The sequence below is a fragment of the Stigmatopora nigra genome, chromosome 5 (assembly GCF_051989575.1).
Source record: "Stigmatopora nigra isolate UIUO_SnigA chromosome 5, RoL_Snig_1.1, whole genome shotgun sequence".
Lineage (NCBI taxonomy): Eukaryota > Metazoa > Chordata > Actinopteri > Syngnathiformes > Syngnathidae > Stigmatopora > Stigmatopora nigra.
This window is the reverse complement of record NC_135512.1, coordinates 10,158,630-10,446,987: the sequence shown is the minus strand read 5'-3', so window position 1 is coordinate 10,446,987 and position 288,358 is coordinate 10,158,630. Positions and strand designations below refer to the sequence as shown.

Here is a 288,358-nt window from a genome sequence, read left to right as displayed (position 1 = left end):
ATTGATAAAAATGTATTCATTATTTACAGTTTTATATGGGGTAGAACATACCTGATGGTACTGATGGGTTAGTAATGTAATGTTCTTGTTAGAGTATCAAATTAACATTATTAAGCAATTGGTGGGAAAGTAAACTTTCTCATCCCTGCATCTTGTGTCCCCCATTTGCCTGCCTAAGAGGCTTTGTATTCCGACTTTGGGCGCACCAATTTATTCCCACAAGCAAGGTTTGTAAGGCAACAAATATCATGCAGCTGCAAGGGCAGCCTGAGACACATGGAGACGTGTTTTCCCAAACACCCATCCTCTGTGTGGCAAATGAAAACTGAGAAAAACACAATTTTCATCCTACCACAGAGGACGTTCAAATAAAAAATATTAGTCATTGACTATATAGCAGGAATGAATCAAAAATAAACAGGGAGCTTTTGATAACGAGTCTAACAGCTATAAAAATGACAAAATGATTTCAAAAGAAAACGAGAGATCAACGAATATATTCTAGCTGTTAAGGATTAAAGCGAATTTTGTCTCGGGACATGCTGCATAATATTAAGTACCGTATTTACTCGCATATAAGCCGCTTTTGTCTGACAAAAAAATATGATGACTGAATCGAGGGTACGCTTATGTGCATAAAAACACGACAACGAAACTGCACAAAACTGCAAGTTGACGACGCAATGGCGCTGTGACGTCATGACGCAAGACAATGTGGCCAATACGGCCATTTATTTCAAAATCGAGAAAAGATAAACAGATAAAACGCTAAACAAAATTAATTTTGGCGTTTATGAATGAAATTCAAGAAATAAACGTACATATCTTGCAAAAAAACGTGAAAAAACTCCTGTGCGCTAACCTTAGTATTTGTAACAAATTTAATTGTATTAAGTTGGAATTGGTCATGTTCCCAGCTCATTAGTCTGAATGGATGAATGTGTATGGAAGGATGTGCATATTTTGTATTCATTCACGCCTTGCAGAAGTACTGCACATATATGATACGTACAGTTTTTTAAGTGTTCCTATGAATGTAATGGGACTGCTGATGACTTCTGTATATAGCCCCCTTGTTTCTTTAAAATTATGCAATTGTTTATTTAAAGGCCAAAGAATGCATCTTTTATGCATGGAATTATATATGTAAAAAAATGCACATTATACAAACAATGATAGCAATAAAAATGCTATAGGGAAGGTTACGTGAAATAATTAGCCCCAAAACATAATTTAGATGCCATGTTGCACCAAAGGAGAGGATTGGAGAGAAACATTCCACTCTGCAACAGGGGGCGCTCTTAGCATTGTGCACATTACACCCAAGGCACCCACCAAGCAAGCAAACGTGTTGCCTGGCGTGGTCTGCTGCCCTAGGAGATTAAACAAAGAGGGTTAATATCAATCAGCGTGTAAACACCCTCATAACTCACTTGAGTAATGAAGCTGTGAGTCAGCCCTTTTCCTGTATTGCGCTGTGTGTTGGTGTGCGTGGAGAGGGGAAATGGCTGCATTAAAAGAGTAAGCACATGCTTTATGATGCTTAAAAAAAAAAACTTAGCAGGGCCACTTCAAATGCCTTAGGTGAAATTTACGAGCCAAGAGCGCCATTCTTATGTGTTTAATTTTACTATGACAGATATTTGATGTTGCAGTAGGAGGAATTTGAACTTGGGGTAAAGCATGAATTACAAATTGTATTATTTGTGTTTGTAAATAGGCACCGTTGTATTCATTATCTGTAGCCTACAGTTTTTTTTTAGCAAGAAGAGATGTAAAGTTACAATTAAATCAATTAATTAAAAAACAATATCTTTTATCATACCCTTTTTAGACTATAATTTCAGACAATATTTAAAATATATATTTTTAATCTCTGAATTGACAGAGCACGTTAAATAAGAATGTGCTTAATGACTACAAAGCTATTTTGTTGAAGCTAATTGTAATTATATTGCTCCAGTAAAATGTTCCCGACATCCATTCATCATTCCAACAAACCCATAATTCAAAATAAATGAGTAATAAATAAAACAATAAAGATAAAATAAAAATGCAATACAGCGATGCACTAATGCGCCTTATAATCCAGTGCACCTTATATGTAGTTCCAAAAGTTGCCAGCATATCATCGAAAAACAGCATCTGTTCCCGTAAGATTCTCTATACATGGAAATACAACCATTAAAGCTTAATAGCACTGAACCATTAGCGACTGCAGACTTTATTTATCATCTTGTGTAACAAATATACAAAACATTTTCCAACGGAAGCCATTAGTCAATTGCAATTGAGCTTGTTTTATTTATGAATTAACTGATGTTATACAGTACAGCAAAAGTGGAGCAAATGTTCTCTGTTACTTCTGCTAAACAGAACTGGGGCATACACAAAGAAAGTCTAAGGTCCTCCCATTCCAAGTTCACAAGCATGACAATCGTTGTCAGGTTGGAAGTGTATTTTTAGTAAATGTTTAGATGAAAAGCCTAAACCATCTTAAAAATAGTAAAAAGGGTCAGATATGTTCACTTCTTAAATGGATGGATTAAATCTTCATTTTTTTCTCTTATGAAAACGCACATTTAGTGACTAACATCTTTCACTGTAGAGTCAAGTTTGGAAGTTTTTTTCCTGCGGTCAGAGATAAATGGGTGTACCTTTGTGTACATTTATGGTCTCGTACTGATCAGTTTTGAAGACAATTGATATCATATGAGGTGAAAGTAGCAGTCGATGAATCTTTCTTTGAGAGAATGAATAGTTGATGTTCACTATAACTATATTCTCCTTCAAACAAACATTTAACATATTGTTTAATAAAATCCAGCAGTAGTTGATTCCTCCTTCCAGTTGCCCTTAACAAAGACTTAAAACCAATCAAAAAATGGTGGACATTTGTCGCTTGTAGAAGTTTGGTGAGAATGCATAGGAGACGACTCATGGCAAAATCGCAGCAGTACAATATTGCACCGGAATTCCTCCTCTCATTATTTCTTTCTTAATTATGGTCTGAAACTGAGTAATAGTTGTCTTGCGTGGATTGCAGTAGGAGTAATGTGGAAACTCCAACAGTTGTCCAGATGGTGAGTTGACAAGTAATAGAATGTAATTGGTGGCCAACATTATCATAACATTGGCATCAATGACAAAAAAAATAATAATGTCGACCACCTTGTACTCATCCACATCAAGTACGTGTCTAAATAGAGTTAGCATTTATCTTTACATAAGATGCCTGATCGAAATGTATTTTTGAAACATATCCAGGGCACGTGTCACAAACTAATCCAAGACTCAGTTTGTGTGGGCAAGTAGATGTGCTCAGTATATTATATATCTCACTGTACATTCAATTACAGTCGCCCACAAATTACTTCAAGTATCTAACCAAGCGTGAGCTGCCAGCCACCTCCACATACAAACACAATTGTTCTCCACTTTACCATGCTTCCATCTCATTCCAATTTTTGGGGGTAATTTAAAAATCTGTTCTGGTCTGTTGCTTCACCAAAAAACTCTTTCCACTTTCTGCTCTGTTCTGTTGTCCCTAACTTTAGAGCAGCGGGAACAACCATTTAATGAACACGACTATTTTTACTCTATGACCTTGTGTTAAACATAATGCCCCAACCATGCCCGGCCATGATTAACAAAGCGCAACATCACACTGCACATTCAGCAAAGATCTCACAAATTGTTCTTTAACACAGACACCCTCACCGTAGATGTACCGGGTGCTTTTCAGTGAGTTCTCTCCATCTTTCCCACTTGTTCCGTCACTCTCCAGGGTACCCGTTATAGCAGCTGAAGGAACCGTATGAAAAATACAGATGATATGCCGCAAAGGGGGTTTCAGGAGTGAAGGAGCAATGGCTGTGAAGAGGAAGCTAAAGGGTTGGTTATGTGGTCTGATAGGCTATCGCGTCATTCCAAGCATATGTTACACTAGACAGCTACATATGCCAGGCCGTTTAACAGATGATTGTCAATGCTGGTGGCTTCTCATGATTGATTTTGCCCATGATTTACGAATTGTACTAATTGTTGTCTTATCTCCAGTGCACCATTAAACACTAACCTCCATGAGTGAAATGCATGGTAAAACGGTGCCACTAGTTGTCAATTTCTAGTTATACATGATTCAATTTATGTTTTACATCACCTAAAATGTTGCCGAGATTTGGACGGGTGTTATTTTGTGCCGGAAAGTTTTGGACGCTTATAGTAAATCAAAATCGCTTTCTCTTGAGGGAATAAGGAAAGTCTTGTTAAATGCAGTATTGTATGCTATTGTAATCCAAGTCCTTTTCTTAACTGAGTACCTTCTCATTGTACTGGCCCACTCAATTTTATGAGGGTTACTGCTTTCACTCCTGACAAGCCGCCACATCTAATCAGTAAAAGGAATTCTAACATTTTGACTGCCTGTAATTATCTGTGCCGTTTCACCTGGGTTAATGACTCGTCATCGTCATTTACATTTTTATCAACAATTGTACAACACAACTTTTACACTTCTTTTTTTAAATGGGTGAGTGTTTTATCAATCTATTGACTTATTTGTAATAAAGAATTTCAAGCAGGGCTTCCCGGCGGGTGAGTGGTTATCGCGTCGGCCTCACTATGGGGGACGTGGGTTCAAATCTACATCGGTCCAACCTGTGTGGAGTTTGCATGCTCTCCCTGTGCCTGTGTGAGTTTTATCTGGATATTCTGGTTTCCTCCCACATTAAAAATACATGCATTGTAGGCTGATTGGACACTCTAAATTGCCCCTAGGTATGAGTCAGGATACCCTAGTGAGGATAAAGCGGTTCAGAAATTGAAATGAGTTAATAATAGTTGTATGATGTCTTAAATCTGCTAAATTGAGTCTGCCAATTGCAAAATCTGTCTGAAATCAGCAAATCACCAGATACTTTCTTAGTTCTACTGTACTCTTTTGTTGATGTTAGAAGAATAACATTAAGTTGAATTGAGTTGAAAAAATATCTGTAGTAGTCTCATGTTGATCCCTACCAATGTTACATACATCAGTAAAGAATAAGGTCAATGCATGGTTTTCACGTCAGCCTTAGTTGAATATCTATGTTTTAACTGCAAGAGAATCTGTGCATTCCTCCCCCCTGCCTGTTGCAGTGGTTAGACATCCAATATTCCCATAAGGCAGATGCTATTTCCATTTGGGGAGGAAACTGCCCCCAAGTGTTTAACCTGCTACCCACCCCTTCTGTGATTGGTTACTTGTGTAAAAAAAGGTATCTCTCATTCCTTTATTGATTGAAAAACCCAGGGGAAAGCTAGCTTTGACATCAGATACCATGGATCCGCGTGTGGTTTGTGTTTGAGTGTGGACACTTAAAATTGCCACATGGACAAAACAGCAAGGATGGAGTTAAATATTTCAGCCACAGTTAAAGGTTGTGTGTAGGATTATTACATGGGACCATATAGCAAAAAATACATTTGATTTAATGCCACATTGTAAATGGACTTGCAGAAGTTGTAATAACGAGCTCTTTTTGTGGCACATGAATCCATAGTCTAACGGAACATTTACATTTGGTCATTGCGACTCCATTCATTTGGAATTAGTCACATCAGAACAAATGGAGGCGAAGCTTCCATGACAATTCTCACTGCCTTTCAACTAACCGACCTATTTCAATGTTGTCGGAGAAAGGAGCAGAGGTCATTCATTGACTTCTGCCAGTATACTTTCCTTTGAGAACTATTTCCACCTCATGGGAGTGCCCAGGAAATGAATATTTATTGGCATAGTTGAAATGGATTGTCGTTATTCTTGGTAACCTGCAATGTAATGATGAATGTAAGTGTGTGATTATGGCTGTTGGTGAAGGACAAACGCATACGGTAAATGCAGGAAAGCAGTGTGCTCTGCTGGAGGTCAACCTTGTGAATGCAACACAAACCCTTTCATAGATTATGCAGGGGATAAAACGACTTTTTTTTCAATTCAATTCGGATCTGTAGTTTTAACTTAATGACTGGAAAATGAGGACAATGTCAAATATGATGATAAAATGAACATGTAAAGATTCTCTGAACATTAATGGATAAAAACAGAACTTGGTCAAATGCATCCCAGTGAAAAGAAACAGATTTAAAAAACGAGATCCAAAATGTCATTTTCCAAATGTGTAACATTTGAGAAAAACATAAACATAGCCATTGTTAGACATTTTGAAATGACAGTAGTACTATTTTAGCCAATCAAATAAATCTGATATTGCCCCTCCTACTCATCACTGTGCTTTGCGATGTCCATGACCTATACAAGACCGAGCAAGGATCGAGTAAAGGGACCAAGGTCTCGTCAGAATCTCAGGCAGAGAAAGACAGACATATTGCACCTCTTAGTAACTATAAAGCGTGTGTTTATATTCTTTGCTACTCTGCCAGGCGTGATTGACGTCACATTTGTCAATGGTTGCATTCGCGAATGGTGTCATTTACTGTTTTGAGGCATTATTCACTTAGTTTGTATATTTAGAATTTTTTTAGCAACATCGAGCGTGTGGGCTATTTAATTTATCATTATGACTTCACACAATCCATCCTAAAACTTCGATTTCATGCTCCTTTGGTAGAAATCTATACATTATGATGTAATGTCCATGCATTAAAATCGGTTAAGTATGAACCACATTCAATGTGCCTACTACAAGATACATCAGTAAGGACACATGGTCCAGTGATTTGATGTATGTTGTCCATAACTTTGATGGTTTTGTCCAGGAGAGGACATTTCAGATATTGATAGACTTAGCCTTTGTGTTAAAAGTATTAAATGATAGTTTTATGCATTTATTTATTTCAAAGGCTGCCCAAGGCGGCTACCAATGTCACCTGTATCCAAACCCTAGCACTGTATAATGCACAGAGGCAATGTAATCCCACCTGCCAGGTTGCTGAATTCCATTCATTGCACACCTCCCGGCTTTTCTTTTCTTCCCTGCTGAACTAAAAGCTCTAAATCTTATTCATGTCTTTTCTCATCCAATTAACTCATGGAGGCACATTGTGCTTGACTGAGTCTTTTGAATCTGCCAACTCCACCACGTTGACTGATTTGACTGGCATCGTGGCATGAAACAGACCTTGCCTAGCTTAAAAAATGACTGATCATTTCAATGCCTCAAGTGTCTGAAAATGAATGACTAAAAAGTTGGCTAATGAGCTGAAAAGGAGAGGAAGAAATTTGTTGTTTTTGTGTGCAATTTCCTGGTTAGGTAAATCTGATGTTTTGAGATCAATAGCAATGACATTGAGTTGGCTGAGTTTTTCCACTAATACTCGGGTTCTGACAGCATTTTCAGAATCAGAAGAGTGACAGTGTATAAGGGAATGTGAGGAAAGTGAGGTGGGGAGTAAATATAATCAGGAAAAATTCATGTTGTGCGGCGTGTGTTCATTAAAATCATCTATCTCACCATTTTTGTACTTATCATAGCCTGGAGCTGTTGTCATTCCCAATCAAATCATCTGATTGCGTGATGTTGAGTCTCTGAGAAGGCGCTTACCTTTACTGGTTCTGTTTTTGAAAAGCAGGGGTATTTAACTATCGGTATTTCTGAACCTACTTTAATTACCTGCAGTACGTTTGACATTGTTGACAGTTTCAGCCATATCAAAAAGGAGCATCCCTGAAGTCTAAGAAAATCGAAGAAAGAAAATGTTAGCCTGTGTTTAGAGCTGATATGTTTTTCAAATATTCAAGAGTGCTTCCTTGAAAGTGAACAAATTCCAAGATGCATGTTTCAAATTTGAAAACAATTAGTGTAATGGAAATGGTAAAGAACATTGAAATTCACTCACTTCCTAACATGATTGTTTATGCATAGGTTGAAGTATTTTGAATGATGAGAAATGTTGAATGAATTGGCAGGGAATTACTTCCAAATTAAAAAAAAAATCAAAATATGACAATGAAATATTAAGGCAAGGTGGTTTGAATGATGGCATAATTAAATAAGCACGATCAAATCTCTTTTTAGATGACAGGAACTGTTCAACTTCATTAGGTAGTATTGACATATTTATTTCTCACTTAATCGACTAGAAAAAGCAAGGCTACTTAGTCTTTTAGAGGGTGTCGATGGATTTTCATGGCTGGTCACCTCCAGCAAACCTCAAAGTAGTCACCACACAGAAGTACATCAGTCACTGATTTTAAAGTGTAATTTCTTTCAGTTGGCCTTGACATCGAGACAGCCAAGGATAAATGGATCTCTTTTGTGAAAAGGCACCAATGCAAGTGTATTTTTTTTCCCGGGGGTCAGGTGGCCTTTACTGTTTAGAGGGGAAGCTTATTTTCTGACATTTTGGAATTTGGGTTGACCGACCTCATCTTGATCCAGTGATATGAGAGGCACATCAATTTTTCTATATCCTATGATTTGTATGAAGGGAGCTACACTATACGATACTCGCAAAAGACACTTTCAATGCACATAGTTGGTATGAGTTCTCATTTACGGAATAATGTTATTGCATTGATTTGCGGAGACATTTTCATAGTGGTATTGTGCTGATAATTATGTAAGCAAATTTTACTAGTGTACTACTTATTAAGATATCACACAAAATTGCCTACCATGTCTTTTGTACATTGTATACATAAAAATCATTAGAAAACTTCACTTTTCAAATAGTCAACTCACACAGAAAAATAGATGAATTTTCATTTAGTTGACACAAAGCTAGTTTATTTTACAAAACTTGGTCATTTTGCATTTTTACCTACTCCTTTCATTATCTACAAAGTTTTGTCAGGTTTGATTAACAACTGCTTTTTACCAACTACAGACTATGTACTTCAGTTTGAGCGATAACTTTTGAATGGGATGAAGACCTTCAAAATTTGTCTTAACAGTCTGGAGTGTCAAAACCCTGGCGCCTATCTTGTCCTAATAGAAACGGGCAGCATTGAATCTTGAGTGGAGTGGCTTTCTTATAACACCATGTTCATAAATGTCATAGTTATTCAATTTTTTTTCCTGATTTTAGACACATGCCCATTTGTTCTAGTATCTTGGGTTGGCCTTCAGCTATTTTTCTATTGCCTGTGGGAGATTCTTTAGATCGGTGCTCACTTCTTGGCAGAATTTCCATCATGTTGAAGGACCCCATTTGTAAATTATTTGTCTTCCAGTCAACGGAATTGACAGAAATCTTTCGAGTGATTTCATAACCCCTTTCAGATGGATGAACTGTCAATGCCCCTTTCTTCGTGGCCTTTCTCTTATCCCCCCTGCTCTCTGCTGTAGCTGAGATTTATGGTACCCAAGGAATTGGTTGCTTTCCTCCCTCTCGTAATTGGTAATGTGGGCCAAATCCTTTCATAATTATGTGTCATTTTTATTTGTCTGCTTAATTCATAGCATGAACCCAGACATTGACTGCTTTAACTCCTTGACAAAACCAATGCATCTGAAGTTCACTTTTCCTCATAACTATTTACAGTAGTGGTTTTTAAAAATGAAACTTTACGGCTACCTACATTTTGGTCTAAATTTATAATGCAACTAATGTGACCTTTCATATGTATTCTAATAATTGCAGATGATATAAGAATACATATAGATGTGTGCTGGTGTTCTGTACATACTAAAAGAAACGCACCAGCTCCCCTACTCGTCATACAGAATTTTTTGTGGATTGTCTATGAAGAAATTTAGTGTCCAACCAGCCTATCATCCATGTTTTGGGAATGTGGGAGAAAACTGGAGTACCTGGTGAAAACCCACACAAGCCCAGAAATATGCACACAGGAGGACCGACCTGAGATCGAACCCAGTACCCCAGAACAGATAAAGGGTTTAGTATCAATTTAAAATAGTTTTTCCTACTATTCAAATGAATAAGGTCCATCAAACAATTTGAAAAAAGCTTGATACCATAATCTTTAATAGTTTTTTTCCTCTTGGATAAAGTAATACTCATGGTGGAATGAGTTTAACGGTTTGTGGCAAAGGTCTATGTGTCAGACTGTCACAAAGTATACTATATATGCACTTCAGTCTGACTGTCAAAGAGTGTACTATGAATTCACTTCAACATATGATTAATACATTTTGATCCTTGCCATGGCTATTTTTATATTATATATACTTATAATATGGCACAGAATGTAGAAAATATTATAATTAAATTATATCCGGTCCTAGCCAAAGCCAAGCCCCGATTTCCACAACCATACGCCTATTTCTGATTGTGTGGCTCTCTTCTGTTCTCTGCTCTCTCTCATAATGAACTCTTTGCATACCTCATGTCCAAATATCATAGACCATAGGCACACTGCTAAACCGTTTTGGGTGCCTGCAGCTTGTTGGGGTTTTCCAGGCCTTCTGTAAAGAATGGCAGCTTGCAGTAAGGTAACGCTTACAGTAAATACCAAAATAATAATTGAAGGATTATGGATTAGAACCAGTTGCTAGGACATATGAAAAGTCAATTACGTTTTCTGGGGGCAGGGTTTGCGAAAGGTCACGATGAGGTTTCCTTATGGAAATAAATCCTTACATAAATTTAATAATTCTCATTCATTATTATTCAGTCCTTCATCAAATTGTAGACTACATTTTATTAATTAATTATGAAAAATGAAAACAAATAATTTGTTGAAAAGAAAATCCCATTCTTTTTTTATTTTTTAAATGAAAGATGTTTATGTTCTGCTACTGTCACATCGAGTTGAATAATGCTTCTTGGCTTAGTTGAGAAAATTAGTTACTTCCTTACTTTTCACAAGCTGCAAAATCCTTCCAAACACAAACCCCCCCTCCCCTGCACAAACACACACACACATGCACGGGCTGAGAAACACAACAAGTGAAAGGAAACACCATTATCACAAGTCTTTGTTCATCTCAGCTATGAAGCTCTTGCAAATATCAGCATTAATCAGAGGGTGAGAAGATGGAAGAAAGCAAGGCAACAATCCAACCTGAGAATACACCGAGGAGGGCACCAAGTGGACCACAAATCACACTCTTATCTGCACGGGATGAAAGACTCGTTTCCCCTAGGCCAGTAAACACAATTTTGAATTGGAACACACTCTCAAAGGCCATTCATCAGCAAATCTTCTCCATCTCTAATTAAGCCTAATAGAAACCAATAAGTAATATACCCAAGCGGGTTAGTCAAATGTTACCTCCTCAGACACATACAAAACTGCATCACCAATTTAATTTGTTATTTGTAGCATCAGGGAAGAATTCCCAAAGTGAATGTTAATGTGATGCCTCATAAAGCTTTAGCCAGTGTCCAAGCTTCAATAGATGATTTTCTTATTAGTACTGCATTGTCAGAAGAAATATACCTGTTTGGATGGTAGGCATATTGCTGGTTGTGGTTGATAGCAAGCCAGCCATTACTAAACACTTAAACACAACTGTATTGGATTGTTGGCTAGACATTATCCTTGTGGTCAATAAAAATAGAGTGAAATTAAAAATAATAAACCAACAATGATCGTGATAGCGGTTATTGGTTTTATGATCCCGCAAAAGACAAAACATAACATAGTTCTACCATTTCTGACAAACACACACACAAGACTGGCCCTTGTGAATGAATGCAAATGGCATCAATCAAAACAACACAAAAAAATCAGCTAAAAAGATACTTGACATTCCACTTAGATCCATTAGGGTGGAATCAATAGAGTGAGTGGAGTGTGGAGTGATGCCAAAAAGCCTCCTTGCCAGGAGGTAAACCAAGTGAGATAAAATGCTAATTGCTTGAGCATTTAAGGTATTATTTGAGTCGTGCGGTCACACATAATTGAACCTGAATGGGATTGTACGTGAAAGACTGAGTCTGGATACAAGGCCAAAATAAATTAAACACCCAAAGTTCCTCATCTTTCTTTAAAAAAAAGCCCTTGTGTGCTATATTTGCGATTTACAGTACGTAGTATTGTGTTATATTGGCTTAAAATTCAGTTTCAATTTAAGTATTTCTCAAATTGGGAGCATGGCAGCAGGGAAGGTGTTATTGTTAGTTCTAATCTTAGCATGTGCTAGAAAAAGGTGCCAGAATTGCAAGAATGGGCATATTTCTGTCCAACAATGTTTTTGTTTGAACACATGCTATTAAATGTACTGTAATATTTGCACTCTGATTCTAAGACGCACCAACCAAATTTACAAGAAAACTGTATTCGTTCCATTACTGAATAAATCACATTGTACTATAACCCTCAAGCCAATTCACAACAAAATTCATGTAGCACATTAGCCTTTAAAAATCAATGTAGAATAAAAACTGCACTAGACTATAGCCACAGGGTTCAAAGCAGGGGAAAAAAATAAAGTCTTACAGATTACGATAGTTTGAGTTTGAGACCAATCAGCATAATAAAAAAATAAATAACCGGTATTTCTTACTGGTATCCTTATAAAAAGTGCTTGAGGTGCTTGCATTCATCAAGGCACTAAAAAACGACAACAGATTTTCTATATATAAATATATCTATATATTTGTCAGTGTGGCATATCATAGCCCAAGACATGCCGACTGTTTCCACCGATTACTACTTCTTGGCCCTAGACTAGAGTAACAAGGTTCTATCATTCTGTGGACTCTTCTTTGTCCCCTGAGACTTAATGAGGTCTGTTGCACAAGGCTGTCAGACTCGTGCTTTGATCTTGCTAACTTTGTTCACTTGCCGTCATCTATAGAATGGCTTACTCCTTAAAATCAATGACTCAGCCTGACCACTCAACATCGGGATTAAATGGCTTCTTTAGCTTTATAGATCGGCTCATCCCTCCAAACATTTCCTCACTTTCTTTTCAGATCACATGTAGTATGTTACGTATTGAGTTAAAGGGAAAAGAAGCATATTTTCCGCTTGCAAATGCTTGACTCTGCCTTGTCTATAAGAATATGCTACATTTGTGTGATGGTAGAGGAGCCGCCAAACTTGACAAGTTATGGGAAGTTAATATGCTGGTTTGTTTTGGTGTCCACAATCTTCAGTGAGAATATTCTACTGTAATATATACAAGTGGAATGAAATTACTTTCTACAACTATTATTTGACTCTCCAAAGTGCAAAGAGAAACTTAGTTGTCCTGTCACTTTTTGAAATACTCAGTAATCTTTCTTGAAATGCTTATGTTTACTTTTTTGTGTATCTACTGAATTTGACGTCATTTTTTATCTTACATTCGTTAATTGGTATGTAAAATTGCTTTGTTCTTATCCACAAAATTGATAAAACAAGAGCTGCAATATGTTGCAATACAGTTTTCAAAAATGTTATCGTCAATATATTATCTTATGTTTCTATATTACTACATGCTATACGCCATGGTGTAATTTCAGGTAATTGCTTGCCCTACTCTAAGAACAGTCAGATCAGTGATTGGTTCATTGTTTGCATACCTGTCTGAAAAACACTATTTAGTCAATATATTGTAAAAACATTAACTATTGATGTATTAATGTAGAATCAACGTCGTGGTCTCTATCTGTTCTTGGACTGCATTCCCTAAAGTCGTTATCTTTTCTTTGTCTTGATGATTTCTGGTCGCAGGGCTGTCTTGGCTTCAGACAGCTTGTAGTCTTCAGCCAAACATTTGTGCTGTGCGCTTTGGGAAAGTTGAATACAGTGCATTCGCCTTTGGCTCTTTGAAAGTGAGTTGGAATTCTGCTTGTGAAAAGCCTCCCTTGAGGGTGTGGTCCTCTGTAATGGGAATGAGCTCAAACCAGCGGTTGACCAGCATTGATTGTAGTTGTAGTGTAAATACACTGAAAGACTTTCTCAACAAGCCAAGCCACAACATTTTTTTGCACCTCCAGTCTTTTATACAACTTCTTTTAAGTATATGACTTTTCTTGTTCGGAAGTTGCTAATGGAAAATAGTTTCAGACATTGTAAATGATGTATAACATTATTGATGTCGGCCGAGTAGTCTGGACTTAGCAAACAAAATGTTTTTACTCATAGTGCGCCTACTTGGCTGCACAAGTAGGTTCATTGCAAATGTAAGCTGGCGTCAGCGTTTGGAGACAGAGAAGCTCCCTCAGCTCCTCTATTTCCATTTATTGGCCTCTCTACTGAAGGAGTGGAACAGGTGAATATTTCACGCTGACTGCCCAGAGCAGGATAAGGCATATGGGTGACGCTCAACTCCATTTATAATAGATGGTTGAAGAGAACCAGCTTTTCTCACAGACGGTGAAAAATGTTCCACTGAGACATCCTTCATATGTCCGCCATCTTTACTTTGGGTGTCATCTTGATCTTAAAAGTGTTACCCTTCTTGGGTCTTTGAAAAAAAAAAGATATAGTACTTATTTCACGCTTTTTAATCAACGAACTAGGCTCGGGTCTGAAATGCAATTTATCCTGGCCTCAGTTGTGTGTAAAAGACTTTGCCACTAGAGACGGGCTAAATCGAGGTCAACGGGGCAAAGGTGTTGCTTCCTTAAGCCGCAAGGCTTTTTTGCACTTTGATGCTTTTTATTTCGCTTTCTTTCTCTTGGCCATTGTGCACACAGGTGTTAAAAATGGTGACCCAGGTTTGCAGTGGCAAGATGCAATTTTATTGCTTGACGTCAAGGTGCTTTTTCGAAGCGTTGTCATTGATATTTCACACTTGAACGATGTATTGAAAAGAAAGGAAAGAAACCTGCTAAATCATGGCCCTTAATAAGAATTACTGCATTTACCTTACAAAATCTGTTAGGATCATTGTTGACAGTGCCTTCTCCGTCTTCCGTTGCTTTAGTCCTTGTTCTTTCCCTCTGACAAGTCTCTAACTGCTCAATCTATCAACTGATCAATCACCACAATTTAGCAATTGATTTCACCTCCCTCTATCGTATTTACATTTTGTTATCATTCACGAAGGTTGGAAGGGGTACTTAGCCAATTACTACACGGTCCTTATGAGTGGCAATATACATGTAAGTTATGTATGTATATATATATATATATATATATATATATATATATATATATATATATATATATATATATATATATATATATATATATATATATATATATATATATATATATATATATATATATATATATATATATATATATATATATATATATATATATATATATATATATATATATATATATATATATATATATATATATATATATATATATATATATATATATATATATATATATATATATATATATATATATATATATATATATATATATATATATATATATATATATATATATATATATATATATACTCACATAGATACATACATATAGTATAGTTGTATGTAGTAGTACTATTACTAATGCAGATTCGCTCTTATGGAGAAAAAAAATGAAGCCCCTTCTTTTTAAGACAGTTTACATTTTGATCATTTTATTAAATTGTATCTCTTTTGTCTCTCTTTGTGGGATTATTTATGACACATGGATGACAAGGGTGAGTGTGATAGCTGAAGAATCTACCACCAGAGAATTCTCCTCAGATATCTTGTCTTCTTTAGTGTGCTTATAAAATATTGAGATTTGACTGAAAATACAGGACAGCTATGGTTGACTCTTCTTTAGCTTTGGGCGAGTATCTGCGTGTGCATGCATGCATGTGCAATATGGTGCAATGGTAGACACACGGGTATGTTTCATGGTAGAGTATTTTTTTTAAATTACAATAGAAGTCATAGAAAATGGAAGCAATTTAGATGCAAAGGAGTATAATGGTCTTGGGTCAAAACTTCCCATAACCTTTCAAAGCTGAATACTTCACTGGCCGTCTGCAAATTCAAAAGTCACTGTTGACTGTGGACAGACAACTTAACAGACCTAAATAGTTGGCGGAAGAACACAGATATCAAGGTTAACATAAGGCAGGTCCTGTAAAACTTTTATTTTCCCTGCATTTTTTCCAAATCCCAAATTCCAGAGTTTGGCAAGTTTATTTTCAATGTCCTCAACTCTCCGTTTTTACAGCTCATTTTGATTTCTTTCTTTGCATGCTTCTATTCTACTTTGTTCTCAAGACAAGTGAGAAATAACTGTAGAGAAGAGGTTCAACCACAGCCCAATCTTCTCTCACTGACAAACATTGGAGGCACTCACATGTGCACAAAATCTTCAAGGCTGATGGTGATGAGTTGAAGCTGCCTTTTGAGTTGACACATACTTGGAGCCACATGCGGTTTTGACATGACAGAAACAAGTTTGGAATTAAAACAAGATCAGAAAAGAAGGTTTTAGAGGGAGATGTCAGTTTTTCAAATTTTATCACTTCAGTTTGTATGTGAATAAAAGTTACAAGAAAAAAAATAGGAACAAAATGGGATTTTTTTTTTTGCATACAAGATAATTGTAAGTCGCTGTTTTTTTTTTACCTTTCTGGTATAGTCTTTTAGATATCCATAAACAATTAATATTTTCAAATATTTTTCCTTGACAGCCATACTTAAAAGTAGAAATACTTGAAAGTGATTTTTTTTGTATTTTCCCCCCTTTTAAAGTCAAAAAAGTATCTGAATTCTTTTGACCACATATTTACATCGTCTTTAATCCATTAGTATGCATGCAGAAGTCTATTGACCAAGAAATTATAATTAAAAAGGCGCTAGGGGTAGTGCACAGTGCCAATATGACACTCCTATTGATGCATTTTGAATTCAGCTCTCTCACCAGCGCTTTGCCTCCGTGGATAGTCATATGCAACCATCAAAAGAGCCACACATGGATCCCGAGCCATGGGTTCTCTAGCCCTGTCTTGGCCGCATACTGAACCTGTATTTTCAATCCCCCAAATGTCTGATTTCACTTTAACACAATTTAATCTGGGATGCTCATCTTTACTCCTTTTCGCATGTGCAAATGAAGGAGTGTGCCTGGGCCTGCTTTAGTCACGATTGTGTGCTCCATTTCCAGCCAATGATCCCTTTCTCAGGCCCTTTTTATGCAGCCTGTTCAAGGCAGACTGGTATTCCTTGACATGACAGTGTTAGGCCTCGGGGTGGGCGTGTGTGCATGTCTGTGTGCCTTCCGCTGGCAGGTCCAGCACTTAACACGACCCTTTGTTCTCGCCCCAGGAACTCACCTTTACCTACGTCTTGATTAGACGAACCATCCCCCTGAGCCACTTGGCCTGACCATCAATTTTGCCTCCCTTCTTGTACCTTTGCCTTGACTCCCTCCAGACTCCACAGATCTGACCTCTTGCTTTTCCACCTACTTCCCGAGTCCAATAAACTTTCATTTTACCTCACCCTGTCTACATTCGGATCCACTGCCCATAACAAACTGAAGAAAGAACTCATTTAACTGAGTCTTTGTCGTATTGTTTTTGCCCAAAGCAAGCTATTGTCAGACACCAAATTTCGGTTATGCCCATTTTTGCGCACATGGTGGTGTGCCAAAACAGCCCTAACAGGTGCAGTGACTTTTGCAATGACACAAAAATCAAAATGCTCTGGTATTCAGGCACAATCACATTTGTGTTATTTACAAATGTGGAGCCCTGTTTCTTAATTCAAAGATTGTACCGAAGAGAGTTTAGTTGCAAATGTCTATGACTTGGCTCGCCTTTTTTTACAATACCACTTTCATAAATTATTCGAAGGAAAAAGGAGCTTCCTTAGGTTCTACCTACCTTAAGAATTCTTATTTTGCTGACGTGTTCTTTCCCAAGTTTTTTAATTGCTGGGTTCATTTGAGGTGATTGAAAATCACTATAAAAGTAAAAGTCCATCGACTGCAATAGTTTGTTTTTAATCACTAATCTGTTAAAATATTCTTCAAAGTCACTACTTTTATTACAAAAAGACATTTTCAACCGAACATTATGAGTATTTCTCTGTTCACCCAACATTTAAGTTTACTAGCGCTATTAACAGTGGCCATCTGTTCATGAAAACAGTCACTTGAAGAACACTTTCCCACCTGGTTGCTGTTTACAGTGGTGTCAAAATTCTCTGCATGCATTCATTTCATCCTTGCGTCACGGCTCTTGCCCTCCAACTCTTCTCCGAAGTCATACACACTCAGTTCATTAATTGTAATCACTGTTGAGCGCGTTACTTCAGCCAGGAGGGCCTTACATTACTTTATTACTCCTTGCGGAAAGTAATATTAATTATATTACAAGATAATGCAGACTGCTATTTTTTAACACACCCCTTTCAACATATTTCCCAATTGCAAAGCATTAAGTGTGTACATCATGAATCCTGGGTGTTGTTAGTTTTCTGAGATTTTACTGCCCCTACTGGTAAACCTTTCAGACTTGTAGCAATAAAAAATTGTATTCTGAAAACATAGGTTAATGTAGTCATTCTAATTGCTACACACACTGCAATTATTTAGACCACTACTCCAATTAAGCAGCATCAGAATAAACAGCAAGATTCTATTAAAAAGTAACACAATTTAATGTATAATAATAAACCTCTGCAGTTGTTAAACCTAACAAAGTAACGAAAAATATTGCTTGGTGGTTACATGGTTTAAAAACTGGTTTACTGTAAGAAAAACATTGATGACAGTTTCACAACCTGGGGTTCATGTGTTTAGATTTTTTTTCGTGATAAAAAAGGGAAGATAAAAGTCATGGTCATTAGTCTTGACTTTGAGGGGCTCTATCTTCCTGGGAGACACCTAATGTATCTTATGACATTTGGCTACATCATTTTGAATGATTAGCACCTTCTTAGAGGACACAGGATTTATCACTGCTTCTGTCCCGACACCCTCTGATGCCACTTCGAGCGTAACTTGTGAGTTTCCTCCAGGCGAGCTGTGACCAGCAGCCTGTGCAAGGCAGGAAAACACTCATTAGCTGATATGGAAGGTTTATTTTGGACACTCTCTCAGATGCACACACTTTCACGATTTGTGATTTTCAGTTACGGTACAGAAAAATGCTTATTTTCAAATGAGGCGTAAATGTACTTTTTTATTTATAGTTTATCTTTTTAAATGTGTTTGTGTGTTATGGTAAATCAAGGGGTGTGTAAGGTAGTCTAGAAAGGAGAATATCTTGCATATTTACTTTTTTCATGTTTACAAACATTTAGTAACACTCAAAAACATGTTGAAAATGATGTTAAAATATTTTGTTGTTGGTTCACTAACAGCACTAACAGTATTTAGTTTGAACTCTTTGTAATATATTTTCATGTTGTCTCTTTTTTTGTTTCCACAGGGTAATTAAAGGGACAATTTTCAAACTCTTCTTGGAATGGCCCTTGAACGCAACACATGCAATGAAGAGTCGTCACAGTGACACATAGGTAGGTTGTGGTTTAGTATTCCTAAAACACAAAGTTGGCCTAGGCATTGACGATCCATTCCAAATCGTCACGTAACTCATGCCTGCCAGTCTTTGTGTGTAGTAACTATGTTTGCCATCCAACATCCATCATTCCCAAGCCGTTCGTGACGTGCTTCTCCCGGGCTCCTTCGTGTTGATCCATAGCTTGCCTCCATCTTCCAAGCTTTCACACATGCATCCTGTTGTTATTCATGCCTGGCCTTTCCTCTGTATAGCTATAAGCTGTTGTTTCTTTCACTATTGAAAGTGTTTTTGCGGTTTAAAAGTGCTACAGGCACACAAAAGTCAACTGCCTCACCACTCGCTTGGGGTGTTTTAAATGGATTTACCGTAAGGCTTGAAGTACACGGGCGGGCTATTTTAAGGGTCTGCTCATTTGACCACAAGAACATGTATGTCCGCTGGGGTGACCTCAGTAAGTAGCGTGTCAGCAAAAAATGAATGCAATCAGTCAAGCGATGAGGGTTATACAAAATTTTGAATTCAGTGTAAATAGAGCCGCATACTGGTTGAATGTATGCAACATCCATTCTAGAGTATATTTTATACTTTTAAGTGTGCCCCACAGGTGTCAGAATATAATATGTTGTCTCTCTATTTGCAAGAGAAGACCATGCTCCAAGCTCTTTACTGACTTTTTTGTTTCTGTAACTCTGATCTCTGTTCAAATGACACTAAATCCGTGTAAATAGGATGTAGCAAGGTTAGGAGCAGTGCAATCTTACAATGCCAGAGCCAATACATACACAAATGGTAAATGGCAGCATGGTTGTCTTCTGTTAAGACAGATTGAAAATTAGAATTACTAGTTCACAATACAATGGCCTACGAAACATTGAAATATCAACGTAACGCCAGTTATAAGCCACACTAATGTAATTGCACAAATGATCAAGAAGGACACCCGATTTATTGTAACTTTTTGTATTTGATATCCAATGTTGCCTTTGTCTTAGCTAGGCATTTCATTTTTATGTGTGTAAAAGATAAATGATAGAAAAATTAGAGGTACAAAGTTGAATAATTATCAACATCCCACATAATCCAACCGGAAAAAAAATGCCAATTAAGGGCTTTATTGTATGTGATGTTCCGTCATTTAGAGGGATCAGGTAACTGTTCCCATATTCATATGTTTGTAATTAGTTGAGGCCTAGGTAAAGGGAGACTGCACAAACAGTAATTAAAACAAGTGGATGGACTTCACACATTGTACAAGGTCCCACAACAAAGCCCAATCAGTAATCTTTATCACACAGCGACATGTTGGTGAAGGAAGTCTTTCGATCGAACCTTGTATTTCCTCACAGTATTTCCCAAATTGCACCATGGGGCCCAGTGTGTAAAGAATTAGGGGAATTCTATAATTGATGATGTGGGTTATTTCCCACTTGTCTTATAACTGTTATGAAGTAACTATTAAAATATATCTAATTGGACAGAAATGTCTGAAAAAGATGGAGTAAAACAAAAAGAAAGTACAGTTTCAAGATCTTTTGACATCTTTTTTGGATGGGCATGCTTTTTACAAATTCTAAAGACATGTATTTAAGTATGTAATGTCCTATATTCATTTTATCCATAACATTCACATTCGTGTTTGAAGGCTTACTTAACTAAACAAAAGCAGAAACCAGTGCCTCAAATACTCTAAATTTGACAAATGTATGACACGTTTTTGTAAAAAGGCTCTAGTATGATTTAAAAATCACTTTAATAACAATTTCAAAAATGCACTTTGCACTTTCATTCAAACCCAGTATAGAAATTGAAACTTGCTAACACTGTCAAGCAAATTCCCTACATCCCAGAAAGTAATTTAATGGTCTTAGGACATAGCAACTACCCAATAATCCACGTGTACTTTGCAGTTAGACAGTCCAGATTCAGAAGTGAGCTAGCTGACAAAAAATTGTCAGCCTCATTTGCATAGTGTATGCCCGGTGGATTCCCTTGAATCGCATATGAAGTCAGATTCCCACCAGTTTGCAGTGAGTTTATGTTAGCATCTTTTAAAGGCTGAAGATATTCCCCTGCATGTCTGTCACTTCCTACACAGAGCCAGTCATGCGTCTTTTTGATGTGGGAGTGCTGACTCACCATTCCTCCTCCAATGGTGGATATCTCTAACATCAAGTACTCACGTGTACTTTGACTGCGCACTTTGCATCCTTCAACCTGAGCCAATGAAATGCCTCAGTCCCCCCGTGGCTAATTAGAAGCCGTCTTTAAACAAAAGCGACTTTTGGCTAATGACGGAGATTTGAAAGTATTGTGGTTGGGGTGAGCTGGGAATCCCTGACAAAAGGAGAAAGACCAGATACCGCTCTGTCAGATCTCTTTATAGTCAATTATATTTGAGTCATTGCCGCTTTGGAAGATTTACTAACGTGTTAAGAAAAAAAAAAAACAGAATGTAACCAGTGAGGGCGTGCAAAGTGATGGAATCCAATTCCTTCTTTTGCCCACGTATAACCCTATAAAATATCAATGTAATCTTTAACAACTGTTATGAGATTGTGGTATCCATCTTGAGAAACCTTAATACATTTGATATTCTGGTATAATTCCTTGAGATAAAACCTTTTCTCACATCATCTATCATTTCTCATAATGAATTTCAGACTTTTCTGTCTGAATATTGAGGTGAATTTAACATATTTCTATATTACTTGTACCAGATACAGTACTTTGGTTATGTACAGTATATGAGCAGCATCATACAATACTTCGGTTCGGAGATGTATTGTGGTTATCCATGACCATCTCGTTATGTATATATGTATCTGCACCTTATTTATTGACATCTGCCCAGAACTAGCCCAATATGGAATTGCGACCACTAATTTAATTCTTTGTTACTGTGAGTGTATATGAATGACTAACACTAAAGTAAATATATTTGTAAAGAGGATGGAAAGTAAAGATAAGTCTCCAAGTAAGTGAATAAAAATCTGAAAAATCCATCACCCATTCTCCCATCAAAAACTGTATAACCACCTTGAAAACAAAAATAACTGCACCAATTGCGTGGATTTTTCAAATAGCTTTGCAGACATTTCCTCTGATATCCTGTTTTTATAAATTGCTAAAGCTCATCCAGATTGAATGAAAATTCTGCGCAGCCATTTTTAAGTATTGCATAAATTGATAATGAAATGGAAGTCTAGACTTTGCCTAGGCCATTCTAAAACATGAATATTCTTTGATCTAAACCAAGCCATAGACCATTTAAAACCAATAGTTTTTTTAGCTACTTGTTGGATAATCATTAATGCAAAGGGCTGCTATATTTATATAGTCTTGTAATAATCACATTCTAAAATTAAATTAAAATTATTGGTATTCATATACATAAAGCAACTAGTCTTGTTAATAGGTTAAAGAAATAATTACTAATGATTTTGCATTTTAATAAATGGCTGTCTTAATAAACAACACATGAACCCACCGTATGAACAGTAATTTTATGTAACGTTTTTTTGTTGCATTGGGATATTGTAAATGTAATTTAAAACCATTTCGGTTAGCATTTTCCACTGTGATATCCAAAAATTGCAAAAATCATAATAACCCTTAAAGGGTAGTGTCAGGATTAATCGGAATTCAATCTGTCCTGTGAATCGTGATACGAATCGTATCACCAGATATGATCCAATACACACCACTAGTAAACACTTTACTACTTCACAGATGGCTTTCTGCCTCAGTGCTCTATTGGATAGCCCTTGCCGAATGATATGAGTCACTTCTAAGGGAACACTATAAAACCAGCTCGGTTTGCCGAGACGAAATACAGTATCCCCGAAAATACACGAAGAGTAAATATTTTTCTAAAAATTCTGAATAAGGAAGCACCAGGACGCAATGAAAAACAAAACATGCGCACATGACTTGAGAATCATGGATTCTAAAATCTACAAAACATGCGCACATAACTTGAGAATCATGGATTCTAAAATCTTAGTATGACTCGAGTGACAAATGTTCGGCTAGCAAAACACATCTTGAACAAAAGCGGTTTGTGGTGACCTGGTACAAACGTAATCAAAACCAAAATCACAGTGACATTGACTACAATGACAATGCAAGCTATCAATAAACCATACAAAGAAATGACACAAACACACCATTTTTTTTAACCACATCAATAGAAAAATAATTAAGACGCAGTCAGAAATTCAAAGACCACTGTCACTGATATCACACCATGTGCTGTCAGCAGCAAAGATTTTGTAAAGAGTTGATAATATTACTCACTATTTTGTTATGATTGTGTTTCACATGGTGACGTATCTGAAAGAATCTACCAGACAGATGAGATGTGGGTTTGGGGTGGGAAGCGGCAACTTCTTCCTCAATTAAAAAAAAGAATGTGAATGGCAAATTCTGACTGGCTGTCTGGCATTACCAATGCCATGTCTATGGCCAAGCATGTCTCAATCACAGGGTTGAAATGTGCCTGTCATTTTCTGAGTGAGAGCGTGGCCATGGTGGTAAGAGTGTTTGGATTTCAACATGCTGTTCATTTCTTCTCTCTCTCTTCACACTACTTGGATGAAAAGGAATTGAATTAGTTAAAAAAAAACAGTGGAACTCAATACATTGGTGGATAAATATATCAATCGGGTTGTACTTAAAAGCAATAGTTTTTTTTAGCTACTTGTTGGATAATCATTAATGTAAAGGGCTCCTAGATTGATGTAGGCTTGTTAGAATCACATTTTAAAATTAGATCAAATTTATTGGTATTAATATTTATAAATATATATTTCTCTTTCTCCACACTACTGAGATAAAAAGGCTTTGAATTAGTTAAAAAACAGTGAACAGTGAAATCGAATACACTGGCGGACAAATATCAATGGGGTTGATTAGAACATCTATTTTATTTTAGACAAAAGCCTTGTATTGTTTTTAATTTGAATAGAATTGCTATTATATTTGGAAGTCAACATTTTCAGCATAATATCTATATCGCTTTCGAAAAAGTTGTTACTCTTTTCTCATGCCTACTGCAAAACTGACAATGGACCATTATCTTAAAAGTTGGAGTGCAAAGGGCACCCCATGAAGCGAGTATACAAGATGGGAAACCAAAGATGATAACATTTGGACTTTAGTTGAAATAATAAAAAGAATGACATTATGAAAGGTTTGCGACTCCAATGCAAACCTTTCAAACTATCCCTCTCCTAAATCACAAATTCTCAACTCCTGGGTCTGGACAGTAAAGTGGGTCATGGAGCCATTTGGATGTATCAAAGGGAGTTAAATTAAACTTACAGGGGGTCCCTGTTTAGGATTTCACCTTAATACCTAAATAAAAGGCAGGCTATTCGTATAGCCCTTTGCTCAGTGCAAAGGAGTTCATTATTGTTTCATGCACGCTGTGCTTCAGCCTCCTTTTTATGTGCTCTGAAAAGCACACCAGCCCAATTGGCTCAGTTTGAAAATACACCCGTGAACAACACATGCATTTATTGTTCTTAACTTCTGTAAAAGTGCTTGCGACTTAGTGAGCATAGAAACATATGGGAGCCGAGGACAGCTCTTCATATACTAATTGTGAATACATTTGAAAAATATTTCATTCAAACTGCCTACTTTATTTTTAGAAGTGTAAATATTTTTATGTGTCCAAATTATTTTTTGTTACTACTTGATTTTTAGAAAGTCAGGTTTTTCCCACAGTAATTTAGCACTAGACACTCAAAGTTCTCTTAACCTATTAGTATTGTATTTATGGTACATAGTTGTTTTTCCCCAGCTGTTTCATACCCATACAATGAAACTATGACTGCAACACATGTGAACCTTTTAGATGCACTCCTGTGAAAATGTTATTTATGTATTGGGGTATGTTGTTCTTCATGTTTAATTTCCATCATAAGCCAAAAGTCCACCACCACTCTCTCAGTCAAAGTGCGTTCTAACATAAAAAAACGTATTATATATTGATGATGAAAGTACATGCTGTATGTCGCTAGATGAAATTTTACTTATCTACAAACTCTATATTCAAAGTCCTATATCTAAATGCCTTTATTGTGACAACACTTGCATGCATCTGGAGAGTTCCTACCCTTCAGCGCTCACTCCCACAGCGGTACTCCTAAGCTTGCCTGCACTTTACTGGGCCATACTACTGTACTCACTAGGGGATGTACATATAGCTAGGGATGTTGAAAAGAAAGAAATCTTATATTGTGATTGAAAGTGATGCCACTCCCACCTCTGCATCTCTGCTGCTCCCATTCTCAGTTTCTTTGTATTCCACTTTTCCCCTCTCTGGATTTGTTAAGACAGACAACACAATACCTGTCATAACATGCATTAGACAATATGGATGCTATTCTTAATCATTTCCAAGTAGATTTAGTGCTTTAGTAGATAACTGAAAAAGTGATAAACGGTCATTTGGTCTGGTTGATTGTTGGGTGAGGAAACTACATAAGCACCTTATTACAATAAAAAAAAGAGAACATGATCCGCTTTATCCTCATTAGGGTCATGGGGGGTGCTGGAGACTATCCTAGCTGACTGATCGGAGGGCACAAGGAGACGGAAAACCATGCACACTCATACCCATAACTTGGGGCAATTTAGAGTGTCCAATTAGCCCACCACGCATGTTTTTGGAATCTGGGAGGAAACCGGAGTACCCGGAGGAAATCCACGCAGACCCGGGGAGAACTTGCAAACTCCACACAGGTGGATGTGACCTGGATTTGAACCCAGGACCCCAGAACTGTGAGTTAGATTTACATAAAAATGATATAATGTTTTAGGGGTATTTATTCACTGCAAGTATCTTGCAGTGCATTATTTCTTTTTGGCTGTTTTTCAAACTTCCGAAGATAAAAGCATCACAGTTACCAGCTGGGTTTATATTTTTAGAATTCTCTTATGTTATCATAATATCAGGAAACGTCTCTCTCTGTGTACCTAATGCAGGAGTTAATGAGGGCGCCATGTTTAAAAAAATACAACTAACATGATGATATATAAATCAGTATGAAATAAAACCCAGACACAAAATGTAACAACTTTAGAAACTTTTTAAAACTTAAAAAAGTGGAGGTTGTAGATTGTATTGAAACAAACAAAAAAAGGCGCGATTTTAACCGTGAAAACGTCTTTTGAAGTATTGGTTATATACATTATATATTACACATCCTCTGGTTATCACATATGCAAAAGCAGGATATCTTTCCACCAGATGCCATCCCAATAGCCTGGAGCTTATCGACAACAGTAACTTTCACGCAGTCTGATCTTTCCAGAGGAAATGCTTAATTGATTGCAGTGTATGAGGTCCATTAATGGATGCTGTCATGAATGCAGGAGTTGGTCAAATGCAAAATGATATATATAGTGATATATATATATATATATATATATATATATATATATATATATATATATATATATATATATATATATATATATATATATATATATATATATATATATATATATATATATATATATATATATATATATATATATATATATATATATATATATATATATATATATATATATATATATATATATATATATATATATATATATATATATATATATATATATATATATATATATATATATATATATATATATATATATATATATATATATATATATATATATATATATATATATATATATATATATATATATATATATATATATATATATATATATATATATATATATATATATATATATATATATATATATATATATATATATATATATATATATATATATATATATATATATATATATATATATATATATATATATATGACAGTGATATATATATACATATATATATAGTTTGGCATTTGAGGCACTTAATTATTAATCACCGTTCAAAACATGACAGTGCATTCTTTTCACAGCTGTATTGTGTCTCCTGCAACCACCACATGGTAGGGCTACTTGGTGTCAGTCAGTGTATATGTTCCGAGGCTCTCATGAATCTGGTATTCTCGGCAGAAAAGTATTCCTGTTGTCAGAAACCCTGCTCTCAGTCGTACGTCATTGGTCTCACAACAGGATAATAAATAGTGTTGCGCCAAAACTGTTTTGTGGCCAATTCTATGCGGTGTTGGCCGGTATTTGCAGTTCTGGAAAAGAGGTAAATTGAATAGTTAAGATTATGTGACTTTATTTTTAAGTTTATGTTGGTTTGCAAAAAAACAGGTTTATTTTATATTCTTACAAATATTCATTTATTTAATGAATCATCAAATTGTATATGTATGGGCAACACTGGCCTTATGGTCAATTGTAATCGATGAAAATACCAACATGTGCCTTATCTTCCACCATTTTTCTTCACCACAACCAAGTAGCTGATTATTTCACACAAGGAGAAAGAGAACGAGGCAGCACCAATGAATGTTGATGACGCATAATTTATCAAGCTCTAAAAAGCACAATTGTTGGCGATTTTATGCAGTATATCAGACGATAAATTGGTATATCGTAAAATGGCCAACAATAGCCCTAGGTTATTTGGAGATATAACTAGTATACCCAGTGCGAACAAAAAAATCGAGTATGCCGCGGCCTATCCATACTTCTACGCTCAAGAATAATATCATAAAATATTTAGGGGGGTGTGAGCATGTGTGGTAGATTAGTGTTCGTATTAAAATGTTAAATTATCCAGCAGCTGAACCACTTCAGATGAGAGAGGCCCCTCTACTTATCGTCTAACATCATCTGGTTTGTACTATATTGTCCAGTTTACGTTGCATTGAATACCTTCTAATAGCTTCCACTCCCCTTGAGGAAAGTCATTTAAATAAAAACACTTTGCCATTGACTCCAGTTTGTGAGTTTCAGGCACTGGCCGAGGTCAAGAAAAGATCAGGTCATTGGAAGTCTTTGAAGGAGCCTAATGTAACATAAAAAATGTGGAATATTTTAAAGATCCCTTCATATTTATGGCTCCAGCAGGTTAACGTAGTATTCTAAATATGGCAGTGACACAGGACATGATAGGATGAGAATTTATGAGACCAATATTTTTATTGTAATGTCGTGATGCAAATGGGATGAGATTAACTAAATTAAATCAGCAGAGTGGTCTGGCAGATGGTGATAGTCTAGTAATTGAGGGGTTACAAGGTCAAATCACTTTAATTGATAATGTGTCTATCTAGCACTATGTTTCATGCTGTATGTCCTTGAAAGGGAGAACAAGTTCTCCCTTATTTAAATGCGTGGCCGTGTCTTCTATCAAAAAGACAAAGTTCAACTATCTGGGGAGTTTGCAGTAAGTATTCCCAGAGAAATTTTTCCAGCATAAATACTTGAATTCTACGTCAAGGCAAAGTTCACTAAGACAGTCAAGACAATCAGGCTTTCTTACATTATTTAATTCATGTCTTTCATAAACCATGTACCATTAACGTTTTTAAAATTATTATTAGTATTTGTACATATAACATTTTTTGGAAAGGTTTCCATCAGGAAATATGTGCATGTTTACCTCATAATCAATGACTTACATTTGCATTTCAAACAATCCTTCACATATTAAGGGAACCATTATTTTTGGGCTATATTTGGTACTCAAGCCTACATGATAAAGATTGATACAAAAAATTGACCATATTTTCCGCACTATAAGGCGCACTGGAGTATAAGGCGCACTGGAGTATAAGGCGCACTGGAGTATAAGGCTCATCTCATTACATGGCCTATTTTCCATATATAAGACGCAATGCATTTTCCAGCACAGTAGACGTAGTAAAAGTAGTGGTTTGGTCTTATGTTATGCATCCACTAGATGGAGTTGCCCAAAAGGGATTTTCATACTATGATTAACCAGTATTGATCCATATATATGGCACATCAGATTATAAGGTGAACAGTCGTCTTTTGAGAAATGTTCAGTCAATATGCTGCGCATTACAGTACAGAAAATACAGCAATCAAAATCAACCTTTTTGCAACCCTGTAGACAAAAGCTTTCTTTTACAAAAGGATGACTGTTTGTTGGTCTTGAAATAGCTGGTTGCCTTTTACTTTTTGAGGCTTATCTTTCCACCTAACTTTGAAATGTATGACTCATGGGGTTGTTTTACTTGTCTCAGTTTCCTGCATTTTCTTGGCAGTGTTGTGCCTTTGGTCTCTCACTGCCACATCTCCAAAAAATAGTTTGATCCAAGATGAAACCATGACTCCCATATGGTGGAAAATCATGTTCAAAGATAATCAGGAAAACAGACGCACCAGCATGCTGTTGGGCTGTTCTGTCCCGTTTGGTCTTTGCAGGCATCTCGATGGACAGATGTCATTATCGACTATTCCAATTTGTTCACTTGTATTAATGTCATCTTGGTGAGTTGCACTAAGACTTGTACAATATTATACTAATCAAGTGTCATTTACTTCCAAGTTTGGTCTGGAAACACAAACATTCAAGATATACCACACGTGACACCTTTGCTGAACTCGGCCTGTGAGAAAAACATTTTGTTTAGGACCTCACTAATTTCAATGAGAACAATCTTTGTATTATTTGAGCATTCAATTGCTTGTCTTTACACCCGTAGTGTCGTTTATTGAATTAACATTGGACATGGATTGCAAATCAATGTAATACTATTACTTATATACTTAACACAACTTCCCAACTTCAGTGGCGGTATCCTTCATGGTAGTCAAATCGTCAAATTTTCTAAATAAAGTAGTCTTACTTTCTAATGTTAAACAATGTTTTTGTACATATCTAACAATACCACTCGCATGAACCTTTTTCTTGAGGTCAGACTCAACCTACCTCAGAACATGATGGATGCTTTAACATACACACACAATAATAGAAACAACTTTTCACTCCAGCCTTGTGTTAAATTTAAGGGCCAGCCATAGACAGAAAAATGGATCAATATCATAAGCTGACTCGACATTTTTCAGAATAATGCTGTTTGTAAAATGTAGGTGTAGAGAAATCACTAACCAGTTTTTTTTTCTTCGTCAGCCTTTTGCTTAATGCAGGTGTTTTATGAGAGTCTGACATTGCAGCTAAGTTAGTCAAAGCAAAGAAATGATTACTATTTCAAACTTGTGGAATAGTACACTGCATAGAAAGCATCAAAATCATGCTGATTTCCAACCACATGCAATGTATATATGTATGTATATTCTTACTCATTACACTGGGGTGACCCACATGTTTTATTGTTATCCTGGAGCGACTATGTATGGTGTTCATTCATAATTAATGAGAATATAACTTAAGCTTATCAGCAAAACCTTACACACACTAGTTCAAGTACACGTCATTTTATTTTCCCCATTAATTGATACAAATTAATTTTCAGCAGTCCAGCAGGTTTAATTTTTGAAGGAAATAGACAGTCTGACATATACCTCAAAGGAAATGCGTGGCAATTTATGATTTAATGTCGTACTGGCTATTTCCCCACCATCTGTTGTCTTTGAAGGAAATATGTTAAATCCATACTCAGACAAAGCTGGTTTAATCTTTGAAAAAACAAACTTTCTCCTTAATAATGAATGTCATTTTTCTTATCAACGTCAACTAACATGCACTTGTGGACAAAAACTTTTGGTGCTTTTTTTCCAGTTTGAAAACTTGCTCAATAGCTACAATGAAGCCAATGGTTAATAATCAATGTTATAACAGACATTTTGCACAAAATAAAATTGCCCCTAGATATGAGTGTGAGCTATGAGTGTAAACTATCATTTACACAAACTAGTAAATGCAGTATGCAAACTAGATCATCCTAAACATCGTTTTTCTCAAGAAACCACAGACTACCATCAGAGAGAAAAAAAATACCGGGAGGATGGAAATAAGGGCCATAGGAATTTCCTAGATTGAACTGACATTCTTTTTCACTATACAGCTCTCCACCAACTAAAGCCAGTTTATTTAAACAACTGTTATTCTTCCTGTTTTTTCCCTTATATATCTGCCATTGTAATATACAAACATTTTGTGCTGACAGACTTATTTCCTATCCCTTTTTCCATTTTTATCTGTATTGACTATTCATGGTGTTTAACCTATAAAAGTCCACCACAGCAGTTTATGAATGTACCCTTCATTCTCTGTAGTGAAGTAAATTGATTTTTTTCCCTTGTCTGTAGCTCCTGCTTCAAGACATTGTTCCAATTAGAAAGAGTCCAATGGGAAAATTTGTATACCAGAAAATCAAACCATGCTGTCCATATTGCCATGAAACACCTACATGGAGCTGACAAGAACAGAGGATGTGCAAGGTAAGGAAACTCTTGAGAAAGACATAAACACAAACAAAGCTCAGAAAGTGACATATAAAGTAAGAAATATGAATCAGCTTACCCATGATCTTTCTTATTAGAGACCTCTAGTGACATCAATTTCCTGCTCTTGTCTCTGCATTTAGCCTTTTCAAAGTCATTTTAAATAAATCATTATGCGCAACATCACGGGGGACCTGTCTTTAAATGGTCTAACAGAGAACTGCATTAACACCACTTCCTCGGTACTCAGACAGTAGTGGGTCACAGGAAAGAAATGAGGTGATGATTGGTCATTTGAACTTCACTTCCAAGAATTTCTTAGGGAAAAAAGCTGATTCTCATAATTGCAAACTAGCCTCACTCTGTAGTTCTTTAAACAACCATTTATTTTCATCTTTGCATCGATAGAGCTACGGTATCTTAATGGACAGAAAGTAATTTCCCTGATTCTATCTGAAAATGAAAAATGTGAGATTAAAGTGACAACTCGCACTTTGGCTCCTATGCAATAGCTATTAAAGTGTTTTTAATTATTAAGAGATTATGAATTTGAATAGCACCAAAGGCCTTGGTTTTTTACATTGGTAATGTCAATATTATTCTGGCCAGTGCCCTGTCAATAGTAGTCCCAAGTTAGTAGTGACCATAGTGGTTGATATAGTACCTTGTATTTGTACTGCTATTATGTTTGGGGAAACTGTGTGTCTATTATATACTCAACTGAGTCCGTAAATGTATACTATGAAGATCCGATTATTCCGGTGCGTACTATTATTAATTCATTTGAAATTTTCCACTCCCTACTATTATTCCAGTGCCTACTATTATTCGGGTCTTCATACTACTTCACTGTTAAGGGCAATACTTGAAGACAGTAGGCTACGTAAAAAAATAATTAAAAAAAAAAAACATAAATGCCTCAAATTTCTTCACCAAAAAGTGACCAAATGCTTACTCAGCCTTGCTCCAACGTGAAATACTAAAGTTGCTCCTGAGCGATGCCTTGCCATAGCTCTCCAATCATTCATATGGGATATTTAGCCACGTACTGCAGGCACTAGAACTCCCGCCATCTGGTCATCCTGTCTGCGGCTCTCCTCTGCTGTCACTCACTCCTGCCCCCACAAGTGTCACTCAGCAGCCTGCTGGGGGCTGTGCTTGTGAAGCAGCATGAGGACATTTGCATCCTAAACTCTGAATTCAGGGGTTAACAGTTGACTGTCGCTGTGCAAATACTTCAAGGGTTCTCAATTAAGGCCTCACTCAGTGGGGCAGCTTCACTAAATGTTAAAGCGCACCATGCAGCGGGCCAATCTTTATTCACGTTGGAAAATGTGAATATAAACCCACTGCCTGAGACACCAGATGGTTTGTTTCATGCAACACTTCCATTCACAAATCCATCTGGGAGAGCGCTGATTTTGTCAAGGACATGAACTTTTAGAAAAACTTGAAAACTGATTGGGTGAACCAGAGTAGTGTGATTTCTCCTGAGATGTCAAAGTATCTCACGAGACACGATTCATTGAGCATCAGACTATTAAAGGAGAATTATGTAAAATTTGGTTCTTTAATTATGCATTGAATGGCCCAAATATTTCAATTGATATTAAAGAAACACTAAAACAATATTCTTTTAGTTTCTAAAAATTCACTCGCAAGATGCATATTTTTTAAAGATATTACATCAAGTGTAATTTCTTGAGTACTTATTTTCCACTCATACTCATAGTAAAACTTTATTCTTGTACTCGTACTACGACTTAAATCCAGGAGTGTTATTTTTTCCCCTCTCCTTTCTTTAGCTCTAATAATCCTTTGTTAGGAGTGTCCCGTAAATTGGAATACAATTTTATGATACCCTGCCCAGCAAAGGATTTCAATCCGGACACAAACACATTCAGTAGCTACTCCAAAGCTTAGAATTGCAATGATTTTTCTTGTTGTTGTTTTTAGAGGTCCACTTAAAAGCTTGTATCTTCCCTTGCAGTAGAAACATTTACATGGATGCATTTGTTTATGTATATGTGCTGAGATGTTAGTAGGTTTTGGTTCTTTTTCTCCCATCTGTCCCATCTGCCTAAATGTAATGTGCAGTCCAATATCATATCATATCGCTGCGGTATTAGCTTCTATCATTGCCTGGCTTAAGATCAGTATAATTGTCGTCATGCAGAGGAAATGGGAAAGGAAATTACATCTGCCTTCACAAACAAGTTTCTTTGTTGAGCCTGAGGGAATCTAATGACCCTTTCAATGCGTGTGCATCTTAACTTGCATATACTATACACAAATGTGAAAATGGTGAACCACACCCTCCTCTACATCATTAACCATCACATCTCCTCTGACAAACCCTCAAACTTTTCCTTTGTACGTCTTTAAAATACTGACATGGTTTTTCGTTGGATTTAATGGATTGGATTTGGATAGCCAGAGAGAATCACTATTGCAGAATTGATTTTTCCATTTTTTTTTTAAAGATTTTTACAAATTTTAAAGTGGTAGTCCTCCTATTGTGTTATAGCCCTACTTTTGCTTGGTCTGGAGAGTACCAATTTTAAAAAGCTGCTTTATTACCAGCTACAGATTTACGTGTTTTCTAAATATACTGTATATTCACTTGTAGGGAAACAAAAAAAATCCAAAACACTTCTGATATGAAGACAGTATTCTATTGCCATAAGGACTTTGCAACCTTTAATATCAATGTGTTTCACCCCACTGAGTTGTTGTTAGTTTTACATATTATTTTTTTGTTGACTGGCTTCCCTTGGTAATGTTAAATGAATGTGTCAGGAAGCTAATGATTCTGCTTTTATATGTCTAAAGAGGAGATCCACTGAATTGTACTGCTCGTGCAAAGAGTTGAGACTCAATGTCATATTAAATGTCTTGCTTCCGCTTAAAAGGTTTTCTGACTGGCAGATCTGTACCCGCATTTCAGGCGCATAGTAAATTTAACATAATGCTAAATTATTTACTCGGAACTTGGACTTCCAAAGGAAAAGTATAGAGTTGTGGCTATGCGGTGACATGAAGTGACTGAATTGCCAAAAAATGTATTTAACCATTATCGCTGTGCTGTCAGGAACATTTGATTGTATAAGAAGTAAAATATATATTTTTTAAAGTGAGGGAATCAGCAAACTATGTAAGCTTCTTGCATGGATTACTGAAATAGTACTACTGAAATTGTGACACCATATTAATCATTCATTCAATTAAGATGAAGTCACGATCCCCTTTTTTATTTGAGTTTATTGTTATTGGATATCTGATTGGTGAGTTGATTAACTGGGCTACACTTTATTTCAATGCTTCCTATGACCGTCTTAGAAATTTGTGACACTGATACAGGAATACAAAGCCCCTTGCAGACATAATGAAGCCCCATAATTTAGCGGCATTTGTCCAGCACATACATCAGTAGATGCGTAAAATAAACCAACTCAAATCTAAAAACGGAAACATTTAGTACATCCTTCCTTTGCCAAATAAAGCCTCTAAACATTTTCGATGGCTTCCAACGAGGGTTCGGATTCTGGTTGAATGATTTTTTTTGGCCGTTGTTTACAAAACATATCCAGTTCAGTCAGGTTTGATGGTTTCCTAGCAACAGCCATCTTTAAATCACAATCACAGGTTTTTAATAATATTCAGGTTTGGCCATTGAGATGGGGATTCTACAATATTATACCCTATCCTCTTCATGAATCCCTTTGTAAATTTTGAGCAGTATTTAGTCTCGTTGTCTTATTGAAGTATCCAGTCAAGGCAAAATTTCAACTTCAAAAGCTAGTTGCTCTTATTTGAAATTATATTGAAATTGATCAACAGTGGTGTAAAATGATTAAACCAAGGGATTCAAGTTCAATAGATTTCAATGCAGAAAGGTTTGTCTGTTCCTGCACCGAATGTCATACATTTACACGAGAAAATTGTAAAACGGCACCAGAAAACACGTTTAAATTCAATATTGAGTCTTTTGTTGTGAGTGTGTGTGTGTGTGTGTTCGGGTCATTTTTGGGCAAATATTTTGAGTTTAGATTTGAAAGTGGTGTGTGAAGCTGGATTGCAAGGTCTGGAAGTAATAAGTTCCAGATCTGGGGATGCTGAAAGCTCAGCTCCCAATAGTGTTGAAATGGCAGGTGGAACTGACACGTAGAGCAATAAAGTGGATTATAAAATTAAGCCCCATGTATAATTATGTGGCTGTTGTCATTTGCAGTGGTGTCAAGATACACTATCAAACAGAGGGCTGTTATTGTGTATGATGATTTTGTTATATAGCCTATTTTCTTTAGTTGTGCTACTCAAATTTACTGAAATGTGAAGATGATAATCAATCATGATCATGATTATCAATCAATACTGGAAATACAGTTAGATTTTGTGCAATTATTGTGAATGTCAAAGTTCAGTGCTGGACTCATGTGGATTTACCTTCACCCTGAACCTTGTGATTCACCTTTTAATGGAGACAGGTGACTGCAGAAATTTGTTGTCATGCTGTAAATGCTCCGGTGACCTTTCCTCTCATCAGCATGGCCTCTCCTCACTTGTGCCTCCACGCTACGCCACACGGCGCTGACGTGTAGAACCCGAGGGAGCTGCGATACAACACTATGATAGACGTTGCTCCTGCTGCGAGTTGAACATGTTAGGTCCACAACACCACCTTTCTCAATCTTAATACACATTGACGTGGGCAAAGTGGTACTAGTTCTGTTTACTAATGTAGTAATGCTGATGATAATTTTGCAAAGGTAAAAATATAACGTTCTGGAAACAAAAAGAAAACCAAACCAAAAAAACCTAAGAATAGTTTTGCTTGGATGATTGGCTGGCAAACAATTTAGGGTGAATTTGCTGCCCATCATTGGCTGTCATAGGCTCCTTATGGGGGTAAGTGTAACGGAAATTGAACGAATGAACTCTCTGGCATGATTTTGGTTCCGTATTATCCTCTAGGCATGAATTACACTCTAGAGAATATATTCCTCATGCCCTTGTCCCTCATTCTGAGACCTCCATTGAATCAGTATTGACCACACTGAGTCTAATCGAAGGCCCCCATTGCCTTCCTGTTGGTTAATGGTGACCCGCCTCTTTCCCTTCCCGGGCAGCGTGGCTGCTATCTTCTGATCCCTAGTTTCATCCCTCTCTCTTTGTATGATATTCTCTTGCATGATTTAATGGGCTTGGCCTCCGCCAACTCTTAATCTTCGTGTACAGGAAGATTTACTGATGTTGTTGTCACATGCCCACATCTCATCAAAACATAGTTTATTGTATCCTTAAAGAAGGATAGAAATTTCTACCAAGGAAATTAAATCTCTCGAGTATGATTCTTCATATTTTTCAATACACGTCAATATATAATTCACACCAATGTTTTTAAAGGTCAAAATGTGACCAAACATCCCTTAAACCAAATGAAGTATAAATCATTCGTATTTGAATTCACCAAAGCTGATATTTTATTGCCATAGAGAATTTTGCATATTCTCAAACATACAAAAAAGCATTGTTTAATCTGGCAAGAAGCTTTTATTTTTGGTTGGTGACACGCCAAAAAAAAGATAGTTTTAAAGAATGTTTTCCCCGTCATCTGATTTTATGTTTAGCATCTCATTTGTCTTTTTTTTTTTTTGATGGAACAATCATTCTTTTTCTCTCCAAGTACTGGAACATTTGCACGATCAGGGAGCCAAGCAATCTGTTGGGCTTTTTCAGATATGGAATGGCACCCTAACACTGTCCTCCTGCAACCTGCAGTCCTCCTCTTTTTTTATATTTTTGCTAAGCCGTTTTCCTCCCACCTTTCTCTTCTTTCCTGAGTTCACTTTGCCTCCAGTGCTGCATACACAGCAGCTCTCATTTTTTTTGTTCCGTTATCCATTCTCCAACAAAGGTGAAAGCAGGCCCATAAAGTGCCATTGAAGATGTATCGCCAGAGAAACTTATGTTTGGCTCTTTATTGTCAGCCCACCTCCACAACTTAGAAAAATATGTCTGGATCATTTGTAGGACACCGTTTCCCACCACATCTTCAATTTATTGGCGGATTATTGAGATTTAACTCAACTTTTTAAACCTTATTTTCATTTAAATTTAAATTTATAAGACACCTAAGTAAAATCCCGAGCTTCAAAAATTGGAAATCGCATATAGCTGCTTAGTTGAGGTGGCACATTTACATGTAAATATTTACACACTAAATGGAGGGTAGTTAGCCAGATTTTATACGGTACACTGTATTATTGTGTCCATGATATGGAAACAACCATTTATGGTTTTAGATGATCCACACACTGCTCCACACACTGCTCCACACACTGCTCCACACACTGAGGACAAACCCTCGACCCCAGAACTGTAAGGCCGACAAGCTAAACACTCAAGTCATTAATCAATCTTAATGTCAAATATCAACTCATATTAATCTGCTTTGCATAACTTTTGCAAAAGTCATAGTTCATCCACAGGCAAGTAACATACATTTAGCGCAGCCTTCAAGTAATACATGATAACTGGGCTGTACTTTTACAAATCTCACAAGAATTGAGGCTGCGTCTAATTTGGTGGCAGAAGTGGTGCATGATATTCTTTTAGTTCAAGTTCAAAAATCGAATCTGATCCCTGCCGAGTTGCTCGCAGGACGGTCAGGAGCCCACAAGGCCTTCTTGATCCTTTTCAAAATTATTTGATCTTTATCTGGACCGGGCTACCTTTGGAGCAGCGTCGTGGGCGCCCGAGAGAAATTCAGCCTTTAATTGGATGTAAAAATGCTGCCTTTTAAGGTACAAATCAAGGAGCACTCCACGATCATACCATTGCAGTTCAGCTGTGACAGTCTTTCTATAATTCTCCCACAAACATGCTGCTGTGAAGGACAGGAAGGCCTAAAATTCTTAAAAGCTTCCACTATAGCTCCACAGGACATTCAATGATGAAAAACAAATTAAAGTAAATAGAAATTTAGCAGATTCTTAGAGCATCAACTTTTATTTTTCAACCACATGCCAAAATGTCACAGTAATTTTGGATATTTTCACTGTCTGGTGTTTGTGCATCTGTACTATATTGGTATGTAGCCCAAAACAAAGTTTAAGATTGCAGTATACACTGTTAAAAGCAGTCTTTTAATATCTCATTCAAATACATTAACACATCAATATAAATCTGTGGACTAGCCACCTGCATGGAACCAATTTATGGCTCCTTTAACAAATGGATCCATTTAAGCGGTTGCCATCCTGTAGACAACCTGCAGAGATTAGAAGTTTCTTCTCTCTCTGCTTTCCAGAAAGAATAGTCCAGACATGAGGAGGGAAAGGAGGCAATCTGCCTCTCAGCTGATACTTGCAACAACACACCATTGCTGTCCTAGTCATTGCTCCCATATCTCAATCCTTTACTTCCCACCTTCTCAGTCTCATCATGCCTTATCTATAGTCCTTAAGTTATCCAATATGTGCTCTTGAACCTTTCCTCCTCTTCGCTTAAATACCGCTGTTCACTCTCAGGAAAACATTTGCCAAATCCAGCCACATCTCATTGCATCACTTCTGCCCGAGCTACATTTTCCTTCTTTTGTGTTGTGAAAATTACAGCCGATTGCTGGTGTACTTCTGTATTTGTATAAAATAAATAAATAAACAAATTAGTAACTAGACATCGAAAAATCTGATATAGAATTAATAGAATCCAACACATCTTAGTTTGCTTTTTCTTTAAAATCCAATCTCAATTGTTCACTAACTTTAAATCCGTATTAAAATATGTGTTGGCTTGTAAAACTCAAATATGAATTAATTTAATACATCTCTTCTGTATGTCAACTCGCCTTAGTGTAATGCACCTGTACAACTTGGATTCTGTAATATCTTCATTTTTAAATTAGAGAGATCCTTCACGTTGTGAAGACAAAATGCGGACAAAATACTGAGATCCCTGCCAGTGCACAGTATCGTCCAGCCACAGATATGTGAAAACAGGCTAAGCACACTGCTTTCTTCCAGAAATGAACAAATCAGGTCTGCACAAAGAACAGCCAGTTGTTGCAGTATAAGGTTATCCCTTGCTCCCAGCCAAGTCCTCTTTTTGGATTTTCTCAGTAATCTAAAACTAGAGACCCCTGGTATCTAACCTATTCCACAAAGGGCCCCAGATTTTATTCCAACCAAACAAGGCAACACCTTTTCACCGATCTAGTCTCTTCCAAGTGTAATCAGTAAACTGTAGTGTTTGCTTGTTTTAGGAGAAAATTGATTGGTTAAATGAGCTGTGGTGGATCGGTTGGAACAAAATCCCTCATGTTTGGAGACCCTTGGTCTAGACAGTCATTGAAAGGAAATTTAATTCACTGCTCACTGACCCAACTATTTCTCTCAATCGTCACATGCAGTGCTACCTTTCAGTCCTCTAGGAGAAACAGCTTTTCACATTTCCTGGAACTTGTATACAGGCCAATCAAATCATATGGGTGCGTAGCCTTCTGCGGCAACATCCACATTTGACAACATGTAAAAACTGGATGAAGGAGGGGAGATTGACTCAAGATTGCAGGGTCAAAATGGTGATGAGGCTGTAAGACACAAGTTGATGAACCACTATAAAAGAAATCCAAAAGGAAATGAGTTGCTGCTTCAGGACACTAATTTCTCCCACAAGGCGAGTTGGAAAGCCATGCACGTTCGAGTGAAAATTGGGGCGGGGGCAAGGGGGAGGTGTTTAGGGACTAGGTTTTAAACTACATTTCCTGCAAATCAATATGACTTTGCATAGCAGCTGCAAACTAAATCAATGTGTATCCCAATTTTCTTTTTAGTCTATGCATTGTATACATTTAAATCAGAAAATGATGGCTGCTTGTGTCCTCATAGTTCACATGCTATATCTCAAAGCAAACAAATATTAATTTACAGCTTGTTAATGTATTATATGGCATCTGCCCCAATTATAACCGCACATAATGGCAAGTGCCTTGATTGCATTGAGGGCATCCATGCCAAACTTGTACTGGATCCTTCTCCAAACAAATTGGGACTGATACTTTTGCTGATTTTTGCTAAGAAACAAATTGAACAAAGTAAACAAGTCCATCACCATTGTTTCTAGCAACTGCAAATCTGGATGATGGCTCAATATTTAGTGAAGGAAGCTACTCATCCAGATGAGAAACTACAGTGTATAGACGCAAGTCCCTTTATAGTAGTCCCACAATCAGTCAGCCACATACTCAACGCCTCTGTATGCAAAAAAAAATGAGCATGCTTTTTGACTGATTAAACTTGCCAAATGTTACAAGTTAGGTCAAGAGATTGCAAAGGCCTACATGCCTCATTAAGATGATTATAAAATGCATTTTTAGCTTGCAAGGAAATGGAGATACACCTACAAACGAAACCAGACAGGAATTGTAAGGTAAACCAGTATAGGACACAAAATCTGCAAATTCATTGTGACACCAGGCCTTTATACTTACCAGAAATTGAATACAACAATTAGATTCTCTTCTCTTCTCTTCTCATTCTTCTCTCAATTGGTATTTTCATTGCGATTGTGCCGAGTAAATAGAAAGTATAATAAATTGAAGGGAAATAAGACATGGTGAAAAAAACAGAGACTGAAGGAGGATGCTAGAAGGTTGTATTCATTCTTTTTCAACTTCAAGTTAAGTGCACTGAAGCACTTGACTAGTACCGACAGGAGGGCAGGTGAGAAACCTTCCACAGGAAGCACCTCACTGCTCACAACACAACATCACGACACTACTCAGCAACTTTGAAATCTAACACCTACACTCACACTTGTCTTTTTGTTTTAGAATATTTCACCTGCAGAAGAAAACTGTTTTCCTCCCTTGAGACATTTTCGGAACTCATCCAACACATATAGTAGACCTACCGTATTGAGAAGTGTTTTAACAAAACTATTAACTTTAAATATATTCCCTTTAACATTGTGGATTGGGGACTGATGTCATCTGTGGTTTGCTTTTTGTCAATTCAGAGGCATCCCTCATGCAAAGTTCAGTGCCACAGTGCACAATATAACGTACAAAATGTCTCACCACTAGTCCGCTAACACAATAACAGCAATTATAAACTCATGGATACGCTATTGTAAGCAATTGTGCTGACAACAAAACTGACTTACAAGTTGACAGCATATCAGATGGTTAGGTAAAATAACCCTTCCCTTAATTTTTAACATTCCTTACCTGTAACAGCTTTCGCAAGCACTTTGGAACCCACTGTAGTTTGTTACATTTTGGTCCATTTCCAAGAAGGCAGACAAATAAGTGTCCTTCTCGAGGCTGCTTCGAAAGCTGACCGAGGCATTTCAATGGAGGACTGTCCTAGATAACACTGAACATTTGGTGGTATTAATCTGGATTGCAATCCCTAATTTAAAATGTGTTTCTTAAAGAGGTTGAGAAGAAAAAAGTGCCTTATTGTATCCAATAGCAACTAGAATGTAGAGTGCCGTTCTTTGAAGTGGGTGTGGGCGGCTATAATAACAGGGTGAACAAGAAAAACATCACACCAAAGACAAATCCACTTTTTCTCAGAAGCATAGACACTCTTCTCTCATGATAGACTATAGTGATGATATCTTTTCAAAGTACTCAATTAAACTTGAATACTGTATGTGTGTAGACATTGTGTTTTGTATGGATATGATGGCCTTTTGTGGCTATTAATAGGATGCTTTATAGATGCTTTACTTCATTTGCAATCATTTTTGTGCACCTTATAATGGAATTATATCTTATTTTCTTCAGTGCTACTGTACTCTAGTAGCTGATCACAAACAAGCCACATTCATCTGATTGATCTTATAGCAGCGCCTGATAGTTTTGCTGTCTTATTAAGGTCTTTAACCATGTTGACCATCTGGTCTCTCTGTCTTTCAGTCAAAAGCACTGTGTGTAAAATTGTATATATTTCATAGTATTTTCATGATTTTTCCAGTTGGTTTGCTGAAATTAAAGAATAACTATACTGAAATAATGTGCATGGTTTTACCAAATTAACATGTCTCTCATGATTATTTTAAATCTTTATATGGCTTGACACCACCGCACCTCTCTGAAGTTCTCCTTTTAAAAACTCATCTTAAAACCTATTTTTATGCTGAGACCTTTAACACAGCATGAAACTCAGCTCTCTTTGTGCTCATTTGCTTTATTGAATTTCATTTTCATGTTGTTTTATGTCCATTTTAATCTATAATATTTTATCCTTTTATATCACTTAGCTTAAAGAATACATACCAAAAGAGGTCAAACAGAACAAGAACATTGCCAAAAATACTTTAAAAAAAATCATAAGGTCCATAAACTACCTGACCATCCAGTAAGCAAGTCTTTAGCTAGAGGCCAAATTCTGAAAATATGTGAAAGAGCCATTTTGCATCCCATTCCACAGGAATTGCGGAACAGCAACAATCAGAGAATCCAGTCTGTAGGGATGTGGATATACTGATATACGGATTGATTTACATTTCTCCCCTCACTTACGGTCATGAGTTGTGGGTCTTGATTGAAGGAACCACACACAAAGTGTGAATGGCTGAAGTGAGTTTTCGCCACAGGGTGTTATGCTGTCTTTAATGAGAAGAAGCTTGGTCATTGAAATGGTGTATCTCAGAGATCTCTTCAAAATGCCTTATGGCCAGGTCCCTGGTGTAGTATTCCATGTATGTCCCACTGATAAAACCCAGGACAGGTGACCTGAAAACATCTCTTGATAACCCTGTTTTTTGGTAGAGGAACTCAGGACCTCCCTCTGTTTTGAAATCAGATTGGCAGAGAAAATGATGGATTGACGTTTGTGCTTTCCATATAAAAAGTTTGCGAACACATATGAATATTTCTGTCTATGTAGAATACCAAGACGTTAATATGTCTATGCGCTATAATGAATGTTGACGCTCGCAGATGCCACTGTCTTCAGTCCAGTTGCCTGAGCGGCAGCTCCAGTGTTTGGGCTAAGCACAGGGCAGCCTTTATGGCTGTGACAGATGGAGTCAGTAAAGATGCAGTCCTGTTACTGAGGACAAAGAATGGGTGTGTGTTTGTATATGTGAAAGAATAGACAAGGTAGAAATCGTTCATGGAGAGTGAGAAATAGAAGTGAAAAGGGAAAGTTCAACTTGAGAATTATAGCAAAGAAAAGACAGTGAAACAAAGGTGAACGCAAATTAGATTTGTGTTGAGAAGAAGAGTGGGACAAAGAGGCACAATGTCAAAATGTTAAAAGGATCAAGCAGGCTTAAACAAGGAATAAGGAAGTCATTAGAGGGAAGTGTTTTGGAACAATGCCGAGAATGTCATACGCTTGCGAACTGGATGATTGTTAGTTACTATTTTGGGAAATGTTGAATCTAGAAAATTCACGTTACTACTGGATCCATTTCTGCAAAAAAAATGACGCGAAAGGCCAACACAATTCAATAGTTTAGAATATATTTATGCTTAATTTAATCTAATGACATAGAAGCAGTGCAGGCTGTCACAAGTTATGTGACGAAAAGTAAAATTGTATAAAATGTCATTTAACAGGGTTAGGGTTATGATATTTTTTTTAATTTTCAGTATAAATCTAATTTGGGAAAAACTAATTGTTTATATTATGTTTTCAGAATTTTCACTAAAAAATAAAATTTGTTTTTGATTTTGGTCACATGTGACTCCAGCTATCACAAATATAAAGTTCCACACTTCAATGTCATGCAGATTGTAATTGTTGCAAAAACAAATTACCCTTAAATTCCACAATTTCACAACGTAGTCCATCTTTTGCAGGGGTTAAGTATTTTGCCAATTAAATGCCAAGGGAACAAATTCCACCAAGACAACAACGCAAAGATCAATGACAGTGAATGTTCCTTCACACGATTACATTCTTATAACATCATCCAAGAGCATTTGAAATATTCCACTGTTCTTTTTTCTTTCAGTTTCCTCACTTGAATCCTCTAAAGACTGCTTTCCTCTGAGGCTTTTGCACTCTACAAATACAAACATACACAACATTGTCCACTCACCTCACCGCTTCAGACCACATCAGTGTTTCTATGGCATGCTAAGTTTACCCTTTTTGGCTCGCAACTGTGCGAACAGCTCACCTAGTCATGGTGGAAAGTCACTGAACAGTCTTGCCCCCAAACTGTGGTCATCACCATGCACTTCAACTAGTATTACTGTCAGATGCAACCCAAAAAGAAATATTACCAAAAATAGGAAAATAACCTAAAAGGAGAGCTTGGAGCAGTGATTTTTAGGGCTTGAGATGTCAGAATCAAACGTCCTTTTTGGTCCACTTACATTATTTAATTTCCTGATTTGTATGTTTAACATGTCATCATAAATGACTTACTATTTCAGATTTTTACATATTATAGGGAGTTATACTTTCAAGAGCTATTGACTGTAGTCACTGTACTCTTGTATCTGTGGTTGGATCATTGATGGGCTACTTTGACTTAGTTGCCAGCAAGGTGCAGGTTGGGAAATGGTATGGGCAGGTAGTAGTAGAGATATGCTAGTTGAACTTTTGGGGATTTTAATTGACTCAAAATCAACTCTCTGACCTAAATTTTTAAAAAACAATCTTCATTCCGTGGCACAGAAATATGTACACATCTTTAAAAAAAAAAAAACTTTTATGCAAGACAATGCTCCACGAATCAAAGTACTCTGCGTTATGGCTGGGCAGTAAAACCTTAAAGATGAAAATGTAATGGCATGGCCCCCTTCTTAAGCTGCCTTAAACCCCACTGAGAACTTGTGGGCCTTTCCTTTAGCAGGGAATTTACAGTGAACGGAAAAATTGCACTTTTTGAACAGTCTCGCACCAGTTCAAGAAAGTGTTTGATCCGTGAATAGGACTCATATTACATTTATTAAGAAATAGATAGGGCTAGATTGGCCTAATAGATTTTTTTATTTGATATTTTTCTGTTTATTTTAGGCATGGCATTTTGTAAATTCAGAGTTTTCTTTTTACTGTCATTACAAAAGGAACAAATTGAGATGGGAATATCTTAGTTTTTCAATTTTGCTGCATAATGATTTAAGATGCTAGTAGTTGCTTATAAATTGTGATAAGAAAGCATTCCCTTTTAATACTTAAGTGTATACCTTTGGTAGAAATTTGATTGAAATTTGATTTACTTAATCCAACAATAACCTCAGGAAAACTCCGTAATGTGATAAAGTGACATTTTGCTGTATGAAAAAATAAGAATACTGACAATATATTCAACCAAGGACAGGGCTCACTTCACCCAGAGAAATTCTGTGACTATATGCGCTTTAGTTATGTCAAAGTGCACAGACTCATGAGATGTAACCCAGAATTAGGATGAGATAATTATCACAGAATTATAAGATTCACTTAATTAAAAGATCTGACTCCACACTGCTCTTCTAAAATTACTCAATATTATTTAGTTGGGATATATTTGAATCCATCTTAAATTTGTCAACAGTTCAGTCAGAGGTCAGAATTTGCTGTCGGTGCTGCTTAATGAGTCTTATAATTCGTTAAACTTTTCATTTATTCATGAGATTGGCGGCACACTGGCATACACTCAGCATGCTTGGAAACCATAAAGGAGCTAATTAATTGCCGTTTCTGTGTGGGCTCCAGACCGTTACACAGTCTCTTGGTTAGGTAGCATACGTGAGGAGTGTCATCACAGTGCTGGGCACTGCTGTGAAGAGGGAACCTTAATAACTGCAAAACGTTTTGCTTCCTTTTCCCCTCTCCCTAGCGTTCTCTCGGTGGCCCTAAGGCCATAAGGTTTGGCGTGCTGGGCTGGAAGGCTAGAGGAATGGTTGTGAAAGGGTTCCCAAAAGAATTGAGATAGGTTTTCATGTTGTAGCAGGGGTCCTAATTTTCCAGCAGCTATTTAAATCCTAACCTTTCTACACAGACATCCCTTGATACCTCCACTTAGCATGACTGAAATTTTTATTTAAGTAAGATAATGATTTAATTTTGTTTTTACGGGCAATGGGTATCGACTTTATTATGTCATTTTTTTAAATTCAAGCTTTATATTAGAGGTACAATTTAGAGGAAATTGATGTATTTTAACCATTGTTGAGCGTGTCTCATAATCCCTGATCACTTTGTTTCTGCCCAGGGTTAATAAAGTGAATATATATACATTAATTGCTCCCTCATTTCAAATTTTCCTCTAACTCTCGCCGTTATCTTTTCACACCCAATTATATGGAAATAAATAAAATAAACAAATATGTTTTTCCCCCCATAGAGTGTGGTTATTCTAAAGGGGAAAATGAACCCAAGAACATACTGTGTGTGTTAGCACTATACAAAGCAGAGCACCCTGTTTAATATTATATCCATAGAATATGAGTCAAACAACTTTTGGCGGATGAAAAATGAGAATTAACATTGAACTCTGTCACTGGAAAGGGAACCAAAAAAACGTGGCTTTACTCGGCATTGTTGCCTCGGCTACATTCTCCAAAAGCGTATCAGTATTAATTTCAGAGGAGTAATTATTACATGTTGAATCACCAGGGAGTCAGAAGTCGTAAATGTAAGATATTCAGCTATTCAGTAACTCCTATATGAATAGAGCCCAAGATGCAGCCTGGACTGTTTATCTACTTTTTGGTACAATCTCGTGTTCTTTGGTATTTATGACCCCTGTTCAATTTTGTATTCCATGATACAATAATCTGTAATAGTGGAACTTTAAGCATACTAGACAAGAAGGTGGGCCCATCCAAGATCTCGCACAATACCACAAACCAACATAAATTTGGTTGAGAAGACCTTGCCTAGCCTCATTTGTCCTCCATTTTTTCTTTTACGATGATACTCTAACAAGGCAGGTGAGCGATGGCTGGCTGTTCTGTCTTCCTACGAGCAGATGACTCCCCATATGGCAAATTATTCTCATCGGTTCACCTTCCAGGCGGTTGGCAGCCACTTAGCAGACTTACGTTGTCATAGGTCAACCCTTGACACTCTGTAAGCCCTAAGCTCTAACTGCTGCGCAGCAAGCCAAAAAACAGCTGTCTTTTACTTTGCCTGTCTAATCATTGGTGTCAGTTTTGAAATGATACTGCAAATTATAATAATATTAATTGCTAAAGTGTATTTTACCATGCAGGTTGACCAATTAGTCACTTCATGGACCCTATATCAATAAATAAGAGAGAGAATAACAACATCTGAATAGTGATAATATGTTTTGATAATCAACATTTTCTGATAATTATTGGTCATTATTGCTAAAATAATAACTTGTGTCTATTTTAGAACATCTGCAGTGGCAGACACTTTTGCTTCCCTTGTTTGAATAAAAGTATTGCATTGTTTTTAATTACTGTAACAGTAGTTGTAATAATAATAACAAAAATCCCATACATAGATTGATAGCTTAATGGGCAATGTATTTCTTTTGCGTCAACGTCAGTTGCTACGAGTCTTTGAACTCTATTAATATTCTCTGTCCTGCCTTACCCAAAAAGTGTTGTGCACGGCAGTGGTAATTTATTGTTTTGTTGGAAATTGAGACAAGAATGATTGTCTGAACTGGGCCTACATTGAGACACCAAAGAGAATAAGAAAAGACACTTGAATTATTGATTTTGACATGACAGCACTATGGCCCCATGGAGCACACTTTATCAATATTTTCCATACAATTTAACCCAGTGCTGCTAGTACATGTCTATACATAAGTAGTTTCTGAAACGATATCCAGCACATGGTTATTCATGCATGCGCATGATTCTGTAACATGCACACACACGTATATTTTTGCGTCCTATTCCTAAAGGTGTGTATCTTCTAGATCTGCAAATGGGATGTGGCTATAGTACTGGTGTTTAATGCCCAATAAGGCTGTCCCTGAGTCATCCAATTCATCCTCGCATATCCTCTCAATTAACTGCATAGCCAGCGAACCAGTACAAGAAGACAAATCCCAGCAGAAATCAGTCAACAACGAATGGGGGTGCTTTGCTGTTTGGAGGTGTGTGTGACGCTAAGGCCTTGGTGCTAAGATACAATTTGTTGTTATGAGCGTAGCCCCAAGTGTGTTCTCTAGTCGTGCTTTGTATTCACTGGCAGAAATATTAGCCAGGGCACTGCATGTTGTTTGTCTCTACAGACGTACAATATATGCAGATCTTTGCACAATGTGATGCCTTTATATCCATGATTAGCAGGAGACTTGCGAATCTTGCAAATATTTCCCTATTTGTTCTAGCCACTATAAATGTGGTTTAGGATGGCAGTAGGGTTGAAATAAAAAAAAAAATAAGTAAGAGACAACTCATGGCTAGAGCCCAATAACAGTCAACTTTTTTCATTTTTATTTACTTACCAAACCTCCAATTACTGGGTGCATATTGCAGGGGTATAAACAACCCATAGGAATAGGAAAATAATGATCAGGGATGCATCTTAATAATAATAAATAAAAACAATAAAAGTAAAATATCTGTCCCATGGTTTAACATGCCCTGAGTATTTTGCATGGTATAATTCTTCTCAGGATAACGTAATCTATATGAAATTTTATCATTGTGTACTTTAACCTACTGTATTTATTATATCACTATATTAGGCCAATAAATACACAAATCCCTCCTTCTTACCATGTTCTGTGCCCCATTGTGTTTTCAACCAGTAAGTTTATTCCTGTTATCTTCCATTTATGGTCATTTGTTAGTTATTTTATACTTGTTGATAGAGTATATATATATTTGCACCATCCTCCCGTCCTGTCTTGCATCATTGTTCTCTCATTTTGAGTACACACGTCGGCTTCATTAACATCGACAGTCAAATAAGGCAGGGCAGAAGAAATCCAAGACTTGCACCACAATGTTTTTCCCTTTGAACTAAAAAAAATTGTAATATAACACACTTTCCCAGCCTTTTTTTTTTTTGCCAAACCTTCATGCACTCGTGGAAATAGTTGTTCATAATTCTCCTAAGCCCTATCTTGACGCCCACATGGATACTGTCCCTTGATGACTCCTTGAGCTTGGGAAAGAAGGAAATAACATAAGGAGCCGGCCAGTGTAGGTTGCTACAGCACATCAATTTCTGTTAAGCCCTCTAAGAGCTGCTGAATGCTCAAGGAATTAGAAGCTGGTGCATTGTCCTTGTCAACAGCCAAATGCTGTCCTGTCGCAACTCTCACCTCTTGTCATGTGCTGACTGGAGCACAGGTTGCACTCGCTCTCTGTAGATGTACTGGTTAGAATTTAGGCTATAATAAAGGGGAACATTTGATTTTAGCTTGGGCTGGAAATACTATATCATTTGTGAGACAAGATATTGAACTTGTCTGGCACATTTAATAGGTGTAAACTGTCATACACCCTGAGAAGAAGAAATACGTCAAGGGCGGGGGGCTGCTGTGAGTTTTATTGTACGTGTACCCTTCTGTATTGAATGGGTTGTGAATGGCATCAACTTGACCTTGCTGAAATATTCTTTTGTACAATGCTCAAAAACTCAGGTTCACAATTGTCGTTATTATCAATATTTTTTTAACATGAACTTATAAAATGTTAATATCTAATGCATTTTTATATTTGTATTTATATACACACACCAACATATTGAAGATGATTGACAAAAAGATGCAATGTGATGCAAGCACTCAATTCTTGTTTTTCATTTTGAGGCTCTCCATGCCCCCATTGGTGCGTTCTTTTCAACCTGCATCGTTTTATTATAAACATGGTTTCAGTGTCAGCTTTAATTACCAAGGCTATTTACAAAGCTGCTTTTGAAAAACATGTGCGTCACCATTTGATTATACCTCACCAAGTGTCTGGAATTTGAGATTGTGGTAAACATAGGTGCCAACCTCGGCATCATTTTCGAGATGTGTTCGTATCTTGGCACAGTCACTTGGTACATGAGCAGTTACATGGCTCTGACCTGCTAAATACAGCATGACTAAAAAGCGAATAATGAAAACCCTTTCAGGTGTCATACAAACCGCTTATCCCACAGCCCAGGCTTACAACAGTACCATGTCCATGTCCTTGCTTCCCTTCCCTCACTGTCTTTTTACTTGAGCCAGGAGTGATAGGAATCTCCATGGGTTTCTTCATTCTCTTCACTGTCCATCCAAGATTCTGCTTGTCCGCTTTTATACGCTCTTCTCTCCAGATATTCAAGCATTATTGCACCAATACGTGATTCCAAAGGGTCTTGTAGCAGAGGTCTGCTTACATCTCTTGAGATGAGAAACAGAGAAATGAAAGGGGAGGGTTTGCTTATCAGCCTTAAACACCCGAGTGTCAGCAGCTCCCCAAATGCTATGAATATATCTGCTTCCGCGTGTGTTTATTAAGCAGCAGAAAGGGGAATTGTGCTTGTGTATGTGGTGACATATATGGTGTTATGTACACTTCATTTCAGTCTAGCTGCAGCCTGTAATAGGAATGCAGTATTAAAAGCTGCACCAGATTCACACATTGCGGCCCAAGAGCCAGGTTGCCTTGGATGGAAAGAGAAGCATAACTGATCTGAGTGAGCTCAACACAGAAGGGGAATAATTAGACATGCTAGAGGATTTACTTCTGGCTATTAATTCAGGAAGAATGATGCACTTGTGGACAGGAAATTGGCAGAATGATAAATAATCTTTAGCAAAACCTGTATTGATTTGAACAGTGTTTTCAAATCTTTGTTGAGCTAAGGCATCCATTTTAAACGAGAATCGGACAGCACACCACCAGAAACAAATGTCACAGAAATGATACAGCTACTGAAATTATGATATTGCCTTTATGTACCCTTAATTGTATCTCCTCATTGTAAAAATAATAGCCAGTTTGTTTGGACTCAAACTTTATCCATGTAAGAATTCATTTTTATTTGCAATAAGACAGGTATACTATACTTTACGCAATCTGATGGAAAAGCATTTGACTGTCCTCTATTTTGGTCTTCACGATTCATCATTAGCATGCATACCTGATGAAATATATATTCATATTAATCTATTGCTCATCCTCACAACCGTTGTGAGGGTTGCTGCTGGTGCCTATTCCAGCCAACTATGGGCAGCAGGCAGGCGGTAGCCTGAATTTGTTGACAGCCAATTGTCAGGCACAAGGAGATGGATATCCATTCATGCTCACCCTCATACAATTTAGAGTGTTCGCCTAGCCTACCATACATATTTTGGGGATGTGGGAAAAAACTCATATAGGTCCGGGAAGAACTTGCAAACTCCCCACAGGAACTAATATAAATCGATACCACAAGTTTATATATCGTTTTTTTTTTTTATTTGCTCTTCATAGCTCTGTGATGAATGGCTTAATTTCAGGTAAAGATAAATTATACTGACATGAAAAATAAGAAAAATAAGACTTGAAAATCATGTTTTGAATGGGGAAAATGTAAGATATATAATACATGCTGTAGTTTTTCAGCCTAAATCAGCTCAAACCATTTGAATGTACATGACAAAGCTGGTGGACATGATCCCTTGATAAGACATAGTACCACATTGAAAAGAAAAGTGTGAAAGTGAATCCTTATCCCATTGGGGAACATTGCCAAGTACTGAACTGTGACTGACTGGCAACCAGTTCAGGGTGTAGTCTGTCTTTCGCTTGAAGTCAGCTGAGATAGGCTCCGACTCTCCGTGACCCTGACCAGGATAAACAGTGCTGAATATGGATGGATCTTCACTGTTTCACTGTAGCTGCTTGAATGTCTCTGAGTCTTTGTTGTTTTTATGCCTAAATGGGCAGCACTTTAAAAAAAATGTTTGCAATATTTTAGAACACCCTTGTGTGTTGAATGCTTTGTCCTGTATGAGATGAATAGGCTGAAGGAATTTTGTTAGAAAGTAGAAATGAATGTAGCAATTGTAAATTCAAGAGTATAGTCATAGTAAAGAGTAATGTGAAAAGCTCGATCCTCCGTGATATGTTGAGACAACAGGGGACGCTAGATAGTCTGTCTCCTGGTTGGCCCGGAAAGGCTTTGGGATCCTCCCGAAAGCACTGGATGAAGTGGTTAGAAAAAGGGATGTTTGGGCTTCCTTACTGAAGCCGCATTCCCACGACTTGACCTAAGACAGGTGGAAGAAGTTGGAAGAATTAAAGAGACGCTGATCTAAAATCAATTTTAGCTCTAGTTATGGGAGGTCCCTCTTATACTGTCGGCTGCTAGTGAATGCATACATTTGGCTAACTTCCAACTTACCATACACTGCATTTCTAGGTTTCTGGGTCTAGCAGCAGAAATAAATATGACCTTCTTCTCCAAAATATAAGATATATCGTCCGTCGGGTTCATATGCCCTTTATGTCATGTAGGCTTAATAATGCACAGCGTAACAGACTGCCAGTGGCAAACAACACAGCAGGATCCCCACGCTCTGGGAGGTCCTTCCTTTAGCTCCAGCCAGCGGTAGATGCTGCTGAATGAGCCACCGCCTGCCTGCGGAATTCCTGGGTCACTGCTCGTCGCTGACTGGCTTTTTCACTCTCACTAACCCCTGTTAATGAGAGAGATCCTTCTCTCCTGTTCAAAAAGCCTTGTATGAGATGAGATTCACTTTGGAACAAATAGATATTCAGCACTTGAGTAGGCTATGGTTTGAACACAGTCTGTAGACATGTCTAGAGGGTCTAAGACTTTATTTTTCCCATTTTGGATCCTTATTAATGACAAGTAGCAATTGTTTTTATTGTTGAAGCTTGCCAGGGGTTGTAAATGACTTTCTTTTCTTTGTCCCAATCATATTATTTATTAATACAGTATTTAGTTCTTTTCGACAGTGTCCCTTTAAAGACTTGTTTTGTCACTACATTTTTTTTCTTTTAACAAACTTTGAGGAGGCCATGCCATTATTTGAAAGGCTTTCAAAGCACAACATCCAAATATTGACAATATAATTTTCAAAAAAATAAGAGGCAATGAGGTCACAACAGTGGAAAACAGGATCAACGCGCAAAGTTTCAAAACTATACTCAACATAGGGAAGAGAGCTCTGTGACAGCAGTCAAAGCTTCAATCCACTGGTGCCGGTTTTCTCACACGCCAGAGTTTTAAGGCTCTAGTGCAGCTTGATTGATAGCTCAGGCCTGCATGGCTCACAGGCAGCAGCTCAATCAGAGAGGGGAGGTAGAGAAAAGGAGTCATGATCCACCCAACATAGGAATTGCTATACCAAATCCTTGTGAAAATCAAGAAATTAAGAATCAAAATTGGTTTGACTGAAATACGCACAGTGATGTAACCTTCCTTTAGGAAAAAATAAAATAAACACAGCGAACCAGTGGGAGAGTGATGAGCACGTAGGTTTTGCAGTTGGCTAGTTGAACACTCTAAATTGCCTCTAGGTACGAGTCCCTGCTTGAATGGTTGTCCTTCTCCATGCCCTGTGATTGGTTGACAACCAATTCAGAGTGTCTCCTGCTTGCTCCCCATAGTTGGCTGGGATAGGCTCCAGCACCCTTGCCACCCTTTTGAAGATAAGGAGTATAGAATAAAAATTAATGAATAAAATAAACTTCAACACAACACTCCAAAGATTTCAGTTTTTTGGGGGTTGGGAGGTTTTATCTAGTGGCGGGTCATGCATTTCACACCTAGGCCTTCAGTAGCGCTCTGTCAGAATCAATCCTACCTTCAATAACTATTTTATGGCTATAAAACTTTTCTTGCAGCTACAGCTGTGACACATACAACATCATTGTTAATAACCTCATTACATTGCAATATTATTTAGGAATATAGCCACATTTTAATAAAATGAGTGCTGTCGGGTTCGGCAAGTCAAATGTAAAAATCCCGTTTTGTCCAAACACCATGTTAATCTGTGGCAAATAACTAACACTCCCCAGCAATGCAACTTGCAGTTTTACTCGGAGCCCGCGAGCCAGAGATACCACTCCTTAGTTAGTGGACTGAGTGGCGGACAAATCCTTTTCTCGCTTATGTCAGGCTTGCTAGATTCGCAGCTTTCTTTAGCTTCTCTTGAAAAGTCCATCTTGAAAATGGCTTTGAGAGTAAATCTGCAAGCAAATCCATTTCTTAAACCTCTTTCAGCTATTTAGGGTTGACAAAAACACTTAAGTAAACACAATAACATATTTGCTATGCAGTATTTTTATTTTTATTGGTTCAAACAACTGTCTGACCAGCAAATATTCTATGGGAGGGGGCCCGGAGAACTGATTATGAAGGCCATTTATTTAGAAGTAATAAATTCTGTCCATTTTTACTCTTTCAAATTATTGTTTGCATTTGGGATACAACACACATTACACACACTGGTGACATTTATTATGCAAAGATAATGATGTGGTTTTACTCTCTAGACTTGATATCATTTTAGACCATGCTTTATATTTTGATATACATCCTCTTTGGCCCATTCAACAAAAAAATTAATTTCCCCCATTGCTTCTGTAACATAGATGCATTATTTCAAATACATTGTTACAAGGACATTAAACCATTCATAAATCTTTATGTACATAATGTTTGTGATAATTTGGCCAAGTTACCTACCGGTGTCCTCCTTTCTCATTTGTTTTAAAATGCAGCAACAAAAAACGCAAAACACAACGAGCAGCAAACAAGTAACGTTATAAAGCTGCACTGACAGACAGCATGTGTAACATAAATCTGATTTGAGGATTCCTCCAATCCGCACCTTTGCCTATAGTGGTCTATTGTAACAATTTTGAATGTTCTGAAATTGATTAAAAGAAACGAAACATTACCGTCACGTCTTATTGGCATAGGAGTCACAGATGTGAAGTCTGGTGTGCCTAAGAAGAGCCGAGGATTCCTTATAGTAAATTCCAAATAGAAGCTAGCTATCAACTTCCACTCTATTACCACAAATAATCAGGAAGTGGTGCCGAATTTAAACCCTCTATATAATCATTAAGAATTTGATATGTTTCACACATACCCACAAATATCTCATCCAATTCTAACACTCACTCCATGAATCTTTGCAGTTTCCATCTGTTCAGATGAAATATATTTGGCATCTGGAGAATGCCCCTTAGCATTGAGAGACCATATATCTTACAAATATCAAGCGCTCAAGTGTGACTCATGAAATATTTATTGAAAAAAAAAAGAACATGGTAGAGGGTGTTGTCAACAATACTTAACACGAACAGGTTGGGCATCCAAGTTTCACCAGATGTACACCTTGTGACAGGCCTGGTGCTCTGCCAATACCAGTACTTATTTCGTTTGCCAAACACTGGAACTGATCTGATCACATCTGCTTGTCTTGTCCAATTAATTAATTGTGTTGGTGAGGCCAAAATCAAACTTTGATTACAGCTGCCGTATTGACTTAAAGACAATCCCCAAATTTTTGTTTGTCTATAGGACGATGTATACAAAGATGAGCCAGTAAAACATGTGATGGATTTATTGTGTAAAATTGAAGATGTATTTGATTAGTAGTCCTTATTTGTCACCCTGGGACCTGCATTTTCAGTGGTCGCAATAACACATGCAAAGATGTTTTCCATTCCTTTTCTGCGTGACAGCTAAGGTAAACATACTTAAGCATCCATATAAATACACTATGTAATAACTTAAATTTATATTACACACCCTCAGAAAACTTACATATTTACATATCTATATTCATTAATTTGTGCTATCCCTTATCCAATATATCAAACTCAAACTGGCCAGAGCTGCTCCACGATGGTACCAGAAAAATATTTTTAAAAAGTTCCCAGAAAAGGTGCTTTTGGTCAGACAGTAAAGCTCACACTCCACTAGGGGCCTCTACCCCGACTGGAATGGCTCTTCAGTATGGCTAGAGTGCATTATTTTTGAGTCACTTGGCACCTGTTTCCCTAGTCGCACATGGTGGCCACAATAATGCTCGACCGGCTCTATTGGCTGCCTACAGAGAGCTAACTTGGTGTCATTGAGACGAGGCTTCCTTTAGCTTGGAAGCCAGCGACGTATTGGGGAAATATCCAATGGGAAAGCAATTCTACCACGGCAATTTAATAAAAGGAAAAAATCACGGCAACAGGAAGTGTATTGATGGGTTTTGGGATGATAGATTTTGTTTCATGATTTGTAACTCAGATTTTCAGGCTTTTGTAACCCGAATATAAGTAAAAGTAAAAGTACCATTCTAGCCTAGCACTCTAACTCCCTAACTATTTCCTTTATTTCCTTTTTCTTTGATGAAGAATGTTAAACCTTATTTAATGTGATATTTTGAAACATATAAATTATTTTTGAAACAAAGCATATTGGAAATGTTGACATTGCGAGTGCAGAATAAGGGCTTGAAATTGAAGCAGTGCTTTCTATTTAAATTATTGTCAGACAGCAGCTTTCATCATACGTGACCTATGGTGGTTATTAAAAACGATACAACAATGATCAGAGTTGCTGTCACTGCTCTCTGAGTGAACATCAATAAAAAAGGGCTCCTTTTCTCCTGGGAATCTATGATATTCGTATGTAGCGCAGTACATTCTGCAACAAAGATATTTTATGCATTCTTCTTCCTCTCAAAACTAACATTGCTTACCTTTCCTTAAATACACTTGTGCTTTTGACCTGGGGCATTCCAGCAATGATATTGGCAGTTTGTCAGTCTCTAATGTGCATTTCACACTTCTCACTTATTGATTCGGCAGGAATTGAACATTCTCTTGGCGTCTTATTTGTATTTCTTTTGCAAAGTAGTAATAATTTTCCTTGTCTTCTCATCATTGCTTTGGTAATTGGTTTTTCCTGCATCGTCTTTGTCACACTGTCCTAACTCATATCCTTACAAATTATTGTATATTGTGTACATCCTGTATCGTCTTAGAGTTCCCCAGTGCTCTGGTATTTGATTATAATTTAGATAATGAATAATTATGGTTTTTTAAACAATAATACTTGTATGTTCTGAGTTGCTTGAAAGGTTTGACAGGTTTTAACAGACATGACATTCCCTTCCAGGGGAGATATCATTACTTAGCACAAGATGTGCTTAATATGATGATGCAATATATTTCTGTCAAAGGATAACTCCATTACAAGGCACTTGGGAGTCCATAATTAGAAATTCTAATCAAAACTCAACGGGATGCTAATTTTCTAGGATATTCACATGGAGATGTGTTGCGAGAGGAATTGTTTACATTTACAAGGTAAAAATGTAACTGGCATCGTAATTTAAGTTTACATTTTGATAGAACCATCAACAGCTTATGGTCCAATAATTATGGTACTTTTTTTTGGAAGGGACAGTTTTTAAGAATTGCACTTAAGTAATTAATTAATTAGCAGTAATATTTCAATAGACATTAAATAAATATGTTATTGGAAATACATCTAAGACAGCTCTCAATGGTAATGGCTGACATGTTCCCATTTTAGAAGTTGATACTAATCCCAGTTTAGTTGTATTGTTTTGATTTGGTGTTTGCAACCAATCAGCCATTTTTTAGATGATTCTTTTTGTCTTTGCCCAGAATTAGAAATATATCAACACCCTTTTCTTAAAAGAGCCACACAATCGGACACTGAATTACAGTAAATACCAATACTATATGAATGATTGTCATATCTTTAAACACTATATTGACCAACTATTGGAATTGCATAACTAGTATGTGTTTTGAAGGGTGCTTCTATATTTCCTCACTCCAAAGAAAGAATATTGCCAAGCTCCGACTTTATGAATGTAGCCCGATTTTTGCCCGAAATATGCACCGTTGAGAGACGCTGTCAGTCTTGGCCCTTGTCTCAAGGTCGGATGTACCGATTGTTCCGTGTGACAAATATTGAATTAATTAATTAAACCATTTCATATTGGATAGTGGTTTTGTGTGTAGCTGTTTGACACTTTGGCTAACATCCAACTTCTCACTCGTCTTTATCTTTTTTTGATTAATGATCCTCCAGAGGAAATAGAGAGCTGAGGCCATGACAAATAAGCACATTAGAAGCATTTTTTTCCCTTTCATGCAATCTTATTTATCACCACTTAATGATAACTTAGACAAATCTGTCACTTACAGAAAGACTGTGTCGTGGCAAACCCAGGGAGGATCTTGCGAGGTGAGAGCTACTTAAAGCTTTGTCGTGCGTGTAACCAAACTGAATTTATCATTAATCTCCTGTGGTGCTGATTATTGCCATAAAAATCCTTGCTTGCTTGCTTGATAGATTCCATTATTTACCTATTTGCCACACACACACACACACACCCTACATACTCTTGAACAAGTTGTGTAGAACTGCGAAAAGGTGCACAGCCTACAATTTTCAAAACCCACAGTTTATATTTTTTGAGACATATAGTATTTCCTTTTTAAAGAATGCTACTCTTTGGCTGCTTTATGCTTTGCATATGTAGTTATCAATAGAGAGTTGTATGAAGTTTGTGACCATTGTTCGCTGGTGTATGTGAGCTGACCAATTTTTATTGGGCTGTGTCCTCCTGTCTGCTACCATTCTGTACCAGTCTGCTTCAATTGTTGCATCTGTTGTACTTTTGCGTCTTAGCAATTGGAATTCTTGTCAACATGTCTACTTCCATAGTATTAGTCAGCTTCCATTGTCATGCTTTTCCTTCTTGTTATGGCAACTTGCGTTCATGTTTTCTGTTCCTTTTGCAAAGTATTGTGAATATGCAATTTACTTGACAGTTCTCGGCTACCGTAAAGTACTGCCTAAAACCCCAATTTTTGCCAAAGACAAATTTTCTTATCACCAGCCGCCCCTGCTGTGAACTCCTTTATGGGATGCTGAGGAAGGGCATAATGGCTTTCTATCCTACAACTTAGGGTTGGAATTTGTTCACTTTAATCTTTGCTAATAGCACCTTGCTAAAGGTATCTATTAGTATTTTTATAGATAAAGAGTATATAATAAAGATGAATACACGAGTGTACTAAATTAAGAGAAATGTATATTCACACAGTCTCACATCAGTCATAGTAACTCAAACTGTCAAAACATGACACCATCATCGGAACAATGTGACGCATACCACACGAAGCGAGAACAAAACATTTGGCGCTCTCAACTTAGTGTCCCACTCGCCCTTCTTTGATCGCCTCGCATTACCCAAGGTAGCGAAACCTGTTCAGAGACAGCAGATAACAGACATAATTTCTGTAGTCCGAACTCTGCATTAGATTATTTGATGATTTTTTTTGTGAATGCTATTTTTACCAGAAACTAATTAAGCTGACTGACCTGACTGACCTGACAATAGAGAAAACTCTAAGGAACTTTATATATAGATCACTTAAAAAATAACAACAAAAAACAAGCATTGCAACACCGTTGTGGAACTATATAATTAAACTTAGATCAATCATAAACTTGGACCACGGTAAACATAGTACAAATATTATCAGTAATAAATAAAATATCATTTTCCTACCACAACATGCAAGGTGAGATTCCTTCACATTGTCATCACATAGAACCACAGATCTCCTCTCTCGTTATGTCACGGTCTAAGTGTGTGAAGTTGTCGGTGAGAATGACCAGGTGACCCACACTGTGTGTCTCGTATGATTAGTTATTCATCTCTAAAGAGAATAAATAATCCATAAACAAAAAATTTCCTGTAATATTTTTTGGAATATTAGCAGCCAAATACAACAACAAAAATATTTGATATTCATTAGTCTTATGAAATTTAAGTCAAAATGGCCTACAATGATGTTTGCCGTTGAGTTAACAGGATTAGTGTTTTGAAGTGAATCATGTTTTATATCAGAAGGATTTACAAAATGTTAATGAAATTAATGCTAACTGTTCCACATTAAAGCTGCTTCAGCCTTTAAAGACAGTCATATTACCAAGTCTAGATACCCCCCCCCCCCCAATGATGGCATGTACAAATAAGCAGTTGAATGATAAAAGCTAATTATTCCATGCATTCGCATCAACTTGACATTACTCACCCCATCACATAAAAGTATTTGTCAAAATGATTTTCTGCTTAGTTTACATCATGGGTAGCTTATTTTGTGTACGTTTAATATATTTAGATCTTCCTTATTGGCTACAACACAAAGCAATTGCCATATTGTTTCTTCTCTAAAAGCAACAGTATTCCTCTTTTGGCTCACTGCCATTTTTTTTAGTCCCTTACTGCCAATACAAAGGCAATGCTTAGGTTTACGGGCACCTGGATCTGGGGGAGAAGAAAAACTGAGGCATGGAGAAGAAAACATTAAATTAATCCTCTAAAAGCCTTTTAGCAATATTGCTCTCCCACAGCGATCTGGTTGCACACATCAAGACCACTTTCCATCATTTAATTTAAGATGAAATTTAATTTAGTCCAAGAGCTATTCATTTTGATAAATGAATGCACCACCCACCACCCCCAAAGCTCATACATATGTAACAGATGCAAACACATACCTCTTGCACATTACAAATAGTTGTGGGACTGTATCACGCACACACACCAGCACAAAGAGAAATGTACAGTCATGAATGACATCATAATAACCAATGTGTTGAGTCATTCAGCATTTCTGCTTAAGTGCACTTCTAGGAAGGCTTTCCACATTTTCCCACATGTCCATTGGGAAACTGCTGTCTGTTCCAAGCATCATTGAGCTCAGGCATTCCTCTTTTCTGCCAATTGCCACGATAATTGTAAGGCGATCCTCTATAAAAATGAATAGAAATTCTTAGGAAAACGTCATCCTACCCAACTCCAACAGTTGTTTCATAGAACTTTGTTTATTATTGTGTTTTACTTCCTAATTGTCTTTCTCTTTTTTATTCTAATTTATGATTCTTTCAAGATTTATCGAGATAAATGTTGTTGGTAGTGCACATGTTGACAACATCTTCAAAGTATTCTTTTTTTGCACGGATAGCGTAACCTTTTTATCGTTTGTGAGATTTCACTCACGATGATGAATGGAATATGTTGATTCAAAACTTGGACATATAATTCAGTGGTGTCCAAACAATAAGAAAAACTGCCAAGTTGGTGTAGGTTTTCATTCAGACTGATCAAGAAGAAATCTTTTTACCAATCCATTGTCTTAGAACAGGGGTGGGTTAAACCGGTCCTCAAGGGCCGCTCTGTGTTGTTTTTTGTTCCAACCGATCAAGCACAGACAGTTTTACCAATGATGTTTCTAGGGTAGCAAGAAGCACCTGACTGGAAGTTACTGATTGCCCCTATAGGACACCAGATTGGTGAAAAGTTGCCTTCTTGTTCGGTTGGAACAAAAACACACCCACTGTGACCCTTAGTGGACTAGTTTGCTCAATCCTGTCTTAGAACTTTAATTAATTGTTTACTGTGAGATGCTGCTTGCTTTTCCAGAAAAGCTGTCTGTGCTGTATGGGTTGCAACCACATGCTGTAGTTTGATGAAGTATTGATAAATCTCCAGAAAGAGAGAACAGCGTTTAATGTGTCTACAAGCTATGACCTGTGTCAGACATTGAATGACAAGATGGAAGAAAGTATTGTTCTCCTCTGTTTGCCATTGAGCGTGGAGCGGTATATGGGCTTGTATAAACAAACAAAAACATATGTGAAAGAGAAACAGTATCTTCTGTTTATCCGAATCCTACAGTTACTTTTGAATCATCTATTTTACGAACACACTTTTTTTATAAATATGCTGGCACCACCTGGTTAGAAAATCTCCACATCAAACACTTCTCCAGATAATTCGCCAGCTGCGTGCCAAGAGACACGCATACACACCCAAACACACAAAATGATCAAAGTCTGCATTTGAACCTTATTCATAGGGATTTGTGCACTGGCTTCTCCAGAAATCGTTTTTTTTGCGTGTATTTTGTTGACCATTTACAACCCTGAGGTTATTATCTCTAGGACTGCAACCACTCTCATCTCAGGACGTCTAATGAGGTTTACCAAATTGCTAGTTAAGATGGTAGGAAGGTAGGAATGAGTTGGTTTATAAAACCGGTCCTGAAGGGCCGCATTGGGTGCAGATTTTTATTCCAACCAAGGAGAGGCTAAATTTTCACCAATCTGGTGTCTTAAAAAGGTTAATCAGTTGATTGCCGTCAGATGCTGCTGGTTTCAGAAGAAACTTCATTGGTTAAACTGTCTGTGCTGGATCAGTCGAAAGAAAAACCTGCACTCACTGTAACCCTTTGTGGAATAGTTTAGTTTAAAATTCTCAATGAATAAGGAGAGCATTTGAAACAGTTCCTGTATGTAGTGTAATATTTTTTTCTCTACCATATTTAGCATCTCAGAGTAGAGATTTTCTGCAGTTTTCTCCTAATCAGTACTTACAGACCCATGAAAGACTAGGAGCAAATAACAAAATAATGCAAATTAAAGTTTGTCTTATTAATGGATTTCTGGATTACAGCCAAATTGAGTACGTTTGGCATGCTCCAACTTTTTCATTCTCTAATTGAAAGAGGCGATTCATACCGCTGGCAAAGTTTAGCAGCAACGTGTCTTCTTGCAGTTTTAAACCGTCTTCTACATTCACCAGATGTTGTTGACTAGGTGTTTTCACCAATTGCCGATGAGGAGGTAGCTTCTCAATTTGGTTTCCCTTGACATGCTTCACAATGAAAAAAATGATTCAAGAGTTGAATGGGGAGGTCATAACTTCCAACCAAGGTATGTCCTTATTGGAACTGGAAGATTGCATTTTATTATCAGGTCTTTTTTTTATGGCAGACGAAAGCTTGAACTGATCCTTAAATTGTGTCAAAATCTACCCACTTCGCCTGCATATTAGAATGAAGCATAGCAAAGGTGTGATGGCCGTGGGCGGCTTGCCCCTGTTCCCTCCACAGTTTGTCATAGCGTGTCTTTGAAAGGGTCAGAGAGTGTCAACATTTTTCTGACGGCACAAGGGAGTGCAAGACAGTTCTCTGCGAGTTGATGTTTGTGTAAGGTGTGTTTTTGTCATTAGGTTGGTTGGGCTCACCTTATTTTCAAAAAAAAAAAAAAAACATGTTTTGTGTGTAACTTCCATCCAAGTAATCTGTTGTTATTCTGGTCGTTTTTATCTCAAGGACTTTTGCCTTAAAAGATATTAGAATTTAATGTTGTGTTCTGAAACATTAAAAGCGTGCAGTTGTTCTTTCTTGAGCCTTTTTTAAACGTATGTTTATCAATCATTAGAGTGTATACACACAGTAAACTGTACATAAATGAGTAGGGTAATTTTGGTTTTATTTAATGTATGTTGTTATTGTTGTAACAAAGCTTCATGAAAATATATGTTATACTTGCAAATGTCTGTTTTATTTATTTTATTAAAAAAATAGACACCATACAACAAAGAATAAAACAGTAAACAAATTCACTGAATCCAGATAACAAAAAAAATGTATTTAGTGGTTTTAAATCCTCAACTAAAATGAAATGACAAATTGCAGACAGGGTTATACTTTATTTTTGCTGGCATGATTTGAGGGGCAGCTTTCTTCAAAGCATTTCTGGTTGATGGTTGCAAAAAGATACTTTAATGCCCTGAGGGTATCCACTTTGGTAAGGATAAGACTGGAATACTAACACTCTGAATTTGGTAAAATGCATCTGGACTATATTGGTGGCACATGAACTGAACATTTGAATATGTGGAAATGAATATAGATTAGAGAGACATATTACGCTATAATTGTATTGTGTACTTATTTAATAGTGGAATAGATTTTTTTGGCTGGGTGTTTTCTAACTTTCAACTTCTGTCACTCAATTCATTTGCGCCCGAAAGTTGAAGGTTTGTAACATTGTGACATACACAAAGTTACACTGCAGACACAATATTATCCCGACACATACCTCACTCATATCACTACATCTGTCATTTTCTTCTATTTAAACACAACAACTTTACAGAAAATGTAATGTATCATACTGTATTTATGAAAAATGAAAAAAAAGCTGCACGACCCGGTGCACAAGTGGTTAGCGTCAGCCTCACAATTCTGGGATTTAAGGATCGACCCTAGGTGTGTCCTCACAATGTAGAGTTTGCACGTTCTCTCCGGACTTGTGTGAGTTTTCTCCCAGTACTCCTGTACTTCAACCAAGACTTTTTTTATTTCTAAAATGCTCACATATTTCTTTCTTATTTTGACTTAGTGAGGATTAGGGGAACAGAAAATGAATGAAGGGATAAATAAATCATTCACTTGACGCCAACACACTGAATGCTTCTAGAATGGGGGAAAAAAATAGATCATCGAGGGCTAGGTGAGGAGGCCGAGTCCTTGTGACGAGCAAGCTGAGTAAAGTGGCTCCCAGCTGGGTAAATGGCGACTGGTGGAGGGGGTATGAAGGTCGAAACGAAACCAAAAGTGACAAAAAAACAGGAACTGAGCCACAGAAAATGCACATGCATGAATTTAAATATTGCTATTTTTATCCTTATTTCGGCTTATCTTAAAACCATAAGTGGCAACTAGCTCGTCAGCTTTTACCGCTCTTTCAACATCAGTGAATGTGGAGGAATAACTTTTCTTGCTATGTTGTGACTAGGGGAAAGGAAAGTGTATATATCTTCCCTAAGATTGTGTTCGTGCCAAACTACTCGGAGACAAACTGTCCAACTCAATGCAGTGTCCTTTTGGGATCAACGATGAGACGCGTGCCAACCATGTATAGGAATAATGGAACAGATTTTTCATTTTGTGTTATGTGGACAGTTTTTTTATGATGAAAAAATGTGATCACACATAATGTAAATGTTCCTAAAGACACGATATACAGAAAGTTTATATATTCACAACTATATGAGTGAATTTGTGGGTCTTTGTGTGTGTGTGGTGGAGCTCAGGGTTAGCAGGATGGCATCCTGAATATTTTACATTCTTTGCTCGCCCTAACCAGTCCAGCAGTCCATGCAAGCCACATTGTGCAATTCAGACACGTCCGGCAGGGTATGCTTTTTAGTTTAACCTTGTCATACTGTCTCTAAAAAAAAAAGCATCGCAGTGCTGGCAGGGGCCACCTCCAACATCGTTGTTGTCTTTGGCAAGACTGCTTCCATACTGGCCCAACGTTACCCCATATAGCTCTGTGTCTTTAAGACATGATCTGAAGATAAAAGATGAGAAATACAACACAAGTCTTTGAGGAAATGTTTACAGGAGTAGCTATTTCATTGGCACACATTATCCTATTCCCTATCAAAAGTTGTATATGAATACAATTTTTGGGTAGAATTACCTTAACCATTTTCTACCAACTTATGTAATTGGTCATCATTTCTGAGGTGCACCTAAGCTTCGTATTAGCCCATTATCAGCCTAATTGGTGAAATTAGACTGCCAATCAGGAATGCTTTGGCTTTCAGAGGAACCGTTAAGTGTGTTTTAAATTGTCTGCTGTCTATGTTGGCCATACAGGACAAATTTGCCAAGTGAAGCGAATAATTGCTTCAATTGAGCATTAAGGAAAGCTGGCAAACAAAAGTTTTGTGCCACACAGCTACCAGGAAAAATTGCTCTGAAGGTCTTGACAGGAGTTATTATTTAAAAAATAATCATTAAACAATAATGGCAGTTGCATGTAAATTAGTTTGTTGGGTTTGAAAACATTTTTTTGTTCAAAAAGGGGAACAAAGATTTTTACCTAGAACCAATTTGATGTAATGTGATATTTTATTGACACAGCATCCAACAAATGCGCGTTAGCCTGGCAATCACAAAACTACAGACATTGTAACCAAGCCGTGCCACACTACTTAACCGGTATTGACCCGTATTCTACCCCTGTTTATGTATTGAATGCATCCAGAGTCCTATGGGCATAGCAGAAATATATAATAACAACAAATTATATTATAGTAGTCCAAATAAGACTGACACGGTGCTGTGAGTATAGGGATTCACTGTACTGGATTGAAAATATAACATTTTACGTTCCAGTCATGGGTATTGAAGATGGCAATGTTGAATTGGTCACTTTACTCTTTCAGCTGGATCACTTAAAGTCAGGGAAAGGGCATGTCTCGAGAACTGTCAGCAGGGAAAATCATGGACGCATTTTTGGCTAGGCAATGTGAATAAAAAATCTCATATATTTCTTGTCACCTTCACATTTTCTCATCCAACTAAACCAAACACTAATCATCTCTCCTGCAGTACTTGCCAATTGATACTCTTGTGGAGTACATACTGTATTTGCAGTTGTAAGGATATCAACGTAAATCAAATTGCCCATGAATTCTTCTTCATTAACATTCAGAAATGTGTGATTTGCAATACTTTGAGTAACCATTTACATGAAGTCAATTCACACTAGGTGTCTTCCCCTTATAAATATCACATAATATTCATTTATTTTCAACACTCCTTATCCTTGTTACGCTTTCACAGTGTTGGCAGACTACACCCTAGTCTGGTTGCCTGTCAGCCTTAAATCAAATAATAGTGTATTATCATATACCATTATTAAGTCATTTTCTCATTCTCTGTAAAGCCTCACAACAATTGCAGGAGTACGAAAGCTTTGCTTAACGCCGTAGAAGGTGGATTACTGCTCTAAACATTTTGCCAGACAGTCTTAGGATAGAATAAGACAGAAAACAAACAAATAAACTGCCATTCATATACCTAAGGGACAATTTTGACAACAACAATAAATCTGAGTATTCCATCAAAATAGCATGTCTTTTGGGAAATCAAGCATAAACTGAAGTAGTTGAAGACATTTCTTTTATCTTATTTATTCAAGCCATGAACAATAATGTGAAGGAAAAAAATCATCCAATGTAGAAACACTGCATTTAATCAATTTACATATGATGAACATGCAAAGCGTCATGTGTCTGGACCGATTTTAAATCTGCTATGTTTAGAGGCTACATGGGAATATTCAATAATTCATTTCTCACTCTTAGAAATGTGGTTTCAGGGCACAGGTGTACAATGCCCTATATAATAAAAGGCCCAGTTGGTTCAGCTGGCTTCGAAGAGACATAACCTAAAAAAAAATGCATAAACGAGTAAAGAACACATTGTGCCACAAATAGAAAAAAAGTCTGCAGATTTAAAGCTAAGCCATGCGTTTAATTTACCCATTGCCTTCTGTGACATACCTGTTTATAATACATGTTCTTTTGTCTATGCATTTTGTGTCTATTCCAAATTTTAACTCCTCTTCAGTGCAGAAATGACATTGGACATCCTCCAATTCAAAAGTGTGGCTGCTCATTAGCAGTCCTCTTGTATCTCACATGAGACTGACTACAAAGAATAAATCAATACTTATTTAAAGAAATGCTCCAGGGACTATGATTTCCATTGATAAAGCTTGACATAGTTTTGTCCTCTTTTTCATCTAAAACTTCCAAAAGGAGCAGACAAGACACACAAAAAATAGATCCATTAAACAGTATAAACAAATGTGACGCTCATTGGATATAGTATTTAAGGCATTAGGATCCAAATATGGGGGAAAGAAATGTTGTTGTTGAGACTTTTTGACAAGCAGGCAGCTTGGCGTATACAGTAGATATCCCTCCTCTTGTAAAAGTTATATTCTGCATAAATGAGGCTAGACACTTGGGTGACCTCAAGGTGTAATGGATTCAGGAAGTGTTCTTTAAGCCGCAGGGTCTTAAGTGATTTCCTTGTGTCTTTCTCCACACACTTGCCTTTGATTCTTGCCAGGGATGCTCTGTGTTTTTGATGAGAAATTTAGAAACACCTGTCAACCAGAGGAATGAAGAAATAAAGATAGTGACGGAAGAGATAATAATGCTTGTATCATGACTCAAAGTTAAGTGCTTCCCCCAAAACACTTGCGGGTAGGCGCCCTTAGAATAATACATTGGGCAAGCGAATGGAACAAAGAATACATGGAATTTTTCACATCTTTCTTTCTAATGCAGCAGGCTGCTTGACTAAATGAGGCGCTGGCCGATCATATGTGCATGCGCAATTGTGGTCATTCACTTCATTGTGTGGTGAAACTTTTTCGCATCGGGTAAACAAAATTAACTAATGGGAAACATGTTCTTTGCTCAGCAGTTTTGGAAGGGATGAAGGCTGTAATCATTGAACTAAAATCCCTTCCTGGTTGTCAGTGATTAGTGGGTGGCAACGGCCGAGTAAAGTGCAGCTGGAACCGACCAGGGCCAGGCAGGGACCCGCTTGATAGCGGCGCTTATAACAACTTGGCGTGTCAATGCCGCAGGGTCCGAATTTGGGGGTACATGCAGGGCCGGCTGGCAACTTCCCACACTTGCACACACTGTGAGCATTTCTCCTTGTCTTTAAGGTCAAATACTGTGAGTACATGCAGTGCACGCACATGCCAGCATGCGTAATCCGCATGATCGCAAACCGGCTAATTATTGGTCTGGACACTTAGGGATAGTTTATTTGGCTCATGCATTTCCCCAACCACGTTGAACGGGTTAGTTAAATATGTTTTCAGGCTGGCTTTACTTGTTTCTGACAACCGTAGGCATAGCATCTACCCCAAGTACTTGAAAATGCAACATTTTTTTCGCACTAATCACTGTTTTTGGGGTCGTGAGATTGTGTTACATTGTGTCAATGTAATAATCGCCAGCAATAACCTTACCAAATAATATAGTTTTGAAAAAGGTCCTCTCGCTTAATCTCTCTTGGCAAACCACTGAATTCCAACAAAGTATCCAAGATAATAAATTAGTTGAAACGGAATATTGTATGGATACAAACAGGATCAACAACATAAAGTAATTGGACATAGTGTATTTTTGGAATATTGCTTTAATGCCTTCAGTGAATCACTTGTGTTATTCTTTCCAATTAATGCCACTCAAAAATCATTTTCTTACATGGATTTATACTCCTCACTTTTTAGTACAATGCATCCTATCACTGTGGATTTATTGGATAGGCAAACAGACTAATCATGTAATGGTACTCCAGCCAGTAGTTGGGACCGAAATGATGAAAATATTTAGATGTGGCACGCTCCTTAAGTACATTATGATATTGGTTTTTGAAACGTAATACTGTTTCAGCAGCAAACAATATTGACTGTGTATTAGTGGGTACATATTTTTAGAGCAGTCTAGTCTCTCTGAAGAAGAGTTTAATAAATGTCATATTCAGCACACATTTATTTTATTTTTAAATTTTCCAAGCCCTTTCCAAACAATAAACCCAGTGTTTATTTGACAATTAGAGTGTGTAGGATTTTAAGGTCCACAGAGAGTGTAAAAAGTAGCAAGTGGAAATGGAGGCAATGGAACATAATACATGCTCTCCCAAACAGTGTGAGAATATAATCATTTATCTCTAGGTTTGGAAGCAAAAAAAAAAAAACAATTTAAGTTAATTTTATTTAATTACTGAGATAACTTGATAAGGGGTAAGTGATAGGTTAATTATTTTCATTGTCAGATGAACCAGAAGATTGAATATTGTTTTTTTTCTAATCTTGGTTGGGTCAGATTTAAGCAGAGACATTTTCAGTAAATCCAACAACTTTTTTTTCATTGACCACTGATTACTTTTTAATTAAATTACCGGTCTTTTCTCATAATTGTCTCATCATCAAGTGACAAAAGTCATACAGACAGTTTTATTTTTATACCTGGGTAGCTGAGCGGGATAAAGATAGTTGCACATTTGCACTTTTCAAATAAACATTGCAACTTAGTTTTGAAAAACACTTAGATATTCCCTACTGTCTATGCAGCAATTCAAAACATGATATATTTTAAAGTTATAGTATTCACGATCATTTCTGTAGCCACCTCACCAAGAATTTATTATGCATAAGAAATAATAACAAACAATACTTGGCTAAATGTATTGGCTTGGCAAATAATTAGAAAACAACAACAACAACAACAAAAAAATCCGGCAAGAACTCCACACTTCATCCCTTTATTTGAGATTTGATTTGGCATTGAGAGGCATCAATATGTACAGCTCACATGCACCATTCAATCATCATTTAATAACTAGAATATAACTCATCTCTGACCTCCAATCTTACAATATTATCATATGAATATACTACAAATAAATCTAAGGCTAAAGCGTAATGCCATAGACTAGAGAGATATAGATTCGTAGATTTCAGCGATGTTGAAGCCTTCTCAAGCACAGATGCAGTCACTCACACTCTAAGCTCAATGTTGTTGATTTCACTTCTCTGTCTGTCCTGTCATATCACTGTCATATCATTCTGCACTATGAGAAAAATTAAAAAGCTTTTCTGTCTTGATACTTTGGTGTTTGACCAGTAAGCTTGCTTTTGACAGCATTTTCATATAGTTTGTACTTTGTCCAGATAAGTCACAGCTTTGACCAACCAACAATTTCTGTAACAGTGTTTAATGATTTACCTTCACCTGATGTTGAAGCCATCATTCAACTTGTCAGTCAACTTGGTGCATCATCTTTCCATAGTGTAACCTCTTCTTTTTAACTGCAGATCAAATTTGAGGCAGGAGTTAGGTAGAATAAATTCAATTTTATAGTGTGATCCTATATTTTTTTCCACAGAATTCACCATTGGTGATAAAACACAGTATTTGTTTTGTAGATTTATTTTAGTGTTTCCTAGAAGCAGAAAACTGCGATTTATCTAACTTTTTTGCGGGGTCATTTTGATGATTGGCACTATTTTTCTACTTATTTCTCACATATTCCTCATCAAATTAGTTGGAATCGATATTGGTCCTTTAAAGATGGTGATAAGTGCAACTGTCAGACAATGATACATTTGGTATCTATTACATGTAAACACCATATGACAGCTATAATGATAACGATACATAAATAAGTGATGGATGTTTGTTGATTGATGATAATTTGCAGACTCTATTTTCTGGTTATCGTTTTTTTTTTTTTCGTGTAACAAGAACAGAAGACTGGTCATCCGTATGGTGCAGTTTATCCCCACTAAGCATGGGTTTAAAAAAACAGATTATCTTTAAATTTCAACACAAAATCATTTATACAGTACAGTTTACACCTAATAATGTATTGTCGTGTTATAACAGATTGCAAAGTTAAGTAGAAAAGACAAATGGAGATGAAAGAAATGTTTGAATTCCTCATTGATGGTATCTTAATGACATTCTTAGGAAAGTAGCTAACTTCCTCCAGCATTTTAATGAATATCCATTGAATTACTAAACATAAAATCTCGGTGGTAGAGGTATGTAAGAGGAAGCAATTGATTTGAAGTTGCCCTTGGCTCATATACAATTTCCTTACTGATCAGCCATTGTGTATTACACAGGAATCCAATCTCTTTGACCAATGAGAAATTGCAACCGTGGGTGTACCCTTGAAAAACTAACCGAAGGTCTTTAAATCTTTCTTTGAGAATGCTTATAGATCCACTATACCAACTGAACAGTAGTGCAATCTATTTCATGTTACGTATACGTACCTCTTTGCTTGAGCTATCACGTCACTAGAGGCCGAAGAATAAAACAAATGTACAGATGAGGCATTTATCTGCAACCCCTCCTGGATTGTGTGACAGGCTGCAGTAGTGGAGAGATCCCATCAGTCTGACACGCGACTTCTTGCAGGGGAAGAGTTAATTGCTCTGGGACCAATGTAGCTTTCAACATCCATCAACAAAACTTCCAACTTGCTGGGGTTTGAGGTTTAGAGGAAGCACTGAGATGGAATGCAACCATGGAGGGCCGTTGAGGGCAGAGTGGTGTTGGTGAGCTCTGATTTCCTTCTGCTTTTTGCAAATAACCTTCAAAATAAATACTGTGTTTGAGCTGCACATTGATATACAAAACATGGTAGATCTTATGAAGCTTTCAAAATTTAATTCACACAGAAATAAAAATCCAGTTGATGTTAGTTAATTATATTCTGTGTGTACATGTACTGAAACACACACAGTTCTAATTTTTTTCACCACCCTCCCCGCCATCCAATGTTGTAGAAAGTCAGATATATATTTTTGTGACTCATTAAAAAGGTACAAAAGCAGGGCTGGGCAAGTATTCCGCAAAGAGCTGCAGTGGGTGCAGTATGTCCAGCTGAGCAATGTTCCACTTTTTCACCTAAAACAACAAGTATAATCAGTTGATTGCAGTTGGGTGCTACTTGTTTCAGCACAAAACTCATTGGTTAAACTGTCTGTGCACTAAAGATTGGAACAAAAACCAGGACCCACTGCACTCCTATGTGGAATAATTGGTTACTTGTGGACCAAAGTGAAAGCTACTATAGAGAACAGTGCAACTCTCTACTGAGTCCTACTTTGATCTGACTATAAATAAGATAGAAAATAAAATAATGTATTACGGCAACGCTAAACTGTAGGCTATTAAATCTGTGGTAAATTCCGCAATCGCAGACTTGATGATCCCCTGGGGAACTTGTTGGTGTTTTTTTTGTGTTACTCCCTCCTTAAGTGTCATTGCGCATTATTTGGGTTTCATACATTTTTTTTCAAACTTTAGTCTTAACGTTAGTACTGATCATCTTGAAGTATTTCAAATAAAGATGAATGATAACAGCCCCTGTCCTAAACTCCTAGTATAACTCAGGGTAGAGGTAGCGTCTATGTCAATTTGGTAAACCTACAGTATAAATAATCTATGATTTGACCAGTGTGGTTGCTTGTAGCCATCTGGGGAACAAATCCACCCAGGAGTAAAATTGAGCGTTCCGACAAGTTGCATAAACATCAGCTCATTGACTCCACTTTTCATGTCTCGCTCTAAAATTCAGACACTGTTAAAACAAGAATGCTTTTGAAGACAACTTGTAGGATAACTTAAAATAAAACCTTCACTATTTCTATCTTCCATTATAAGATACCAAGTCAGTAATGGTGTAGTTCATCTACCTTTAATGCAGGCAGTGTGAGGTCAGTTCCCAGTCACTGAGTGCGAATGGTTGTCTTACTCTATAAGTATGGACATGGCGACTGCTTGGCGACCATTTCCAGGTTTAGTTTGCCTTTCTTCCTTGGCCAGCTGGAATTGGCTTGCGCACACTGCACAGGATGAGCTGAATAAAACACATAGCTGGTTGAAGTAAAGGATACAGTTATACTAAAAACAAAAACCATTAACACTTTTGTGTTAAATAATATATTGCTATTGCCCATTTTCTTACATTGAGAGCAATTTGTCGATATGCTTGGTCAAAACATCCCATTAAATTTTAATCAATATAAAATATATAAAAATACTTTTAACAGCGCGTAAAGAAAAAAAATAATGATTGGTTCTGTTTAATGGAAACTAGCCACTGCTGATGCCACCCCCTCTGCTACAATGTCTTCCATCACCATTATGACTTTGCGTTACCATAACAACTAGATTTTCTGAGCCCCAAAAATGTTACTTTTTACAGAAAAAAACATGCAGTTGTCACCTTATCAACAAGCTTTCTTGTTGTACCAGTCAGTTCATGTTGCCTTGACGATTGATCTAAAATTATGTAATACCAGTATTTAAATGCCAGTTCTGACATGTGAGTAGCTTGTGTGCAAGACACGGGTCTTTACGGATTGTTGGCGTTGCAACAAATAGCCATTTCTCTGAGTCAAACACGAGTTGAGGGACAATTCAATACAATGTGTACTTAAACTACTACATTGAGAAGCTGATGCAATTTTATTCCTTCTCACAAAATGACAACAACCTTGACGTGAGATGACATAAATCACTTCAGTGTACTTTGCAACCTTATTGGAGGTCGAGGGTGACAACATGTGAAAATATTTTATTTTTCTCCCAATTCCCACTTTACTACTCTTACCACATTTTGCCTCCACCCGCACATGCAAGGCACGCTACCTTCTCGGAGGTATGTCAGTGCTGTCTCCTTGTTTTAACAGGTCCGGAGGATAGGTAAGCCACTTAAACTGTCATTTCAAATTATGTTCACAGTGGCAGATACTGTAGGACTGCATCCTCTGTTGGTTTAGGACAGAGCAGAGCACTTTGGCTATGTAGAGTCAGTCATGGTGAAGGCAAATTGGAGACTTACTTATAGTTGTTGGTAAACAAAGGGACAATGATGATTGTAGGATTTGTTAAGGGGTTTTCCCCAATGTACTTTTTAAACATTTGCTATGCAGTTGAAAATATTTTGTGATCCAACTTAAATGAAAAATGTAAAGAATTAAAATAATATTTTATCTTTTATAATATGGAACAATTCACTCTTCCAATGAAGCCATATTTTTCCCCACCAGCTGAATATGTCTTTCACTGTCAATCAAAACTAATAACAATCATGCAGAAGGTATATCATCAAGACCTTCGCTTTCGATTATTGTATTCTGTATAAGTAAGCCATAGGATATGTAGTATTTATATATGTACTCGTGTGAAGTTGTTAAAATCGAACTGCAGAAGGGAACTAAGCAACTGATGTTGTCAATCATATTTTCTGGAGTTCATCTGCACAGTCATTAAATGAAGGTGACATTTATCCGTTCCACAGTCAGATAACAAAAACAACCTCAAATTTAATTACTGATGTGCCAGTGTACGACTGGTCCTGAACTTCAGATCTTTATCAAACCTATATTTTATTACTTTGTTTGACAAATGAGTGTGCTATAGAAGACTTGTTAAATGAAGATTCATATCATAGATCAGTGATTCTGCACCAGTGTGCCATTCCTCAGCAGTGTACCATAAGAAATCCTCAGGGGCGCCTCTGGAAATGATCCCATTCCTCCTAATTTGTCTGAAAATTATTGTTAATTCATTGCAAATCTTTGTTCACCTATGTATGCCCTTGGTTGTAACTATTGCAAGAAAAAAAATGGCTTCCATTAAGTGGAAGAAAGTAATGCACCTGTCTTATTTATCCGAAGAATAAGTTTGTGAGTACATCAGCTTTTTAAAAAAAATTAAACCCAGATTTTCCACTTCTTATTTGACACATGCAGACAATTATTCCAAAGTTTTTTGGTGAAACTTGTTTTAGGTCGTGAGCCATGGCATTTTCTAAAATGCACACTGTTACCTTGACTAAATAAAACTAATGAGCGCAACTAATCATGCATCCATTATGTGGTTTTCACCTGGACAAGGTTTGCTTTTGCAATATTGACATTTGATATTTTAGGGAACGTCTCGTTATTTCTGCCTTGAGCTGCCAGTCCTTAACTTGAGTGCCAGATAAGGCCTCTTTGCTCCATAACAGCAAAACATATAGAGGTGCTCTATATGCTCATTTTAGACATGTGGTATTTTTCTAAAGCACATATTTCAAGTAACATTTTTACCTTGAGTTGTTGTGTGAAAGCTACATATTCTATGCACGACTTGGCTCCTTTAAAAAAAAAAAAAACCTTGCCCCCTCTCTTCCTCTTCACCAATTTTTCCCAACTGTTTTTGAGCTGCAGCCCACTTTTTGCAAAAATCTCTAGACACACCACTAGCTGAAAATATTATAATTTAAAACTCTTACCTACATTTACAATATGAAGTCAAATTCATGATTTTTCTGTTCAACAGGAATCAAAGAAACACACAAAGTATTTCAATATTTAATGTTTCACACTGACCTTAGATTGCCAAAATTTGAAGTCTGCAGATCCTGAACAAATTCCAGTTAAAGTAAAGTCAAAATAAGTAATGTATACATTTTGTCCTTGTACCCTTAGGACTTTTTCCCCAAGATTACTTCGATCTCTTAATATTACGCTTCATTGCCAATATTTGGGGTGAAAATAGAACAAAAGAGAGTCACGGTTTGAAAAATAAAACCATTAAAGTACACCACACTCATCATAGGTGTGCTACTTCAGTTGATGTGCCCTATCAATCTGTCATGTTTCCTTACATGGCTGAATGATGTTCTGCTTTTGTGTGTGGGTGGGGTGCAAAACCAATATTATTGAATTTGAAACTCAATTTTCGTCAGGAAAATTCAAATATATATAATACATTTTTCCATGTATTGTTTTCTTAAACCTACCAAAATCTAATACATGTTATCTATACTGTATCTGGATAGTGAGATCATTGACCTTCATGTACTTGTTCTTCCCTGCTGAGTACTTTATTCCATTTTTTTCCATCGGCATTTCACAAAAAGACACCTGGTTATAAATGTAAAATTCTTATTGGGATCTAATGAATACAAACTTTAACTCGCTGGTGTAATTTATAATTCAAAGAGTATGAGTTTCAAATTTCACGACATTCCATGAATACCTCAGCTTCACGAAGGGCAGGCTGGTTGTATTTTAATTGTACCTCTGAACAATCAGGTATCATCTGTAATCTTCTTGAAAAGTTCCAATTTTATGACCTACTGTTTTTCTCAAATAGAAACAGTCATTGCAAAATGCTGCTGAAATTTAGAATCAAATGCAGAATCAATCCCTGGTCGGTCACGATGTGGAGTTTGCATTTCTCCCGGCCTTGCGTGGGTTTCCTCTGGGTACTTTGCTTTCCTTTTACATTCCAAAAACATGCAGAATAGACTTGTTGACCACTATAAATTCCATACCGTTTATCCTCACAAGGGTCACCAGGGTGCTGGAGCCTAACCCAGACAATTATGGGCATCAGTCAGGGTAGATCCTAAATTGGCATGTAATTTAACATAACCATGCTACCTTGAATGTTTTTGAGATATGGGAGAAAACCAGATTTATGTATATACCACATCGAACTTCTCCAATAGCATTTATCACGTGAGTTTGATCTTCAAACATGCTTCACATGTAAAAAATAAATAAATAACACTCTTTACTGATCTTGTAATGTCAGGAGCCAACACGAAGCCAACACCCGCCTTCCTTGTGAGCCACAGTAAAACACGTTTCCTGTCAACACCCAATTAGAGCCGGAGGGGGCAAATTAACACAACAGACTAGAAACCCCAATTAGCACTGACACATTGATTTGGTGGTAGGTTGATCATTGTCCTAAAATTAGAATTAATCAACACGGCAGTTGTCTGGTTTAAGATCTGGCTCTAGAAGTGTCATTGCTCACAGAAAACTAATAATGTGGGCGTAGGAAAAATAAAGCAGAGAACAAAGATAAAGTGAACTTGATTGGTAATTGGTTGCTTACATAAAAAGGCATATATCTTATGAACCTGTAAAAATACATAAATAAATCTCACTGGACAATAAACTACAGGGTTCAATGGACCAATCCCCACATCCCATGTTGGTTGATTGGCTGGAAATTATGCTGTTTTTGAAGGGTAGTTTTGGGGTAGGGGGTGTAATACTGTATACGAGGATGTAAAGAACACTCAAGATATTACTCCACCCAATGGATGTAACATAATATGTCATTGTGTCCATTACAAATGAGTGGATAGCTTGTCTTTGAGTACCATTGGTTGAGAGGATGTTTTCATGAAAGTACTAACAATTGGAGTGCTTCTTGAACAAGCTACTTTAAACTCATATCCACTGAAGATCTTCTTTTAGGGATTAATGATCTACTATTGCTAAATTTGAATGATAGACAGTCACATTGACACACCTACAGAAGGCATATATTTATGCAGAGAGGCTAGGAGACTCTTACACATGAGAGCACACTGGTACACTGCACACGGGCAGAAAGATGGCCAGTCTCTTGTGGCCTCATGATAAGCGACAGGTAGGTAAGTTGCAGACACATATTCTGGTGGCATTTTTGCAATTAAAGTGAGCCCTGTGGCTATCTTTCCACTGAGTGCACAAGCCAAATATCAGGGCATGGTGCAGTGCTGCTTTGCTCCCCTAGTGGAACTAATTAGATGCTCCCGAAGGACAGCCCTGTCATCACATTGTTCTGGTCACAATACAGCTTTAGTGGCTCTGTAAAGGGAAGGGAAATAAGCTAATCATTAAAAATATATGTACTATATAATAGCTTCCATTCTAGAATTAGCTCTGTGTTAAGTATAGAAATGTCAACACTTGTATTAGCATCTCTACTTTTTTCTGGTATACTATATTAGACATTAAAATTAAGACCTAAGAATCCTAGGGCTAAACTGTGATTTGCAGATTCAATAAACTCCTCCTGTATAGCTAAAGCAGGATAACGTAGATAAACTAGTCATTAATTCTTTTTAAATTCAATGTTTACTGGGGTTTTGTGCACAGTTCATTATTTGAAGTGTTTCCTATTTGCTCCAAATAATTGGATGTTTCCCATCTATGCTCACTGTGACTCATATGTTGGCTGAAACAAAGCATCAGTAAAGTGAGAGGACACACAATGAGCCTATTATTTCTTTAGACATTGCTATTTGAGAGGCGAGGAGTAGAGTTGGAGCATGTGAAGTGATGTGTAGGTTCTGGACTATTGTTATATTTCGACAAAAATACTGTATTCCTTTTTTATCTCTTCTGTAGCAATAGGCAATTTGGACATTTAATGATAGTAATAATAAAAGCAAGAAAGCAAAAATGGAATTTGTATGAAGTTCAGCTAATGTTTTAAAGATGCTGTAAGGTCCTTTGAATGATTTTCCATGAAATCTGTTTGAAAATAAGTGCTGAAACAATCATTTTGAATCTCTGAATCGTAGGCAGAAATTATTTTGTTCTGATTTTTCTTCCTTTTTTTTTAGGTGGGTTTAAAATATCAGCAGTTGTCGTCACAATTCGAAACCCAGTGTTGTCCCTGATTATTGGACCGGCCCTTCCACGATGTAAGTAATTCATTTTGCTTTCCATTTCAGGACCAATGCTACAATACCTTTTAATATACGCATTTCCACTGCACTAAAAAACTATGGTGACATGATTTAAACTAGTACTTAAAAACGAGGATATAAAAGAGACTTCATTAAGAGCCACACAAATAGAAACTTATTTTACAGGACCTGCCTCACTCCATAGTATGCTCAGTCTACAAAAGTGATGCACTGCCGTCACAATCTACATACAATACAAGCATTACATACCATCAATTCTGATGGGAATATTTTATTAGAAGTTACATAAAAAATTGAGGGTCAATGATATATGATGACCTTCAACATGAAATTTACATTGTCTTAAACCATGTAGTGCCAAAGCTTTGAGATATAGATCAAAATAGATTACTAAGTGATTCAATATTTTTTAAATATGCTCTTAAATTGACTATTCTATGCACATTCATCCTTTTATTGGAAATAATGAGACAAAAAAATGGAGTGAGAGAGCAGTTAAAGTGGTGAAAAGGACTGAATCAGAGGGAACAAAATGTAATTTGTCATCCTATTCAGAAAGCCAATGCATGGAATAAGAATTAACAGTGGATGTAAAAGACTGAGCTTTAATTGGACAAGGCCACTCTTGACATTTCAAAGCTAAACTTCAGCCAAGATAATGGGAGCAGAAAATCAGTCACAAATACAAATGTTTCTTTTTGGCCACCAGTAAAGCAGGACAGCTATGAAAATATATTACCTACATGCAAAACCACCATTTACCCCAAACACACTTTTGTTTACATGATGATTTATTTAAACTAATGGTAGACTACCATTGATGGTAACTAGGACCATACTTATTCTATCTACGTATACCCATTGTTGCTCCACACTTTCAATGTATAGCACTTTAGCATCATAGTGTATTGTATTTCCATTTGCAAGTTTTTTAGTAAGTATTTCTTGCTAAGGTGTTCATTATTTGGTAGAAATGACCCCTTTGAGTAAATTAAAATGGGATCTATGGGATCAAGATGACTATTTTGGGTAACATCCTGTCCTCCGCCTTTCTTCCTTTACTCTGTTGAAGGTGAAAAATGATCCAGAAGTTGTGTTGAATAGCAAAACAATGAGCTGCAACAGTAAAGCCAAAGGGAGGTTAAGACACTATTATTTTGAAACTATCAATTAAGAACACAGTCATAAATCCTTTCACTACATTTCCATGGAGATTACAACCACTCAATGTGCACACTTGCAGTATTCTCTGTTCTTTCTTAAAAATATTTTAATCTACAATCAAACCAACATGTATATTCTCCTCCATAATATACTCGAATACTATAAAAGAAATATATTTTTAGCTTTTTAAGCTTCATCTTGAGAATTACTGACCCACATTTCACTTTTTAATGAAATAAAATATGTTTTCTAACTTCTTTTAATGTCTGACTTTTGGAATTAAACTGTAATAGGCTCTAACTGGTTAAAAATAACAATAATAACTTATATGAATCCAATTTTTCAAACTAGGCTAAAGGGAATGCTATGAAGGTGCCTTTGCAAAAATGTGATCACCTGAATTTGGACTCACCGTGAAACTGAGATATAATAGTCAACTGTCTGCAACTGATAGTAAGGTAAGCCGCAAATATGATTTAAAATATATCAGATATTTAAATTATTTATCTATTTAACTGTCTATGTATAATGGCAATAAAACATATTTTAGTTAAAAAAATTGTAAATTTAACTTTTGCTAGATTGCAACCAGAAAGCTTTAAAATAATTATAATATATAAATACAGTATACCCAATCCATTACATTCTCATGAGCCTCAAGATGATGATGGAAACTTTCCCAGACTTGTTTGCAAACTAAAAGAAAGAGACCCTCCACCTCACCATAAACAGTACTTTAACATTATAACTGGCCTGATGGTGTACTATATTATTAATTTAAAAGAAAAAAAAAAAAAAAAAAAATATATATATATATATATATATATATATATATATATATATATATATATATATATATATATATATATATATATATATATATATATATATATATATATATATATATATATATATATATATATATATATATATATATATATATATATATATATATATATATATATATATATATATATATATATATATATATATATATATATATATATATATATATATATATATATATATATATATATATATATATATATATATATATATATATATATATATATATATATATATATATATATATATATATATATATATATATATAGTCAGCAACATTCATACAAAGAAAATCCTTTTTGTTTTACGATAATAAATGGAGACTACAAAAAAGCAAATGTACGTGAGCACATCACAACAATATTCACACATTAAAACGGACTGAGGTGTTTCAGAACTATCTCTCACACACGCATACACACACACATACACACACTTAGACACAATAGCTGTCACTTCAGCACCAATGCACCCATTTGTCTGTAGGGTAATGCAGCACATCCAAGCCCTGCGTGGTAAAATACTTGTTGTGCTTTGCTTTCATTTGCATGCTGGGTAGCAGCACCTGTCCATTTGCGTATCATCATTTCAGAGTTTTTATACAGTGGTGGGAAGGCATGAATACCGTTCTCGTGACATATTACTTTAATATGCATGTGATATTACTCTATAATTAGAACAAATATATGGAAAATATTCAGGAAAAAGTCTCTTTGCACTAGGAAAAATGTAGTACCCCATTTTTAGTGAGAATAGTGAGGTCTGTGATGATGTACATTAATGCCGCAATGTGATGACATTTTTTTAATCTCCAGTTTTCCTCGTGACAAATTGCATTTTTAATGCAAATATTATTCCATATTTTGAGTTGTAAATACCCTGATTAGCAGAGGATTTGAAGAATTTGAGGACCTTATACATTGGTACCTCTCCTTCCGAAACTAATTGGTTCCCGGAACCTGTTTTGCCACTAGAATTTTTTGTAAGTGGAGCAGTACGTTATAAGTAAATTCTGTAATTCAACAAACCTCCCAACTTAACCCTTCAAAAATGATCAGTGTCATAATTTTGTATGAAATATGTAACCAAGTGTTCAATTAACTACCATCTCACTGTCCATTATTACGCTGAAAAAGAAAAAAAAAGCCTCTCCATCACAGTGATATGTAGATATATAAATTGTAGTTCAAGGGATTTCAAACCAATCTAGTGTAATCAGCTGATTGTATTCAGTTTGCTGCTCATTTCAGAAGTAACCGTCATGGTTCAACTGTTCATGTTGGAACATTTGGAACAAAAACAGGGCCTACTGCTTTGTGAAATAGTTTGAACACCGCCGTTGTAGTTGCTAAGTTATCTTGAATACTAACTATTACAATGAGATAAACAATATCAACTATAAATCCCTGAAATCGTGTTATGTAGCCGCTACTATGTATCCTCCATTTAAATATGGCTGGGTCACAAAATTAGGAGGATATCTCGCTTGTGTCTCATGCCATAAAATACATCCCTTTTAGTATCCAAAACACTTAGCTGAAAACCCACAGCATCTTTTTATGTATGCAAGATCTGGCACATGATGATTTCCATTACAATCATTTGGGTGAAAATATTCAGCAGGCACAAACACATCAATTTTAATGTGATGGTGCAGTTCTATTCAATTACATTCGATAAAATATTTACACAGAATCCATACCAACCAACAGACTGTATAAGTTTCAAAATGCAGGATTTTCAAGGTGTGTGGGTGTTGGTGTAAATTGTACACATGCTGGTATCTTTCATTCCTTCAAGAACAATAGGACTTCACTGACCATATAATGCTAACTGCTCAAGTTAATTACCTCCAGCTCCAATTGGACTCAGTGACCTTGCCTTGCCTGTGGTCAAAATTCTGACAGATATGGGAATACTATTACTAACAGGGGACTCTACCAGATGTTTACAGCAGCCTCTTACATTAAGTTTGGGGTCTGCTAAATTGGACCAATATCTTGCCCCACCATTGGAGCTAAAAGATGTCAGAACAGTTGTTTTTATGATGATTATTTTATGATTAAATTAGATAATAATAACTAGCAAAGAGAATATAATATTTTTTTGTGATTTTTATTTGATCAATGAGATTTTCTGAATTTACCATTGCGTACCATTGGATTGTGATTATGGAACAAGTATAGGACGGGAGAGAAAATCCATGTTTTCCTACAAAAAAGCAAACATTTCACAATGTGACACCAAATGCATGCGCCACAGGGACGCTTCAATGAATGCTGATGTGGAGGAGCTGAAAATAAAATCTTCTGTCCCACTGACAAACTGTCACCCATCATCATTTTTGAGCATAAATCATATTCTGTATGTAATGTTCTCAGAATGAATAACATTGTGTAGCTGTAGGAATGTACAGTCAGCTGGATAGTAAAATTCAGGAGGGACAAACCAACTCGATCACAGTTAAAGTGTCACCCTACTGCTAAAAACAGATTTGGCGTGTGAGTCTTCTGGAGTCTTCGTGTTGGATTTTAAAACAAGGACAAAACTTGTTGCATGTAAAATCACATTAGTACCATTTCACGTACTTAAAGACTTCACGGCCATCTGATGACCGAGCCAATCAGGAGACAGAGTCAACAGGGAGAAAGCGGGTTGAATACAATGTCAAAGTATAAAGCAATTCTTGTAGACAGGTCAATTTTTTTCTTTATTCTTTTATCATAAACACACGTAATTTTTATCATTAAAAGAAGGGCAAAAGACTTCATAAAACGCGTTTGTGATAGGAACCTTTCTCAATCCAATAATTCTGAATTCACTTCTTGTCCACTGTTCCTCTGACATACAGACTTTGACAGCTGTGGTATTGCTCTGGATTATTGAGATCACAAGCAATGTCTTTAGGACACTGCACATCGCTCACTGAACAAATATGTGCATCGAAATGTACTCTTTTTCATGCTTAATAAGGGTCTTCTGGTATCAGGGAAATACAAAAAGAGCAATGTGGCTTCAGATGCAGTTAGATCCTGTTCACTCCAAGCCAAACATGTTCTCTCTGTTGGTTGCCATATGCACTTTCTCAATTCATCTTGCTCACAGCATGGGATTTAGTGAGCAGTCTAGATATTCAGAGGCGAAGGAACTGAAGAAGTTCAAATGCCAAGTCATATAAAAACCATCATAAATACATCCGAATTTGTTAACTGAATGGTGTGCAGTGCAATCAAGATGATTCAAAACCATAAAAATCCATTTTAAATATATTACAAATCATTTTTATGTTGTTACGATTGCAATTGTTCACAAAAATATTGGCTAAATTTCACCTTCCACATTGGCTCCAATTGTTCATTTGTTCCTAGCTACTTCTCCCTCTTCTTGGGTTCGTGCTTCATGTTGACCTTTGGTGTATTGCCACATCTGCGACCATTACATTCTTCTGCTCTTTATCCACCACCACAATGTCTGGTTGGTTAGCTATGAGCTCTTTTTCAGTCTGTAAGTTTAACTCCCATGGACCTTTGGCATTGCTGTTGTCAGTGATGTGACCCATTGGGATCTGGACACTTATATTCCACACTGGTTCCAGATGTTCCTTTATCCTATCCCAGCCCCTTGGTTGTGTCTTTCCACATACATTTAATACCATGCTACAATGTGCTGGACAGTACCCAGAGCATCTTTGAAGAGCCTGCCCCTTGGGCCGGATATCCTCTGGTAGTTCTATGTCTCTTTGGCCGTTATGCTGTCAAGATTAGTCCAGCTGTGTTCTTTGTGAGTCCAGCAATCTCCAGCCACTGGTCGGTTTTCAAATGGAAGACACTTCTTCAACTTGCCAGTGATGCATTCCATGTGGGGGCTTGTCATTCTAGATTGTCTGCTTCTCCTCTCTAGGACTGTCATGGGGTCTTCGGGTGATTTTGATCTGTCAGGAATGGTACCTGTTGTGGTTTGTTGCTGTTGTAGACCAACTTCCTCAAGTATTTGTGCCTTTGTGTGTTCAATGATGTACTTCTTTAATACCCTTATAACAGCAAAGTCACCCTTTATATTAATTGTATCAAAAATACATTTCTACCAACATTAAGACATTTTGAATGTGTGAATGTGAAAAAAAATACAATCTCCCCAAAACGGTCTCAATTCAATATTAGAAACAGTGTCAAAAAGTTTTATTTCTTATTGATATATAATAACGAACAACTTAAATAGTAGTTTTTTTCTTCCATAAAAGTCGATTGAAAAAATATGCAGATTCTCAAAGTCAAATTTGATCAACTCACAAAATGTTCATAACTTTATAATTGACTCATGAGATGAAGGCATCTTTTACCTTGTGATTCATGCTTCCCCTTTCATTTTTTTGTTCTCTTTTCCTCATCTTCTGGGGTTAAAATAAGGGTAAATTGTATATTTTCTCTCTCTTTTTCTCTTCACATGAACTAGATCTCAATTTGCCTTTTAATAAGCCTCATCACAATCTCTGCACAATATAAACAAGCCTAATAAGTGACTGTGTCATGCTTATCAGGGTGCGAAACAATATACAGTAAAGGACAGTAAAATGTATAATACATTAAAAAAAACAAATGTACTATATGTATGTGTGTGTGCATAGTTAGACGGCTAGATGGACAGAACAACAAAACAAAAGCAATTTGATGAAATATGTCTATGTTGTGGAGGAGTCAGGGGTTACATGTAAAATAAAACTACCCGAAAAACATCTATATTTATGAGGGAGTCGTTTCACACATACAGTGAATGTTCACGTATCCAATGGGCAGCCTGCCACTGCATCGATGACTGTAGAAATATTGCTCAATGCTGCAACAAATAAATTCTAATTCCCCCTCCAGCTCTCGCATGAATCATCCAATTTCAAGTATGCGTTGTTTTCCCCGCCGTGTTAATTAGCTAGGGTGTGTGTGTGTTTATTTATTTATTCTTTGAGGCTTCCCACATTTTACGCCTTACTAATGGGCCGTGTCAGTAGAATAAGTACTAAATCACTACTTGTGTAGTTATATTGATTTTTTTCTTACTTTTCTTCCTGGCTGAGAATTTCCATAACAAAAACCTGAACTTGTTACAGCTGGACAAATCTAGTTGATTCAATCTTTCGAATCACTTGATTTAACGGCTAATTTTCACAGAGCTACAAAACTGCAGTCTTAAGATCTAATCTTTCATTCCTCACCTGCTCCCTATTTACACAACTAACCCTATTCACTTTCATCCTTTTTGCCTCTGACCCATGGCAACCTACACCTCTAACACATTATACATTTCCGCCTTTTAGGCACTCACTCACAACTCAAACACATAGCCATTCGTCCATGTCTACCGGGTATCTATTCTTTCACATTCCCCGTCCAGTCGCTCGGCCACTTCACTGCAATTTGTCTGCTATGCAAGACATGTTTGCACTTTGCATATAACATGTGGGTGGAAACAAATGTTTTGTATTCTAGATATGAGTAGATGATTTCTTAATTCTCTTTATCTTAAAATTAAGCTGTACCTTTTCAAGATGTTAACGCTGCTGCTTTTGTTTTTTGACTTCCTGCTTTGAACCCCACGTCGCCAATTTATCGATTTTAAGAGCCCTATGTGCTTTATGTCTTTTGGTGTAAATACCCTATAAGACAATACGGACATGTGTCTTCGGAAATGGTGCAGTTTACATATGAACAAAATCAGTTATTTTGGTATAACATAAAAAAACAAATTTTAATATCACCAATTCCAGCTCTTATCCATCCACCCACCCATTCATTTTAGCTTCTCCCCAGTGAAGCATACAGGTTGGTCCTTACTCTGTAGAGTGGATTTCAATCCCAGATTTTCGCCGGGCTTGCGTGGGTTTTCTCTGGGTACGTCGGTTTCCTCCCACATCCCAGAAACATGCATGTTTCTAAGCTAATTCATCACTCTTTATTGCCCGTAGGTATGAGTGTTAGCGTGAATGGTTGTCCATCTTCTCGTGCCTTGCGATTGGCTGGCCACCAAATCAGGGTGTTACCTGGAGCCTGAGGTCTTGACCCTTGTGAGGATAAACAGTTAAGAAAATGAATGGATGAATGAAGTTCCCATTGTTCCTGGACAAGGCTCACATGGGCCTACAAGGTTGTCTGGCTCTTTTTCCAGGAGCTATTTGGCCTTGATGCTTCCCACAGAGGAGATTCGACAATCAGATGGATCGCAGCAGAGGCAAGATAAGTTTGCCTTTTATAATTGCACCATCTCTGTTATAAAATCTTCCTGGGAAAATTCTATTAATACTGAATGACATATATTACACTATCCTATATATATTGCAACATTACAGTTGTTGAACTAATCATTGTCTACTCTGGTGGAAATACCTACCAGAAATTCATCCATAATCGAATCAGACACAGTCATTTTTTTCTTCCATAAAAACACTCAGCTTAGTCAAGTCACACGGCATCATGTATCATGTACATGCTTATCACTTGACAAGATGCATATGTGGCTGTAGATGTCACTACACAATTGTCAAACACATAAAACTAATATTTAGGTTTTTGATTTATTGGCTATTATTATCATCAATATATTATACAGTGCAATAATCGCAAAATCTCTACAATTCCCATGTTTTTGTTCCATGTGAGTTCTAGTAAGAAAATCCATTTTGTTAACCACTGGTAATTCTATGCAGCTTGCTATTTTAGACAAAATATGCATTTTTTTCATCAATCTTTGCATATCAGAAGCCTTTTACTGATTATATTGTAGATTGGCTAAGCAGCTGGCAGTTGCTTTCAAATGATATGCTGATGGAAAACTCTTGTTGCTCCACTTCAACATGGCCAATTAAAAGAGGTGAAATTATGAGACATTACTTGTGGCACATCTGTCAGAGGCAGAAATAATAAACAAAGCTCAGTTTCTTTTGTTACAAAGCAAATGCAATCTGCATACAAATTGTGTTTCAACTGTTTAAGAAGCAAAAAACCCCCAAATCATTGCACTTGGCTAATAGCCCGCTGTTCATTTGTCTTTAGTACTGCTAATCCTCACAAGGGTTTGCACGTATAGACAAGCAACTATTAACACTCAATCAAATCTTCTTGGTTGCCTTTCCCATAAGGTTAATCATTAGTCCAACCATAATGTATATTAAATTTGTCATTTTTGTCAAACTTGTACGTACCGCTTGTCCTCACAAGGTTCATGGGGGGGGGGGGGGTGCTGGAGCTTATCTCAACCAGCTATGGACAGCAATCAAAGGACATAGTATGGGGACGCACACCAACATAATGCGACATAACTCAAACATAACCTCAACACCCAAACCACCATACCAACATTTTATTGTATTTAATTTAGTTTTTCAAAATTTCAGTGTTTTCCTGATATCATTAAGCCATACTTTTGCAGCATAAATTGTTAGTACAGTGCCTGCTTTTTTTTAAGCATTTAATGTTGCTATTTGTTTGACGTGGCACACTACAGCGCTTCTTAAATTTGACTTAACTCTCATTCTGTAGCCTACTGTTTAGAATATGGTGTGCGAAACAAATTGTACAATCCCATCCATTGCGTGCAAATGCTGCTTTCTTGTTGACAGTCTGTAGCCAAGTGAGAGGGCTCTAATTGCCTGGATTGGTTCATGCTACATTTTCATGGTCACTGAAGCAACCTTGTGAAAAAAATCGTATTCTTGAGAGTCCTGCTGTAAAACATGTAAAAAAAAAAAGCCATTTTGATGCCATTTGCAAACACAACTCGTTGTATGATGGACAAATCTTAAACATCATTGAACCATGCTTATGTATGCAATTTGAATGTGTAGAAAGCACAACAGGAGCATGCTAAAGAAGTCATGACTTTTTCTTTTTTAGCCATTTGGTATCATTCTAAACTCTAAAGCATATTCAAGCTTAATCTGACCTTGAGTTAATTTGCCAAAGCTATACATTTCATTTACAACTTTATATAAAGAGCATCATGGCATTCTCAGATGGCCCGAAATGGGAATCTATCTCTTTGAAAAACTTGTTACCTCCCGCCCCGATGTGGCTCCTTCACTACATCTTTATTTTTCATCCAACAACAACAACATACTTCTAACAATTGACCAGCAATCGGAGCATATTAAAGTAAGTTACATTTTACAGGTGAGAGTGAAAAAAGGCACATCTATGATATGCTATGGTTGAGAAAACCAAACTTATCAACACCCAACTGGCGTAGATGAGAGGAATCAAACAACAGCATAATTTAGGCATATTTAGAAATTAACATTTCATTTGCCAGATTTTTCAGACCATATGTTGCAATGGCTAAGGAGGAAAAACCACATAAATTCTATCTGTGTATAAATCATATTTTGGAGGGGAACATTTATTTAATAAGAGCAGTATGCCAAATTCGAAAGCATTTGCAGCGACACAGAAATACAATTTTGTTACCTTTTATCGTCCCCCAATTTCAGTTCGAACCTGGGATCTGTGTACAGCTTATACTATGTCAGTCAGTGGGTTGTGATGGTGTGAAATGGATTTATATTTTGCTCCATTAAACTAATTGCTGACTTAAGCGACAATATCTCGTGTCTGCCAAAGACCCTGTGGAACCCTGGGGGGGCCGCTTGAGCTGCACAGCTGACATATACTGCTGTTCAGTGACTCTGTGGCTCCAACTGTGCCAGCACTTCCCATCAGGGGTCTAGTACACAACTTATCACCCACCCTCCACTCAACCCTATATGCCTCCTTTGCTGCCTTTTCTTTAGGGAGACTTGATGATGTTCATTTAATACTATTACAGTTGTGCATGTAGTGAATACAAGCTGACATATAATCTATTTAATAATATATTTCTACTCCCTCACTCCTGCTTTGGCCTTGCTGCGGTAACGTTAGTAATATAATAGGTTTTGCCACTGAGAAATTCGTATGTGGAGGAAAAAAAATCCTTGGCGTGTCTACAAATGTCTTTTTTAAATGCATATTTGGACTGGGACACACAGATGTTTGAATTAAGATCTAGTCAAAATATGCATACACCATGGGAGCTTATTGGTGTTTCCCAGTCCTATTATTACTCCTTCCAATCTGTTGCTCACGTGAAGATATTTTACAACTGAAACCTACATAGGGTTTATGAATACAGATTTTAAATTTGCAGCATGGTGAGAGCTCAAAAAGTGTTTTTTTATAATGAGAAGGCAGGAACAGGACACTGGGGTTTGCCAATGAAGCCATGTGTTAGGCTTGAACAAAAGACTTTGGTCTTAAAACTAAAACGCTTCTGGCAGCCACAATACAGTTAGAAGTAAAATTTTGATAATAATACAGTCAAGGGCTGCCTAGCGGCCGAGTGGTTAGCATGTCGGGCCCATAGTTCTGGGGTCGTGGGTTTGATAGAGCACCCACCACAACCCTTGTGAGGATAAGTGGTTCAGGAAATGAATTAATGAATATGGTCAAGGTGTGAACATATCACATTATACATTTTTTGTGGGACAACCTATATACGTATGCTCCTGTGACCTGACATCAGGTAAAAGCAAAGAATATGGATGGAGGAAAACTAAGCAATCTTTGTGTGAGTATTCTGTTGCATGACCCACTACCTGTGACTGAGACCAGCCTTACTTTTATGTGGCAGCTCATTTCTCCCATTGATAGTCTTGAGCTTTCATTGTACCCTGGACAGATTGAAGACACTGTGCCAGATGTAGTAAAGTATCCCAGAACATAGCAGAGCTTCCTCCATGTTGACATTCGGGAGAGTGTACATTGTGATAATCAGTGTGAGCTCCAAAGAGGGGGACTGAACCAAAATTTGGCACGTGTAAATGATAAAAATGTGAGAATGGAATTTTCCAAACTGCATTAAGACACAAAGAATCAAGTAGAATGTGCTATGATCCAAAGGATTAGCAAATCCATTTTTGTTGTTTTTATTCTCAAATGCTCAGGCATTCCTCAGATTCCCCAGCATTCCATTTTACCGATTGTTGTTGGATATGCTGTATCACCCACAAAAACGGTGGCCCTTGTAAAAGCACTTAAATATTTACTGCTAGCTAAATTATTGAATGAAGAGCAGCAGGTTTAATCATTAACGCTGCAGAGGTTTCATCCAAATCTGTCTTCAAATTTAATTAGAGCTGTAACAAAGTGTAATAAAGAGATGTGTGTACGGGGGTAAAGCTCTAAATCAGTGGTTTTCAAAGTGGGCGGTACCGCCCCCAGGGGGGCGGTGTGAACTTTAAGGGGGGCGCTGACGAATAAACAGGCGAATGGGGGGCGTTGAAATAGTGAAGGGGGCGATGGAGCAATTACAGTAAAATGTGACGTTGGTGTTTGTAGAAAGACCGGAAAAATTGATTGTCTGTAATAAAAAGTCGACAAAAAACAAGCTTTATTGAAACAAGAAACGTTGTCTGCTCGAGCGCTCACGAGCAGCGCGCATATACCGTATATCACTAATTGTCGCGAGTTTATCGTCGATGCAGGCGACTGGGGAAACCACCACCATCCGGTCAGCCGCAGAGGAGCACACAGTAGCGCGCCGGCAACGCTTAACCACAGACGTATGCGCACAGCGACCGGCTTAATGCATCAGCTATCAATTTTTATGATTCGAGGTGAACTGCGCATTGGTCTATTAAAAGAAACGAAATTAGCGAATAATATCTGAGGCGCCTGTCTTCTATTTATTTAAGCTTCGTTCGTTGGAAAGGGGTAAAGAGGGGGGCGTTGGCATTTTGGCCCGGCGGTGAAGGGGGCGGTGGCCAAAAAAGTTTGAAAATCACTGCTCTAAATGAATTGTGTGACTGAATCAGTCTTTAATATGGACCGATAAGTTGTTTGCCATGCAGTGTGCTGGAAAAAACATGACCTGCTAATTTCAAGGAATTTGGATGGAATTTATAATTTAGTTAGGATTAGGAATTTGCAATGTAATATATTTAAACAAACGTCTGTTATGTCTCACTGCATAAACAGCTGTCCTCTGATTATAAGCATCATGCGACATTCACAATAGTGATGAGCAAAATCAATTGGTAGAGAACCACTGGGTAATCAATCACTGAACTTGATTCTTTTGTATTATGCTGAATGTTACATCTTTGGACATGACCATCCATACAAAGCCCCCCTCTGATGGATAGTTGGTTTGGCTATGCGGAAAACAAATAACTCACAGTTCATACAGTAAATCCCTTTAGGTAGACCTCAAGCGTTATCATTATTTTTATCTGCCCTCGCACGGAGAAATAAAGGTAATTTGATGTTGAAAAAGCCAATCCAGCTCTTGAGCCCAGCAGCAGCAAAGCTATTCCCTTGGCCCACTCTTTGGCACAGTGATAGGTTAACAGGACAGCTGGGAATATCCTCAGCCTGTGATAGAAACCAGATGTTCCCCTTGATTGCCCCCAACTAGCCTTTTTCTTTTTAAAATCATATTTTTCTTCTTCCAATTGAGGGAAGAAATTACAGAATTTAAATCACAAGTAGGTTCATTTAGTCGTCAAAATGGGCGAATAATTCAGGGTCGGGACAAAGGATCATTTAAGTGTCAACCGTGTAAAAACACAAATCAAACAATATCTGTTTTCTGGGGTTCTATGTTAGGGCAGGCATTTTAAATTTGCATAATAGCAGATAGTAATATTTTTTAGGAATATGTCTCAGTATTTTTTAAGTGTCAGAGTAATTATCTGTTATAATGAATGTAGAAAAACAAGATACTGGATAAAAATTTGAGCCAAAATGGTACAGGAACTCATTGTATTAGCGTATTCATACGCAAAATTAAATAAGTTTCTAACATAATTGCCAGACTACAAAATACCCTAAATAATATGGAGTCAAAATAAAAAAATGCAATTAAATAGGATAAACAATGCACTGACTAACAGCAAAATCAAGGTCACAGTAAAATAATATAAACAAAGCACACGCTAAATGCAAAATGACAGAACAGGGAGATACTGAGATGCAGACAAACAGTGGATCATTCTGGATATGATAATTAAAACTCCATCTGAGAGTGAGAAGGAAGCAACGAGGCAGATATTCGAGGGTAGAGAGTTCCGAAGTTTGGGGGCAGTCTAAATAACTGCTCAGTAACCAATGGTAGCTTGTGGGTATGGAGAACAAAACGGTAGAGAGTAGAAGATGAACGGAGTGGTCTGGATGGGCGTGCTTGGGCTAATGAGGTCAGAAATATAGGATTGAACCAGACCATGAATAGCCTTAATGGTGACAAGGAGGATCTTGTACTTTATTCTTTGTTTGCCCAGAAGCCAGTGAAGTTAACGGAGGATGGGACTGATGTGATGTTTGATATAGGTTTGTGTTATGAGGCGTGCTGTTGAGTTTTGGTGGAGCTGGAGTTCCCTGAGGGTTTTGTTTGGGAGACCAGAAAGCAAAATGAGAATTTTACTGTGGAAATTGTACAAGGAGTAATCAAAAAGTACAGTTGATTATTAATTTAAAGTTTTGTCATGTTCGATAAACTATGAATATCAGTTCCACTATATTACATTGGTGAACCCTCAATCACATCCAGGCCCATTTCATAAGTTTAGTCAAATTATTCTCTTGAACTGGATCAATGTCTGAACTTGCTTAGTTTATTGTCATTAAAAATTTTGTCAGGGTAATGTATTTGTTAAAATTGAATTCTCTGACCACTGTAGGTTTTTCTTTCATTCACCAAGGCGTAGCAACAATTCTATCTCCCTTTGCATTTTTGATTATCATAGTACATTTGTACATTGTTGATCTTGAGAGTATACTGTATGGCTGTGAAACTTCTTCAAACTGCAAGTCTTCTAGCTAAGAGTTAGTGTAGCCATAGCAACAAAAAAAGACTTTAAGCAACAGTCAGCATACGTGTGGCGTCCTATTTTAAAGATCAGAAGCTCTTGATCGGCACCAAAGAAAAGAAGTTTAACTGAGGAAGCGCTTCTACAAGTATCAGTGTGAAAATATATCTGAATAATTTATAGAAGATAGCAAATAACATAAGATTTAAAATGCTTACTGGAAATCAAATAGTCTATAATATGATTTTGTAAGCAAAGTTGAATCACCATCCTTTTTCCATCTAAATCTCTTCATTCCCTGACTTTTTTGTCTTTGAATTTATTACCACGTTCGCTCATGTTTTAATTATTTGTCCCCAATACTACCTATACAGTACATACCAGACTGTTCTCATTTTCTGCATTTCCCTCTCCTGATGCTCTTCCTTCTGTTGTGTTGCCACTAACCATCCTTTAATCTGCACACATTGGCTTCATCTTTGGCAGATAGCTGCTTCACTGCAGAGAGCTTAGGCTATTAGCTTTTTTCCTGTTTTGCTGACCGAAAAAAAATAGCCACAATGAAAACAGCTCATACATTTGCAGACTAAAGAAGAACACCATGATCAGCTAAGTGAAGTTGCTCTGATCCGTATTCTCCTCATGGTTTTTCACTACAAAGAATGCAATGTAAAAAAAAGACCAATTGATCCATAATCTCCCCTAGAGTTTAATCAAGAAAATGTAGTCCAATTGGCATCCATAACACATGCAATAAGAAGACATTCCATGACTGTCTGCCTCCTCACACTTCCTACACAATTTTGCATGCATACAAGCATAGATTATGACTTTCTCTCCCAGTTAAAGTGAATCTGGTTGTGCTTAACATTACAGTTTGCAGTAAAGTGTGGGATCAAATGTACAGTGCATTCATGTGTTCAGTGGCATATCATAAAATAACTGCTTATAATACCACGAGGACCTTAAAATGCACGTGTCATCAAAAATATATTGATTACATCAATCTTGTAATAATTCCTCTGTGAGGAAGAATTTTTCCATGGTGTTAAGCACATTAGTTTCAATATTTAATCATTTCCTGTGAAATGAATTAGAAAGGATAAGCTATGATTTGATCTCCTGCTTCCAAACTGTATCATAAAGGAAAACATTATGTCCTTTTCCCCTGACTTGATACAGGACTAATAGTATATTACTTAATACTCAGGAAATGGGATCCCCCCCCACCAACCCATGCTCCAAAAATAAGAGGAAATTGTGGTCTTAATTCCTCAGTAATTACAAAATAATCTTTTTGGTGATTGATAGATCCAAGACCAAATGATAAATGATCAATTTTACAGCAGTGTTTACTCAATAAGGCAAAAGTAAACACAATTTACATCTTTTTCTCAGCAAGCAGGATTTTCCGGGCTAGTTTATAATTGAGTCTAGTGGTGCATGAACTTTCTACAGCTGCATTCTGTCTCTGAGTGCTACAATTTCTCCTTCTGTGAGGCTTAGCTTGGCTTTATTGAGTCTGCGTCATGTTTCAAGCAGGCCCTATACGTGAGCGATGTTGATGAAAGCCAAATGTAATTATTAGTGAGGCACTAGGAGGGTGGTGGCAGTTCTTTACATGGTTCAGCAAACATGGTACACCCTCTGGTTGATAGAAGAACAAGTCATTGCAAGAGTAATTAATTTAACCTGAAAAGTACACACGCTGCATATTTTTGGGAACATATTATTAGCAACACGATTTCAAAAATAGTTGTACATTTTTAAATATGACCTTTTCCAAATCCGCTTGAAAGTGATTCATAGTTAATCTATGTGTTATACAAATGTGTTTTATACCAAAACGAACTGTGCAATGCCTGATGAATTACCAAGATGCAAATATAGAAAAAAAATCTAGGAAAATGCTTTCTTTCCATATCACTGATGTTGATTTCTATGTTCTAAACGTTATTTTATTTTATTATTATTTACAGTATTTCCCTTTCTATTGGCCTCAATAATGCTAAAGCCAGTAGACTGGACAATCTAAAACAATATTTTGTAGATGAAAGGCACCTCTAGCTACGAACATTTTTACATACAAAATATATTCGGATTATGAAAATAATTTTACATTTTAAATCTTTACATGCATGTGAACATTACGAAATCATTTCGGCAACAAATTATTTTCGTAAGTAGCGGTACAACCGTATTTTCCTAATCATTTGTCCAAGCTACAACTACACTACACTACACATTCCTCTCATTTGTTTTAGCTAATTGCTGCTCTGTTAATCCATGTTAGGTCATCTGCTGGGTTTTAAGTCCAACAATGGTAATAGGTCTGAAACAAATTGTCTATTTCCGTGCACACCTTAATGGATGCCTTTATTTGATTTAACTTTGCGAGCACCTTCTTTAAGGGTGAGATTAGTGTGAGTGGAATAAAGATTTAGTACTTGTGTCTAATTGTTCTGGAAAACTCCTTTTACTCCACAAAGGTTACACCAGGATTGACATGATGGTGATTTTCAGGGGGTGAGTGGTGGGCCAGCCAGTTGAGGGAATTTAGAGTTGAAAAAGTCTTTGAATCAACCAGTATTTAACAGCATATTCACACCACGAAAGTCCATAGTTCATTTTCTTTGTTTTGGACCAAATTACATTTCGTGTTGATGCCTTTTGCAAGCAACCTCAGCCTTTATTAATCTGAAGCCTAAAACAAGTCTATGTGAGAGGACACCTGAGATAATATCTGTTCCCCCCTGCTGTTGTTGGGCATGTTATCAAGTGGACACTGTAATGCCTTCAAAACATGAAAAGAATGCGACATGCCAGCCCAACAGCTTTATTGTTTGTTTGTTTTTCTTTCGTTTAATTTCAGATTTATGATCAATTCTTGCGTCGTGCCAAAGCATGAATTTTAATTATTTGCGAACCACGCAGATTTCATTTAAACATATGTAATGTTTTCTCAAATACTCTGTTAAGTTTATTCAGAGATTTGTTTCTAAATTGTGCTTGTTCCGTGCTTAGGTTAGCATCGGTCCTTTCTGTTTCCCCAAACCAAACACTGCCTACAGGGGCAGAAAACGATTGCTTAGCAGGCACCACCTCCTTTCTGGTCAAATAAGGGCCAGGGTATCACTAATTATGCCAGCGGGTGGGGTTATCAAGACAAAGCGGATGTTAGAAGCTCATGCGAGGAAACAGCAGTCAAATGTTTTTTTTTTCCCGATTTCAACGCTACTTGGAGACAGCGTTCGATGTTCAGATATTGACTGTATCTGGGAATGTTGTTGGCTGGCTTTTGTACCCTCAAGCTCGTAAGCAGCGGCCTTGAGGTGTGGTTGCACACCTGGCGTACCCTGGTGGCCTTGGCTAGACTTTCCCAGCCTGCCACCACCCCACCCTCTGCATCGCCTGGTTGTTGGTTGCCAATACAGGCGCTTATCACAGAGTAAGAGTCCTTGTATTTTTCTGTGGGATCGCTCCAACAAAGTCCACAATTATCTCCATCACAGAAACACATTTCTTTATGAGCCTGTCTATGTGGGTCATACTTCCCACCCTAACAGACCACCCCAAAAACAAAGTGGTGACTATTTAAAGAAGATTTGACCTTTTTTTATATATGACCTAAGTCTGTAGAAATAATTCCAGCTTGTTGTTGAAAAGAACCCCCAAAGCACTTGCTGTATACTTCAATGATCTTGATCATCTTTCCATGAATGATCGGCGATGTCTGGGATTCCTTCTAAAATCAATAATTATTATTGGTCTTTAAAGATTTTATGATATGACCATTGGTCCTTATACACTGTATTAAGGAAGAAATGGCACCCCAGTATTCCTTTAGTCCATCAGATTGTTTCTGGGTATGCTGTTGAGCTTTAGGTATGGTGCACAGTGTGAAGTTTGAAGAAAAAAGGCAAAGCAGTCCCCTCTGGCACCTCAATGATGCTCAGTAGGGTTTGTGAGACACTGATCCTCTCTAACATACTGCAACCTCTCAATCAGTTAGCTAAGGATCCACATGCAAGCCAGCAAACCACCAGCTTCAGCTGTGTGACTCCAAAAGTAACTCATGTGTCACTGGAGCTGTACTACCATTCGGTAATCCGTTTTATGACCTAATGGTCAGTACTTTACTTCTGTGGAACGTTTAATATTTATTCTTAAATTAGTTGACTAAATGCTAAAATAATTAATGCTGTGGCAACACCAAACCATCAGACGGCTGGCTAAGCCAGTATATTACTCTCGCCTCATTCATGAATTGGGCTACTTAATTGTTTTGATATGGACATCAATCATTTGCCTGCAAAGTTCTTTCAGGGAGCTATGCATTTTGTAAATGGCTGTAAGAACACAGCAAAGACGGCTCACACATTTATTTTAAATAATTGAAGTTTGGGGAATATACTCGGTTGCACTTTGTGCATTCAGATGATAGAATCTATAAAATAATATATTTAACTTGGCCTAAAATGTATATATGAGCTTTGAGTGTCATTCTGGGTATTTTGTCAATTTTGATGAAACTGTTTCAAATATCTTTGGGTTAGGATTAGCACTAAGAAATATCTGTCATTATTCATGTTCATTGGTTTATGCCAATGTCCCAGGAAGCATTCAAAATGTGTTTTATGTTTATCTTTTTCCTTTTAAATAGTTTTTTCGTCCACAAAACATTTTAGTAATTAAACAATAATTTTGACATTAGTACAGTAACTGTCCAATGTAAAGTTTCAACTATCTACATAGAATTCAATGATTTTTTTTAGACTTGTAGCATATGTTGCAAACGGAGTGCCTCATCTTTGCTGCAGTTTATAAATTCTGGTCTAAAATCTAAGAACCAAGGCAAATCCCCCTCATCTGATCAATTGCTCAAAATAGCACAGCTCCAAAGGAAGGCAAAGCAGGCAGAACTTCATTGTGTTTTTCAATGACGTTACCCCAAACAAAAGCTGTAAAATAACCATGTCTTGCTTAAAGGAGGGGGAACAAAAATGGGCATTTCTTCCCAGAGATGCCAGAGGGATTTTTCTCCCTGTTCTTTCCATTTCCCTACCGTGACCAGGTTTTCTGAGGAAAACATCAGTGCTGTTAGCAGTGAGTGCAGTGAGCGCTAGAGGCCAAACAGACAAGGAAGCAGCACTTAATATAAGGGAATAGTTTAGAGAGAATGCTTTGCCTGAGAGGTGAAAGAACGGCAAAAGAAAATAAAAGCTGTAGTGAGTGAATGTGAACTAATCTGATTGTGAGCATGTAGTAATTTTCTCTCTGTACCAAGAGATGACCATTTATTTCAAGTATTTTTAAATCTAAATTTAATTGAAAACGGTTTAACTGCTTTAATTTTATTATTTCTTGACAGTTGACACATACAGTACCTGATACAAATGGTAATTGGCTGTCTACTGGGGGTTGAGCACACATTTATGTTAAGATCGTTGATGTAGGTATGTATTTCTTAGATGTGACTACAACCATTCATGTATGTACTTGGCTTTAATTACAAATGTATACAGAAATGTAACTCACTGTTTGCCAGTGTGTATTGGTATATATGACAAGCCTGTGGGGTTGTGTCAGAGACTAGGATGTGGTAACAGGCTTACATTTATTGCCTTCAGCGCAAGCTTTTCTGTGTCTTTGTTCCGAGCTGAAAAGGCAGACTTGTTCCTCTAGAGAGGCTGCGAATGCAAAGCTTGCCCCAGATCTTTGAAGCAAAACACACCCACCATGTTGTCATCAACGTAGTCCAAGAGTACCATGTTAATCACACAATGCAATGCACTTTGCATCACCATCTCTGTGTTAAGGAACGTATACTTTGACCCCTAACCTGACCAGTCGAGTCTTGCCAGCAGTCTGTGAAAATGAAACTGGCATGGCATCATTGTGATAAACGATAGGCTGATGGAGTTTATCATTTTATTCCCCCGTCTACCGCAATCATGTGTCACTCTGTCATTTGTCATAGTTAAATCTGTAAATTAGTTCTGCAACAATAATAAGCACTCAAGTTATTAAATAGCATCAACAATGCAGTATGTTTAAAATTATTTCTTTGACACTATGCCAGAAAGTGAAGTAAGGGGAGCAAATTAGATATGTCTAATAAATTATTATCTCAGGTCTTTTTTCCCTTTAGTGTCATTACCACAAATAGAGGGGAGGGAAACATGGATAGGGTCTGTGCACTACATTATATTGCATGATTGCACATACTTGATCATGTCTGTCACATGCCTCTGTTCAAATAACCTAATAATTAAGATGTATGTCTCTTTTTACCCTTTTAGAAAGTCTGGTGTAAGCACATAGTATGAGGTACCATAGTTATGGCATGGTAAATGAGCCAAAGTCAGTTCTGGCGTTGAGGGTTCGATCCCAGGTCGGTCCACACTGTGTTAGCGTTATCTCCGTGGGCTTGTTTTGATTTTTTCTAAGTACTCTCGTTTCCTACTACCTTCCAAAAACAAGCATGGGTAGGCTCCAGCACCCTCCGCAAGGATAAGCAGACCAAAACATGATAAATTATTCTAAATAATTTACATCCTTCCATGATTCTACTAAAAGTCGCCAGTGCTCATCTTTGCATAATTTAATAATGTGCGTTTTCATATTCAGTAAAGAAATTCATTCATTTTTAATGCAATAGTCATTCTTTAAATATGCGGGTAGAGTGGATCTGTATGCATGCAACTGTTTGCACTCACATGCAAGGGTGGGAGTTATGCTGCTTTGCCTGAGGCAAAACACAATGTAAGCATAACATGAGTAATGAAATAATGACTTAAATGGTGTGACAGGCCGTCACTGCAAATGCCCGACAGGTGCTTGGTAGTGTCTCAAATCCCTACAAGGCTGCCAGAGAATACATAATGAGAATTTTAATTCTAGCAAATATCCTGCCTTTCTTTTAAATACAGTGAAACCTCTACCTACAAATGTCTCTACCTACAAAATATTCAAGTTACAAAAAGGCTCAATAGCTGATTGTTGTGCAAATAATACTATGTTTGTATCTCAATGTTTCCAATCACAATTAAATGAGATATAAAAAGGAATAGCTGATTACACTTGCTACTATGCAAAGTGACTATTTTATTTATTTTTACTATACTAAAAACATTTTTCGTGTGCTTACAAAACTGTCAGCATGGCCATATTGTGTGTGTGTGTGTGTGTGTGTGTGTGTGTGTGTGTGTGTGTGTGTGTGTGTGTGTGTGTGTGTCAGTGCGGTTATTTCCTTGCCCAAGGACATCTCAGGTGGCAAGAAACGATATCAGCTAATTAGCATTTCATGCATAAATAAACTATATATAATAACTCTAACTTCTTCAGCACCTAAACCTGTGATAGCCTTTTTGTACACGTCTATTGATAAAATATCTTCGTTAGCAAGGCCATCTTTCCATCCAACTTGACTCTTTTTTCGTCAATTTCTGACATTCACTTCATTGTGCACATTCAGGCAAAAATAAAAATTCGACAATATATAATTATTTTTTAAACGTCACGAGGGTGCTGCCAACTATAGGGAGTGTATTCTAAAGTGACCATGCATGTTTTTGAGGTGTGGGAAAGAACCAAAGCGGAGTATCTGGATAAAACACAGATATTTTTACTCCATCTACACTGATACATTACACACTGAATATAGCTTCCTCATTACAGAATGTTGAAATGCGCTTCAGCAAGGCACTGTCCTCAACTCTCTCTAAAGAGGCACAGCTGTGTTTGACCCTTGTTTCACCCTAGCATGGGTCCATGTATGATCTCGCACATGTTGTATTTATTTCTACTTATGTCAGGTAAAGCACAATATGTACAGTAAATTATTTTAAATATATTCTTGGATGGATTATAATGTTTATAGTAAATAAAATAATCTATAATATTGCCAATATATTCTTTTACACACTTTACTAGTCATAACATTGTTTGTTGAAAGGTCAATTGATTGTATTAGATTAGAACTACATTAAATAATTTCAGCAGGAATGAAAACATGGCAGTTGTTTTTGAGTTGAATTAAAACAAATTCTTCTCACGTTGTCAAAGCAAAGGATTTAAGAAGAGGGGACTAAGTCAATACATAAAGAGTGAAAAGCAGACATTTTGTCAAAGCCCATTATTAAAATTAAACAATGTGAGCAGCCAAGGTCACGGTCCATCTAAAATTCATAGGATGGTGTCAAATACAGAGACTCGTCAACTCAGTAGAGAGTAGATTCATGTTTTAATTAATACGTCTGTTTCAACGCAGTAATTCAGCCATCTGAAAAAGTACATTTACATATTGGTATAATCGTCATGAGTGCACACAGAGGCCTGTTTATGTTTCCAAGCTTTTTGATTCTTCATGGCAGATGTCAGTTGAGTTGTATTTTAAAGACTGGGAATCCATAATGAGAATCTCCACCTGGATTTGAGGCCAGGTATCTGATTATCCATGCATGAGTGCCTAGAATATGTTAAATTAAATTCTGTTTAAGATCTGCTTGGTGGTGAGGAATAAGATCTGGAATGTGTAACTTGTTTGCTTGAATTGATTAAGGAATATCTGCAAACAACTCCTTATTTGCACTTTTAGGCACATTATCAAAATCAGTGTCTTTATAATTCTTGATGTTTACTAGTCTATGATGGGTACTACAGTATATACCTTCTGCTGGTGCCTAATGTGCAGCCCAAATCTACAGGGAATTTTACTTCATGATTGGAATTCAGCGACAGTCTCTGCTGCCGCTTTGAATTGGCACTAACATAGCATTTGTGTAATAAGACAACTCTGGCAGGTAAACACAAGGACATGAGGTCACATCAGTATATAATGCAAAGTCAGGAGAGCATCTTCACTACACTCATCTCATTTTCTGAACCGCTTTATCCTTACTAGGGCGGCAAGGGGGTCCTGGAGCCTATAACAGCTGACTTCAGGCACCCTGAATTAGTGGCCAGACAACCGCAGGGCACAGCATCACTAAACTTTATAAAATAATTAAAAATATATTATAATTCCTAAGGATGAGTGGTTAGTGCATCGGTCTCACAGTTCTGGGGCCGAGGGTTCAATCCCAGATTATTCACAGGCTTGAGTGGGTGTTTTTCTGGGTTTTCCCTCCCACTTCCAAAAACATGCACGTAGACTGGTTAAACACTGTAAATTGCCCCTAGGTATGAGTTTGAGCATGAATGGTTGTCTGTCGTCTTGATTGGCCACTGATTCAGGTTGTCACCTGCCTGGTGCCTATATAGTAAGCTGGGATAGGCTCCAGCGCCCCCTGTGTTTGTTGTATTTACATCATCAAATGAATAAGATGTCCATATTATCATTTATAGTATATAGTAGCAACTTTTGACTTGAAAACCGTTCGATTTCCCATAACCAGGAGCATATCTTAATAGTAATAACCAATGACAAGGTGGGCAACCACATAGCAGCATGAACAAAACATAAACATTAGAGCTTAGGTTACAGGCAATATAGGATCACATTAATATTGCATGAAATCTCGTAAAATGTGCATGTAGGTCCAGCGTTCCGAATATTCGTAATATAAATCAAGGTTTGTATGATTTATATCTTAAATGTTAGGATCTTTTTTTATATACGTCTTAAAATCCTCAACATGCAGGAAATCAAAAAAAGTATCATTAAAAGTAAATGTTATGAATCCCTAACGGTAAAAGCTTATTTTCTGCAAGAATGCCATCAAAAGAGATTTAAAAGAAAGTACAACATTTGTGAAGCCATAAAAAAAAAAAATGTTGATGATATAAAACAAGAAGGAAAAGGGTAAAGTAAAAAAAATAGACAAAAGGGGGCTACTTTGGAAATGGTAAAAAACAAATTTAGAAGGTGCTTAAACAGATAAAAGTTAAAACAATACGCATAATGAGAAATTACAGTCATAACAGTGCAATGAAAATGTAAACATATTTGACTTTACGCAATGATTTGGTCACTAGAATGAAACAAGGAAGAAAGAAAAATAAAGAAATATGACTCTTAAAAAAATATACAAAGGAAAGAAAAAACACAAAGACATGTAATATATAATATTGAACAATGGACACATCCATATGCCATGGACCCTAGCATTAAAACCCTGAAATATACCAGAAGTTAGCTCAAATTCTGGTAGAATGTACACCAAGCCAAAACGCCTTGAAAAAAAACAGTCTTTTTCAAAGTACAGTGATTATTCATTACCTTAAACTGGTTGCTGAATTGATTCAACTTTAGCTTCGGCTTTACCTCCCCGAGCCAGCAGATTCATCGGAACCTAATATTTAATTAAAGAATAACAAATAAGACTATATTATTGAATAGACTTTTAATACATGCTTTTGCCACCAACTACTGTATGTTCAACAATAAAGAGAACACCAAGGAAGAACAAATCAATGCTAACAAGACCTTGAGACATATTATATTCAGAGTGTGCAGAGTAATTTAAGTGTAGCAAGATATAAAAACAGACTGTCGCTTGGTTAGCGCGTTGGCTTCACAGTTCTGGCCTCCAAGGTTCGATCCCAGGTTGTTCTTCACTGTTTTGAGTTTGCAAGTTCTCTCTGGGCTTATGTGGGTTTTCTCTGGATAACCCAGGTTTCTTTCTACATCCCCCAAAAATGTTTTTGGGCTGTTTGAACACTCTAGAATTGCCCCTAGGTATGAGTGTGAGGATGAATGGTTGTCTGTCTCCTTGTGCTATGTGATTGGCAGGCCACCTATTCAGGGTCTCCCCACCTGTTGCCCGAAGTCAGCTGGCAGCCAGAAGCCCCCACTCCCCATTGTGAGAGGATAAACAGAACAGAAAATGAATGAATGTCTCTTATCAGGCATCCCAGACAAAAGTGATTTGTACAGTAATGCAGTAGCTGTGAGGACACAATCACACTTTATAAGTAACAGTTAATACTATACATAAACATATTGTCACAGGCATAATAACATTCACATTTCTAGTTTACCTCGTTCAGGGGGAAAACCAAAGAATGTGTCGTCTTGTCTGCCGATATACCAAATCAAATGTTACCAATTTCCATCATTTCTTCTGTGCAATCAGCATATTTTTATGCTTCCAGGAAAAATAATCTTAACATCGTGCAAGCAGAATTCATGAAATCATTTAGTAAGCCTGTCACAACAATAGGCGTGTCAAAGTTGCAAATCTCAGTCAAGATACTGTCTCTTAGTATGTTCAAACAAAAGAAGATAAATCTTATTGTGGCTTTCTGCAACCTGGATGGGACATCTTGATTCATATAAATTCAAAACACATAAAACATTTTGTTTTGTTTTTTTGTGACTAACTATTATCTTGATACTTCTGTTTTTCTTATAGCAAGCCCAAATGAGAGGAATACACACAACAACAAGTATTGGAGATGACTTTGGATAGATAAGGTAAGGGTTTTAGACTCTCACACTTCCTAAATTTCAGTTCCTAGGTGGTACTTTAATAGAATTGTGTTATAGAGCTTGGACGCTCAGCATGAAACTTTGAACTATGGTGGTTAAAAAAAAAAAGAGAACCATTAAAAACTAAGAAAGAATAGGGCTTGAAAAACTACTCATTAATTTTCAGACTATCAATAATTAAATGTTTGAGTCTTTATACAAAAAAAACCATACAATGCAAGAGGGCGGGGAAAAAGAGTTGAGGAATTATGGTATTTTGAATTGTATTCAGCTACTTGTTTCAATTTTGAACCTCAGCGTTCATATCTGTGATATTTTCTCTCATAAAAGCTTTGGTCACGCATTATTTTCTGTGAAACGCCAAATCTCTTTTCATCTTCATTTATACCTTTGCTTATGTGTGATGTTCCACAGTATCCTAGCAACAATATAATTAGATTTTGTGGGATGTCTTGAGGTCATTTGCATCATTTAAATGACAGTCTCAATTTTATGAGTATAAAAAAAAATAACAATGGTATTTGTCTTATTGTCTCTTTTATGCTTAAAAAACTCATTTTTCAAATTAAGTATTAAATTACCGGCAGTTTAAACTGGAGCTTGTGAGCTGAGAGTAGTCAGCCGTTGCCATTTTCGTGCACCTAAACAATTAGTGGCTATGCTGTCAATCATATTTTTCTATTCATAGATTCTGGCAGGCTAAACACATGCATAGTGCTATGCTGCCCCTAATCTCTCGTATAAATTTGATTCATTTTAAAATCCTTAAATTAAATTAGTGTATCCCCACAAGATCACAAGGCCAAATTTAAGTGTTCCAATATTTTGAAACTTTACCTATTAACTGACAATCTTTATATTCTTGACTTATTTTTGTGAACCCTGCAATTATGTTACTTTTGTGAGAAAAATGGCTTGTCGAATTATTGTTGGAGGTTTGTTTTAGATGAGTCTCATTAACACACTACTGTGAGCCACATTAAATAAAACAAAAACCTATATGGAGTAGTACGAAATCATTGCTCTGCATCTGTTAATGGCAGTGACCATCAATTTGGAGTACATTTTATCAATGTACTTTTTTTTTAAAATATACCACATTTGGATTAAACCAATCCACTATCCTCAGTCAGGATTTTACCATCTCCTTTTATTTATGTATTTATTTCTTTTGAGAGGTAATCCCAGTTGCTTTTTTGGGCTAATACTGGATTTTAGTAACTCATTTTCTTTTAGAAGCAATTTTAACTCCTGATCGGTAAAAAAAACATGCACATATGTTCTACACTTACCAAAAATATCCACCCCTGACTTCACAAAGCTTCGTCTTCATTCTGGCTTGGCAAACAAGTAAAAAAATTATCGGCTAAGTCAGGATGCATCTTGGCATTTTAGCTGGATGTCTTTATCCGACTTTGTTATTAATACGCCCTCAGCATATATCGAAAATGGATACCTGTCACTTTTAATATTAAGAATTTCTGAGGCATATCTAGTATTCTGTCTATATTTACATTTTATAGCGCATACTAATTTCATTGGAAATGGGGTTTTCATAGAATATAATTTTATATTATGGTTTCACCTGACTGAGTGTCAGAGAACATTTATCCTAGCTGCTACAGATGATTAATGATTGTTGACACAAACACAAGCAGTAGGAAGCACAGACTGAGTGAGACAGATGAAGATAGATAGAGAGTAGTGGGGGGGCTCAAATTAAATACCCCCATATCACCATGGAGATGCTGTGGGTAATAGGTCTCCAAAGGAACTTCTTTCTCACCGCAACCACCTCCTTCAAATACTCGTTCCAAGTGTTCAATTTATTTGAAAGTGGATGGTCAGAAGGACCAATTTAAACTGCGCTACTGTTTAAGTATTGCTTTGCACTGGTTTTGTCTACATTCATTTATCTTCTAAACCGCTCATCCACGCAAGTGTTGCAGATGTACCGGAGCCTATCCCAGCAAACAAAAGGCAGTAGGCAGGGTACACGCTCAACTGGTTGCCAGCCACTCGCAGGGTTGGCATTCTCTTGTATGTAGTAACTTAATCAAGGCCCATTCTAGGAAACCTGTTAATGCTCATGTCAAATCAAGTTAATGTTCTCCACCTAACAGGCAGGGCCCCACTTTTTTTACTATCTCTGAATGTAATTCTTCTTGTTGCCTGTGTTTAATAATGCAGTTGACCTCAATGACACTGTCAAATACATGTTAAGTCTCAATTTATTTATAAACTTGGCACGATGGAAAAGAGTTATGTGGCTTCAAGATCTTCCTTTTCAGTGGAATTCAATGGCTCTTTATGTACAAAAGCTTCCTCACTATTGATGCAGCCAAAGGTGGAAATCACACTTGATCCAGAAGTTTCATTTAATTTTTCAAATTCAGATGAGCCGTCAATCATTATGAGGGTCTTGGGGGTGCTGGAGCCTAACTCGGTCAATTTTCATATACTTTAGACATCTATTGTTCTTGATAAACCAACTTAAAACAGGTTATATAATATGAATATGGATTTAGAAGAAAAAAAACACAAAATTCAATATTTATCCTGAGATGCTGGCTGGTGGATTTACATTTCATCAGTGTTATCTAGAAGTTGTTCCCTAATTGCCTTAACTGATCTCCTTCTATCCAGTAAGTTCCCATCAGCTGACCAATAAACCAAAAATGCTTGATATTGTCCCTTACCAGTGGTGTAAACTAACAGGGTTGCGGATTATTGTCATGACCAATGACTTCAACCAATTTATGGCCACATTTCTAACTTAGTCTCAAGCAGTTGAGGTATAGAACATTGTCCTTTCTGACACAACCTCATCTCTGGATGCGGGAAAAGTCCTGGCAAAGGTTGGAATTAAAACACAACCTCTGCCAGACGCTCCCAGTAGACCCTCACAAAATGTTTAGGTCCGCCAGGTCAGACCAGCATTTTTCCCCTACACAATACCCGGTGCTCTACCCTCTCATCACCTACATATCCATGACAGGTGTCCCCAATTCTTCCTGGTCTTGGGTGCAAATGCCTATACCCTACACTCTAACGTAGTGTTTATTTTGGACAAAATATTTTTTGTTTGTGTGTCCATGCATGCGTATTGTACTTTTCTATTATATAAATCCTGGTGTGCAGGAAACTGCACTGTGTACATGAATGCCCCAAACAAAAACAAAAAAAAATAGCCTTGTCTATGTAAATAGAGACCCTTGCCAATGAGCTGATCATATGTTCTTATGACAAGGTATTGCTATTATTATTATTAGAGGTAATATAACCTACAAGGGTTAAGTCAAATGTTAGCAATGTGCAAGTGCAAAAAGGATGTTGCTTTCCTGATGGTTGGATTGAGGTAAATAGTGAAGGCAAAGGTTATCTACAGATTATTTTGTGTGCGTGATGTTTGCATTCATACACAGACATACACTAGAATCCAACAAAATCCCGATGCTAAATATTCAATCCCACAGTCATGATATTATGTATCCATACCGGCCTACTCAGAACCATTTTACACCTCGGCATTCTAAATATTCCTTCCTATGGTACTATGCCAGCCTGTGAATTTTTTATATACACACACAGATAGCTTCTGTGAGATGATCACACATTCGCCCACCTTAGTGTCCTGTCGGGATGTTTCTATAGATAACCACAGCGAGTGCTGCTAGGAGGAGATGGCAAAGACTGAGAGCCAGGGATGAGAGAAGGCAAATGAGAAAGATCCGACAGAACAGTGAAAAGAGTGAGTCTTAGAGACAGAGAAACAGTGAACAATAATTATCGTGCTACTGCTGAGTTTCTGAAAGTCAAGGAACATGCGGGAGACGAAAAAAAAGGAAGAATGGATGGGGAAGAGCAGGAAAATGAGCTCTGCTACCTGTCAGAGCTTCAAAGCCATTCCGTGTTAAAGCGGGTGCTCCCATACCTGTTCTAACCCATTCGATGCCTCCACGTAATGAGCTAAGGGCCTCTCAGTATTCGCTGCTGCCTTCACACTGCCATTAAAACTGAGATATCGATGCATTTATCACATTCTCCAGAGTACCTATTGTCATTATTTGTCGTCACAGCCTGTATGTGTGATATCACCTACAACTTTCTCGGTATGTTAGAACCATCATGTCACACTATCATAAAACTTTTGTCTTTCTTTTGCCATTTTGTCACTGTCGCTGGTTTTTAAGTATGCAACAACCAAGTATATTTTAATACCGAAATATGACCCTTAAAACATACCAGCCTCTCCAACAAAAATTAATAATAACCAGGCGCACCACTAAATATATGGTCATTGCCAAAATACATACATATAAACTCCACTTAAAATTGTGTTTAGCAATGCTTACCACCATCATCAATGCTACAAATTGAGCTACAGACTCAGTAACCTAAAGACAATACTATTTTGAACAATAAAGTGTCGTAGTTATTAAGTCATTAAGTCACTGTACTTTCATGGTCACAACATGCTAGGGTTCACTCAGCTACGTTCACCCAAGAGGGTCTAAACCTTTTAAATTCAGTTCAAGGTATGTGCCAATCCCTCTGAACACCAATTAATACATTGGCAGATGAAATGGAGCGCCATTTGTGCGGATTGCTTCAATCCCCCAGGTCAAAGCTCTATATTTTTAAGATAGTTTATCAAGTCCTCACGGTCTTGGGTTGCATATACTTTTTGATGTTTAGTATGTATAACCCAAAACATACTTTCAGGTATATCTCGAGGAACTTACATTTTACAAGGTTTTGGATGTCTGACATTATAATACTATAATGCTAATAATGTATTTCCAATGATACTTAATCCTGCATTCAAAATCCAGAAAACCTGGCGACTTCTCAGTTGTCATCCTTGGTTATTTTTTCCTTACTGTGTTGGAGTCTATTTTTATTAAGTAGCTTTCTATTATAAAATGTTTACAAATAGATATATGTCCTTACAATAATTTAATATTTAACTGCAGACACTGTCTTGTTTATCAGTATTATTAATTTTACAATGACCAGTCTTATTTTATGTTCATTTAGATTCAAGATAAATATTAATATTGTCAAACTGGATTATTAAAGTGCACAAGTGCACAAATTATTTTCCTTTTATTTAATTGTCCTCTCTTTATTACAGCATGATATCAACAATGTAAATTTATTGATGAGATAATTTTATTATACAAAAGTCAACCAACAAAATCCTTAACCAACAAAAAACCTATATGTATTATGCTTCCCACATATTTACACTAACCATCTGGTTAAAATATACTTCATTTTTTAATCGTGAAACTACTATAGTTTTAATCATTCGTAAACTAATAAATCGTATTCGTCTCAAGCTTTTCCTTTTAGCCCTTTGACTGAAGATTTACTAGTAAAACTTTCAAAGGTGCTGGCAAGATAAAAACACGTGACCATTCCTCATGCCACGAATACAGATCTAGAAGAGCATAAAATATAGATCACAAGGATGGTCAGAAGAGTGACAGCTTTCCACAGAAGGGGAGACTTGTTTACCGTCGGCTCTCCGATAGATTCATCTCGTCAAACTGGGGGTTAAGTGCATCAAAACAAGTCTGTGCAATAATGAAGGCATGGATGGACAAAGCCTTGCAACAGCGTACCTTACAGCTTGTCCCCGTGGCCAAAGAGCTGCACTGAAGTGGATGGAAAGGCACTTTAAAATAAATTGATTAAGAAAGCAACTTCAAGTTGATTGATTAAACGCCCTTGCGGTCCTTTTGCTTTCAGTTTTTCTTTTTTTTTAGTCTTGCTTTAGCAAAGTCAGGGAGCAGAAAAAATCCAAGTTCTTGTGAGAAATTTAAGCAACTTCACAGAGAAAATTATCTGCTAGTCGAATGTGACAGCTGTAAAAAAAAGAATGTTCGCTTGTAGCCATACCCTTTGAGGCATTCATCAATTCGTTCTACATGCTTCATGTCCTGGTTACATTTCAGCTAGGTCACTTTCGGCAGGAAACACCACTGACTGGTTGCCAGGCAATTTCAGTATAAAAAAAAACACTGAAATAAAACATGTTTGTTTGGTAGAACTGTGCTTTGTAGTTCTAAGCAGTTTTTTTTCTTTGGGGGGTCTGCCCAGTCTCAAATCGCAACAGGAAGATCACAGGTAACTCCCATCCATATAACTGGGTTTGCACCTTTTTCTTATTCATATTCACCTTTTGACACACTCACGGCTTGAAACCAAAAACAAGATGCGTGTGTTTCTGAATTTTGGGGCATGCTGTAAAACATGCAACGTGTGTTATTTCCTGATACTGCGAATGGCAGATAGTTTACTGTTGAAGCCAGCTCTCAAACGTAGATTCATGAGAGGGAGTTTAATATCTAAGTATTGTTTAATATCTAAGTACATTTGACCGGCGACCAAAAGACTGGCGACCAAAAGACTGGCGACCAAAAGACTGGCGACCAAAAGACTGGCGACCAAAAGACCTGCGACCAAAAGACCTGCCGACCAAAAGACCGGCGCCCAAAAGACCGGCAACCAAAAGACCAGCGACCAAACGTCCGAGCACCTTGAATAAGTGGTCAACATAACGAATAAGTTGTATAAGTAGTAGTAATAAGTCTTAATTAGGTCAAGGACTGAGTTGGTGGGCCAGGCAATTGCAGGGCACAAGGAGACGGACAACCAATCACGCTTAAACTCATAATTAAATTTAGAGTTTTCAACCAGTCTATTTCAACTAAGACTTTTTAAACCATGGTTTTTCTTCATAGTTAAGTCATCTTACAATGATATTGTTTTTGTCAATAATCAACAGCGCTAAAATGCTGAAATAGCTTGTTCTCAAGCACCAATTTGTTTTCTGGACAATCCATTTGTCTCTCAGTGCAAAGGTGTCTACAAATGACAAATATTTTTTCAATAGACACTGTAAAACTATCTTTTACCTAACCATTTTCTGTCTCTTTGATTTCATTTGAGTTATTTTTAGGAGGGAGTGTCCCTCACCAAAGTCAAAAACACATGATCTCGGTTACACTTAAACACGCGCTGGTTTAACCACTGTCTCTTTGCAGTGTAATGGAGCGTGATATTGATCATAAACCTTTGATGTTCTCTGGCCAGCTTTATCTGTAAGAAGCCCCCGTTGCAACGGAAAAGAGAGGGCGGTCAAAGCGGTTTGCAGTCTGGCAAAGCAGTCTGGACCCCACCTTCAGCCTGGTGAGTGAAATGGATTTACCACAAACTGTACAAATAACAACAGACACTAATATATCACAGATAAACAAGTAATAAATGATTAAAAAAACTAGTAAATTAATAATAAATAGGTCGTCAAATTAATACGTAATGCAAAGTATTGTGTGAACCACAATGGAATCAGCACCCACACCCTGTTTTTTAACAATTTACAATTGTTTAAAGCTAAATATAAATGCACTAATAACAACAACAAACAGACAAAGAAATCACCGCTAAATGAGTAATAAATAATAAAAATGATTGAATAAATAAATTGTCAACATAATAATACGTAATCAAAGCATTGTTGTGTAAACCATGAAGGAATCAGCTCCGCCCCTTTTTGAAAAAAACCTAATTATTAATTTTTAAAGCTTCAAAAAATAAATTCATCAGTGAATAAATAAGTAATCAACATAAATATACATAATCCCAAGCAAATCAGACCTTCCCCCTTTTAAAAATAAAAACAAATTACTACTTTTTAAAGCTTTACCACAAATTCCACACATAACATCAGAAAAATAAATAAATGAATAAATAATAAGAAATAAGTGAATAAATAAGTCATCGGCCCGGGCACGGATTCATGGTATTGTCCCCTGCCTTGTACCTGAAAGTCAGCTGGGATATGCTCCAGCACCCCCCGCGACCCTAGTAAAGACAAAGCGATTCAGAAAATAAACAAGTAGTCAACATAAGTATACATGATCCAAAGCATTGTTCTGTGCACTACGATGGAATCACTCCACCCCATTTTTCTTTGTTTTAACAAAATTACAAATGTCACTTCACATTCGTTGATCATTTAAAAAAAAAAGTGACGGAATAAAGCTATCCATGGGCACATCCGTTACCTGTGTTAGTTTCTCCCCTCCCCAGCTATAATTGAATCAAAAGAGAACGCCAAGGGATGAGGTGTGGAGAGAGACGGTGGGACTCGGATGTAATGGGGGGAGGCAAGGATGGAGGCAAGAGGGGAGGGAGGGAGGGAGAGAGGGACGTACGCATGACATCATTCCCTCAGTCAGTGCTTGGACTCGCTTGTGGTTCCTTCTTCCGAGTGCGCACGGCGGCTGGTGCTGAGGGAGCGACTCCTCCTTCCGAACGCAGAAGCGCGTCCAGATTTTTCCAGCGTATATACAGCTAAATCTACTTATTTATTCATCCCGATAGAGGAACTGGTGATACGACTGGACCTGCCGCTGGGACGCACTTTTAAAAACGCAAAGACAGAGCGATCGAGAGGAGAAAAAGGAAAACTCGGGGATTACTGCTTGTTTAAAACATGAAGATGTGACGGCTCATGCGCAAGAAGCAGAAAAAGAACTCCAAGGCTTGTCAAGGTAAGAAGGCTAAATCTTTATTTATTTATTTATTTTTTGGGAAACAAAGGTACGGGGATTAACAAAGAACTACTATGCATGTGCGCAATACTCGAGATGTGTGTTAATATATTAAAAATAGAAGAAATATCATATTTTCAAGGGAGTCGAACGTGATTCAAATCATTTGATGAGCCACTTGTGATTTCCTGCTCATTTATTACACGTGTGTGTTGAACACCGCAATTTTTTTCAGCTGTTGGCTTAATTTTGGGAGGAAACCAATAAAAAAAGCACTTGGAGTGGAATATATACAAAAATATATTTATTTATAATTGGTAAATGATCAAAACCGTGCGTATTATTCGCTATAGACGATGCAGTATTATATCGGAGGTTTCTTTTATTTATTTTGGTGTTTATTTATTTCTTTAATATTTGCAGAGGCGTGTTTAAAGTGTGAATTTCATACCAAACAAATCTAATTGAGCAATATGTAAAGTTGGATCATGATTCTTTTTAATAAGCAGCACTCATCCCACTTGCCTCGTTTCCATAATATTCTTTCCTTGCATACTTAAATTATTTCCCTCACCGTGAATGTGGAGCCTCAGGTGTATTTACGGTGGACTTTAAATATTCTTCATGCAAAACCTTGATTTTCTTTCTTTCTGCTCACTAAATATCAAACAAGTGCGAAAAAACACTGGGTTTCTTTACTGGACATATTTCAAAGGAGCATTTATGTGATGCTGCACACTATTTTCATCATTATTTGAGACACTTTGGCGATTATATTCCATATTTGCATGAGATGGAAAAAAGTGGACGCTTTTTTTGCTCTCATTTCCCCCCTGTTATTGTCTTTCTCAAATTTTAAACACTGTACATTGCATTGCACAGTGGCATTTACTATAAAAAAAAATCACACAACAATTTGAAGGGATGCCCCTCCTTATTATGTATCGACTGGTACCCAGAGAGTTTCTGTAAAGCTGATAAAATCCAAAACTAATACATTTTCAATACCCCCGATTGTTGAAAATGTTTTTTTTATTCATTTTTGCCTTCCATCTGGTTGCAGCAACTCATTTAAGCTTTTTACTGTGCATAGGAATGGCCCTAAGGCTTGTAGTGCAGTGTAATATAATCAAATTTATGATGTTGTTGTGTGTTCCAATTTTAGTTTATGCTTTGTCTCATGTAAAATTCTTAATTTCCCCTCAAACCAACAAACCCAGCACAAAACCTTCATTGCTATGGTGCCCAGGAGGGGGCATCCAAGCAAGACATGTAACATTCACCAGTGGATTAGTATGCTCACTCACAGGCTGCCTGCACCCAACCTTCCTGGAAATAGTCCAGCCATTTGAAATATATTCTATATTCTGACTCATGTCATCTCAGATTTTATTCTGGCAACTAATCATACGTTGCTGCAGGTTTTTTTTAAATTTCTTATTTTCATATTTCACTTTGAATTACACCAAAAAGTTTGGCCTCTTGCAGCGACGTCTTTAAATTATGGACGAGAGATGACATCATGTATTGCGATGGTGTTCACACACCATGAGATTTTTGTTTTCCCTTAGTACCTATTGTACCATACATGGAGTACTCCTAGAATTGTTTTGCTTTTGCTAAATTGTAGTACTTTGTAGTTTTCATTTTCTGAACCGGTTTGTTCTCACTAGGTTTGTGGGAGGTTGGTATAGGGTTAGAGTCACCTATCCCAGCTGACTTCGGGCCATGTGTGGGGAACACCCTGAATTGGTGGCTAGCCAATCGCAGGGCACAAGAAGACAAACAACCATTCACACTCATGCTCATACCTTGGGGCAATTTAGAGTGTCCAATCAGACAATCATGCTTGTGTTTGGAATGTCAGGAGGATAGCAGATTACCCGTAGAAAATCCACACAGTCCTGGGGGAACACCACTCACCCGCCGGGCCATCCGGAGTTTTAAATTTGAATCGTATTTCTCATGATCGTTCAACTAGTGATATGTCTACTTAAGTCACTATTAAAATGTGGTATCACACAATAATCACGTTGACAGGAGGGAGTCCATCATTCTCTTAGCAGAGAAGCATGTGGACGGGCACACATTAGAGTCCTTGCCAAATTAATGACCTGGATACATTTTATGAAGCGACTACTCTCCTGGTGGTATGTTGGATCATTTCTCTGAGAACTGAAGGTAGTTTTGAATTTAAAAAAATGTTATTCTTTCACATTTTAGTGTGAGGCTTTTTCATACCAACACTGTTGACTTGTCTTCCAAGCTGGATGAAACCAAGCATGTTTTCCTGCTTGCACAATTCTTGACCTGCCATCAATCAAGTAGCCTCTCTCTATGTATGAGATGGGTGATTGGAGGGCATGCTCAAGCATCCGTTGTTTTCGCTTGCTGTAATGCACCTCAATCATGCTCACCTGTCACAAGATGGACAGCCAAGATTGTTTCTGAACCGTGATGGAGGCCACCCACTACTGTTAAAAATGTCACACAGACGTCCAGGCTCGCTAAAGCTCATACACATTTATTGCATTTACAAGATGAATTATATGTCAAGTTGGCAGAGTTATTATAGTGTCCCGTTTGTGTGGTCATCTAATTTTTAGAAAACGCTGTGATGATGATGATGCCAATGTCAAATGTTGAATACAAAAAAGGAAGAAGCGAAGACTTGTCTATGACCTCAGAGCATTGACCATATTTATTGCGTACTAAGAGAGATTTCCAAGCTTGTTAGTTGTCATAAGAAAACACAGGAAGGAACTCTAAGGGTGTATCACTCTGGATTCATTATGAAATGAACAATCATGTTTTTAGAACTCAGACAAACCTTGTCAGGAAGCATATGGTCCTGGCATCCATTATTGAATGTTTTTTTGACATTTAAAACTAAAGAAATGGTTCCTCTACTTTTAAGATAGCAGTTCCCAATTGCTCAGACTAGACTTCTTCAGAAAACGTCTTTGACAAACAGAATGAGGTCACAACATTCACTTTTTACATTTTCCATGAACACACTTTGGTTTGGTCTGGTCTGGTTTGAGAGCACTGTAAAACTTGACACTTTAATGCATTTAATGTGTGCACACTTTCTTAACATGCTTAACTGTCAAGAATAGGGAACATACAAAAAATATTAACCGGAAAGTATAATATTTATGTATGCAATGTATACATATATCCACTCTCCAGCCACTTTATTCTTCATACCTATCCACATGGTAGTAGCGCTATATATTTAGTATGTCGACCTGGTCAAGACGGTCTGCTGCTTTTCAAACTGAGCATCGTAATGGATAAGATAGATATTTGAGTCCCTTTGTGTATGGAATGGTTGGGCTGGCATGAGTATTTCAACCTCTAATAAACTGTGATTCTCACACTGAAACTAAGGTTTCCAGAGAACCGTGTAATAAAAAATAGGCGTCCAGTGAGCGGCAGTTCTGTGGGTGTAAATGGCTTATTGATGCCAGAGGTTAGATGAAAATAGTCACGCTGGTTTGAGATAGAAAGGCAAAAGAAACTCAAATAACCACTTAATACAACTAAGGTGCACAGAAGAACATTTCTATTCACACAATACATCAAATGGGCTACTGCAAAAGAGGATCACAATCGGTGGCACTCCTGATTAGAGTTATAGTGTTATCAAGCTGTTGAACCGCTGTGCCACATAACAAATGTAATGTACATTCACAAAGAGAAAGTAAGTAACACCCTCCAACGTATCATTGTCTCTGCCTTATATGACATGAACTTCTAAAACCCGCCTTTTATGACAAAACGAGCCGTGACAGCTGCTCCCTAAGTAGTAGGTTGATCTTGGACACTTCAAATGTGTGCAGCATTTATATGCTCCAATTCGGTGGCTCCTGGTGGGTCTGACCTGTCTCAGCTGCCCTCCACCCCACCTGGTGCTGAGTGCCCCCATTACAAAACATCAAGATGTGCTATATTAATGTGAATCCTTCAGAAATTGAGTCAGCCAGTTATGGTTCAAATAACAAACCAATTATTTAGACTTTTCCGTTGGGGAGTGCAGATTTAAATGTCCTCGGTGGAGAGTTCTGGTGCAAGTCATTTGCCTGTGCAACCACCAACAAGCCCCTAGGGTTATAAGTCTTGAAGGTCATGGTACCACTTCACATTCCCTACCTTTCCTCTTCTTTATCCATGTCTCCACCAGTGTTTTGGGGAATGTGTCCATCCAGGTTGGCGAGGATAATGTATCCAACAACAGCAGTAAAGACAAAACACTGTCTTGTCCTGTTTATCTTGCTCCATAGTCAAAGACATCACAGACGATGAATGATTCATACATTTGGAGAAGCATTTATGTTTAATTGAATTTGGACAATAAGTTGCCAAGCAGGGAGCAGATTCCAGTTGTGAATGTGTTTTTGAGAGTGAGGGTGAGAAGGAGGAGGTCTTATGCAATATCAAGGCAAAATTAAGATAGAAAGAGGCGAGCATTGTCGGTGTCCTTGTACGTTCCTTCTGCAGGGCCTAATAAAACCCTCACAGGCTAGCATTGATCTCTCCCAGAACAATCCATTTAGACTGAGTGTGCCTGGCCATGTGGGGCCTCTTCAATTATTAACGGCAGAATGCTGTGCAAGCTTCCGTTGAGATGCAACAATGTGCTCCAATAAACCTGTGAATAAGGATTTGCAGGAAACTACTGGAAACAATCAAATCTATTGTCACATATGCAGTGCATAATACTTGCTTAAAAAGTGAATACAATTTCAGGAGTTACTTATGGCATAAGTAATGTGTGCCTGAGTGGGTTGGTATCAGATTCATAGGATCCAAAAACCCATAAGATAGCACTTTCCTCATAAATATAATTAATTCAACAACACAATGCTTGAAGACAAAAAATACTGAGGAAGACATTTAAAATAGAGACACAAAAACAAAAAGAGGAAGAAGAGAAAAATACTGACTATAGGGGGGGGGCAACACAATTGGAAGACAAAGTGATGATAAAGAAATGATGCTTCTTTCTGTATAGCCTGGAGCATGCAGTTTGAGAGGTCGTAGGAGGAAAAAATACTGAAGCTTTGAACGTGTAGTAAATGAATGAAACAATAAATGGTACATGGGAAAGGACCAGGCTAAACTAAAGAAAAAAGGCATGAAAAGCAGGGTTAAATTACATAGATAAGATCAAGAATAGTTGATGACTGGAAAGTCCTTGGTTGTCTGCGTACACCTTAATGTTTGCTCCTAGCCTGTGTGTGGAAAGACCTCTCGTGGCCTTTTTGCCCTGCATGGGCAAAGGGGACCCATATTGTCTTTGTTTTTCTTTTGCACTTAGTATCTTTCAAATGCATTCTCTCATCATTTGACTCCAGACACGTTTGAATTGAGTCATTTCAAGAATTGTGTGCCTCACTCTTTTGCGGTCCACATTTGATCCTGCTGTGTCCTGGCTGGAGTATTTATATTGGACCTCTTACTTCTGAGATACAGTTGCACAGGTAGAACAGGGTGGCCCAATTTAGAAAGGGTAGTCCGGCATCTAAATTCCCTGTGCGTCTTACGGCCTCTTGAAATATGGGGCAACAAGCCAGTGTTTATCGTAGGAAAAAAGTAAAATCCTGTATTCAAGGCCAAAGTCCTTTAAGGAAAAGGTGAGCTGTTCATTTTTGTAAAAGTCTAGAGGGGCCGTATATAACAGCTGTGGGAATCTAATCAGATGGGCTAAATGGTGTAGTAACATAGCTATTTTCTATCGATGGCGTCGGAGCAGATTTCAGTTTAATTAGTAGAGCCTTATTTCCTCTCACTTGTTGTTCTCAGCCACCCCAAATATTCATTGTTTGTCCGCAGCTATTGATTATTGGTTTCTAGTAATTGTTTTGCCTTCGCTTGATTAACAAACCTGTGTTTTCGCCGGAGGTTAACTCAATAACCATTTTTAATGGCCGGGGCAGGCCAAAACCTCTGTTACTGATAGATGTGTTTACATCCATTGCAATATCTATTCAAATACAATGTCGGATAGTAGTGAAGGGAGAGCTGGAAAACCCTTTCCAATTTAGATATGGACGAGAGATATTGATGTACTGTGCACAATTTTGTTTTGATTGAAAAAAGCAAAGGTTTCCCAAGTGTATAGCAATAGAGAACTATACTGTAGATGGGGAGGAGATGGTGCAACATACTCTTCTGCCTGTTTTGCCATTCTCTTATGCTGGGGGTGCTGAAGTATATCCCAGCTGACTTCGGGCACGAGGCGGAGGACACCCTCAATTGGTGGTCGACGAATCACAAGGCAAGAGGAGACGGTCAACCATTCATTCTCGGACTCTTACCAAGGGGCAATTTGGAGTGTCCAACCAGCCTACTATGCATGTTTTTGGAATGTGGGGGGAAACTGGGGAACCCAGAGAAAGCCCACACAAGCCCAAGGAGAACATGCAAACTCCAGACAGGACGACCGAGCTGGTTTCAAACCCAGAATCCCCAGACTTGTGAGAACTTGTAGGAAAGTGTTTAAACACAAACACTGCTGGTATAAACCTATATTTATTTTTCAATCCAACCAAGCAGCAGTAGAAAAGACTTTCGGTTTGGAAGAAGACTACCTGGTAAATAGAAACATTATGTTGTTGATCAAAATAGGATTCTATATTACCGACCAAGTGACAAATGGCGTGTTGCCAATCAAGAGTTGTCAACATCTACATATAAAACAGGTCTTTAGCTGTTCTTGTTGTCTCCACCAAAGTGCACCTGTAAAATACTTGATTAGTTTTTCAATCACTCTGCTTGCTTGTAAAGTCGAGAGGCGTAAATGTAAGATATTTATCATTCAGTAGGCGTAGGGATTCTGATGTTAATTGAGCTCGTGTCCGTGTCCGATGCTCTCTTTCTATTTCTCTCTCTCTTTTTCTCTGACACACATGCCGCATTATGGTGATTCTGCCCCAGTTTGAACTTATATTGTAAACCAGTTTTAATTTTTGTATTCAACTTCTCGCATGTTAAAGACATTTAGTCTCGATTCATGTTTTCCACTGAGTCATTCGCCACCTACTTGGTCCTGTCCTTCCATTACATTATCGGGTTCAACAATGCAAAGGCAAACAGTTACAGAAAATATTTTGCATTAATCGTTGTGGATTTCTATGGGTCTTGAGAAATTATTATATATAAATAAACCTATATTTAGTATTTTCCCATCTGGCCAATCGGCCGTAGAAAAGAGTCATTCAGTCCAAATAGAAGGAAGCAAACCACCTGGTAAATAGACTCTTCCTTTCTGTCCTTTCATTAATTAAAGATCATGACAAAACTATTGCGGTGTAATCTATGTCCATGCTTATTTATTTATTTTTGCAAATTCACCCTCAGCTCGCTTGCTTTTTCTGCTTAAACTAGCTATCGTGGCAAGAAAAGAATGCTGAGAGGGAAAAGACTATTTAATTTATTTGCGCTGTCACTTTGCTTGGGTGAAGAGTCAGTGACAAATGCGAGCCAGTTGTTTATGATGCCTGGCTAAGTGCTGGCAGAGCCGCTTTCCTCCGAGGTAGTTGGCTCTTTGTTTAATTCAGATTGTTGGTGTCTGCAATGTATGTGGTCTAGAGTGTGGCAGGCTAGCTAATGAGAGGTGAACTTATCTGCTTCTTATTCTCCATCAGTCTTTTTTCTTTTCTCACGCTTGTTACTTACTGTGTTTTTCTCTCCTGGCTAGCCTCTTTCTCTTCTTACTAACTCCAAACGTTTGCATAAGATGTGATGATGGAAGCCACTAAGGAAGTCATAGATATTTAAAAAACTAAAATTAAAACTCTAAAACCATGGATACCACTATAATTATGAATTATAATACAAAAACAAAGTGCTAATGTTTTTTTCCCAATCATGTTCTTATACCATTAATGGGGCACTTCATTGGTGGGGGTCATACCCTGGAAACTGTTGACCCTTCAGGACAACTCAATCTCCCAACTGTCCCACGGCTGTCCGTGCCAAAATGACAACCAATGTATCATTCAATATTCATTCATTTATTGTCCATACACCTTATCCTCACAAGGCTAGACATGTTTCTCTGGTACTCCATGTATTGACTGATTGACCTTCATTTTTCTCTTGAAGGACTTGAGAATTAACTCCATTCTTGCTTTCTTTCATTCGTCTTTCATTGTGCCTTCTCTTCCACATTTACTACCTTGGAACTTCAAAGTCACAGAGAAAATTGAAAGTTTTTGACCCACTAGGCTTCATTTTGTCTGAATGGAAAAGGGGAACACTCTCCTCCATCATTTTTTGTTCAATAAATCAGTCAGGACTCTGACGAACCCCAAATAGGTTGCCGATTTTTCAAAGCTGCCCTGTTCATCACTTTGATTCCTTTATGTCGACACACATACTCACCATTACAATCTTTATTCAATAAGTGTCAGAGTGAGCAAGAGGAAATAGGTCACTAGATTCTGTTTTCAGTGTTTGTAAAGAAAATGAATAATCGGTAGACATCAGTTAGGCTAAACACTCAGGAGAACAGACGGGAGACGGACAAGGTGAGCACAAATGTCAACCCCTCTGCCACTGACTTCACTCCATATAAGGTTGTCTTCTCTTTTTAAGTGACATGAGAGAACAAAAACTGTCTGCCCATCTCAGTTCCATGTCAATTAAGTTCATTTTTACTCCTTGCCCTTTGGCCATAATTCCCCGGTATTCCTTTATTGATTCATATGGAGCTCTGTCATAAATTCAGTATATTTCTTTCATTCATTCCTTTTCAGCACCGCTTATCCTGTTCAGGGTTGCGGTGTGCATGAGTTTATTCTAGCTGATTTGGGGCGAAAGGTTTGGGCTCTACAACCTAGACTCATCCAGCCAGCTATTTGTAGGGCAAACATAGGGACAGACAACCATTCACACACATTTGTTACTTCACTGAATCAGTATACTTCTCTCAACTGACAAACGAATAAGAAATTTTAAGGGGTCTTCTGAAGAGTCTAGGATAGTTTGCTCTATTGTTTCTCCTGGTTATTTGTGATTTACACATTTGCATTTCCTTTGATAAAGAACTTCCACGGCTGAAGCCATAAACTTGTTGGCTGATTCAGTCTTCCTAAATTTGTTGTGTCCAGTATGATGATTTACTGCATGTCCTCCTTCCTAACTCATTCTTCCAACTTTTCTGGGCTCGCCTCCAGCCAGGACTTTGTAGCTGTCTAAAAGTTGCCAACATGGACAACTGCCCCTCTCAAAGTTCTTGTTCATCAAACTAAGATACATTTTTTTTTTCAAAATTGCAGATATGTTATTTGTCTTATTTATTATGTGTCCAATCACTCTATCTATATGCATAATCACATCCAATATAATCATTTTCTGAAAAGCTTATCCTCACGAGGGTGGTGCTGGAGCCAACCTAGCTGACTTTGGGCTCTCCCCTTAATTGGCAACTAGGCAATCGCAGGGCATGAAGAAACGGACAACCATTCACACACACAATCATACCTAGGGGCAATTTAGAGTGTTCAACCAGCCTACCGTGCATGTTTTTGGAATGTGGAAGGAAAACGGAGTACCCAGAGAAAACCCACATTACAATTGCCTTCCTTAAGCCATCTAAAGTAATTCCTCAGATATTTTTTCAGTTCAGTCATCGTTAACAGTTTATACTGAGCTCTTTCATCAGGTTAAGAGTCTCTTACACTTTGACAGCAAATTGTCAAACATTCTTTTGAACAAATGTTACAAGCCTTGAGGTGCATTTCTCACCTGAGAGTAATATTTATGCACTGTCACTGCACGGTTAGAGCTGAGGAAATGTTTTGCATAAAATATGCAATGTCCTCTGACACACGGAATGTCAAGTGCGTTTATTAGAATCTTTTAAGTACTACTGTGAATTGGTCAACTAAATTCCCACACATATGGAATTAGACTATAAAATTTAACAAGATATGATGAGTGCAAGAGTTAATAAATTTGCCACCCTGCTTTCTAAGAAATTGTTTCCATATACTGTAAACTATGCTCTTTTAACCAGTGCGGCCTGCTCTAATGCTCTAGGCTTTTTTTGTGTATTAGTTACTTGGTGCGTTTTACAATCAAACACCTGAAGACCTAACAATTTACCCCTCGCAAAAAGTGCCTGTAACTTACTGCCATGTTTCCCAACCATTTTCAACATGTGGCACACTAATGTTACAATTTCCACTAGAAAAATTTACTTCTTGGCAGGGATTTTTCTGCGGCAAACCTGACTATCGCTCATGGCATATCAGCGTGCCACGGGACATTGATTGGGAAACATTGACTTTCTGATCTCAGATCATAGATGCCATCATTCACACTCTGCTATGTTCATTTGAAGTCTTTTACTTGAATGTAGAGGTACATGGTACAAACACAGTATAGTATTAAAGGTGATTTTAAATAAAGATGGTATCTTTTATAGCAAAAAAACTTCCATTAGATCTTAAGTGATCACTTTGCCTCTTTTGGTACATCCATTTTTATAATATGTGCCACACTTGTTAAACTGCCTGAGTTAAAAAAAAATCTTGATCTTTATGATAACCTAAGAGTGGGGTAGAAAAAAAAAAACAACAGGCTATTATGTATGCTTATCAAGGCCATCCAAACTGATCTCTGATCTATAGAAATTTGGTACACCTGTCATATCTGGAAGCCATTTTTTCAAAGATGACGTATGCTTGTCCTACCTTGGACATAAAGGCAATTGTGACTTGCCCTTCAGATTACTGGGCGTAACATTAATCTTTAAATGACTGTTGCCTCTTCTATAAGGCCTACAATCCATTAGCGGCTTCATCTTGAGATGGAGAAAGACTGCCAAAGAGAATAAAGTACGCAGGAAGCAGCAAGTCCTAGCTTTCAGTATAGGTGCGGTGCCAGAAAAGATGATGTCAATGACAAAGGAGAGAGAGAGATTCAGCTAGATGTGGAAGCAACAGAGAAAATTGATGACAGTTTTCAAGAAACACATTCATTCTATCAAAATAACTTTGGCTAAAACCAAAATTGACAGTTTGTCGTGTTCACCTTTACTTGTATTTTGTCTTTAATCTTATATTAAATATGTCTCCCTGTTCAAACCATATCACTTCACATTAGTGTACACACACATGTACAAGAGTGAGAGTCTGTATTTACTGATCTCTTTTTTTAAAACCTCCTCTTCGTCCTCCATTGCTTTTTGCCAAATGTGTCCCCTCATCCTTTGGCACAATTTCCATTCTTCCTACTTTTACTGTCCTCTTTGCTCTCTCCTTCCACCTCATCCCCCCTGATCCCTCCCATATGCTCATCTCTTCCTTCCTCCCTCCCTTCCATCGTCTCGCTTAAGCCCTCCTCTCACCCTCCTAACCACTCGTTTCCCTCCTTCTGCTCCTTCTGAGGTGAGCTATAGTGACTCTGACATCATTACCCTTGTTGTGACAGGTTTCATTTGTACCCTGTGGACCTATACATCAGCCTGAGTGATAGTTTGGGGCCCAGGGCCAGGGGTGCCCCGCCCAGACTGAAACAGAGTAACAGACATACCCACCCCCAGCAAAAAAAAGACACTTCAACTTGAGCATACCTCTAGATATTTTTCTGCTGTTCTTACTGTCGAACCCCATTTGATAGTTGTTTGACAAAAAAAATACCTAGGGCTGATATGACGGGTATTTTGAGAGAAGTACTTGCAACAACGATAGAAGGGTGAAAATGATCAAATTCATTATTTATCCACACAAATGTCAGTACACACAGTCAGGTTTGTTGAGTTTATTCATATTTGTGCCTTAGTGTGTCTTGCTCTTGTGATCATCTACTGATTTTGGCTCTGGTAGTGTGCTCCTTATGTGACTACCAATCAGTTTCCTCTCTCGTCACCCACCTTTCCTTATTGTCTCAGTGTTACGCCTGTCATAGTTTGACACCCTCCCTATAATAAAACAATTGATTTAAATTTATTCTAGTCTTGGGCAGCCTGGTGGGCGAGTGGTTAGTGCGTTGGACTCGCAGTTCTGAGATTGAGGGTTCAATCTCAGGTGGATTCTTCTGGCTTGCGTGGGTTTTCTCCAGGTGCTCCGGTTTCCTCCCACATCCCAAAGCATGCATGGAAGGCTGGTTGAACACTCTAAATTAACCTTGAGTGTGAGTGTGTATGTTGATGGTTGTCTGTCTCATTGTGCCCTGGGATTGGCTGGCCACCAATTGAGGGTGCCTCTCTGAAGCCCAAAATTGGCTGGAATAAGATCCAGCACCCCACCATAAGTGTTTTAGAAAATAAATGTATTTTAGTCATAGGTCTCAAACTTCAAGTAGTAAACATTCACTCTGCTGCTATCATTCCATCATAAAAAACAGTGCATTGATTTGTGGTCATATTAACATGTGGCAAGGAGCTCACCACATCCATTGTGGTTTGGCAAAAAAAAAGAGTGCTTTTAATGGCCTAATTCTATATCACTCAATCCACAAGGGAATATATTTGTATTTTATTAATTCATCTGAATAGTTGAGTGATTGAAAAGGGCCATTAAGAAAGAATCAAAGGTGCTCCTGAACCTAGTCAAAAGTATTTAAGGAATAACTGTCAAACAAAACATCCAAGCCAGTAGAATCATTAAAAGTCCCTTATTTGTTGTGAATTATATACATTATATATTGTATTGCATCCTATACAAATATATTTTTGTAGATTGCACATATATATTAGTAAAGGAGCTAGGAATAAAATCTTGAAAACATGAATCACTCTAATCAAAAGTCATGAGTCCTGAACAAATACCTTTATAAAACTAATACAGAAATGTATGTTATTTTTTCATGAAAGGATACAATTCTGAAATATCTGCTGGTTTGTATAGACGAAAAGTGGTTTTGACAGCAAGCAGGGCACATTAATCATCGTACTTTTCTACTCTCGATTCGATGTAGTACAAGTTAAAACCTGATTGATGGCTAGTCTCCCATTCTCACATCCATTGCGACGGCAAAGCACATCGACAGGCCGCGAACCCCCCAGGGGTCCCAAGCTTGCCCAACAGACCATGCAGCTCTGGGTATTCAATGCACTGTCAAGTTCAGCACAGTTGTTACGGATATTCAATAAGGTTGTTTGTGGCACCCCCAAATAGGCAATGATGGCAAGGATATTGATAGCAATAATCTAGATAAACTTTTATGTGTAAAAACTGGAAAGCAGTAGTATTGAGCTAAGGTCTTGGGGTATAATTAATATTTACTTGTATTATTATGCTTCTTAATTAAATCAAATAAGGAAAATTAATTTTAATCATGAGCATGTGCAATGTAGGAAATTTTCAAACAAAAAACAATTATTTGCATAAACGGTTTCCATTAACTTTGAAGAATGGAATACTTCAAAATACACGTAAAATGGGGAAGGACAAAATGAATAGAAAAAAAACACATTGTACAGCCAGCAGCCCGGTGAGTGTTTAATACTGTTTGCAGTGTCTGAAGCAAGAAAAATAATGTATGGATGCTTACATGTAAGATAAACAAAGCTGAAAATTGAATGATATGCTGATTTCAAATAACAGCAACAAACAATACTGACTACAGAAAGGCATAGACAAATGTACGTGACTGAGCAGTGTGAATTCCCTCAATGCCTCTCATTCCTCCACTTGTGTCTCAGTTACTCAGAGTTGTCATTCACCTAACCTTGTGACTGAGTGGAAGGTTTCATGGCGCCTGCCAGATCTTGGCACGACAACGCAAGGGAATAAACGTTTCATGATGTGACGTTTAGTAGATGGCTGATGAACATCTTTTTTTTTTTAATCTCTCCAAGGTAATGTTATCTGTGGCAGTAGAATACTTTCAAGTGTATAGAAAAAGATTTGGAAATAACAAATCATCTTAGTGAAGACAATGTCGAACAGATGATTGATTGCATTTTGAGCTGTCCAAACATTTTCTTTTAAAGGTAGCTAATAATACAAAGGCAATATTTTTCAAAGACAAAACATGTTAAGTATTATGTTTCAGTTTTATTATTAGATTTCATGTAATTTGTGAAATGAAGGCAATTTTTGAGAACATGAACAAAGAGGAAACCAATTTGTTTAAAAAATCTACATCCGCACTTTCTCTAATGAGTAAATACTATATTTTTTAATGTTAGTATTTGCACTTAGTGTGTATTATGGGCCAGCCCACATCGTCTTAAGTGAAAATGAGAGGTTATTAAAAACTGTACTCTAGATTAGCCAATACTTAAGTATAAATTCTTGCCCCCAGCATATGGTCCATCATCTGACATTCAGCAGCATTGTGCAAAGTAGGTCTTGCTGATAGCTGATGGACGGATAGATAAATGTGTAGACTGAGTCCTACTGGCAAGTAAAAAAATACAGTAGATTTGTGACCTCTTTTATTTTTAAGGTTAATGGAAGATGACAGATATTTATATCAATGCAGACAGGCACAATTGATGCTGATGGTCTGGGTCGACATGTCCTAAGGGGCAAGGAATGACCAACTACAATGCCCGGTACAGTGTGGAAATTTCCCCAGGATTTTCCAACCCTAAACATAACTGAGTCTGTCTCCAATCTAGGTGGATAGTCTACTCCAAAGAGATCAGACATGAGGCTTGAATGTATAGAGAGTATACCTAATACTTAAACCAAAATACAAGGAGAACACTTTGCCCCTAGGATTCAACTCAGCATGACAGTGACTTCTCTTTTTATCCAAAAATTGTTTGAATCTGTTTTTCAAATCCAAGAGAAACTTCATTTTCTCTATGTAGTAGTACCACAACAGTCCAAGAAATGATATGAGGTGTGTTTTCTTTAAAACATTTGAGATTAATTCAACCCCAATATAATTGAGAGATGTGAGACAATATATCAATCAATGTTCGACAATGTATCACTATTATTTAATTTCTAGGAAGCTGTTGTCTTCTGTTATCTTAATGACAATTGTTAGTAGCTCGACCAATGAGATGGGGAAAGATTTCCCATTGAAATATTCCCATGAGAGTGTTCTATCAGTTTATTGCTCACACAGCTGGTTGAACACCCTCAATTGTGACTAGGTAATGAGTGTGAATGGTTGCTTGTCTCATTGTGCCCTTTGATCGGCTGGTAACCTTTTCCGGGTTTTCACGGCCTATTGTCTCCCATAATTGGAGAGGATAGGTAAGGATTAGCGATACAGGAAAAGAATAAATTGGTAACTCTATCAAACACACCTATAAAGTCTGAGACCTAACAGGCAATTGCTATTTTATCCCATTTTTTTTAGCTTTATTACATACAGGTAGCAAGTTTTCTATTTATGCAAATTTGGCAGGCATGTTAATAAGTCTGTTTTTTTTCACCTTTTCAAATTATTTGTTAATGTTCACATTGATTGCGCCGTCTCTTTTAAATGTCATTTGCGATTTATTGTTTTGTGTAGACCTGCAGTGTCAGTGGGGCCAACATGTTAATTTGATTCAAATAGGTTGTACAATAGGCTAGAAAAAAGGGTTAAGAGTAGGCATGATTAAGCCTCATTGAAATCCACTCATCCACTTCATAAGAATGACACTAGAGTGTTACATCAGGTATGCTGGGGAAAAAAAACAGCAGTGTTCATATTGCCTGAAATGTACACGTTTCCACAGTTGCTTATAATGTAAATTTGTATTGTTTGGTATTGGCGCACACACTCTTCAAGGTCAGGCAATTTTGGAAAATGTTTTGTCCCAAGGACATTTTTACACAGATCCTTTGACAAATATGAAAATAACAACATACTTGGTGTATATGGATTGCATGAATCCTGTTTCTTTTGCTTTACTTTTATTTATATTGGTGCTTTTATTTTAGACTGCCTTACTGAGACAAATTGCAACGTGACCATGAAGGCTACTCTGCTGATTAACTCTTTGTGGATGGCTTTTCATCTGTTGGCATTTGATGTATGAACTCTTTGTAAGAGCTGTGGTCCAATGGAATCACAGTCCCTTTCATTGCTGGGACCCCCTCAAGATTGCCTGCTAGTTTTCCAGTGAGACCATCATTCAGAAAATATTGACTGCTGGACAGTGAGTGGCCGTGTGTGTACTTTGGGGAGTATGCTTTAGACAGGAATTGTGGAGGCTGTTGTGAATGTCTGCTTGTGTTCATACAAGAAAAATTCAGACTGAAGCGCTGAGAGGGTAAAGGTCACATGGCTTGTAAACGCAAGAAAGGAAAATCCATTTTGCCCTGATACATTGCCCCCTGTGCTCCATGTTTACACATGTAGTGTCACTCATGAAAGATATCTACAAATTATGAGAGCAGAGGACTGGACTGCCATACATTGCCAGTACACATTCTACCGCTACTGCAACAATAGACACCAAGTATCTTCAAAAGTTACACCACCATAATTTTGATCGAACCCTAACCCCCAACCTTCACAATGAAGTAAACAGTTTTAAATTATTTTGGCATAGTAAAAAATAGAGCAGTAATGATACGGTTGTGACAGTATAGCTTTGGATGAGCTTCAGTTCCGAAGTCACACTTAAAAACGTATTTTGAATGTGATCCACTTTAAGTCAGTCATTCTGATTAACCCTAACCAAAGTTTAAATGTTCCAGCTTGCCTTTGATGGCATTGTTGTTGTCACATCTTACAGTGTAAGCCATTATACAAATATAGCATCAGAGGGATCCCTATGTTCAAAGGTATCAGTAAGAAAAAACAGTACAAAGAATATTTAAATATATAATTGAACACAGTGGACACAGTCATCATCAATTGGACTAAAATACATTGTTGCCAAGAACTTCACATCACAACAAATTTGATCTAACGATACAGGGTTGCTTCTAACATCAGTTGTTGTTGTTCCCTCAAATCATTTTACTCATTTACAATGGCTTATAGTAGCAGTTTAAACAAATATGTCAAAATGTAATTTCTTAAAGTGCACAGCCCTTCTTGAATTGTAAAAATATTACTTAAAATAATTAATTTTGGCTTATCTATAAGTAGAGATTATCATTTTGTAAGCAAACATTTTAAATGCATGTTATATTCTTACTGTCGAAGCACAATTGTCTGCTTCCTTAAAGATTGAGTATCAATATATAAGAAAGAAAACCTATATTCCCATTGGCATTCTGTTTTAAAATTAGCGAAATGAGATCACACATCTGAGTCTCATTCTGCCTCTTTTGATTTTTCTTTTTATGAGACCTAAATTTTTTTCTGTGTTCAATGTCCACATTTGTCTCATGCTAATTGTGGCTGGAACAGTTCAGATTGAGTGTCTTCTGAAAGAAACTAAAGTGGATCATGGTGACTGTGATTCCCACCTATCAGTTATCATCAACACTTATCCTGGCTAGTACTGTGGGGTGCTGGAGCCTATCCCAAATGACTCATCACCAATCAGTCGCAGGCCATATATAGAGACAACCATTTGCACCCACATTCACACTGTCACTGAGCACGAAATCGATCCTGCTCTGCTTGCACTACAGCCAGACAAATGTAAGGCTACACATTCTCAATTTGCCTACGCATATTCCTAACTCTAAAAGTCACAGACTCAAATGAAGGTATAACCCCCGTAATTGTCAGGACCAGTAATAAATGTTTTGGAAGGATTCTAGACTTGGCATTTTTCCAATATCAATAAGGCCAATTAGCTTTAATAAGAAATGGTTCTCAATGCTGAGGGAAGTTTCAGTTGTTGAATTAATGCCACAAACATCTGCTGTGAGTTTATTTAACATAAAGACAGCCTCATTAGCTCACACACATTAATTCCCGCCTGTGCTATGAGCTTTCTGCCTGAATGACAGTAATTATTACTTCACTCTTGACGTGGCGGCACCAACACTCTTGATGTCTTTGTTTAATATGAAGCAGGAGGCTTAATCCAGATGCCCACACAAAGATGTGGGTCATTATCAACATTGATGGTATTAAGTTGTGCCTAAATATGAATTTCTGAATTCATCAGGAGGCGACCCAGTGGGTGAGTGGTTAGCGTGTCGGCATCACAGTTCTAGGGTTCTGGGTTCGAATCCAGGTCTGTCCACTTATGTGGAGTTTGCCTCTTCTCCCTAGGACTGCGCTTTCCTCCCACATTCCAAAAACATGCATAGTAGGCTGGATTGGACACTCTAAATTGCCCCTAGGTAAGAGTGTAAGAGTGAATTGTTGTCTGTCTCCTCAGTCTCTGCGATTGACTGGCCACTAATTCAGAGTGCCTCCCGCCTCGTGCCTGAAGTCAGCTGGGATAGGCTCCAGCAACCCCTGCTACCCTCGTAAGGATAAGAGGTTCACAGAATGAATGAATGCATTTTTTTTCAGGCATCTTTACCCAATGATGTTTGTTTCCAATGCATATAAGTTCAGAAAATACCGTAGTATTTTTGTCTGCTGTTGATTGGTTGATACAACTTTCAAAGGTAATAAATGTACTATAAATTGGTTGATAGCCAAAGTTGCTTTTTTTAGGTACACAAACTGCAATCATTAACAATTAACATATTGTTCATTTAATTAAATTTCTCCCAAATTGTAATGCTTGCTTTCATTAAAATGTGCAAAAATGTAATACTTTCTAGTTTAAAAACAAAAAAATTATAATGACTGAAAATTCAAACCAATTATCTTATCCCAACCAGCACCATTTAAAGAAAGCTTAAAAGGGTTATCAAGGTCATCTCAGAATTCAAGTTTGAGATGAAAACATGTGGCATCAATAGCCATGTTGCCCCTTTTGCGTGTTCAATCTGTCCAACATTATTGGGTGCAGCTGATGGGATGTCGGAGAGACTCAAGGTCTTGCCCTTTTTGACCGTCATGCGTTGCTATAAGGTAACAGCCCCTGGGGTTGGTAATAATGGAGTAATCCTCTTATCTTTTGCTGCTTCTCTCGCAGTCTTCTTTTTTTTTTTCTTGCTTCAGTTTATCGTCTCATGCTGCTCTGGCGCACGGCACAATATTTTCCCAATGGAATTGTCTGCTCATTTTTTGATGCGGATTATACTGACAGGCTGCGATGTAAAAGGGAACTTACACCACCACTGTCAAAGTCAAACCACTGGCTATTGATGTTGAGCTACACTGATATGAAGAGTGAAACCCCTCTCAAATGATTAGGTGATTATGAGAAGTCTCTTACTGTTCATAGTGTAGAAACTCCATTAAAATTGGCTATTGCTACAATCAAAGATTAGAACTGAATGTAGTGTAATGTTGCAGTAAACCAATGTGAGATAAGAACATATACTGTCACATCCATTACAAGGGTTGGTTGTCCTGTGTGTCCGTTACAAGCAGTGCTACTCTAAGAGTGATAACACACATGATGTGATGGAGGAAAAACACTCTTAATGCTTTTGGTTTCAGCTTCACTGGACACACGACACATCAAACGTCAGTGCAGTCATACCTCTACTTACGAATGCCTCTAGGTATGGAATTTTTAGGTTATGAAAGCTTTGGAGATACCACTGAGTTCTTCAAGATTCGAAAAAAGATCCAAGTTACGAAAACGTCAATACAACTGCTATTTCCATTATTTTATTTTGAAACATTTGCGGATGCACTGCTTCTTGCTTGAAAATTTTCCCATTGAATGTCTAACAACAACCCTCAATGTTTCTTTGACCACCATTGCCTGCTTAAACTTATTGCTTGCCTAATGTTAGCTTCCTGATTCTCCTGCACTTGCACTTGAACATGAATAGATTTGGCGTGTTTATTCATTTTAATGGATTTTTAAACAATTTTATGATAATTGTATCATGTTGTTTGTCTTCACACTTTTCCTATTCATTTTTAAGGGTTTATGTAGTTTTGTGGGGACCGTGTAACGAATGAGAGTATTTACTTGGGTATAGTACTGCTGTACTTACAAAATTTTCTACCCACAAAAAAAGTTCTGGAGCCAATTAATTTTGTAAGTAGAGGTACGACTGTATTGACATGCTACTCGTGATTTTTTACTCTTTCAAACTGAGACAGATGTGGAAATATTCCAAGTTTTAATGGGTGCAATTGTTTTCTCTTATCAAGCAAGTTGTTATATTGGTTTCAAAGGGCTGCCCTACTTCATATCCTCTATACTTCGTCTATATTTAAGTTGTTGGTACCATTTCGGTATACCTGTCTACATGCATCATATCAAAGGAGGTCAGCTATCCCGCTTCTGTCACGCAACTCAATTTAATATATGCATGGGACTTCAAAAAGCTTTCCTTCAACAATATGATGTGAGCAAAAACAGATCTAACCTAAAAAAAAGGATACTATAATCTAATTTTCTCAAAAAAGGTGTTTGACTATAATTAGGAATAAAATTGAGTAAATGCACCGAACCAATTAACAATAATGAATTTATTTTTCTTTTGGATTATTACATTATCTGAGTTGATTTAAACTTATCGTATTTCTACATTTCCATCAGTGGAATTGTATACAAAGAAATTGAAAAGCTCGTGTCTTTTACATGTGTAAACATTCATCAGTATAATGAGGCTGTCAGCATATACTCGAGACTCTGCAACAAGCTAATACTATTCATTTAACATAAGACAAGGCAATATGTTAGTTTTTTTAAAACAACAAAGAAATAAATGCATGCTACTTATATAATAATATACAGCATCATATTCAATGAAATTAAGGAAAAGAATGAAATGCATTTGTAGTCAAAGGGTTATTCTGACCAGAATTGTCTTAAATATTTTTGGTTGAATGTACTCTTTGAAAAATAATAACAGCTTTACTATCAATCTGTGTAGTAGTTTTGAAACAATTTGACATCAAAAGTGTGAGCCCCTCACTGCTCTTCAAACACTTTCGGACCAGAATGTGACATCACATTGGCACTATTACAAGGCCACACTTCATTACCATTCCAATAACGCATCCAGCCATCCATCCATCCTTTCACCCCATTTGCCCTTTTTCCCACGAGTGATTTTCCGTAATAGTGTAATATTTGCCTGTTAAGTAAATTTAGGTCTCTCAGGCTAAGCGGAAGGGGGGAGAGAAGAGGGTAGGCATTGTGGATAAAGATGCAACTCGAAAGCTTGCAGCATATCATATACATCTCTGGACAGAGTCATTTTGGTGTTTGTGAGGAATGTTAGCTATTTTTTAATATAAAAAACTAAATTTAGTAAGCTCCTTTTCTCAAATTGCATCAACAAATGAGGAGCTGCAAAGTGTGATATTCAGATTTATTTCAATCTTATTAAAAAAATAAAAATAAATCATTTACTTTATTTCCTTGAAAACTTTAGATCTTAGATCCTTAATTAATAGAACACCAAGGAGTTATTAAATTGTCCTTCTGCTGTAGTTCTAGCCTGCTCGGTGGAAGCTATATTGTCTGTACACATGATTCCCACTGTTCTGCTAATGGGTGTCTGTATTATCCAACTGTGATGATGAGTTGTAACCACCCTGATGTGATGAGCATTTTTCAGAGAAAGGAAATGCCGGCTTCTTATCGTCTCAAGGGTGTTTGCGTGCGTGTACATACATGTGCAGGGGTGTGTGTAGCACAAATGTCTCCAGTAAGAGTGGAGTGGTTCACTTTTTACTGCAATTAGAAAGAGTGTAAGAGTGAGTGTCTCATATCTAGTTTAAAAAAACAAAACAATGTCTATTTGTTGTCTCTATCTTTGATGGCTTGCTCGCAAAGTTACTGGGAGGGATGGCCACTGAAACAAAACTTGTGCTGCAGTATGCAGGCATATCACAGATCATCTCTGTGCCAGTAAATAATATACATTTCTCACAAGCATCATTACCACCACAGGCGGATGAGAAGTCTCGAAACACACAACACACTACTGACTGAGAATGAAGATAGGGAAGAGCTTATGCTAATTGCTGAGATAATGTGAAATCCACAGTCACTAAACGTGATAACGAGTGAATAGGTGTACACCGTATACTTCTCCAATAAGTCTGTCTGGAAATCTGTTATAGTGGAGAGCCTCGAACTAAGAGCAAACTAATCTAAACTACCATGCTTTTATGACAAATTAATTTTCATACTTACAGTACACCTGATTGTTAAAATGCTTTATAGCCCAATGCACTGCTGTAATTGAAATTCTTCTCTTTACTTTAAACTTTGGGTGACCCGGTGGTGCTAGTGTTTAGTGTGTCGGCCTCACAGCTCTGGGGTCCTAGGTTCAAGTCCAGGTTCATCCACTTATGTGTAGTTTGTATGTTATCCCCAGGCTGCGTGGGTTTTCTTCTGGGTACTCCGGTTTCCTCTTATATTCCAAAAACATGCATGGTTAGGCTGATTGGATACTAAATGGGTTTTGTGAAACCAATTTATTGGTATAATGCAATTATGTGGGCTTTATTGTGTGAAGAAAAATATAGTAAACTAAAGAGCAGATACAGAAAGTCAAAGCATTATTCTTTATTGATAAACGCAACAATTGCAAACATTTTGGGTCTTTGTGTATCATAAAGAAGAATTTTCTGAATCATCAGTGTATCATTGATTGAACACTGTAGTCATACTCAGCAATACTGCCATTCATGAATCATATCCCAAAAAAACATCTAATGGAGGTAGACTACAGGGTATCGGGAGATGTATTTCTTGTTGTGGTAGAAGTCGGGTCAATTCAATTGACTCAGTTGTCATCCTCTATTATTAGCAAGCCATGAGTCAAATAACTGAATGGTTATTGACATTCACATCTATCTCAAATATAGTCAAATTGTTTTGAGATATTTTATGTTCACGAAAAAACTCCCTGACCAGTAAAGTTCAGGCTCAAGAAATGTGACTCTTGCTTCATTTTACTGCTTACAGACATTCCACTTTGAGGGTAGAAGGTGTATTTTTCCTGGACAGTTCAGGAGTCCTGTTCAAGAATAGTGCCCCTGGGAGTTGACGAAGCAAAGCTCAGGACGAGAAAGGATATTTTAACAAAATTTGTTCAGGTCAGTGTGTGATCCCCATGTCTTTACTGTAGCCATCAAGTTAAAGAAGGTGGGCGGTTGTGGTTTGGTCCCTGCTTGTGCTATGGATTTATCATGCAATCGATAGACTTTCCATTGTGGTGATGGACTTTTGGCTTATTCCCTCATGGTTCGCCATGGCAAAACAATAAAATTGCCATTGTAAAAAAAAAAAAAAGAAAATTAAAATTGGACAGTGATAGGGACACCATACATTTTTTTAATGTTTTTTTTTTTCATTATAAAGGTGAGACTGTTAAGAAAATAGGGGAAATATCTCGGGTGCTTTGGCATTGAAAGTGTAATGAGCTGTACAGTACGTAAAATATTTCACATTCGGAAGCGGGATATTGGGTTTTTCTACTTTGCGGTTCTGACAAATGTTTTTCCAGCAGTAAGATCATTTTGTTTTCCTTTTCTCACTCATATTTAAGGATAACCAGCCAGAGGGGCTCACAACAACCATTATATGCATGTTTAAATCATAATGAGACGAATGTTGAGGGACCCGGTTTCAAAACATCAGTTGGCACAAAAAGAAAGCATAATTCCCCGCGAGATCCCTCTTGGGTTTTTTGGCGAGCATAGATCTCTACAGGGAACATTCAGAGTGCCATCTCCCAACTGTCTATTCTGATTTTGCCGCCCAGCATGGTCGGATAAAGACCCCACCGGCACAGCCGCTAGTATTTCAAGTCTTATTAATCTTCTGATTAGGTTAATCTAGCGATGCTTCAATAGGGGAAAGCCCCTTCACCCACATGTCGAAACTCTTCTCGTCCAAAAGATGGCTATTGCGTTATATCTTTCTCAATTTAAGGGTGTTAGTACCTGTCTGTGATTGTACTAGATCTCAAGTTCAGGTGTTTATATATTTAGGTGTTTACATATTCCCACTTCATTCTGTTGATCAGCCATTATAACAAAGTATTATGTTTGTAAAATTGTTGTGAATTCACCAAATTGCTGTGTTTTTTTGTGGTAGTAGTAAATCCCATAAGTGGGGCAAAAACATGTTGACTTTATTTTCTTTTGATATTTAGTACATGTATGTATATAGCATACCTATTATTTTTCTCATTCTTTACCAGGAAATAATTCATTGACAACATTTAACCCTAGCCACCGTGATGTGTTTAAAATGTATGTCACCTCAGTCTTCCAAATAACTAGAGGTGTATTCAATTTGTACCTTGGTTTTTCTTCAAAGGCACAGGAGTTAATGAAAGTCAGGAGGGAAGCTTCACTAAAACAGAAGCTACAATAGGAGACATTTCCTGATTTATCACCGCCATTGGAGCAATGAATGGAAAATGTTAATGAAGGTCAAATGACAAAACACTTCCCGTGAGTTCGTCGTGAGGTGGGGTCTATTAAATACTATCGCTGATCCACATAGAAACACGTAACACACACACACACACACACATATGCAAACACACCCCGATACTAGCAATTAACAAATTTAATTTTCCTGTCGAAGAATGATGCAGCATATCAAAACCAACAGGATTATAAATCCCACTGATATTCAAAGCGTAATTATTTATAATAAATAAAGTGTTAAATACAAAATTGGCTATGCGGATTGCACATAAACAACATAAATCACACATTCTTTTTCCCCGCTTTAAAGATTTAGAGAGGCTAAAAGGCTGATTGGCTCAAATACTTTTCAGGAAAGTATTACCATATAAAACAGCAGTGACTAAGTGAATGTTCCTCAATCATTAATCGGTTTTAATGTTTGTCTCTGGGGGTGTATGCCGGTGTATGTGTGTCGGGGGGTGGGGATGGTGCTTTGGGTTTTTACACGTCCATGTATTGTTCAATTTAGCTGTTGACCAGAAGTAATACACATCTATAATTTGTTTTTCTATTGTGGTCATTTTAATTGATTTAGAAAAAAAAGACAAATGCACGACTGACAGGCAAAATAAGGCTTGATTTACAATTATGATGTAGCAATTATTCATTTCTCGGTCTAAAATTAATTGATGATACTTATTTTAAAACCTAACAGTGTGAGTGTTAAGGGGGTGCTAAATCTGTAACCTAGATCTTATTTTATATGGAATTTGACACACTGAGGAAAGATAAAATGATAAAATAGTGTGTGTTTGCTTATACGTAGAGCAAAATCTGGGTCTGTTCACCATGCTCACATTCAAATGGGAATCTAATTGGTTCAACACCAAGACCCTTTCTCAACTCCATAGGGGACCCGGAAGCATCACTTTTCAGCTTCAACCCTTAAAACCACACTGCTTCAAGTTACACCGGCAACCCTCCTAAATGGCCTTAAATATTTAATTGGGGCAGGAGAATGGTTACATCTTGGGAGGATGGCATAGCTTTTAATTTATTGAAGAAGTCTACAGGAGAGAGTTATTTTAGAGGTGAAAACTGCAAGTATCTCTCTGTTCAGCCCAAGGGGCTTGGAGACACTTCTCCCCGAACACATTTCAATGAAGTTCTTTTTTTTATGTTTACACAGGTAAAACAGTTGATCAGAGTGGAGAATTATTTTTTTATTCAAGGTGTGTAACAATTGAAGGACCTGAATATTGAATACTACACGGAAAGTTTTTGAAATGTGAATCCTTATACGTGTTTTTATTATTTCATTCATCTTCTCTATGCTCATTGTCCTGAGGGATTGTATAGTGGTGCTGGAGCCTATCCCTGCTATTTATGGGCAGTAGTCAGTGGAGACCTTAAACCTCACTTAAACCTTGGGACAAAATTTTATTCAATCCACCAATCATACATGTTTTAGAATGGGGACGAAAACCAGAGTACCTGGCGAAAACCCAGAAAAAAACAAGGACAATATGCAAACTCCTCACAGCAGGCCTGGAACCCATGATTGAACCCTTGAGATCAGAGCTGTTGTTGTTGTTACTTAGTGGCTGATGAGTAACCACTCTTCCACTGTGCCAATTCTTTTAGCATCCTGCAAAAGTTAATATTTTCACTGCCTTGTTGCACCTCAACCCAGTTTGTGTTGGGTGATTCCCCTGCTTAAAGAGACACTGCCATGAGATTGGTGGCAAGTTGCACCTTGCTCCTAAACTCTTGAACACCCAGTAAGCGCTCCAAGTGTGAGACAAATGTGTTGTCACTTTTAATTACGTGTGGCCCAAATTACATGACCAGGTGTGGCAGGTGTTCTGTGTACTCAAGCTGTTGCAATAAACACACATCCAATAATTTATTCTAATCACTATCAAAGCCACCATTTATCCGTAGTGGCAGGGTGGTTGTTTGTGTGGGTGGAAGTCGGGTAAAGGGGGGGAAATGAGTGGGGGCGTGAAGGCTGCGGGTGGTGGCACGCTATCATGCAGTTCATCCTTAATGAGTGTGGATTAGCACGGATGATCCGGGCTTTGCAAAACCCCTGGTCCAGGCATGTGTGTCTGTGAATGAGTTTGTATAACAAAACACATTTCAAAGTCAGTTGGAAATATTTTACAGAATTGGCCACCAGAAAGTTTTGTGTGAATTTTAAGGTTGAACTTTTTCTTTTCAAATTTAGGCACAGTGGCAATGTAAAATACATAAAATACTGTCTGTGTGTCCCTGGGTAACCTATGCATCCATGTGTACTTCCCATCAATCATACAAGCCACCACCTCCCCCTTCCTCACAATCACAAGAGTTGATTATTATATTTTTAAAGGGATTTAATTGACCAGTTAAATTATTTCAGAAAGACAGTTTTTAAACCCTTGCTTGTTTTCAGACTATACATATATAGATTGTATTTTTTTAATGACCACTCTTTCATTGGACTTTCTCTTACTGACCCAACATGACCCAACAAACAGCAGCATTTGCAGCACAGATGTTAGAGAAAATCACATAGCCATGCCATAAACATGTTTCCTGGGAAAATATTCATAATTAATCCACTGTGTCCAGACATTACAACCTCCCCCAACACACACACACACACACAATGTCAAGTGCCCCACCCCTTCGCGAGCCAGGCTTGGGAACACAGCTGTGACCACCTCGGCACCTTTCCAGCCCAATGTCATCACTGTGCTTTATCAGAGGACATTGAAGGGGATTTAGCCCATCTATCCCTTGCCTTTAAACCTCTGCACCTTCCCAACAGAACACACACTCACTTTTATCCTACCCATCATATCATGAGCCATTAACACAAGAGACCTACAACAACGTTATTTATGGCGGCGGTAATATTATTGACCTGTGTGCTGTCAGGTGAGTGATTCACTTTGAGATGGAAAAGGGAGCCATATAGATGTGTCGGGTGGATTAATCATCTATCAGTCACCGTGCATACGTAAACATTCAACATTTAACATAAAACAAAAGAATGATGCCTACTCTGGGAGAAAAATCCTTTTCCGAGGCGCTTTTCCTCACGAACCTCACGAGGGGGGCTGGAGCCTATGCCAACCAACTAATTGTTAATTTAATGTTATTTATAGAGAAAACACAAACATTGATGATTCATGCGTTTGGGTGTCAAATGTGTTTAAACTTGAGTTAGGCTGAAATTTGTGCATATAGAAATTTAGAGGGTGAGGTCTAAAATGTCCTTTCCAATCCACATTCTTCTATCTCTGTCCATTTTTCTTTGCTTTTGCCTCATGGTCGGGTTTTGCCAATCAGCTATTTATCTTAGTAGAGCTTTTGGCTTAGTAGTAGGGTCAGATGAATTTTAAAAAAAAGACCAATTGACGAAAAAAAGCTCCCTTGACTCTTCTTTGACGAATGTGTCAATTATTTTGCACAGCATCAAAATTACACAGCCCAATGTTGCAGGATTTCTGCAGTTTAGTGCAATGCTTTTTAAAACTACAAAACCAGACACCCTTATTTGTGTATTATTTCTGTGGATGTATGTTGGAAGAGAAGTTTTGACAGTGAATGATGACATTACCATGTACGTATTGATTAAACTTTGGCTACATCGTTTGAATAAACAATGAAATTGATATGCATGTGTTCCCCAGAAGGCCGGAGAGTTATTTTTATCTGCCTTCATCAGTATGCTCACTGAAAGTTATCCCTTTACACTGTCCTGTATATGGCCATGTTGCTGAAAAGAAAAATACTTGAACTCTGGGTACGCACTGTATTTCCCATGTTGCCATACACCATGATGCTCAGCCATCTGTCGCAGCAAGGTGACTAAATGCAATGCCAATATGTTGAGGGGTCATGCGAAAACAAAATGCTGTCTAAACAAGTGGACTAAATTACATACACCAAAATGTGAAGTACACAGCAAAAACGAAAAGGCTTTGAGGGATTGTGACCTGTGTGGTGCCATCTGGATGCTGCATTTATGTATTCACCAATAAAATAATAGCATGCAACTATTAATGTTATCCCAATGCTATCAATTGTTAATTCAGATTAGAATGGTTTTCAATTTTTTTGCATCATGACAATGGTTGTGTTGGATTTTTTTTTTTAGGGTTTGGGGAATGTAAAGGATTTTTAGGGTTAAGGTGTAGGACTAGGCCTGAAATTAAGTAAAAGTAGAGAATCTTGGTTCAAAATGACTTTTATCTTCCATGCTAATCTGCTGATCCATCAGTAGAGTTGATTAATGGTGACTTGCCTGGCCAAGGGAGTGTCTCATGTGTAGATGGAACTGGTAGTATGGAAGCATACGTGCATTGAATAAATGCTGTACATGAAAAAAAAATCTACTGTGCTTGTCGTAGCCGCAAAGCGTGTGGGAGGACCGCATATCATTTTTCCTCTTTCATACACTTAAGCTCACGTGAACTTACTGTACATACCATTTAGTTGCAATTTTGATGGTTTTCACTATACCACTAAATTGTATCCCCATTTGTGCCATTATAACTGTCCCCAAGACACCACCACCACTTGCAGTTTACCCACACAAAAGTGCGGGCACACAGACACACGACTGTAGGCATACCTTCCCTCTACTGTCCTGCATTTAATGCACCAGAGGTTTTCTCAGAAGCCAACCTGGTAGGATGATTGGCCAGCAAGCACCACCCTAACCTCTGTTGCCCATCAGAGTGTTTGCTGCTGTGGTAATGATACCCAGTGAGGATGCTGGGAGACATTCTCCTCCCAATAATAGACAGCGAGGAAAAGTCAACAAGAGCTAATTTTAACATCAGAACACATAGATTGTTCTTTTTCATTGAGCATTTGAGAAATCAACATTTTATAAGATTGCCAATATTTCTGTTGCTCTCATTTTTCAATGGAAATCTTAAGCACCAAAACATTAACATTAAACTAAAAAAGAAAGGTTTTCACTTGTAAATTCATGTAATTCCCTGGGGAAAAAGATTGTATCATTGCCAATGTATCATATAAATCTTGTATGAATGTAGAAGACCTAGTTCGTATAACTCAAACATGACCCTGTTGAGCACTCCATAAATGATATTCATATCATTATCCTGGAGGAAACTCATCACTGATGAGCTTCTCTGACTTTCACCACCAGAGATAACTAGCCTCTGAAATGCTCCATGGGTGGAGACAAGGGCAACCAAAGCACCAGACCTCAGGGTCGGACTTTAAAACTGAATACGATTTGATTGTTATTTATTTAGTTTTGATTCTCTATTACTTCAACGCAGAAACAACAAAGCATATATGAAAACATGGTATTGGGAATACGTTAAAAAAATTGCTCATGTGATTAGTCCTTATTGACATTTTTGGACCAGGCTGGTTAGACGAAGGGAACGAGAAAATGATCAAAAAAAAAAAAAAAGAAAAAGCCCTGGGGAATTTAATGTAGATTTGTTCTGCAACCCTCGCCGGCAATCAGAAGAAAGCCTTCTCTTTGCCGGAGAACTGAGGTACTGTGGTCATAAAGGGCAAGGAGAGAGAATGAGAGATAATCTCATCCCAGGATTTGTCGACTTTCCTCCACCCACCACCTAGCACTTGAAGAAGTACTTCATTGACGAGTCCCTTTCATTAATGTTTCTCTTTCATTTTCCCTACCCCCCTCCCTCACTTTTTTTTTAAACTTTAAAGGTACACGTGAGCAAGTAAGAAGCTGCTGGCGTAGCTGAAGATATGACGTTAAAGAGGTTTTGAAGAAAAAAAAGCCAGTGGTAAGTCAAGTCCTTCATTTATGCCATGTTTGCCGCCATTTTAGGGATGAGAGTTTCTTCAGCAGCTAGAATGTACTGTGTTGCAAAAGAAAACCTGGAGTACTCAAACTAAAACTTTACTTTTCTTTTTGTGTCAGGGATTCTATTCTTTCAACCGTTCCATATGTCAGTTAATAAATTGGAACTGGCCATTGTCAAGGATAATCCTATTTGGGAAAAAAAGGAGGATTTTATGATCTCATTGGGATTATTTTGCCAGATAGTCTGACAGCCATGTCACTTTGATTTTACTACGATATATCATTTCATGTAAATTGTTTTAATGCCTTTATCCACTGGGCTGTTTGAATGACTAACCCAGGGCTGATCGAGCCTACATTACCACCATTTACACATACTGTATTTCCACTCTTAGGACACAGCTTTGCGTTAATTGTATGATTATATAATTGGAAGAAAAAAAGTATTGTTCTCTTGGACTGCCAAATATAGCATTTGTCCACCTCTAGTTGTGCAATACATCATATATGACCTTATCATGCCTTTGTCCGATTTATTAAGTATAATCAAAATTTAGGAGTGCAACCGTTCACGTGGATCCAATCAGATTCTTGGTTAAATATTGCAAGTTGCAACAAAATAAGACTTTAATCATAATGATGAAACTTAAGCAAACGGTTGTCTGAGAGAGTCGGGTAGAAAGTGGCCTATTTATCTTTCTATTATTTTCACATTACAGATCGAAATAATATCCATTCTATTGTTTTCCTTTGTTAATGGCCTGGCTCTATATAGATCGGTTTACTAACTTTATAAACGCTCCTGCACAGCTAGTACTCAGCACGATGTTCGCACTACTTGATTGTAGCATGCATACTGCAAATGCACACAATATACTAGTGCTGTTTTTTTTAAAGATGGCATCACATTAGTGGCATCCCCCTGTGAATGATTGTTCCTTAATGATCTCCCCAGATTGATTTATGACAAACTGTCATCTTTGTTAAAAATATTTGCGCTGAGTCTGTACGTCCAAATTGACAGGTGAGGCAAGGCTAAGTACGTACTATCATCAACCTGTCACAGTAGAAAGCATTGCGGGCTGCTGACTCCACTGCAGCCATTCTTTTATCCGATATTTCACATCAGTGGTCTTTAGAGAGGAATTGTTTGGTAGGATAGCAACAGAGATGAATAAATGAGTGAATATATATACTAGTATGGAAAACAATATGGTTTTGTGGTTGGAAAAATTCACCTTTTTAAGAACAACACAGATTGTGGTTCCATTTTTAGTTGCATTATTGTCTATTGATGACTCTATTCTACTTTAGTCAAATTCCTTGCTTACCACTTCCTCATTGCTGGAGATTTGCTTGATTAAAATGACTTTTGACAGTTTTCTACATGCACAAACTGTAAGCGAGGTGCAAGAAATTAATGTGTAGGAGTAGATATAGGCCAGACCATCACGTCTGTGTCTATTAACCCCATTCAGCCAGGGGCCGCCAGTCTTGTATTTCCTAGATGTAGAATATGGGAATGACCCACTATTTACTGCTGATAATGTAAATTTACCACTATAGTCCAACAATTACTTAAAAAAATGCTCCAAGCCTTGCCAAAGTTAAGAGATGTTTTACTGTTAAGTTATTTTGTGTTTACACAACTACAAAATAACTGAGAATATGAATTTATAAACATTTATAGTTTTTTTTCTTTTTAAACTGAACAAAGCAGGATTGGGTTTGATTGACTGTGACAATTAAAAAATAAGGCTAAAGGACTGTTTACTTTAGATATGGATCTAAAATACAGTTTATCCCCTCTTAAGGGCACTTTGCAGTACATTTCTGTTGCTGACAAATATGATTCCCTCCAGACAAGAATTGAGGTGCGAGCCTTGTAATGTGTCAGTGTTGTCACTTTTCGAAATTGTCTATAATGCATGTCAGACAAATGTGTCAAATTTCCAACACCTATTCCCGAAACCAGGACAACACAAGTAGAGCTTCTGTTACAGCTCATCATTTTGCTTCCTGTGGCAAGGTTTGGTGTTCCACAGATGAAAGCTGTTTCAAATGCACATTGCTGACTGATTTATTGTGCTTTTTATGCTGTGCTTTAAGAGGGAGGAAAACATGTAATTGGATCAAAGTTCAGTGACTATAATGTTTGATGTTGTTTGTCCCAACTGGTGAGTTGGCTCTAACTAAGGCAATTTGGGTCAGTTGGCTGATGTATCACTCTGCCTCAAAGGGGCACTACTGGGGGTTTTATGGGCACCTTTTTATTTTAGGATTAGAACATCAAATCAATTTCAACATGCGATAAAAGTGAGGGTAATTGCCCTTTTTTTGTGGCTGTATTTTGTTTGCATGTAACACTTTACCCCCAGGGTTTACTCCTTAATTCTTGGGGTTGCATGCTCCTTAAGTGCCGTTGTGTAGCTATTTAAGCTTTTAGCAAATTGCTGAGGACTTTGCGTTTGAATGAACACACAACACCAACCATTGGCTGAGCTTTAAAGACAGTTTATAGGGAAAGAAGAGCAGTTAACTCTCAAGTGGCTTCCAGGATGTTAGCAGCACAATTAAACAAAGCTCTCCTAATCTTTACCACTGGCATCCAGAGACACTATGTTCACACAGTATGCTGTTATCAGTTGGTTAATTTACCTTGTGAGCTTCTATCAGCCTCAGTGTAACACTGCTGTCACTGCACACTATACCCATGCAACCCTCATTATGTACAGTATCCGTGGTAGAGTTATCCATGATGGATAAAATACTAAACATATGAAATGTCTATTCATTAGAATTATAAGTAGTTGGTGTGCATGTTTTGTTTTTCTCCAGTAATCACAATTACCCAGTCTCTATTGATGGTAATAATAATGTGTTTTTATGTTATTATACCTGTACATTGAAATTTGAGGTAGACTCAGAACCAGTCACGGATTCATCATAAAACTCTACCATTTGCAATATGTCCCTATCTTTCACTATTGTAGTATCAATTGCAGCCCACTAATTTGCTGATGGATATTCTTTCTTATTACATTGAGTGTAAGTTTTTCTTGTTACATTAGTTGTAGATTGTAGTAGCTGATTATTGAAGATTAGATTCTAGATGATGTCAGAGACAGAGAAGTCGAGCATTTGGTTAGCATGTTGACAAATATTGACCTTATTAATTATGTTTCTGATGGCACCTTACCAATGCAAACATAATTGGATATTTAAACCTTATAAAGGATTTCCAAACAAATTGTATCAAGGCAAACTGAGCCGAACTATACTAATGTGATGTTCATGAATTGACACGGATAACTGTTGGCAGTTTTTTTTAAAAGAAAAAACAAGAGAGCCTTGATGTAATCTAATTTGCAGACAGTTGGAATGTGGATATAAGCCAAAATTGAATATCTACCATCATAACTGCGGCTTCTTTTGCTGTAAGGTGACAGACTAACCCCTGGGCCTCTGTGCTACTTGCGTAAAAAAATCCTCTAGTTTATTTTTCCATTACATCAGCAGAACTCCACTGCTTCATCAATTCAGACGTGTTATACTGAATATGAACTCATCTTTCATGACATTTCACACCAGCATAAAGACCTTTAGAAAATGTAAAATTGTGGAGTTTCAGGTTTTTTAAGTAGCCAATGGTAGCCTGTGAAGCATCGGCAGAAACCAGTAGATGAAAGTAAACAAACGTATCGGCCTCAACACAATTGGCAGGGATATGTTGGTTTGTATTGAGAGTTGGGTGTAGAGATACTATCTTTGGGTCTATATAGCAAGTGCCGTGTTTCCTCAGGCCATCGCACTTAATCCAGAAGAATGAGCGTGAATGAGATGTGGCTCGAGCTTGCCATACCTACTTAAGTTCTGGTTGAGAGCACAGTGCTGTGTGGGCAAATCTATTCTGTCCTGGGCAGGGCACAGCATAAACATTGCCCTGGGAATACAGGCAGACAAGTAGGCAGGCCTGTAGGCAGTCAAGCGGACGAGAGCAAAACTATAAGGATGGTTGCCTTTAATTTCCTTTTCTACCTCTACTCAACTATACAAGTCCCTAAAGCAAAAATAATTTACTAAAAAATCATGGAATGAGCAAACATGGAAATTACTTGATGTTGCTTTTGATTTTTTTTACTGTGCTTCCCTCAAGTATGCACTGTTATCTACCCCTGGATTCTTTCTTTAGCACTGGTCCTTTTTTCTTATTACTATAACGCACATACTATAATCACAGAGCGAATCCTTTCCAATCCATCCAATGGAGCAGAGCAATGACTTTCATGCTCTCTTGCTATCTTTAAATGGGCTGGGTTTACTCCATGGCACACTAGTGCTCCGACCCCCTGACCTCGCCATGTAAACAGAGCACCACTGTTCCTCCTTGCACTACCCCGCTGGCACCCACTTCAACACTGTGCTACTACCAAATAAGGCTGTCTCAGAAGCAGCAAGTCAGTCAGCTAAGCAAGGGAGGAAACCATTAGTGATACAGGAGTCAGTGAGGTTGGTAGGAAACCACCTCTGGAATCACTCATCAGTATCAGCCTCACTTGCCTAGCTGTGGTGTGGAACTGCACGTGCACCTAAGCCAGTTATGGGCAAACTACGGCCCACGGGCCACATTTGGCCCGCTGGGCTTTTTAATCTGGCCCGCCGACGTTGTCCAAATAATGTTTATTTTTATTTATTTTTCTCCAAGATGGCGCCGTCATGCAGAGGCCAATGGCAGTAGCTCTGCCCACTCTTTGTATTTTGTGTTTTACAGCCCCTCTATCTTCTTTTAAATTACATTTTAATATTTCTCAATACATTCCTTTTTACTTTACTTTGTACTTTATACTTTTTACTTTAATGAGGAGTGATGAGTATGTTAATACTTTAGTCCTTTTTTCAGTTTTAGTCTCATATGTACTGTTAACGGATGCAGTTCCCATCCGTCAAATCTTTAAAGTCAATGTGGCCCCCGGGCTATAAAGTAGTCAACGCTACAATTCAGATGCAATTTGTACACTACAAGTTCACAAATATGTGGAAAAACATTTTTAAAATTACTCAGTCAAGTACTGACAACTGTGATTATGGAACAGAGACCATAAGCAAAAAGCCCCCTTTTTATATGTTAACAACTGTTTGATTTGGCAAATGAATCTCTTCCTTTGTTTATTTTTTTTGTCTCTCGTTACCTCCCTCAAGTTATGATAATTTATTTTGCTGTACTCCTTCACCTGCCTTCAAAAGTCAGCCAAGTGCAACAGTGCTGCAGGGACAACCATTTTGTAGAAGGGAAAAAAAGTACTGAGTGCGTGTTTGAGAAAGAACATTGAAGGAACACAGACAATGACTATAGTGGCTCTTCAAGATCTTTACCCTGACTATAATACATTTTACTTACCAGCAGAAAATAAATTACTTCATTTTCTGAACCACTTATCCTGGGTTGTGGGGTGTTTTGGGTCCTACACTAACTAACTACACCCTGAATCGGCCAATCGTAGGGCACAAAGAAACAGACAACCATTCACGGTCACACTCATGCCTAGGGCCAATTACAGTGTTCAACCAGGCTGCCCTGCTTGTTTTGGGGATGTGAGAGGTAACCAGAGTACCCGGAGAAACCCTGTGCATGCCCGGGGAGAACACTGTAACGACTGACCTCGGATCGAACCATCCTCTCCAGAACCATGAGACTCTCTCTCCTTTCCTCACACTCTCTCTCTTTTTCTCCCTCTCTCGCTCTCTTTCGAATGATGTTAAATGAGTACTAAATATGCCACACACACAAAATGTATTCTGTTCCTGGAGCAATTCACTGATTTTTGTAGCCTCGCTTCTTCTAGTGCCCTTGATGTACTCTCCAATCTCTGTTGTCACACTCCTGTCTATCCTAGTGCTCACTTGTATATCAAGGTAATGAATTTATAATCTGTCCCAAGTGCTTTGTAGATTTCTATCACAGTGAAAGATAAGAGTGAGCATCATTGCACTCTAATAGCCTTCACCCTCTCAATGTTTGTGTACAGTATTTGTGGACTTTGTGTGTTTTATGCGCAACTGTGTGAATAATCCTACTAATATTAATTGAATATAAAACACCTTATGTTTTCATTTTTTTATAAAAATATCTACGTATGTTTTGCTGTCACAATGCCCCAGGGTAAGTGGCGTATTCAGGTAACACAACTTTGTTTCCGGATCAATAGGTAATCATTTTTTTTCACGTAAAAGCACTGTACTGATTACAGTTGCAGATCTGCATTGTCATCAATCAATTTATCTAAGCTGTGTCCATCCAAAGGCATCTTCCCCCTACTTTTTCCTCTTCCTGTCAGAAGGAAAGCTAAATAGTCACCTCATTTTTTGCCCTTTGACTGGAAATTGCTCCCAAAAGCAGGACAATATGGTATTTTTATTTGCTAGTATCGAACACAGCTTTTGTCCAAAGCGCCAGTAAATTGTGTCATCACCCCATGATGTATTCAATGTGTAAAACATGGCATCCTCAGTAGGTCAATGTACTATTTATTGTAGATTTTTAAGGCAGTGACAATATGTCATGTGTTTCTAGTAACGTATTTTTACTACAAGAGAACAATTGTGGCTTATTAGTTCCCGCAAGTCTTTATACCCCTGGATTTTTTTCAACATTCAATACAAGCCTGGGTTACGTCAATAGTGTTGTATGAATGCCAGTAAATGCAGTAAATGTCGTCTAAGGTTGTCTGAATTTGACAATCCTTCTATCTTTAACACTTGAGGGCCATAAACTGACACATGCTTGTGTTTTTAATTGTGCGTTAGATGAGGTGAAGTAATGTCTACCAGTTGAATGGGTTATGGAAGCAGGTTGTCGCCTCCAGAGACAGAGTGAGCAATAGCCTGCTGCTATCAAGGGTGATTGTGCGTCATCGCCTTTGGGTGACATTGATAAACGGACAGGAAACAGGAGGACAATATAAAGGGGAGCATTGGTCTTTGTGTGGTCAAAACCAGCTTTCACTTAAATCATACATCTCATGGTGAACAATGTGACCATTTATCTCTTTATCTTAATAGGGAGTCACTTAAAAGCAATAGTACTTTTTTAGAAGGTCCTTGAGGTGGAAAATATTCACTTGAATACAAGTTCAACATTTTGGAGTCATTTGTCATCAAAATAATCCAATATCCTCTATGCTGAATGTAATTTGCCAGGATGTCAGAACGCTAGAAAAGATAGACACTGGATTGGTCACTAGTCACACTTGGATAACATCACGAATAGCTAAACAACAATATATGCACATCCACATTAAATTGCAATGTGTTAAAAAGCTTCTTTTTTGAGCCTTTAATTTAAATCTTTAAAATTTGAATTTTGTTTAAATTTAGATTTAACTACTTACATAATTGGTTTAGAATATAGAATATGTTAAAGGATACATTCTGAAAACATGCTCCCCAGAATTAGTTGGGTCACTAACGGCTATCTGGTGACATATAGTTAGCTATATAGATAGGACTACCCCCGGAATATGCATATATTTGCTTTGAAGAAGAAGAAGAGTAGAGTGGAGAGACAAGTCTGATGTGACAGCCAGTGTGTGGACAGGGACTTCACACTGGCATAGCTAGCACCCAATTATGGCAAGGAAAGGAAAAAAAGCCCTGTTACGGAAGACATTTTGGTCTTGAGAGGATTTAATAGGATTTATTTTCCTGGCTCAAACTTTTAGTTTCAGTTAGTAAGAAAATATACATCAATGCGGTGAGTTTGAGTTTCGGATGCAAATTAATGTGGATACTCATTGGTTTTTAGCGTGCGATGAGTCAAAACTGAAATTGAAAGTGGGTCAGAAGAGGAAAATGTGCCAAAGATGTTTCCAAAGTAATTATGCCACTGGAATATAGACTAAAGCATAGTGGTTGAAAAATGTTTCCATCTGAAAATACTCAAATCAAATGCTTTTGTTTCATAACCGCTCAAGAATGTTTGTGTTGAAAAACGTAAATGCAAAATCTGAATGTACTTAGAATATTAATTGCAAAGCTAATCGTCGCGTTATATAAATAAGGGCAAAAATGAATTGGGATCATATTAGTACCATTATAGTATACGTTACTTCCAGAAAATAGCTGGCGTTGATGACCAAGGGTAGGACCTTAAAATTGGGATTAAAACAGATACTTTGGTTAATTTTAAGAACAAACTGACTGTGTATTGTCTATCGAATTCTCCCTCTGACATGACTATGATCCCCTAACGCTCTTAGTTCCTATGGTAGCCGATGACACACATGTAAGTAATCTGCCTCTATTGTGACCGGACGTTTTGGTCTTTTGGTCGCTGGTCTTTTGGTCGCCGGTCTTTTGGTCGCCGGTCTTTTGGTCGCCGGTCTTTTGGTCGCCGGTCTTTTGGTCGCCGGTCTTTTGGTCGCCGGTCTTTTGTTCGCCGGTCTTTTGTTCGCCGGTCTTTTGGTCGCCGGTCTTTTGATCGCCGGTCTTCCGGTCGCCGGTCATTCGGTCGCCGGTCATTCGGTCGCCGGTCTTTTGGTCGCCGGTCTTTTGGTCGCCGGTCTTTTGGTCGCCGGTCTTTTGGTCGCCGGTCTTTTGGTCCCCGGTCTTTTGGTCGCCGGTCTTTTGGTCGCCGGTCTTTTGGTCGCCGGTCTTTTGGTCGCCGGTCTCTTGGTCGCCGGTCTCATGGTCGCCGGTCTTTTGGTCGCCGGTCTTTTGGTCGCCAGGTCTTTTGGTCGCTGATCAAATGTACTTGGATATTAAACTGTACTTGGGCATTAAACTCTCTCTTAGATATTAAACTTTCTCCCATGAATTTAATTTTGAGAGCTGGCTTCAACAGTAAACTCTCCATTTGACTGGCGACCAAAAGACCAGCGACCAGACGTCCGAGCACCGCCTCCATTTACAGCACAGCACACACTTATTTCTGTTCCCCAGAAATTTTTCTTGTTCTCATTTGAAGCAAATTTCAAAACAAACAATACTATTAAACATACACGAAATTTATCCTTCTGATTTATTTTATGATTCTATGCTTGATAGCATTCTGAACTCTTGTTTCAATAGATGGGTACATTTGTTATGCACATGTGGAGAAAAAACGTGTAGTTCCTCTATCACAACGAAGAGCACATTCACACACTAAAATGCTGTTACATGCATCTCTAACACAAAGCAAACGATTGAACACTCTCCCTTGAGCACTCTCCCATCTTCCAATTTCTCCATTTACATGGCATTTTTGAACACTCAAAAGGAAAACAAAATGTAGAGTGAGAACAAGCTCCTGCTGTCGAGGAGTCTCATTATTCTGTTATGCATTGCACGTTTCATGCGTTAAGTGCTCTTTTCATCCTTCCAAAGCACAAACCTTGTCCAAAGAGTACCTTCTCCTACCACAGTGAAATTTACCATGTTACGCTTTGCACCACTAGGGGAAGCAAAGCAAAACCCCTGGTTCACTGCTCAGATTTCCTGGGCAGATTAAACAAGGGGATGTGGTATAAATGATGTGTCATAGGGGAAACATATATTTTAACATTTTATTTTGAGGGGAGGAGTGGCAGTATCTAAATTGATCACGTTGATTTTAATAATCTTTATAGTGTTTTACATTTCATACTGGGATTTGGATTTTTTTTAAGAGGAGGCAACCAATTGCAAAGAAATCCTCTTTCCATCCCTTATTCTTTGCATTCCCACACAAAAGTCCACACAAAATAATGAACCAGTAAATTTTAGCACTTTTTCTTTTTTCAGCGCTTCTGTAGTTCATTCTGAATGTTCCAATAACGTTTTCATTGCCATATTGTGTAATGGTGAATATTTCAAGGCTCTTAACCATTCTGAATTGCATAAATAGGTGTTACGAGAAGTGGCTTTTCTTTATAGTAAAGTATTTCCCGGACTTATCATGGCTGATTTATCTGAATAGTGGGAGAGGACTGAGATAATTTCAGAATTGGATGATTTAAAATAATAAAAAGAGATTCAAGGAGTAGGAAAATATTTAATATTTTTCCTTATTTTAGGATTGAGAGGACGTATTATATTCCATCACGAAAAGTGAGGCAAATGTCCAAAACCAATGCCAAGCTTCCCTTTATTTTATTTATATTTGAAATTATTATTTTTTATTCATTGACAAAATCTATTATTCTAATCCAATTTGTATCTATCTAAAAAAACAGGTTGAAATCAGAATTTTTAATGTAGTGTCCATGTAAATTATTCTGCTTTGAAGACAACCTCCTTTGGCAATCTCAGATATAGTAGGGTAGGTTTATATTTATTTATATACTTATTTTTTTTTACTTTTGTCGATTCCATATTCCCTCCCCGGAGTTTGCCCCTCTGGAGTTTCTTGGAACATACCAAATGATTGATCTTACAACACTTGGAAACAAGAAAAACAAAAACTGAGCCTGTTTTAAGTAGATTATTATTCTTTAATGTGTTTACTTTGAGTGAAGCAAAGACAGGAGTATTGATTTAATCTGGTTACATGGTGGTTTATTTACAAATGAACCTGAATATGTAGCTGTGAAGGAACTTGAACGCACCACCAACTGGTGGATGTTGCGTCTAAAGATAGCAGTGGAGAGGAAGTTTGGGGGGCGTCAGTGAACGCAGCACAAGGCTCTGTATTTTCATTCAGTCCCAGAAAGCGGAGAGGAGGAGGAGGGTAAGAGTGGGGGTATTTGACTCCTGTCTCCCAACCCCCAGCCGGTCCGATCGTAAGAGGTGGATTTAGAAGAAAAGACTCCAAAACCTGCGACGTGGAGATAACGAAAGAAAAAGAGAGGAGACGTTTGGAGATTCACGCTCAGCGTCTTCGCGTACGGATTAACTACCGTGGGTTATTTCTATGTTCCTTTTTTTTGCTTTCTTTCACTGGGGAGATTTCGCTTTGCAGCTTCTGATCAGAAAAGGAAATTATATGTGTTTATCTATGCTACATTCTCCATTTGTTGTTGACTTCTTTGCATAGCTAAAAGTGGAATATATACTTTTTTCCTTCGTCCCAAGGGATATAGTACACAAGATTGTCTTTTGTGGAAAAAGTACGACCGCTCACTCACAAAGGAGAAAGCCAAGGATTTTTAAAAAGACGCTCCTACCACCCCCGCCCCCATCGTATGTGGGGTCCTGTCGTAGAAGTTCCGAGTAAGTTTACTTTTTCCTCATTAATTCGCCGTATGTCACGTTTTAAAGGCGCGATCGAAGTGTGTTATTCTTGGTAACAGTGCGTGCATATTTAACATACCTCGTTTATATATAAATTGCTGGTAAAAACACTAGGGAACAATGTTTGACTCCCAGAATGTGAGTAGGCTGGTGGACACAGTTGTCCATAGGATTCAGTGTCTATATGAAGAAAAACAATATTTACTACTTTCTATGGCTGCACTAGATACACTAAATTTTGTACAATATACCTAAAAGTTGTTCATCTATGTATACAGCCACAATGTATACTTGGACATACTCTGATTGGTCATGATTCAGCTTTTTTTGTTTAATATTTTGCATGGAAAAATGAATACTTTTTAAAGAACTATTTTCGATTTAATATTAAGATATATATTTTTTTTTATATCGGGTTGAACTGGATCAAAAGCCCTAAATAGTCAATTGTTTGTATTGATCTAAAGCAATGTTCATTTGAGCTTTTTATTTGATTATGTTTGTCATTTCAAAAGAAAAAATAATACAAAATAATAGTTTGAAGTATCTTAAACATTGAAGTCGAAAACAGGAAATTTTTTGTAAATATTTATTTTTAGATTTTGCAAAATGGGTGTTGAACTAAAAACTAAAGAAAAAATGATTTAAAAAATTGTAATAATTGATTTAAAGAGGGGGAATCGGGAAATATATTGTACATCTACAAAAAAAAAACATTCAATATAGCCCCAAGCCAGATGTGCCCCTCTTTTTTTGTCAATTATTTAATTATTCAAGGGAGTCTAATTTGAATTGAATTTTCCTGAAGCTAAACACAGCTCTTCTCCCCGATAGCAACTGCAATCTATAGAAAAAAAAGTTTAATTTGTGTAATTAGATACAATGTGGCCTTGCAGAGTAGCTCAATCCAGTAACTTCGAATAAAGAAAAAGGGATTAATAAATGTCTTGGAATGGAGAAAGGTCAAATGTGAGGGTCAAGACCAGAACTATCAGGAACAATAACATTGTCTCAAGGGATGAATTTATTTCAAAAGACATAATGAATAGATTTGTGCTTAATTCCATATTATCTATATTGCATTCCAATATTTGATTTAATTAGCTTTTTTATGTCATTCTTATTGTTTTCTGATGAGTCACATTTTGGTCGATGACAAGATGAACTTGTCTTTGACAGTAAATACATAGAGGTTTTTGTCAAATAATTTATCACTGTCAAATAAATGGGGAAGAAGGACAAAGGGGAACGACAAGCTGTTAGGTTCAGCGGAACTACTATCTGTCACTTAGCACTCAAGGCAGTTTTATAATAATTATCTTTTTTTTTTTTTGCCTTGATGGGAAAAAAATAACTCAGATCAATGAATTTATGAGCTCCAGCCTTGTAATGAGATGTTGGACAAAAACTAATTGAATTGTGGCCTGAAATGATCTTTTCCCCCCTGTCAAGTGATCAAAAATGTTCAAGTAAGACTTTCCTTTGGAGTTTTTAATCATTCTTAAAATGTATTTTACTCTGATCTGTTTTTATTGAAGTGTACCTATAGTTTACTTTTAATGCGATCAAATAGGCAAAGCGTTTTCTGAAGAACAAAAAAGTAAATCAACAATATGAACTAACAGGAAGCAAAGCTACTTCTATCTCTGCAAAAATGCTCACAAACTAAAAGAAGACAAAATGGAAATAATGATCTGTTTACCGTTTCTTTACCACAATCATAAAGGATAAACAGTGTCATAAGTCTTTCTAGTTTCTTTATTTTAAATCAGATCACCAAAACAGACCGAACAGCACAGAAATAAAGTTAAGGTAGCATTTAATAATAATGCATCTTTGTTTGAGCTGTCTGTTTGTGACCACAGGCATAAATGTCTTATTTTTATACCCCAGTTTGAATGACCTTAGATGCCTTTTTTTTAGATGCAAAATCCCTAATTTTACAAATTGGGCTTTTTAAATGGTTCCTGGCATAATCGGTGTTGAAAATGTCTTTCTTTCTGATTTTAGGCTTAACATTTAATAGTCACACGTTTCCTTTTATAACCATTGCTTTGTTCAGTTCAATCAAATCCAAATTTGTGGCCATTTCGGTGGCATCAAGTGCTTTGCAATTAGTCACAATGCGTTTTATGCAGCTACACAGTTAATAACAGCTGCAAAGAGGAAAGGAAAATTATGTGCATGAATAGTGGTTTTGTTGCCCTTAGAGCTAATTGTGTGTATTCATTTTAATTAGCCCAGAGAGCTAAATCAGTACGCTTTCAGTAACATGAGGTGCAATTAGTGCCGTTTGAAAATGGTAGGCAGCGTGGCCTGTGCAGTGTGGCATCATCCCTCTCCCCTTGTAGACAACTCCCTTTTCTGAAATTTAAAATGAATAAATAAATAGACCACCCACCTCAAAAAAATGCTTAAAGGACAGAAAAGCCATATAATATAGGAGTTGCAATTAGAGTTTGTGTTTCCGCAAGGGTTGTTGCAAACTCAATCACTCAATCAAAAGAATGAATATACATTTAGTTATCTATTTAGTTTTATTACCTGCTAAAACATAACCACCAGGGCTATAGGATGGGGGCGGGCTCATTCTTTACTCTTTATAATAAATGCACTTTATTAATCTCAAGGGAAAGTTTAAGGAAGTAGGTTAAGTGTATGAGGGAAGAAATAGGCAGTACACACTAAATGATGAGTAATTTCAACAATAATACTGATTTTGTTAGTTTTTCAATAGATAGCAGATGATTCAATATTTTCGCTGTAGATTTATAGGAGTTGCGGTTATTAGTATGAAAGTACTCAGGGAGATAGTTAAACATTTACAAGTAGGGGGTTAACTAAAAATATTTTGATTCATGTTTCCTACCGATGGGGAAAAAAAAAACGTTTCAATAAATATGGCCTGGTTATGATTTTGATAATTAGTAATTGTAACTTAAATTTAAAGATTTGGGACTAATCAGTATTTAGTATGACTTGTTGTACAACTTGATTTATTATTCATTTTTGGGGATTTTTTTAAGGATATAAATCACATTGATTAGCTGATATTGCTTTAGTGTGCCATTCTGATTTGGTTGTCTGCCTCAAATACATAACATGTTTCAGAAATGGGAAATGATTTGAAATTGGTCACCTGTTGATGGATTGACTGCAAGGCTAAAGTGTTTGGTCCAAACCATAGATTGCCAACTGTTAAAACAGAGAAAACAGAAGACTGCATTTTTTGAAGGAATTGCAACAAACACCTGGGAATTGAGGTACACACTCTCCTGGTTGTCCCCTTCTTTTTATCTGGTTGTTAGGCACATTCTATCTTGAGTGTTATTACCAGCTGGCTTCTGCCAGATTGATGCGCAGCTTTACCCTTGGGCAGTCTGCCTCATCTTCTCAAGCATTTGTGGTTGTCTGGTAGGAAAGGTTGCCCTATGCCCAGGCGGTGTGACCCCATGTGAGCTTCCAGACATGTGGCACTGGGGAGGGGTTGAGAAGGACCTCCAATTCTTTTGCTTCATTGGCTAGAGCAGGTTGCAGTTAGCTCATTTAAACACAGCTCATGCGGGCCGTTAGCCAGCCTGTTGAACCATCTGCATGAAGAGTGTATCTGGGAAGCAATTGCCCCAAACAGTTTTTTTTCTAATTTTAGCTTCTGAACCCACATGAGGCAATAAACTTTTAGCCTTGCCAAAACTAAATGCATGACAGCTGAGTTGTAAAGGTCAGCTCTAAGGTCTGGTCCCTGCAACAAGCAATCTGTCTGTCAGTGGGAGCTTGTTTTGTTTGAATTTTGAGTAAACATTTGAATTTTAACCTTTCATGGTGACCATGGAAAGTAAAATGATCTTTTCATTAGAGCATATATTCAATTTCAATGTGAAATGGGACATTAGTATTTGATTAGTGGGCCAGATCTAAAGAGAGTGAAGACATTTCTCCACAGCCGGGTTCAGTTGTGCTCATGACAAGACTCTTTTAGAGCTGTAAATATTGATAAATGCAAGTGCTTTGAGTGTTAGAAGTGTCGGCAAATGAAAGGAAGACAACAGAGGGATAGTTTTCCACATTTACAAAACAAAACCCCATTTGAAATCTGTACCTGCTTTAAGCCACCTCAAACATTTACACCATATCATATTAATATTTCGATAACTTTAACAACCTTTTATCATGAAAATTATTAATAAAGATAAGTGTGTCAGTACATAGAAACTTGCCTCAGATAATCCAAGCAATTACTGTTTTTATTAGCCTGCTATAATCCTGGGATATTTTCTTAATGACTGCGCAGTATTAAACGCTTGGAAATGAGAAAGGTCAGAAGCACTAATCAATCTTCAATGTCCCATTTCTATTGTCCCTTTTGTCAGTTTTGTGGAGCCTCAACTTTTGGGACATCTGGCACTCTGTGTTTGTGTGTGTTTGGGTGGGGGCACGCAGTTGCCCTAAGGGTGGGAGGTAACTGATGGGGATGACTAAAATCATGTGTGTGCAGAGGGGTGTCATTGTGTGGAGAAAGGGAATTAAGAGTAAGCAGATAATTAATGGGTGGAAATAAGTGTGCGTGTGTGTGATACAAAAAATAAATAAACACACACAAAATACCCAACCAAATATTATGGCCTCGTAGGGTGAGAAATAGGGAGAGCATCCACTAGTGTAGTCACATAAGTTCCCTGAGAAAGGAATAGAGGAAGAAAGGTGATTTTAAAAGAGATGGAAGGGGATGTCAGTCTGCAGTTGCTAGGGTTAAGGAGGAGCAACTACCTGACTGCCACGCTGATTGTTCATACCTATGCATCAGGGGATACGCGTCCCAGTTTATGAAAAATGGCGGGCATTGAGTATGTGGGCTACTTTACAGAAATGCTTGTCTGTGGAAAAGGGGTGATTGAATTGTATGCTGATCCCTCTTAGAGTAGATGCTTGTTCCCACGCTATGTTCGATGTAATCCATATGTCATCCTCTCAATACAGTTTGGCGCAGTGTAGAAATTTATTTAACATTTAATTCCCACAACAACATGGAACCATGCATTAAAAAACAGATCATGATGCTTTGTCAGTAATTACAACTTCCGTAACCGGAACCCCCTTTTCAAGCCGCATGCTGCCTCATCCTTCAGTGAGATGAAAACAAAGCCCACATACTATAGTGTGGATGTGAAAATTATTGTAGGAAATATTGTATTACACCTGACCAGAAGTGTGTAAGAGAACGAAGATAGGGAGAATCCACCCGAGGCAAGAACCATTGAAGATCATGTCACTTTCTGTGCATCTCATAGTGTGAAGTGCATTGCAGTGAAGCACATCAAAACCTTCTCTGTGCTTGCAAAGAGAGAAAATGACATATTTATGTAAAGTATGACAGAAGTTATCCACTCTTTGACAGGAACCAGAGTTGAACTCTTGACTTCAAGGTGAGCAGGTCAGCCTTTACTTTTATTAAGTTTTCACGTTAACAGGAATAATAGAAAAAGACTGTTATCAGATATGTCAGAAAATGTCAAATATGTTTTTATTTCAACGCCTTAAGCATTTTTCCATTATTAATTTCTACTAGAAAAAACTTCTAAAACACAGTTCTAACGCCAGGTGTATTTGTGGATTTTGATTTTTCAACACCGTCACTTGTTGACAATCAAGATTTGACTTATCTGTATTTATGGCACACCAGAATTTAGGCTGCATGGGTAAATAGATGGTTTACAGGATGGTGTCTAAAATTGTAGCTGAGAATCCGGATGAAGTCCGTAGGCCGGGGGTCCCCCATTTTCACGCAGATAAAAAGAGCAGCAGTACATTTGAACTAGTGCCCTCGAAGGATGCAACATAAGTACAAAATAGGAGGGAGCAGATTGGGTTTAGTCTTTTTTTTTCACCCACAGCCAAACTGTCATTTATATGCCCTAGGGTACTCCCATTTATGGAATCACCAAAAGGGCCATGGCCTCACTTTCCAGCTGCCACTGGTGAAGTTTGTGCCAGGACTGGAGGGGAATTTATGCCAGATAAGATTTGCCCAGTTGGCCACACTTAAACTACTCTACAATAAAAAAAAAAGTCAGTTATTGTGCCAATCCTATGCATTTAAGTTATCTTGTTATCTTATTATTGAATATGTTTTTGAAGCATTAGTGGTATCACACTGGTGGCAGTCGACAACTACAGTAATTTCTTTAGCAAACAGTTCTGTCTATATGTTAGTCAATATGTAGTAGAAAAACTTGTGACACAAAATTTAATATACTATCCTCATAAACTTACACATTTTACTATGTGCAAAATATAGTATTCATTCCACCCCTCAGAGGGTGCACCGATGATAATGGAAATACTCAGTTTGAGTTTGCGTGAAGAAAACGAGTACACACCCTGTCACTTTTACAATATGCTGCTCTATCACACACAGAGGCCAACATCTACTGATACAAAGTACCCAGGCTGTGAGCCCATCCAGTTAATACTGGAATGTCCTCCTCTATTGTACATCACAGTTGGTTATTTGGTTGATGCCTTCGGGAGTCTGGCGGGGAATAAATAACGTGTTACATGGGATAGTGTAGATGGAAGGAAGTGGGAGAACAATAGCATCTCCATACTTTATACATTGTAGAATGTGAGTGTTTTAGATGCAGTATGAATAGCAAAATGGTTGGGTTGACATTTTTGTTTGGTGGAACACACTGATTCATTTTTTTTATCTCTCTTTACTAAAGTTGTATCTGAGGCGTCACGGCACCATTGATATTTGGTGGGTGTTCTGTAGTCACATGTAAAAAAAATCTATGTATATGAAGAACCTTAAAGAGTTCATAAGATTATAAATATATGGGCATGCTGCCGTAGTGGTTGTAATAGTGTCGTTTGAGTGTACTCACGCAACAAATGTACATTTGTAATACTTGATGATAACATCATTTTTAGCTGCAATTATTTATGATGTTCCAATGAGTGTTGAGATGCATTCTTCTGTGAAACATGTTGAACAGTAGAGAATTATGTTGCATTGCCTAGAAAGGGCTCAAGAGACCAGAGTTCCATCAGTGTACTGCATGGTTCTTTCTTTTGTCTGAGCCATAGCCCTCCATGTTCTCCTGTTTTCAACTGCTTTCAAGAGCTCATCATTGTACAGCCCCCAACAAGTCCTGATCTCAAGGTGACTTTGGCTTCTAAGTCCTCATGACTTCATTTTATCTGCTGGCTAAACAACACTGTAATTGACTCTCAAATAACAGACAGCAGGACACACTGACCTTCAACAAGCCCAGAAGACACAATTTACATTTGCATTTTTGACGCTGCAGATTGTATCTCAAGCACTTAAGATGCGTTCAAGAGTTCAAATCATTGCCTACCTGCATTTTAATGTGCTACAAAGTAAACCCCACTCACACATCCAATTTACACTTTGACTTTGAGTGCACAAGATATTTTTTGCTCAGAGTTAGTGATCTTGCTCAATCTGAGTTGGTGTAGGATGTTAGATGAGGCGATTGCATATGCTTGACCTGCTGGCGTGAGCTCAAAACCGTCAGCAACGATTCTGGAGAGTTGGATGAATGGATAATTTTGCATGCATATGTGCATACTTAAGTTGTTTCCTTTCATTCCTAAAGAAAAAAAAATGGTAGAGAATGAAAAGTGGAGAAAGGAGAAGATACTCATGTTGTCATTGGAAACCAAGGTTGTCATGCCAAGAGGATTGGAAGGAAAGATTGCATGAGGCTAAGTAGGAAGAAAGAATGTCCGTGGGAAATAAAGATGCTCATAAATGGTCAAAACAGTCAATGCTGGTGCTGGAAATACATTTTTTATGTTACTAGATAAACACATATTTTTGGGCAGAGTATTTTGAAAAAAGCATTTATTCCTGCTGTTATTATATGCTCGGGGTCAGGTTGACCACTTTTAAAGTATTAAACTCTCGGTAATATAGTTAGAAAGTATTTTCTCATCATGAAACTACTGCTCTCCTTAATTAGTCCAGTCAACAGTGAACATAATTATAATGTATTTCTAAACTCCTCTCCATGTTTATATCCCATAGACATTGTTCAGGTCAATTTGACCCAGCAGTCAAAGTGCAGATAAAAGGGGAGAAGAAAAACAAAGAATCCAAGCACAAGGGTCATGCTCGACAGTGTCTCAAAAACACAACAAAACCTGTGACAATAAGCATAGGTCAAACTCAAAGCCAGGGGACCAAATGCAGCCAATGACATGATATTGAAATTATTAATAACATCTTTACAATGGTTCTTTTTGGGTTAGGGTTATGGACTTAATTTAGATGATTTAAACATTGGACCAGTCGTAAAGGTAAAAAAAATCCATATGATTTTGGCTAGTTTATCTGAAATATATTTACTTTTAGTTCTGTCATATGATTTCTTATTTATTTTGGAATTTTATTCATCAGATATAACTTCTACATTAACAAGGTGAGGGTTTATATAGATAATATGAGGAGTTTGAAAAGGAAAAATTAGCCCAGCAATATTCTTGAATCATATGAGCTGTTAAATCGTTTTCGGGTCTTCTGGTCCCTGGGATTTAATATTTCTTATCGAAACATGTGTTGGATGGAGTCCATTGACATGGAACAGTTGTACTATGCATTTTAAAAGTGATGAGAGTTACAGTACCTGAAAGCTGCTGCTTATAAAAAGAGAGGCCCTGACTCTTCTAAGACTGCTTCCTTGGCACAACGATAATAAAAGTGCTGCAGTGACGTTTATTTATTTTAAATTACCTTCAACCTCTATGTTGTCTTGGTTACAGTTGCTTCTTTTGGCTGACCTCTGTTGGGCTTGAAATAGGCTAAAGGCAACAGATGGAAAAGGTCTCAGCTGAAAAAATTGACAGGTGATCTGAAGTGCTAGGCGCAGATGAACGTAGCTTGGTTTCTTCCTGCTTGCATCTGAGCAGAATGAAATAGGAATGAATTAGAGGTAAGATCTTGAGCCCTAATCAATGGTTTTTGGACCCACAGGTCAGATCGTGTTGGGTCAGATTTTTTTGGCCCGATCTTACCTTTAAGAATGAATGATAATAGTTCTTATGTTTGGGCTAAGAAAACCTTTTATTTTTCTAGAGACAGGTCTCTGTGTTATTTAATGCCATTTTGCATTTTCACAAATATGGCAAAAATGTCTGTCGAGCTTAGAAAATCTGTACGAATTTGTTTTTAGTTTTTACCCCTTCAAGTCATTGTTTTACTTGGTTCCTAACCAAGTTGTGATTTTTTTGTGGTCACATACAGCATAAACAACACTATTTAGCATAATTGCACCCTCAGAATAGGCTTCCCTACAAGACAAGGCATTGATTTTCCCTCCTTCCCTTTCTACATTTTTTTCCAAGGCTTATTTCTGTTTTCACATTCCTGGAATAGTCTAAAAGGCTCACTCTCTACTCTAACTCCATTTTCCCAGCTTCCACTTATCACTCGCATTGATAATACTCAACTAGCAAAATGTCAACTTGATTACAATTTGAATTTATTGTATTTATTTATTATATATAAGATGCTGTCTACTCATTACCAACACAGCTTGATAATTGATCAAACTTGCAATAGCTATAGATACCTTTTGAACAGTGTGAAGGAACTATAGTATTATTCTCTTTGCGGCAATAATGACTGTCTACATGATTTTAGAATCTCTTTGGTGGACTAGTTTATGGGGCTTACGGTAAAGATTCAAGCACCCAGAACGTGTATGTGACCACTTTGCAGTTCTGAATCTTCACCAGAGAAATGGTAGAGTTAAATCTATCCAGTGTTTTGACAGACAGATTCAGACATTTGTGGTCTCACACTCAGCTTCTCCGGTTAATGTCCAGTTCGGGTTCCTAGAGCTGGTATGAAAGGGGCTATTCAGAGTGGGTGTGGTTCAACCAAATTTGAGAACACTGACACAGTACTCTACATTCAACCGTATTTTTATAGTATGAATAGCTACTCACAGATGTTCATGTTTATAGAGGCTTCATCAGCTCCAGTTCAGACCTCCCTTCGGGCAGCTGCACATGCGTGATTTAACTTGCACACAGACAATACACACACGTGCACGCTCACACAGGCATTTGCATTGTGGTTGTACCGATGTGAAGTTATCAACAAGCTGATTTAAATGTTTTTGTTTTCAAAGAACATCCACAAATAAAAATGTTATCCCTTTAGCCATTGTTATAAACCTCTTACTTAGTAGAGTTAATATTGCTGGAGTTATTGTGTTTAATGAATTAGCTAAATGTCACGTATTTAATGCTCTCTTACATTCTGATTAACATCAAACAGCCAATTTGCCATTTTCGGCCCGATATTATGGCTTCTGATTGTTATCTATGCAAATGATCTTACCTTTGCCATATGACTTTAATGAAGGGGACTCACCAGTTTGGGAGCCCAGAGTTTCTTAGCATGAGAATTGTGGTGAGGTCTTATTAGATAAGTTCGTCATAAATAAACCCTGCCTATGCAATACACTGCATTATTGTTGACTATGAACATACCTTTCTAATATTCATTTAATTTTGTGCGATTTTCTGTTTAGACATTTCAGTTTAGATTTGCAAATGTTTCCACTAATTTAGATATTCAGTGCTAATCTAATAAAGCTATCTATGGTTTGAGCCTTGTGAATTTCAATGAGGATCAAACGATTAGCAAAATGGGAGGGTTGACACTTGGTATGAATTGATTTTCAGCTTGCGGAAAGCAGATGCATGAGAGCAAATGAGGGAACTGTGACATTAATACACATGAACATACATGAATGCAAGTGCTCGCCAGTCTTGCCCTCAGCAGACTACTTGAACACTTGCCTGTCTTCAGAAGGAAGGTTAATTGAAGGTTATGAATGGGTAGCTGGTTATGAGAGGCTTTCAAGCAGTGTTTGTGTTGGCTTTGTGTATGTGTGTTTCCCTTAGTCTTTTGGCCTGACCTCCCGCTCCCCATTTCGTCTTCCATTCTCCCTATGCATGTCCTCATCCGAAGCCCAGTCAAGATGTGCAGCCATGCAGATAGGTACGATCTCATTAATTCAATCCATGCCCAGTACTGCAGTACTAGTTCTTCCTCTCCTCTCATTCTCTGTCTCCATATGCTAATAGTCTGAAAGGTTAATATAATCCAATGCCGCTCAGGTTAACTTTCTGCGATTCTTTCAAGATGTTTTTTTTTTCTGGGTGTAGAAAATGTTAATGCAGTTTTTAAAAAAATGTGACCAATAATATAGCCATTGCTTGTGACCCTACTCATTGGATAGAGTCATACTTTTTGTAGCACAGATAGAAAGTCATCAAGGATAAACAGGACCTCCTCAGAATTTATTCCATAAAATTCAGACGAGACAACATCCCATTATCGATCGATACACCATCAGAGCGGTTTACGACATCTCGCTTTCCTTCCATTCCAAATAATCCCTGCCTCTTCGTTTCCATGGTAAACAGACAGATGGATCCTTTAATCCTGATCGATTTGTTTGTTTCTGACTCAAATGTCAGGTTGTCATTTGACCCTGGTCTCTCTCCCATCCTCATTCTTGACTGGGGCTTTATTCTTTTTAGTACTGATGATGATTATGATCCTCATTATGATGAACATGAGAATGTATCTCCATCGCTGAAACATATTATATGAACCATTATATTATTTGTTATCTTGCCACTCCTTTTGTCAATACGCTATGCACATATTTTCAGCAAGTAAATTTATGTTGAGGCCCGGTGGGGCAGTGGTTAAAGCATATTCTTGAAAGTTCTGACATCGAATGTTAAAGACCAGGTTCGGACCTTCCTGTGTGTATTTTGCATGTTCTCCACAGGCTTGCGTGGGTTTCTTAAAGTACTCCGGTTTCTTCCCACATACTATAAATTGCCCGTCGGTATAAGTGTGGAGCATAATAGTTGTCTGTCTCCGTGTGCCTTGCTAAAGGCTGGCGACATATTCAGGGTGTTCCCCACCTGGTGCCCGTAGTTTGCTGGAATAGGCTCCAGCAACCCCGGCGTGAATGGGGATTGGGAATGATGATGAATAAATGAAGTTTATGGTATTTAAGTCTGTTTTAATGTCATGAAGACCCAGGTTTATATGTTTACACTAATTGTGTGCCCTGCACAGTTTGGTTGATGATGCAAAACAACCCTTATGTTGTTTTGTTGGTTCACATTCCTGTGCTTGAAGAGAAGTGAAACACACATTGACACGGGGTGAAGAATGAAAAGTATATAAGGAACAAGGGGAAAAACTGGGCAGATGAATCACTGTTAGAAAAAGACATGGATGCAGATGGGAGAAAGAAGACACAACAGCAGGGGAACTTTTGGGGAAAAAAATAAACAAAAACAAATGATTGTCAGAGGAATTAAGTGAGGGCATACAGAGTAGCAGAAGTGAATGATATGAAAAGAAAAATAGGAAAACAGCCTGTAGTGTGTTTACTGCCTCAGTGGATCAAACAAAACATGTTTGTCGACATAATCAAGTACATTTCTGATGAAGCTTTAGTAAAATATAATTTAAGATATCATCTGACCTGTGGTTATGCAATCCTTGCTACCAATATCGCCAAACAGAAGTTTCAGTGTTCTCAACAATCAAGATGAGTTTGAGGATGAGTGGCAACATTAATAATGTAGTCAGTCCCGAATCATCTGAACAATCTATTTTCCTCCTTTTTCTCATTAGCACTCAGAATGTAAAATAGTATTAAATTAATTGTAACAGAGTAAATCTTTTATGTCCACTGATACTACTAGTACTACTACTTTTCATGCATACCATTCCACCACCAAGGTATGCGCCCAGCGTTTGTCCATCAGTTATGCTTGTGCACATACACAGTATATATGGACACAGAAAAGGCACATTTTACGCACAGGGTCTCCTGAGAAGAGAGAGTAGGATGCGGGCTAGGCAGATGGAGCAGTCTGCTTCTTGCTGAGCAGGCTTGATGACAGCTGAACAGCTTGAGGTGTGCCGAAGCGGCAGGCCATAAACACACACCCATCATACTCATGCAATCATATATAATAAACACACATCTACAGATCAGTTTTCATGCGTTTGCTGCTCTGTGGACAGCTGTCCTAACCCATCCTAGATTCACTTTTCTTGTCCCAAGGGCCCCATCAGAAGTGTGTTTATGCCTGTATTTGCATGTACACACCTGTGTTTGTGTCTTCTATGATAAGACAATAAGGTGTGTGTCGCTTGCTCTTGAGTCCATCACTTGTCAAGCTCTATCAATATCACCTTCACTCAGAGCACATTCCATCAGGCCTTCATTTGAGCTTTGTTTATGCATAATCCAGCACTGCGCTGTCACTGGTACTGATGGCTTATTGGCTCGCTGTCGTTGAAGCCATTATTTAAAACCATTTCCTGATAGCCACCTGCCTTCACGCTCCCTCTCTCAATTTCCATCACCATGTCCCCACATCTCCTTCCCTTGCAACAAATCATGACTCTTCAGCCAGCCAACTCCCCTTTCTGTGATTAAAGCCTTTGGTTACTAGCCTCCATGCATTTCTAGGCCGTAGGGCTCTTGGAACAAACAAGGCTTCATTTTTTCTGGCCCATTAATAATCAATGTGATCCAAAAAATGCAAATATGCAACATGATAAAGTGAAAAACATGTACAGAACTGTTTTGCTTAAATATTAGACACAAGGAACGTTGTTTCATTGGTGGATTGACAGCAGACATTGGTGCTTTGTATGGGATATGTGTCAGCTTTGCTCCCTGTATGCGCAAACTCAAGAATTGCTGTGCTTCTGTCACTGAGACAATTTAATGTAAATACTGGTGTTACATGGTTTTTATTGAATTCATTCTTTAGAAGCGAACTCACTCATTCTGACAGTATTGTATTGCAAGCTTTTTGAACAGATTGCCGAATAACATTATATCCATTCATCTATGAATCACTAAGAGATTGCTCTTGGAGACTAGGCAGCAATTACCATTTGTTTATGCATTTTGGGTGTTTTACTGTGAACAGTAGGTTTCCATTTTTCCCGAAATCTATTACTTTCATATGTGAATGAAATTGAATATGTAACCGATGCATTTGGACTATAAAAACTCAAGTCGCACTCTTTCTACCAATATGCTTTATGCGCTGCCGTGAGAGTGAGCTTGGGAGAAACTTTTCATGATAGTCCACATAAAGTATCTGCAAAGTTGTTAAAAGTACTAAATGATGAGTATGAAGCAAAACATAGACATTGGAGGTGTTTGAAATAATAAAGTTTTAGGATTTTTCTTTGGCATCTAATTGTTCACCTATTTTATTTATTGCCACTGCTTCTTGCCAGTCTGGAGTTAAGTTCCCATTTGGCGATGCTTGTTGACAGAAGTTTTGAAAAAAAACTGCTTTATTGCCCTATATTTGATAGTTCACGTCTTGAAGCCTTTTTCATATTGACATTTCAAAATAAGTGATGTTTTTTCCAACAATTACTTCATATATAGTGACAGAGTACAACAATAAGACCAGTGTCCCTGAAGAAAAATGACAAACCTAGTGAGTCAGCGAATAAGTCGTGGAAGCTCTTATACACTCATCCAAAGTTACCACCATTTTAAAACCGCATTGACACCTTTAAGTAAAAAAAAGTTAAACAATGCATTATTATATTTTTTTGACTTATTACAACTGGAAACCGATGTTCATTCTCTATGTCCGTATGATACGATATGTTAGGTGTTGGAGTGCCATTGTGTAAACAGCCTCCGTTTCTAAAATCTGCAGTATTATCATCGCTGACTTTCCAATCGTCGTTATTGTGTGTTCCACAGTCATGTTCTTTCACAAATCAACCCATTGTTGCGATGTGTGGGATGGAAAACAAAAGCAGCACACATCTGCTTACAGAGTATTTTTTCATCAACCAAATTAATGCCAACCCGGCTGCATCATCACATCCCACAACCACCGTTGTGTGCCTGAATGCTAGGCAGGTCACATGGTGAATCCGTGTACTTAGATGTTAGGACAAAGATTACGTTTTATGTTGTCACGTGGTGATCTGTCACAATCAATAAGGGTGGTTGCATGGAAATTACACACATAAAGGCTTCTAAGAAGTAGCTATTTTTTTTGGTGGAGTTGGGCATGTTCCCCTCACAGTCAAACGTTTGTTTGTTGTCAACTTTTAATCAGGGTTATTTAACAAGGAAGCTATTGTGTGCTGATATGACATGTCTACTGAAACTTGATTAAAAAAAAGAAAGAATTGTGGGTTATCTCAATCAGGACAAGTTCTGTTTGAAAATTCTGATGTATTGCAAGAAATACCCACGGTTACGTTATCGGATTGCGGTGCCCAGTTGGAGTTTCCCATGGTATTTATGGGAAGCCTTATTTGTTTAAAAAGCACGTTTAGACTATACCAACTATCACTTGGTATGCTAACACTACAGAGTGAAAGTACTTTACTGATACTTTTTGATAAAAGTGTATTTGGGTAGACTGTTCAAGTTTAATACTTGATTTGGTCCACATAGAGCAACATACATTGTCTTTTTTTTCTTAAGCAAATGCAAACTGTCTATTTTGTGGCCAACTGAGTAAGGCCTTTTAGCTTTCATCTATTTATTTCCATTTGAAAGAATAATGTTCAAAATAAACTATTAATAATCAATACATAATTTCTCATAAATTAAGTAAATACTTTGTCTGTGTACCTCTTGGAAGATTCATGCCCCTTAGATTTTAAATGTGCATTTGCATCTTTTTTTGGAATAGAACTGTCTGAGTCCCCCTGCTCTTGAAACAGAACTAATCAAAGTTCTCTCGGGACAAGAAGCACGATTTAATTGAATTCTGAAAAGTACCCTTGCAAAGGCTCCAGCCTGATTATTAAATTGAATGGAGTTATAGATGACAAAGCAGACAATAACTTGAGCATTTAGTTGGCACCAAGTAGGTTTATCTGCTGTTGCAGTCTATTATTGCTATATATTTTCCTATATCTGTGTACCTAAGTAGTGTAAGTATGCACATTTATAATTATAGCATTTTCTACACTGAGAAGAATACTACAGAAAATATTTTTATATTATGAGTTGCTTCGGGTACAAGCCATAAAATTGTGTTTATTGCTAAAGAAAAACAAAAACTGATTTGTAAAGGATGTTGGCTAGCCTTTCGTTGTTTTTGTCATGGTCGGTTGGGAAGTACATTTTCAACACCCGTAAATGTTGATCCCTGCCAGAGGAAGATTTTCTTCACTGATAATCAGTTTTTCATTCCTCTTTCCTCTTAGTCTCTTCAAATATTCTCATTATCACTTACCCATGATCCCATTTGCAAAATTGGTACTAACATTGCTTCCACAGCTGTTACCTGCCACCCTTCAAACGCGTATTTCACCCTTTTGTGGGAAATTTTAAAGAGCACTCAAGCCTTAGGCCAGGTGATGTGATGCTTGTCTGAGTCTTTTGGCAGGAAGCCAAAAGATTGTGCCCCGGCACACAGACATGCATCCAATCCACGACTACTTTATTTTCAAGGACTGTCTTGCACCTGTTTCACCTTTCCACTACTAGCCCAAACTCATTTAATGCATTACTTTCTCTGTTATACCACCCATCAATACCTTCTTTCCACAAACACATATTGGTTGTCATCATGGACAATACAACATGACCTTTGACCCTAGTGCTGGCTCGCCGGGGCTGCAAACGAGAGGCATAAGTCAAACAGTCTGCAGGTGTGTCTTCATCTTCTCTTTGAGTGAAGTGTCACCCCATATTGGTGCACAAAATTGCTGGGCAATAAAGTCTGCATTTAGGAGGTCAACTGACTGACCATTGCTCCTAAGCACCAGACTGCACACTGGCCTGCTGTGTGAACCTGATGCCTATTGAACTCAGCCTCATCGAAGATGAATTTTGACTTTAAGACCCCACGTTTGGCTGTTAAGTAGAAAAACATTACTGCCTTGTATTGTTTAGTCCACACCATTTCTTCATACTAAGTCCTCACTTATAATCATCTCAAAATTCATATTTTTCAAATTGCTCACTTTACCTGCTATATAAAGTATGTGGAGCAGCTTGTCCTTCATATATCTTACACTTAAAATGTAAATGCTTCAGACATCCTTGGGCAATGGGTGTTTTTGTTTTGTAAGCTCTTCTGCCTCCTGTGGGGCTTCTTTATGAATAACGCCTAATGGCAGGTATGCCCCGTATCAAGTTACTCTGATACAGATTTTGCAGGATATACTGGATGGAAATGAAAGAATGATGTTTGGAGATGTACTGGACCATTTACATAATAGTCCTGCAGTTCCATGCAAATTCATGGGCTCCTTGGTTGCACATCTGCAATGCAAGCATAGTTTAGTATGCATGAGTTTGAAGGAGGAGGAAGCTCAGGGAGGAAATGAGAGAGAAGAAAAAAAATAGCATGGAGAATTTGAAGGATGACTATTTTGATCAGGTAGTCACATTTTTAGAATCCTTATACACCTACATTCACACACACTCCTTTTGCATATTTTTAATGTATCATTTGGGAATGTGTATTGAGCTATTATTTTAAACAATCTCCTTGTGTTTCTATGTCAAAACAAGAAAATGGGTGATTGGCTGGAATAAAGACAACTAAAACTAATTACTGTCACTTTAGGTGTTTTAATTAGGTTTAACCAAAGTAAAAAAATAAACATCAGCTGGCAGATAGAAAGCTGTACATAATGTTTGACAACTTGATTTTCAAAAATATTTTCTCACCAAGGGACTGTTTATTGTTGAAATTACATTATCACTGAATTATGTTCTTTTTTTTGGCCTGTAGTTTAAAATACTTTCATTAGAAATGATTTTGAATTGGCAGCCTCGTGGTGTAAAGGTTCACCCGCATGACTTCTGTGAATGATTGAATGATCTTAAATTGCAACAAATCAAATAAGATTGTTTTCAAATGAAGATGGTGAGATATGTAGAGAGGAGGGGTGCATTCAGGACTGTTGATAAATTTGAAATATTAATGAGTTTGAGCTGCAGCGTTGTCCCAGTTTTAATTTTTAAACACTATCAATTTGAATTTGACATCCCTGCTTTAGTGGATATCTCAACCTCAGTTATCAAACACATTAGTACCAATATTCAAATAGAAAATCATCTTAATTCATAGTTTGACTGTTTCTAAGTGGGAGTGTGTAGTGACTATTGATTGCCATTACTCAGTGGAAATTGTGTCATCATTCTTGCTGTAATTGCTCTCGCCTGGCAGATGTTTAATGGTCTGTTTTGTAGGTGAGGGAAATGAGTGAGTCTTGGGACACACCTTTTAATTTTATCAGAGGATGGGCTAGTTATTTTATTTGTGATAATTGTCATTTGAAAATATTGGGATTTTTCTGTTATTGGTGACAAGCTTATCTCTATTTCAGAATGAATGCCCACTGAAGGCTTCATCAAGGCATGTTTCATGTGAACCAACACTCATACCAGTCATATTTGGATTAAGCACAGGTCATACTTTGGGTTTTTCAACATGTACATCTCACTGGCTCTTCAGCACATCACAGTTTTATTTTTATTACTTGCTATAAGCCAGTAAAATAAGAGTTCTTGGTTACCAAGGAAAGGTGTTTCCTTACTTGGAAATCCACAAACTCGTCTGATCTATTGTTAGTGGTAAACGATATACTTGGTTAACTACCCTTTTATCTTCTTTGTTCTACAGCACAACCATGTTGGCGCAATGTAATAACACAAGGGCAATTAGAGACCGGTGCAAACAAAACTTGTTATATAATAGTTGTAATCATCAGATTTTTTAAAGTTGTCACCAATTTGTCACATTAACAATGTAAAATAACATGAATAGATAACAGTGAAACTATACTTAGTGTATCCTTTCAACCTTAACTTTAACTTGAGCATTGAGATGCAGTCAAAAATCACGCAGAGCCATTGTTAAACTGAATCCTACATATGGCCTCAGGTTATAATCGGTTTGCACACTCAACAACAATAGGTGTTGTAATTGTGTTGTGAAGTTTATATAGCTAGCAGAGGTGCAGATAAAAAAGGCATGCCCTAAGGAGAATAACATAAATCATAACCCTGGCCATCCTCTGTGCACGGATGGTGTAATCTCCTCCAGGCATGGCAAGGTTTTCTGTACCTCCTACATTGTTTATTGTTTAGAACAAACAGCAAATCACTCTTCAAGTCATCTATGCAATTTATCTTGTCACCTGTGTGTATACTTTCATCATTAAAATTTACATCCTTACTTGCACAGGGGTAATTTAAAATATTTGGTGTAATGGTTTTGTGTTGGAGTATTGTCTTTACAACTAAAATAGCAAGGGATATTATGATCCAGAATTATTGGATTATTAAAAATATACAATTAACTCTAAGGTCAACTACCATCACCAGTTGTAGGGAAATTTCTTCCTTTCTAGAAGCTGACCAACTAGAACAGAAACAATTGTGCCATAAACATTACCTAACTTTAAGGTTATAACGTTCTTTCTCTCTTCTTTTTTTTGCAGAGTGCCAAACCATCTAGCCCACAGAACTCAATCTTCCTGGTGCAGTTGGGACCTTGGCTCTATAGCCGGGTCGGAGATAAGCCCCCCATCCCAACCCCCTCCCCTGCACGCCCACTGGAACCAAGATGGCCAAAGGGTGTGCTGCTCATCTCCCCTTTCCACTCCTGCTGCCTGTTACCACTCTGCTGCTATCACTGCTGCTCACTGGCTTACACGCCTTTTGTAAGTAACTCTCCAACTCATCATTGGTTAGTTTTCAGAGTGTTGAACATTTCATAGATTATGCTTCCCATTCTCCTTTTCTTGTACTGTAATGGGCATGAACTAACCCAAAAACACCCACATAAATTGAATTTGTTTGTCTAACGATGAGTTGATTAAGTGAAATTGAAAACAGTCCAAATACATTATTGTTTACCTATCTGTGTTTGAAAAAAAACAACTTTAAAAGTGATGATGAACATTAGAATAGAATCACAGCCAAGGTCGAGAACTCTAAAATAATCTGATTGTTCCTCAATGTCACCTGATCGATTAGAATTCATCAAATTTATTTCCACCCACAACCTGTAATTACTTAAATGTATATACCCAACAAAATATTAGACTTCACTTGATATAGGATGGCCTTCTTTTGGAATAAAATAATTCAAAGTTGCTTTACTGCAGATAAATTACTGAAGATGGGTTATATCTTAAATGATTTTAGTTTTTTTTCTTCCCTATTTTAAAAGTCCTTTGCTTTAATTGACACCTAGTTTAAAAAAATGGAGGTTTTTTTTGTGAAAGCTGGCGACCTTTAACTGATTAGACAAATAGAACCACTGTGAGATTAGTTACAAGTCAAATGCATGATGGCTAAAGAGGGAGATGGGCGACCCAACGTTACAGTTAAAGAAACACAATTGCATTTATTTTTTATTGTTGCACAATAAACGTCATACTTTTCCTCATTCAAAGTAGAAGGGCTAGATCAAAACGACTGTACTACTTTCAGTGAAAACATGCAGTGAAAGCCACTTTTAAAGCATCCCAAATCATGGGAAATTGGGTGGATGTCGAGTAGCAACGCATCAAAATCTGTAAACGCGGCGTACACACACTGCACAGTCACTCAACAGTTTATGTGCTGTCCAGTACTCCCAGTAGTTTTATTTGTTGAAGATAATATCTGGCTTTCTTTTCTTTTCTAATTTTTATTATTTTTGAATCTGACTATCTACAGTCATTCGCTACCACCCGAAGAGACTCAATATTTTAATCTTTGTTTTGAATATATATTTACAACTATAAATGAACTTACTTTAAGTAATGATGTTTAAGGTAATGTCTGCATTAGTTGTTTTGGTTCTGTTTTTTTTATTTTCTTTTATGTTTTGTGTTGTCTGATCAATGCCAGTCATTCATTTTTTTAACACTTTCATCTCTTCCACTTAAACTATGTGCTATGTGACTGTCAGATTCAATTGACATTCTCACAGCTGTTGGATGACTGGCCCTGCTAATTTGCTGTAATTTACGGTGCTTTGCTCTCTGTAAAATAGGAAGAAAACAGGTTCATCTTTTATTTAGACCCAGGCAGGAAGCCATGTATGAAGAAGTCTCTTGGCACTCTTTACATTCTTGGAAGATGGCAACAGTTTGGAAACCTTTTCTTTGGCTCCAGTTAAATAATTTAAAATGTTTGAAAAATAAACAAGCAGTCAGTACTGCAGCCCAAGGGCATAAAACCTAGACTGGCATTAAACAGTTTCATGAAGGTGAAATGATTGAATGATGGAACATAATGCTAAAGCACATGACAGCAGCCTGATCAAGCAGATCTCAGTCACCATAAGAGCCATTTAAAAAGCCAATACAGAGCATGGCTTTATATTTAAGATTCCAAAGGACTTTACATGTCACAGAAGTGTCACATTTTTACTCATTTTTATTTATTTTCTTGTGGCTGATTTATATTTTCCTTTTTTTGTAATGAGCTAATTTTTATGATAACACATATATTGAATCAAATATCTATTATGCATAATGGCGAAGAACTCTTAAGGGACCATATTTACTTGCGTAAATGCTGCAACACCCTGCTAGTCGGATATAGTTACAATATAAACGGCTCCAAAAAATAGGAATAAATAAGGAAATCCGAATGGTGCTTTATGCCCAGTAATAGTTTTTTTTCTCCTGTAGTTCTACTCAAGTTCCAGATCTATAATGATTTCTACTAATCCACTTATAATAAAAATTAATCACCGGAATATTTTGTTGTTGCTTTTAAGCCACCCGATTATGCAGTAGTTATTTTGCTTGATTTCCGTGCAGGCAGCATAGGATTACTTGGTGGTGGTGTGATTTTGAGTGTGAATGGTTTTCTGTCTATGTATCCTGAGACTGATTGGTGAACAATCTAGGATGTAGTTTTCCTTTTCTCGGGATAGGGTACAGTGTCCTTCCACCCTGGCAAGAACAGTGTTGAAAACGAATGAAAGAAGTGTTGGATTTTTATCCCCCTTCCATTCTCTGAATAAACCAGGCGTGTTTTATCGTTAAGTTACCCAACCAGCGTATTCCCATTTATTTCCACTGTGCCACACAATACATAGATTTACTTTCATGCCAATACCTTGACCTCCCTCTCTCGCTCTCTTACCCACAACGGTTTCAATGGGACTAATTTGTGACTATTACAATTTTGGAAAAAATGTTGCCTCTCACCCATAGCTCCTTTCATCTGGATACTATACTTCTTCAGACAAGATTTCCATTTCCTGCTACCATTCCCGCATGGTCCAAAATGTCCCACCAGTTTGTTTGCAATATAGTTGACTTTGAAGATACAGCATGATGAAATGGGCGAAAGACTTGTCGGATCCAATGTTATACCCTTGGCTCCTTCTCTACTGCACGTCATTAAATGTGTGTTTTGAGCCTTTTTATAAGGCAAATTGGTGCTCCTATTGCACGAAAACCTTTAAGGAACATTTTACATTTTGTTTGTATATGTACACATTTTTACAAAATGTTTGTATTGATTTTTTTTTCTAAATCACTTGAATGCTAAAGCTATTTAAGTTCAGGTTGGTTGACCTTTTTGGATAAATGTGAGTTATTGTGTGTGAAAACTTCTTGTCAAGACAACCAATAGTTTAAAGTAAAGGCCTAGTTGCTATAGTGACAGTTTTTATCCAGACAGCCTGTGGGAATTGGCTTTGATTGATGGGGTTTAGGTGTGCGCGTGTATGTGTGTATGTAACCATGGGCAAGAGAGATGTATCTGTTAATATGCCTGCCTACCTTAACATGTTATCCATGTATAAATGTGTGAGTGAAAACTGTATATCTAGACGCCCTAATTATACGGGGGCATGATTGAGGTTGGGTCAACCCACGTTACACCTCCTTGCAAATCACACATCTGTCTCGCATTAAATATACAGGTAGGTCGAGAGTGTTTCCACTTTTGACGTCATTTCATCTTGTTGGCATGAAAAGCATTGTTATGAAAGGAAATTTATGGCACTACCATGTAACTTTTGGCAGTAATTTTATGTTCCTACACATAAATGCATTACGCTCTGTGAGTGGAATACAAATGACTTTGGACGCAAATGCAAAACGATCTTTATGCAAATGGGGTCACATCCAAAAGATCGCCGTCCAGGCCAATGTTTTTAGTTCGAATAGTATTTCTTGCAAGAAAAACGCAACTGTTTTTCAATTATATTTTGCATTTGCAAATCTCACTTTTTATTATGTTTTCTTCATTATGGTTTTCTTTTTTAATTATAACTATCTTGATTGTTATCAGATTTATCATTAATATTACATAATCCCTAATGTTTGTCATATAACATTCATTAATATGTGAACAAATGAAACACCGATAATGCAGATTATATCTGTTAATTTAATTGCATGCAAATGTTATTGTACATCACATTTGCTTTTGACTATATTTTAAAAGTGTGTGTTAACAAATCAAGTGAACACACAGCAGAGATTTTACAAGTTGACTGTGTTTAACCTTCAAAACCTTGTCCAAAATATGGCCACCACCATCCATTTGGCCTAACCACAACCCATAGAATGAAGGGCTTAACATAGTACATCTAATAATACCTCTTCTTTTCAAACATCGCCATTTAAAAAGGATCTTTAGCACAGTGAAAGATGCCAATTTCGTTAGCGCTCATGGCAAATTACAGAAAAGCTTTATGTCATTTTGCCATCAATTTTGCTAATTCAGTGGCTAATGGCTTCCATTTGTGACCAAAGAAGCTTTTCTCCGCCAATTACTACATTAGTCAATAAAGACGCCATCCTTTGTCCCACCCAGCCATCCTATCAAATAGCAGTAAAGTAGTGAAAATGGAGCTTTCTCATATTTATTTTCAGACCTTCCACAAGCCTCCATTTTATTATTACATTGCCATTTTTTTTGGTCTTATCAGGTCTAACAGAGCCAGCAGCCAGTAGCAGGTGGTAGCTGTATAATAGCAAAACAAGTGTATGTGTGCTCAGTGTGATTTTTGCCGGTGCTGCTAGCCAGCAGGATTTGCATTGATATGTTCTACCAGAGACTTGAAAGGGTATAGGAGCCCTCATGACTTGCTATTTTGGCTTTGGCTGTGTCCTCCTGCCAAGCAGATAAAACCAGGTTGTGTGTGCTGATGGTAGCACTTTAGTAGAGAAAGTCAGGACAACTATACAATTTTATCTAGTTCTGTTTGGATGAGGGTGAACTCAACTTTAAGACTTTGTTATATTTCAAATGTCCATATCTTCAAGATGGGTTAGTTTGGGGTGGGGGCAAACATTAGTAGTGAGGTCTCTCACCAGCAGTTGAGTTCAATGACAGTTTTAATGCCGCTTTAATGTACTAAAAAAGGATAAAAAGCAGAAGTGATGCATCAACGGAAGAATATTGTCAGGCATTGCCATTCAATAATATAATACTTTTGCATCATTTGTTTGTTAGTATTTTGGTTTCCCAGTGGAAATGGCAATATAATAACAGACAAGACTGGACAATAGCTGAAGACTTTAAAAGAATAGTACCAAAGTTCCATGGTTAGCGCGTCGGCCTCACAGTTGGTCACCAATTCAGGGTGATCCCTCCCTTGTCCCTAAAGTCAGCTGTATGCATTTATTTGTTAGTTAATTTATTTATTTATCAGTTTATTTGGTTTTTATTTGTGTTAATGACATTGTAAAACAGTTACATGAAACACTGGTGTGTGAAATGTCATTTAGCTATTTGGTTGAGTGAAAAACGTATTAATAAATAAACTGAACAGGATATGTTACACCAAAAATATTGAATTGGAGGTTGAAATGTAGTAAATCGTAAGGTGTAACCTTAACTTTGCGATCATCTAAAGAGTAATGGTACTTACAACCAATCGTACTTGCATGCTTTGCTGTAATGTTTGCATCATACTGTATCTGGATGTTACGTATTTAAGTGCAAGGGAATTAACACTGACTACTCGTATAGTTTGCCAAAAGTCTTTACCCAGTAATAAATGCAAGGACTGTCCTCTGGGTTTCGTGGTGCCAAGAGACTGGTGTCATTCCCTATCCCTTAATTATTAACTCAATGTTTTTCGCATGCCTTTTGATCATCACCACTGATTCAAATGATCCAAATTTATCATCTTGCCAAGGACACAGCGTCTCTCTCTGTCACTATATCTGTTCATCTGCTTGTCTAGCTCATTCTCTGACACACTGTCTACAAAGAATATGTGGGTTATTCCGGAATAGGACATGTTGGCATTACATTTCTTGAAAAATAAGCCTTTACTTTCCTGATGTTCTGCTACATATTCATCATTTTTAAGAAACAAGTAATTAAAAACATCGAATGAAATAATTGTATTCTGATTTTAGCCATTCAATTTGGTTTGCTATGTGATGGGTACTTGCTCAGATTATGTAAAAAGTTGTTCCTGTTAGTCAAATTAGGTATAGGTGAAAAAAAAACAGACATGACACAATAATTGTTTGTATATAATTTTGTGTTCTTCTCACTATTGTTCCATTTTTCTTTACAGCACCACCACGATTTACAAAAGTTCCTGTTGACCAGATAGGTGTTTCTGGGGGCGTGGTGTCCTTTGTCTGCCAGGCGACAGGTGACCCCAAGCCAAGGGTTAGCTGGAATAAGAAAGGAAAAAAGGTCAACTCTCAGCGAATAGAAGTGAGTCAATTGACATTGCCTGCATGCTTAAATGTAATGTCATTTTTATGATATGTTTTGAATACATGAAATACTTTTGATTCTTTTCAGCCCCTATCTATTTTTCATTATTCGTTAACATCTAAGAAATTAGTACATTCGTGACTAGTGCATGCATGTTCAGCCACTCTTTTAATCCTTTAACATTGTTCTTTTATTCTATAATGTATGACTGATTTCATGTTGGCTATTCTATGCAAGTATGTTTTATGCAGGTTAATTTCTGTGACTGATGTTAAACTTAAATCACCTAAAGTCTCTATTGATGCTCTGTTTCTTTTTAATTTAAGACAATATGTCGTTAACAACTGCAGTGCTCAGAGACATGCGTGCCCTTACTGTACCATCAAGGGAAGCACATGGAAGGGCGAGCTAAAAAAAAAAACAACAACAACAATAACAGCATCATCAAGGGAGACTCGATTTCAAGAGAGGACAAAATAAAAAGTGTTCTCCCCTTTCGCTGCATGTAACTTGCAAAAAATAAGCTAAGGGCAGGCCAAAATGGACATTTATCATATTGCATTTAGCAGGGAATAGAAAATGTTCGTAGTCATTTTTAAAGTATTGTTTCGGGCCTCAAGACAAATGCTTTGATATTGATTGTGATGCTCTGCTGCTTTTTTCATTCTCCTAATTAGCTGCTCAGCCCTGAGACACAGCAATGGAGCAGCAATCTGCTCAAGACACACTTTTCAAAAGTTACAATTTCAAAACTTTCACCAAAAGATCTGCTCAGGAAACCCCCCTTTTATTCTATGGTGTACTTTCTAACTGACCATCTCAACCTGTTAGGCACTTTGAGTAAAAACTATGTTTAAAAGAGCATAAAAATCAAAAGGATACTTTGGGATCTAAAGTATTCTTTATTCATGACAGGTATTCCATTACCATTCACTACTGACCTGTGGTCATTGCTGTGAAAATATAGTCTTATGCTCACCTTTTGCAAAGGGTAAATAATTTCATACATTTTCACATTGAATGGTGTCCATCAGAATTGGAACATGAGAGAATTAACAAATACATCATGAAATGCACTGGCTGTTTTGTGTCAAAAAAATGTAACCTCCAAATTCTCTGATGCGTGAACATACGTGTAGGAATGACAGCCTTTTTGTGCAGGCAACATTAGTTCTCAGCAATTCTGAGGTACTGTGTACTAGTATTATTGTGCAAACAATTCCAGAGTTATTTTTTGCCCATGTCAAACACCTTTCAACGTTGTTTAGTAATGAATGGAGTCGTTTTAATATAATGCTGCGCACCGAGTAAAAATGGAAAATCTATTGCAATTATTAACTTGACAATAACTGATTATAAAGTAATAGGTATTGATTTCTTAGCATCTCAAATTCCACATGTATCTAACAATAATTCCTCGTTTTAACCAACAGAACATTGAATTTGACGAAGGTGCTGGTGCAGTGCTTCGAATTCAGCCTCTCCGTGCACCACGTGATGAGAACATCTATGAATGTGTGGCAGAGAACAGTCAGGGTGAAATCACAGTCAATGCCAAGCTGTCAATCATCCGGGGTAAGTCCCACATTACGAAAAATTTTTACAGAGAGGGTTCTACTTAATATGTGTAAATCACTCAGTGGGCAACGGTAAGTTCTCATATGCCCCTTTTCCATTTTTTGTGGACTCAAAGTGCTTTTAAGTGAGTACACATGTATTTTATTTGTGCATATTATTTTAAACTGAAACGCCCTATGGAAAAAGAAAGAACAAGCCCAGAAAAAGCATGAGCAACAGCTCGATAGAAAAGGAGCCACTGTTTTTTAACGGATATCTTAGCTTGTGCATTTATTGTTCATTTGTCACACAGGTCTAAATCACATATTGAACAATAATCCAATTGTGAGCAGACTTTTTATGTGTTTATGCTGCGCCACACTCAGTGTGTCTGTGGAACACCAAGCACCGTTGGCACTGCTGCAACAAGATATAAAGCAAAAAAGCAATGATCGTTTGTTTGGAAGCATGCGGCCATTTAAAATGGTAACATCCAAATCAGTTTTTTTGTGTGGAGACAGCGCATGTGCAATGCATAGGTGCAGCAGTCTTGCTAGATTGGGCTGCCATCATACTTAATTTGCTCAATGTTTTCTATTTACGTGCTCACAAAGGATTGGGATACAGTTTGATTAAGTTTTTTTTCAATACAATGATTGAAGTTAAACAATATTTTTTCTAGTTATACAGATTAAATTCAGGTTTTTACTTCAGATATTCAAGTGTAGAAAATTGAGTGTTTAGTGTTAAAGATTTCATCCCATAAACCAATGATTGTGTTCAGAACAAAGATGTCATCACAATAATACAATAATCTGGTCCTCAGATTGTGTAATTTTTTGGGGTAATTTTCCAAAAAATCATTTCCAAGATAATTAGAATGCTAATTTTAATATCTATAAATATGTCAATGCCAATGTATCTATGCTATTTTTCTCGGAACAAAAAGGGGACTTGTGAACAATGATAGGCACAAATAGGGTAAATAAAACCAGTATGATATTATCAGTACCGGAAACCTGTTTCCTTTACTGAATCCCTGGTGTAGCTGTTGATTTCTTTTTACGTTCTACCATATGTTCTAAGAGGAAGATAACGCATGGTTACACACATTTTTCTTCACATGCGCACAGCCGCATGCACGCACACACACACACACACACACACACACACACACACACACACACACACACACACACACACACACACACACACGCACACGCACGCACACACATACACCTACACTCGCACACCATGTCCTATCTGTTCTCTCTCACTGCCATCTGCCATGGACTGGATGAAGTGGAGCTATAGTTGGCTGAGAATGCACTTGGTAGGCCCTGCTGGCTGTCAGCAAGATGAGGTCGGATGTGTGGGGAGGTTTAGGCTAGGCTTGCCCAGTATGCTAAAAATAATGTGTTTATTTTTTTTTTGGGGACATTTGTTCTTACATTATTCCTAATAGTTCAGAGTTATAGCCTGTGAAAGCAGTCACACTTTTGACAGATTGTCTATTTTGTGGCTTTTATGTTAATGTAAAGTCATATAAAGGTCATGCTCTGGGATAAGATTTTACATTCACTTGATAACCGTTGCAATATCTTCCTTTAAAATACTCAAACTAAGCTCAAACCTCAAAAATAGGATTAATCGATAAGAGGAAACAAGTGAAATGCTGTATTTTAAATTTAAAACCTAAACAGATCTGTTTGTGTGTAGCTTTGTATACACTATACATGTGGAATTCAGTGTGGGGCGAATGATGGCAAATCCACTACAACATAAAATAATGGAAGGTGAGTTAAACAAGTTTGTATAAGTTTCTGCCATATTTTGGAACGTGACAACTTTTCGGCTTTAGCACAGAAAAACAGTCCTGTTAGTGGTAAGTTTGTCCTTCAATGGTAATGGGACATGTCCCTCTCACTGTAGGACCTCCAAATTCCTAGTTTTATCTCCAATGACTCAATCTCCTAATATCGTTTTTGCATTTAAACTTGGGCCGATATTCAAAAGAAATCTAAGTATTTTTACATATCAATGTGTAATGCGCATTGTTGTCCTATGTTACCAATATCAAAGAATATCTTACCTTGAGCATTTATATCTGCTTGACAGTTATATTGTATGTATGTATATATTATATACATACGTGGATAATTTTGTTTCCTGCTCTGTGGCGTGCCCTCATTGTCACTGGAATATCCTGCTCACACATTAAGTGTTATATAATGTGCTTGGAAGTTTGCTTTTTTTCTGTCGTATAAAAAACGAGTGGCAATTACATTTGCCGACCCTCCTGTATTCCTTTGCACGCGGCAAAGGCAATTGCAATATTTTTGACTCTGATGCTGTCTTGGCTATCCCAAAACCTTCGCTTAATACTGTAGCCAAAATACTGGCCATCTGGTTGCACATAGTCCTTTGAGAGTTATTGGAAGGAGAGCTGACAAGCAAATGAGGCATTCTCTTGAGAGTTGATTGAACATGCAGTTTGTGCTCATAGGAACATTGGTTTGTCATGGGATTTCTTACTTTTCTCTCCACTTTGAAGCATGATGAGGAGAGGAGCTTGTCCTGGGCTATATTTTTGATCCCGTGCTGTTTGAGGGAATGGAAGTTTTCTGCTTTGTCTACTTGTCGTCAACTGTGCTGTGTCTGTACCTTTACCCTCATGATTACTACTTTATGAATAAAAGGAATTTCCCAAAAGTCTTCCCAAGGAGCAAAATCAGTGATTGATGGATGTTTGAGTTGTAATATTTTTTTTCTGGATTGCAAAAGTAATGTAATGTAGCACACGGCTGCTCAAATGAGGCATATTTTGGTTTACCACTACCAACCAGGTGGAACCAATCAAACCCTTTCCGTTTTTCATCATCTTTTTAAAGACTTTCCAAAGCTTTCTCTCTCAGCATGCCAAGTTTTCAGGGTGTTTTTTTTCTACACTGCACTGATTTCTTCACTATATTTTTAGACTCCCTGTTCCTCCTGTGTGGGACAATTTCCCAGTAGGGGAAATGAAGCCGGTAAATACATTTTTGTCAGCATACAGTATACCTGTGTTTTGTTGTATTATTTTGTTTGTCACTTAGGAAGCTTCTTATATATTTTAATTTGTTAGTTTTTTTTTGGGGGGGGGGGGGGTTGAAATCAACACGTTTTGTTTGGATTTTTATATATTTGTCTTTATGTAACAGTTTGCCTCCAAATAGATTAGTTTATGTTGGGTGTTAGGAACAAGTCACTTGCACAGTTAACAGTTAAAACTACTCAGCAACTTGTTATCATGGTATCTCTGTTCATTCATGCATTTCTTATCCTATGAAAGTTTGTGGGGGTAATGGAACCTATCACAGCCAACTCTTGGCAGTAGGTATGGGACACCATTAATTTGTTGCCAGCTAATCGCAGGGCACAATAAGACGAACAGCCATACACGCTCACACTGATACCTAAGGACAATTTAGAGTGGTCCACCAGCACAGTGTGGATGGTTTTGCGATGTGGGAGGAAATTGGAGTACCCTGAGAAAACCCATGTAAGCCTGAGGAGAACATACAAACTCCACACTCGCCCACTGTGTTGCTCATGTTGTGTAATCCTCCTACAAATTGAAACAACAGTTAACTATTTGTATACTCTAGTCAACTCGAAAGTGAGCTGTCACATACGACAGTATTTTTGAATGAATACATATTTGAGGGTGTGCTGCAGGAATACATGATATTAGTTATCGATTTGACCCCTACTGTTAACAAAAATCTTTGCATATGTGCGCACACCTTATGTTGAAAGTGTGTGTGGTGTCCGCTGTGTAGGTGAGTAAGACAGGGAGTGAGGGAGCTGGTTTATTCTTTGTGGAGTCTGTGCATATAAGTATGCAAACAGCTGGCGTGAATTGATGTTAACTTCCCTGTGCATGCATTTTGTGTTTACAAGGACAGTGAAGAATAAGTTTGTTTGTATCAGCAAGACATCTAAGTTGCTTCCTCTTACATACTGTATGTGGTGACCTTTCCTGGTATAGCAAGAGCAGAAAAGAAGGCAATGACTACTATTATGAATGGATCTTGTATTGAGAATTTATCTCCAGTTGCTGATGGAAAAGTGGAAGCCCAATTTACAAACACATCAATGTTGAACCCCTAAAATTATTAGAAACCACAGAGTTCCAAAAATCTGATGGGTTATCCACCAGATAGAACTTCAGTTCCTGCTCATGCTGTGCTACACTAGATTGTTGTGTTTGCTAGATTTTAGTCCAACGTTCTCTGGTAAGTGGTGATCTATGTCGAAGTTTCGCAACCACTGTGCTTCGGCATACTAGTGTGCCGTTAGAAATGGTCAGGTGTCCCGTGAGAAATTACAAGTCATACATTGTAATGTTCTGAAAGAAGAATCCTAATATGAGAATAAATATTAAAGTCATTTTATTGCTTATGTTCTGTAACGTGAACCGGAAGTTGTTCGGCTTCATGGGTTTCAACTTTTATCGACGTTAGGTCTGTGTGAGCACAAAACTGCTATTTGTGTAATGTTAGAAAATTTAAGTAATAATGAGAGTTAAAAACTTATGTTAGGAGATTTAAGTCATTTTCTTGCACTCACTGTGGGTGTAACATTTCTTTTTAAATAAAAATTTCACGTATTGCCATTTTCAGCTTTATCTCAGATTAAAAAAAAGAGAGAGAAATTCTTTTACAGCTGCAGATCAGCGTTCATAGCATGTGAATTCTATCAAACCTGTAATGCTGCAATTATGTGCTTATCTGCAGTTGCAAGCTAACAATTGAGACATACGTTGGGTAGCAGGAAAATATGTGGAGGACCGAGCAAAAAAGAAAAGAAAATGAAGTACTGATGGAGCAGTATACATACGTATGTGAAGGGAGGCTTTAACTCAACATACCTGACTTCTAACTTTTATCATCAATTTTATATAATTCCTGCTCAAGCAGAGTAACCTTGGTGACCTCATACATCTAGGAAGAACCAGTATATAGCAATATAGAAAGGGACATTAAGGAGGGATGGTTTGTGTGCTTGTGGGCAGGAAGGACAGTTGTAAAGAGAATTTTAAAGGAGGCAGTATACGTTTTCTGATTGGTTTGTGGTTGTGACTTCACATGAGCAGAGACTGGGGGTAGCGAAAGACCGTTGATTTCTGATGATTAGAGTCAGTGTGAGTGGTGACCTTTGGGGTGGCCCATCTCTTGCATAAAAGAGGAGATTGGTAACCTGACATCTTTGTTTTCTCCTACATATGAATGAGGTGCCTAAAGTTGTTCTCGACAAATATGCAGAACATAATCCTCCGTGCAGGTATTCTGACCAACCAACAGCTATCATTTTCTATTTAGCAGGCACAAAGTCATAATAACAACTTTGCATTACACTGGACTAAAAAATATATATCTAAATATTAAGGTAGCCTTGCTAACAATGCAAACCTAACTACACCAGTTTCAGTTGTGCAATATCAAGAAAAACAATTGGTTATGATTTTCGGCCTTAGTTCTCTGCTTTTCAGTTTGAAACAATACATTTAATGTTGCTACATTCTTAATTATTATCCTTAATATGCCTTTCCAACAATCTGCCTAATGCTGAGTACAAAAAGAAATATTATGTTGTCCTCGTTTCTGGTGAAATTGTTTATTCATATTCAGTACGCATTCTCTTTTAGTTTGAATCTTTCTAAGTGACGTAGGTACCACACTTGACCCATTCTCACCCGGTTGAAAGCTGTAATCCTCATTCACCTTTTTTGCCACGTATACCTGTCACCTCCAAACTGTATGCTGACATTTAACAATTACCTGACAGGCATCAGAGCGGTTCTCTACTCATTTTCATTTGCTCTCTATATAAATGTGTTGTTGTCTTCATCAAGCTAACCTTCAAATCCGTTATTAGCAGCATAATTGCATGAGGCTTAATGCTCCCCTGGACAATGACCTCCCAGTCCGTTCTCACTCATGCATTTATCACCAAATCCGTTAGCAATTATAAAAATGGGGCAATGGTTTGCAATTGATGTTCTGCTGTCTGAATTAGATATTAATGGAAGTTATTTCAACAACACATTGTAATGCAAAGTGGTTACATTTATTGAACCTCTAACCATCGATGTAAGGATTTGACCGTGTTTGAATAATTTTTCAAAAAAAATGTTTTCATTGTAAACATTTATATTTATTGTAATGACAGACTCTAAATACACCTGTCTATCTCAGCCTGAATTGGTGGCCAGTGAATCGCAGGGCATAAGGAGATGGACAACCACTCACGCTTACACTCATAACCTAAGCGCAATTTTGAGTCCTCAACCAGCCTACCATGCATGTTTTAGAGATGTGGCAAAAAACTGGGGCACCTGGTCAAAACCCACATATTCCCAGGGAGAAAATGATAACTCCACACAAGAAGGTCCGATCCTGGAATCAACCCTTCGATCTGAGAACTGTGAGGCTACTAATGCGCTAACCAGTCGGTCACCAGGCCACCTTTTGTCATTATCCTAAGACTTACTAATATAGCCACACGTTATTTTTCAAGCTGAAACTGTTTAAACGGTTCAGTCAGCCTTAGGTTGACTCAGGGTTAATGGTGTTCCAATTGTGTGGATGGCCCAAATATGTACACTCGAATATTTAGATTGCTTTAAGTGCCCAAAATGTATTTTAAGCTACTTTAGTTGGCCCCGTTTGACCTTTCAGATGCAGATGTGTATTAATATGCAGCAGACTGGAATTTGAATATTCAATTTAAATTTCAATTACAGTGATCTACAATTGTTCTTCAATGACAACCAAGCTTTGCTATATTAGTTATTGCTGCTTTAAAAGGATTAGTAGGGAAAAGTAATATTACACACGTCTATATGTTCCTAATCTTACATTTGTGAAAGGTTAAGTAAAATTTTACTTTGCCACATAACTGCTGCTAATGGGTGCCAGCTGATGCCAGCACGTAAGCATCACTGAGTACCCCATTACACCCAATACATCCATACAACAACATATTTTGCAAAAAGGGTTGTACAAAGGCAACTGTGTCTTTTCTTGGCACAATGTTTTAATCTAACATATTTTCATGTGCCTGTCCTTATATACACACATCATCCACCCAGTAAAATCTAAAAAACTGGAAGGAGTTTACATTTGAAAAGGACAAGTGACGCAGCACAATGCGTGGGAGAATGTGGTTGATTCTCTCCCACTTTCTGAAGCCCACATTGAAACCACCCACTACTAAACAAAACCTGACTGGTTGACGTTTCTTTACGGTAAAGCACTTCCTGTGCTTGCTCTAGCCTCGTCTCCTGTTCTCCCTTGAGTGTGCATGTCTTGTCCTACTCGCCTCATGAGCCTGACAAGATAGATAAAAAGAGCCAGCAAGGCCCAGGGCCCTGAGGGGTGGAGGATCAATTAGATGTTGGTGTTGGTTTTCAACAGTCATTACAGTAGGTGAACCTACTCGTCATTTGCGTTATAATTTCTCATTCCATCCACACGCACACACACATCTTTATCTTCCCCCAGCCTGGAGGACTAAGGATAAATCAGATGGAAGTAGTAAAATGTTTTTCAGGCCAATTGTTCACCTTGTTTTATGTGTGAGCCAAACCATGGGTATGATTTTGGATACCTGGATGGACAGTAAATGATACCCATTTGATGTCAAGAATGCCAAGGCAACATATCCCTCTCATAATGGTGCAAAGTGGTAAAAGGTGTAGGGGTTGGCTGTATAACAACCATAATTCAGCTGAGATGGTTATCTGGAGAGGGTGAGCTGTGATGGGGCCCGAGTCGCTATGATTAGATTTCTCTATTGGTATTCTTTTTTTTTTTCAGAGCTCTCCTTGTGACTTTTTTACCTTGTTGTATTATGTGCATCTCGATCATAGTTCAACAGGGATTCCAATAGAAAAGCAAAGGAGTGTGCAATTGAGAGTGCTTTGAACAGTCAGTACAAACAAAGTATGATATATAATTGTTTTTGGCTTATCACAAAATAATGTTACTGTCAAAGCACATTGCTAAAAGAGGCCAAAATATATCTGTTTTGCAGTCACTGTCACTCTACCAGTCGCTACTTTGCTATATTCATTCTCATATCTGCTCAAAGTTTTTGTCGCCATGCGCAGCATTTGGTAATCACCTAACCTACTTTTGCCTCTGATGGAATTAAATAATTTTAAGTGAAAATAATATCAGTAAACAGTGTGTACTAAACTTGGCTTTCCTTATCATTTGGTATAGAGGTTGCCTTTTAAAGTTTTCTCCCAATATCCTACGTATATTTTGCATGTCCATATGTAAAATGTGTTCCGATGTTTGTTACATTCCCCATTTATTTGTTTTTACATTAATAAAAGCTAACCTTGGTTGTTACAGCAGATGTTTTTAGAAGTCACCCTGATTAACATTTAAGTTGCAAACAAATAGCTAAGCAAAAAACCCAAGCTTTTGTTTTGTGTGGGGATATACACAATGCCTTTGGTACAACCACAATTTATTTGGTACCAGTGACCCATAGTGTAGAGGATTACTCAGGAAAATTAACTGAGTATAAAGCACAGACCTTTTAAGCGGGCCACATGATAGCTGAATGCAACAGCAGGCATGAATCTGCAGATTATCAGCACTGGATAAACCATTCAGATGCTGATTAAAGGCTTTGCACCTGTCATTTTTTAAATTATACTAAATGGTGAAACAGAAGTATATGGTTTTACACTGGAATGAATAAGTTAGGGGACCCTGAGTAGGCCCAAACGTAAGCATGGCTTTGTAAAATGAAATCCGAAGGCAATGTATGTATGGAGCATTGGAAATATTAATGTGCCAGTATACAGGTGAATTTATAGTCCTTTGATTATTAATGCATGCCTCTGATAAGTTCATAATTAAAAGCATTTAGCAGCAATAGAAGTCGGAATTAGTTTCAAAAACCTGTTGCATGGTTCAATTTATAAGCGTAGCATGTAGAAAATTAACACCCCACTCACCTCTACTTGCATTCTAATGATTATTGGCCTCAGTGGTAAAGGCTGCTCCGGGAAAATTAAAAAAAAGTTTTGTCATTGATGGATAGTGCACTCCAATTGATTCTGTTTGGCCTGATCCGTCATCACAAAAAGTGCACATCAGAGAAGAAATACAATCGCTGGAGTGGTATGGTGGCACAGGCCTTAGGGAATCGCAAGGATAGCATAAACCTATGTCATCGGCTTTCTTCTTCCCTTCACAGTCAGTCTGGATAACCCTGAAGTACCACTCTCTCGATGAGTGATCTGTTTATTTTTGCATGACTCTGTTTATCGACAGCATGTGAGGTTGAGAGGAAAGATAGTATCTGTCTGTATTCTTTGGGAGGTGACAACCAACCTTCGGGAAAAGCAGCCTTACTCGAAGATGGAATAATCAAATTTAATTATTGCTGTTTTGGGAGACTTTTTTGATCATCTTTACTTTTCCAGCGGTACGATTAACACCCTCTCTCACCTTATTTTCTAAGTGTCGAATCCGGCGCTTAAGGGAAGCTTTTTTTTAAATATTTCATCTATGGGCTGTCTTGACTTGAATTGACAGTTTTTACCTGTCAGTTTGGTTACTATAAGTGGACTCAAGATGCATGTCGGCCTCCTCAGCATCAAGTTCATTCATACATTATCAGGAACGGGGAAAAAACCCAGAGTGATGCAATAGCCATTCTTTAACAGAAAGACTTTAAAAGGGGCTGCAATATCATCCCGTGTATAGCATAGATCATTAATGACATACAGTAGAGGGATTTTGTCAGAACATATTCCCTTCTCTTGTCCTAAAGTATCTGAAGCAAAATGTAGTTTGCAATTGCTTTTCTAAGCTTCAGGGCAACTTAATATAAAAATATTATACGTGATCATGAATAATCAATGGAGAGGATACAGTACTAGAGCCTAAAACGGTGTAAATGTCTGTATGTCTTTGAACTCAGCAGTAAAATATTCATCAGGCTCTGCTGATGCAAGCTTTAGTTGAAGGTAACCGGATTGGATGTCTTAGTTAGGCTCTCCTCTTTTCTTCTAACTTAAAATTTAACTCTTTTCATTTGTGTATCTTCTAGCAAGTGTGTCCATTTCTCAGTCCCCCCAATGTCATGTTTACAATAATTGTATATTGTCTATAATGTCATAAAATCCCATACCAAATATATACCTTTTCAATTGATACAGAAGCAATAAACCCCCATTCCCCCGATTTTGCGATGTGGCCTTGAGCTTCTGATTCATATTGCAGCTCGGAGCACTTTGCCATGCAGTTCTCATAATCTAAGAATGAGTCACTACTTTGGCTCCAGTCAGGGTGGAGGTCAGCCATTTTGACCCTTGGGACTAATTGACCCAGCGTGACAGCAAAAGGAGGACATTGACCATGGAGAACACTACACTCTCTCATCCGTTAATAGTGAAGTAATTGCTCAATCATGCATGATTATCTAATGCAGGCGTACTGTAAAAACGGGGAAAAAATCCTGCAGAATGGTGTGGCTTTTTAATAGGTTGAATGAGAAGTGCGAGAGTTCACCGAGAAGCAAATTTTAGCTCTTCTTATGTTAAAATAAAAACTTGGGTAATGAAGACTGGTATTTTAATACTTTGCTATGCTATATGTTTTTTAACCTTATGCATGGCTTTTTATTCACGTCAGTTTTTTTTCAGGCATCTGTTTTTAGTGGTGTATGTCCTCGTATTGGCCTTTACATAGGTTGTTCAGACTATATATTTCTGTATGACAAACATTGCAATGTTTCCTGCAACGCTACCCAAAGTTAAAGTTAACCTGTTAGTGCATATTTGTCAGATATGGTTGTGTAACTATTTCATTGTTACATATGTTTGTACCAATGCATTTTAGTGAATTGAAAACTAACGAGTTCAGATGTATAATTAAGCCGTGTACCAGTACATTTGTTTCTCTGCTTCTCTCACTGGAATTTATGAGCTATAATATTATTGAAGACATTTTTCCCCCCATGTTTTTTATGTGTCTGTGGCGATGTTAACAATAATTATCATGATCAAAATCTTTATGTCTCTCTTGATTTCACAGAGGACCTACTCCCTCCTGGCTTTCCTACCATTGACATGGGTCCTCAACTGAAAGTCGTGGAGCGCACTCGGACAGCAACAATGCTGTGTGCAGCCAGCGGTAACCCTGACCCAGAAATCACCTGGTATAAAGATTTCCTACCCATTGATCCCAGTGCAAGTAATGGGCGAATCAAACAGCTACGCTCAGGTACGCAAAAGCTAACAGCATTGATGTTCTTTTCTGTATTACCAACAAAACATTACTTAGATTTCCCTTTCTTGACAATAGGTTAAATTGTTCTTTAATGCTTCAAAAATAATTTGGGTGATGCTTGGAATGGTCTATATAAATGTGACTATAAGTGCAGCTTTTTTGTTGTGCAAGGATGTGCATGAAAAGTACACTATATTTGGGAATGAATAAGGTTAGCTGATTAATACCACCTCACAATGACTGCATGCCATAGGCAGTGAAAGCCACAAGGAAGTTGTCCTGCCACATCTCAGTGGTGGATATGTTTGTGTCTAGTTCCCATTGATTAAAGCCTACTTAGAGGTCAGTCACTACAGCAAAGTCTAATTACCGTATTTTCACACCTATTAAACGCACCGCCCTAAGGGGCGCAGTGTATTTTCCTAACAGGAGCAAAACTGATTTTGATTTTGTTCTATTGACTTAATGTATATTGGTGAAAATATAAGTCAAAGTATTCAAACAAATACAAATCTGTCAACGTCCTCATCTTCTGTATCCAACATAAAGAGTTGGACAACATTGCAGGGTTCCATAACATTGTCAGGGTCAGCTTGTTCGGCGTGGGGTTTTGTAATACTGATTCCAGATTTAACGAAAGCTCAAACTACACTGCGCCATCGATTCCAAATGTCACGTAACACTTGCAACGCTGCCTGCCTGTCTTTGTATAGAACCTCTATGTTGGCGGCCATCCGACATTCATCACTCCCAAGCCGTTCGCAAAGCTGTTCCTCCTCGCTGTTAAATTGTGTTCGATCCATGGCTTCAGTCCATTTTCCAAGCGTTCACACCCGCATTCTGTTGTCATTCAAGACAGCTCTGTATAGCTCCAATGTGCTGTTTCTTTGAGTATTGAGAGTGTTTTTGAGGGTTTGAAAGCGCTGCGAGCACATTGAAGTCGAATGCTTTGCCACTCGCTTGGGATGTTTTGAATAGATTTGCCGTAACGCCTGGAATACAAGGGGAGGTTATTTTTAGGATAAAAGTCTGCTGGGTTGATTTTAATTAGTAGTGTGTCGGTCACTCAAGCGGTCAGGGTCATACAACAATTTTAATTTTAGTCCACAAACAAGGCGCACCGGCCGATTGGGCACATCAAACATTTTAGAGAAAAAAATAGACTTTTAAATGCACCATATGGGTGTGAAAATGCGGTACATAGCTAATAGAGTGCAGAAGGAAGTGGCCCTGGGCAACAAGCGGTAGATATTTGAGGTCGTTGATTGGTCACCATTGGGAAAAAACTGATAGCTCTTGTTTGATGTGCGACTGCAAATGTCCATGAGGTTGGATGCTGCTAAATTGTCTTGTTATTGAGTTTATGGCCCGTTTATGTTCTTAAATTGCAGTAGAACATTCAAAATAATTGATTGGTTGATTCACAACTTAGTTTCTCACAGCTGCCCTTCTGGTATGTAGATCAATTATATTGATACCAAATAGCTACATCCTGAAACATTCCATAGTATGAAATAAGTGGGTGTTTATTTGTGCATTGTGGGGGGATATGTACTTATTTGGTTTAATCATAGACCATGAGGAAATACTGCAAGTACATGGTGACTACAACCATTGGGGTTATACTTTATTGTGCATGTATTTTCTGTACATGAGTTAATTCTTATTTTTTATGTCAGGTGTTTTTATTATTTTAATTAAGCAGTTGCATTCAAATAACATAGTATTCACTTTCGTATTACTTATATTTATTAAGGAATACTTTTTAATGAATATCAATGCTGGTTTACGCAACATTTATCTCTGTTTAAACAACTGTTGGTGTTACTGTCTGCTAATTTCACAGTCACCATTTTCGTGATTCTCTTCCAATGGTATTTGTGTGTCTTTTCCCTTTAGAAGATGTTTTTCTTTCTCTGTGTGCTTTGTCTGTCCATAATTTTGTGTGACATAAAGTATTTTACACTTTGAATTCAACACAAAAGCCATGAGAATCTAAATGTTCCTTAAATTCAACATTAAACACAAGATGAATATAATCAAATAGGTTTTAAATTTTGCAGTAATCACAATTATACTATACATTTAAAAAATCAACTTAATTAGTTAATCACTTTGGACCTTATGAATTGTAATGCATTACAACATGGAAGGTTTGATATGAAAATGTTTTGCCACGCTGGCAATGCCATCCAAGATGGAATTTAATCACTTTAATATAATTCTTCAGTGGGTAGAAGCCTCACCCTAAAATCAACTTTGTTGTTCTTTCCTCTATTTACTTTCATCTTGCTTTGTGATTTTCAGAAACCTTTGGTAAGTGTTTTTCTCGGTCAAGCAAGCCCACCCACTCTCCTTCCAGCTGATGGCATATTTAAACTCTGGTTCTACATATGCATGAACCCTTGCTTTCCTTCCTTTCCTTCCTTCCTTCACAGCTTTTTACTACTTCTGGCACTTTAAAAAAAACTAGTTTTCTTTTTCTTTATTTTGACAGCTCCATTCTGCTAAAAGTATTATAAATAGTAGCTTCTATATTTTTTCAAGCAACTTAATGGACTTCTGTATACATTTCTTTATTAATGTTTAATGAAGGAAACACCGTGGCTGATTTACTGTTGCTGATCACAAGTTCCAAATTTTAGACTGTCTAACTTATCACAGAAAACCATCTCTCAAAATTAAGGATGCACAAATTATTATTGAAAGGAAAAATCTTGTGTATACTCTATGGTATATATGTATGTATGACCCTTTCATGGTAAAAAATAGTGTTTAACTAAAGACTATTAAGGAAGGGGAAATATTGAGAGACCTGAATTATGTTTGGCACACATACCTGTCGTTGTAAATGAATGAAACCTTTGCTCTTTGGTCGCAAAGCATCATAATTGAAAAAGTCAACGTAAACAACAGGTTCTTGCTAACTACTGTACTTGATTGACAAATTAAAACTTAAAACTTTGAACTACATTTCTTACAAACTGTATTTAGAGTGGTGTTTCTCAAAACAAGTAATGTGATCAGTGGAGTAAGTAGTGCCACAGCTGATGGGTCAATCATCCATTGAGGTGTATTTAGGTCATTTTTAATCTCAACTGATCAACCTTTCACTGACCAATGCTTAAAAAGGGAAAGGATTATGTCCATTAAGTTAGGTTACATAGCTATGATACAGAGGGATTTGTTAATGTAGGCTCAGCTGTCTGGTTAGATTGATTATCTTTGTGCTTTACTTTAATTAAAAGTCAGAAAATATGTAATTGATGAATAACGTCTATGACTCATATCACATCAATTTATTACTGCTTTCTCAGAACCTATTATTTTATTTGATTTCTTTTTATTTTTGCCTCTCGATGTAAATACCTTTTATTCCCCCTCAATTCCAAAGCAGGCCCATGTGTGTTTGTCATCCCTTCTACAAAACTGCTTTATTAATCATAACCTTACCTTAACCCTTTCCTAACACCTCACCTAACGTTTAGCTAGTAACACCCTTAATTTCCTGACTAAAATTTCATATCTGTTGAAGTAAAATAAGTCAACCGCTTCCTGCAGCCTCTAATAAAATGCTACCACCATAACAATATAACCTCATTGGACCCCTAATATTCTCTGTCTTGTGATTAACCTTACATGTACGTGTGTGGCTTATGAAGAAAATGTTTATAATTTACAGTTATTGATTTATTTTATTTTTTTATTTCGGACACTGTTTTGTGTATGTGGATCACATCACAAACCAGGCAGATCTAAACTTGTAGTGCTTTTCTCAAATCTGCTGGTATCACTCATAACAAATATAATGACAAGTCTACCCCATATATTTTATTCCTAACATTGCCCAGCTTCTATTTTAAACAGCATTTTGCACCAATAAGTTCACAAATTGAAGCAAAGGGAAGACAAAGGACCTCTGAAAAAATTAACTATTTTGAACAATACCTAAATATGGAGGGACATAGTTATACTTGGAAATATGTGTGCAAAAAAAGAAAGTTGGACAACGAGGTTGCTTCAGGCATAACAGTGTAATGCAATGAATTGTGTATAGGAGCAAGGGGGTTTAAGGTAATCTTGGTCCCGTACAATTCATAGCTGCCTGCAAGGGATGCATTTTACAAGTACATCCCAGCAAGAACTCAATGCTACTGCTATTTTAAAAAGCAGCCCAGTGAGTGAGTAGATAAGCTCTGGGTATTTTATTGTCCCTAATGGGATATTTGGCCTGCAGTCAATCTTGAAACACAATAGTCTTAGAATAGACAAAGAAAAGACAAGCACACAGTTTAAGAGAAATACAACGATGGAAAAAGCCAGGAGACAAAATGTCCGAGCAAGAATGGTAAAGCTAGGGAGAAAGTGTCCATCCATAACACTTAAGTAGGTTTATGACTTGTAGAATTTGAAACAGAAAAAAAAAAGACTTCAAGGTGTTTGATTTGCATTTGGTTGCCAGAAGGTACAGTCTGAACTACATCAGAGCAGACTGCATTTTCACATCAGCAGCTTGGTAATGTACAAAACCAGCATAGTGTAGAGACAACAATTGGTTTACGGACCTAGTATTCAAGGTTATTCGAGTGGATAACAGTGTATGACACTGTAGTATGTGTAGTGTTGTATGGCTGAGAGAAATAAACAGAGAATATTCACTACAACTACAATTCCAAGTGATACCAGCAGTGTGAGACTTTTTGTTTTATGTTTTGTTTTATATTTCGATAAAAAGCACCACTTCCTATATCTTCACAAGGGTTATAATCAAATTCTATCTATCTATTCCCTAATCCAAAATATAACTATAACTCAGACTAACCTATAACTAAATCTATGTTGTGTCTTCATGCTTGTGTCTCCTCCAGAGGGTACCCCGATTCGAGGTAAGATATTTAACCACCACAATAAAAATGTAACCTAAAATACTTTAATCACAAAGCTACGCTTAGACCTCTCATAACTCCATTATTATGACTAAATAGGGTTTGATAATTATTTTGGTTCCCCCATTAAAAAACATAAAATTAATCTTGCTGTGTCATCTATGTTGCTATTCTGTGTGATGTCTATGTTAAATAGGACCATTTCACCTGTGTTTTGTCGTGACACTATTTTATTTGTGTGTCTTTTTGTTTGTGATTGTCTGGTTAAGTTTATTTCGAGACAAGTCGAATCGGGCAAGTTTTTTTTTTTTTAAGGCTGAGTTAATGAATACTCCAAGATGGTAAATTTTGTGGCCTTTTTTTTCTTATACCCCCATCTTCCTTTTTATATCCTTCTCATCCTTTTGGTCTTCTTAAGAGCCGAGAGACACTAATGTAATGTTAATAAGCAAGTGCCTTGCAAAAATTTGCATTTATTCCCCCGTGCCTGTGACAGAGCTTCATACAGGATGAACCTGGAGATGCCTATGTGGGAAATAGCTGCTGTTTAGAATTACGTTGTAGTTCATATTTATCTTGCCTTCAGGATTAACAGCAAGGACGTTGTAGCTAAAATGGAATGACAATGTATATCTATTTAGTTTTCAGAATTATAAATTAATTCATTTTTTATTATCTTTTATTCATTTTTTTTTTTTTAATGATTTAATGTTCCAAATTTGTTTCTTTTTCCATTAAGTCCACTATACAGTTTATATTTTATTAAAGGTTATTAGATATATTTATATGTCATATCAATATGACCACTTGCACAAATAATGATTTAAATTGAATATAAATATTATGCTCCTCAAAAGTGGAAATAATCAAAGAGCTATTAACTGGAAAAAGTGCTCAGATTGCGGTTGATTTTGCATTGCACCATTAGTAGAATCATTTCTAGTATTTTTAGGTAATGAACATGACAGAATAATTAAAACTGATATCACAAAGCACTGAACATTAATCAATATATGTCTAAATAAATACTTTTTTTAATTTAGTCAATCAGAACTGAACGCTTATCTTTATAGGGGGAGGCGTTTTAATAGAGCGCTTGCATGAAGTGGTCTTGAGGTTGTCATTGGATTTATATCTTACAGGTGTCCCTCAACCCGTTAACCTGATAGAGACGATGTCTGGACACTCAATCCTAGAATGATACTGAGCTTTTATCTATTCCATTAAATTTTCACTTGACCCAATGGTAACCCAACAAACGTATCCATTGCTATGATATTGATGAAGTTCTCATTAACCAAACAGTTTGTATGTAATTTTCACTCAGCCCCCTAAAATCCCACCTAAAAATAATTTATCTGGGTGAGATTAATATAAATAAAACCACAACAAGAATTTCCCTTCAAACAGAGCAACACAGGACAATTAGACCAAGGTGAAAAGTAGTAAACTGGAATACCTGGACTCCCTACCTGCGTGAACACTGATTTCTAGAATATCACCAGATGGGCACAGACAACAATGGCATGACACATTGGTCTCACACTACTTTAACCTCAAAACAATGACCTTGAGGTGGTGACAGAATATACCTGTGAGATAACAGTGATAAAAAACAGTAGAGAGAACAGCAGGTCCCGTTTTATTTGGCTAAATGCATCTCTTTTATTTCACAAATCCAAATCTTAAACAGATTTTTTTCTGATATTTAGTCAAGGTAACTTTTTGCCATACAGTACTGTTATAGTAACAAAAGTATTCAGAAGAAAATAACATTCCTCTATTCTTTGAAAAATGCAAACTGAAGGAACTAGCTGGTATTACCTCAATTTGTTTCTCGTATGTAGAGACACTCTAGTTTAACATCAAACAGACCAATAAAGTAAAACATAATTCAGACATTTAGGACTAATACAGAGTCATTTAGCAATGTGAGGATCAAAGTTTTGCAAAAGTGCTTTACAGTTACAGCTGTGCTTGTACCTGAAGTGCATTACTGTGGCATAATCTTAGTAATACTACTGATGCAGTTGGTACGCAATATGAAGTGACAGTAGCATGAAATATTCATTAATAGGCATTGATATGTTTACTGAAAAATAATGCCCCTTACACTATATGTCATTCTTTTTGACAAAATTGCTGTTTTGAAAGGTATGAGTATTTGTCCACTTAACAGTTCCAGTTGGTTTTAATCAAATTTGTGTTGCGACACAACGAGTAACGTTTGCGTGAGAAGATAGAGAGGAAATGGAGAGAATAGAATGCTACTGGCAAGCCTGACTGGCCTCAGAGCAAGAATTAGGGAGTGAGAGTCGGCCAGTTATTTTGTTGATTGCCTACAAGAATCAATCAAGGTTTGCTGGAGCACACTAATTGAATTACATGAGCGGTTCTGGAAGAAGGGGTACAATTGGCAAAGCTACTGCAAAATTGTGACAGGGTGGGATGACCAAAACTTGGGGCACTTTACACAATTAACCATTCATGCCTCAACCAATCTTTCTTTCCGCTATTGTTTGTCTTCTTTTTCCGTCCCCAATCGCTCTATTCTTTTTAAAGGCACTGTCCAGTCAAAGTCAAAATTAATCAATCATTAACAAAATACAGATTTGAACAGGCTGTATCTGATGTACAAAGAATGAACATTAATGGATGCAATAACACAAGTGAAGAAACATTCAATATTTTTTTAAATTTTAAATGAATGATGTATATTTATTTATTCATTAACTAGAGGATTGTATATAGGAAACTGGGTATCTCTTTTAGGTTGCTGTATTAGATAATAATTGATCTTAATTGATAGAGGCCTGAGCTGAAAACTCTTCTGTTTTCACTGTTAAAGCATAATCATTAAGTTTTGTGGGTGGTGTCTGGTACATTGACGGTTCTTGGATCAACACTAATGAGCAACATTGTACCATTTGTCAGGGAAACCTCCATTGCAATCTGTTTGCCTGTACCAGCCAGAAGCACTAATGATATCATCAGGACATGCCGTCAACTATGGTGTAATGCAAAATGATTTGAGGCCCGTTGTTTCACCTCCCCCCTTCACACGATTCCGCTTTCATGTTGTACCTAAGTATTATTAGGTGGAATTCATTTGCACATTGAATTGTTTGAATCTTTAATTAGATTAAAGATAGCTGGTATGTTATCAAACATGCCCCTGGGATATTGCACTTACTAAAATGTAGCCTGAGAAGTTTTTCCAAGTCACCCATGTATTACTCATGAAGGAGAATCTGCCCTGCGTTTGCATAGTATGTTACTGACATGCCTTTTATTATATTTGTAGTTCATCAATATGAAAGTGCAGTGTGGAAAATTCGGACCAATGATAGTGTTTGTAAAATATGTTTTCAATTTCGCTTGCAAAATAAATTCCTTTTTCAGCATTAGGCAAAATGATTTGTTGAAGTCTTCGGAGTTTTAAACTACCATCGTGCTACCCTCGCTCACTTGGTTACTTTAAATTTGCATAATTATATTGGCCTTTTTGTGGATTTTTCTTTCTTGGCGATCAAACATCCTAGATGAGTCGCATCCAACTGCTACCAACAAATTCGGTGTGACTGATTCAGTCCGCTGTTTTATTTATTAAATTTGTTCCCTTTTTATCTATGTATGGTGGATGCTGGAGGGGAATGCGGTTTGTCATGGTAAACTGCATTAGCACTGCAGAGTGCACATCTCAATGAAATAATCCAGAGTTTTCCAGTTTTGGAACTCTTTCATGCACTGTCACCCTAAAAAAAAATCTAATTACAATCCTCCTTTTTTCTTTCTCTGTCTTTCTCTTTCTTTCATTCTACTTGTTTTTTTCTTTTCTTTTTTGCTGGAACTTCTATTGTTTCCAGGTGCCTTGCAGATTGAGAACAGCGAGGAGACAGACCAAGGAAAGTACGAGTGTGTGGCGTCTAATATGGAAGGCGTCCGGTACTCGTCCCCTGCTAACCTCTATGTGCGAGGTAGGGAGACCACCAGTTTAAGACCTAAAAAGTAACATGCCTGCACAATTCACTCTTAGTGATATACTGTGGAGCTAAACAAATGATAATTTCTTCCTTTCTAGCTCCAGCTCTATTTTATCTAAGTAGTATAAATATTTTAGCACTGATAATATTGCCTGCCCTTTGTAAAAGAGACAATTGTGAAATATACAGTCATTTGACCAGCTGATGTTCTTCTGTCTTATGATGTAACACTTCACTTTGTGTCTTCCAATGCCATGCCCAACTCACTTGGAAGGAAATTCGTAGCACAGGAAGCCGTATGTCTCTGCTTTATCGGTTGTCAAACACCTTTTAACTTTAATTTAATTGTGCACCAAAACAAATGTTTGCCCCTCCATCCACCACTTAAAGTTAGTGCTTATATTTTCAGGTACTGGAACACAACGGTAAGTGTGGATTTTGAATGAATGATGAGAGATTAGTCATCACCAATCAAAATCTTAAAAGAAAATGGCTGTAAACACAGTGAGCAGCATTCTTCTGTGAAATGTCATATTTTTCTGGAGCATAGTTCCATTAAATTCCCTAGTTCTGGTAAATCTTATAATCTTTACGCGGTTATGCATCCAGTAATCCTTTTGGTCAGCAAAGCTATGTAAAATAATTGGTGGCAGAAGACATGGGCAATATGGACAAAAGCCAACACTACCGCTAATCCAAAAAGACAATGAATCCCTGTTTAGTGAGGTTTAATAAATTGAAGCAGATACACTTTCACTATGTATTATTTATATGACACATATTAAATAAAGATGCCTCGACGTCTACTCAGTTGGTTCCTTCTGCTGTGTACCAAATAACTTTGTTCCCAATAAATAATTCACTAGTCTGACATTAGAAATTGGGTCAGGACTTTTATATTTACTTAGTATTGCTATTGTATCACCACAGTAGGCAAGAACAATGGTTAAACAAGATTCCATGCATCTTGAAAATATGATGCTGTAATATATGCATCATATACTACACTACTCCATGCATTTTAGGACAAATTACAGTCAATTATTTACACAGCAAACTAATAGATAATAATAATACTAATAATGGGAACGCTTGGTGCAGCTTTGGGATGTATTATAAGATCCTTAATTTGCAGAAAACTAAACGTTAGTTTATTTTAACAATTCATGCAGTTTTCATTAACACTGGCTCCATCAGCATGCCTTTAATTAATGAATCCACAAGGGTCATAATTATTCAAGTACCCCATACTACTCTATGTAAAACACTTAAATGGTGTCAACCTTTTGTCTGTTTTCAGTTAACTTGTGTCAATCAATTCTGATACGTGATGTTGCCAATGTTTTTGTTCAGAAGTTGCACCTGAGATTAGCAGCTGTAGTATCGATACATTTCCTAGATGTAAAATTATTATAGCACTGCAATTATGTTCAACTTTGTCAAATGCAAACATTGAGTAGGTGCAACCAAATGGTTCCTTAAAAAAACAAATCTTAAACTGCAGCTTCTAACTTCAGCCCAAACGTGTCTACTTTCTTTTCTATCGCTCATTAGTTTTTTCCTTATTTTGTCTTGATTTAAATTCCTTCTAAGAAAATAAAAACAAAAATCAGCCATCACTGGAGCCTCTCCTGGTGGCCTTAAGAAGCTTTTTTGAAATTTGGCTTATGATACCCATGACTTTGACTCCAGTAGTGCCTCATCACTACTTTTTGTAATCGGCGACATTGATTAATCTTGATTGGTAACATGACATTTACTCAAGGGGGGTGGGCAGGCAAGTGTTCCTTCAAACTGGGTTTCACTATTAGCAGGGACAGTTGAGTAAAAAGGAGGTAAAGGGAGTTTAAGCAAAGGGAAATGTAGCTGCAGCTAAACACCTTGAGGTGGCTTTTTTTACTCTCTCTGTGTTTCCCCTATTTTTCTCTTCTCCTCATGTCATTGTGTTCTGCATCAACCCCTTTACATCCCTCAGAGCTTCGAGAAGGTTGGTGTGTTTTTTCTTTTTTAACTTTTTTTTAGCCCACAGTTGAGAAAAAAAATTCTAAATGTTAAAAAGCAATTCTAGTTAGATTTGCCTATTATATAGCTCGACTCTAAATTAAATAAATGATAATCCACTGAATCGAATTCATTTGAAAGATATATATATATTTATTCATTTATTTCCAAGGAAGAAATGATGAAATCAAACCTGACTAGTTCAGGTTTTGTTAATTTATTTTATGTTTGCATTGTGGGGCCTTTTCTCGTTTTGCATCCTCTGGTATTGCTTCTGCACCCAAAGGCTTTCTTGCATGTGTTGTCATGGAAACACAGCACTTGGAAATAACGGGACATGTTGCATGATGGAAGAATGTAACTGCGCTTGCATGCCTATCCAAAACCCTTTGAGCCGTATTGCTCCCTTCCTTTATGCTTTCTGTGTGTTTGTTTTACATTATTATCATTTTTTTCTAAAAATCTCCTTCCCAAACAACCTGTTTTGGCTTTCCCTTGGTTCTCTTGTTGTTTTATGTTGTTATTATGGTGCGTATGTTTATTTTTTTTTATAACTTATTTTTTCCAGTTTTCAAATTGTAACTTTCTGTTGAAAAAAAATTCAACCTTCTTTATTTCTGGTTACTTTTGCAGACTTGCTATTTCTTTTTCCAAATGATGCTGCTCTGCTCCTTGACTCTTGCAATGCATATGGAAATGCGCAGTGAAAGTGTATTTACAGCCAGTGTTTCTGTCGTCTTGTTTTAGTCATTACTTTAAAAAAATTGTGACCTGAGTGGGCTTCATGGTGGTTGCAATAAATGGCGCCATCATGGAGATTAAAGAAAATGTTATTCACACAGAGTTGAGGTAGGCAGATGGAATCCAAATTCAATATTTTCTTTTTATATTAAAAAATATAATAACATATGGAAAAATAAATAGTTTCAGTTTTTAATTGTAATTTGACTTAGTTACTTAATTAGATATTAGTATTAAATGTGACAAAAATCATGAGAATAAACTAGCAGCCATGTAGAAGCCAGTTTTCAATAACTTACTAGCTCACTCTGAATGCATATGAATTGGGTGTATTTTCTATTTCGTTTCAAACCAAGTGCAGCATACTCTTAAGACTGTTTTGAGCAATCCCATATCCAAGTAAATGCAGAGATGAAAGCAGTTTTATTGCGGGTGGTATTACATGATTCCTCATGACTGCCTCAAAGCTAACAATTGGATCAAATTATAATCTAAGAAATTGGATTGCTCAATAGGAAATATCTGATAACTTATTTATTTTTGATTTTTTTTTTTTTTAACTTTGTGTCACCTTAGCGAGGTGGAAAAGTTATCCCCACCTATTCTTATTTTGGCCGTTTGTCTGCTGGTTTGCAACTGTCATATAGGCACATTATTTTATAATACAGAATCAGCCATTGTAATTCTTCTCAACTAAATGCTGGAGCTTAATGCACCTAAAACATTGATAAGATAACTAAACCCATATGTGAATACTTATTCTAGTCGTTATTCATGAGTTTTAAGTACCAACACCAAGTTCCACCAAATATTTGAAAAGATGTATTCATGAAGAGGTTAACACGTCTCAATTGAAGCTCACAGGGAATGTTTACACTTTTATAAATGGTATACAAATCCTGGGAAACACCCACTCCTAAAAATAATAAAAGATAATGAAAAACTAGTGACATGATGTTGCTATGATTTAAGAGTCAGAAAAATAACACGGATGGAGAAAGACTGTGCTGTTATGTATGCATGTGCATGCTTGCCCTCCTCTTATGATATCTGCCTGGTTCTTAATGTGCTTGCATGCCTAGCTATGTTTCTGTTTGTGACGTTGGGAAAGAAAGCTAGATTACACCTTATTTTCTCACTGGCAAAATTAAACAAAAGCCATGTTTTTTTTTAATAATACAAACCTGGAGCAACCCTCATACACTTATGTATAGTGTTTTTTTTTAATTCTACAAATATACACAAATGCAGTCCTGGTGTGAAACAGCTCGATGAAGGGATAAGTGCATAAGGACATATTTAAATGACAAATGGCATCTTGTCGTTTTTCTAAGAAGAAAAAAAGAGAGATAATACAAATCTCCTACAATCATATACCCCTGCAGTGTTTCCTGTCACTTTTCTTCGGGTGATAATTTCCATTTTGATGAGGTGCTCATAGACCCTCTTTAGCAGCAATACAGCCAAGATATTAATACAGGATGACCCCTGCAGTTTCAATGTAAATTTGGACTTCAACTAGAGAGCAAAGAAAAAAAAGGATCTCCATATGATGCCTATGTCCTCGGGCAGCAAGAGGGTGTAATCTCAGCTTCAAGGTGACACTAAAGGCTGCACATTATTTTGGCTTCCACCTTTCTTTTAGGGCAGCCAAATCTGCCCTAGCAAAAATGGCCAATAATGTCCACCTGTTTTGTTTGTTTGTTAGTTTTTGTTTTGTTTTTTTGGTTGGGCACAAATCCCTCCACAACACCCCCCTACTTTTAATCTTAGTGCAGTACTCTGGCATTCTCTCTCGACTGCTTTTCACCTGGTTTACTGTAAGTCATTTTGTATTTCTCTCCACATTGGGGCTTGAAAAAAAGATAATTTATTAGTACAAAGCTTTATATATTTGTTACCCCTTTCAATTCCTAATTGGTCGGTTGGGCTCCATGAATGATGAGCCTGTCCATGCAAATTGATTATTTTTCTTTTCCTAATTTTTTAATTGCTTTGCACTACAGTTCAGTGAGGAAACCATAGGCCCTTATTTAAAAATTACAGGAGGCAGATAAAACATGATATACTCTGTTAATGTACAATGTTGACATATAGCCTACAAAGGAACATTAAGATAATCAGGTGCCAGTCAGTTTGTGTCCACATTAAATTAATTTTCAATGCGGCATCTAAAACATTTTTCTAATCAGTTTCTTATTAGAAACATTGGTATAATACTACAGCAAGAAAACATAACTCTATCTTGTCAATTCATTTGTTCAAAAGTGGATAATTAACCCATCTGACAACCGTCATGGATTCTGAAAAGCACAAAATTTTAAAATACACCAATCAATTCGTTTTCTTTTAGCTGAGTATAAAGGAAACAAAAGCCACAGTTCGCAATTTATCATTCGTGCAGTGCAAAGGACTGAAACTGAACTGTACCTCTCAGATGAAAAATGTGTTTAACCATGGTGGATAAATTTTGTTTCTCCACGAATTATAAACATTTATGTAACTAAGGTTAGAAACAGTCTCATTCACTGGGAAATTCCCAGATCATTTGACTGATCTGAGCCCCTGGGAGAGAAGGACACGATGGACACTTTTGCTCCAGTAGGTCCACAGAAAACAGACTATTCGTTCATAACTGTTAAAATTGGAGACACATTAATAGAAAAGACAAAACTAAGCTAGGAAAATAACAAAAAACATTGAGAATTAGTAGTTGATTCATTCTTCTTTTATGCAAAGGTGTTCACAGTACTGCCTGGTGAACTGTGCAGACATACTAGGTGTGGATTTTGTCGTTTTAATTTATCAACCAACATTCGTTAGTGTGTCTGGAATAGTCTTGTATTTGGATAGCGTTGGCATGCTTGGAAGGGCTTGGCGTGACATATTTGGATTGCACTAGAGTTTTTATATTGTATAAGCCCTAGGGGATTGGGTCACACCTGTATGTAACTATTGCCTCACCCGTGCATGTATGTGTGACGAATGAGCTGCCCTTTCACCTTTGTTTTTAAAGTGTTGTTTTTGAAAAACAAACAACTACATATACATACACGGATATACTGCAATATTTGGATTGTAAGGCGCATGCATCTTTAAGCCACACATTTTGATCCAAGAAATCCATATTTGTTCAGAATACAAGACATAATTTTGATAATTTTATGTCAGTAAAATACGTAATATTTGTTTCCTCGTCAATAAAATTTAAAATAATTTGGAACGCTATATAATAGTGTCTGAGGTAATAAACAGAACCAATGAATAGAATTTGGGGGCTGAACATGGTTTATTTTTGACCTTATTGAAGCACTAAATATGTTTTTCTATTTTAATTCTTGAAGGGTTGTCAAAATCCCAAAGACAATAATGTCAACATCCTTTAACAAAACATAAAGGTGAAATCCTCAAGTCAGAATAAAACATTTTCCCAATGTCTATACTACACAATGTTAAAGATGAGGTAAAAATCTGCTGACTGGCATTTGCAAGTACAGGTGCTATGCTAAAGGCTTTCCTCTTGTATTTAACTCTTGCTTTGAAGCCCCAGTGTGTGAGACCTTCAAACCCTCTTTAAGCCATCGTCTGTCTTTTTATTTAGTTTGGAATCACAATCTCTTAATTCTATCTCCCCACTTATGCTCTCCTTTTCCCTTCCTTTAGATAACACCCCATCCCTAACTATTTGCTTACTGTACAGTATGTCTGTATGTCCAATACTATCAGTTTGTCAACGTCTGTCATTTTGTGTGCTACCTTTGCTGCTGAAGTTGGTTTTGTTCAGCTATGGGTTTTTTTTTGTCTTTTCTGTCTTGTCTCTGTGTGTGTCAGCTTTTTATTTAGTTCATCATTTTTTACTCGTACATTTGTACAAATTTCCTCCACTCTCTTTGGCCGTCTTTGCATCCCAACAACCCACTTGATATGACATATGACAAAAAACAAAACGTAGAATAACATCATTAACTGCAGTTAGTTTTCATAATTGATATAGCTATTGAAATAATGATTATTTTTTTCATTTACACTTAAATTATTCACTGATGGACCCTAAATTAACTATCTCTAAGTACAGAAAATGTGCTTCTAAACTTTCTTGCAAATAATAGATAATCTCCCCTTGTTTTTAATTGTTTAAAGACAATACTAATTTATGAAACGTAGTTTTTTCTCATCGCGTCACTGATTGCCATTAGGGTTGTAAATGCTATGTTAAGTACATATCTTTCCCTTTTCTGTGTCCCTATCAGTCAAGTGCTTCTTGGGATGCCTTTCTTGTAAATATGCAAAAAAAAAAAAAAAATTCTCACATGTTACACATGTACAATCGCACATCGAATAAAAAGAAAAAAGAAAATATATACAGGAGATGTACGTACAATATATGCACCTACACAATGCATTTGAAATCATATTTATCAGAGTTCATCCTTAACTTTTTAAAAAAGATGTACTTCAATTCCTTTCCATTGAGATTTTCCATGTTTCTTTCTGTAAAGTTTTATTCTGCTCATCCTCAACATGTTCCATCCCAATTTTCTCTCTCTTCCGGATTTCTATTCCCTGTGGATCCAGTTTTGTTTCTTGACTCCAACACTGTGATAGTAGAATTTCTAGCTGTTTTATACGTACTTAAAAACACATCCCTTGCTACACTACTTTTATTTATTGTTAACTGGGACTGCGATGTGACAGCGTGGCATCATCACATCCTGTCACATTAGCTGTTGAAAAAACTTTCCACACTATTGAAGTGGGTTATCCCCTTTACCCTTCTCCAAACTTCCCCACCCTTTTTTCTTCCTCTTTTAACTCTTTGCTCCTCTGTTGCCTATCGTTCTTTCCACTTCTCTAATGCTCTTTCTTGTATCTCTTCTTTGCTCTCCAATCGTCTTTTGTCTGGGCATGCTAGCGACCCTTCAGTTATATTCCTCTATGCATTTTATCTCAATTTTTATATCTAATTTTGTTATCATTTATTCTTAATTTACCTCAATCTATTTATGCATGCTGTCTGTGAAACTGATAGCTGCATCTATCAATGGAACCGTGTCAGATCTTAATAAGGCTTTGTCCAGTGGATCTACTCTAAACCACAAAAATCTGATTAAAGTTTCTCATCTTTAAGGTTTCTAGTTAGTAGGCGATGAGTGAAAATCAGTGCCAGAATATGTTTAGATCCTTAGACCCTAGTAACCGTACACTTCCTGTGCTATGGGATAAGCCTCTGATGGCTGATTTCCTCTGTGGCTTGAGTGCCTAAGTGGACAGGAAGTGCCAGGTTGCCATGTTCGCCTTACAGCATGTGATAGTGTTTTTACAAGGCCTATTAACTCTTTCATAGGCTGTGATCAGATTATGCTGTGGTTGATCATAAGCAACAGCTCAGCTCCGAAGATGAGAAACTCGTAATAGATTTTTGTGTCTATAATTGTGCTGTGATCGGTCAAATATTGGTCAATGGAACCTTGTTGCTATGAATCGTTGCTTTCTTGTTAATCTATCTTGTTGTTGAAGCAGTTCTTTTAGTTTAGTTTCCTTCTTTTAATTTGTATTTTTTGAGTATTTGAGAAGTCTATTTTTACTTTGTGTTTTGTTCCCATTAGAATGTTAAACTTTTATGTGTTTAATAACATTTGAAAAGGGGTCAATTTTAATCGACCTTTGTTGTCACTTTCAATTTTGACTCTTTATGTGCTGTTTTTCATTTTTTCCCTTCCACATGCCTTCTCCCAGTCCGGCGGGTTCCTCCTCGCTTCTCAATTCCACCAACGAGTCAAGAAATTATGCCCGGCGGAAGTGTGAACATAACTTGTGTGGCAGTGGGATCCCCCATGCCTTACGTTAAGTGGATGTTGAATTCAGAGGACTTGACACCAGAGGATGAGATGCCAGTGGGTAGGAATGTTCTTGAACTGAGCAGCGTCCGTGAATCAGCCAACTACACGTGTGTGGCCATGAGCAGCCTTGGCATCATTGAAGCTGTGGCACAGATCACTGTCAAATGTAAGAGATAACAACATGCATTTCGCCAGCAGCCTTAGAGGACAATATATAGGAAAATGTACTTTTATGAATTGGATATTTTTATTCTCATCTGGCATCTCAATAATTGACACTTTTCTAGCAAAATTGTCCCATTAATCACTAATTGCCTTTTGTCTTGTCACCAAAACAGCTCCTCCGAAGCCTCCAGGTACTCCTGTGGTTACTGAAACCACTGCCACCAGTGTGACTATTACCTGGGACTCTGGCAACCCCGACCCAGTGACCTACTATATCATCCAGTATCGTGCCAAATCCCCAGAAAGCAAGTATGAGACAGTGGATGACATTACCACTACACGATACAGCATCGGTGGCCTCTACCCCAACACAGAGTATGAAATTCGAGTCTCAGCTGTCAACACAATTGGCCAGGGTCCCCCCAGTGAACCAGTGGAAACCAGAACGGGTGAACAAGCCCCCGCTAGTCCACCTCGTAACATTCAGGCCCAGATTATATCCCAAAACACCATGATGGTACGCTGGGAAAATCCAGAGGAACCAAATGGGCAAATTAAAGGCTACCGAGTTTATTACACCATGGATGACTCCCAGCCAATGAGCCTTTGGCAGATTCATAATGTCCAGGACAGCATTATCACCACTATTCAGAGCCTTGTTCCTCAAGAGACTTATACCATCAAGGTCTTAGCATTTACTTCAGTAGGTGATGGACCCTTCTCAGAGCCAATCCATGTCAAAGTACTGCAAGGAGGTAAGAAAATACAGTTGTATTTGTTGTATATTGATAGTTTAGCTACTGTGGTCATAATACCTGTTTTATTTTTTTAATGTATGGTAATTTCGACACTAAGAGTATACCTGATTATAACTCAGCACATTTTACAAAATCAAATACAAAAGGTCATACCTGCCTAATAGTCATAGATGCTGACATTTTATTATGGGATATTAATATAGAGAGATATTACGTAGAAAGATTTGATTGATCAAAAAATCTGTATTAATCAAATATACTTAAACAACTTGCAGAATATCTCTTCATACACATGTAGCAGCATGTGAGGGGAGCCAGCCTCTGCCACATAATACACTGTTGTTCTCTTTCTCAAACCATAAAAACACCCAGATTTAAGAAAATGTCACTTCAACTACAAATGAATATAGCAAACTGTGTTTGGCCTTACTTTTCCAAATCTGTCTCGCCACCTTTAGTTTTTCTTAAATTGTTCTACTGTAGCTCACCATAATATTGAATAGTCTTATTTGTCAATAAAATCCCCAAAGTTTTTGTAAGGAGCTGGCAACCTTTTTCATCGTTAGCATTTATATGTATTAATTATCTATGGTTGTCCTTAAATGGTTCTCTGTATTGGCACCAAGTGTCTTCTCTTGACATGAAATTGGCTCGTACATTTAGAAAACTCTGCTTCTCACAAACGGAGCTTTTGGAACGTAACCAGTAGCTAATGGGGCGTTGGAGAATATACACAGTGTAGAAACACACGGGATCTCCAGAAATCTTTTTCGAAACACTCCTTTTGCATGGCACAGACTTTTTGAGTGGACCCCAAGCGGCAACATCATCATGGCAAAACTGGATAAATGCAAATGTAATTTCATTAATTTTATTTTTTTCTTATTTCCTCAAAAACATAAATATGCAGCTCCCTTATTAAAGCAGCAAAACTCAAACAGAGAGGAGGCAAAGTGTAACTCATTGTCTGAGTCTCAGTCAGTACTTATTTTCAACAACAATACCTTGTTTTCCAAACTCCATAGTTAGCTGGGATAGGCTCCAAATTTTGATAGCTTGAATTTTGAAAATAAGCAGCAGTAATAGAAATACAAACACAGCATAAAATAATACTGTAATACACGCACATTATATTTTCAGTTCCTGGCCAACCATCCAAGTTCCAAGTTGGTGATGTATCTGATACCAGCATTGAATTAACCTGGGAACCAGCCTTTGACAAAGAAGGAATTATTAATTATGAACTCCGCTACACCGAGGGGAGTTTTGGCTCTCAGGTGAGACTGTCATTGCCATTTCATAAACAGAATAAGTGTAAATTACAAGATTTTACAATAGTTGTACAATACTCATGGTATTCCACAAATGATTTTTTTTCTCTTTGACAGATCAAGAAAACATTTGGACCCGCATCTTCATACATTGTTGAAGGTCTCCGCCCCAATACCGAGTATCACTTCTCCTTGGCAGCTATCTCAAACAAGGGCATTGGAGCATTCACCAATGACATGTCACAGAAGACCTTGCAAGCCAGTATGTAACCTTTTCTTTCCCTTTCTACACCAAGGGTTTACTGAACCAAAGATTTGTCTTTTACCAGCTCACCTCGTTGATTAGGCATTTTATAGGGTATTCTCCTCCGGTGTTGAATTCTCTTCTGCATCAACTTTGAACAATGTTTTCTTCACAGAAATATGCAGGTTTCAAAGCTGATGCGTATGTATTGCATTCGACTTGTTTCAATGATTTTCTTTTCTTTTCCCGCTACCTGCAATTAAACATTTAGACATATTGAATTACTTCATTTGTTTTATATTGGGTTTCAATCAAGAAGAATCAAGTATTTTAGAAACTTTATCGAGAGTGAATTTTTGGAGGGAAAATCTGTCTGTGATGCAGAAAGAAAGGTCTGTTCTGCATTGGTTATGAATACCACTGCTATGTCTTTGCAATACTACAATTACTGGTACATTTTAGAGCCATGGTGAAAGAGTAGACATCCTTTAACACATTTTCTGTTTCTACCAGTGCACCTTGTTGGCTGCCCCTCACCGCAAAATCTGGGCACCGGAACTTTGATAAAACCACCTCACTGTTCTTTTTTGTTTTTGTTGGGTTTTTTTTTCCTGAGCAGCAGAGCTTCACAGACAATGCAGCCTCACTGAGGAGAGCGCCAGTTGCATGTAACACTCACTCCTACCCCCAGGAGTGATATTATGAGTTTGTCACTGCATTGTTGATCTGTCCAGGCATGAAAATAGAATATATGTGCAGGCATGAAAATAGAATATATGTCCTTCCACTTCCATTCCTTCCTTGACATTTGTCGCGTGGATTTGTGCATCTTCACCTGTCACTGCTTCTACTATTTCCTTAGCTGTGTATAGTTTGTTGAATGATGAACTAAAACCATATGGGAATGGATACAAAAACCATCCACTCCTATCCTCTTCTGTCATTCACTGCACAAAAAGAACAAACCCTCTCTTTTGAATGGCCTTGCTCACATTGTGTTATATTTTAGGTCCATTCAAAAGGTTTTTTTTTTAATAATTTATTTTATTTTATGGTTATTCAAATGGATATTAGTTTGACAATTCGTCAAACTATAGCCTGCTGCTATTTGTTTTTTAGTTAAGTCTACCACAATCAGCTCCAAGCACTTTATCACATACGTGTAGAATTTTTACCAACTTGCGTTTTTATTTTTTTCTAAAAAGGGGTTCTCTCCAATTGATGATCATAGTTGATATCAAGAGTAACCATAATCTCTATGGAGGTGTCAGTCCATATTTGGGTTTTTTATCAACACAATCATCGTACAATTTCAGTGCTAATTTCTCTTAGTTCTCCTGTCTGTCTTTTCTGTCCACTCTACTTATACGGTTCTGCCTTTTGTCCGTGAACTCTCTCAGGAAATATTGTTTAAGGGGGTGAATGTAGGAGTCAACTACACTCAGCACTCAAGGAATTCCCGATCTAACTGTGTAGGTCAGAACAATCACAGTTTAAAACACAGAAAAATATAAGACAACACTATAAATCTTTTGGCTGCCAGAAGGTAAGTGATTTCATGGTTGTAGGGATTCAGTCTGCCATTCTCAAAAACCTACCATCTATGACTTTTGACAATTTGCTTTCAACCCCACTGTAGGTCCCCCAACTTAAAAGTAACTTGGTGATACCCATACTCTAGTGTATGTTAAAACATATTAAGATGACTTCATTGCTAATTTATGTTTAAGTCAGAAACTGGTTCCTCTATGATAACCTGCTTGAGAGGAGAGTATAGACCATATAGCAGTTTGTAAATAGTTCAGTTTTAAGATAGTGTTTTTGTTTTTATAATTTGATGTTTTTCAATGGCATACAACACATAAAAAGTGTTATGTTCACAGGCAGACTGAAATCCTTCACCATTTATCAAAAATGAAGACTTTGAAGTCAAGGGTCATTTTCTAATCAATATCTTTAATATGAATCAAAATAATTGCATATTTTAAATGTTTGGATTCAGTCTATGCAGCAACATTCAGAGCTATTGTCATGGGGACCACTGTGTCGAGAATATCCAGCTGTACATTATACTATTCAACCTTCCAATTTTAATTGCTCTTTGATTTTTTTTTTTTTTAAAGAAAGATGAATTAAATTATCGGATATTACTGACAACAGTGGCCCTCATTTGGAAGCAGCAAGACAAATTGGGTTTAGGTGTCACAGTCACTCCAGACCCTAAACCCATTTATTGTGAGACTGTTCAGACGTGGTTCAGGTGGGTCCACAATTTGAGAGGCAGGCCGGCACCCAATATCCCTTGTGCCCCTCTTTCCCAGTTTCAAGTCATGGTAATGGGGCATTAGTTGGACCCTGAGAGTAAATGTTAGCTGAGTGCAAAGCCACAGTCACAGATAGGAATCCCATTTCATAGCTTCAGAATTAATTTCATGCTTTGCTATGAGCTCTGACCCATCCCGTTGGATTGTTAGGCTTTATATGTTAAGATTATACCTCAGAACTGCCAGTAACCGGTTGAGCGCTGTCTCAAATTAAAGAAGTGGATTCTAAATCCTCCATATTTAGCCAAACAAGCCGTTTAGCCTTCCCACTTACTGTAATTACGGGAGGGTTTTACATGTACTGCAGCATTTGTTTTTAATGCCGCATGGACATTCAGAATTGAGGAAGATTAATTTTATAATGATGCCCAAATGTGACCATCCTTCTCATTGACACTGCTAATGAGAGAACATTTTCCATGCATTCTGTAAGAAGTAGTTTTTACTGTTTGCAAAAGCTTGGCTTATTTATTGTAGATCTAATGCTGACCTGAGCAGTTAAAGTGTTAAAATCGACATACGCTATGCAAATTAAGAGTTTTAAAACAGATTGGACGAACTGAGCTGGACAATTACTTTGGCACAAAACTTCTCAGGAAGTTTCAAAAGACCCTCAAGTTAAGCATTAGTGGAGGTTCCCAAATAGTCCTAGAAACCATAATCTTACAGCTGGTCTTTTTCATGGGTAATGCACTTTGTTAAAGCTTGGCTACAGCCATCATACTGTATGCCTGAAGGAGTCCTGTGCAGGATGATAGCCTGTGCTGTCGCATTCACAGCCTCTTTACTACATCACATAGACTGAGGACTAAGCAATCATTGTTGACGTGAAAACTTTTGCAAATACAACAAAAGTGGTGGAAATAAGCTGAAAGGCTCCAAATCCAGTAAGACGGAAAGGAAATAAGGCCATTGGACACAGAGAAGGGATTGTGAGGTCTTGACCTATTTGTTGCCTTTGACGAGGCTCTCCCAGATTGCCAAATCTCTTGTGGTTATTTGATGAAGAAATTCATGTTATCTACAGCATGCTATTTACAGTCATTTTATTAACTTGACCGATTCAGACTAATTAGCACGAGTTATGAAGTGGGATTCACTTGAAGAAAAACACATTTGTTTTTGTGTTGTATGGCCCCTAATATACATGCCTACAGCCTGCCCTCTCACAGTCTTGTGGACCCTCTGGCCCGAACACAACAAGTATTATGCAGCCCTTCCTAAAGCAAATAGCTGAACCCCAAGAAATGCAATGATGGGTCCAAAATTGATCAAAACCCAAATTTGAGGGTGCTACCTTATTCAAATATTAGGGTAGCACTTGCTTTAGTCCAGGGCTGGTGGGAAGAAAGTCTTTAAAATGTAAAATTATCGGAGCCAGGTAAGTATGATGCAGACGGTTTCTGTCATTATGTATTTTTTTCTATTTCTTATTGTTTGTATTATGTTGTTTTCCCCATTATATTCCCATGATTTTTTATTTTGGAGGATCATGACTTACATTGGAGTTCATCTCCCACTTAAATTTAAGATTTATTATGTTATTTACTATGAATTTTGTGTACGCAATGACTTAAATTATGGTGCTGTTTATTTCATGTGTTCCTAGGTTTGATATTTTTGCATTTCATAACACAATGTAATAATGAACAGTGCCTATAGTGATGAAGTGTGTATTATTACACAAATCATTGGAGCAAAGAAATTATTTTCTAAAGATTAATATACAGTTCTATAACTTTTATCAATCTCCAAAGTGATTTTATATATATGTATATACGTATACTGCCTTAATTAAACTTTAAATGATAATATAAAAATCTTTCTCACATTAGCAGTACTGCACAGTGCTGCCTCAAAATGTAGTCCTGCCTCAATCAGAACATAAAACTATATTATATCCTTGAAGGCATTATTATTATATATTAGTCATTATTAGTATATATTATAGTCTTGTCCAATCAAGATCTTAGGGTGCGCTGTACTGGGAAATTTGTCAGTGCTACCAAAATAACCCTGATCGTAGTGGCCAAACAACACCCATCATGGAGAAAGGCTTTAATTTTGACTTATAGAAGTCAAATACCTGTTGTCATTCCTAAACGTTTTTTAGCCAAAATGTTGAATGTGAAATACATATCACACTTCAACTTTGTCTTTTCTGACAAATTACTAATCTTAAAAATTCTACTTCTTACTATAGAAGTTAGGACCAATAATATTTTAGGGGTCGTTAAAGCATGTTTATTCATTATTACACTGTTTTTGTCACCATATTCTTTTTGCATCTACATTTTCTTGAGTTTTTTAAATTAAGTCAATTTAAACATTGCATTCGTTTGTTCTTAATTTTTTTTTCAAATTGTTTGTCATGGTTTTTTTAACCCAAGTTTCCATTTATCATTTTTCTTTATCTTTCCCATCTTTTGTATGTCTTTCGTTTTTCACCCCAACCTTCCTCTTTACCCATCTCTTGGTCCTATACTCCCTCCTCCTTCCCACCTGCCTTTCTTTCCTGTCCATCTCACTAGAGCCCTCAGCCCCCCCTCAAGACATTAAGTGCAGCAGCACTAGTTCCACCTCATTGCTGGTAAGTTGGCACCCCCCGCCTTTGAAGAGTCAGAATGGCCTACTGGCGGGGTATAGGGTGCGCTACCAGGTGGTGGAACAATTAGAGGGAATCACTGACGATGTGGAGCCAATGGAGGAGCCAACTGTGCCCGCCACCGAAAAGCAGGTGCTGCTGCAGCGGTTGGATAAATGGACACAGTATCACATCACTGTGTCTGCTTTCACGGTTGTTGGGCCAGGCCCTGAAAGCGAGCCGTTAATCTGCCGGACCGATGAAGACGGTACATAAATGTCTCCATTGTAGTAAACAAGCTTTCATTTCGTTAGGTTACACTGATCACAGAAGTGTTGATAGACATTGGGGACAAGGACGTAAAATGTCTCACTGTCCAAATTCCATTCCTGTAATACAATTAATATTATAATTTAATTCAATCTGTAGCTTTAATTTAGTATCATAATGTAATCAACTGACTTGCACATCAATCCATTTTCTATACTTTTAAATGTTTGCATTAGGTTTACAAAATATAGTGACCAAAATGTCTGAACTAAACTCCCAATTCCCTTATTGTTAGAGGAACGGGACCCCATCATAAATATGAAATTAAAACGGTAACTTTTGCAAGTGCACAATTGACTTTTAAAATAGGAAAAAGTATACATTACCATCTGAAATATGATCTCCATTAAATGAATGATCGAAATGCATTTCTTTCATATGGCTTCTTTAAATAGCCTATAAAAGAAAACATTATAATAGGGATCTATGGTAACGAATTGGGATAATTAATCATATTTTAATATAGGGAGAAAACATGAAAACTAACTGTAAACCATATAAAATAAAGCTTCATAAATGAACACATCTCATTTGGAATTGTGTGGTTCATTGGAAGGTCTGCTTAAATTATGTAGATTTAAAAGTAAAATAGCTTCAGCATAATTTAAAATAATGTGTGCAACCAAAAGCATTAAAACAAGTTTAGTAGATTGTTAGTGGAAACTCGATGGCAAAAGCTGCAGCACAACCACAAACACATAAATAAATACTGTAAATGTGGGTCTGTCGCAGCACAGGAGAATCATTGACAGATGGCTTTTCCAAAATCCTTTTCCCTTCTATTAATAGGGCATTTTGGCCTCTAAACACCACTAATAAAGCTAAAGCTTAAAATGTGCTCATATGGGTTTCAATTAGAAAGCATTCATAAGCAGAAAGGGAAAGAACCAAAGCACACCCAAGAACTAAAAATATGCTCTGGTCATCTTTCGTGTAAATAACATGATTTTATGCATGCTGTCCATAGTATGACAGGTCGTATTTGCAAATCAGTATATTTTTAACTACTGTATCATTATTATTGCTTCCCATTTTCACTATGACAGGTCGTATTTGCAAATCAGTATATTTTTAACTACTGTATCATTATTATTGCTTCCCATTTTCACCTTTTCTTGTCTGCTTTCAAAAAGTTTCCTCCATATGATTGACATTATTTTTTAAACATGTTGCCTGTAGTTCCTGGAAGCCCTCCAAGGAGAGTAGAAGTGGAGGTCTTAAACTCTACTGCCCTTAAAGTCATGTGGCGCTCGCTGATGCCAGGAAAGCAGCATGGTCAAATCCGTGGCTATCAGGTCCACTATGTCCGTGTGGAGAATGGAGAGTCTAGGGGTCTGCCCCTCATCAAGGATGTCATGCTGGCGGATGCACAGGTAAGACCATCTCAGTGTTCAAGTAGCTGTGCACCACATTTTTGCCGACGGTGTCTCATTCAATCATTGCCCAACCATTCCATTTTCACCTACAGTGTCTCATTCAATCATTGCCCAACCATTACATTTTCACGGACTCGGTACTAGTCACAAATAAAACCCATTTGTCATTCCATCCATGGTATACTCTGTATCTAGGTTAGCAAAGCTTCCATACATATATTGCAAAAGTTGGAGAAATTATATGGGTGGTCTTCTTATTCAGATAATCATTCCATTTTACTGCAGTGTTCTGAGCTCCTTCCCTTAACTAAAGCTTAACTCAAAAGCTTCACGCTTTCTCTTTTTCCACATCATTTTCTTAATGGCTTTTACTAAGAATGTCTAGACCTGTTGTTCATGGCCATATCTGCAATGGTTGTGCACATGTGCCAACTGCAATGCGATAAATAAAACTGTTGATTGTTATAGTCTGAAAAGCTTACAATTCATATTAATACTATTGTCCACAAACCACTTGTCTAGTACAGCAATACTTCATTCTATTTTATTTGACAAAACGCATAATGACAGTTCAAGCTTACTAAAATTAAATCCACATAGTTGAAATCAGCCAAATGGAAATAAACGGGTCAAAGAGAGGAGAAAAAAATGTTTTATTTTAGACGGTGTATTTATGGACCAAATTAAGACATGTTTGGTACAATGAATGACCACTAAGTATAGCCCTAACCTTTCACATTCATCCCAACTAGATTGATGTTTCTCAATTATAGTGAAAGATAACTAGTCGCACAAATACAGTCCAAAAGAAATTGTACATTTGACCTTATCATAGAAGCCTTGAAGCGGTGATTCAGTATATTCCTGCATTCACAATTTAACACTAGAATAACATTGTAAAACATTGTCATGCCCTTGAGCAGACCTTCTTTCATCTCTTATATATTTTTCTTGAAGCATCACAAAAATAGTGACTTACTAGATTCTAGCATTTTTCATCCACAACTTGAATGCTTCCATCTCTCACAATGCTCTTCTTACTGTTCTGCTCTTTCCCTTTTAAAAAAAAATGCAATCTCTCCCATACTCTCCTCTTTGGTGGGGTTTGTTAGTGGGAAACGGACGAAACAGCTGAATATGTGAGTACAAAGTTCCACTTGACTGCGTTGTGAAGTTGGAAACCTACAGACCGTGGCTATTGCATCAGTCTGGCATGATTTAAAAACTACTTCAGTCTTTTAACTTAAGGGAGAAACTCAAAGTTTAAAACATTGTTTATCACCACTAACAAAAAGTACTCGTGTCTATAGCTGATGCACTATCCACTGTCTTTTGTGCCTGGAGTGATTCTTGCTGTGTGTTGAGACATTTTGTTTTTTTGCTTTAGTCTTGTTTTCTTTAGTGATACTTGAAAAGAATAGCAGTCCCTTGTTTCAGTCTAATTTATTATTATTTGAGTGGGCGCGTGGGGTTTTTCATGGTAGGAACTGTAGCGCTCCCAATATGCATGCATGATCTTTTCAATACAAAAGAATCATTATGATCCTGATTACAAAACACACATTGGCTCAGATACATTGTGTGAATACTACCTAAATTTCTACACAGTGCTTATAGCTCATTTACTTTTATTGATCTCACCCGTCTGTCTGCCCGGCAGCCTGTTAAAAAGCTCATTCTGCCTTCATTTAAACCTGCTCTCTTGAAAGATTCATAAGAATTGATCAGAAGGCTCTCTTTCGGGAGAGCTAAAAGAAACATAATGGCTGATTTAAAAACTCCTAGTGAGCACCTACAATGCACAGTCCTTGAAATGCATTTATTGCAAAGTAAAATTATTGACCCACATACTTCTGGAGGGATAGAAGGCTACTTTCGATTTACACGTCTAATATCCTCCACTATATTGGAAACTAAGGTATATCCTGAAAGGATGATAGGCTAGCCGGGGGATCTGTAACAATGTAAAGGCCAGAAGAAAATCCGGTAAACAGGAGGTGCATGAAGTTAATTAATAGGTAACAACTTACAAAAAATAATATTTTGCTCGTGTTTGTCCTTTTTTTTATCCCAGGAAATGGTCATTGACGGCCTGAAGCCGGACACTACTTACTCCATCACTGTGGCGGCATACACCACCAAAGGTGATGGAGCACGGAGCAAACCTAAACTTGTAGTGACCAAAGTTGCAGGTGAGCAAAACAAAAAATAATTCTGTCAGACGTTTTTTTTTTCATTTTAAAAAAATTGTATATTATTATCATTTGGTCCCCTTAAATAGGATCAACGTGATCAACATTACATCCCAGTTCGGGTTGCTAACCCGACATTTTGTAAAGTATACATGGCTTTAATATCAAAATTCCCCCCAAAATTAGGGAATTTGTCACCAGTCTGCTGAACAGCACTTTTTGATTGGTTGTCTTATCCTCGTAATATTTTATGTAAATCAGTGCATGTAAATCACATTACTTCGGTTACAAATTGAATTGATCTATGAAACATATCCTCCAAATATTCCTGCTTCGGAAGCCCAAAATCAAAAGTAGATGGTTATGGACTTGTCATGACCATTTCAATATTTATATTAAGAATTATCTGGTGCCCTTCTCCCAGTATGTACCCTAACCCATATACATGAAATCATTTCACTTCATGACTGATTTTAGTGCTTTTTTTACAGTATTGGGGCCTAATTGAGTCTTACCAATAAGTGTATGCCGGTTGAGATGTGTATACAGTACTACATGTACAACTTTAGACAGGCACGGCAGCAATAAATCTATATACTGGAATCTGTTGTGTTCATCCTGCAATTGCAACAGAGGGCGGAAATGGGAGGGAAACATGATCCCTACTTTCTCAATCAAGCTGAGTGAGTGTCAACAGCAGGCTGTTAATACTGTGGCTTGATGGGAAACGTGCCAGGAATCCCACAAAAAGGGATTGAATCCGAGAGTACAACCTGAATAGGATTCAGAGGCATTGAGGGAGGGGTGTAGGTTTGGCATTGTAGATTATTATTCGGGGGAGTTGGGTATTGCGGGGAGAACGGGGACATCTGAAGTGAGAGAAGATCGATGATCACAAAGGGGCAATCAAGGTCTTGGGAATTCATGCAAACTATACACACACATGCGCACGCCGATGTACACATGCTTGCAAACAAATATTTATTTATTCCTGCAGTATCTGTCTACAAGTCTGATTGCTTCTTGTCCCTTGTCACCTTCCGCACTCTTCTTTTTTCTCGCTAGATTGTCTTGCTCTATCTTTTAAGAGTAGGGAAACGTCACACAAACAGTACAATCACACATCAGGCTGTATGGTGAAATCTTCTTTAGAAAAAAAGAGCCTCCTTATAAGGCCAAAAATCAACATTTGGAGTAATTTCAGACTCTTTATTGCTTTATGTAATTTTATGTACAGGCAAATGTTGAAATTAAATCAAAATTCATCATTTCACTGCTGCTGTGTGGCAGCAGCAGCTCCCACTGGTGTGTGAGTATGAATTTGTAAAGTACTTTTTGGCTCTGTAATGGTGTAGATAGAACCACTTCATAAGTCTCTTCCATTTACAATTTAGCATCATTGGTGCCTTCACATCAAAAGTGACAATGATTGGGACTCTGCATGTGTAATGGGCTCTTTAGACCTTCACATAGCCAACCCAATCTGTAGTTATGTGCTGCCACGCTGTGTTAACAAAACACAGTGCAATTCTGGGAGAGCAACCAAAAAAGAATCCCACTTTGGGTGGCATCGTACCATGGCGACAACATTAATTGGAAATCTGGTGGCAAAAAGATTTCAGAGTGACAGCAGCAAGTTTCTTACAGTTAAAAAAAATTATCATTGATAAGGTGTCTTGAACTATGGGCGGCCAAACCAATCCACAGCAATATTTTGATCTTCCTAAATGTATTTTATTTTGGTACACACGCACAAATGCGAATGTCAAATATCTGCTACAATAGAGTTTACCGTAGAAGTTCTTCAATGCAAGGTTGCTTAAGCCGTCACCTCTGCCTTTAGACAAATAGGCGTATATAAATGTTATAGCTATGTTCTGGATCAGTAACTATGCCTGGCACAAAATGACAATAGTACCAAGATCCTGTTATTTTGCATCTACGGTCAAACCGACCAATGCAGGAATTGGAAAATCCCACAGTTTTGAATTTAGTACCAAAGTAGTCTTGAAGATTCATGATTAAATTTCTTCAGCAAACAAGTCCAATTGCCTTAAAAAAAAACAGAGGAATAGCTCTACCTGGAGGACTTAGAATCTATACACATCAATGGAACATTTGATAAAAAATGATAGAATAGAATTTTAAACAACCACACACTCAGTTATCACATATTACATGGTATTTGATTGAATTTCCTTGATTATGGTTGACGACAAAAGGAGATTCGGGTCTTTTTAATGACATCACCCCGAGGTTTGGTCTGTAGAGAGAGCATATTAGAAGCATATCCTTCACGCAACACACTTTTTGCCCCCGCCCCAATCCTATAATCCATTACTGGCAAAGATCATCATCAGACATTATGTTCAACTTGGTCCAACAGAATGTAGGCCATTAGCAAACGGAAATGATTCATATGAATGAGAGGCTTTTGCACTGTTTACTTTGAATGATTACTTGCCATATCTAGCTACTTTCACACAGTACCAAGCTGTTGGTAGTGCCTTAAAATGACAAAAATCCTTAATATTTGTACATTGTACATTACATACATTTGTAGTGCATTGCCTAAATAGTAACATGATTTTCTAACTAACCCAAATATCATCTTTTTTATATAGTGAGTCAAAGTGAATTAAGCTGTATTGTGCTTGTTTTGTCTACAGTGCCCGGTCCACCCATTTTGTCAGTGACTCAGGAGTCAGGAACAACTGCTCTTGTTCGTTGGGACCCACCAGATGTGAAAAATGGCATGGACCTACAAGGTTACAGGCTCCAGTTTGGCCGTAAAGATATATCACCTTTAGCCACACTAGAGTTTTCTCCCCAAGAACGACAGTACTCCTTGGGAAACATTCACCAGGGAGCCACCTACCTCTTTAAACTATCTGCCAAAAGCAGAGGTGGTTTTGGAGTGGAAGCTAATGTGGAACTTGGTGTACCAGAAAATACACCAGGGGGATATCCTCAAATGAACGAAGGTTCTAATGTGACGTGTTGCTCAGTGCAATTGTCCTGGTTACCACCAGTTCTGGCAGAACGGAATGGTGTGATCACTGAGTATACATTAGCCTTTAAAGAAGCTGGTTCCAGTGGATCACAACGAGAGCTTCACTTGCCACCAAACCTGTCCAGCTACGTGCTCAACAACCTCAAACCAAACTCTGCATATGATGTGAGAATTCGTGCACACACCAATGTAGGCCCTGGCCCCTACAGCCCACCTATCCAGTATCGGACGGTGGCCTATGATCCAACAGGTATGGCTTACTGGTTTCTCTCCCAACTCCAGGCGTTTGGGAATTTTTGCAAGAACACAATTTCCTACCACAACCCTTTCTATCACCTGCACTCTTCCTCAAGAAAGCAAATAACGTTACTAAAATTTTCGCTGTTGGATACTCACTTCTCTAACTCAAAAAAGGTAAAACGAGTAAGTAAGTCATAGTCAGTCGTTGAGAATGGGGAGCAGCCAAAAAATCCAAGGTAAGTGATGTATGGTCAGACACTCCAAGTTGTCTTTGCAGCCCTTTTTCAGGCACACTCACGATAATGTCATCTTTCACCCCCAATATTGAATGAAGGTATGACTATAAGGCAAACCCAGTCACAATGAGTGTTTGGACCTTTTGAAAGAAAAGGACAGAGAACTGGTCTTAGTTCCTTATTTTTTTTAGGGTCGTTTTAAGATATTTTGCCCTATCTAACCCACATTGTTTTGTTCTTCTCTGTAATCCTTTTACCTACTTACTCTGCCCTTTTACGGGACAGCTTGTGGCATGGTATCCCCCAATTGCACTACAAAGGCATGCTGTGTTTTGAGTCTGTCTTTATGTTCACTTGATAGCATGTCTGTAGTGTCAACCGAAAATCAGTGAACGTATGTAGGTATACTTAGCATTGGGAGTTATTGTTAGTTAATCAGCAAAGCAAGGCGTTGTTTGAGTGGTAGGCATGTCTACTTCACAATTCTTAGATTAAGGTTGTGTGGAGTGCAATTGTTCCCCGTGCGTTGGTCTTTTCTCCAAGTACGCTGGCTCCACATCCCAAGGCATGCACATTAGGCTAATTGAACACTCCAAATTCTTCATAGGTATGCCTGTGAGTGTGAAAGTCTCAATATACGCCCTGCCTCCTGTCAACTCTGTGATCCTTCTGAATATTCATGGTATGGAAAATAAATGGATGTACGATCATCAACATTGATTTACAGGAAATGTTAATACAGTGGTGAGATTGGTTGGCACTACAGATGATAGCTAGCCAGTGGGCACACCTTTGTGCTTCATGGGTTTGTCTTTCATGAGTCTTCCGTGCTGTATGTCTTAACCAATGGCGTTGCACCTCTCACAGCCAGTAACAGCTCACCGAATCTCACTCTTCAAACCAGAGGAACGTTGCAGGGGAACATCTGTATTTTGCTTTAACCAAAGTTTTTCTCTTATTCTGGTGCCGAGTTTAGTCCATTTAATAATAATCACTTTACCCCCTCCCCCGTCTGCCAACCAAACAGATGTTCCTAAGAACTTTACTATCAAGTGGGCAACCAAGACCACCGTGGTGCTTGCATGGAAGTTTTCTGAGAGTAGGTCGGCCTATAAGTGCACGGTAAGACTAATGAGGCTACGTTTCTTTTCTAAAAACATTTCTTCCTTAAACAGTACCTGAAAAGTTGAATGGAACTGCTTGAAATTTCAAACCCTTTTATCTAACCCTAGATTGAATACAACCGTCAGAAGATGGACGTAGATGCTAGGAAACTAAAAGTGTTAATAACTGGGCTAAGGCAAAATACCACCTATGAGTTCAGAGCGACTTGCCAAGAAAGTATGGATGGTGGACCGAAACACCGTGTTGTGGCCAAGACTGCACCCCTTATTCTGGCCAAGAAACCAAAGCTGGACATATATGCAGAGCCTGACAATATTCTTACCATGTCATTTCCACCAGTCGATGGCAAAGATGTCAAGTGAGTAGAACTTGTTGAAATGCAAGATCTAGCCTTTAACCTGGAACTATTTACAATAATTTACTTTGGGAAATGGGTAACACCCCTTAATGTCAAGCACTGGATGATTGTTTCTCCTAACCATTTCATTTTATTGTAATTGTATTGTAGTAATGACAATAGTTTAATTAATGGCATAATGGTCATGACAATGGTTTAATTTGATTAAATATTTTACAGGGAAATTATGATCAATGTCCAACTTGTCTAAATAGTAGCGCTATTTTATTTCTGATCTTGATTTTTAGTCATAAAAATAGATATAAAAGTGTTGGAAATTAAAATATGTAATTCTGCCAAAAAGGTACACTGAAAATAGCTTTTAACGGGTTATATGGGTAAGTATAATGCGTTTTAAGTTTGGGGAGGCTGTTTTTTTATTGTTTTCAATTGAGGTATTGAGCACTCAAGATACTCTTGATATAATGTGTGACGTTTCTGTTATCTGAAATGAGTTATGTTATTTTTCTGACTGGCCTCAGAAGTGTATGTATGGACCACTTACATTTTTAAACAGGAAGGCAGTTTTTTTGTTTGTTTTGTGTTAATATTATGCAATTTATTTGTTTTGTTTCCAGGAATTTCTATGTGGTTGTTGTGCCACTCAAGAGAACCACTGGGACTGTCAAAAACTTAAAGACTCCTGACGAGATGGACATGGAAGAGGTATAATGTTGGGCTATCATTAGTTATTGAAATGTAAAGATTAGTTTGTTAGTTTAAACAAACTTCTGAGATCTATGGTCTTTATAATTATACATTTGCCACAAAAGCTATGTTTTTAATTCTAATGTTGACCAATACAGTTTCACAAATATATAATTGACAAAAAATAACTCAGAACCCTTTGCATCAATCAGCTGTTGCGTGAGGTCATCCCAAAGCGGCGATCCCGTCGTCAGTTAAGTCAGTTGGACCAGTGGAAGCCGTTCATCATTGCCTGCTTCCGGCAGCTTCCATCTAGCTTTACAGTGGGATCTGACCATCGGCAGAGCACCTGTGAGAACAAGGCCCTTGAACCCGGCCAGGAGTATGTCTTCTTCCTCATGGCAGAACTTAATTCTACAGCTGGGGTAAGGGTTTTTTTCCCACCATTTTGATTTTGTTCTCAGTTCATTGGATTTACATCATCAATTAAAACAAAAATATATTTATAAATATACACTTGAGTGTTGTACTTAAGAATAATATTTACTTTTTTCTCTGCTTAGAAAATGTTCGCAACTAGTCCTTACAGTGACACGGTGTTGACTCCTGAGCAAGTGGATGACCCACAACCAGTAGAAACTGGTGGTGGTGATGGGTTGATTTGGGTGGTGGGCCCAGTCCTGGCTGTAGTTTTCATCATCTGCATTGTCATCGCAATTCTACTGTATAAAAAGTGAGTATGCTGGTTTATTTTTGGTTTGGCAAATTTCAACATCAAATATACACAACACCTCATTGACAGAACACGTTACTTTATTTTAATAAATTTAAACCACTGTAGACACTTCCCTCAGGGGTGTTTCAAGTAATCAAAACATTACAGCAGCATCACTGATGATAGCTACCCACCTTTAATTCACAAGTCACTAGAAGTACATATTTTATGAACTGGATGTTATACTTTCACACCCAGGAAAACGAAATGAAGATTTTTCATCATTTGATGTTATACTAGTTATTTCCCGTGTTATTTAATAATCTACTAACGGGAATGAAATATTGCACGTTGAATGAGGTGTTTGTTGTGTATTATAATAAGCATGTCGCTTCAATCGCCAACAGCATGACTGCATGCAGATTGTTAAAAATGCTCTAAGAATGGAGGGGTCAGAAAAAGGAGTGAACATGAGATTTTTTAAGATGATTATATTTTCAGCATGATTAATATAATATATCTTAAAGGAATAGAAAATACCTTGTTCATGTACATCCCAAAGGAGTTGGTCACCCCGACTTAAGAGACTGTGTGTCCATTTCTTCATTACTTTTTTTTTTACCTGTTTCGATTTTTGATTCATTTTTTTATTAAGTTATTATTAGGCATGAAAATACTAATATACATTATTAAACCAGGGGGATCATTTTGACAAATACAGGACTAGACACAAATATAATAACACCAGACAAACAGTGCAATATTACTCGGGGTACCACGTGTATTTTTTTCAAGAGATCACTATAGGTATGCTCTAAGATCCAGTCATTTATTCAAAATGGGTCCAAGGACTTTTGTCCACAAGACATTATGTCTACCCTCTATTTCTTAGCCCCTGCTAAAAGTGACAACCTAAATTTAGCGTTTAGTGTGTGAGCATTTTAACCGAACACTGTGAAATGTTCATGACAGAACGCTGCATTATCTTAGCAAGGCAGTTAAGAACAACCCAAGAAGATACTATGATACTGTCAGATGATCCCTGTCTGACCTTGCCTTACCTCCACCTCGGTGGTTTGGCAGAGTAACATCTCTCCTTGAATCTCTGTCTTTTTTTTCTCGTCTCTCTCCTGCTCACTCTTCTGTCTCGCCCGCTCTTCCAATCGCTCCCTGGTGAATAGTGCTTCCTGTCTCTGCCCTTGGCCCTGACTTTACCCTCCTCCGACTATAGCCACATTGATCTCACACACATACACACACTCACAGTTCTCACAGGCAGATAATAAAGCACACACGTTCATATGGGTTTACACAGACACATGCCTACAAACCACCTAAAAATGCCAATGAGCTTTATCTAGCATTTTTTTTCTCTGCCAAGCTGTAACCCTTGTGAATCTTAAGAACTGCTGTCAATTGATTTCTCTCTTGTTGGCTTCCACCTTCCCTCTTTTCCTTGTGTGTTTGTACCTTCTTTATGTATTTATGTGACTCTTATTGCTTCCTCTGGGAACAGCAAACCTGACAGGTAAGGCCTGGCCAAAATCTCCATCATGTTTGACAGTGGATAGGCAATACTTAGACTGCCTAAGCAAAAAAATAAATAAAAATTTAATTAGTGTGAACGGAGGTAATTTTAAATGAGAATGTGAGCCACATTTGTTTCTCAGCTTTTGATGTGTTTTCACTCAAATTTTCCAGCATTGTTGTATTTTTTACGAAGCTCATTAGTAGGCTTGGAGAAAGTTTTGCTGTGCACAGCTCTAGGTTCTTTGTTGTAAAGTTGTCGTTTTTTCCCTATTTTCCCTCACAATGCAAGTCGCAAGAGAAAGGAATCAGAGCCACGCACAAAATGCCCGCTAAACAACGCAGACATCACACCTCACCATCCGACCGACCCTGTGGAAATGAGGCGAATCAACTTCCAAACACCAGGTAAAGAAACTTTTTACAGTTCTCTTTGGATATATCTTCGGATCTCTAGGCTATATAGAATAATGTGCGCGTTCCTTTAAAAAAAATCATAATAGTATTGCAATAATACAAAATAATCAATACATTGTCGAAATTACTAAGAGGTATATGACTATTCATTACTTAAATACTATATTTTTTGTGAGAAAATACATCATTAAATAGCTCTCTTTTTAACTGTATTTGTTTATGAGGCATATAAAAATGATCCTTGTGTGTGTACGTGTATATATGTGTATAGATTTATATATGTATATATATGCTCAAAGGTATACATACAATATGGCGCTCTCTGTTGTCATCCTTTTGCGTAGCTGATGTTTGGTAGCCTCCTTTAGATGCCTGAGTTCTCTCTTTTTGCAGCTCATTTGGAACATAAAATCTGAGACTCATACTTGAATTTAGAACACACTTTCCTCTCTCAGATAGCCAAGTCAGGGGATGTTTACAAGAGTCAAATAAGAGCCCCCTCCCTTCTGTCTGCTCCTGCTCTTCTAACGCTTTTTTTTCTACTTCATGATCAGTTCTCTCCATCAAAAGATTCACATTTCAAACATCGTAGTCTCCTTGGGGATGACGTATATACTGTGCATTCTGCCTTGTGTGACTGTCAAGGAGTGGATCTTAACTTCCAAAACAAGGAAGTTCAATATATACCGTCGCTGTAATACAAACAAAACGTTTAATTATTTCCCCCATAGTCAGGGCTTTGTTAATGTATTTGAAAGACAGTTTTGTGGATGTGTGTGTGTGCATCTTTGCTGATATGAACGTCTCACATTGACATCACCATACTGCTATAGGCGCAGAGTGGCTAATTTTTCATTATCTTCCTTGGTTCCTGGGGTTTAATTGGTAAATAGGGTCAAAGTAATGAAGCAGCACAACTCACTGAATATCTACATTGTGTCTAATCAAGCCTTCTTTTGCCCAGAGCTTTGAATTTTTATTTTCTCCCCATTGCCTTTTTTGCCCCCCATTTTCCGTCCTGAACATCTTGTAATATCTCCACTTATATTCTCAGCTCTGCATTAAAATGCAGTGCTTATCATAGTAATTGCAAATTTCATTCATTAATTTTTCTGAACTGTTTGTCCTTACATACGTCATAGGAGGGTGCTGGAGCCTGTCCCAGCTAACTATAGGCAACAGGCGGGGAACCTGAATTTTGATGGTCACCCAATCGGTCAACCATTCACGCTCATAGTTGTAGCAAAGGACAATTTAGAGTGTTCAACCAGCCTGCTTAACATGTTGTTGGGATGTGGGAGGAAAACCGGAGTAGCCCGGGAATATCCACACAAGCCCAGGGAGATGTAAATGGGATCAAAAGCTCCACCCCAGAACTGTAAGGCAGACGGACTAACCACTCGTCCAGCTGGCCGCTAATTGCAATTTACTTCAAGAGACCAAATCATTTTGTTGTAGCTCCATATACTTGTAACATAAGGTGTCTGAAAAGTCACTATGTACAATGCAAAAATTCTTCAATATTTTTGGGATTTCTTAATTTTTTTTTAGGTCCAGCATGAGAGTTTTTATTACTCGATAAACTCATCATGTTGCAAAGCCTGGACGAAATCGTTTATACCTTCACAGGTATGCCACGCATTTCGACAATCTTCTGCCACCTATGAACGCAGATTTCTCTGATATTCTACAGCAATCTCTGCCATGATTTTGCTGAAAGGAGTGCAGATTCTTTCCTCAAGCTGGGACAGTTCATAGAGTCTTGGTGGTATATACAGTGCTTTAGATATAGCTTTACAGGGGGGAAAAAAAGTCACAAGGTGTGAGGTCAGGTAATGGTGAGGAGTCTGCTGTTCGTTTCAATGAATGCTTTGGAGGTGATAAAGCTATACCCATACCGATTGGATCAGGTTGTTCAAAAGCTTCAATCATAAGATTATGATGTTCATGGGAAAATGTGACCTGTCACAGCTTGAGGAAAGAATCTTCTCTGCTAGCAGCAAAACCGGGGAGGAGAGAGGCTTTAAAATGTCAAGGAAACCTGCATCCTAAGGTTGCTGAAGATTGGTGAAAATGGGGAGGTATCCAGCTAGCCGCCCAGTTTTTGAAACATAATAAATTTAGCAAATCAATCTCCTTTGTTGATGCTGAGAATATGAATAACCTCAATTTACTTTGCAATCTTAAAAAAAGTAAAATTAAGGGTATATAGAGACTTTTTAGACAACTTGTAGATACAAGGTGACACACACATTTTTCATTGTCTCCAATCATAGTTGTCAGTTCCCAATGACGATTCTATCTGTTACATTACCGACTTTGTGAAACATTTGCCATGTTTGCTGTTCTTTCAGATTCTGGTCTAAACAGTCCTCACAGTGCAGCTGAAATTGAATATGAAAGTTAGTCTTTATGCTTTTAGTTTTTGCATACCAGCTTTTGTTTTTGAGCACTGCTTGTCTTCATTTACAAATGATTTGCATTTGTTTTTTCACATAATGCAGCATAATATCTGCACTAATTATTTTATGTTGGTTTCCATGGGTGTACTGAGTCGCCTCAGTAATTCACAGTATTCACGTGGCTGTCAGCTATGCATTAATCCCACGTGCATAAATAACCAATGAGATCGCATCTGCTAATGAAGAGATTTGTTTTTCAAGCGAAGTCTCTGTTATGCCACTCCCCATCTTCCCCTCTTGTGGCTATCCTTCTTTTTCCACCGCGCCACTATTTGCACTCAAAACATACTGTCATTTTCATGCTGGAAGATAGAAAACAATAAAACACACTGGTGAAAAACAATTACTTGACATTTGATCGGCCTCTGCGCTCACTGAAAGATCATCAGAGAGCAAAAAAAAGACTCCTGGAATTTCTCCTCTCTCTCTTTGCCTTGCTCACCTATATGCAGGGCCTCTTCCTTTTTTAAATGGAAATTGCCATCGTGAAATGGCTTCTGGAAAGAGCCTATCAAAAAGAATCATAATATATCTCGGATGTTTCAAGTAGCAGAACGGGAGATTGGAAACACATAATTAGACACCAGAGTTTGTTGTCTACACTCACTGATCTCGATATTTAGTTGTGCTAGGAAAAATCCTTGGGCTATTGAAAGAAATGCTGTTGAAGAGAAGGGCTAGAGAAAAGGAAAATAGGTATAGAATAACAGTTTGTCCTTGAGTAACTTTGCTTATGTGTCACCAGCAAGTAAATGTTTTGTTTGGTATCAACATTTCAATATATTGCGTTGTCTCTAAATGACAATTATGACAAAACAAATACACTCTTCTATAGAACAAAAAAAGCATTTTTGAAGGACACGGAGAGTTTCAGTAATATTTTCTGTTGTGATATCCATCAAAGAAGAGTGTGATAAGTTCTGCTGACAAAGTGCAACGATAAATGATGATAAACCCGTAATAAACAAGGACCAAAGAATCTACGATCATCTGTCTCTTCTTGCACCACTGCGGTTGATTCTTGGTGTATGATGTATCTGGTGACTTGTAGAGCGGACACTTATGCATGCAGACGGTAATGTGGGCTGCCCAAAGTAAAAGCAATTGATGGAGTGTGTCTGCAAAGCTGAGCACACTCACAAATGCATGTGGACAACCATAGCGGCATTTGCACACACGTACAAAAAAACAACACAAACAGTCTTTGATCTCTACTGAAAGATCCATTTCTTGTTCTCTGCAGGAGAAATGTGGAGCCCTCATTTGCATACACATTCCTTTTTTCCCCTCTGTAGAATTTTACACCTTTCCTTCTGGATTTCAATCAAGTAAACTGACAGGCAAATTTAATTTGCAGCTTAGCTTTTTGCTGTCTTCCCATCGACAAAATGATAACTAACTCATGTCGAGTGTTGTGTCGGCACCCCGCATATTTTATATATTTCTGCATTTACTCACGGAGTGAATTTAATGAATAAACGGTCAAAAATTTACACTCTTGGTTTTTCTGTTTGCACTAGAGTGTTTATGCTGCAGAGGAATAACATTGTGTGATCTGCTAAAAATAGCATGTTTCTTCCCCAATCCCTGTCAAGTAATCTGCGAATTAAGCGTGCACACTTTTTCTGGAGTGCCTCAAAGCATTCCATGTCTTCTCCATTTGTCACATGTTCAAATCTTAATCTTTGCAAATCTCTGTGTAATGGTTGCTGTTGCATTGTTCTGCGTGTAAGATAAATTACCGTCACTAATGAAGACTGACAACCTAGTGCTGGGTGTCAGGTCCCCCCCCTCTTTGAAAGTGCCAGTAAAATAATTGGTATTGTTGACCCTCTTGACTACTCACCGACTGTCGGTGAAAGAAAAGAAATCGAGAATGATTGATTTGCATGCTCAGTATGACCCTTGGGTTTTAAAATGATGTTTTTTTTCTTTGTCATACATAAACAATTTGTTGGCATTTGAGCTTTGGAAAAACTAGCTCTTGCAAAAAATTGTTTATACATGGGCAACATGACTGTTGTGTATTCTATTGTGGTAGTTCAGCATTAGACCTTGAATCAATTAGTGAAAATAGTCCACTGTAGGACAATACGGTACTACATCAGTGGTTGGTCATGACTAACTATAAACAGTACTGGTTTTGTTCTTGCAACAATATATGATAATTAGGGAACCCTGGAATTTTAAAAAATCCAGCTTTTTGAAACATTACAAAGTATTTTTAGATGCCTTTCTTCATGAAAATATTCTCTTAATTCTGGAGGTTTTTAGGCTTTTCCCGTCCTTTCTTTTAATTAGTCTTATTTTTTTTTCAGCTTCTGTATTTGTGCTGTTGGACTGGATTTGAACTAAGCCTTTGACAATGTGTCATTAACTTTTCATTTTCATTTGAGTAAACATGTTGAAAATTATGTGTTCCCTATTATTACATTGTAAATAACTAATTAACCTCCAAAATCAGCTTCTTTATAACAGCTGTACTGTAATGTTTGTGAATTTTACGAATTTGCCTTTTACAAGCTCAAATTACAAATAAATACACAGGTAGTACTTTTTTTTTCTTTACGCCATGTTTTTGCACAAGCATTCCCATCACTAAAACCCTTCATTTTTCAATGTTTTCTATGCAAAGTGCTTTTAACACATAATGTGGTTTGAAATGCATCCTTTTGAAAAGTCATGAAAATTTGTCAAAACGTCTTTTTTCTATCTCTTCTTCCTTCATTGTCATGGGGTATAGGTATGATGAATCACCCTCCAATTCCCATCTCTGAACTGGCTGAACACACAGAGCTTCTCAAAGCCAACGACAACCTGAAACTCTCCCAAGAATATGAGGTGAGTGGGTGGAACGTTTGAGAATCTGATTTTGCTGAGCTTGAAAGCCCATTCTGTTCACCAAAATGGAAATGATATACTATACCTTATACAGACCATTTGACCAACAATGTTTGTACATGCGTAGGTTTATTTTCAAATCCAGGGTTGCTTGCAAAAATCGCAATGCGAAAAGAAGCCGAACATAACAAATAATATGAAAACAAACTGGACTTTCCTGGTGTGATTATACCCTTAGTTTGCATTGTAAAAACCTTAACGTGAACATTTCAGCTCTGTTGCTCTTCCTTTTAGATATGGGTATTTGATTACTTGTATTTGAAGCTATTCAGCACATCAGAAACAAACTCAGTACATTATGGATTTTCTGTCAGGCACATGTTTTGCGTTTTACTCAGCCAATGTGTGATGTTGTTCTCTATGCATGTAATATGGGTTGGAAGGCTAACTGAGCTGTCTTGAACCTTGCGACCGCTTGGGTTATAAATGACACTGCAGTTGATTAGAAATCAGGAGCGCTGAATCAGCTCTCGTTTGCATACAAGCAATATTACCCACTCGCCATTCTTAAATCACCGTGCTTGTCGTCCTGCTGCATGCGCAGCTGAGGTGAAAAAAGGGTACACCAACATGGATTGCCATTATAATGCCTGCCAGAATATGTTGGATGTTTTGGCGGATAATGACTTCTCATAGCATTGCAGCATTTCTCCAGTATCTATTATTCATAAATCTGCAGCCCGAGCTATGCACTAAAGGGACCGGCTTGTTCCGTTTATGGAGGCGAGAGACGTCATGGCAAGTGTAATTATTTGGTTTTAAGGAGTGAATTCGACCACTCAATCTACTTCTCCCAATCTATCTTTTACTTTCTCACCAACCCTTATGCCCTTTCACACAACCCTATCAGCTCCAAGGAAAAATAAATGACCAAATTAAATAGAGAAGTGTAATTTTAATTTTGTTATTTACGTGATGAATGGCTACTCGGCCATATACCCAGGCTTGCCAAGCGTTGCTCTCCAGGCTGTTGACTGATTGGTTTTTAGCCAGGCGGGAAGTGGGGGGACAAAGAAAAATGGAGGGATGAGGCAAAGGAGGGAGATGCCGTGGAGGCTCAGTTATTAAGGATTTGCTGAGACCACAGTGCAGGAGATCGTAGCATTGTAACGAAACGAAGCAATGAGAAGGGTACAAAAATCTTTACAAAATCCAAATTGCAAAACTCACAACTATTTAAAGTTATCCACAGTTTCCCTTCAGTACATTTTTGGGGGAAACCAAGAAAAATCAAACATTTGTTGATTATTTTCGGATATGTAAAAGTAGGCAGCCCAGTGATAGAGAGGTTAGCTTGACTGCTTCACAGTTCTGAGAGCCAGGGTTCGATCCCCAGTTGGTTCCAACCTTGTGTGTTTTAAATGTTCTATCGTGGGTTTTTTTCCAAGTTTTGTCAGACATCCTAAAAACATAAATGTTAGGTTTGGTTGTACACTTTAAATTGTCCTTCTTCATGAGTGAGGATGAATGGTTGTCCTTTGCCTAGTCCCCTGCGATTGGTTGGCAACTAATTAAGGGTTCACAAAACGCTCAAGGATCAGCTGTGTTGTAAATGCAGCTAATGAGAGGTTTTCTCGCCAACATACTTTTTAATTGCTAAATATTAATCATCTGTTTCATTGTCTTTAAAATTGTTCATTATTTTTTAATTTACCTAATCTATCACAATTTTGAAAATGCTGTTACAGCACATTTCAACTCTGTGGGACACATTAATTTAATCAATCCTTTAATAAATGGTATCACATTATTCTTAGGATTCAAAATCACTTAAGAGTATGTTTCAACTAAATTTGGTCGTGAAGGATCAGATCACATTTCCAACTAGACTTCATTGATTCCAAGTGTCAGTCTTAGTTTTTCATTTAACTCTTTAAGAAGTGCTTTATGTAGCTCTAATTAGTTCCCAAGGCTTTCTAGCTCAATTGTCTGTTTCTTTTATGTGATGAAAAAAATTGTATTTGTGCCTTCCTTGTATGTCTCATCCAGGTTATTTGTGTGTTATTTTGTCTCTGTTTGCAATCAGTCCATTGATCCAGGCCAGCAGTTCACGTGGGAACACTCTAACCTGGAGGTGAACAAGCCCAAAAATCGTTACGCCAATGTCATCGCTTATGACCACTCCCGTGTCATCCTGGCTCCCATTGAGGGTAAGGCTTCTTCAATCTTATTTCAAATGCACAGATACATTTTTAAACAGTTTGCAGTGTACGTTTAAGGACTTGTTTCTGTTTAATTAAGCTCAGGTTTTCGAGCGGTTTTGATTTTAAGGCCAATGCTTTATATACAACCAATCATTTCGTTAAACAATGAACCCAAACTCATTTTTAAGCGTGACACAGCCTATTTCCCAGATCCATGTCCACTTCCCTTTAAACTATCCTCAGTGCTGGGACTAGAAAACTCTCCTTTTGACTCTTAAATCTCTCGAGACATTGTCAGATGTAGTCACCCTTCACTGCTGACATTGTTCATGTGTTGCAACACTAGAACAACTCCCGACTTCTTTCATTGATGACAAAATTGCCCGTCCTCACACTTCTCTCCTTTTTGTGTCAGGTAAATCTTCCGAGTAGATTTTCAACACTTTACAATTTTGGGTGAAACAAAAAGCGAGAGAAAAAAGGAAAAACAAATGTTTCATCCATAAATACATAAATTAATCAAGTCTGAAATTTCTATTTTACACTGCAGTGATTTTGCCATTAGTTGCAGCAGAATAACTATTCATGCACGCTGCCTTTTCTCTGTTCATTTAGCCATGACTAAAACCGAGTCACCACTGTCAAATAGTGCAATATCCCTTTTAATGGCATTAGCATTGCTTTTGATTATTCCTCCCAATTATATTCATTTTTTTAATCTTTTTTATTCTTCCTTCCTTCTCGAGTATATAATTTGTCCACTCCCTCATGGGTTTTGTCCTCACCACATCTCCTCTCTTTTAAACTCTTAAATTAGCCCAGCCAAGTGTTTCATTGTTTGTCGCTTGAGTGCTGCGACGTCAGTCAAATGGACGTGACTTTCAAACACAAACAGTTCCGTCCCGGCTTGCATTTCACCTGACAGCGCTGTAAAAATCGATTTTTTTTACTATGTGTAAGAAGACCCTAAACCTCAAAGTGGTGTATTTGATTTTTACTTGGACAGATTAGATCTTGGTGACAGATGATCACAATGTATGATCAAACGACAGATTTATAGCAAACTTTTAGCTTCGTGCCCTTTCAGGAGAAACCCAGATAGAGTGATGTGCTTGGTTTACCTTTGAAGTATGTGCTTTCTGCCACAGAAACCTATAGTAACATGATGTCTTAAAGCAAGAACTCAAGATCACTAGTGTACCTTTCATCATTGGGGTTAAGATATAGTCCGTAAGATCTCCACATGGTTTTTCTCATGAGCAGATGAATTCGTTGCAGCTAAGGAGATGTCTATAGTGTACATTCACCTTATACTATATTATGCACTCCTGTTCAACTGCTTGTTAACGCAAATTTGTAAACTCCAAATAACAGCATGCCAGCAACCCAATGCATCTAGGCATGTAAACATAGATGCTACTGTTCAAACCAAGCATCAGAATAGGGTAGAAATTTTATTTGAGTGACTTTGCATGGGGCGTTTAGCCCAAATGGGCTCGTTTGGGTATTTTAGAAATCACAGATTGTCATACACGGCCATCTTGAGGATCACAAAGTATGATCTAAAAGGGGAAAACATCCATCCAGCTATGGTGTAATGTAAGGGGCGTATTTTATTGGTACACTTTGAGCTCCAAATGGGGATTATTGTAATGCAACATCCTCCCTGAATATTGTTGCTGACAATGTCCATCACTTTATGGCTATTCTACTTCCTGCAGGATAATGTACAAGGTCATCTCAGTCTATTTCTTTTTTTGAGTATGACAATGAGTTCACTGTACTCTAACGGCCTACAGACTCAGCATATATCTATCCAAAACTTTGTTGTTGTGCATAGAGATCACAAACTTCATGGGAATGATTTGTCACCAGTGGACTTGGTAGCGATTATTCTACATTTTTATTATAAATTCAAGAACAAGTCTTTGCTTTACGCCCATGAATTTGTGTTTTTGTTTTACAGCCTTGAATGGGATTAGAGTAATAGAAAAATTATGACTGATACTTTGAACAACGTGAATAAAGAATGCATACACCCAACCAAGTGTAATTGATGCTAACGAAAACAAAGCAATATCACACTGTAATTGAGTAAAGTAGTCTACATGCATTGTCTCAAGGATGTTCAAAACAAATCAGCTAAATTGAATGTAAAATGACAGAAAGTAGAACATCCACCACTTCATCTTTGAATTTTTACTGTATCTCTGTAGGGATTACAGGTAGTGACTACATCAATGCCAACTACATCGATGGATATAGAAAGCAGAATGCATACATTGCCACCCAGGGTCCATTACCAGAAACCTTTGGAGACTTCTGGAGGATGGTGTGGGAGCAGAGAGCTGCCACAGTGGTGATGATGACCAAACTGGAGGAAAAGTCACGGGTAAGTCTAGGCAAGGGCATGTAACATTTGTTTTTAACTCTGCGACTTAAGCCTCTAGTGACTGCAGTCGCCTTTTTTAAAATGCTGCTACACAATATACATCCAAATCAAATCACTGATTCATGAAACCGCGGTACAAAATATGAAAAACGGCAAAGTTGATTTGCAGTGATTTCCCAGTTGCAAACTCAAACTTCATTGCCAGGTAATCAGAATTCATTTTGTTGAAATGGCTTACTTTCAGGGAAGAGTAGAAATTACATTTGTGAAATAACCATGAGGTGGTTGATACAGCATAGGAACGCAGTTATTGTACCTCACTAATGTTCTTGCTGCTCACATTGAAAAGCTTAGGTAATATTAAAGGACACTAGACTATTTTTTCCAAATTCTTTGCATTTGCAGTTTTGATACTGATCAGAACATCCTGCCTTTTTTGCAGAGAACAGAATCTATAATTAAATGGGGAATCTTTTCCTCAAAACTTCTGGGGAAATGTATGTACATTCATCAATAGCAATATCTTGTCTATTCAAATCATATATAGATAGCTTCCTACAATCAATCAGAATAAATTATACATATCAATAATTATTGCATAGTTCAATGCATTCATCGGTTTGGATTAGAAATCATAGTTTCAATCAATAGTTTTTTTAATGGAAGATTTAAACTGACTGTTTAAAATTGTGCTGTCTGAATAGTGCTATGGGTCGCTTAAAACAAGAACTTGAGTTTGAAAATGAAATTATTCAGGTTTTATCAATTGTATTTATTTCAGCAGCATTTAAATGTACTTTTGTTTCAAAGCCATTGACAATGAAGGCATTCAAGTCAAAATGAAACGCAGCATGAAATCTAACTTAATTTCGTCACAGGTAGACTTATAAGTCAAAAAATACAAACATGAATTCATCCTGTCAAGCTAAACTAGTGTCAACATCAAGACTTCCTTTCCCCGGGTGTCGCCACTTCATCTAGTTTTTCTTCAGTTGTTTACCTGTGCACCATCCTGACAGGTGCTGTCCTCCACTGTCAGACATGATCAGAACATGTGGTCGCTAGAAGCTCAGGGTCAGTTTGAGCAGGAAATGAGAGAGAAGATGTCTTCCAGGGTGTCACACCTTACTGAATAAACCTGATTGACATGCACAGGTGGCAGGGATTCTTTTTTTCCTTCAGGTTTACTGCATAAGTCCTAGAAACCTAGTGCTCAAGTCAATTGTGAAAATATCGTACAGCATGCAGATAGATAGATACCTCTTAACATTCCCCTGAGCTGTAAGGTATAATATACAGGCTGAAAATGGGAATTGTGGGCGAAAAGGCAAGACAGTGTGATTGTATTTAACATTTCGCAGGTGTGAAATGGATAAATTGAACTAGCTCTTTCTGTTGTTTTAAACCAAAGGGTAAAAATATGTAAAATGAGCTCTCTGTCAGCTTTCAATGTCGTTGTTGTTGTAGCTACTATTCAACTGTTTTAAGCGCACTGATTGGAAATGCCTTTTATTTTACAAGATCCATTTTTGAGGGGTTTGTGTATCAAGTTTTGTTTTTCCTTCCCTTTTTCACAGATAAAATGTGACCAGTACTGGCCCAGTCGTGGTACAGAAACCTATGGTATGACCCAAGTGACCCTGCTGGACACGATAGAGTTGGCCACCTTTTGTGTGCGCACCTTCTCTTTACACAAGGTACATTTTCTATAATTGTTTAACACATTTAAAAGCACAAACCAGCTATGGACAATTTCCTTTTGCTAAAACAGCAACGCAACACTTGCATATACAGACACAATTATTTATTTATATGAATATGATTGTTTATGGGATACTTGCATTAGCCCTCAATTGTTCAGGCCACACTCCCCTCAATGTATCATCCATTACTGTGGACTTGCCAAATTGGAGCACTTAGGTAAAGTGAGCTGAAGAGAAACTCAATCAATATACATAATTGGCAGAATGCTAAGGCTCAGAGACAAACACATAGACTGACAAAGGTTCCAGCGCAAAAGGAAATGATTGACATCGTATAAAAAAATACAGTATAGTAAGGCTTTTGTTCCTAAAAACGACATAGTATAGTAAGGCTTTTTCTCTTAAAAAAACGGCATAGTATAGTAAGTAATGTGACGTTTTTTGGGCTTGGAATCTTCTCAATATTCATTGAACTCAACCTCCAATGCTTAATTAATTTGAATTTATTGCTCATATGAAGATTTGGATTCAGCGGTATTGATCAATAAATCTCTTATATCTGTCTTCATCAGTGGAATTATCTGAGTAGTAAAAGTACGATGAAAAATACTTTTTTTACTGAAAGGTACTTGATATATCTCAAATTCATACATCTTTTAACCTTCCCACAGTTTTGACCCAAATACCTTGTAAAAGTCAAAGAGATCAAATTTTAGTTTGATTAAAGAAGACATCACAAGTGCTATTTGCGCTGTCATGCACACATTATCATACAGAGTGACCTTCTTTTAATTGGTTCTGTGCAAAGATATATAACCTAAGCTCATTTCATCCCATTGCTGAGTGGAAAAAAAACTGACATTTGAGGATTTGTGCATTCAGGTTGTAAAGAGTGGCAGCAGATTTACAAGCCACTCATCTTCAAAGCAAAACTTGGTTGAGATCCATACATACTGTATATGTTTCCAGAAGTCATGCAAAAATGTCTCCTCACGAGTAGCAGCTGACGAGAGCTCATGTTTTTGCTGGCAGCCTTACCAATAAAATCCAGGCGTGTCCAGAGAAAGAAAAAAAATAACAAGAACTAGGCCAGTTTGCTTTTAATTACCACACTCATTTATTCATTCATGCAGCAAGGGAAAATACTGCCAGGAAAGCAGAAAGCCGGAATTGAAATGCAAACACTATCTCCATTAAAGGAGGACAGAATGATAAAGGGATTTATCTTCTCTGGTGCTTTGCTAATTATCTTACTCCGGATCATCTTTATTTATTTATTTATTTTCATAATATAAGCTGTCTTAGAAAAATCTATAGATCTCTTACCCTTTTATACTAGCTGCAAGTAGAATGGAATTATCGAATGCTGAGAATGTGTTAACCTGCAGTTTTTTTTTTCAGTTAAAATAAGTAATAGAATCGTAATAATTGAATGCAAATTATTTGGAAAATAAAAAATAATCACTTTATAAAACTAAAATTCATGAAATTAACATTGCTTGATCATTTTAATCAGTCCTGCACACAATCCTGATATGGTGAAATACTAGCTCAAAATGTAAAATGGTAATTTGCCTTATTTAACATCTTAACTTTCTTTGTTTCGTTTAGAATGGCTCCAGTGAGAAACGTGAAGTTCGTCAGTTCCAGTTCACAGCGTGGCCTGATCACGGTGTGCCGGAATACCCCACTCCCTTCTTGGCCTTCCTCCGTAGGGTCAAGACATGTAACCCACCTGATGCTGGACCAATCATCGCCCATTGCAGGTCAGTCCCTGCAAGTTTTAATATCATTAAATCTATTTGCGTGGGAGCTAATTGCTCCTGAACAGTTACTAAAAAGCAGCATTAGCCAAGATATTTTCATAACTTGAAAGATTGCTTTATAACAAGTCTGATGTCTTGATAACAGGTGTGTGGCATGCTTTTTTGCCAAAAATAATAATTACATAAATTTGATAATTTAAAAAAAAAATGAAATACTTTTAACTAGTAGTGGTACCAATTACTATTTTAACCTAAATATCTGCATGCAAAGTCATATATTGTTAGATTTAGTGAGTCTGCAAGTATGACAAAAATGTATACTGTAGATATTTTGTCGGGCTTAAAAAAATACATTTAGTGGTTCTTCTTTCGGCAGTTAAAAACAAACGACATGCAGTGCACAATGACATTGTCGTTGTTTACAGAAGCAAATTAAATATTGAACAGTGGTCTCCCTTTAACTCGTACCATACATATAATATAAGACAACCAGAAACCTATTCTCATGCTTTCTTATAAGATGCAGATATTTTTTCTCTGTCTAGTGATCACCTCACTTTTCCTATCAAAGAATCACATTTTCTGCTTCTATGCCATCAAAGAGACACATCCTTATCCGATCCCTTTTTTTATTAGTCTTTAATATTTTATAGTTCTTAAAAAGACTTATTCAAAGCTGTCTTTTTTTCTGAAGATTAGAAGGCCCCAATAAGCCCAAAGCTTTAAACTAGAATACTAAAGCTTGTTGTCCACTCTAAATACTCCCAAGTTTTAGTTTTTAATGTAATTTTCAATTGTTTTAATGTTAGCACATTTAATGAATAATTAATGACAAACAATAAGTACTATACAATAAGTTGCTATTTACTCTATTGTATATACTGTGTCTTTTTGCCTTGTTTCATGTTCTTCTTCATTTTATTTTCTCATAAAACACAAATTCATCAAGGCCCATTAAAACAAAATTACATTTAAAAAAATAATTTGACATTGGATTTTTTTTATTGATGTTTCTGATGTAAAGTATGGCTCTTTGACTCTAAGTTTAAAATTGTGTCTCGTTGTGTATAGAGCAACTTCTATTTACTAAATACAAATGTCTGTATTGCATGTAACATTATATATCAAATATTCATTACCTCTGTCAAGTCAAAGGTGAGAGAGGTCAGAAAAGGAATTTCTAGTGAATTTCAGCAACCTCATACCGCTCATCTAGTTTTCAATGGCCTAAACACTTAATGCAATAAAGAAATTCAATGCAGTTTTTTTCTTCCCTCCTTCTACAGCGCTGGGGTTGGTCGGACAGGTTGCTTCATTGTCATTGACGCAATGCTTGAGCGTATAAAGCACGAGAAGACTGTAGATATTTACGGCCACGTGACACTGATGCGCTCACAGCGGAACTACATGGTCCAAACAGAGGACCAGTACAGCTTCATTCATGACGCATTGCTAGAGGCAGTGGCCTGTGGCAACACTGAGGTGGCTGCCCGCAGCCTATACTCCTACATACAGAAGCTAGCCCAGGTGGAGAGTGGCGAGCATGTCACTGGCATGGAGCTTGAATTCAAGGTAAGTGGATGGGATTTAACGCATGATATTAATTTAAGCAAAAGCTTAAGAGTTTATTTGGCTCTACACACAAGTCTTTCTTGTTTTCACCACCCTCCAGCAGTATTGCAAGGTATTGTTAAGCGTTCTATAATAGTTTAAATGCATTTTGTAAGCAAAGTATATAATTTTGTAGTATCTGCTACTGCTGCACATACTAGTGCATGTATATGTATATATGTATATGTATATGTATATATGTATATGTATATATGTATATGTATATATGTATATGTATATATGTACATGTATATATGTACATGTATATATGTACATGTATATATGTACATGTATATATGTACATGTATATATGTACATGTATATATGTACATGTATATATGTATATATGTATATGTATATATGTATATTAATATATGTATATGTATATATGTATATATATGGGTGTTGAAACGTTTTATCCTAGGAAATGGGGTGAAACACTTTTTCTCTGAAAAAACGACATAGTATAGTAAGGCTTTTTCTCTGAAAATACGACATAGTATAGTAAGGCTTAAAAACGACTTAGTATAGTAAGGCTTTTTCTCTAAAAAAAACGACATAGTATAGTAAGGCTTTTTCTCTAAAAAAAACGCCATAGTATAGTAAGGCTTAAAAACGACATAGTATAGTAAGGCTTAAAAATGACATAGTATAGTAAGGCTTAAAAACGACATAGTATAGTAAGGCCTAAAAAACGACATAGTATAGTAAGGCTTAAAAAACGACATAGTATAGTAAGGCTTAAAAATGACATAGTATAGTAAGGCTTTTTCTCTGAAAAAACGACATAGTATAGTAAGGCTTTTTCTCTGAAAAAACGACATAGTATAGTAAGGCTTTTTCTCTGAAAAAACGACATAGTATAGTAAGGCTTTTTCTCTGAAAAAACGACATAGTATAGTAAGGCTTTTTCTCTGAAAAAACGACATAGTATAGTAAGGCTTTTTCTCTGAAAAAACGACATAGTATAGTAAGGCTTAAAAACGACTTAGTATAGTGAGGCATAAAAAGACATAGTATAGTAAGGCTTTTTCTCTAAAAAAACGACATAGTATAGTAGGGCTTTTTCTCTAAAAAAAACGACATAGTATAGTAAGGCTTAAAAACGACATAGTATAGTAAGGCTTAAAAACGACATAGTATAGTAAGGCTTAAAAACGACATAGTATAGTAAGGCTTAAAAAACGACATAGTATAGTAAGGCTTAAAAAACGACATAGTATAGTAAGGCTTAAAAAACGACATAGTATATATAGTAAGGCTTAAAAACGACATAGTATATATAGTAAGGCTTAAAAACGACATAGTATAGTAAGGCTTTTTCTCTGAAAAAAACGACATAGTATAGTAAGGCTTAAAAAACGACATAGTATATATAGTAAGGCTTAAAAACGACATAGTATATATAGTAATGCTTAAAAACGACATAGTATATATAGTAAGGCTTTTTCTCTGAAAAAACGACATAGTATAGTAAGGCTTTTTCTCTGAAAAAACGACATAGTATAGTAAGGCTTTTTCTCTGAAAAAACGACATAGTATAGTAAGGCTTTTTCTCTGAAAAAACGACATAGTATAGTAAGGCTTAAAAACGACTTAGTATAGTGAGGCATAAAAAGACATAGTATAGTAAGGCTTTTTCTCTAAAAAAACGACATAGTATAGTAAGGCTTTTTCTCTAAAAAAAAACGACATAGTGTAGTAAGGCTTAAAAACGACATAGTATAGTAAGGCCTAAAAAACGACAGTATAGTAAGGCTTAAAAAACGACATAGTATAGTAAGGCTTAAAAACGACATAGTATATATAGTAAGGCTTTTTCTCTGAAAAAACGACATAGTATAGTAAGGCTTTTTCTCTGAAAAAACGACATAGTATAGTAAGGCTTAAAAACGACTTAGTATAGTAAGGCTTAAAAACGACATAGTATAGTAAGGCTTTTTCTCTTAAAAAAAACGACATAGTATAGTAAGGCTTTTTCTCTTAAAAAAACGACATAGTATAGTAAGGCTTTTTCTCTAAAAAAACGACATAGTATATATAGTAAGGCTTAAAAACGACATAGTATAGTAAGGCTTAAAAAACGACATAGTATAGTAAGGCTTAAAAAACGACATAGTATATATAGTAAGGCTTAAAAACGACATAGTATATATAGTAAGGCTTAAAAACGACATAGTATAGTAAGGCCTTTTCTCTGAAAAAAACGACATAGTATAGTAAGGCTTTTTCTCTAAAAAAACGACATAGTGTAGTAAGGCTTAAAAACGACATAGTATAGTAAGGCCTAAAAAACGACAGTATAGTAAGGCTTAAAAAACGACATAGTATAGTAAGGCTTAAAAACGACATAGTATATATAGTAAGGCTTTTTCTCTGAAAAAACAACATAGTATAGTAAGGCTTTTTCTCTGAAAAAACGACATAGTATAGTAAGGCTTTTTCTCTGAAAAAACGACATAGTATAGTAAGGCTTTTTCTCTGAAAAAACGACATAGTATAGTAAGGCTTTTTCTCTGAAAAAACGACATAGTATAGTAAGGCTTAAAAACGACTTAGTATAGTAAGGCTTAAAAACGACATAGTATAGTAAGGCTTTTTCTCTTAAAAAAAACGACATAGTATAGTAAGGCTTTTTCTCTTTAAAAAAACGACATAGTATAGTAAGGCTTTTTCTCTAAAAAAACGACATAGTATATATAGTAAGGCTTAAAAACGACATAGTATAGTAAGGCTTAAAAAACGACATAGTATAGTAAGGCTTAAAAAACGACATAGTATATATAGTAAGGCTTAAAAACGACATGGTATAGTAAGGCTTTTTTCTCTGAAAAAACGACATAGTATAGTAAGGCTTTTTCTCTGAAAAAACGACGTCTGGGAAACCTGGGTTCGATTCCCGGTCGTGACACTTTTTCACTTAGTTGTTTCTGTGGACTTCTTCTAAAGAAAGTCAAATGATTACTTTGGAACCTGTGGTCACTTGGTTGGCGCAGAGGTTAGATCACTGGACTCCCGTCTGGGAGACCTGGGTTCAATTCCCGATTGAGACACTTTTTCACCTAGTTGTTTCTTTGGACTTCTTCTCAAGAAACTCAAACGATTACAAAGAAAAGTGTAGTCACTTGGTTGGCCCAGAGGTTAGATCACAGGACTTCGGTCTGGGAGAACTGGGTTCGATTCCCGGTTGAGACACTTTTTCACTTAGTTGTTTCTGTGGACTTCTTCTCAAGAAACTTAAATGATTACAAAGGAAACTGTGGGCACTTGGTGGCGTAGTGGTTAACTCACCTGTCTCCTGTCTGGGAGACCTGGGTTCGATTCCCGGTCGTGACACTTTTTCGCTTAGTTGTTTCTGTGGACTTCTTCTAAAGAAACTCAAATGATTACAAAGGAAACTGTAGTCACTTGGTTGGCGCAGAGGTTTGATCACTGGACTCCCGTCTGGGAGACCTGGGTTCGATTCCTGGTCGAGACACTTTTTCACCTAGTTGTTTCTTTGGACTTCTTCTCAAGAAACTCAAATGATTACAAAGAAAAGTGTAGACACTTGGTTGGCGCAGAGGTTAGATCACAGGACTCCTGTCTGGGAGACCTGGGTTCGATTCCCGGTCGAGACACTTTTTCACCTAGTTGTTTCTGTGGACTTCTTGGAAAGACACTGAAATGATTACAAAGAAAAGTGTAGTCACTTGGTTGGCGCAGAGGTTAGATCACAGGACTCCCGTCTGGGAGACCTGGGTTCGATTCCCGCTGCCGTTGTTTGGCTGATCACTAAACCAAGTAGTCTGACAAATGGAAAAAGAAGGGAAAAAAATGTTTTAATTTATATGAAACACTTAGTCATACTTTTCAGTAAAAGGTTATATTCCGAACTGCCTTCGGCAGTTCGGAAGACAGTTGGTAGGGGCCACTTTATGTCGCGTTCTCGAGTCGGCCTTCGGCCGACTCTCGACCGCTGGTCAGACGCTGGGATCGATCCAGCGTCTCTCCGGCCGAAGGCGAGTGTGCAACCCACTACACCAACTCGTGCCCCACTTATACAAGGGTGTTGAAACGTTTTATCCTAGGAAATGGGGTGAAACACTTGGTCATTTTTTTGTCAAAATGCTTCATCCACCATTGAAGACTTATATAGTTAAACACTTAGCCATTAGAACTCATTCATTTACCTGAATAATATTGGGAAAACTTTTGCTTGCACTGGGAATCGAACCCAGGACCACACAGGTGGTAAACTAATGACTTATCCATTGGGCCACCGCCCTGTGAGAGAAAGCAGTAGTACTTGTACTTTTATCTCCTTCATTTACCTGAATAATATTGAGAAAATCTTTGCCAGCACTTGGATTTGAACCCTAGACCAAAGAAGTGGAAAACTGATGACTTAACCACTGGGCCAACACTCTACAAGATTAGTTAGTAGTATTTGTGGTTTTGCTCTTTTCACTCCCAGATCATACTTAGTACTTTATTGTACCTTTATGTGGGAAAAGTTTCTGTCGTTTTTGAAGAGAAAAAGCCTTACTATACTATGTCGTTTTTCACGAAAAAAGCCTTACTATACTATGTCGTTTTTGAAGAGAAAAAGCCTTACTATACTATGTTGTTTTTGAAGAGAAAAAGCCTTACTATACTATATCGTTTCAAAAACGACATAGTATAGTAAGGCTTTTTGGCTTCAAAAACGACATAGTATAGTAAGGCTTTTTGGCTTCAAAAACGACATAGTATACTGTGTCGTTTTTGAAGCCAAAAAGCCTTACTATACTATGTCGTTTTTTAAGCCAAAAGGCCTGACTATACTATGTCGTTTTTGAAGAGAAAAAGCCTTACTATACTATGTTGTTTTTGAAGAGAAAAAGCCTTACTATTCTATATCGTTTCAAAAACGACATAGTATAGTAAGGCTTTTTGGCTTCAAAAACGACATAGTATAGTAAGGCTTTTTGGCTTCAAAAACGACATAGTATACTATGTCGTTTTTGAAGCCAAAAAGCCTTACTATACTATGTCGTTTTTTAAGCCAAAAGGCCTGACTATACTATGTCGTTTTTGAAGAGAAAAAGCCTTACTATACTATGTTGTTTTTGAAGAGAAAAAGCCTTACTATACTATATCGTTTCAAAAACGACATAGTATAGTAAGGCTTTTTGGCTTCAAAGACGACATAGTATAGTAAGGCTTTTTGGCTTCAAAAACGACATAGTATACTATGTTGTTTTTGAAGCCAAAAAGCCTTACTATACTATGTCGTTTTTTAAGCCAAAAGGCCTGACTATACTATGTCGTTTTTGAAGCCAAAATGCCTTACTATACTATGTCGTTTTTGAAGCCAAAAAGCCTTACTATACTATGTTTATTTTTGAAGCCAAAAAGCCTTACTATACTATGTTTATTTTTGAAGCCAAAAAGCCTTACTATATTATGTCGTTTTTGACGAAAAAAGCCTTACTATACTATGTTGTTTTTGAAGAGAAAAAGCCTTACTATACTATGTCGTTTCAAAAACGACATAGTATAGTAAGGCTTTTTGGCTTCAAAAACGACATAGTATAGTAAGGCTTTTTGGCTTCAAAAACGACATCGTATAGTAAGGCTTTTTGGCTTCAAAAACGACATAGTATACTATGTCGTTTTTGAAGCCAAAAAGCCTTACTATACTATGTCGTTTTTTAAGCCAAAAGGCCTGACTATACTATGTCGTTTTTGAAGCCAAAATGCCTTACTATACTATGTCGTTTTTGAAGCCAAAAAGCCTTACTATACTATGTTTATTTTTGAAGCCAAAAAGCCTTACTATATTATGTCGTTTTTGACGAAAAAAGCCTTACTATACTATGTTGTTTTTGAAGAGAAAAAGCCTTACTATACTATGTCGTTTCAAAAACGACATAGTATAGTAAGGCTTTTTCTCTTCAAATACGACATAGTATACTATGTCGTTTTTTATGACAAAAAGCCTTACTATACTATGTCGTTTTTGAAGCCAAAAAGCCTTACTATACTATGTTGTTTTTGAAGAGAAAAAGACTTACTATACTATGACGTTTTTGAAGAGAAAAAGCCTTACTATACTTTGTCGTTTTTTAAGAGAAAAAGCCTTGCTATACTATGTCGTTTTTGACGAAAAAAGCCTTACTATACTATGTCGTTTTTGAAGAGAAAAAGCCTAACTATACTGTGTCATTTTGAAGAGAAAAAGCCTTACTATACTATGTCGTTTCAAAAACGACATAGTATAGTAAGGCTTTTTCTCTTCAAATACGACATAGTATACTATGTCGTTTTTTATGACAAAAAGCCTTACTATACTATGTCGTTTTTGAAGCCAAAAAGCCTTACTATACTATGTCGTTTTTGAAGCCAAAAAGCCTTACTATACTATGTTGTTTTTGAAGCCAAAAAGCCTTACTATACTATGTCGTTTTTGAAGCCAAAAAGCCTTACTATACTATGTTGTTTTTGAAGAGAAAAAGCCTTACTATACTATGTCGTTTTTGACGAAAAAAGCCTTACTATACTATGTCGTTTTTGAAGAGAAAAAGCCTTACTATACTATGTCGTTTTTGAAGAGAAAAAGCCTTACTATACTATGTCGTTTTTGAAGAGAAAAAGCCTTACTATACTATGTCGTTTTTGAAGAGAAAAAGCCTTACTATACTATGTCGTTTTTGACGAAAAAAAGACTTACTATACTATGTCGTTTTGGAAGAGAAAAAGCCTTACTATACGATGTCGTTTTTGAAGAGAAAAAAAGCCTTACTATACTATGTCGTTTTTGAAGAGAAGAAGCCTTACTATACTATGTCATTTTTGACGAAAAAAGCCTTACTATACTATGTCGTTTTTGAAGAGAAAAAGCCTTACTATACTATGTCGTTTTTGAAGCCAAAAAGCCTTACTATACTATGTCGTTTTGGAAGAGAAAAAGCCTTACTATACTATGTCGTTTTTTAAGGAAAAAAAGCCTTACTATACTATGTCGTTTTTTAAGGAAAAAAAGCCTTACTATACTATGTCGTTTTTGAAGAGAAAAAGCCTTACTATACTATGTCGTTTTTGAAGATAAAAAGCCTTACTATACTATGTCGTTTTTGAAGATAAAAAGCCTTACTATACTATGTCGTTTTTGACGAAAAAAAGACTTACTATACTATGTCGTTTTGGAAGAGAAAAAGCCTTACTATACTATGTCGTTTTTGAAGAGAAAAAAAGCCTTACTATACTATGTCGTTTTTGAAGAGAAAAAAAGCCTTACTATACTATGTCGTTTTTGAAGAGAAAAAAAGCCTTACTATACTATGTCGTTTTTGAAGAGAAAAGGCCTTACTATACTATGTAGTTTTTGAAGAGAAGAAGCCTTACTATACTATGTCATTTTTGAAGAGAAAAAGCCTTACTATACTATGTCGTTTCAAAAACGACATAGTATAGTAAGGCTTTTTCTCTTCAAATACGACATAGTATACTATGTCGTTTTTTATGACAAAAAGCCTTACTATACTATGTCGTTTTTGAAGCCAAAAAGGCTTACTATACTATGTCGTTTTTGAAGAGAAAAAGCCTTACTATACTATGTCGTTTTTGACGAAAAAAGCCTTACTATACTATGTCGTTTTTGACGAAAAGAGCCTTACTATACTATGTCGTTTTTGACGAAAAAAGCCTTACTATACTATGTCGTTTTGGAAGAGAAAAAGCCTTACTATACTATGTCGTTTTTTAAGAGAAAAAGCCTTACTATACTATGTCGTTTTTTAAGGAAAAAAAGCCTTACTATACTATGTCGTTTTTGAAGAGAAAAAGCCTTACTATACTATGTCGTTTTTGAAGATAAAAAGCCTTACTATACTATGTCGTTTTTGAAGATAAAAAAGCCTTACTATACTATGTCGTTTTTGACGAAAAAAGCCTTACTATACTATGTCGTTTTTGACGAAAAAAAGACTTACTATACTATGTCGTTTTGGAAGAGAAAAAGCCTTACTATACTATGTCGTTTTTGAAGAGAAAAAAAGCCTTACTATACTATGTCGTTTTTGAAGAGAAAAAAAAGCCTTACTATACTATGTCGTTTTTGAAGAGAAAAAAAGCCTTACTATACTATGTCGTTTTTGAAGAGAAAAGGCCTTACTATACTATGTAGTTTTTGAAGAGAAGAAGCCTTACTATACTATGTCATTTTTGACGAAAAAAGCCTCACTATACTATGTCGTTTTTGAAGAGAAAAAGCCTTACTATACTATGTCGTTTCAAAAACGACATAGTATAGTAAGGCTTTTTCTCTTCAAATACGACATAGTATACTACGTCGTTTTTTATGACAAAAAGCCTTACTATACTATGTCGTTTTTGAAGCCAAAAAGCCTTACTATACTATGTCGTTTTTGAAGCCAAAAAGCCTTACTATACTATGACGTTTTTGAAGAGAAAAAGCCTTACTATACTATGTCGTTTTTGAAGCCAAAAAGCCTTACTATACTATGTCGTTTATGAAGAGAAAAAGCCTTACTATACTATGTCGTTTATAAAGAGAAAGGCTTACTATACTATGTCGTTTTTGAAGAGAAAAAGCCTTACTATACTATGTCGTTTTTGAAGAGAAAAATCCTTACTATACTATGTCGTTTTTGAAGAGAAAAAGCCTTACTATACTATGTAGTTTTTGACAAAAAAAAGCCTTACTATACTATGTAGTTTTTGACGAAAAAAGCCTTACTATACTATGTCGTTTTTGAAGAGAAAAAGCCTGACTATACTATGTTGTTTTTGAAGAGAAAAAGCCTTACTATACTATGTCGTTTTTTAAGGAAAAAAAGCCTTACTATACTATGTCGTTTTTTAAGGAAAAAAAGCCTTACTATACTATGTCGTTTTTGAAGAGAAAAAGCCTTAATATACAATGTTGTTTTTGAAGAGAAAAAGCCTTACTATACTATGTCGTTTTTGAAGAGAAAAAGGCTTACTATACTATGTCGTTTTTGAAGAGAAAAAGCCTTGCTATACTATGTCGTTTTTGAAGAGAAAAAGCCTTGCTATACTATGTCGTTTTTGACGAAAAAAGCCTTACTATACTATGTCGTTTTTGACGAAACAAGCCTTACTATACTATGTCGTTTTTGACGGAAAAAAGCCTTACTATACTATGTCGTTTTTGACGGAAAAAAGCCTTACTATACTATGTCGTTTTTGAAGAGAAGAAGCCTTACTATACTATGTCGTTTTTGAAGAGAAAAAGCCTTACTATACTATGTCGTTTTTGAAGAGAAAAAGCCTTACTATACTTTGTCGTTTTTGACGAGAAAAAGCCTTACTATACTATGTCGTTTTTGACGAGAAAAAGCCTTACTATACTATGTCGTTTTTGACGAAAAAAGCCTTACTATACTATGTCGTTTTTGACGAAAAAAGCCTTACTATACTATGTCGTTTTTGAAGAGAAAAAGCCTTACTATAGTATGTCGTTTTTGAAGAGAAAAAGCCTTACTTTACTATGTAGTTTTTGACGAAAAAAGCCTTACTATACTATGTCATTTTTGAAGCCAAAAAGCCTTACTATACTATGTCGTTTTTGAAGCCAAAAAGCCTTACTATACTATGTCGTTTTTCAAGCCAAAAAGCCTTAATATATTATGTCGTTTTTGAAGAGAAAAAGCCTTACTATACTATGTCGTTTTTGAAGAGAAAAAGCCTTATTATACTATGTCGTTTTTGACGAAAAATAAATCTGTGCGCGAGTAGAAGACAGATTTTTTTTTTAAATTGTTATTAAGATTATCGTGTAAATGACTCCTGACTTGTACTAAAAGCTCTGCTCCAGCTCTGTTGCATTGAAAGTTTGGCCACTGTTTGATCTGATTGATGTCACCATTGTAATGTTTGGTCGTACGGCTTAGGGCCTCCACAGTGCTGCCAGACCACCTCAAGCCCATTTAGGTCCCTTGTGGCCCGAGCAGTAGAAGATGAAGTGATGGCAGAAGCTTTGAATGATATCCAAGAGACTTGGAACTTATTGGGGAATTGGGATAGAAATGCTGCAAGCTAAAGAGCAACTAGAAATATCTAGAGAAAACACGTGCATGAGAACACCCACACAAAGACACTGTTTAAAGAATATTGTGTGGCACGATCAAAATATTTATATACACTTAATCTGCAGATGTAAAACTATTTTTTGTAAAGGTTTTTGCAATTTCATGTTAAGTAAACTTTACAAATAGTTAACCAATTATGAAAATGAAAACAGGTGAGGAACATTGAAGTGGACTTGGACATGGTGAATTTCGATGGCAAAAATAGTGTCCGACATTTTGCATGCCACATAATCAATTTGATTACGTTTAGGTAAACATACATTTTACACCGCATTCTTATAATGAATACTTACTAAATAATTTTAACTTGAGTTTGAATATCCCTCCGTGAGACCTTTATTTTTATTTTTTTGCATACTTTGCTATGGTATCAACGGACCGAATGACCCACTTTTCCCAGAGTTTGCAGTTTCCTTCCTTCTTTATCCCCAAGATTGCTTATAGCGTGTCTATGTTTGGCATAGAGTAAATCCTCCCAAATAACACTGACCTGCCTATACTCTTTAAAACTGTGACATTATTGTCTTGTTAACTTTTTGTCTTTCATTTACTTCTATTTTTTCCAGCGTTTGGCCAACTCCAAAGCCCACACGTCACGCTTCATTAGTGCCAACCTCCCATGCAACAAGTTCAAGAATCGCCTGGTCAACATCATGCCCTACGAGACAACGCGTGTCTGCCTGCAACCAATCAGAGGCTTGGAAGGATCTGACTACATTAATTCCAGCTTTATTGACGGATACAGGTAGGCTTATGTGTGGTTATGTGTATTGGGAGAACTGTAGATGCACTAAAAATGAGGTAAATGAAAATCTTTGACCAAAATATCAGTAAAAGTGATGTAGTTCCTACATAATAAAAATGCAGTGTACATTTATCTATACTAAATGTTCTTTTTTTTTAGCCTACAAAATATTTTCTTGTACAATAACCTTTCAAGTGTTTGGTGTTTAAAATGTATAGTGTATTATGATTAATAATAAGTTATGTCATTATATTATTTTCACTGTTAAAATGTTGCATAGTAATCTATTGTATATGTTCTTCATTGCATAATACTTACAGCATTATGTAACTGTCTTTGTGCAGGCAACAGAAAGCCTACATTTCCACACAGGGCCCTCTGGCAGAAACTACAGAGGATTTCTGGAGGATGTTGTGGGAGAACAACTCCACCATTGTTGTCATGTTGACCAAACTGAGGGAGATGGGAAGGGTATGACATTAATTCTCACATTTTAAATCGTGTATCATTGGCATTATTAAGACATGCAATGTCATCTTTTCATACAGGAAAAATGTCACCAGTATTGGCCAGCAGAGCGCTCTGCAAGGTACCAGTACTTTGTGGTGGACCCCATGGCTGAATATAACATGCCTCAGTACATCCTACGAGAGTTCAAAGTCACAGATGCCAGGGTAAGAAAACAGTACAAATTAGTTCTCTTTACTTAAATATACACATTTTCCAATTATATTCAAATAGTCAATTGATGACTAAAAGCTCAGTTAATAATCATGGGAAAATATAATGATCCTTCTGTTATGGTGTGGGGAAAATTAAAAAAGTAAATTTATTCTTAACGTATTTGTTTATAAATTTGCCTATTAAACAAATATGCATAGATTAATGGAAATGTAAGTGTTTGGGTTTGTTTGGTCTTAATTTTTTGGAATGACCATAATAAAAAAATAACTCGTCTGCATTTTCAATCTGTAAAAGAGACATTTTGTAACAAATTCCAAGATTTATAGTAATAGAAAGTGAACCCATTATTTTTCAAATCCCATACATCACTTCTGCCATTTGTAAGAGGATGCATCTATAACTGGTGTCACACAGAAGTGCATGATATTAAGCATATTATAATATATGTAATAAATATCTATTTTAATACTACTCTAAAATATGATAATTAAAGGCTTCTGTTTACTCATATGTTCTTAATTATGAAAGAACAACAGTAGGCAATGGCACATAACAAAGAGATTCAATGTATTAATATGATAGACAATAACATTAACTAGAATTAACCCCACACCATACGATGTACTAACACACTCTTTGATTAAATGAGTGTTTTCACATTTCTTTGCAAAGTCGGACTTTCGCATGCATGCCTCAACACTCACGTCTGGTGAGCCAGTCACGAATTTAATCACACAATTTGACACGCAGCGTGGGCCCTTAGGTTATGTGTAAAAAGTTCCTTTTTTCCCGCCTTCCTCTCTTTTGGCTCGTAGCCCTATTGTGTTGTCTTTGCCGCTTTCGTTTTTTTTGTTAATCCTCCTACTGAGGCGTGATGTTTTGTAGATCAACAAAGACGAAAAGAAAGGAAACGTACTACTCTTCTCAAAAAAACAAACAACAAACATGCCCTGTACAAAAATCTGCATGACGAGGTTACTGTGATAGAATCATTGCATTAAACATGTAAGAACACATTGCGAAAATAATTAAATTTAAGAAAATAAGTGCTAAGATGGTCCTTAAAGTTATAAAATTAATGCAAGTATATAAAGTTCAGTCTTTAGACAAATATTATTGGCACTTACTTCAAATGGGAGTGTTTTCTGAGCACCAAAACCTACTTTACCATCCAACTTAACATATTATTTGTCTGTATTTGAACCTATTCAGATTATGTTCATATGTGGAATCGTCTTTATGTATACCAAGTATTATTTTTCGAGCTATATGCACTCTTTATTGCTTGCTCAATATGTCAATGTTTCTGCAGGATGGCCAATCCAGGACAGTGAGACAATTCCAGTTCACTGACTGGCCTGAGCAAGGTGTTCCAAAATCTGGCGAAGGTTTCATTGATTTCATTGGTCAGGTGCATAAAACCAAGGAACAGTTTGGACAGGATGGACCAATCTCTGTCCACTGCAGGTAGGAACTCTCTATTCCCTTTACTATGAAAGTTAAAAAGATTAACTTAAAACCTTAGATTAACATTAAACAACATTAAAATATAATTTAAAAAATATATTTAAAGAAACTTTAATTCCAAAGGCACTCACTTTTTAGACTAAGAGTGTTGTTAAAGCCTAGCATCTGTGGTGTAATCCTTACAGCATCACCTGGTAATACATCGCCTCTCTTCTTGCAATGGCAATATTCTGAACCTCCTCAGGCCCATCTCTTTCATAATTGATAAGGCTGAGATGCAGCTTGGCATTTGCAAAGAAGAGGAACATGAAATAATACAGCCATTCTTTTTGTTTTTATGATCCATAATGGATTCTTTTACCTGGGGTGTAGATTCCAAGGTAACCTACATCATTAACTTGACATGTTAGACTCAAGGAGATATTGATATTTACTTCTAGTAGTCATGATCCTGAAGATCAGATTATTTCTATTTTAACTGTGGGCCTTGAGAGAATCTATCATTCTGTTTTTCCATGAAAAAAAGAATTTGGGAGATAATTTGTTCTAAAATATATAAGTTATAAATTAGAATGATACATAAATAATTTCTAATAGGTTTGAAGGACCAGCCTTTACTGTCTTTTGTAGGTATTAAAGAAATGAGTCATTTCCCAATGTTTTATGCTAGTTTTCAAAAGGATCAACACCTTGTTTTATTCCACATTTGTCATATCCTCCATATCACACAAATGAGGAATAAGTCATGACATCATCCAAAACTAATATCACCTTTCCCCATTTGGAGAAGCTGATGTCACCAGCAATCAAATAGCCTGCTGAGAGTTGGACCTTTTGTCATTAGAAGTCCGAGAAATTCAAGTTTAATGGACCCATGGTCTCCTAAAGTAACATAATAAACTATCATGACAATTAATGCATGCAATTAATGTTTTTTTCTCATTGCTTTTATCAGTTGATTTAGCACATTTCCAAAAGCCTCCATTAACCCATGATGGATTATTTTTTTTCTAAAAAGAGAGGTCAATTGCCGATCAGTCTACAAATATTCATCTCAATATTTCAGTTACATTTTATACTCCTGTTTTTTTCATTATATGTACTTTGGAATCCACAACCTGTTTTTATATTACAAAAATGATAGTTCGTTAATGGTTTGTATCAAGATTGGTTTCTTTGTAGCCACTGCCTTCTACTAGTCAGTTTTCGTTCCTTTTCCTTACACAGTGCCTTTCACATCTGTCATCCCAAATTCAAGTTCCTAATCCTCTGTTCTACTCCTTCAATTCATTTCGGTCCGTTCATTCTTTCAGCCATCTTTTGTTCCGTTCCCACCAAATCCTCCACCCCCCCACTGCCACTCTCAGCCACTATCTAGGCCTTTGTGGGTTTTGTCATTAATTGGCTGATTACATTCCCTGAATGGTCGACTCTAAATCCCCTCAGTCGGCCGTGGCTAGTGCACCCTTTATTTGTGGAGTGGACGCTACTGGAAAGAGAGAGAAGAGCACCAGGAAGAGGAATTTGAGTCCATGTGACAAAGCTGTGATCGACCCTCTGGAAGCTGCTTTGGGTGGCCTAAGAGATACAGTGGGAATGAAAGTCGGGTTGGGTGGTTGCTTGGCATGATAGATGGGTCAGCTTAGAATTGTTTGATATCTTTTTTTAGGGGAGGGTTGGGTCGGAAACACTTTGGTCTTAAATAGTTTTGTTCTCGAACACTCACATACACACAAACATTAAAAAGAAAGCTTTAGCATTCGGAGGAAGCCCAAATAAAATTGTTGTCATATCAATTATTGTTCCAATGGTGGAGTGGAAGTCATTTCACAGCAAAGCAGCTTAGAGAGACAGCTTTGAAGTATTTGCGGATTCCATTTAAGACTCAAGACTGTATTTCTGGACAGTAACTGCGGAACATTTTTCTGTCATTTATCTGACGTCAAACCATCTTTGCCATCAGTGCCGTGACTGTGAATTGAATGATACGAATCAAAGTTTCCAATCTTTTGTCATTTGTGTTAGTCTGTTTGAAGATGTTTACTTGCACAAAATAGAGATTGCACAGGAGGTGATTGATTAATGTGTTGTATTTTACTATATAGCCTGTGACGTTGTACATACAGAAAATCTTATTTCTACTCACAATTACTGCATCTTGGTTTTCCGTTTTGTAGTGCTGGCGTGGGGCGGACTGGTGTCTTCATCACCCTCAGCATCGTCTTGGAGAGAATGCGTTACGAAGGCGTTGTTGATATCTTCCAGACAGTGAAGATGCTCCGGACACAGAGGCCAGCAATGGTCCAAACTGAGGTTAGATGCTCCTGACATGCATACACATCAAAATATAATATTAAATCAAGTACATAAGATGTTAGTAATTCTAATTCTGTGTTTGTAGCTGGCAAAATATACCACTTTTGCAATTATGGCTACAATAGTATAGTAGTTGCAGTTTGAAACTTAAACAATATTTTAGAAGTTACATTCTGATCAATAAACCTGATCAGAACAGAACTTGAAACAAAAACAGAAATTGTCCATGCATATTATTCAAACTGCTATCAATGACATGCTTTCAAATCCAAACTTATAAAACGATAACATGATAGAACAGCTGTATGTAAAAGGAAATTTCCCCATCCTTGTTCATTAACCACTTACATCTATTAAAATGCATACAATTAAACTCTTTCACCAAAGCATCACAGTGGTTCCATCTATTATATATTAGTATTCACTGGTATAGAACGGAGAGAATAATGTTACTTTTATGAGCCTGGCTTCTCAGTTTGACCTATTTTAGTGGTCCATGATATAACACGTCTCCTGTCACCTTTGTGACTACATCATTGCCAAAAACTGTTCAGAGTTCCCTATTCTATGGTGGGCAGGGATTTATATGACAACATTGACTAGCAATAATCTGATTGAAGAAGCATAAATCTACAACCGCAATTGAATGAATTATAATACACATTCATTTTCCGAGTCACTTATCCTCACAAGGGTCATGCTGGAGCCAATCCCAGTTTATTACGGGCACCCAATGTGGGCGTCCCTAAAGCGGTGATCAGCCAATCACAGGGCAAAAGGAGACGGACAAGCATTTGCGCTCACACTCACACCTAGGGGCAATTTCGAGTGTTTAACCAGCCTACCCCGCACGTTTTTGGGATGTGGGAGGAAAACAGACTACCCAGAGAAAACCCACACAGACCCAAGGAGACCATGCAAACGTCACAAAGTAAAAACCGACCTAGGGATCGAACCATCGACCCCAGAACTGTGAAGCCGAGGTGCTAGCCATTTGCTCACCAGGCTGCCCGCCTATATTATACACAGTTGAAAATAATGTAATACTATTTTAATCCTATTTTTAATCGCAAATCAGTGCTTCTGACCATGTTTTAGGCCAGAAGAGAAGCCCTTTAAGGCCCTTAGTACATGCCACTGCAATATGCAATATAAAGGCTTTTGCCCACTGCGGGGAGTCTAATTAAACAACCTGTACATGCCAGCACCTAATATTCAGCCCTCGGAAGCAGTGGGGGATACAAGCGAGTGTTCTGGAGGCAGTTTGACGGCATCTCATTAAACAGGAATTGCAGTTGGTTTCAAGCGGTCCTTGATGCCTCGCTGCCCTGACACTGGGTGCCTATCTTTAGACAGCACTTACTGGCTTCAAACGCAGACTGTGTTGCGGCAGGTTAACAGAGCGCTGGCCCACCAGGGACCTGCTGACCACCTGCTTCTGAACAGAATGTGCATAAATGTCCTCAACTTTGTTTGAGGGCAGCTAGATTTAATTAAAGTTGAGTGGAACTCGTTATCAAATGACCTCTAAAAGTTGCTGCTTTTAAAAGAAACCTTTACTATGCGATGCCTCAAATGCCTTCTCTAATATCTGAATTAAAAACTGCTTTTTTTTAAAGACATGCCAATCAAATCTTTACACAAATTATATTTCAGATTTCTTTTTTTCCTCCCTCTTCTACAGGATGAGTACCAGTTCTGCTATCACGCCGCTCTAGAGTACTTAGGAAGCTTTGATCACTATGCAACGTAAAAGCCATCTCTTACCCCCATGAGTCCTGTACACCCTGTCAACAGTCTCCTGAGCCATAGAAACCTGAATTTTGAAACATCAGTGACACAACAACTTCATTAAGATGCCTACAATCGAAGACTTTTAAATGCCATTTCAACCAGAATAATAATTCCCATCAGGCCAAGCTATTTCAAAAAAAAGATGACCACCATCAGGAGTGGAACACAGAATCATTGGCTCAAACTGTAGGGGGCGATCCAAGTGTCTGACTTCTTACCTTACCTCAAGTGTTTCCATAACGACATTGTAAAGAGTCGCCGAAACGTCACACAACATATGAAATACAGGGCAAATATCAGTGAGATGGCTATAGGCAAGAAGAAGTGGGTTTTCTCTCATGATTTTTCATATTCCCGGATGTAAAGGAAGTATTTTTCCCCCCTTTCCGACATATTTTGTGAGTAGCGTTCAGAGAGAATGATCAAATGGAGATGGCGTATGTCATCGGCAAAGCAACGCTAATGATGAGAAGTGTTTATTTGGAGCGTGTGTGACGGAACATCTCACCACATGATCAGAAGGGAAGTCGTCAGGACGAAAGCAACATCACGTAGCTTCAGATGGGTATTCCCGTCAATCGGATGCTTGTCTGCGTGTCACCAGAGAGTTGTGGGACGCTGTGCCTGTAAAAAGAAGCTGGGTCGTCTGTGACCCATTTTTTTTTAACTAATTATTTTTTTCATGGGGTTGCAATCCACAGAAGATCTGGCAAGAAGCTTTGGAAATAGCAAATTAACTCAGACAATGATGGGCCGCAAAGCCTTTCTATGTGTATGGTGACAAATGCCCATCCTAAATATGTCGATATCTTTTTTTGTTTTGTTTAGCTTTTGTTTTTTCCAACCAAACATGCTGCTTATCTCGTGTGTGTGACTTGTAAAAGTAGGTTTGATTTCAAAAGACTCAAAAGAAATTGGGCCTGTTTAAATAACAAAACTTGGTTTTAAAAAACATTTCCTTCAAGTTCCACCGCAGGTTCTTTTGTTGTATTAAAAAGCGCTTTACTTTGAGCCCTTCATACGCTGTGGTTGATTAAAGTAGAGCTACTTAGCTCTCAATGCGATGAGTAAACTCTTCAGTAAAAGTTACTTGCACATTCTTGAGAGGAAGAACTTGAACAAAGCCCTGATTGGGGAGAAAAAAAACTGCAGGTTGGGTTTTACGTACTAATTGAAATGTGACCGATAAAGATCAACTCTGCAGGTTTTTATTTTAAGGCATCATATTTTGGTGTGCACTTCTTTGAAATGTTTTCAGATGTGCACAAACCAACAGCCAGAGTGACGGATGGACAGAACTGTGTGTAATCTTTTTGTATTTCCAAAAAGCCTTATTGTTATTGTAACATTATAAAAACATCAGTGTTGTATTATGCTGACTTATTTTGCGTTACTTAGTTCACATTTTTCTTTTTTTTAACAGAGATGTTGTATCACATTTTCTAAAAAAGAAATAGCAAAAGATAAGTGCTTATTTGTTCATATTATGTTAAAAGACATTCTATTTTTTCACTGTAGAAATTGTCAGTATTTCTGTGCATGTGTGCATATATGTATGTACATGTACTGCACACTCACAGTCATATATATTTAAAAACAGACTATAAGGTATATCCATCTTAGTATGAAACCCCTGTTTATTTTTTATTTTTTTGTGTTACCCCATCAGCAGTGTTAGAAGATTGCTTCCTTTTATAATTGCTCATTAAGCTTGTTTTTTTTTAACCTAAGAATCCACGTGCTGTTGAGGATATGCATTGCAGAAGAATTTTAAATAGAATTCCGCAATATCATTAATTTTGTAGACAGTATTAATTTTATTCATTGCTGCCGAAGGGAAACCAGTCCCCAAAATACAATATCTAACAAATCAAAATGATTATATTTTTCTTGTTATGTGAATTAGCCTGATTAGACTTTGGTATGATCATCAACAGGCTATAACCCTTGCTTTATGAAAGTTTGTGTTCTTTGTAGTTTTTCTTTGGATTTTTTTTTTTACTTATTACTTTCCATCATATTGTGGTAATTAATTTTGTTACATATACGCAGCAATCTACATGTAAATAAACAAATATATAGAGTATATGTATTTGTAAATCATTTGACCCTCAAGAGCTTGAACAAAGAATTTGAACTCTACATGGGGTTACTAATTGCCAACTTGATGTTGGTTTAATTTTCATCTCCGAACTTTCCAATATAGCTCCCTAGCGTTTACCATTTTGACCAATTTAAAAGATACCATGTGTTTTTTGCTTTTTATATATTTTTTTTCTATCAAAAACTGGAAGCACTCGAACAGATACACATCAATTGGGGTTTAAACGAAAATGTGTTTGTCATCCATCCAATTTTTCCCATGAATTTCAGTTATTGTTCAGCTGACAGGTGCACACAAGCTAAATCCATACATATAATTTGGCTACAACATGTAGATTACTTACATTACTTACATAAATCAGGAACAGAGGTAAACCATGGAAGGCTAAACTGGGACAACCAAAAACTTGCTGCAAAGTCATCTTATCCGTTTGACGTTATGACAGCTGGAACTGATCTGTAAAAAAAAAAAAAAAAAAACTTTGTGGAACTGATGGGAGCACGCATGTCAAAACTAACTGTGGAGGTCTTTGGAACCGTGTGCAATAGAACTTTTCTGACTTTGTTTGAACACCTGCCACAATTATCGGAATAGTCACCGAATATCTTGGTTACGACAAACAAAAAAGAAGACTAACAAAAGAATCAAGCATCATACACTACATACTGACCAAATGTCCATGAAATTCAATACAGTTTTCATTTGTATGGGGGCCAAGTGCTGTGGCTTTCAAATTGTTACATTAAATTGAAACATGATTGGTTTAAAGCCACTGTGTATGTAGATATGTTGACTTTGTATTAAAGAAATGTTGTCTGAAAAAAATTTTCATCTGTGTATTTATAGTATAGTGTCAATTCATTCAGACAGACCTTGGCAAACTACTATCTCATCTCGTTTTCTGAACCGCTTCATCCTCAGGGTCGTGGGGGGTGCTGGAGCCTATCCCAGCTGACGGGTTTGTTAACATTTATACAGTTTTGAATAGCATTTGTACTTGGGAGGTTGGCAAACTAATCCCTCTTGCTTGGATGGATATTGCATATAATATTACTCCACCGAGCCCCCCCCCCAAACTACTGTATAAAGCTAAACTATGGAATGCAGTGCAGTGTGCCTTCTTGAAAAACTTTGCAAAGATACTAAGAACTTTGCATTCTCCCATCCTAGTACTAACCAGGGTTGCTTAGCTTCCAAGACCAGATGTGATTTTAACTGTTTAGTGCACATTTGTTATTGGGTTTAGTCCACAAATACAGGGTGTTCCAAAATGTTTGAACCCATTTCGTAGGCCGATTATTTTGAGATAGCTGAGACAATGGAGCAGGTTCGTGAAGCAATCTGGCATGTTAGAAGAAAAAGTGTGGAAACTTACATTCCAGCCCTTTTTTCTTGAAAGTCCTAATTTGTTTTTTAGTTGGTGTCTTCTTTTCAAAATTTGTGAAGAAGGCATTCTGCACTGTCTTCGATGTCTGAGTCTGAGCATATAACAGACAAAATGCCTTTTCTTTTGAAGTGAACGGCATTTCTTAACCTGAAAAGATAAAAGTGCCGAACATTACCCATAAAAACATGAAATGTTTCTACACAAGCTGTGAAAATGTGAGGTAATTCCAACGAAAATTGTCAAATTCATCGGCCTACAAAATGGGGTCATACATTATGGAACACCCTGTATAATCAAAGTAATTGTAAAACTGGCATCAAAGCTTGAAAACACTTTGCTTTGCTTGAACATGTTCTGGCAGCTGTGTTTTTTGTTAGCTTGGTGTGTTCCATTACATTGATTATTGAGCTTAATTTCATGTTTGCGTTTTGTTAGGTGCATCTGACTGCTTTCAAACCAAACATTTTGCACTACCCCTGCCAATAGAGGATAATTCATCTTCTGTGGGAAATATGCTTTCAGAAAACAGGCATGCAATGCCCCATAATATAAAATGATCCATATGTTCTGAAGGCGTTTGAGAGACTAATGCCCACACACAGTCATGTTAATTTACTCAATACCCAACCGTGCAATTCTTGTTACATTATATAATGCTTAATATTGTATGTGTCTGTAAGCATGCACCCACTGTGGTATAGCTGTTTTATAATGCTTAAGTGCATGAGTGCACATTTGCACATGAACATTTTTGGGTAGTAAAATGTCTCCTCTCCCCCTGCGCTTGGCACCGAATAACTCAAAGCAGGTACTGTCATGGCTTTCATTTGCACGGCTTTTTTGGGGGGGGGAGTATTTACTGCTCTTCATTGATGATGACATGATAACAGCAGAATAATTAATGCAATTCAAAATATGATGCACCCTAACCGATGGGTATATCCTATATTCTGCACGATATCACAAAAAAAATACATGGCTAGAACAAAATAAGTTTCCAATCAAGGTATACAACTGGCCAAACAGCACCTAGATTTAAACCCTATGGAGCTTGTACATTACCTACAATAAAAACAAAAGATGAGTTATTGAAATAACCTCCAAAATAAACCAACTTTGACGAAATGAGGCCGTAGCCGATTTTTCCAAATCTAATACAATGTATGAATTATGCAACCATAAGAGCCTCCATCTCACCCTAAAAAAGAAAACTGCCTTTTAAAATGAATCGTTGGTCACCACTTCAACCTGCTGCTCTCTGAAAGGTGCTACAGAGCTATAACTGCCAAGAAAATCAGACTCAAGGACAGTTTCTTCCCAAGAGCTGTCACCATACTGAACTTAATTTCTGCACCAAGGACCTAATCAAGACTTAATACTACTACTTATACTACTTATTTATTTGTCTGCGTGTTTTTATTAGTGCACTGTGTATACTTGTATGATGACAAAAAAAACATTACATTTAATTCAATTATATAGTTAAAACCCCATCATCTAACAAAATGTGAAGTTAAGAAAATCAGTTGGGCGATCATGTCAACTATTTGTAAACATCTGCTTTTAAGTTTAATTCTGTTGAAGTTCATATCAAATCATTTTTAAACGTGTGATTCATTTGCAAGGGCAACTATTCGAACAATACCAAATAGGTGATTAGCATTTAGTTGTTGCAAATCTTTATGCTCTACTTAAACATGTCTCTTTTTGTTAGATCAAAACCACAGCCGTGACATTTACCTTTCCTCAAAGGACACAATTGAAATGTATTTTAGATGAGCTTAAAGACGATTTATAACCATCATTACAATGAGTCAATCACAGCATGCACAACAGGTCACTTCACTGTCCACTTTGTATTTTCATTACATTACAGCCCAGCCACCACCACTGCATGCTTCAGTTTATAACACCATTTAAAATCTAAACATGGACAAAACAATGTTTATTTCAGTCATGACATTTTTCACCAGTTTATTGCCTAATTTTACAAGCAGCAACTATATGCAGCCCCCTCTCTCTGTATTTAAACAGCAAGGAATTTCCTGCAGGACAAGAAAATGAGTGGGTTGCAACAACCACACCTCCTACTCTATTATACTGCAAATAATCACAAGCACATACTATGTGCTATTGTAGGTTTAAATCGGCTCCAAACTGGTCAACAATCGTCCCCAGTGACCTCCATAGCCTAATTCTAATCCTAACTCGAATTGCACAATGAATTTATCAGCCCCAATACAAAAGAATCCTAATCGGATTCCGATGATCGATGATTAATAATCCATGCTAACATAGCTACGAATTTCAATATGATGAGTTTGCAAATGACAGACAAGAAGGACTTTCAAGTTAATGTCCACAAGAGCATCAACAACAACCTAAATGGTGACTTGACAGGCTTTTTTCCTGTAATAATATTGATTGGTAAGGTAAGTTAGTTTGTAAGCTTGTTTGCTTTATTTATAGAAATACAAATAAACTACTTACAACTAAAATAATTTCCTACTATTTTCCAAGAGAATAAAAATTCAGCTTCATGTCGAGGTTGCCATTCGTCAAATAGCAATTGATGGCATTGAAAAAAAGTTACATCTTCCTCCGGATATCCAGTTATATATAATATGCAGTGCAATTAATTACCTGCTGGATTGGTTGCAGCGTGTTTAAGAATTCTAAACTAAAGAATGTCGAAATTTCTCTTAATTCTTCGTTTTTTGTTGGGGGGTTTTGTGTGTATGGCATATGTAATATAACTATTTAACATCGTTTCACCATAATAATCTGGTTCGCAGTCTTAGTCTTAAAAAGACATTTGTTCCAGTGTTATATTTTACTTAACTTATATTTGCCACAATGTTTGTGTGATGCCAAAGATTTCTCTGTGGCTCCTGCCAACACTCTTGGTTGGATCCCACTAACAACACGATTTATTTTTATCTGACTTGTAATTCAATCTCTCAAACTTCCACCCTCTTCCCTTTTTTAGTTCTGATATTTGCCTTCTCGATCATTAAATCTTTTGCGTCGAGTACGTTAAATGCACAAATATCTTATGAAATATCTTTACTGTGATATCCCTACGAGGTAAACATCGCTGACCTGGTGCCTCACTCATAATTACGCTGATGCTTCTATTAGAAAAATCTGTTGCCAAAGCATACTGGACAACTGATGAAGCAAACAGATGGTGCAATTTTCCCATTATTAGATTGCCTGATTAGCTGCCTGCTATCTTTACCCACCAGCCTCTTGACAAACATGCCGGTGTTTTCTTAAGCCCTTCTTCAAGCTGTATAAATGCCATGCACAACGGCTGATAAGGGAGGTACCTTCACCTTCTCATATTTGCTCTCTCATCCATCCCCCAGAGAGAGAGAGTCTCTTCGCCTATCGCTTTACAAAGACGTGGTATTGTCACAAAAGGGAAAACCACGACGATGGATGGCAATTCCCTTTATTTATTTTTATCTGAAAGACCTCCTCTCGGGCTAACTTATGCAATCTGCCGCACCATTCCACTAAATCACAATGTCTTTCAAGAAAGGCTAATATACACAAAATGGCACCCCAACTCAAGACTGATGATTGTAATTGTCTACTTACTCACTTTGCTGCGTTTCACTCGATTCTTATTTTAATCGTAGCGAGCCAGCAGGCCGAGCGTGCGGGTTGACGAGGGAGTGAATTAGGGCGACGATTATGCAGTGATTCAGACAGTAGCTCATTAGGGCCCAGCTAAGCAAGCAATCAACGAATCGATGTGACAGTGGACCCAAAAGCCACAGAAATGTGTAATAAATGGCAAAGCGATAAATTGGATTATCCGCAGCCCCGTGGCCAAGTTCTTTTTGTCCCGAATGACGAATCAATCCAATCAGGCCACGTTTTAAAGAAGAAGAAAAAACACAGAGTGGCAAATGAAGCAAGAAAAAGGTCGGCCTTGGAGGTTATCTGTCACGCAGGTTTCCTTGTTAAAAGTTGCGTGTTTTCCCCCCACGGCTCCTTTCCGTATGGTATTCAAGGTTCTGAAATATTCATAACGCACCATTAGGCCTTTACGAGCACATTTTATAATAAGACGTGTACCGACATTTCAACTGCAGACAGAACAGTAAAAGTGTCACACGGGCATCATACCTCATGCCTACTGATTCACTGAGAAGCCATCACAAGCTGGAATGAGCAGCTGAGGCACAGTGATGCACAAACTAATGGAGACACAGCGCTCCATGATCATATTGCAGGTGTTGGCATTGACTTGCTGTTATGTCGCCACTCCATCTACCTGTCACTATCATGACTTGAGCCCATTGTAGAAAAAGGATACATAAAAACATAGTCCTCATTAAAATGTAAAAGATGTTTCTTATTTAGTCATAATTCTCTCTCCAGCTCGTAATGCCGGAGACTTTTTTTTTCTTTTCTTCACATAGCAAACACTTTGCTGCCATCTGCAGGAACTATAGGTCATGCATGTATAGTCACGTTTATAACTAATGATGAGCAATTTCCATTCAATTTAACGCAGAAGATGTATTGAGCTGTATTATCTTCTCCGGGGGCGCTTGTTAATGTTAATTACACACTTCCTAGGCATGCTCAGTAATGGCTGAATTTTCACTCCAATGAACTGAATAGTAGACATCAGTCATTAGACACACTTTCATCAGTGTTTGAATGCAGTTTTACTAATTATTGTCCCAAAAAAAGGAACTTTAAGCATGGAAGTATTGGGAGTAGGTTAAATGTCCTGGAGGATAGAGGTCTTACATGGCCTGAGGCTCATTTGTGTGAAACATCTGTCAGCCGTAAACGATGGCCGCGCCCGTGTTTATGTCCTGATGCCGATTTTTTCCGATCGTCTGTCTTATGTTCCCTGACTCCTCGGCACCTCTCTGTGTTCAACGAGACTTTATGTGGGTGACAGATTGCTGTCATTAAAATAAAAAAATGGTTTTAATCTTTTCTCTTCGGTGGGCCACATATATTGAACTCTGTTTACATCTGATGAGAGCCAACACAAGAGCCATAACCAATATTTTTAGATTAAATAATACTATGCCATTGTATTCTATATTTGGTTATAGTTATATATATATAATTATTACCTCTCTCGGAAGGGAAACTTACAGGAGTTATTTTTCTGTTCATCTGTATGTATTCTGTACTGTTTATCCTTACAAGATAACTCAAGGATTAACAAAGAGTTTATTAGCAAACTTAGACGCTATTTGTAATATTATATGCAATATCTATCCAAGCAAGAGTATTTAGTTTGCCAACCTCCCAAGTACAAATGCTATTCAAAACTGTATAAATGTTAACAAATCAGTCAGATGGGATAGGCTCCAGCACCCCCACAACCCTACTGAGGATGAAGCGGTTCAGAAAACGAGATGAGACAGTAGTTTGCCAAAGGTCTGTTTGAATGAATTGACACATTATACTATGAATCCACAGATAATTGTACTGCTCTGGTGGTGTAAATGCAGAGAGCCCCTTGTGTTAATAAAAATGAAAATATATTCCAATCAAAATGATTCTTCTTACCTGTCGTGCTCTTTTCTTGCTCATATATGTAGTATGAATCATTCTCTTCATAGTCAAAGACGATTTATAGCCTGTTTGAAGCAGTCTTGCCTTGCAATCTCCTGGGGGGGAAAGATGTAAAAATGTAAAGTTACACTGAGACAGATTAGTCTTTAAATTTAGGCTTATGTCTTGAAAAAAAACTGTTCTTCTTACAGTTCATTAGCACTTGGGTCTCAAATGCCAGCTAATATACTTTGCAAATTGGGGAATAAGAGCTTGGTAATGGGAAAGCACAAGAATGATGGCAGAGAATAAAACCTGACCGAGCTTTCTACAGCATAACGCTCTCAAGTGAATAATTCAATAATAATTAAGGACACGTGAAACCGCCAGCAGCAGAACCATTACGGTTTCCCTGTAAACATGTCCATTTCAACACAATTACATCACATTCCAGCAGACTTAGTGTTTTGTAATGCTAGTGGTTCAGTAGACGCTTAGAAATTGAATTAAGGCAAAAAAGGAAATGGTTATGAGTGCCATGATGAGTAAAGAAAGAAAAGCTCTCCATCATGGTGCATTTGTATACTGGGATGGGCTTCAGATCACCCACAATGACGATAATCTGCTGGCCATAGAGAAAAAATAGATGTCTGGATGTCGCTGTGAAATGTAATAAAACCACTGTACTGATATGGGACCATGCCCAAAGGATTAAGATAAGAATGGTCAAACACCTACTGTGTCAAAGAGCCATCAAAGTTTCTACAGGCCGATTCAAAAAGCTCTTTTGACCATCACCAGTAACCTCCTTAATCCTCACTTTTTTAAGATAATCACACAAATGAGTAATGTAACACTTCAAAATTCAAGAGAGCTTTGCTTAACCTGCAGTACACGAGGTGATCTGTTATTAAGAAAATAAATCAGACATTTAAAAATGGTGCCTTGGGCAAATCTCATTGACATTGTCTTCCAATGCATTAAAAATCTAGAACTACAGCATTCATATTCTCGTTCTACACCAGGGGTGGGAAAACTTTTCGGCCCGGGGGGCCACATTGACTTTAAAATTTTGACTGACGGGCCGGGTCAGCACAAGATACGATACATATAAAAAAGTGCATCCGTTAACAGTACATATGAAACATAAACAGAAAAGAAGGACTAAAGTATTAACATACTCATCACTCATCATTAAAGTAATAAGTATAAAGTACAAAGTGAAGTAAAAAGGAATGTATTAAGAAATATTAAAACGTAATTTTAGGTCAAACTGCATTCGCCTTAAGTTTTACATTTAAATTTGTGTGATGGAACTTTGACTTTTGTGCATCAGTACCAATACAAGTTCAGTATAAATCTTTGGTTGCATGCAATAATTAATAGATTTTTTTTTTTTTGTCGACAAGAACTCTGAAGGAAATTCCTTTTTTTCTTCCCTTTACTTTAAAATTGGTGAGGAAAAGTGTCTGCAGTGAATCCATGGAGATTTTCACAACCGGTTTGACCCTCTGGCTGAGTTCACCCTAGTTTACTTTGATGTTTTTCCTTTTCTCTGCTTTTGGTGCTCCCTTTTTATTTCTGCACAGCTCATTACACTATAAATGAAACGGATGCTTGAGGCTGCTGTTTGTTGACATATACATGGTAGCTAAATAAAAGGGATGCTTTATGAAACTGACATTGTATTTCATTTTCATTTAAGTTGAACTTTGTGACGTGCAGATTGTCATTGTTTTTAGGGTTTTTTTAGGGTGAAGTTGAACAAAGACTATAATGAAAATATCTAGTGTTTTTTTAGGTCGCTCAAATCTATTGTGTGTGTGTGATATTATGTGTGTTTGGCTGGGAGTTAAAAGCACATAATTTAGAGAAAGGCACTCAATCCTTTTAAAGTTTTCTACGGATAAGAGTCAGACAAAATATGGCCCCGGATGTGGTGAGTTGACAGGAAAACAATAGCTGTGATTAACGTCTGGGACAACATGAGATGAAGCCAACACATCAATTCCAGAAATAGAGTGATGCAATGTTAATTGGCCAGCTTCTAAGTGTAGCAATAGAATAAATATGCAGATTAGATAGAAAAAGCGAACAAAGTGAAGTTAGTGAGATGTCGGCTGGGATTTGATGGTATGTTTAAACAACTTAAAACAAAAGGTTTTATGGTTCAATTGGTAAAATGGATGAAAATATGTGTCGACATTAAGCAAAGCTTATTTAAAAACTTAGTCATTTTACTGTGTCTAAGTATTTTATGACGTGAAGTGTCAAAATTAGTCAAAAAGGTCGCAAAAAGTAATAGCAAAAATGTTTCAAAATGTATATGTTCAAGTGGAAAATGGCCTCCTATTAATTCAGAGTTCAATTATTATGAAATAAACTTTACAAGGTGTTGAAAAATTGACTTTTATCTATCACATGTCAGAGTGGGTACACGCATGAATGTGTATCATGAGATAAATGGTAGTACACAATTGTGGTGTACAAATAAGCTTTACACACTAAATACTAGGTCTCAGTAATGGCCAGAGTTGATTTGCCCTTGCATTAGGTTCTCCACTACACCACTAACACAATGTGCAAACTCATCCAGCCCTGTTCCATCTGTTATTCATTTTGTTTTAAGAAAGCCTGGCGCAAAGCTGTTTTTTTTTTTTGTCAGTGTGGAGGGAGCCCTTACACTTTAATCAATTAAAAATAAGACGCAGTTGAGTTGTGTTGTTTTGTTTTTATTTTAGCATTTAGCATGCATTTTTGGCTTTTTTTTATGTAAAAAAAATTGTAAAATGTCACTGATGGTTTTAAAGCTATGAAGGAACATGTTGAATTATGCGTTTCGCAACTGAAAACAATGTTTTATCTTCTAGTTTCTTCAAAGGAGACACAATGTTGTTCTAAAAAAATGTTGATGACTTTTCTACACACTTGATTTTCCTCTTTATGAGATTGAAAGGGGAAGTCACACAAATGGTGTCGCATTTCATTAATATATATTAAAAAATAACTTGAATATTGTTTTGTTGTCAAACATCAAAAGGATGTCCCAACCTTTAATGAGCCAAATGACCCGCTCAAAATAAATAACACTTATACAAGGGGTATATTTTTGTTTCATTACACAGGCAAAAGTGTTTGTGTGTTTTATGATCACATTGGGATCCTTTTATGGTCTGAAAAGTGTGAGAATAGAGGCTCTCACCAGTGAAAATTAGACACGCGTCATTCCCCCATGAACACCATTTATAAATGTCCGACTTATGCTTTGAACATTTTCTGTGTAACTCATTCCTTTCTCAAATAGTTTGTGTAAGTTCTCAAAGCCCGTCCCCTTTGCAAAGAGCAAAAGCAAGCATGAGTCAAGGGGGAGATGGTTATCTGAGAGTCTGTGCAGAACAGCAGAGCAAAGGAGATGGTGAAGGACTGTTAAGCGTATTGTGACACTAGCTTTTAAAATGCATTTTGAACTTTCTTTAGATTGTATGCACACCTTGGAAATGAATGTCCTTTGGCCGTTACGTTCGATCCATGTCTAATAAGGAGCAGATTGATGGTCTGGATGGAAACCCATACGCCCGATTCCAAGTCCTCCTCTAATGGTAAGACGAGAATTTATTATTGTTTCACTAAACCCAAAATGCAAACATTGTTTTGTTGTTAATGAAAAAGATCTAATGATGCTGCCTGAAAAAGTGACTTTTATTTATCGTAGCATCTAAGTTAGTGGAATTAAAAGTATTTGATTGGAGAGAAATGTTGTTGTTTTGCTTATATTTAGTTAGTGTTTATATTCTTTGATGATAGTGTTCATGCACAACATATTAGCTCATAAAGTGGTAAATTTCAGCAATCTTACATACCAGTGGTTTATAATATCACTTTAATATTTGTATTCATATTTCTAAGAAATAGTCCAGAAAACATTCATTTTCAATTACAGCTCATTTTAATTAACTTTATACTTAAAGGCAGGTGTATTTTTAGGTTTAAGTTTTACTCATATTTCGAGTACTACTGGCTAAATTATTAGTTGAAATCAAAATTAAACAGCTTTTAAGAGCTGTTTAAATATATTTTGCAATTGGTACAATGCAGACGTAAACCTCTGCAATTTCTTTTCTTATTAAGAGAGTCTTTATTAGAATTTTTATGTGAATATAAACCATAATTAAGTAAAGCCTTTTCTTTTCCTCTTTATAAAGACACTTAATATTTGAATGTTCAAATAATAGCAGAGGGTTGAGATTCAAATATTTTTTCCAAGGAGAAGAATTAACATGTCTCTCCTCAAAACCAAACATATTGATTCAGCTAATTGGTACTTTAGCTTGTGGCATTCTTAAAAGGTATTGCATGGTTGCACTTGTCAACCACCATCATTTGTCTAATGTTACACATCTGATGGAATAGAGGACAAGATCATGCCGTTATTATCATCCTCTGTGTCTCTTTCTCTCTGTAACTTTTAATTTTTACTTTATTTGCCTGTATTAAACAAATGTTTAGGTATCATGGTATGTAATGAGAAAACATAACCTTACTCTTAGCTCCACTTTTTTTTTTTTTTTACATAACTGAACAGGCTTCTTATCTTGAAAGATCACAACTCAATCCATCTATTGCATGAGCCAGCACAACTAGATAATCAACACTCAGTAAATGACATTAACCCTCAAGAAGTCAAATATGATTATATGACCAAAGTGTATAGTAGACAGCTATTAAGACAAACTGAGATCATTTTGCTTATTAGCAGTACCAGTAATCTGATTTGATGAAAAAAACAGACATACACTTGGGTGTAATGTCTCAAACAGCTAAAAGGATCACTAAGGAGATGACGGGTTGTCTGTATTTCCTGTTCCTGGCCCAAATGTAATCGCATTTCCCTTCCAGTTCATGAATAGCCTTGCATTTTCTCTGTAGCTGTTTTAGATTACAAGTGAAAAAAAATTGAATTTTATCACCAAGTGAGGTGTTTCTGGCCTTACTTTCCTACATAATAAAATTTGACAAAATGTAGTGTATGTCAAATACTACATGTAGAAGATACATAAATAACCGATTTTTCCTGTTTCCTTCCTTTCCTTTTTAAGGTTGAAGAGACAGATTCCATTGCAGTGATATTGACCTTCAAAAGAGGACATTTCTCAATTAATTTGGACACCATGAACGTATCCACCCAACCAACCTCCAACAACACCCCACTCTGCTACACTATTAACAATCCTCCATTCAACTATGTGCCCACCATTGCCTCAGCCTATTTCTCATCCATCTTCAGCATCCTAGGAGTCTCCTCGAACCTCATCGCTTTTGTGGTTCTCGTGAAGTCGTTCCAGCGGACTAATAGCAGCTCTCGCTCTTCTTTCCTCATTTTCCTGGGCGGCTTAGTTGTCACAGACTTCATGGGTCTAGCAGTCACAGGAACTATTGTCATCTCCTTTCACATGACCCATTTCAACTGGCGTGCTTTAGACCCACACTGTCACTTTTGCAACTTCATGGGCATGTCCATGGTTTTCTACGGACTATGCCCATTATTGCTTGGTGCCGGTATGGCTTTGGAGCGCTTCATTGGCATCGCCCATCCATTTGCACATACCGCCCTTCCCAAAAGTAGAACAGTCTTCATGTTGTTGCTGGTGTGGTTTATAGCCGGCTGCATTGCGTTGTTACCTCTGGCAGGTGTTGGAAGCTACCACATGCAAATGCCTGGCTCATGGTGTTTTTTCAATATTAGCTCAGAGGGCAGTGACCTGACATTTTCAGTGCTCTTCTCCATGGTGGGGTTAACATGTCTTGCAGTGTCTTTTGTGTTGAACACCGTAAGTGTTGTCACGCTCATCAAGGTGTGCTGTGTACGGGATAAGATGCAACGTCCCCGAGACCAAGAAATAGAAATGATGGTTCAGCTCATCCTGATAATGGCTATTGCTTCCATCTGCTGGTGCCCAATGCTGGTAAGACTCTTTAATTGTTTGAATGGAAATCTAAAATATAATTCTGTAATGATAGCACAATTTCTTCACCCCAGATACTAATCCCCAAATCCCTTATTGTCTAAATACACTCCTATCCACCTTTTCCAGGCCGTGTTACACAATGCCCACTGCATATGTCTCTCCTGCTGTCTGCCTACCTGCAGACTGTGAACACGCATGTGCGAAACGTAGCCGTTCATTTTTTTTTAATTTCACTTTATTCGCTACATAGCTCTGAGTAGTTAACAAATATTCAGTGAGATGACAAAAATATAATAAATAAAAGGATAGGGATTTTTTTTTCAATGTAATGTCAGCGCTAAAGTTATCTTGGAGGTTTTATTTTAAGGAAACACAAAATACTACCCTTTGATTTTGCCTATTTATTAGTTTTGGCTTTTGAGGAAAGATAAAATGACGATAGTAAGAAAGTATTGTAATGAGTTAGTGTTCGGTGGAGAAGGGGTTTGCACACAGGCCTCACAGTTCTGAGATCGTGGGTTTGATTTGATTCTTGTGTGGAGTGGTGATATTTATTACCAGGTACTCCAGTTTCCTCCCACATCCCAAAAACAAAAAAGTAACCAAGAAATCAACGTGGTGACAAAGTATTAATCAGTGACATACTTGATTACACTTTGAATTGCACACAGACACATCAATGATAAATATTGTATAAAAAGGGTTAAACATCAGAAAAACTATTCCATTTTCTTTTGTAATTGATAACAAAAGATTTGTACTATTATGCACTAGATAGTAAGGTTCATCTTCCAAAACTGTCCCAATTTTAAATATGAATTCTATAGTTCACAGGAAAAAAAAGAAGAAAGCATTTCATGATACATTTAGGAAAACAAGAACTCTCCGGATTAACTAAATACTCCATTAAGATTGACTAATAGTCATAGGAATGTCTGCATAACAAGCCCATTATGTCAAATGGGACAGGCATCTAAAGCATCCTGCAACTGATTCTGACATCCCCCCTTTTAAGCAGTTTAAGTAAAACATCTCAATGAATATGACTGAAATATGCACAAATCAGACTTAAATGTTACCTTATTTTTCACTTCAGTCCTTCTCATTCAAATTACTTTTCTGCTGAGTGTCAATTGAGGTGGTACAGCTTCCAATTCGTGTGATCTAGTCGAAACAAAACAAAATAATGATGAATATTTATAAATAAGCATCTTAATAAATGTCACTACAATGTGCACAAAGCTGACTAAAACGTTATCTTATTTTTCACGTCTGTCAGTCTCATTCAAATGACTTTTCTGCAGAATGTCCCACTTGAGGTAGTCCAGCTTCCAATTAGTATCATATTGTCATTATAAAATATAATGATTACTATGTATAAATAAAACATCTTGATAAATGTCACTGGGGGTAGTCTAGCGTCCAATTAGTCCATATTTTTCATCAGAAAATTCCCTTACAATCTGTAGCTTTGCTGCATGTTTTGCAGAGAACATTCACATTCACCTAAAATTGCAATCCAAAAGAAAAAACCTCACCCAGTTCCACCACTTGTTCTTCTATATGCACATACTCCATCAGCCATTTCAACTTAAAAAGAAGCGCAGGTCTTTTTTACTTTGATCTGGAAGACGACGTGGAATCTGCATCACTTAACTCAGTCACACTATACGTGCAAATGTTTGTATACTGTCCATCCCATGAATTGCTAGTTCGCGTACTTTCATCGTATCCTAGGATTGATTGGACACATGTTACTCACTGATTTACCCAGCAAGATGATACAGAAAAAGTAATATATATCTAAATTCATTTGCAGTGCGAACAGTCAGCTGGATGTCTTTTCTTGTGCGCACAGTGTACAAGCGGGTGCGACCACCTGCACGCAATTGCGCAATAGCCCAGCTGCGCGTCATCTCCACGTGGTTCGTTTTGTTTTTTGCAACGCAACTTCCTCAAATGCGGAAATAAAGATTTGCAGATAATCTGAGGGGACATTGATACTGTGATAGCCTTTTCTGTACAACACTCATGCATGCTCAAAACCAGCATCATCTAAAACTATAGTAAATGACTCATATTTGCCTGGGAGTTTTCAGAGATTGATTGATGATGAGATTATATCATTTATATAATTGCATGCATTGAAAGAAAATGTGTGAAAAACAATTATCTCAACAACAACAAACACTACAACACGATCCAAAATAACCAGCATTATTAAAAATGTAACTAATGACAAACACAGCCCCATTTTTGTCATAAAATATTTGAAGTGTACAGATTTGTCAAAATCTGATAAGGCCCAATGGGTTTTAAATAATAATTCTGTAATGAGTAAAACGCACATAATATTGTTTATAGATAGGTATAGGTATAAATGTTATTTTGCAGCCTGGTCTAATCTTGGTTGTGTGATGCCTTGCACAGATTTATGTTCTGGTGAACTCTTGGACTGCAGAAGCCATTAAAGATGAAAGTCTTTTGTTGTACATACGCTTGGCTACCTGCAATCAGATATTCGACCCCTGGATATACATCATCTGTCACATTTCCCGATTAAGGCGAGTTAAATGTGAAAGGTTATATAGTCCACTGTACTTACGAGTCACATTTCTTAACATCAGCCTGAGAACTCCATAAACCCAATCAAACCATGTCTCAGATGAGGGGATTCACTAATACGGGTTGTATTCTTATCTAACCCATTAAAATAACATAAGGAATGCGGGTTTCCATTGTCTCATCTGTAAACCTACCGTACATTCTTGCTTTTTATATCTTCTATTTCCCATTTTGTGCATGAAAAGGTCACCCACCCCTTGGAAATGTTTATTTCATGTCATGACTAAAACTGGATTTTCTACTTTGACTTTCTCTACTGCAAGGTGATTCCTGTTTAAACAACAATGAATATTTAATTTCATTAAGTAATGCTGTGGAAAAGTCAACATCATGCAAGTTGTCAAGCTCGGTTCAATTCATTCCACTAATTTCATTCCTAACTCTCATTTCCTATTCTATTACATTTACAGCATGCCTGATATTGTCATTGTTGCTTAATGAATACAACTCCCTCAGTTCAATTTCCATCCCATTTACTGAATATCATATTTATGCTAATTTCGGAATTTCTTCTTCCAACAGGTATTTATTGCACAAACTGTGCTGAGAGGCCATCCTGTCCAGGTCGAATACCTTTTGCTGTGGCTACGCTTTGCCTCCTGGAATCAGATCTTGGATCCATGGATTTACATCCTGTTTCGCCGGGCGGTATTACAGAGAGTCTACTCACATATTGACTGGTCCAAATGGTCTACGTTAAACCGATCTTTGAGGGAATCCTTTTCCATATTCACTCCTTCTTCTTCATTTGGAAGATCCCATAGCACAGGGGATACTGAGCCACGTGAAAAACTAAATGAAACACCAAATACACCCTAAAGGCATCTTAGTCGGACGACCAAAGAGGAGAAGCTGAATCATAGTCATGAACTTTTCTCAGTCAATATTCAAAGGTCCTTTCGAAAATGGCATAGGGTGGGTGGCAGTCCTCAAATACAGGATTCTGAACAGAATTATTAATTGCACGCCTGTATATATCCTATATGATCGTCTATATGAGATATGTCAACATGTAACTGTAAATATCTAGTCCATTGGTGTCTAAACCGGTCCTCAAAAGGATACATTTTTACCTATCTGGTATCTTAAACATTAAGCAGTTGATTGTTGCTAGGCGCTTTTTGTTGTGATCAGCAAGCCAATGAAAGATGGATCCACATAAGTGAATCAATCAAAAAGTACACTGAAAAAGTACAACAAAAACGAGTCGGCGAATAAAATTAACGTTGACATAGTACACAATACAAACTTCAAAATTCTCAGGAGGTCTCAGCAAAGTGTTGGGCAAGCATGGGGGTAAGTAAGATTAAAGCATGCAATACAGAATGCACAAATACTTTGCTGGCCTCTGGATTTCAGCTAGTGTTTAAGGAGAGTAAAAAACGAGAATGATCTTGAGGAAAAAATTGACAAAGTGGCATGTTGCTGATACTTTAATTCTATGATTACACCAGGGTTTTGTGTGGGGTAATCCAAGTGCACTAACATGAAACCTAAGGTAGTGAAGGTCTCCAAAATCTCGTCCGCACGTCTTTATCTTTCTCGATACGCTGTATTGTTCTTATTTGCTCTAAATTAAATCTGTAATTAGAAGTCATTAGTTAGCTCAACTCATGTATATAATGTATACCGCAGTTCGGCCATGTACCAGAAGGTTGTTACATAATGTCATATTCTTTTCATACACTGGCTATAACCACTGACCTCATCATTATCTATACTATGTATTAACCTAGATGTCACCCAAAACTCACGTTAGTTTTTTTTTAACTGTTTAGACGCCGATGGCAGTTTGGACCATAATTTTCATTCTGGATTTCAAATGTTTGCATTTTCAGTCCCCAAAAACTCAGATGCTCTTTAAACGATTAGGCTATCTGGAAAAGTGTTTTTACACAATATATTCTTGAATAAATTGATTTGAGCCATATCTCAATTAAAACAGGTATTTTTTTTTACATCTCATGAGATTTGTTAGCTTTTAGATGTTAAAGATGACAAAAAATCAAAAATCAATGCATTATTTTGAGATGTGTGGCTCATTTAGTAAATTTTCCCCGAACATGCCGAACTAAAAATTTGCTAATAACCACATAACTATGTGTAATTGTGAATGAATTATAACTAATTGTGCATTACAGATCATACCATTACACCTTCTGTGTCATTATACAGCAAAATAAACACTGTGGTTGTGCATAAAAATGATCAAGTTATTATTTTTAGTTCCTTAAGAGGGAAGCTGGTTTCTCTTGTAACAGAGAACATTTCGGGCAACATAAAAAAAAACTTGTTGAGGCCATATTTTAATAATTTTACACTTTGATTTAATACTGAAAATGTGTTCCAAACCCAGCAATGTGTTCTATTATATAGTTCGATTGGTAGCCTTAAGTGGAAGGTGATCGCACTGACAGATAGTTCAACTTTTTTGTACACCATTATCAGTTGCTAAAAAAATATTTCCAACTCATTATCATCTCATCCGTTCAATATCCTTTTCCTCCTGGTCTTAGAAGATAATGACTTGAAAGCCACTGTTTGAAAATTACTGCAACAGGAAATACCAATCAGGCTGGAATCAAATCAGGAAGTGAGATACTCTACAATGAACTTTAAAGAAAAGACATAAAATGTACATTATGATCAAATCCTCTTTTTTTTAAAAGAATGGCATGTATAGAGAAACAGAAAGAATAATTTTTTTTGTCATTGCCATGATTTTTGAAGAAACGGGGTCTTGGATAAATGTTGAATATTAAACATATATGCATGAATTAAATATTCGTATGAGGAATGAGGAGGCCACAATGCCTTTTTAGAATTGGATGTATCAGCATATGCTATACGGCTGTATAGTCACAATAAAAATCTAGATTCTCCCATTCTTGACATCTCCAATTACTCCCCAGACGTCAAACAAAAATACATCAGGAAACGCGAAATCTCCCAAAACTGAGTCCAATGCTTCTGCAAAGTCATCTGGGTTCTTCTTGTCTTTGCCTGCTTCCACAATGGTAGTGGCTGCAAAATGAAGGATATATTTAGATTGTTTTTCTTTTTTTTCACATTTTTTTTCATTAAATTTCATTTACTAGTAAAAGATTAAAACTATAACACTTCATATTGCTATTTTTTGGACACTTTTCTGGTTCATTAGTGACATTACAACAACGCACATGAAAAAAAAACAGCTTTCTTCAGATATTATTGTGTTTTGTTGTTGTTGTTTTTGTTGTTATTTGTTATTAAAACAGCCAAGCTTCTTCTGAGTGGTTATGAGCATAAGAAGAGAGCTTATTGTGCAAAAACAAAGCCAATTTTCAATGTAGTTTTAACTTGAAAGCACACATCATTATTGTGGTTTTACCGAGTTCTAAATCCCGGATGCCCATGTAGCTTTCCAGCAGGTCATCCACTTTCATGGTGGCCTGTTCTTCAAACTCATTCTGCTAGGAGGAGAAATACTAGTGGTTAAAAATTTCATTGACAAGTTGTACATTTTCCTTTTAAAGTGGTATAAAAGATTCTTTTTTTTCACGGTGCCTGGCATTCAACTGCAATGATTGGCTTTCACAGCTTGCATATGTTGGAAGCATTGGAAAGTGAGATTATGTCTCTGAAAAGTCTGTGACGGTGAGGAAGCCTATCCAATATGGCAGAAATGTCAGACCCCTTTCTTGATATAATAGCCAAATAATATTGTATTATAATATATATAGTATAATATACTTTGTGTGCGGAAAATATCAAGGCATTTCAGATGGATGATCATACTGGCAAAGTAGATTTTTTTTCTCTTTTCCCTCTCTCCCCTGCTGTAATTCTTTTTATTTCATTTAAAAAAAAAAATAGACAAAAAAAGTCTGTGGTTTTCATGGATTCCCCATAATGAACACAATGTTTGGTTGTCCATGCATGAATACACCAGGACACTAAAGGCTAAAGATTGATTGGTTGCACCATTAGACTTGCATAAGTGTATTTTAGTCGGAGAAGATTTCAGTCCGACCTGGCAGACCCCAATGTATTGTGAGGCTCTGGCAAAGGACCAGTTTGGAGGGTTTTTCAACAGTATGGAATACTAGACTTCTTTATATAATGGAAAACACAGTATAGTACATTTCCTGGTTAAATTTATGTTAGGTTTTTGGCAATTTTGAGGTTGTTGATGTAGTGTAAGTTAACTTTTTTGGTATGGTAAGTTACACTTCTAAGGTTTGTTAAAATTTCTTAATGTAACGACAGTCACTGATTGTTAGTCGATGTCCTGCAAACTTACCACTTCCTGGACAGTAGCTGAACCTCTCGAACGAAGACGCAAGGTTTCCCTTCCATTAAGGATTTTGCCTTCATTAGACTTTGGTGTTTTAGTCCTCATTCCAATCATATCTACACACAAATAAACAAACACACACAAAAACAGTAATTTATCTAATTAAAGGTGTTTTGAACCCGCTGGTTAGCGTTTTTTTTCATCACAGTCCTCTATATTGGAAACTTTTTAAAATACTTTTGTCTCTAGACTATTCATTCAAATGTAAAATGTAAAGTATACGCCACTTCCACGCAGCGGTTATATTTCCCACCAAAACCTTTTATAGCATCTGCATAGTCATTCTACTGGCTAAGTGTCCTATAATTGACCAAGTGTTATTGTTGGCCATAAGGAGGTCCAGTAGAAAGTCCAAAACCCTCTCTAAGAGTAAAAAACTCAACCTTGCATTGGATTTACTGGCGAAAAAAATGAAAATAAATCTACAGAAAGTTTTTCAGGGTTTGCCAGTCAGTTAAAACACGTGCTATTAACAAATAGTCGATGACACAGTCATCATTTTCTCTGTGAGCTGATGGAGGTTATCCTTAGTTTATATATCTTAGATGGGGTTTATACATATTGTTTGCTCTACATCAGTGTATGTTAAATTGTAAAAACTAAATCTCACCAAAGGCCCTTTTGGGTCCGACCAAACGTAAAGTAAAGGGAATGCCTCTTGGTTGCTCTTTCAGCATCTTGGCCACTTCATAATGTCGACATCCCACAATGCTCTGGTCGTTGATAGCCTCGATGTGGTCACCAACACACACAGACTTCAGTTGATCTATTGTACTGCCTTCTTTTATTCTCTGAGGAGAAAGAGAATCCACTTTCAGTTTGTTTTTTTATTTTTATATGGTTTTAGTTTTACAAGAAATGTGTTTTTATAACTGTAATTTAAAGAAGTTAGCTGCTTAAAATTCTTTTGCTGTCCTTATTCACCTTGATAAATGCATATCCAGCACCATTGTCTGTTATGGTAAGGCCCAAAGCATCTTCTGTCTTCACCACTTCCACCTCTTTTGTCTCTCCTCTGACATGAGCAAATATAAAGTCTTCTAGTCCAATCTGTCCTCCTAGTAACTTCTGCATGTCAACCTTATGGGAGTTGAGGGTACAGAATAAGATCTGAAAGCAGAAATGGCAATTAAAAGTACATGTCAATTAATGACCAAAATTTGAATGATAAATAATTATAATAATGTGTTAAGTTTTGTTGTTACAGCCTATTGTTGACTGCAGTGGTGTATACAGTAACTCATCACGCCTATGCGATACAGATTTTGACCAGCAGAGGGCGACAAATTCAAACATATCCAGACGTGTGGCTTTAATCCTCTTTTATGAACATTTAGTAAAATTAATTTCCTGGGTGTTGATTTTAAACTATAATTGTCTATTTAAAAGCAAACTGATGTTTTTCTCTAGTTGGTGTTTGAAATGAAAGCCAACTTTCACCACCAAGAATAATTGATTTTTTGTCAAGACATAATAAAAAAAACTAAAAAATACAGAGACACCTTATTAAAACGTGATACCAACCCCTCTAAACTCTTCGTTTAAACAAAACCTTTATTTCATAGAATGCCTGAGAAATTGAAGATAACCAGTCATGTGTTATCTGACCTATTGCAGTTCCACTAAGATATTGTATTCATGTGATACTGAGGCCTGACTAGAGTTCAAGGTCTTTTATGTCATGTAGCCACATAGTCACTAGGATTCACTTGTTACTTTTAAAATAATGACAACAAGGCTCTGCATTATTCTCCTTATTAGACATCTCATTCACGTTAAATGATATCTATATTGATGTATTTACATTTTTTTTTTAAATGTTTACAATTAAATCTAAAAAACACATAAATAAATAAAACCTCTACTATTTTTTTTTATTAATTTCTGTCATTTTTATTATCCTTTGAAAGTCATCGGGAAACCAAGGCTATCGCAACTGCACTAAATTTTTCATGCTGCTTGAAATGTTTACATTACCTGATAAATAATGATAATGAAAATGTAATGCCTAAAATGACCATGCTCTCATTTTTTATTCATGGTGATAACATGGAACATTAAGGTGCTTGCATCTTGTGTAACTTTAGCTAGTCACGTCAGCATAATTATGGCTAGTGTCTTCTTGATAAGAACATGAAGGTTGGCTGCTGTGGAATATACTTGGTCTAATCTTCTGTCCTTCATGTGGTAACACAGATAGGAAAAGCCTTCATATCGGCCTTAATAACTCTACAGATTGGCACTGTTCGGAGAATTGGGTGAAACAGTCCAAGTCTGATTTTGCATACCAGTATCTCTACTTATTAAATTCTTATAGTTACATTCACTATGCATCAATCATTATTTTTAATGTTTAATGTTAATGAATTTAGGCTGAATGCTGGCTAGCTGGTTAGTTTGCATGTATGTTTTTTTTCCAGGTGATCTAGTTTTATTTCTTCCGAATTCCCCAAAAATAGTTGTGTTTTGCTTAAAATTGTAGTATGAGAGAGCTTAATAGTGATTGGTCAGTTATTGGGTATTTAATGTAATAATATGCGATAATTTAAACATTTAAAGGCAAAACTTTTTCATAGAATGTTAATAAAACTGCATACAACACCTATTATTATTTTTATTGTCCGACAGAATTGTGATTTTCTTTTTCTTTTATAATTTCATCTCTTTTATAGTAAGTCCGTGAACAATAGTGCATGTAACGAGGTGAACACTGTGCCACTTTTCATTAAGTGTTTCATGAGAACCGACCCACAAAGGCACAAAAAAGATAGATCAAATCAAATTTAAAATAAAAAAGTTAAATACAACTTGTACCTCAGAAGGAGAGATGTTAAAAACTTCAGCAATCTTGGCATACAACTCCTTAACATTAGTGAATCCATGGATTCGGCCCGTTGGGCTTCCGTGAGCAAGCTGCGTGTGGAAAACAAGCCTCGGCCGTGGGTAATCCGGTGGGCCCAGTGGTGGTGGAGATGGTGGTGGAACTGGAGGTGCTGTGGGCTCGATACGCCCCTGATTCTGGCTTTGGGCCTTGTGTCCCTCCATGGCCTCTGCCCCAGCTGCCTTGGAGTCCTGTGGGCTCATAGCCTCGGTGCTCTGCATCTGCTCACGTGCCTTCCCTCTCCGGGACCCCTTGCTAGTGCAACTGCTCTACCATAAAGAGACAAACACTAAACTTCCCCCGTGGTTAGCTGTCCAACCATCCGACCACCCTCAGCTTTGGGGAGAACAGCGTTGATAAATTAGTCATGAAAAAATGGTAACACTAGCTTCCATGTAGAAACCAAATACCTTTCTAGTGAATGACTATATGAGTTACACCGAAGCCTTCAGTAGCTCAAACTGAGAGACTAGAATCACATT

General features: G+C 37.1%; 3 protein-coding genes and 2 long non-coding RNA genes across 16 annotated transcripts in view; 3 read left to right on the top strand and 2 right to left on the bottom strand.

The window, feature by feature from the left end:
- The window catches only part of LOC144197100 (uncharacterized), a 78,795-nt gene extending 47,216 nt beyond the window's left edge, over nt 1–31,579 (top strand). The window contains exons 3-4 of the long non-coding RNA XR_013326468.1: nt 19,185–19,272; nt 31,461–31,579. This is a non-coding gene — a long non-coding RNA (uncharacterized LOC144197100). The remainder of the gene's footprint in view (nt 1–19,184; nt 19,273–31,460) is intronic.
- An 82,136-nt stretch (nt 31,580–113,715) lies between these two features.
- On the top strand, nt 113,716–263,169 carry ptprsa (protein tyrosine phosphatase receptor type Sa). 11 transcript variants are annotated; one of them, XM_077717257.1, is made up of 37 exons: nt 113,716–114,061; nt 136,887–137,017; nt 144,059–144,138; nt 155,187–155,324; nt 174,886–175,107; nt 180,939–181,084; nt 182,521–182,662; nt 193,750–193,938; nt 202,697–202,807; nt 204,789–204,800; nt 211,292–211,561; nt 211,734–212,315; nt 213,459–213,595; nt 213,707–213,851; nt 218,689–219,009; nt 220,251–220,444; nt 221,560–221,586; nt 222,522–222,639; nt 225,309–225,902; nt 227,156–227,250; nt 227,361–227,611; nt 228,229–228,316; nt 228,511–228,723; nt 228,862–229,031; nt 230,833–230,948; nt 236,163–236,260; nt 238,347–238,470; nt 240,681–240,856; nt 242,434–242,553; nt 244,171–244,325; nt 245,612–245,897; nt 256,600–256,778; nt 257,123–257,249; nt 257,327–257,452; nt 258,775–258,929; nt 261,107–261,242; nt 262,930–263,169. In XM_077717257.1, exons 5-37 carry the CDS (start codon nt 175,011–175,013, stop codon nt 262,996–262,998), a joined length of 5,769 nt encoding a protein of 1,922 aa, XP_077573383.1. In that variant the 5' UTR covers nt 113,716–114,061; nt 136,887–137,017; nt 144,059–144,138; nt 155,187–155,324; nt 174,886–175,010; the 3' UTR covers nt 262,999–263,169. The 11 variants fall into 11 exon arrangements, with proteins under 11 accessions (XP_077573383.1, XP_077573381.1, XP_077573382.1 ...); XM_077717255.1 differs by lacking the exon at nt 136,887–137,017; XM_077717256.1 differs by lacking the exon at nt 155,187–155,324.
- Nucleotides 263,170–265,478: 2,309 nt separating this feature from the next.
- On the bottom strand, nt 265,479–279,650 carry LOC144196809 (uncharacterized). The gene is made up of 4 exons (XR_013326385.1): nt 279,573–279,650; nt 279,114–279,198; nt 272,084–272,184; nt 265,479–265,599 (listed from the first exon to the last, which is right to left on the bottom strand). It is a non-coding gene; the product is annotated as an uncharacterized LOC144196809 (long non-coding RNA).
- On the top strand, nt 275,366–282,376 carry tbxa2r (thromboxane A2 receptor). Of its 2 annotated transcripts, XM_077717267.1 has the most exons (4): nt 275,366–275,667; nt 277,165–278,031; nt 280,465–280,598; nt 281,182–281,346. In XM_077717267.1, exons 1-4 carry the CDS (start codon nt 275,665–275,667, stop codon nt 281,204–281,206), a joined length of 1,029 nt encoding a protein of 342 aa, XP_077573393.1. In that variant the 5' UTR covers nt 275,366–275,664; the 3' UTR covers nt 281,207–281,346. The 2 variants fall into 2 exon arrangements, with proteins under 2 accessions (XP_077573393.1, XP_077573392.1); XM_077717266.1 differs by lacking the exon at nt 280,465–280,598 and having other exon boundaries at nt 275,368–275,667; nt 281,182–282,376.
- A 1,007-nt stretch (nt 282,377–283,383) lies between these two features.
- On the bottom strand, nt 283,384–288,121 carry gipc3 (GIPC PDZ domain containing family, member 3). Its single transcript, XM_077717268.1, has 6 exons — nt 287,810–288,121; nt 285,920–286,105; nt 285,606–285,786; nt 284,942–285,051; nt 284,030–284,111; nt 283,384–283,683 (listed from the first exon to the last, which is right to left on the bottom strand). Exons 1-6 carry the CDS (start codon nt 288,095–288,097, stop codon nt 283,532–283,534), a joined length of 999 nt encoding a protein of 332 aa, XP_077573394.1. The 5' UTR covers nt 288,098–288,121; the 3' UTR covers nt 283,384–283,531.
- Between the last annotated feature and the right edge of the window lie 237 nt (nt 288,122–288,358).

What these genes read in the sequence shown, in the direction of transcription:
- gipc3 (XM_077717268.1), bottom strand. Translation starts at nt 288,097, where the DNA reads ATGCAGAGCACCGAGGCTATGAGCCCACAGGACTCCAAGGCAGCTGGG. An exon ending in CAGCTACTGTCCAGGAAGTG is followed by an intron (nt 284,112 to 284,941) that starts GTAAGTTTGCAG and finishes TTCTCCTCCTAG; the next exon opens with CAGAATGAGTTTGAAGAACA. An exon ending in CATCCGGGATTTAGAACTCG is followed by an intron (nt 283,684 to 284,029) that starts GTAAAACCACAA and finishes TTCATTTTGCAG; the next exon opens with CCACTACCATTGTGGAAGCA.
- tbxa2r (XM_077717266.1), top strand. An exon ending in TCTGCTGGTGCCCAATGCTG is followed by an intron (nt 278,032 to 281,181) that starts GTAAGACTCTTT and finishes TTCTTCCAACAG; the next exon opens with GTATTTATTGCACAAACTGT.
- ptprsa (XM_077717254.1), top strand. Translation starts at nt 175,011, where the DNA reads ATGGCCAAAGGGTGTGCTGCTCATCTCCCCTTTCCACTCCTGCTGCCT. An exon ending in ACGAGATGGACATGGAAGAG is followed by an intron (nt 228,317 to 228,510) that starts GTATAATGTTGG and finishes TGCATCAATCAG; the next exon opens with CTGTTGCGTGAGGTCATCCC. An exon ending in AACTCTCCCAAGAATATGAG is followed by an intron (nt 236,261 to 238,346) that starts GTGAGTGGGTGG and finishes GTTTGCAATCAG; the next exon opens with TCCATTGATCCAGGCCAGCA.